General features: G+C 35.5%; 2 protein-coding genes across 3 annotated transcripts; one reads left to right on the plus strand and one right to left on the minus strand.

The window, feature by feature from the left end:
• Positions 1 to 9,642: 9,642 nt before the first annotated feature.
• On the minus strand, positions 9,643 to 234,625 carry Sur (Sulfonylurea receptor). Of its 2 annotated transcripts, XM_081771020.1 has the most exons (27): positions 233,908 to 234,625; positions 103,854 to 104,102; positions 88,957 to 89,166; positions 84,442 to 84,594; positions 81,845 to 82,099; positions 77,981 to 78,118; positions 73,155 to 73,317; positions 71,261 to 71,439; positions 69,079 to 69,207; positions 65,255 to 65,507; positions 64,084 to 64,189; positions 58,268 to 58,529; positions 54,545 to 54,682; positions 53,399 to 53,650; positions 50,971 to 51,275; positions 45,488 to 45,574; positions 44,777 to 44,854; positions 34,952 to 35,052; positions 32,686 to 33,002; positions 30,563 to 30,784; positions 30,057 to 30,214; positions 27,300 to 27,495; positions 23,678 to 23,915; positions 22,450 to 22,580; positions 18,194 to 18,381; positions 15,865 to 16,165; positions 9,643 to 12,116 (listed from the first exon to the last, which is right to left on the minus strand). In XM_081771020.1, exons 1-27 carry the CDS (start codon positions 234,496 to 234,498, stop codon positions 11,964 to 11,966), a joined length of 5,553 nt encoding a protein of 1,850 aa, XP_081627146.1. In that variant the 5' UTR covers positions 234,499 to 234,625; the 3' UTR covers positions 9,643 to 11,963. The 2 variants fall into 2 exon arrangements, with proteins under 2 accessions (XP_081627146.1, XP_081627147.1); XM_081771021.1 differs by lacking the exon at positions 45,488 to 45,574.
• Positions 110,441 to 115,993, plus strand: LOC145694619 (uncharacterized). Its single transcript, XM_081771018.1, has 2 exons — positions 110,441 to 111,662; positions 115,519 to 115,993. Exons 1-2 carry the CDS (start codon positions 110,674 to 110,676, stop codon positions 115,919 to 115,921), a joined length of 1,392 nt encoding a protein of 463 aa, XP_081627144.1. The 5' UTR covers positions 110,441 to 110,673; the 3' UTR covers positions 115,922 to 115,993.
• Positions 234,626 to 257,827: the final 23,202 nt, after the last annotated feature.

Raw genomic sequence — 257,827 nt, forward strand, 5'->3', positions numbered from 1 at the left:
AGTCATTAAAAATTTTCTTACAAATATCTAAATTGTGAGTTTTGTATTAATAATAGCATTTATATTGAGGTCTGGAGGGGCCCAGATTTGGCGTGGGTCAATGAAAACTTGACCCACGACCCACTGACCCACAACCCACCATGATCCACTGTGACCCACCACCCACCATGAACCACTCTCATCCACTGTGACCAAAATCCATCACTCACCAAAATCCATCATCATCAACTCTGAACACGATCCACAGCCTCTTCTGTACTGATTAAAGAGTTTACACTTGTAATAAAACAAGACTGTGAAATTGTCACTAATCGGAGTTTGTCGCTCCAATTTCTAGTCAATCGCTCAAGCACCACTCTATTACAATAACGGTGGATCTGACCTTTACGATATAAAATGGTAAAGTGTTTATCAGTGAGGAAATTGAAGCACTTCAAGGTGGGAGGAAATTAGTGTGTGCCTAAAATATACTTGTACTAACAGAGTATTCTTGCAAGTGTTAATTTCTTAACGCATTCCAAAGAGAAACTTCTATTCACAGGAAAATACTCCTGTACAATATGGAAAAGGTTATGGTTTCTCAGTTCACAGTATTTTTCTCTCAAAAAAACTCGAAAAATCAGTTAACGGCTTGCGAGATACTAATTTTTTTCGCAAAAATTCGGATCCTCACTACCTCCTTAGAATATTATGTATTATAATGAAAGCAATATAACATCCCAGTTTGGATTGTGGCCTAACTATATGCCAAAAGTAATTTCATTTAACTTTGCAATTTGAGCGTGATGATCAGGCACACACAGTTACATTCAATTTTTATACAATAATTTATATATTACAGTGATTCAAAAATGTATTTTTTCCAGTAGTTAGCTCCTCTAAAAACTCACAGGTCTCGAAAGCCAAGTAGTAGTATAAGCCCTATTGCTATTATTACAATTACAAATATCAATATCCAAAAGTGCCTGAAGTTCCTTTTACACTTGGTTAGGTATACTCACTTCAGGTAAGTAGACAGAAACAAATGGAAAAGGAAGGAAGAGAAATGAAAGTCTTGAAAGTAAAACGAAGACAAATTTACCAGTCTTCAGAAGATACTGTCTACAATGCAGTGAGCAGAGTGAGTCGGTAGATCAGACTGAGTCAGTGGATCGCAGTAGGTCATGATGGGTGGTGGGTCGCAGTGAATCATGGTGGGTGGTGGGTCGCAGTGGGTCACGGTGGGTGATGGGTCACCGTGGGTCACATGCTGTTGACCCACGACCCACTGACCCACTCAGGAAACTTGACCCACTTGACCCACCGACCCACTGATCCACTCCAACTCTGGAGGGGCCATGAAAAGGTTAGGGGGAACCAGGCCCCCCTATAGTTGCGGGCCTGATGTGACGTAGGAACAATCAAATCACCTTTAGAGGTTTGTACTCAAATAAGAAACACGTAATGTCTTCAAACGGATGTAGCAATGGAAAAAAAGGATTCAGTTTGTTACTTCATCTCCTTTTATTACATTACCGAAGAAATGAATTAACAAACTTCTGAGTGTCTCGAGTGCAATGGCGATAGAGTTCAAGGAACGACAATGTACTGTGATTCTCTCTAATAAATAAAACGTTCTTCTATTGTTTAATATTTATATTTCAAAAGTGAAATAAGATTGAGGCAATCCGGTTTCTTTACAATACACCAATGACCTGCCTACTGTCCAGGCCTCAACGTTCTTGAATACCGGTACTGTGACCAGTTCTGCAGTTCACACTCCGGAGCAGATTTCCTCCATCCTCGCTGACTAAAGAATGGTACAACACGAATCTCTTTTCCACGACGAGGGTTATTGTGCAGAGTGACGATAGCTCGGTAGTTCCATGCTGTATTAATCAGGTAAGGTACATTTTCATCAAGTTCTTTTCATTTTGAAGACCCAATCTCTGTTTTCTCTTTCCGTTTTTGTACCAGGTTTGATTTTATTATTATAATACATGAATTTAGTGTATAGATTTGGAACCTTTTGGTTAAGCCCTATAAAAATCGTGCCCTATAATTTAATGTGTTTATATATATATATATATATATATATATATATATATATATATATATATATATATATATATATTCTGCAATGTTTGTACTAATATCATAATTGCCGATATGACTTTCCTATTGTACATAGAACTCTAGAGCCTCCACTGCTTTTCTCTTTCTTATTTGTTGGCTTGTATATATAAGTTCTGTATGAGTTTTCAGTACTCACATTCAATTCCAATTTCGGAAAAGAAAATGTCTCGAGAAAATGTTGTCTCGACTAGACTCGAATTCGAGACGAGACGTCTCGAAATTCGAGGCAAGGCAAAATATACGAGTTAAAATATACGCACACGTAAGTCAGAACATAACGACTACCTACCTAATTGTCAGTATGTCCACCTTTGGCACGGATAACAACGGCGACGCGTCTTAGCATGGACGCAATGATCCTTGATAGACACATGGCGCTGGAGAGAGTTGGCATTACATGTGCACACACAGGTAACATAATTCCCATAAATTCCACGGAAGGGGACAATGCGCTCTGACTTCACGTTCAATCACATCCCAGATGTGTTCGATTGGGTTCAGATCCGGCGAGTGTGGGGGGGGGGGGCAGAACATCACTTCGAACTCGCTTCTGCGCTCCTCGAACCACCCCATCACACTCCTGGCCTTGTGACATGATGTATTATCTTATCGAAAAATGCTATTACCGTTGGGAAACATGGTCATCATGAAGGGGTGTGCGTAGTCTGCAAGCATTGTGCGATACGCCTCGGCCGTCATGGTGCCTTGCTCGAGCTCCACTAGACACATGGATGCTCACGTGAATGTTCCCCAGAATTAAGCCGCATCCAGCTTGTGTCCGTCCCGCAGTACAGGTGTCAAGAAGCTGTTCCCTTGGAATACTACGGATTCGCATCCTCTCATCGTCATGATGAAGAAAGTATCGGGAGTCATCAGACAATGCAGTGCTCTGCCACTGCGCCAAGGTCCTGTGGCGATGGTCACATGTTCATTTCAGTCGTAGTTGCCGATGTCGTAGTGTTAACATTTGCACATGGATGGGTCGTCGGGTGCGGAGGCCCATCGTTAGGAGCGTTCGGTGCACTGTGGGTTCAGACACACTTGTACTTTGCCCAGCATTAAAGTCTGATGTTAGTTCCGCTACAGTTCACTGCCTGTCCTGTTTTACTAGTCTGCCCAGCTTACGACGTCCGACATCTGTAATGAGGTGGAGGCGCCCCACCCCTCGACGTATGGACGTCGTTTCCCCTTGGTCTCGCCATTTCTTGATGACACTCACCATAGCACTCCTCGAACACCCGACAAGTCCTGCAGTTTCCGAAATTCTCGTGCCGAGTCTCCGGGCCATTACAAGCTGCCTTCGGTCGAACTCAGATAGATCGCGCGCCATCTCCATTCTACACACGGCCAGCACTCTCACTGATACTACATGTCTGACTAGCAGGCATTCCTCGGTAGGTGACGCTGCTATGCCTGGACGGGTATATAACCAAAGTAGGTATGTGGTCATAATGTTCTGGCAAATCGGTGTATAATAAATAAATTTAAAATGTACGAAATTTTCAGCATTCTGATTAACTTGCAGGAAATTTCACAAGTTATGACAAGAAGCAACTGACTTGGACAAGACAACGGATAGTTGATGAGGCAATCTTTTTTCTGGTTTTTGAGGTGTACGGCTTTGACGTCAACAAATATTTCATGCCTTGTGAAATATTGATGTTTGGTGCTCATCAGTCGCGCTTCCATTTTTTTCTAATTTTTCCAGTTAATGATAATTAACAATACATTGCACAGTTCGAATACGTTCACTTTTTCATTCAATCCAACTCAAGCTGCTTTAGATACTATAAGTTGTATTTGTTTACGAAGAATTAATTGCGTATCAGAAATATACCCCAACAAAAATTTCTGAGTGCTCATCTGCTCAGTATTCAAGGTTTTAATTACAATCTGAATTGTTAAAATGCGAATGTAAGTTGCATTAGATATCTAAGCAATTCCTATGGATAATTAAGCACGTGCTGATTAAGTTCTAGCAAGACTTCTGCCGCCTTATGCAGAGTCGTTTTGACATATGATTAGTGTCATACTAAAGGCCTGGCTACTGCAGGAAACATATGTTGGTCGAACTCTTTAGCATGTCACTAATCACACGTCAAAATGACTCTGCATAAGGCCCCTGCTGTTCATAAACCTCATGCACTCGAGTAGAAGGGGAAAAGAAATAAGCATAAACGGTCACTTTACAATCGGGACTCACTCGGGCTCATGATCTCTGTCCTCAATGGAGCTCGCTTTCGCTAATCTCAATTAGGATCACACTAGTCAAGATCCATACTAGTCCGACCTTGAGATTCACTGTGAAATTTTCTTTAGCTCGATCTCGTGCTCATTAACCTCACTGGACTAGAGCTTACTAACGGCTTGGACTCGATCCTCAATGAGGCTTGCACTCGCTAGTTGTCTAAAAAAATAGTGAGCACCAGATCCTGTGGCATAGAAGGAAAGAGTTAGGTTCTTGGAAAGTAATAATTTTATTATTTCTAATTCATTCTTGAAATTCAACATATTTAGACATGATGATTCTGCAAGTCATTTTACGATTATATAATGTCATGGACTGCACTCACAAGATGATATCATTATCATTGATATAATATATATATAAAAAATGTTGGCACAAACTAATTTATTTATCTTGGATTTGGAATTCTCATTTATATAATTGGATCCGCAATTTACTTCCCTCTCAAGCTTTGCAAACCGACCGCAATGGCAGAGCACGGTTTCGCACTGATGTTTAGAAATCGTTCAACTCACTTGAGGCAATATTTGTGGATTATTATATTGTATTTTGCGTTTAATTAAATTGGAATCTACTTTATGATCTTATGTAAAGTATCACTAAACTAAGATTTCTGTTTTTATGGAGAACGTAAGCATAACAATTATAAAAGTGAGTAACGTACATATGTCAGTGGTGCCCACCCCCCCTTATGTCTATGACGCACCCCCCCAATTGTCTATCCGTAGGTGTTCTTCCATGAAAAAAATCTTCTTTTCGATTAATTTTACCCCCCCTCATCAAACATATTTATATAGATTTTAACCCCCCCAAATATTTCAATGACGCAGTTTGCGTCATAGCCCCCCCTTGTGGGCACCCCTGCATATGTATTTATAAGAAAGTTTATTTTACGAGTCTTTTGTGGTTCCACCAACCTATTGTTGTTTTTTTTTTTTTTTTTCAAAATACTCATCTCATAAATAAAATAGCTATTGTAAAATCTCTTCCCACTGTTCTTTAATACTTATAAAATTTTATTTATTGTAAAAGCACCGGCGATATATTTGTTATCGCCCACTAAAATTATGGTTTCGACTCCATTATGATGCCATTAGTTTAGACGCCCAACTGCCCAGTAATTATAAACATTGACTACCTTATGAAACAGTAATTGGTAACGACTAAAATTTCGGAAATTAAAGATTATTCTTTGGCTTCTAGAAAATTTTGAAAAACGTGAAAAACTGGTACTGCACCGATACAACCTTTTGAATATGTCATTGTATAAAGTGATACAAACTAAGGAAGAATTACAACTTTACGAAATTGTATTAGGACTTATTATTTAGAAATAAACGCCAAATAACTGTAATTGAATTGTTTACAAAACTAATCATGAAGAGAAAACTCTTGAATACTATACAAACAATTGTACTCTTTTGTTTAACACTGTAATGTAAAGATTCAATAGTCAGAGAAATAAATATAATAATAATTGTGTTTGAACATAATTCGCGGTCGTTTTCTACAATTCTAAAACACGATTGTGTAGTTGTTCAGTATTTGGCTTAAGAGCCTGACCCAAAATGATGTATGTCCGACCAAATCTTCAAATCTGATTACGGCCATGGGTATCAATGTTTTCCATCCTAAAAGAATAAGCCTTTAACTTAATTATGATTTAATTGGTTAGTTATGATTTAATTAGTAAGTGAAATACATTTCAGACGTGAATTTCGGAAAATAAAAATTACTAAACCCATCCTTCCTTCAGCAGTGCTCATAATCGATGTCTAGTGAATGAACACCTCAATGATAACAGAGTGAAATCGGTGTTAAGTCCATAAGAAAATAATGCTAAATAAATTCATGTTAAAAGTTATATCAGTGTGTAAATACGGATACTCACGAAAGCTCGAAAACTTAATACACTATTATTCCTATATAGTCAGCATGTATCAAGCAATCGTTCAGCTTTCATTTGGGAGGATGGAAATCCCAGGCTCCTGAACAACTATGTTACTAGAGTAAAGTGAGGAGTGTATTTATCTTACAGTGAACTGTTTTGATGCCAAATGGATTAACTCCAAAATTGAAATTTTCCAGGAATGAAAGTTGAAGTTCAATATCTCATGAACAATCCATATTCCTTTAAGTTGGAAACCAAAACCATAACTACTGTAAGTAGTTTATTGTTTAATAATTTAGTGTTTATAAAATTTATTTAAAAAAATACCTATCTATAGAAGTGAAAGGTAACTATCTATTCTAGTTCTTGGCATTCAAGTAGTCCATATATTGCAATATACTAAGTAAAATAGTTTCGTATCATAATATGTGATATACAACAAATGTTACATTTTATATTATCCGTAACTCGTGATATGCTGTAACACATTAAAGCCTCAAAATAGTTGGGGAAGCTAATAATCCAGAAGTTATGTAGTCCTATTGCGTTCATGAGAACGAAAACACAATAATTATTACTATGCTAAATTACTATAGACTGTTAATTACTCTTCAAAGAATTTATGAAGTTCACTTTATCGCAATAGTTTTATACAAACTAGATAATCAATTATTATTATTTTATTATTATTATTATTATTATTATTATTATTATTATTTGGTCTAGGAATTAATTCGTGCGGTTGGTACGCACACATTGAAGCTGTAGTACAAACACAAAATACATAAATACCTTAAGAAAAATATTGTCCATCGCTAGCCACCAATTTCGCCCATCTGTCAGGCAATGTACGGATTCCGTGGCGAAAGAAGTCCTCATCCTTGGAAGCGATCCAGTCAGAGACCTATGTTTCGATATCTTCTGAAGAAGTAAACCGCTGTCCAATCAAATCGTTGTTCATGCAATCGAACAAGTAGTAGTCCGAAGGAGCAACGTCTGGTGAATACGGCGGGTGGGGTAAAACTTCCCATCCGACATTTTCTAAATAGGTTTTGACCGGTTTTGCGACATGTGGGCGAGCGTTATCATGTTGAACAATAAGTTTATCATGTCTGTTCTCCCATTCTGGTCGTGTTCTGGCCAGAGCTTGCTTCAAACGCATTAATTGTCGTCGATAACGTTCTCCATTCATAGTTTCACCCGGTTGCAGCAGCTCATAGTACACCACACCTTTCATATCCCACCATATGCACAGCATAACCTTTGCACAGTGAATATCTCGTTTTGGTTGTGATGGACCTGGTTCACCTGGTTTCACCCAGGCCTTTTTTCGTTTAGGGTTCTCGTAATGGATCCACTTCTCATCACCCGTAATAATTCGATGCAGAAACCCCTTTCTGCTCTGTCGTTGAAGCAGCAATTCGCAAATGGTTTTTCGTCTTTCAACGTCTCTGTCTTTCAATTCATGTGGAACCCAATGTGACATCTTTTGAATCATTCCCATGGCTTTCAAGCGTTTGGAGACTGTTGTTTGATCAACGCCTAATGCTGCTGCAAGTTGTTCCTGCGTTTGACACGAATCGTGCTCGAGCAATGCTGTCAATTCTTCGTCTTGAAATTTTTTTGGCTATCCAGCTCGCTCTTGGTCTGCCAAGCCAAAATCACCACTTCTAAACCGTGCAAACCACTTCTGACACGTTCGCTCAGCTAGAGCATGGTCACCATACACTTCCACCAAAATACGATGACTTTCAGTCGCACTTTTCTGCATGTTAAAGTAATGCAGCAGGACACCCCGCAAAAACACTTTATCAGGCACAAATTGCGCCATGTTCACTTAACTACAAACTGGTGTTGTTGACGCTTTAATCCACTGCCCTATACTACGAACGATACGCGATGACAGGGGTTTGCAACACATGTGTGGATACACGGAACTGTGGGACGCTCCGTTCGTTGCGCCATCTCTTGTCCACCCGCACGAATTAATTCCTAGACCAAATATTATTATTATTATTATTATTATTATTATTATTATTATTATTATTATATTTGAAGTACAATCAAATATCACGAGCTGAATTGAGCTGAAAATTAAATCTTGATCTTGAAAGATTAACTACTAAGTTTATGCGTTCTGTACCTTTCTAAAGTAATAAATGCTGGAATTGGTTTCAAGGCTGTTTCTGAGTCAATACTTTCTTCAAAATAATATTAAAAATTATAGAAAGATTTTCGAGACATTCGAGTCGAGTCGAGATTTTTACGAGCAGTCATGACTCGAGTCGAGAAATACGTTTGTTTCGACTCGTCTCGAATTTTACAAAGTGTGTCTCGAGTCGAGATTGGAGACATATCTCGACTCGTGCGCATCCCTAGCGATTTTAGACAGCCGTAGCTCTGAAACTATGCACTTTTCGCCATATGTCCATATGAACTTTTTTCTTTTATTTTGGTGTGAGAAATCACCTCTTAAAGTTTGTCGATATAGTTCATTAACACCCTGTTCATTAACATATATATTCCCACTCTTCATCTCGCTTACTTTGCTCCTCAATACCTAGATTAGACGGTCAATTCCTTCTTCTCAATTTCTTATTCTTCAATGTATCCTTTCAATTTCCAGCAATTATGTTCGATTCTTTCTTAGTTTCTACTATTGAAGTTACTTCCTATTTTCTTTTTGATCCTTTATTACTTATCCTTACTTTTTTTGGATCATTCTTTCCAACTCATGTGTTATCATACTTTTACCAGTGCTTTTCTCTAATTTTCATGATTTCATTTCACAATATGTTATTTAATTTTCCTATATATATTCTTCTTTCGTTTACCTTTGTTCATATATGCTTATGTTTACTCACTTACATCAACATTTCTTCTGTAATCACATTGGTGCTAAGCCTTGCTCTCTGTGAATAATCTTCCATTTTGTCTGCAGCCACTTTCAAAAGCCTCTGAATTGCTTCTACTGCCTATTATTTTCTGTTTCTACTTTATCTGACTTTAAATACTTTCCCCCAAATTTTCTAGTTAATTTATTCCTAACATTCCCATCTTTAAACTTTTAAATATTTAATTTCTTGTTTTCTACTTTTCTCTACGTATATTTTTATAGTTGAATACCCACTTTAGCAGCCAGTACAAAATAGTGATGGGTACAGCGAGAAGTTTCACATTCTTTGAACTATTTCGCAACCTATTCTGTATCATATACAGTAATATATTTTGTAACCCTGTTGAATAAATGAAGATTTCTTTAGTGCTTATTGAACAATGTGTCCCATATAACCAACACTGACAAACTATGTGATTTAGACGGTTAACATTAAAATATTATCTCTAAATTTGGTGTTGAAATACAATAAAAATAAGGAAATAATGTTGCTTCAATAATATATATTTTCCGTAATGTACAAAAAGAATTACATACAAAATATTTTACACATAAATATTTTTAATTAAATCTAATACATTAAACATCAACTTTAATGTTAAAATGCTCATTTAGAAATATAATTTTAGGTTCTTTTCTAACGATTTTAAAGATATTCTGTGTATTTGTTTGATTACCGGCAGAGTATCCAAAGCTATTTCTCCAGAGACCTTGATGATTGTTAAAGAGATATTTAGCAAAACAAAAACCAAATTGTTGGATTACATGTATAATTAATTTGTAATCTATTTTCATAATTCATTGTCACTAGTAGGCAACTAGAATGTAGCCAATTAACATTTCCATTAATACAAATTTTGAGGGAAAGATCAAAGGTTGATCTTTGTGTTAGTGGCGCTGTCCACAGCAGGAGCAAGCGAAGAATATCTCCCTTTAAAGTTGGAAGAATTCACCCTTGACCGATTTTAACCTCAAATAATAAACTCACTGGGAAGATTTAAAGAAAGCACAAGCCATGTTTCCTAAAAGCTAGTAGTATTTTAGGAAAGTTATCGTTGACAATGTTTCTTTTAAAAGTTACCTCTAAAATCTGAGAGATCTAATTATTATAAACAAGATTCACAGAGATAAATTTTGTGAAATTTTGATGAAGCTAGTAACACTATTACCGAAGCTCTTGTTTGTAAAGGGTTATTCAAAAAGGGCGCCGGTTTTGGATCGTCTGGCAAATTTTTGTTTCTCGGCTTATGACATTGTTTTGTATTGTTGCTCTACTCACAAACATTCCAATTGTCGCCTTAGTCTGAATTTCTCGCATTTCATCAGTCTGTGTCTAGCCATAGAGCAGTTTACTTTAGCGCAACATGTGCTAATTGTGAAAACTTTTTATCAGAACGGTTCGCCTCATTTCGCGTAATACTGACTAGCAATGGCACCCGAGGTCGTGTGACTTAACTCCTTGTGACTTTTTTCTTGGGGTACTCTTACATCATTGGTGTATGTCAATAAACCCCGTTCCATCCGTGAATTAAAGGAGGAAATTGACGAGTGGTCTACGAAATCCAGGTGGAAACTTGTCAGGCAGTCATAGCGAATTTAACGAACAGAGTTATTGCATACCAGTGCAGTAGAGGAAGTCGTACGCCCGACGTCATTCACCATATCTGAAATCGGAATATGTGATGAACATGTTTATGAATTTTGTTCATGTGTTTTGAAAAAATTGAGTTCGTAATTTGATGTAACAAAACCGGCGCGCTTTTCGAATAATCATATAGGTTTAGTAAAAAAAATAGTTAAAATTTATCAAAATAATAGATATTATTAGGAAAAGAAAAGAAAACTCTACCGGTACTTTTGTGTCTAAAGATTGAAACTAATCAGAACATAAAACGAAGCTTTGTAATAATACAGCAGTTTGACTAGCTTTTGTATAAAGTAGGGCGAAGTAAAATGGCTTAAACTTAACACCTCAAATATTTACATTTGATTGTAGATTTTTTTTGTAAGATATACAACTCGAGTTTATCGTTTCATAAAATAATAATAATATGTATATATCTACTGCACAAATATATAGTTTTAATTTAAGTATCACTTTACGTATACCGTTGAAATGTGTTGAAAACAATACAATGTTGTTACGTTTCATAATGCATAATATCAATTTTATGCTTTATTTCATTTTATGATATACACTGAATATAGTCTATGTATATCACACGTGACACAAATTGTTCATAGTTTAATTTAGATAGACAAATTAGATACACATCAGATATATAGCAATCGATTTCTTTCATTCCATATTTTGTGATGATTTGCCACATTGTGGCCCAAAAATTCTATCATTAATGATTCTATACAAGTAAATATATGTTATGTGAATGCTTCATGTCATATTTAGCGAGAATTGATATACCTTGTAGGAAAAATTACCAAAAGAAAATAACTCCTTTAAATAAGATCATCTTGGACTTCTAAAAAAATATATAAAGAGGAGTTTTAGAGAGGGGGAAAGAACAAAGAAGTTTGAAATGTATATCTTCAAAATTTGTTTTTAATTCTCTATTGCCATACGGCACAAGTAATTGATTGTACTTTCACTTTTTGAAATTGTCAAATGTGTCTGCACAGTAATTGATAGTGAGAATTGTGAAGGTAAAAGATCGATTGGACAGTCTGCATAACTTCCTTTTCTACCTAATTTGTTATTTAGAAAAAGGTATAACCAAAAATATGGTTATTGGAACATGCTTTACACAATTCATATTTAGAGAGCTGTCTTCTAGTTTAGTTTTTCTTCTAAGGCACTACACGAAACCACCTTCTTCAGATGCCCGCAACATGGTTGAGAAGATTCCCATAGATTTATTGAGTAGTTCACTTGGGCTTCCATCTTCTACAATGTGTCCGCCGTCAAGGACAATTATACGATCCGAGTCTAGTATCGTTGACAGACGATGCTGGTTGTGGAAAAGAAGTATTGCAATTAAAAGTACATTTCAATATATTGTCCTGGAACAGGCAATATTTATTCATGATCTCGTATTTTGAAACAAAATACCTCCTATAATAAGGTTCATAAATTTGAATCATCAATAAATACTTTGTGTATTAATGAATGTTAAATTCCAAACAGAATTGGATGAACTATGTTCAGACTAGAAATAATATATTTCTTATGTGTATTTGAGTTATCCAGTTTTTAGATTATACAGACTATAACCTACTATTAAGCTACATTCTATTCTATTCTTCAATAAATAAATTAGTAAATAAATTAATAAATAATGTCATAGTATTATCATAAACGTGCATTATCATAAACATGCAGAATTTGAATTATCCCGTTCTTAGATTATACAAACTACTAACCTACTATTAAGCTACATTCTATTGTGTTCTTCAACAAATAAATAAATAAATAATAAGGTCATAGCATCTAAAAATCTGCATGAACTTATTTATTAATTTAAACGTGCATTATCATAAACATGCAAAAATATGCAGAGTAGGGTCAAGAGAGCAAAATAACAGAGCCATTCTAGACGGAAATAAATTATGAACCTGATTAAAATTGGTACTCGACTGAATTTCTGTACGATGTTAAGGCATTAGAAGAAATATTATTAGTCTCTTGCACTTTTTTCAAGCACACTTACTATCCATTTCATAAAGATAGGCCCCTGACTTCGAGGTGCTGCTGTGACGTCCAGTCAAAACTTATACTGCATTGTCGTACCTCGTTGGAATTGTTGGAATGTTGTCTTTTCAATACTTAAGACATACAAATTTTCTTTGTACTGTATAATGAGAAAAAATAGGAATTAATGAAAAAGTGCGTATTTTTTCGTATTTTTTTGGTAAATCAATGTTTGTAGGACTATATCTCGGAAAGGAGTTAACATGAAATAATTTCCTGTGCAAGATATGTAGATGCATATATTACCTGCAAGTTCTGAAAATTTCATTACTCAACACGTAGTAATTTTCTTGTTATTCAGCAAAAAGTGAGACATCTTTATCTCTGAATTGCGGCGGTGTATTAACAATCTGAAAAAACTTTTAGAAAGATCTTAAAGTAGCTTTTTCAACCAAACTGTTTTGACTTGTTTTAAAAGATAAACAATCACAAATATGACATTGTGATTTTCTCTGCTTTGCGCCCTTCGCTATCGCAGTTTATACGGAGTGCTACGTTGCCACATTTTCCTGACGCGTATACACTCTCAGCCGGACGGGTATTTAAACTTGTTACGCACTGTCCGTCTCTTTTTAGAGATATTTTAAAAATGTAATGTCTCCACAGATTTTAAACCAATTTCTTAGAAATTAACAGGATATACAGTAAATGTACCAAGTGTTCAAAATTAGAAAAGCGAACTCTTATCTTGTTTGGATTTGCATGTGATGGTCCTCGAAAATTTGTTGATTTTTGTCAGTTCTTCACTTATTGCACGCAGTACAAAATACACTTGCACAGAAACAAAAACACGCACAAAGTTTATTATATGATACAACCTTAGTTGATATGTAATATTGAGTTTACAATTCACAGAAAATCTGTTTTCAGATCTAAGAGCTCCAAGCTACATTAGAATCTGCCTTTGAATAGAAATGAGGCGTTTTTTTTTTTTCGGCGCAGCCTCAGGTTTACTTGAAACAGAGTTACTATCTTGTTCACTCCCGGATACGCCACTGAACACAGAATAATCAATGTCCTTACTATTAATTACTAACTCATAACCGTCTGAGTCAGAGTCATTCATCAGTTCTGCAATTTCATTATCGCTAAACATTTTGCCTCTTCTTTTTGTAATACCGCTGCTCGTGAAGGAATATCCATTTTTTTTTTTAAAATCAAAAAGCACAAGATATACTCACGAAAATATAAATGCCCGTTCGTCCATCTCATTGCAATGAACCCATATGATATGAATGCGTGTGTAAGTTTTTGACGCCTACGAACCGAAGGGAAGTATTGAAGACTTAATCAGTGCGACGTGATTAGACGCAAATACAGCCCTCGTCACCTACTCATTGCATTGTTTTCTTTCGTTGAAAGAAAACAAAGGACCCATTCTGTGTTACTGTACATTCGGCAAGGGAATTGATCGCAGAACTTGGGTGAACACGTGATTGCCAAGGCACATTTCTTTTTAACCTTTAACATGTTCGTAAGCTGGAGAGTGTGTATACTGATGGAGCAATTGTTTATAAATATTAGGGAAGATAGCAGGAGCAGCGATGAGTCAACAAAGTCATGACGAAAGTGAATGAAGTAAATAGATTAAGAGATGAGTTTTTGGATGTGTTACTTCAACGTTTTATTTCGATTACATTGAGATGTGTACACTCATGTCCAAAATTATTGTCGCATATCTATAACTGTCTTCTTGTAAGAATATAATTTGATAATGATTTTGCAGGGTACTTTTAATACTGATACTATATGTAGAGTCGGGAAATGTATATTTGTGGTAAATTTCATAGGAAAAGAATACGAAAATTAGCATGAGTAAAACAAAATGTTGCTAAATGGATAAGAAAATTTTAGTTTCGTTTTATTGTTCTTGTTTACTGCTCTTTTGACATGAAATTTTCCACATAGCCTACATGTCTTTGCCGATTATACACATACTAACATTATAAGAAATACCAGGCGAATTCGTTATCAAATTATATTCCTACAATAACATATTTATAGACATGCGACAATAATTTTAGACATGAGTGTACATGCATTAATGTTTTTATGATGTTGTGAAAGGTTATAATAAATACTTTTTCCTATTACATTCTTATGAAGTAGGCTTCGCGCTACAAGCTTCCTGAACGCGACAACACTGCACGACAGCGTTGCCGCACTTCCATTTACTGTATGCTGTTTCTTCATATAAGCGCGGGGAATTTAAAGATTGGGTTGCAACATGGCTCACCGCTTAACGCAGAAAACATGTTGAAGTAAACATATTTTTAAAAAAAATAAATACTCTACCAACTAAACCCTTTTTTGTTAATAGTTCCAAATATTTGGAACACTAGACTTCCAAATTTTCGAACAGTATTTTGTACGTTTCTCTACCTATCATGGTAAAGGAGATCAGAGCTTCGCACATTTGTTTTAATTACACAAAAGATATCAAGTGATGAAAATTGAACTTTTCACAACTTACAGTTAATGGATGCATCTACATATTGTACACAGGAAATTATTTCACGTGATCTCTTTTCTAAGATATAGCTCTATAAACATTGATCTACCAAAAAAGTACGAAAAAATACGCACTTTTTCATTAATTTTTATTTTTTTCTCACTACATAGTACAAAGAAAATTTTTATGTCTTAAGTATTAAAAAGACAACATTCCAGCAATTCCAACGAGGTACGACAATGCAATATAAGTTTTGACTGGACGTCACGGCAGCACCGCGAAGTCAGGGGCCTATCTTTATGAAATGGATAGTAGGCATATACTTTATGTATTCAGCTTTCTTTATACACACACACACACACACACACACACACACATATATATATATATATATATATATATATATATATATATATATATATATATATATATTAATTACTGAGTAGCGATATGGGAAGTTAAAACAGAGAACTAGAATTCTAGAATAAAGAGTATTAAAAGTATGGAAAAGTACGACTTTAAATACTTAAACCGTACTGCAAATTGCATTACTTACTGCAATCGTGATAACAGTTCGACCTGAAAAGGCTTTAGTTGCAGCAGCTAGAAGTTCTCTTTCAGTGCATGGATCAACAGAGCTTGTAGCTTCATCCATCACCAAACACGCAGCCTCGTGAAGAATGGCTCTAGCCAAACAGAAGAGCTGTCGTTGTCCTCCGCTGAAGTTTTCGCCACCTTCACGAACTTCTCCATCGAGACCCTCGGGAAGTGAAGACACGACCTCTTTCAATTGGGACAACTCCAGACTTTTCCACAATTGATCATCAGAATAAACGCCACGGGGATCCAAGTTTTCTCTGTATACAGAATAAAAAAAGTGCCATATGATAAATATTTTCGAAAATCCTGTACTCTGATTTTTATGTCATTTTCAGAAAAAGATGAGCATAAGCATATGTATATATAAAGCTAGCAAATGTCTCAATTTAGTACCTTCTCGTGTGGGTTATTTTCTAAGTAAACTGCTTAATTCAACGGAAAGAAAGAAGGAAATAAGGAACACTGTAACCTCCCGGGAGTATTAATTACTCTTAGCTTCTAATGTTGTTTACATACAAGAATGAAATCTTTTTCATTTAAGTAGCAGTAAATATTTACTGTCAATTATCAAACATCGCTTAATGTCATGCTAGAAGAGTTTAATCGATTCAGTCATTTTTTAACGTCTGTTTAATTTTTCTCCTATCTGCACCCATGATGAGAAACTCTTTCGATTTTGGTTATATTTTTCTGCATTATATTCAATTCAGTTCAATTCAATTCATGTCCTTTCGTTTCGTTTCCTTTTCTTTCCTTTCCTTTTCCTTCCTTTCCTTTCCATTACTTTCCTTTTCATTTTATTCCATTTTTCCGTTCTATTTCATACCATTCCATTTCTTTCCCTTACTTTTTATCCATTCCTTTCCTTTCTTTCTTTACTTTCATTTCTTTTCTTTCCTCTCCTTTTCATTTTATTCTCTTCCTTTTCCTTCCATTATTTTCATCTCCTTTACATTTCTTTTCCTTTCCTATCCTTCCCTTTACATTCCTTTCTTTTCCCTTTTTTTTAGATAAGAATCATTATTGGTATTGATCTTTTATCAAATAAATTTACATTATTAATACTCATGTTTGTCTAATAAACAAAATCTTACACTATGTATTTTCTTATAATGAAAGTAACATTATTGTTCAAGAGTTAAAATAAGTTAATGGTACATTTTGGTACAAATAGCATCATTATACTAAAGAAATTAATACTACACAAAACAGGGAAGTATACTGTAGATACTCGTAGTAGAAATCCGCTTATTTTGTTCCCTTCCGAAGTTTTTATTTTGAAAAGTGCTGAAATTATGGTAAACTTATCATACATCTTCATTGTGCAGATAACTAAGTACTTAATAGTGAATTCTAATTAGTTTTGTTGATGGAGTCAATGCTATATACCTAATCTAATTTTACAGAACTACTTCCAGCTTAATATGAAACACTTATTCTTAAATCAACCTGAAAGAGAAAGTACAAATGGAAGAAAGTACATTTAAAAATAACTTTAATGGAAGAAAGTAACTTTAAAAAATAAAAGGCAAATTCTAACTAAGGCATAAACTATTTAATAAATAATATTGTAAAGTTTCGGCAAAGTCTCTTTGGGTTCATCAGACATATTATCAAATATAATCTCTGATACTGCAGGTTATATATCTCAGAAAATGAGAGGATGTCATATCTAGGAACCAATCAGATGCGTCCTTTCATTTTTAACACTTTTTAATTGATACATATTTTCAACTTTTAATAATACAACTTTCACATGAAAGCTTAAGCTTTTAATTGACACACCTGTGTAATTATAATGAATAACTTCACTTTTGAGAATCTTAAACTTTTAATTGACTATCTGTCATTCAATACACCTGTGTTTCCTCTTTTTTCTTTCGTTTCTGCTATATCCAATATCCTTCTCCATACATTTTGTATATTTAGTCACTATTTCAGTTCATAAGATCCTCGCTTTCTTCCTTTCGTATAAATTCGCTTCTTTCCATTTTCTTACAATGCTTCTTCTCTCTCTCTCTCTCTGTCTCTTTCACATGTTTATATATTGCGTTACTATCCCTCTTTAGTCTCACGTCTTCCTTACGTTGTTTAATCCTTTCCTCCAACCTCTTTCCTGTTTCTTTTATATCGATATTATCGTTTATCGATATCAATATCGTTTTAAAGATATTATTTATTAAATAGTACACGTTTTGGTCAGAATTTGTCTTTTATTTTATACGCAGAGTTTCAAAGCTAAAATAGATGGTATTCGAGTTTTAAAAATGTCTGTTTTTTTTTACCTGATAGTTCCGCTGAACATTATAGCGTCCTGAGGAATGACTGATAGCCGTGATCTTAACGCTTGAAGTGGAACCTTCTTAATATCTTGACCATCTATGAGAATTCTGCCCTCGAAAACATCAACCATGTTGAAAAGTGACATAACCAGTGACGATTTACCACTTCCAGTTCTTCCACAAATACCAATCTGAAAACAAAGACAAAAGAAAATATTTAGGGAAAAGTTTTGCGTATTGTTATTTCTAAAAATTTACAGTGCCACATTTTTTCTTTCTTATTTTTTTCAAAAACTACACATGAAATTGTACCCATAAGAATATTGTTTTATTCATCTCGATGTGACCTATAAAATAACACGTGTCTTATCTTTGGACAATAACTAACTCTATGGCCTATGGAACCCAGAGGTTCAATGCCGCGTTCACACAAGCTTTCCATTGACCTCTGTCCTTAGCCAACTGGATCCAGTTTCTACTTTGTATTCCTATTTCTGCGAGATCCATCTTAATATTATCCTTTTATTTACGCCTATGTTTTCCTGATGGACGTTTTCCGATTGAACTTCAAGTAAAAACTTTGAAAGCGTTCCTACTTACTACCATTCTGGCTACGTAATCTGCCCACCTGAGCCTCCTACATTTGGTGACCCTAACGATGTTCGGTAATCGGTATAAATTATATAACTTAGTTGTTCATTATGAAGTTTCCGCCATCCCCCTTTCCCGTTCTTCTTGGGTCTGAATATTCATCTCAGGATTTTTTCTCAATTACTTTCAGTCTACTTTCTTCCCTCAGAGTAAGTGACCATGTTTCGCGACCATATAGCACAACAGGCATGATAATCGTTTTATATATATTTTAAACTTCAAATTCCTTGGAGAAACAGAATTTAAAATTTAATAGTTTGTGATAATTATAGACTATATCTCATAAACCATACTATATTTTATCGTCTTGCTAGTGTCATAATAAATGGTTAAATAAGGTATATTTTAGTATCAGTTTCACCCAGGGGTAAAAGTGGATCTAAATGGTAGGGAGATGCATGACGTCACGCCGTTCCCTGTGTCTATCTTTACCCATTGTAATTTATTTAGGAAGTGGAGGGACGCCATAGATAGTCTTTGGCGGTGGAGGAACGACATTCTCCTGCGTTTCCTTTCACTTTTACCCTTGGTTTTACCACAATAAGTGGCATGGTTCTCGTACAGCAACATTTTTTTTTTTTTTTTTTTTTTTTTTACAAATTAATTATCTTTGCTTTATTTTCTCGTAAACTAATCAAGAGCTTTTACATTCACTGTATTATTTTGTTCAGTTGAATAATATCTACCTATTAGTATATATTTCATCTTTGGGTAATTCATTTTGTTCCGCTGAACATTAATAACATTGTAGAATCTGGTAAGTGTGTTGAACCAGCTTTTCAGTTGCAGTATATTCGAGTAAAAAAGTTGACCACAATTCATACTACGTGAAAGTTAAAAGTAATTTGTGTTATTTATGATCATATCTTGTGAACCACGAAATCAACACATAACCCCATATTTATTTTTAAGATTTACAGAATTTAAGGTTTATGCTTATTCAGTTATAAAGATTGCCGACCTTATATATTAATGAAAGTAGGAAACAACCGACTTAAGCTTATTTTTACACACCACAATCCTACGTACGTGTAAATTAAATAAGTTACAAAGAGTGAAAAAGTGATCTGACTGGACCGGAACTTGAACCCGGGATCTCCGGCATTCCGTGCCGATGCGCTAACTACTACGCTACCCAGTCCGCTTCCCATTACAGCCAAACAATGAGCGGTGTGAGTGGAGAGCAGCGACTGCAGGAATGAGAGAGTGTTTGGCTGTTCTGGCAAGCGGACTGTGTGGCGTAGTGGTTAACGCATCGGCACGGAATGCCGGAGATCCCGGGTTCAAGTCAGATCACTTTTTTACTCTTTCTAAAGTATTGTCGAGCTTAATTTTTTTATAATGATTATAAAACAGACATCTTATTACTTAATCTTGGAATTAGCGCAAATATAAATACAAAAATTTAATAATTTAGACCAGTGTTTTGCAGACCTTTTTTTTAAAAAAAAAATCAAGTGGACACCACTTTTATTAATCAGAATGCTCTACGGACTACCTTACTATTTCCTTCTTCAAAAAGGAAGTATATCATTTTTTAATTTTTACAGCAAACACCAACATACTTATATGATTTTTTTCTATTAATATCATTAAAAAATTAAGGGAATTTTTTTATTAATACTATTAAATATGTTTGATAATTAATAATTGATAATTAATATTAATAATTAATAATTGATGGCTACCAAGAATATTTTATAATAATATACCTGAATACCACTCATCCTAGCTTTGGACCTTCATGTATAACATAAAAGAGAAATTCTGACCAAAGCATATATAATCTAATATATAATAGCATTACAGTTCCGCTTCTTTCCATTTTCTTACAATGCTTCTTCTCTCTTTTTTGAAGCCCCTCTACATCTTCCCAGTCTATTTCATGTCCTGTCTCCTTCACATGTTTATATATTGCATTACTATCCCTCTTCAATCTAACGTCGTCCCTGTGTTGATTAATCTTTAATTCCAACCTCTTTCCTGTTTCTCCTATATGACTCGTAGCACATTCTCTGCATCACTGGTTCCTTTCTTTTCTTTCTTTTCAATATGTCTAGCATTCTTCTATTCCCTTTTCTGCATGTTCTTACTCCTTTTTTCAATAAATTCTTCAGGACTTCCGTTCTTTGTTCTATGCTCTCTATTCCAAATAATATTTTCTTTTCTTTTTTTGTATCTTGTCTCACTTTATTCTCCCTTCTTCCCTTTCTTTCTTGCCATTGTTTTTCAGTATAGCTTCAACAGTGAAAGTTTTATTAAAATAACAGAGGGTGCCAATTAAAAGTTTAGCTTTCAAGTGAAAGCTGTATCATTAAAAGTTGCAAAAATGTTATAAATCAAAAAATTGTTAAAAATGAAAGGACGGATATTATTGGTTCCTAGATATGACCTCCTCTCATTTTCTGAGATATATAAACTGTACAGTCTTAGAAATTGCGTTTCATAATGTGTGCGAAATGCTATTATTTATTAGATCACATATGCTTTGGTCAGAATTTCTCTTTTGTTTTAAATAATATACCTATAGAAGCTATTAGGATTTTAATAATCTTTTCCTTATTAAATTGTATAACCTGTCTTGTTTGAGATTACGATTGAGAGACGCACAAGATGAGACAAGAGAGAATTTTCAATACAAGGTTCGAGATGAAACAGAACTCTCTCAATAGAAAAGATAGATTTTTTTCGAGATAAGACATCACTTCCATGACTCATTTTTTGAGTCGAGACAGTTTCAATTCTTGTCTCCTGCACATCTCTATTTGAGTTCTTTAAGTACAGTATGTAATACACATCACAATGCAATTTTATTTATTCTATCAATTTTGGACTAATAAAGTGCAGATCTCGAGGACTTCGGTTTGAGAAACACTGTTTCAGATAATTCTTATAAAAATTCCACAAAGAAGTAACGATCCTCTTTCCTCAATGGCTTATACTTTCCTCACTCTATTATAATTGCTTCAAAATCTAGAATTTGGATTTAGTGATTATGAGCTTCATGCACAGTCGTTTTTACTGTTGTATTAAGAAATTTACTAACATTTGATGCTAACTACCATATCTAGTAACATGTAAGTGAAGTTAAGAATAATTTATATCGAAAGGGCCCAACCTCGATTTTTCCGCAGGGTTGTCGAAATACAATAGGAGAAATAAATATAAAAGAGAATAGGACTTACTTAACTTGATTTCTCCTAGAGTGTTTGGATAACCCTGCAAAAAAAATCAAAGTTGGCCTTCCTCGATATAAATTGTTGTTAACTTTACTAACGTGTTTGTATATACGGAAGTTAGCATCAAGCGTTACTCAAGCTCTTGATACAGCGTTAAAAAACGACCCTGCATAAGCCCCATCAACTCTAATAACTTCAACGAAATTTACTTATGAAAGCTTATGCAACTGGAAATGACTTTGACTTCTCATAGGGGTAGTTAAATTTAAAAAAAAATCTTTCTGATAAAGAATCAACCAAAACATTTTTAGTGAAAATAAATTGCTTTCAGGTACCAGGTACTCAACTACTGAAAAAAGATATTTTCCGGGAGAGATATAGCTTTCAAAACATTTTCAGTAGTATTATTGAGATGATTTCGTATCCTACCTTTTGTCCAGAAGGAATGTGAAGATTAAGCCCAGAGATAACGGGTTCTTTGTTTTCATCATATCGCAAGGACACACCTTCGAAAACTATTTCACCTTTCTGAGGCCATGAATTGTCGATGTTTCCTGCTTCTGAAATTTTAAAATAAAAATAATATAAGAATGTCAGTGTTATTCCTTTATAAATGAAAGTGTAATTTTCAAGTTTTAAGATTAATTTTGTTTCAGTTCAGAAAAATGGAACATAATTACTAACATACAGTGTTCAGTAATAGAGAAAATAAATCAGTAATTTACTGAAATCTAACGCGACTATACGGCCTGTGGTTAATTTAGCCCACTCCAAATACCTTGTGAATCAGAAATTGTACTATTTGATTTATAAACAATAGTACGAAACTTTTATATCCAAAATCAATAAGATTTATAAGTATTTGTTGGAAATGAACTCCCATAACATTTGGGTGGCCACATTAACAGCGGCATCCGGAACTTTTATCAAACAAAATTTGCTACTCTTTCTGATTTTGCTTTTCTGCTTTTCAGTGTGCTCTTCCATTTGCATCACCACTTACATCACACAGTTTTACGACAATATACAATTTCATTCAATATTTTTAGTGAAAATTTATTATATAAAATTAAAATACAGCAGCTTAAATTTCAGCAGCTTATAAATTTTAACCATAGGTTGAGTATATTTATTTTCAATTTTAATATATATACAAATTTGCATTGATCAAGTATAACATTCTAGCTTATAGGTTTATTTTCTTCGGCTGTTCCGAGCTTAAGATATAAGTAAAAAGACATTAAGAACAAATAATAAAGAAACTGATGGATAACAATAAAAATGATATAAAAAACAATGAGTTAAACAGTACGGGACTTTATAAATACTTTTTGGCCGCCATATATATATATAACTCTACATCTAAGTTGAAGCTACTATACCAAATTAAGTTTAAAGCCTTCACTCTGTGGTGACTCTTGACTAAAGTGACATCAGTAAAAATTTAAACTTATCGCTAAAAAATTATTGGAAAGAAAGTTTTGTACACTTTCAGGAAACTATACACAACAATTAGGATATTAGGCAAACTTTCTTGCTTCAGTTTGAAGAGAAAAAATGTAAACTTTTACTGATGTGACTTTCTCACTAGCCGCTACTGCTCCACACCAACCTATTCATTGACTTAATCTATTTTCCTTATGTCTGTATTCTTTACCTTGTTCTCTGTAGTCTTCTGTCGTTCGATCAGCGTACTGTTGCACTCTATCTACAGCATTCATATACATTTCCATGTCTGCCAAAAACTTCACTACCCAATTAAGGTATATGGGAACAAGTAAGGTATAATTAATAGCTAAACCAACCAGGGCTGGAGTAATCATGTCAGGGAAGAAACTTACAGACAAAAGAGCCGCAATGATTGCTACAAACACTATTACACCTCCCAGGTAGTCCTACAAAAGGAAAATATACGTTTATTATTTTCTATAATAATACATATCATTTTAGAATAACAAGAAAAACATTGTTCTGTGTTTTTTACTTACATTTGTCATCAAGCACACTATTGTACCAACTTGTACTACATACATTGAGCTAAATTTGCCAGAAATCGTGCATCACATGTTATTGGTAGTTCCCGTGGCTATCAAATAAGATGTAGCCCATCCATGAAGTTATATTTTTCAGGAATGACTCGGCCGATTCAAACAAAATTGGCTTTGCGCAAGGAATACATTCTTACTAAAATTACTAATGAATTACAATTATTTTTTCCGGGGTATTTTGTTTATACAATTAATGAATTTTTCGTGAACAGTACTGCTACTTCTTTCAAGCCTTTTAGCTTGGAAAGTTCGATATGTTTTATGTAAGCAATGAGAGAAATAAACTCCAAAATCTTCAATCTCTGTAATCAAGATGTTAATAATTAATCATTATATTTATTTTGCTATTATTCCCGTCTTTTTCTCTTATTTCATTACATTAATATAGTATTCATCTCTTAATGTAAAAGAAGTACTGACTGACTGATCAACTCCTATGCCAAATTGCTTGAGCTAGAAACCTAAAATTTGGATAACACATAGGATTCGTGATACAATGTTCCACCAAGAAAGGATTTCGGAAAACTCGAAGTAAAGGATGTGAAATGGGGGGTTGCAATTAGTTTACTAAGTCCATATCCCTTAAGGCTAGAGATATGAAATTTGATATTTGGACTTTTCATCTAAAATAATTACACTTGTATTTCAACGTTATATATTGTAAAATTTCTCCTTTAGAGAAGAGCATAAAACGGTACACGAGAATTTTTGGACTTCCCAATCACCTTTATCATAAAAAATCGTCATATGTACAGTAATAATAATTACAGTCTAAGTACTAAGTTCTTAGATATTTGGTGGTTTGTTGGTGAGATCGTAGGAACCCAGAAACCGAACGTCCTAGGGTGACAGAATCCGAGGCTCTTTGTGATTAAGGAGTGGATGGAAGGTACCTCTCAGAGACCGAGCGTCCTACAGAGAAGATAAAACTTAAAGACCAGGCGTGTTAGAGGGTGGTGAGATTATTGCGAGGAACAGGTGTCCAAAGCGAAGAATCTCTCAGAGACCGAACGTCCTACAGAGTGGTAAGAATATTGCAAGGACTAGGCATCCAAGCGAAGGTAAGTTCTCAGTGATCAGGCGTCCTGGAGAGTATATATACTATCTAGGACGCCTTATCTCTAGAACTTTCCTTCGTTTGGATGCCTAGTCTTTGCAGTATTCTTACCACTCTGTAGGAAGGTTGTTTCACTAAGATATGCCCATACAAAGTAGTATTAGAATTTATGTGCGACTTCAAATTCTGACGAATCCTATGTGAAAGACGCAGAAGGAGCAATGCAAAATATTTCCCGAAGCAAAACGTTGGGACATTTGCTAGTTAATAATATTCTAAGTAAGGAATTTATTGTAGAGTTTAGGGATTACTCATTTTATTAGTCATCCTAATACATTTCTAGCTACAAGATTACAGCCCTTATCACCGAAAAAACAGAAATTGTATTATTAATAATAATAATAATAATAATAATAATAATAATAATAATAATAATAATAATAATAATAATAATAATAATAATAATAATAATAATAATAATATGGAATAATTTGTGGATTCGGTTAAGTCATTTTGGAAAGTAAAAGTTCACGAGTGGTAAACTATGAAGGCATGTCAAAAAGTCACTGAAGAATATCTACCAAGTGACCAAGTGATCGGCGTGCAACATTTATTTACATTGTCTATAAGTAAACAATGTATTATCTCATCTATCTAGACATTTATATATATATATGATAGAAAGGGTCTTGTCTTTGATCATTATAAATCTATTTATTTATGTACTATTATTATTACTTACCATTTAAATGTTCTGAAATTTGTCCTTTCGAAAGAGCTAAATGAAAATATTATGCAAATGTTTCTAGAAAACAATTTGAAGATTCATTTGTTTCATCACGGGAAAGTATCTAATTCCAATAATTTTTCTTTATAAAGTACTTTTGTAATAGTTGTTTTTTCCGTTGACATGTATGTTTCTGCTTCATTATTTTAAATTTAAAATTACCTGATTTTCTTGAGGATTACACACATGTATAGAGAAAACTAAAGAAGGATCAGAGGAAAGGGAGATAATGTAAAGGAGGCATTTTATGCAATACAACATAGCCCTAGAGATTCTAGAGGTTTCGTCTGTCATACGTTTGAATGTCTATGGTTTAATGCCTCTTCTCAGCACTTAGGCTATAGGAGATATGAAACAGTTTTATGTTAGAACCTAACAACATACGTATATTCCCATCAGAAATCGAACCCAGAACAAGAACACTAACTAATTAGCTATGAAAAACTTTTATCACATGTTTAATGTGGAATAGCAGAGGGAAGTGAAATCCAACTTGAACATCTGATACTATTTAATACGATACGTATGTATGAATACAGTGTACATAATTTCATTCAATATGTGCGCTATTTACCTCCACATTCTTCTGTGATCCTGATTCACTACTGCGACACTTAAAAAGGTTTTATTTTTTTTTCTTGTAGCATACACACAGGTTTGCGAAACGTCTTGCAATTAGTAGTTCATTTTATGTTCATGTCAGGACTGGAGGATGGATAATCATAGGCAATGAATTGTAGGAATTTACTAAAAGTCATTCATATGTGACCTGAACTTATGAGCGGAAACAGTAAACCTTGTTCAAAGATCAACACTTTTCTACACTGAGAAAAATTTATCAGGAAGATCAACACCGATATTCAAATCTAGGGATTTTTGAGATCCCAAAGAACCACTAAGACATTTTCAAGACACAATGCTATTAATTACAAAGTGTGAATAACTTGATGTAAGGCAACGATGACATATGATAACCTAGTCCAGTGGTTCCCAACCATCTTTGATTGACGACCCATTTCATGACATTGCAATACACTTGTTTCATTTCTAGTTATTACTAATATAAGTTACGGTAGTATAATACTATAAGTTTCTTTGAAATACTGACTTTATTTAGTGCTGAGCATTATTGCTGCCGCTGGAGGCATTGAATGGAATACTCTATCTCAATACTGAATTTAATTAATTATTCATAATTTTTAAATTCTAAAATTTCGCGACCCACCAGTTAGGAACCATTGAGATAGTCTACAGGCTTGCAAATGGTCCTTAAATATAGTGCCGTTAGAGATACAACATATATAAAATAAAACATAAAATCCAATAGAAAATATACGAAAGATCATGTTTATTTATATACAAAACAGAAAATATTTAATTAACTTACAAGAGCTATACCTAACCATCTGTTTCCAGTGTTCATAATGAGAAAAGCGTTTGTGTTGGTATCAGTCTTTTCCAATAGCATTGCCGTGAATCTCTGCTGATGGGAAAAGGCACGAATAGTCGTCAGCCCACCAAGCGTTTCAGAGAAGTGAGAGAATATTGGAGACTTGGTGATGCTATCTAATCGCTGAAGTTCTCTGAAAAACCAAATATAATTATTACACGTTTTCATAAAACAGAATTAAATTAAAAATAACTTAACTTAAAAATAATGTCAGAAGAAGAGTAACTATAGTATAATAATAAATGTAAATTCAAATTATATGTTTTGTATGCAGCAGTTCATAAGCTAAATATGATACATTTTCAATCCTGTCAGTTTATGTATATGTAACACTTGTATTTTAAATAAAAGTATATATATATATATTTCTTTAAGAAAAGAATAGTGATAAACACAAACACAATACCAGCAACAATATATCATATAACATCACAGATAGTAGTGAGAAATGGAGGGTTAGCCAACTGCCAAAGCTGACCCTACGTTATAGCCAAGCTTCTAGCATTCCATAGCGAAAAAAAAAAACCTCCTAAATTGAAGGACGTCATTAACATGGCAAAAACTGAATTGCCGGTGATCGAAATGGAGGGATAAGAGATGGCGCTGTAAACACTAAGTATTGGAGAGCATTTGCTCTCAATTTTTATTCAATTTTTACTATTTACAATTTATTGCTTTTGACAATGTTACTGTTTATTACAAACTTAATACACTGTCTTTCAATTTTAAAATATTCATGCGCCGCTTATCCTTTCTTATTACATTAATAGTGTGATAAACAATTATATTTAAAACAGGCAAATTCGGCCATTTTAGCACGTGCCACTTTAGTACATATACCTACTTTAAACAATTTTTATTTAAAACAAATTTAGTGAAGCAGTCCACAAGGCTCTAAGGCTGGGACTTCTTTTATAAATCTCCCGGAAGGGACAAAACTGAAACCGAACTGAACTGAACTGAACTGAATTGTCAACTAAGTTCCTTGGTAATTATGGCACTAGATGATTAAAATTATCATGTTTTAAAATTATCATATCATGATATACTGAATATCTGATAACTTTAAATTTCAATAGTAGTTATTAAGGATCTGGAACTACAATAAATGTGCATACATATAAGCTTTCTGTGGAAAATATTCCATCCTAATGCTTTCAAAAGTTTTGTTTTATTGACGGATCTATAATTAAATAACTTCGCTCTCTTCCAGGTGCAGACTAAGAATAGTGGCGCGTTCAGGGTCCTATTTCTCAAAGCAAGTCTTGTAATATGTTTTTTTACAAATCGAAAATATCATGAATTAGAAATTCTAGAATAACAGTAAAAGTAATTTCTAAACGCTAATGGCAATATCTCTAATTTGTCATGGTATACAACTGTACAATATTTGATTTTGAACACTTTTACACTAGTATTACAAGACTAGTAGTAGTTTTGAAAAGTATGCCCCTTGTATTGACTACTTTTTTTTTTTTTTAAATTATTCTTAAGCTATAATGAACACGGTAAAATGAACATTATGTACAGATGGGATTATACTTGTACTATAAATACAACAAACTCTGGATTACTCCTAAGATAATAATTGTTCGTGCATGATATTATCATTATTATTATTACTTCGGTGAAGGTGTTCGAAATATTGAAACGACAAGAAATTTGGAACAAATGTAAACTGAGCTCGCAGAAACAGCAGCACGCGTGTCATAAACCAACATGATGATGATGATGGTGATAACAATTGAAAGCTCGATTGCACAATACAGTAACATGTGTTCGATAGTTTGTCTATACTGTAAATTAATTTCTTGTACGACTGTACATATGTGTTTATGATTTTCTTATCCTAAACCATTATTGTGGCCAATCAATAAACATCTCCAATTATTTGTGTTTATCGTTTATTCGTGCCATTTTATCTGGTGATTAGCACAAATAATCGTAAGTTTACTGTATATGTTTACTGGAAATATTCGTTTGTAACAGAGCAAAGCGGTTAAAGGTCGTCATTGCTTACTAATGGTTTGCAATGTTAATTATAGTAATAAAAATACTCCACCAATTTACTAACAAATTTCCTTTGTGATAAAACACGGCTTTATTTACCGGTATGCCAGAATATTTCTCTGCTCATCATAGAGAAATTAACGTGATAACTAATCCTAATGAATATTTACTCATTACAGTCATATGAACCACTTTTCAAAATGGTCAACTATTGCAGAATATTTCTGTCAGACATTAATTATGGATTATTGGTAAACATATCTGATATTCTGTGGTTTGAAACGAAATAGCGAAATACGTTATACTGTACTCAAGTTAAGTTACGTATATCAATATTTTGTTTTATGCCAACTACTACAACATTGTGTGGAGACGGTTTTGATTATCGATGTTGAAAATTAGTTCGAAGAATTCGAAATAATCAAAGTTCGAGCTGCTTGGTTGAAAGAAGGTTGGTTTGTATTAAGTTCTTCATCTATAAATAGACCAAGTTCTTGTGTTTCTGAATCTTTCCCATTCGTTACACTGTTTAATACAATACAAGTTTGCAACTTCTCGTTGTTATGTGGTTATATCACTCTTCTTACCAATATATAACTTCACAATCTATGAGACAGATCTTCTACTATTTAAGTTTTAATGTAACTGATGGGAAATTTTAATTTTCTGATATACGAAGCCTACCTGGACGAAAACCTGTAGAACCTCTGAACAAAAAAATAAATTCCACAAATTGGTACAGCAACAAGTAAAAACCATGGGGTTACCACTGCATTCACAAGAATCGCTGAGAAACAGAGCAGAAGAAACTGAAGCAACCTCTGTATTGATGTGGCTATTTTCTGCAAAACATTAAAAGAGTATAATTAATACTATAAATTCCACTTACTTCATTTCTATAAATTTTTATTTAGTAAGGTATTGTCCCTAAAATGAAAATTGCCTCCTCATCAGTGAAACTACAACCTATTTATCACATTGCAAAATGATGGGCAATATAAAAAAAAAGTTTTTGACAATATTGCAAAATTTCTACTGTATAATTGTAGCACCGAAACTGTATTACTTTGGAATACAAGGTAAGATTGTTCAAATTTGAGAATATTTTTGATAGTTGCTTTCTTCGTGATAATAGAAGTAAGATCACTACAATTATGTAAATTGTGTATAAGAGCAAAAAATTTACTTACTTTGTCAATTACACCCATGTCAGATGAACATCTGTTCATGATTCTACCAATTGGAGTTGACTCAAAGAATTTTATTGGGCAACGAAGAATATTCCATAGCATTTTTTCATGTAAGACTCTTCTCGCTTTAGCACCAGCATATTGTCCGATGCCATTTGAGGACAGCGAAAGTAGAATCGAGGCTATGGACAAAATTGCATAACCAGTGAAATAGTAGAGAACCTACAATCAAAAGATAAAATTTATATTATATTTATAATGATATTTCATATAAAAGCATGGAACATGGATATTTCATATCTCTTTTGTAACTAGACTTATAGATACAATAAAAGCTTGGAACTTATTGCTTCATTTTGCAAAGTAATGATAACATAACAAAAATTATATGTTTGTAATATATTTTTAAGCGTTTACAAACTTATAAACAAGAGAGATCAAAGCAGTAGACCACTATTCTTGTAATATAAAACTGTGGAACTGCTTTCATAAATATAACACAATACCATACAAGAAAATGGGTCTCGTTGCCTTTAAATAACTTTTTCTAGAATATGGCACTGCAGTTAGAAGCGACTCGTAAATTTTATGAGTTGTAGGGTGTAAATAGAAAAGGAAATGAAATGAAATCTTTAAGTTTTACGTCCCACGATTATGTCGGTTAGACTAAAGGAGACGGTGATAATGAGAAATGAATGAAATGGTGGAAAGAAGAAAGTGGGAGGAAACGGGAGAACACTCGAGAAAACCCACGCACGCGGTGTATGTCCACCACAAAATTCACTAGGCGCGAGCTGGGATCCAACTAAGGACCCCATGCCCGCTCTACCACTGAGCCACCCGAGCCCCAAAAGGACGAAAGAGTTTCCCTATCTTAAACATTAAAATTTCTTTAAAAGAAATTCAGTTTACTTTGAAAATGAAATTAGGTAAATATGTGAATTTACAAGACGAGAGAACAAGAGAGAGAAAAGTTAAATCAACAGATCATCAGGAGAGATTGTTCCAGTAATTTTCAAAGGGATATTTCCTATGATATCATGCTAATTACAAAATGTATATATTTAGACTAAAATCTTCAACATAATTCCCTAAACTATAAAGTGATCGCTCAAATCCTATATTGAAGTATTGCTTCTCATATAGATGAAATTTTAATTAGGTATTGTGTGTATAATAACACTATACACTCGATTTTAATTAGCAATATTAACATTAATAAGCAATATATATTAAATAGCTTACAATTTCCACAATATTTAGTATGGTTTATAACATACATATTGATAATATTAAGATCAAATATTAAGTAATACCAAAAATATATACGCCTAGTGTATCGTACTGGCTGCGCATGTTGAAATTTTTTTCTTGTTTGTTCATGTTACGTATTTTATATTACCTGCTTGATATTACTGGAAATTGGACTCCCAACGGAGAGTGGAATTGTATAAAAATGTACCAAAGCAGGATTTTATAATTATGAATGTAATCATCATTGTTATGCGAGACACTATTTATACGTGGTAAATAATAATAATAAGACAAACATTTTATATGTTTTATAAATATATGCGTATAGCTCCATACATTATATAAAAAGTTATTAATAGTCCAATATTATTTTAATATGCTAAGTTGAAGCAATTGTAAGATTAAAACTATTATTAAGGTATACAGAAGTACTATTTCCTATCGAATTACGTATCCTTCAATGAGAGGGGAACGGTGGCTCAGTGGTAGAGCGCTTACCTCTGGTGCGTGGGGTCCCTGGTTCGATCCTGCCCAAGTAAGTTTTGTGGTGGACAACATCGTGTCCGTGGGTACTCTGCCACTCCTGTTTCCTCTCATCTTTACTCTACCAATTCATCCATTGTCATTCACTTGCTTTAATCATCGCCTTTCCTTAACCTAACGGGCATAAACGTAGGACGTTAAACTCTAAGATTTAATTTCATTTTCCAGCCTTCAATGAATATAGCAAATTATATCAGGAAAATTACAAAAGAATGATTGAAAATAAATTGGATTGGGTTAAATTACGATATTAAGTTAAGAAAAACGTTTGATAAAAGATGTGATTGATCAAAAATTGTAAATGTATTAAACTTAATATTACTTACGTCGTTTTCAAACGCTGAATTATGATTTTCTTGCTGAGGAACAGTAACATTATTGTTACTGCGTCCTAATAGCTGAGAAAACACTGAGTGTGTGCGAGAAATATTAGACGATTCTTCGAGCTCCGTCCAATCACTAAGCCAAAAATCCGTGTACACTCTCATGGCCTGCCACACCACTGTTGACGTTAAATAACACGTTCCACAAAGCAACCCACAGGCAGAAAAATAAGTAAAGTAAATTCTTTTGGGAATCTTCCCGTATTCTCGTTCTTCCTCAGTCACTAATTTGCTTCCATTGGCATCTATCTCATCTTCAACTGGAAAGAAGATATGGCTGACTGAAAATGAAATCCGTGCTAAGTGTCGAAAATGAAAAAGTTCGGTTTAATGTTAAAATGTGGACTTAATTTAAGTGGAGGAAATTTAAGAATAATTACGTAAATTTTATCAGTAATGGTGGTCACTTAACGTCTCCAGTAAATTGTTGGCTACTAGTGTTATATTACTGTATACACAATAATAGTTGAATACATTTACGAAGATTAGTGCACTAATCAACCTACTAACACCCTTTTTAAATATTTCTTTGCATATTCCAGATTTATCAATAGAGTAGGACGTCGATAATCCAAACGTCAAAAATCCGAACGCGGTCCCTAGAAGCTTTTTACATTTTGTCTTAGCGCTAGCGATAAACAAATAATAGGGTTGTCCGTCGTCGTTGTGTGAATTCAGTGTTTTCACAAAAGCTCATTCATATGTAATTGTTTGTCATACATATTTTTATTTTCCCTTAGGCCTATGCAAGTTAAGTTCTAAGTGTGAGTTACAAGAACAGTGTAATTTAGAGTACGAGCAGGTTCTTCAGAAACATTAAATCTCAGTAGCCTTATGTACGGTATTGTAATTACTGTATGTACTATATAACCACGGTATCGATAAAAGAGCATACCGTACAGTATATTTAAGACTAAATGGCATTTTCTAGGTCATTTTCGAAAATACGAACAATTTGAAAATCCGAACTATCTGTGGTCCCAATTAGTTCGGATTTTCGACTTCCCACTGTATATTCAAAAATCGTTGTATATAATAATATAATGAGAGTAGCCAACGGTTAAAAAAAAAAAAATCAAAAATCTTATTTTGGAAAAGGATTTAAGCTGTCTTTGTCCCTGAGGAGGACTACCTGATTGTAGCACTCGAAATATTGGAAGAAAAATTAATCGAGAAACATCAGTAGGTGATTAATTCGTTATAATGTGCTCCATACGCTCGGCAAGCAATTATTCTAATTTTGCTTTGTTTTTTATCTTATTTTGTGCATTTTATACCAAGAAAATGGCAAATAACTGTATTCTAAGGAAGATAATAAACAATTCATTAAGAAAAAAAGAGAGAGAGAGAGAGAAAGAGGCTACAATTGGTGGACGATAATAAAGATGATAATTGTTTCAAGGCGATTGACATAGAATCCTGTGAACTACTTTTTAAATAATAGCTGTATTTAGTTTGTAATAAACAAAATAGTTTTAACATACAGTTATAGAAATTAAATAATAATGTTATTTAAAAAGTAGATCAGAGGGTACCAAAACAACATGATACGTAATAAACTGCAGTTGAGTTCGTTCCTCTAGTCACTGTATTAATTTAGATTTTGAGGGAAATGTTTGTGGTAAGTTGCATTTCATTATCTCCTTTCATTTATGAAAAACAAGCAAAAGAAAAATCGTAAATTTTGTATTATTTTTAGTATGTCAGGCTCTTAAACAGTGTATTATGCAAAAATAAACATTTACTATATTAAGATATGTATACTAAAATCATGATTTCCTGACAAGATATGAGACTGAGTGAGCTTAAACCTCCCTCCCCTTAGTGAAATTCTACGTACGCTCCTGCATAAAAGCTCTCACGGCAAATGTCATACCCATGATGGAGGAATACTTATGATGATGTTGATTTTTTTTATCTCTAATTTCTATAGATTTTTTTCCAATGACTTTGTGTATGCCATGTCGCTTTTCTTTCCAATATTTCATCTTTAATCCAAAGCGCTTTCTTTTATTTTCTTTAGTTCACAAGAACTACCCCGACATTGACCTGATGCTCGTTCTTTCTTATCGTTGTCTTCTTCTTCTTTTTCTCTACACGTAAATGAAGAGTTGATCAAAACTTGAAATAAGAATGAACCTTTAATTCTTGAGAGCATCAATGTTCTAAACAATCAGATATGTATTTTTATTTTGATAGTAATACTTACATCCATCATCTTCCTCGTTTAAATCTTCACTAAAACCAGAAGCGGAAGACACGACTCGATTCACAGGAATTCGTTCATGATCCACAATAGACATTGCAGACCTTTAAAATGAAAGAGAACCAATATCTCATTTTATATCGAAATGCCAAAATAAAATATCTTCAAATATTTGAATCAACAATAATCCACACGTACAGGAATTATCAAACAATTCTACTTATTACAACTGATAGGTTCTTGTAAACCAATTTAATCTTTTTAGAAATGGATCTATAAAAGTTCAAAGTTTTGAAAATGAAACCATGGACTTTATATCTATCTATCTATATCTAAATATATATAATTTTAGAAACATTATAAATCCAGTACTTTTTAAAAGGATATCGTTTACCATATGTGATTCCATATAGAAAAATCTTTCAAAATAGATTATATATTTCAATGTAAACCTTTAGCACAGAAATTAAACTTAAAAGTAATATTCAGTTTCATAAATGTGGCTTACCTTAAATAAGAAATGTAACTAATAAATCTTTAGCTTAATCAACTCGAAGGTTCAAAATTTAATCTAGCCAAAGAAACAAAAACCCATCAGTAAATTCTAACCTATGCCACTTCAATCCAAGTAGAATTGTTTTTAGGTACCTATCTAAGGTTCATTTATATATATATATATATATCCTTTATCTTGCCCTACCCAAAGACCTACTTCCCAAATATTTCGTAGTCAAAATATTTTTTAGCATTGCAGGTGGATTTCCTATGAAAGAGAAGTATACCGAACATCTTAGACGTTCCCTATCTTATTACTCACATGAGAATTGGTGACACGAACATATTGCAAAGCACGGCGTTTTATAACTTCGTCCATTCAGAAAGAATTCCTCCTATACCTATTATTTTAAATATCAATATGTATAACATATTCTCTCTTCTCATTCGACAACATAGAGAATTGTTACATCAAATAAAAAGGTTCAGGACATCGCTTCTCCAGATTCGCCTTAGATTGGAATCCCTAACTGTGAAAGGTATTTTGTATTACTAGGCGTTGTCTTTAAGCATAGCAGGATTATTCGACGTAAGCATAAACTGGCCAGTAAGTGTGCAGTCACATAATATAACATCTACATGTACAAGGGCGAACATCAAAATAAGGTCAACAGAGTGATTCATCGGATTCCACACCAATCATTATTTTATTCAGTTCGGCATAACATCGGCTCGAACTTGAATTATTATTTATACGTGGAATCCACCTGTAATATCACTAGTTGACTCTCATATATCTCCTTTAGCCATCCAGTACACGTTAGGAAATATATACACATATCTACACTACTTCAGGATTCTATAAATCAAAAGAACAACAGCTCCAACGTCAAAACTTAATTTCCTTACTTGCATTTTATTACGCCTGTATATAGATATACCAAAATAATAAGATGATCCATTTTAAGGTGAGGTACAGAAGAATAAGTTGAGGGGACCCGTAACTAGTTTATTCACACATATTTATTATTATCTCCATGTCACAATAACATTATTTTAACTATATCCAGTCGTTAACAAACTAGATCCATTATAATTCTTTTTCTTCTAATCAACAACAGTATATCTCTTTCCTTCTTTTCTTCGAACAAGTTAGAACATAGTCATAGTCATAACATTCTACATAGGTTTGCAATTATTAAAAGGGAACATTAAATTATACCATATACCATTATACCATATTCAAATACATGATAATATTCATAAGTAAAAAGGAAAGAGATTTTATAATAATTATAATTTTTAAATGTTAAAAATAATCCGAATCTATATATTTATAGCCTTTCTGCATATAAAACATCTTTGCCACAAAATAAATAATTCTACAAATTCTTTTTTTTTTGTCATAGAACTATCTATTTTAGGAGATGAAAACTATGTTATTTGTTAAAATATTAAAAACGTCTGTAACTAACAAAGTCTAAAATTTTGGTCCGTTACAGATTTGCCGGCCCATCGAAAAAAAATTTAATATGATTAAATTTTTTTCTTGGTCCTTAAAGGGTTAATAGACCCTCACGTTATTAGCCCTTTTATAACGTGACATTAGTTCAGCTCGATAATCATGCGAAGGATTAAATTTCCTAAGATTTCTAAAATTTCTCAAACTACTAATTTTACTCTCAAATCTTCGAGCAATGCACAATTTCTAGGCAACGTCATAACTATATATGGTCCCGTAAAATTTTATAATTCAAGTTTCCTCATTTTGAAAAAAAAACAGTAACGTTTCACATATAAATGCTATCACATCTAAATAATAAAATAATAGGAAACAATTTTCGGACAATAACTTCATGGGGCATTGAAGTGTTGCCATATCGAAGCAATGAGGTAATAGGAAACAACTAACTATTACCACAATCAACCTTAACTTAACCTAAGGATTAGCAGTTAACTATTTTAGCGTCGCATTGTACTCAGAGAAATCTCAACAATTCACATAACAGTTCTCAAGATTAATATAAGAAAGCTATCAATCTGATCGATTAAACAACTTACATCTAACAATCAGACGGCCTAATATCAAACGTTAATGTTGTCACCTACATTTCTCCATCGTTGTTGCAAAATAAGATTTATCAAATTATTGGGTAACAACATAATACATCAGGATCAACCAAATTAGGTTCAAAATACAAAATGACTAGTTACATTTTCACTGCATCTGCCCTCTATTACTATTATTGACCATTGCCATGACGTACTAAACGAAACTAAGATAAACCTAACAAATGATAAACCTAACAAACCGAATAAAATAACACATTAAATCATAAAATATTCACTTACAAGGATACAGCTCTTTTTTTCGCTTTCTATTATACTTAGCTCCAATTCTTAGAGGGAATTCTTTCCTCCTCTTCCTTTTCCTGATGATTCCTCTTAAGTTCGACTTCTTTCGGAAATGATATCCTCTATCCTGTAATCTTCTATATGCATTAATTAGGTAACTCCATCGGGCAATTCTTTTCATTCTCTTCCGTTTCTTGTTTCTTCTTTTCATCTTGTTTTGGATAATTCTTAGCCGGCGTAATCTCTCACTCTTCTTTCTCTTCTTCATCACAATCTTTTTGAACACTCTCACATTCGGCGATTTTCTTCTTGTTTCTTTACGACGGCTGTTTCCTCTGAATTTCTTTCTCTTCTGACTCATGTATATCATGTATCTTTTTCTTCGTTTTCTTTTCCAACTACATTGAAGTTTGACATCTTTTACACTTTCACTTTTCCACCTTATCCGTTTTCGATTCATTTCATGTGTGATTCTTGCTGGTGATGTTATTTTTCTTGAAATTCGCCATTTCCTTTTCCGTTTCATCACTTCATGACGACACTCTACAATTTTCATTTCAATCTCAACTCCATTGTTGATCTCCAAATTTTGTGTCTCAATCTCATCTTCCTTATTTACTTCCTCTGTTTCCTTCCTGAGGTCACTATTCTTCATCATCATAGTATTTTCCAATGGTACTATTCTATTTGTTTGCGATTCCTTCCATTCGTTGATTTCTCTCCGACTTTCTTCCTGGTCTCTCGTAATCTTCTCCATTAAGGTCTTCATTCCAGCGAATTCGGAAAACTTCTCATCCAGCCATTTCATTAGCACTCTCAATTCACCCGTCACTTGCGGACTTCCAGCTAATGCTGTTTCAGTTCCAGAACCTTCACCATCATTGACCTGTACTGGCAACACTGATTCACCAGACTGTACTACTTCCAGGTGACAATTTTCACATAACCATGGGTATTCATGCTTAGATAGCTGTTCATATTCTTCTGGTTCAATATCTAGGCAATCTAGGTGATAAACCTTTTCACACTTATTACATTTTACAGTGAGATCCTTCACCGATCTCCGTGGGTCACAAGTACAACCAAAGTCCACGTCACTGCTTTGCGACATTGTCCTTTTTGCTTTTGACCTAGTCATCTTTTCTTCATTGCACGGGTTCCTCAACTTTCCTCTCACCATTGTGTACGTGTTAATAACACATCTCATCTCACCACACAGCGGTTAATTTCCATCTAAAGACCTGCAGCGCCATCTAGCGACAATCCTGGCTGGGTCGCCATTTTATAACATATTCTCTCTTCTCATTCGACAACATAGAGAATTGTTACATCAAATAAAAAGGTTCAGGACATCGCTTCTCCAGATTCGCCTTAGATTGGAATCCCTAACTGTGAAAGGTATTTTGTATTACTAGGCGTTGTCTTTAAGCATAGCAGGATTATTCGACGTAAGCATAAACTGGCCAGTAAGTGTGCAGTCACATAATATAACATCTACATGTACAAGGGCGAACATCAAAATAAGGTCAACAGAGTGATTCATCGGATTCCACACCAATCATTATTTTATTCAGTTCGGCATAACATCGGCTCGAACTTGAATTATTATTTATACGTGGAATCCACCTGTAATATCACTAGTTGACTCTCATATATCTCCTTTAGCCATCCAGTACACGTTAGGAAATATATACACATATCTACACTACTTCAGGATTCTATAAATCAAAAGAACAACAGCTCCAACGTCAAAACTTAATTTCCTTACTTGCATTTTATTACGCCTGTATATAGATATACCAAAATAATAAGATGATCCATTTTAAGGTGAGGTACAGAAGAATAAGTTGAGGGGACCCGTAACTAGTTTATTCACACATATTTATTATTATCTCCATGTCACAATAACATTATTTTAACTATATCCAGTCGTTAACAAACTAGATCCATTATAATTCTTTTTCTTCTAATCAACAACAGTATATCTCTTTCCTTCTTTTCTTCGAACAAGTTAGAACATAGTCATAGTCATAACATTCTACATAGGTTTGCAATTATTAAAAGGGAACATTAAATTATACCATATACCATTATACCATATTCAAATACATGATAATATTCATAAGTAAAAAGGAAAGAGATTTTATAATAATTATAATTTTTAAATGTTAAAAATAATCCGAATCTATATATTTATAGCCTTTCTGCATATAAAACATCTTTGCCACAAAATAAATAATTCTACAAATTCTTTTTTTTTTGTCATAGAACTATCTATTTTAGGAGATGAAAACTATGTTATTTGTTAAAATATTAAAAACGTCTGTAACTAACAAAGTCTAAAATTTTGGTCCGTTACATATGTAATTATCTCTACTTCAAACTCAAGCTGAGTTCTTGGTAAGAGAAAAAAATTACTTTTGCAATACGGGAAGACAGCTTCTATTAAGTCTGTAAAAGGGTATTTTTCGTAGGATATTTCGTACGAAAAGTAGTATGTTTATTCATACAGATTTTGCGGAACACATAAAAAAGTTCTCTTTTCAACAGCAACCGTATTGTTGCAACTGTGGTTCTGTGTTGTTATCAGTACCTATTATACTGATAGATAAAGAAGACAATCTCAACACTTTTAAATTGTGCTTTCTGGGTCTACATTTACCACAGAAGCTGTATGAGTGAGCATGTTGAGCATGAAAAATTATATGCTTGTTACCAATCCTATTGTTGATATATTATTGATAGATTATTTAAAATATCCACTAAATCTTGGTTTACATTAAAATTTAAAACATTTCCACATCGAGATTAGTAGAAATATGATAGGTTAAACTAGTGTGGCTTTAACTCCATTCAAATTAATAGAAAAACACAAAATAATATATTATTACAGACTTTGGATGTACTATTACTGAAATAACTTACTACAATTGTTCAATAGACATAATTACTTACCTTCGATGCTTGCTCTATCATTGAATAAATTATTACAATTACTCAGTACATATTGTCACTCGGTTGGATGTTCTACTCCTTGTCGAAGAATATATCGTGATCCCAAATTTTCACCATATATCAGATGTCATTATCGAAATGACGAAGTGTAAATATCACTTTATCAAATATTTGACTTTTCATTATCTTGATAATGCTCTCGGTGTTTGGTAAAAGCTTGTCGTCAAAATGTATTAATCTGTGAGTGATGTTAATTTCACAATACTGAGTAGGGAATTAAATATGTATCAACCATGGTTTCATTAACGCACTGAGGATAAAAAATGATAAAACAAATTTACAGCATTATATCCACTTAAAATCTTTAATGCCTACCTCTCTTTACAAAACCTTTTTTAAAAAAATCGTTCCATCTTTGTAATAAAATTGATTATGTTCAGCCGAAATATTGAAGAAATTACATTTATTCATATACGTAGAATGTAATGAGGTACGGCTTCTTATTAACTAAATATTGTTATGGTACCAGATGAAAGTGGAGTTGCTACAAACAATTGCAATAGTGTGTGCTAAAGGATCATTCAGGTGCCATTATTAACGTAAATAAGGGGGACAAAATGACGTTATAAACCAATACAACACGAAAACTGAAAGATAAATTTCAACAGACATCATGTTGGTAAATTAAAGAAAAAGCAACCCAGCCATTTTGATGCGTTGAATTTGACTGATGCCTCATGTTTTCTAAAGGTGGTTCTTTCTTCGTGTCCGTTAAATCGATTCTTTCCTGCCTGGAGGTCTTAATGGTTTGTAGAAAGGTGTTGCATGTAGCACTTCTATCCTCTTGCTTCTCAGGCTTCTTGAATATGGATGATCTTTCTTAGAGTATCGCTTCAAGCATCGAACTAGCAGTTATAGCCTTCTTTCTTTTGGAGTGAGCTGCGTTGAAGAATATGGGTGATCTTTAGTCTTGAAGTTCATCAGGTGTTCGTCTTTTGGACTTTTTCGTTTTCGCACAAAAGTATTACTCGTCAGAAATCTGTTTTCTAACAGTCTCTTTAATTTCTCCAAACAGAAGGTTTGATCAAAATCAACTGAAGTTTCTCTTTCGTGTTTTTGTTATTGTGATTATATGAAAAGATCAACGAAATATTCCATAGTAAGACTATTCATGGCTTTGGATTAATTGTTTTAACAAAAGAGACACTGACCAAAGCTTAAAACTTTACTTTATTTTAAATTATAATTTGTAACTGTTTCGGATATCTAGCATATCCTTCTTCAGACACCTGGTCATGGTCAGAGGCCTGGTTACGAGGTGGTACCAGAAAGAGTGCTCAGCGGGAGTGTACTGCCATGAGAGGAGCGACGTGGATAGGAGTACAAAGAGAAATTTCATAACAAATATGATAAGAAGAATAGAAATGATGGAGGACGAAGAGGAAGGAAGGAAGGAGAGCATACAGAAATTCTACAGACATTTAGAGAAGAACGGTTACAGCAAGAAAGAGTTAGAGAAGGAAGAAGAACGCCGGAAGAGGAAGAGAGGGAGAAAGAAGAATGAAGAGGATGATAGTGGAAAATGGCATGGCATAGAAAGTATGGGAGAAGAAACGGAGAAACTGAAGAATTTATTGAAGAAAGGAGGGGTCAGAACTTATAGAAAGAGTGGAGAAACTTTATTAAGATCAATAAAGAAGAAGAATAGAAAAGGAACTAAAAAGATTAATGAAGAGGAAGAAGGGGTCATTTACAGGGTATGGTGTGAGGACTGCGATATGTCATATATAGGAGAGACAGAAAAGAGAATGAAAGAAAGGATAAAACAACATGAAGATGATGTTAGGAAGAAAAAAGATACCAATGCCATATACAAACATGTTAAGGAAACGAATCATGCAATTAATTGGGATAAGACGGAAGTATTGGAGATGGAGAAAAGAATGATAATAAGGAAGTGGAAAGAAGCGCATTGGATAAAGAAGGTAGGAAGAGATAAACTGATGAACTGGACAGGAGGCTTACCAATTAATGAATCATGGCAAGGAAGTTTGAATAACATAGAGAAAAATAAATAAATAAATAAAAAATTTAAATAAAAATAAAAAAAATAAAAAATAAAAATAAAAATAAAAGGCCCTTATAAGAACCAAAAATAAAGGAAGTGATTAATTGGAAAGTGAACACGAAGACTTATAGGATGGGCTGAAGGCCTCGGTAAATAAGAAAAATAAATAAATAAATAAATAAAAATAAAAAAGTACAACAATGACTCTATGACTGTTAAAAGAATTTAAAAATTTTTATAACAATGAATATATATAAGACGGTTAAAGAATTTAAACTCTGTTATAACAACATTTATATATATGTCTGTATTTTCATTAATTTCGATCGTGTCTGAAGAAGGATATGATAGATATCCGAAACAGTTACAAATTATAATTTAAAATAAAGTAAAGTTTTAAGCTTTGGTCAGTGTCTCTTTTGTTAAAACGAAATATTCCAATACGTAAATTAGAACTTGTGATTTTTCTTTATACTAATGCAATAGCTGGGGTCAATCGTTTGTAGACAAACAAAAATATGGAACAGTAAAGAAGCAAGTTGTTTAGGGTGAAATAATGTGGGGAAAATCGGGAAGCCTTTTGTCCAAGAAAGTTCCAAGTCCAAGGTCCAAGTCCAAGAAAGTTCTGTTGCTTTTTGTGGAGGTGTGTGTTCAATTAATCCTCAAACCGTGAGTTGAATGCGAATGCAGATAAGGCGAAGGTCAGTTGTTGATGTGGGTATATCCAACATACTACCTGGTTGTGTCAGTTCAGTTACACCATGAACTTGCGGGACCTCCACAGAGCGTCATAAGGGCGTATATGCTGTACGAGTTCAAACTGGGGTCAAACGCCGCTGAAGCGGGGCGGAAGATACGCTAGGCCTTTGGTGAGGGTATCGTGACTACGCGGACAGTGCAGCGTTGGTTTAACAAGTTTAAGGACGGTGACGAAACACTCGAAGACGCAACATGTGCAGGAAGACCAACACATGTACAAAATGACGATCTTCAGGCAGCAATTGAAGCGAACAGTGGCCAGACATGTGAGGAACTGGGACTACAATTCAGTGTGAGTGGAGAAACCATTCGGGATCACCTCCATCAACTTGGAAAGCACTACAAGTTGGGTCCATGGGTCTACATGATTTGACTCCGGGGCAGAAGGCAAGGCGAGCAGACACCTATGTGTCTTTGCTGACTCGTCTGAGGAAGGAGCCATTTCTGGACAGGATGTTGACATGTGATGAGACGTGGTACCTGTACGAAGCTCCACGGCGCCGTCATCATTGGTTAGCATCCCATGAAGCAGTTCGAAAACAGCCGAAAGAAGGTCTTCCTGTGTGTTTGGTGGACTGCTCGTGGCATCATGCATGGGGAACTGCTACCAGCTGGTCAGAGCATCAATACAACTCTGTACTGTCAGCAGTTGAGCCACGTTTAAGAAAAACTTAAAACTCTGGAGCCAGCACTTCTGAATCGCAAAAGGGGTCCTCCTGTTACAGAACAACGCTAAGACCCACGTGGCTAGGATGATCCGGGACACCATTCTACCCTTGGATGGGAAACACTATTGAATCCGCCATACTCTACGGACATTGCATCATCCGATTATCACTTGTTCCATTCCTTGGACAATCACCTTAGAGAACGCCAGTTCAAATCCCTAGTAGACGTACAAAATGCACTTGATACCTTCTTCGTTTCATGGCCTACAAAGTTCTACCGCGATGGAATCCATGGCCTTCCAGAACGTTGGCAGAAGGTCGTCGATGCTGTTGGGGACTATTTTTAATCTTCCAGGTACGTGGTAGGTGACATATCGATTGTCGAAGGTGGTGGATGGAAAAGCGACGGAACTTTCTTATTTAACTTTATAAAAGGAAAATAATTCTGTGATTCAATAAAAGATACAAAAATACGGAGAGATTAGAGAACATCTCCGAATATCCAATAATTTTATAATATATACTTACTTTGTAGAAGACGATGAAATCAATCGTCTAAGGACACTTTTTTCTTTAGAGCTGGCTGGCTCAGTTGCACCAACCGATCTGAAAACATATCAAAGCATAGATTTACTATGGTAATTGTTCTTCTTAGCTTCAAATTAATACAGTCACTACAAATATTTTTCAAGGAAATAAGTGAGGCTGGAAACATTTGAATAAGGGCTCTGCTAAAAGAGCTGGAGATCTTGTTATATTGTCAGATACACTTTACTTAGTAATGATGTGTGTAATTTTATCTATCAATTTTCAACCAACGGATTGTCCATTTTTAACTTGATTAAATTTTGTTTTGGTATGAAAGAAAGACAACATGAAAGGAATATGATTTTTTTAATACTATATTTGAGTTTACATGATTTTTAGTAGTACCATGAAGCAAATATTTACGTGCTGTAAGTTTGCACACTTTGCAACAAAAATGAATAGTTCGTGGTATATAAGCCTAACATGCTAAATTTGTGTAGTTTGACGACATAGATGAATGCGCTAATGTAACGGATGAAGTTTTGTTATATATGTGTTCAACAACAATGCTGTAGATTACAGCTTGTTAACAAATGTGCAGTAATGATGTACTGTGAACATGCAGGCAAAGAAGCATGGCATGCATCACGAGACAACTGAAGGTCACCGTATTTTCTAATAGATGTAAATTCCAAAATACTGATGACATACCTTAATGACGAAAACGAGAGTAGACGTCTAAGGAAGCTACTGTGTCGTGAATGACTATTCGAGAACTCCAATGTTGCAGCTCTAGACCTGTTACAGAAAGCAAAATTTTCTCGTGTGTTTAAGTTTTAATAACCTTTCAAATCTCGAAATCATAACACAATTTACAAAAATTACTCTTTCTACATATATTTATCTTCCGTTCATTCAAAGCTATTCTACATATTTATCTAAACAATAAGGGACACAAAATTGTTGCTGTTTCTTGAATACACTTTTTAACTGTTACATTCACTTTCCTATATTATCTTCTAGTTTTTACCATTGAAAACCATTGGAATAAAATATTTGTGTGGGTAATTTACTGCACATTAATATAATTTCCTACATTATACGTTAATACAAGATGAAACATAGTTTTCTTTTACAGATTTATTTTTGTTCTTCGTATATCATTTTGATTCAAAAATGGCTGCTAAATTCAAAATTCAATTTGACTGCACAGTTTGAAATAAAGGACATACAGATGGTGATCAGAAAAATGGAAACACCTGAACGAAATTGCAACTTACCAGATTAATATGGCATCGGGCCACCTTTCGCCTTCAGAACAGCCTTGAAGCGACGTGGGATGGAGGCATAGAGGTCGTGAATGGTAGCAAGTGGAATTTTACACCATTCCTCGTGCAGGGCATCGGCCAGTTCTGTGAGAGAGGATGGAGGTGGAAATCGTCGCCGGAGTCGTGTTTCCAAGACGGACCACAGATGTTCAATTATATTGAGATCTGGGGATTGGGCGGGCCAGGGGAGGTGTTGAACTCCATCCCGATGTTCCTCAAACCACGCTGCAACAACGCCAGCTGTATGAATGCGTGCATTATCATCCTGGAAGATGGCGTCATTGTCCGGGAACAACATCCGGACCATAGGATGCAAGTGGTCTCCTAAAATTGCGACATAATCGTTGGCAGTGATTCGTCCGCTAAGTGTGACCACAGGACCTAATGAAAACCATGATATGGCAGCCCACAGCATCACCGAGCCGCCGCCATGTTTCACAGATGGGCGGAGACACTGCAGATCATAAGCTTCTTTGGGCGTTCTCCACACATAAACACGGTCCGTGGTTGGGAATAGGGTGAAGGATGACTCATCCGACCATATCACACGTTTCCAGTCCTCAACGGTCCAAGTGACATGGTCGCGGCACCATTTGCGGCGTGCGAAAGCGTTATGGTCCCTAATGAGCGGTTTGGCCCGTGCAACACGATCCCGTAAGTTCATGTCATGTAATTTGCGGCGGACTGTGATTGTCGAAACAGGGTGGGAGAGGTGCTGATTGAGTTCCTTCGTCACTTGCTCCGCAGTGGCACGACGGTTCTGCGTGACAATGCGCTTTAATACCCGGCGTGACCTGTCACTCATGATTTTCTTCCGCCCATTGTTCCGCTTCCCCGATGCGGTTTTCCCGTGTGTTGTGTAGGCCGTCATCAACTTCGACACTGTCCCACGCGACACACCTAACACAGTAGCCACTGCCGTCACACTCACTCCACATAACCGCGCACCAACAACTTGTCCTCTTTGAAAATCTGAGAGGTCTCCCATTTTACACTACCTCCGTCTGCTGCAGCCACTGGACACTGCTGTTCCACTACGCCTGACGTAGTATGGAGACCGACCTAACACACCACCACCAGCGGTCCGGCGCTGCGGGCGCCACGACACCACTGCCAACCCATACATTTGACGTGTTGCCAACTACAGGTGTTTCCATTTTTCTGATCACCATCTGTATATATTACAGCTCTTTTGGTTAGGCTAAAGAGTATGGTTTCAACTTCGATAAATTTGTAAGATTACTTGAAGCGTGGGCCTAATTTTCTTTTTAAAAGAAACTTGAAGAATTTAAATGAAAACCATGAGAATCTGCGCCTTGAAGAATAGTTATCTTCTATAGTGTATATGACATGCGCGCTTCCTCTAAATATTGGAATTAAAGTACCACTTCTATGTATCTAGGAAGTTTGTAAGATCAATTAGGATGTTTGCATTTTTCATCCTGAACCACATTCAATCTGGGCTGATATTCCTTCCCTGAGCTGACGTATGCGTTTGTACTAATTCCTTATGTATTTGTTTATTCTTTTTATTTATTTCATTCTATTTCCGCAAGTTTGTTTAATGTAGCACATTTTCTTGTTTCTGAAAGTACGAACAGCTTCGAGTTTCGTATGATTTGATGTTTACAATGTTTTTATCCTGAAACCTTGCTATCTGGCTTGTTTCTGGCCTTCTATTTCCTTGTTTATATTCCTAATCGAACTACGGTTTAAGCTCCTCCACCCTGACATATCCTAACTTTTCCTCGCTGCTCTTTTTACAGTCTCACCAACCAGACTACCGGAAGAACTGACGTATTCTCTTAGACGACACTTCGGAATTGGACTGATTACTCCATTTAGACCAATTCGGCGTGGTAACCCTTTTGGTAGCAATCTATTAGCAACAGTTTTAAAGTTTACTTATCACGCAATCCTCCCTACGTGGCAAAACATAAGTGCGTACGTAAATGGGATTGTATTGTTTAAGTCTTTTTGTATTACTTATTACATTTTTTTTTCTTTCGTATAAATTGTTTGAAGTCTAAAATCAATCATTATATGATTTTAATTTAAAGTATAATTAATTCAACTGTTGAAATATTCAATGGCAATAGAGTTCCAGAACTTCAAAATACACTTAGAATGTACATATCTACGTAAACTCTTGTTTCTTATCTTGGTAGGTAATTGTTTTAGTATTCTTCTTGCCTTAACATTACGAAGGATCATAATAAAATCTTGTAAAAGCCATTGCTCAATGAAATATATGATTTGAAATATATGATCAAAAACAAACGTATCCAAAATTATACACTTCAACATAGTTCTAAATTTTACTGTATCGCGTGCTCTCTCATATCTAACCTACTCGGTCTAGCTAAACATAATTCCCTTCGTCTTGCAATTCTTTTAAAAGTCGTTAAAAGTAGAGTATCAGAACTAAAAAGTAATCGATATTTACTTTTATATTGGGTACGCTACAAACTTAAAAACACTTAATCTTCCTAAAATGTATACTTTGTTGAAATGTATTGTGTAGTCGTTTCCAATAATACCTAAATTATTTGTACCTAAATTATTTGTTTATATGTACACCTTGTAAAATTCAGAAATCATTCTATCTTTGTATGAATTTGCACTTAGTCAAAGAAACTACTTTACGCTCAAATAAGAGTAGATCATTTCAAAAAGAGCCGAGAAACTTTGTCCTTACTAGAAAATGTTTTGAAGAATGCACTGTTAATTCTAGACAATCTATGAATTTCTTACTCTCTTTTCACTGTCATCAGCAAACACTATTTTCCCTACTATTTGTTAAAACAAATATGTCTTCATTAAATATATGGTTTAGTAATAAGCTCCAACAAACACAGGTACAAAGACAAGTTATCAGTAAATAGACACTGCATTGTAAAAAAAAAATAAGTATGTTTCATGAACATTATCAAGCAAATTAAGAGTTCTTTACTTGTCTTCTACATTGGTATATTCATTAAGTCAAAAAGTATATTCCAAACCCTTGCGCCATCTACATAAATGATTCCCAACGAGGGCAAATCGTTAGACAACACTAAGATGGTGTAAGCAGGGACAAATTGCCCTTAAGCTGAAGATTCCCTTGGTTACTGCAGTGGTGTCCACCCCCCTTAAGTCCATGATGCCCCCCGAATTGTCTATTCATAGGTGTTCTTCCATGAAAAAAAATCTTTTCGATTAATGTTTACACCTCCTCAAATATATTTATATAAAATTTTAACCCCACCAAATATTTCAATGGCGCAGTTTGTGTCATAGCCCCCCTTTGTGGGCACCACTGGTTACTGTGATCAGATGGTCCATGTACTTTAAAGTAACTTAAAAGGAAACTATTATCTCACGCTCAGGTCCATGTTGACTAAGAGAATGATGACAAACGGGTTGTTGAAGTAAATCCCATTACAAGGCTACAGACATCCCAGGACACATTCTAGTGAGAAGTAGCACATCTGTCAAGTGGCTTCATCACTTCTACCATAGGGAAATAGAATTTCTCATTGTATCTAATATTGTAGATAACAATGGGATTCTTTTGAGGTAGTAATATTGTTCCGCTTTTACGAGTCGTTTTCCTTAATTTTCGTGCATCGGTCGCGGCACTCAGCAAAAAATCAAGCAGGAACACTAAACAAATAATTGAAAGCACTTAGTTTTTATATTATAGTGTGTGAAACGCTTTTAGCGTATAAGAGGATCTCATGGAATATGTAAGGAATATTAATTGTGAAAAATACACGGCCATATTAGACAAAGCAATTTCTCCCATATTCTCAGGTAAGCTGTTGAACAAAACATCCTCTCTTGGAGCAATTTCACGATTCTTAAGAAGATCTCAAAGTTGGTAGAGAAACGACATTAGCTCATAAAGCAAAAATTTTAACTACAGCCTCGTAGCTGAGCGGTTAGTGTACGCGTCTTTGGCATGGAAGACTCCGGATCGATTCCCGGCGAGAGCTCAAGTGGTTCGGATCCCACGTTAAGCTGTAAGTCCACGTCTTATATAGCCTCGCTGCTGAAAGAGACGCTAAACTCAACCAAATAACTTCGATTTAACTACAGATTGACTTCTGATTGGGCCTAACAGGAACAGTATCCTATCTAAAACAATATCTTTTTATTAGCTTATAGTATAGTTATGATATCTCACGAATGCTTATGGTACAACTAAAACCTTTGAACCATTTCATTACTGGAACTACTTGGATCTACTTATCCGAGGCTCTCACCACTCAAAATTCAAAATCTTATCAACCTATTCACCAGTCATTACAACCATTTTCTTCCATCAATAATTTTCTCTTGACCACCACAAACAACCAGTATCTATTATAGAAAATACTGCCTTCATTTCTGATGTACCGCGTTATCTTGAACTATTACTTTCTCTGCAATATGTAACTCAACTCCTATCACTGAGTAGGCCGTAGTTCAATATCAAAAAATACAGAGAACTCATTATGCCCGATGGATTAAGGTTTTGAATAAAGCAAGCAACAATAGAACTAAATTTTAAATACATAATTGTATCTCTATCCAGTACAATTAAATAAACAATAATTTGTATCCAATATAATTGGGACCGAATGTAATGTTTTGGCGCTCCTAGGCCGAAATGTGTTTTCCGTCCATCACCGAAAATTTATTATTCAACTTTTGCATTTTTAAGTCTTTCTTACTAAATTTTTCTCCTACTTGCACCCCTAGGAACAGGCCTAATTGGTAAAATCTGCCTTTAGTATAATCAAATAAGCAATATTGATCCAAATTGAAGTGTCTATTTACTTATAGATTGTCTCTGTATAGAAGATTTATTTATTTTGTCTTTTGTAAACATAGTGTACTTACCGCATAGTATCTGTAAGTGGTCCATGCATACTTGGAGATGACAAGCGACGAACAAATGGAGTTCGGAAGCTACTTTGAGTTCGCTGTGCCTGCAAGGACGTAGCTCGCCAAACTACTTTATGATGCGGTGCTCCTGGAGAGCTTTGCGTTGTGCCTGTTCGAGGCCTCCTTCCACCAAGACCACTATGGCTCTCTACAAAATCATCCTGACACTCGTCAATAGGCAATGGAAGATCATGGGACAAATGACGAGAGTGACCGAAGGTAAAAGTTCTCTTACGAAAGGGCCGGAACAAAGGTGGAGCCTAAATGTAAACACCAGAGAACGAATTATTATTATTATTATTGTATAATCATGAAGAAAAAACATTAAAGTGCCTTCGTAATGAAGACAATAATTATGCTCTGTTGCGACAGCAATTAACATTTCCGGAGATCCAGCTGCGATTCCCAATGGTGATCCATGTGAATCACATGCTACATTAAGCCGCAAGGTCATGCCTCATAACTTTTGGTGCTAAAATGTTGAACAGACATTAAATGCAAAAATAATTCAAAAGAACAAAAAATTCTTATATTTCGTCTCCTTGTGAAGCTAAAGATTTTTATTATTCATTGTTTGTTGAATAAGACGTTGCTCAAAGAGACTTTACTATTTTTAGGATAATGATTAAATTTCACTTATTGTGTTACATTAAATTCTGCAACAATTTTAGATATTCTATCAGGGTAAATACTTATTCTAAATTTGAATTGAGTGACTGCAAGAGTCCCCCTGTTTGAATCTCCCAATTCGATTCTATCTCTTGAGTTGTAGCCTGCGGATTACATAGTATATTTGTTATAATGTTAGATTCTAAAACATTATAAAAACGAATTTGAATCTAAATGAAATTTGAATACTATTTCTGAAATTACATTATAAATATATGAAGACTATTTTTTGTTATTTACATTTTTTAAACTTTAGAATATAATAGAATATGGTAAAGAGAGAATCTGTTGCCAAATTGTAAGAAAACAGATGTTTCTCGCATAACGAACATTAAAAAATAGGTACTACCCATGGACACAGATAACAGAACAATTATAATTATATTTAATTCAATTTTTGCATTATGAATTCGATATATCCTGTTGGAAGTTAAATTTCAAAAGTTCTAAAACAAGAATTTGAATCTAGGTGAAAGTTGAATATTATTTCGGGAAGCACAGTAAAAATATTTTATGGCTGTAAACTTTTCATTATAATTTTGATCATTTACATTTATTAAATTTTAGAACATTACGAAGATAAACGTGCTGCTAAATTGCAAGAAAATTAAACGTATATTATAATTGATATTACAAGAATATATATATACTATTTGATGATATAATTCAAGAGATTACAGAATTGTTTATACTAGAAAAAAGAACTCCTTCCTTTCCTTCTACCTCAAACGAGTTTTTTTTTTCTTTCTTTCTTGAAGGCACAGATCTTGCAACACAAGCATGTAGACAAATTTAACAATGCAAGACAATTTAACAATATATGTGTAGAAACATAGACTATGAGAACAATAATATTGGAAACATTTTACAAAATTTTTCATGATTTACAATTTTACTAACATCAAGAACGAATATATATTATCTATCGACTTGAATTAGAATATTTATAAATATATTTGTTTCAATTTTGAGATCACGAATTTGTACAAAAATTCGTTTGAACACTTTCGTACGTTTAACGTATGCGGAAATAGCTATAAGATTTTGATTAATCGATTTTACAATGTTTTATGCTTCATTTTAAATGTCAAGTTATATATTGCAGCATGGATCATTTATTGTGTCAGAACACGATCAGAACTATACATCTCCTTATATGTATCTATAACTATTAATATATAGTAAAAAATCATCTATATACCATAAACTGACATTTGTCTATTCAACAAAAATATAATTTTAACGGAAATATTTAATGGTGTAATGTATATAGCTTTTGAATTTCCATTTACGGTTTACTTTGTTTGAAAGAAATAAATTGCTTTTGAAACATCAGGAATTAATTAAAGTTAAAAAGAATGAATGGAAAACTAGGAAGTTTACTTTATTCATTACTTTATTTGATAACATGGAGAAGTTTATTTAAATCTATGATGTTTCCGAAATTATATGGTTTTAATTATTGTAAATATTTTTTCCTCCCAAACATGATGTTTCTTTTTAAAATGTATTTGCAAGAATCTTTTATCTAGTTATTTTATAAAAGAAGTTTCACTCACAGACTCATTGAAAGCTTAGTTTCTGTAGAGAACTTTGAGCTTATATTCTTTGTTACTTCAACCTCATTTTTATCTTATAAAGTGTTTATGCTTATAATTATTTGCTGCTAGTCACAAAAAATTAGTAGATATTGAGATATAATTCTTTAACTTACAACATGAGCCTCTTCTTCGGTTTGCCACGTCCCATCTTCAATATTCTTCTGTTTCAACTGAACACCTATTCTGGAGACTAGTTTAATCAACTGCCATCTCTCCCTTGCAGTCTTTCCTTTAATGTTATTTTGATCTTCTAGAGCTTCCCTGGTCATTATAGCCTTCCATGTTCTCATCAATTCCCCATCTTCCCTTTCAATGTCCGATAGCGTACCTTGACACCTAATGCCATTCTTTTCCATTGCTATGATCTGAAATAAAGTAATAAACTATACAAGTGCATTTTGTGAAACTCAAGATGTATTTAGAGTAGTAGCTAAGGAAGCAAGATAAATTTTGTTTATGTATCTTCGAGCATTCCATAATATCGACTTATGTTAGACACGTCTAAATAAACGCGTTGTGCTAATATTCCTTTTTCTAAATTTTAATCGTTCAAATAAAAGTTACTTTCAACCAAACTATCTGAGAACTTAAATTACAGCAGCATACAAATACAGAAAACGGAATACACAAGTATTGTTTCTGTACAAAGATAACTATGCATTATTCATTTAATATTTAATACGTTAAGGTACATTACTGAATATAGGACCACATCATTTAAGTTACTCTTCTGAGTCAAGGTAACTTTTGGTTGACGGATTCCCTACTTATCACATTAGTATTTAATCCGTGCCTCAACGGATGTTAAATTCGTTAAGCCTTATTTGAAGACTACAGAGGGAAAAAAGAGGCAAGTCAGTTTTTTATAAATTTACACAATTGCCCTGTTTTCCACTGACTTACATCCTTCTTCACCTGTAAGCAAGATCTTCAGCATTAAATTTCTTAGCGACTATCCTTCTTCCTACTGCGGAATTTAGTCCATGCAAACTATTCCTTTCAGGCTACATAATTCTGCTGTTAACTCCTTTTTGACCATTTCTTGACTTACCTCCTTTTCCCTGTGGTCTTTATTTTAACTAAACTTTAATACAAGGTTCCTCAACCTGTAGTACACGTAAAAAAATGACAAAGAAAATTAAGAAAGCAAATGAAAGACGCCGAATAGAAAAAGTTTAGATTTTATAGTCCCGCGATCATTTATGATTTGCAGTTTTTTTCTTTCTTTCTTTTATTCAAACTCAAGTAAACATATTTACCTGATGAGCATGAGAAAGTAACTGAAGGCGATGAGTTACAAGAATAACTGTTCTCTTCTGTCTTAACAAAATTCTTCTCACTCCTTCGTCGAATACTTGCTGTCCAACTTGTGAGTCCAGAGCAGATAACGGATCGTCCTAAAAACAAATTATCTACATTATTTGGATGAAACGGTACATAATTGATACACGTATTACATTCCGATAGCACTTCATTGATGTTCATATTGTAGACAAAATGTTGCGTAAAATGTGTGAAAATAAATGCATCCGATAATCATGAATGTAGATAAATTACTTACATTTTCTTAAATAATATAAGCATTAAATACTTGATCTAATTTGGCTGAATGTTCATAAGAGTTTCTATTCTAGTGTCAAATCTTTTCTTTCCGCTTGTTTGATATTTAATCCTTTTAGATTCTTGTGTTTTTATTTTTTCTAGGAAAATGTTGATTTTCAGTTAAGTAGCTACTACTTCAGTATTATTTATCCAAGTATCATGATTCATACGTCATTCTCTTCAGAATAAAACAAGCTTTCCAACGGTATCATGCATACGTTTTCACAGTGTACGAGAAGACGGAGAAGGGGGGGGGGATTGTAGAAAAATAGGGTAATTTCCCTCCAAAAAATGCTTTTCTGAAATTTAATTTCCCCTCGAGCGGCCTTGGCTATAGATACCCAAATACAATTTACTTGGAAAAATATTACGTAATGTATGTGCCACGTTTCACTGCAATACCTAGAACAGTTACGAGGGGAAAAAAAATCTTAATTCTGTTTGACAACACTAAATTTCATATACGGATAATGATTTAAAAATCTTTCTGACCAGAGTAATACATTTATTTCTTGAAACTGAAATAGTGACAGTACAAAGGAGATACTATCGGAGAATCGAACCCAGAAACAGCACTCTTATCCTTCTGATATACGACACATTGCACTCAAATTGTACCCTCTATTATCTTAGAGTATCTTTAGGTTACTATTGTTACCATATGTATTCTATAAACGTAAACACAAGCAAGTCATATGGGCAATTCTTATTCTTAATCTCTTTCGAATGTATCACTACGATATTTAATGTCTTCTTTATCAATTGAGGTCTCATAAATCTAAATCTTATATATCAGATATGTTAATCTTGCACTTTCTACAAACACAGAAGTACAACCCAACTGAATCTTGAAATCATAATCTATATTCTGTTTGCACAGACTATCATAGCTCAAAAGAAGTACAGTGGATTGGGATAAAAGTGAGTCTTTAAATCACAATCTATATTGTTCACACAGACTATAGTTCAACAACTTCTCTTACGATATGTGCAACATTTTGTTATACCTTGTCCCCGACTATTCCCATCACAACCACTTACCATTTGCTAATAAAAATACAAGTATCTCACATAAAAAGCATAAAAAATAATATTCAATTTTCCTTGCTTGGCTGAGAACTAACTAATATAAAGTTTTCTGAATGCAAGAAGGAAGGAGATGAAGAAAGGGGAAAATGCTATAATGTTAATTTATTAATAAACGTGGATGAACTGTGGATCTGAAGTACTGATAAGTAATAATGATAAACTATTTTTACTTCAACTATTGGGAAGCAAAGAGAAATATTTCTACACTATCCGAAAACACATGGATTCGTTTCAAGGCCAAACTTGAAATGGCGCCGTCACCTTGTCGACCGCATAGATCGAAAAATGCATTTTGTTATAGTTATACCTTTTAAACATGAGAAAAAAATCACTGTGAAGCAAGCATATAAGTTCTAGAAGATAATAATTGATGATGATATGTGCGTTTGTGCCAAAGAATCTAAAAGGAGTAATTAATTACTCTTCTATGAGTGTCTGACACCTTGACACCACAGGCGGAGCTAGGAATTGTCTGCTGGGGGGGGCAGTGGGGGCAGACCTTTTGGTTGGTTCGGAGGTCTTGGTAGGTGGTCATCTTATAGGTGGCATTTTTATTTTTTGTCAAAAAGTTGGGAGGGGCAATGCCCCCATGCCCCCATAACTCCGCCCATGCTTGACATTATGGCATTACGGTAAGTCAGAGTGTCTGGAGAATATTAACAGGCTAGTGAAAGTGAACGTTTGTGTAATGAAGCTATACGTTTACGGAGTTCTTGTATAAGTGGTAACTTTTTTCATAATTATCAACCTGTTATTTAATTCCAGCACATTACCGTCCATTTTGTTTTTAATAAATAGGCTTTTGAACCATACAGGAAAGGAACTGACCGCCCTTGGTCTGTTATATAAATAGAATTAGAGTAGCGTTTCTCAAACATTTTTAATCTTTTCACACTTGATTTTATTTTGATCGTTTAAAAATATTTCTGAACTTCAGAGAATCAAAATGGAAAGAATCAGAAGTTATTCTATTAATAGTGCAATCTAGTATCTATCTAAGGTACCAAATATTATTCTCAACTTTAATCATTCCATTAGAGGAATAAGAAATAATACGATAATCTACATGTCCTTTGAAACGGCCCAAACGGTTAAGCGGGGACTACTTTTACTGGTCAAAATGTTGTACGGACCACTCTACTATTGTCCCCTTCGAAAGCAAATTCATATAATGTTCTAAGTATATGTTAATAACAGTACACTTATATTTTTAAAATAATATTAAGTAGAATTACCTAAATATTACGTTAATAGAAGAAAATAAGTATTCGTTTTCTTTAATAATTGAAGACTAAGTGGAGGATGGAGAGGAGTGAAAGACTCTAGCATATATAATTGCAAAACTTTGTTTGAGATTCTTAACTATAGAATGTAATAAGAAATTACATTACTATTATTATCTTGTCTCTTTGCCTCTTTTTCACTTATGTTCAATCTAAAAGGACCACAAGGGCAGACCTCAAGTACTAGAACCTGTCTATTTCATCTATGCCCTCGGAAAGTATGCGAACTATACTTCGGCCCCACCCCCGACACCCTCTGACGGAGGAAATTCTCCCTTTGCTTACGGAAAAGAAGTGAATGACCTCAGCTGTGTTGCCAAATTGTCATTCAATCGTTTGGTCTTGACGTGTGAAGATCGAAGGCTACTTAGAATGGCTAAGAAGATAGAGGACAGCGAAGTCCGGGAAATAATTCATTTTGGCTTCCGCATCTAACAATTGAAAGATCTCGATCGCAACAACTTCACCCTCCTCTTTTGAGGGAGGTACGGGAAAGCACACATCGACTGCAGCGCCAGAAGGGGCACAGATCAATAGAAAGGCTCTACTTGTGTTTTGCTGAGCACAGTTTGAGAAACGCTGGGCTAGAACCTTCCTACAAGTAGTACTTCTAGACAACAAAAGACAAAGAATGTAGTTGTTCACATAGATGAAATATTTGTTGATGCAAAGGAGTTTTCTGAAATGTTTCTTGTTCTCTGGGTACATGAACATGAAGGAATTGTTATATCTTGAATGCAAATTGGACTTTAAGTTCATTTTTATTTTTAAAATTTTTTGCACAAACATATTTGTATTTTATGTTATAAGTAATACAAAAACATAGATTTCAATACACAAAGTAGTCTCAAAAGCCTTAAAAGTATACCAGGTATATCTATCTATCTATCTATCTATCTATCTATCTATCTATCTATCTATATATATATATATATATATATATATATATTATCCAGGGGGAGAGAGAGTATTACGGTATATTTTTGAAACTTGTGCCTCAAAACTTACCAAAATAACAACATTAGCTTTAGAATACAATGCTCTTGCAATTGCTATCCTTTGCTTTTGTCCGCCAGATAAGTTAATGCCTTTCTCCCCAATCTCCGTTAAATCTTTACCAGGAAGAATGTCGATATCTGGCTGAAGAGCACAAGCTGCGACCACTCGATTATATCGTCGAGGTCGGTAAGGTTGTCCAAAAAGGATATTGTCCCTCAGAGTAGCATTCAGGAGCCATGGCTTCTGAGCAGCGTAAGCGATATTTGTTTCACTGTAATTGTATGCAAGTTAGATAATTACAATATTTAATGGTACTTGATCAGACTTAAAAATAGAAAATAGCAGTCTAAACTATTTGATATATTTAAATTCTAAACAATACGCAGGGAGAATATTATTACGAGGGAGGATCAGAAACTAAGGTTATTACAAGTTCAATATTTCTAGTTTCGTCTGCTATAGAGAAATGCGAAGTGCGCGGTAATTTTAATATATGGAGTTGGCAACTGTGCAGTTTCAGCCACCCACAGCGCTAGTTGAGGTAAACACAAATGATGACTCGTTTGGAAAACTGGTCTCGCGAAGAAGTCCGCTCAGTTATTCGATGTCTGTGGACGAAACACGTAACCACAATCAGGAGGAAACGTCCAGGACTTCTTACCGAGGGCGTCATCTTCCTTCATAACACGAGCCCGCATACAGCCCAGAAGACCACCACTCTGTTATAGCAGTTTCGCTGGGACATCATCGACTACCCTCCCTACAGCCCGGACCTCGCTCCAAGCGACTTCACCCGTTCTCGCATTTGAAAGAGCAGCTAGGAGGCCGTTTGCTTCAGACGAGGAGATGAAACATTTCGTGATAACATGGTTGAACACACAAGGACATGATTTTTACCAGGGGAGAATCTTCAAACTCATCCCACGATGTGACAACTCCTCAACCGATATGGAGACTAAGTCGAAATATAACCTAATATATGTAATATCTGTTGGCTGTATTGGTTGTATGAAATAATATACACACACGTTTCACTGCAGGCTTTGTAACCTTACTTTCTGATCACTCACATATGATGAAGAGATTTACCTGAAGCGTTCTATAAAGATTATCTGTACTGAGCTTTCTTTGGTTATCGAGAGACTATCGAGAGACTATAGGAAGACGTTTTTCTTTTCGTAGTTAGGTAGGATATGGACATTAATCGGGTTTGCATGTATTATACAGGGTGGTCCGGAAGTAGGCGTAACCCCCCCTCCTTTAGTTTCAACAGTATAGTGTTAGTTATGGTAGAATGTCTGTACACAGTTACCTTGAAGTCTTAAGAGTCATAAACATTCGGTATGATCACCATCTATGTCGTAACACAGCTGAATTCTGCGCCAAGTTCTCGCAAATGTTTTGCGGAAATACTCCTGAGTCACGAGGGAGGGTGAAGGCGTGTTCCACAGCTGCTCGTAATTCCTGCGTTGTGTGATATCGAGTGTTTCTTACTTGTTGCTTTATGAAACCCCAGAGAGCATTGTCTGGTGTCGTCAGATCGGGACTGCTTGCAGGCCAGGCAAAGGGAGCTGGTGAAGATGCACAACCTCTTCCAATCCAGTGGCCAGGAAACGTCTGATTTAGGTAATTGCGCACGTGAATCGCGAAGTGCGCTGGTGCTCCATCCTGCTGTATCACAACAGTGTATTTGACAATACCAAGCAATGTTACCAAACAAATGTGGGTAAAACCTAAAACCGACAGAAAACACCAATTAGGGGTACGCCCACTTCCGGACCACCCTGTAGGTACAACTTCCTACGAAAATCTACGAAGAAAATTATATTGTTTGAATACTGTATAAATTCCTTACATTCCACCTTTTTTTCTTCCTTTAAGCTTAAACACATAACCTAAATCTTAACTCAATAAAAGCCCCAAGAAAAGGTGAAAACTCGATACGAATATTTTTGTACGAAGCTTGAGATAAGTCTGTTGTGGGTAGAAATTAATATAGTTTTTATAATAAGATCTGTAATATAAAAAAGGAAGATGATATTTTTAGATTGTTTGTTTAGATGTTAATAAATGAATGTGGAATATAGTTCATGAGCATTTAGGCTGCAAGTATGGGTGTTAAACAGTGTTATACTATACAATACATAGAGTTATTTGTGGAATAATAGTGTGATACTTAGGAATTAGTCCCTAGTCCTACAGGAACTTTAACGAAGTGTCGTTATTTAGAAACGTGACAAATAAACGTTGAGAAAGTGCAAGAGTTTATAATTATAACAAATTATTTAAGATAAAATATTATTTAAGCTATAATACTCATTCTAAGGCCAACAAATCTAGAATCTACAGCCTTTTTAAATAAATATCACAAAGACTAACTACCGAAAGACAGTTTTAGAAGACTAGACATGTTAATACTCATAACATGATTTGAAATTAATAAACTAAAAGTTTTAAGACTTTTCCCCCTCTAATGATGCAATTTATCAATATATATTATAAATATTTTTAAAATCACTATTTATTATATGATGAAAATGAGTGAGTGAACAAGAATTTGAAGAAGTGAAAAGATCCTATTAGGTGTATTCTAGCAGCCAATGAGCTGGGGCAACTTGTGAATAAGCTCACACATCATACTATTCAATCCTTGTACAGGAACTTTGTCAAGAGAGTCGCAGAAAGTTCAGTATATAGTACTTTCGCTAAATACTTCACCAGATAGAAGGGGAAGACTACAGGAGAAAAGGAAAATTTCAGAAGAGGCAAATAGTTCTTGAGCATGCATGTAGTCACCATATTGGAATTCTACTTTCTTATTTGTTGAACATCTCTCTTCTATTTTACACATTCATATTCAACTTGAATTACTAGTTTTTCGAATTAAAGTATCCTATCACATCTTCCAGTTTTGTGTTATTATTTGCATGTTATCAGCAAAACAAAGAGGGATCAGCTTCTTCCCGTTTAAAAATTTATTACCTTTACTCCCAGTTGATAAATCATATATACTCAAGTAGGTTTACTTAAAGCCTGAAAGAAATAGTATTAACTTGTAGTATCTCCTCAATTTGTACAGTCGTCCTACAGCCAAATACTTGTATATTAGCATTGGATTATTTATAGATGGTATCTTTAACTTTTATATAAGTTTTTTCGACAGAACTTAAGAGCGTTAATAAGGGCCCAGATTTTCACTTATTCAAAAGCTTTCTTAAAGTCAAGAACGCAGTACGTAAGGTAATTTATACTCGTTTTACCTATCTACCAGTTACCTCATTACCAGAGGTACATCTTCTGTGCTGTATGGACTTCTAAATCCAGTCTGTTTTCTTAGTTGAGCAAGATCTAATTGCTTTTCTAATCGAAGCATCAGTACTTTCGAAGGCACTTTTTAAGTGTCAGAGAGAATACTTATAGGTCTATAACTGCGTAGCTGTTTTTTTGTGTCTTTTCTTATGCAACAGGATGATCATAGCATTTCGATTTCCGGGAATTCGACCACTCGGAAGACATTTAATGTGAAGCTGCGTCAGATTCCTTCTTGTTCACCTCGTTTTATGGTCCTTATAGCTTATACAATTTGCAACACGAAGGATCTCTGTGTTTTCTGCTTTGCTTTCTTTCCCTTTCGGTTCATCGCTTGAATAAAATTTGTTGCAGAACTGTAGAATCTCCTTCAGCATTTTTCGTGGATTTTAGTGGTTATATAATCCTCTTTTTCCGGCGCTACGAACAGCTCTAGTCCGTTGTTTAGGCTTTTTTTTGACTCCTTAGGCTCAGGTTGTCAGATTGGCTTATTTGTATTAGGAGGTTGCTTGTGAATAACCTCACACATCATACTTTCAATCTTTGCACGGGACGCAGAAAGGTAAGTAAATATAATACTTTAGCTAAATACTTCATCAGATAGAAAGGGACAAAGGGATAAAAAGGGGTAGGAAGGAACAAAGGGATAAAAGAAAAAATAAAGAACAGAAAATAGTTCACAGTTATTCAGTTTTCTATATCTACAGTAATAGATTTCCATATTGTCTTGCAAGATACTATATATTACATATTCAATTTTGGATGCCGTATTGTTACTATTGATCTTCACTTCTCTCTCTCTCTCTCTCTCCTTCACCAAACGGCATGTTCCTTCGAAGATATCTTCTTTGTCTTAATACTCCCTACCTTCGTAGCTGCATAAATCAGAATTTCTGTGATCTTGTTAACTTTTGAAATATTCATATCATCCTCGAGTGAGAAAAACTGTTCTTTAGTTCCAGTTAAAATACATTACGCTGTTGTTAAATAATCTTTCTTTCTACATGTTCCTATCGTCCTAAAAGTTTTCTTCTTTCCAATTAGAACTTCAGATGAAGTTTATAGTTTGCTATTCGATGATCATATTCTGTGTAGAACCTGCTCACAACATTACAGTCTTCAATTGCGTATCTTCTGTTTCACATGATGTAATCAACTTTGGTTGTACTTCCACTTGGGAGTCGCCATGTCCATCTCTTGTTGATTTTTTTTCTTGAAGAAGGAATATCTTGAATAAGAACACGTACATATTCTCGAGATCACGAATTCTACTAATACATTTCCACATTTGTCTCATTTTCTATATTCAAAAGTTTCTATTTTCTTTTCATTTGGTTGGTTGAAATTTTGTGTCTTTATTCAGAACCGAGGCTATATGAGACGTATACCTACAGTTTAAGGTGAGATCCAAATCACGGTAATGCGTTTCAAATCTCAAGGCTCCCCAACTGCAAACAAGCCCGGGATCCCATACACTAAAGGTGCACATGCTAGTAACAAGACCAGACTATATTGGTTTTTAGTTTATTTCTTGTTGTCCGATTCTGGACTTGATGTCTCTCATAATTACCTTCGCGTAATTGTTTTCAACAATACAAATATAATATAAATCACGAAAAAAATTCGATATAGACATTTGGCTTGTTGTAAGAGCATGGCTTTAATCATTTGTAGTTTGTATCTCTGGAAGAGTTTGATAACAAGTCCTGTAACTTTACTAGAGACACTATCTACCCCTAAGACACTGATCTTGAATTTTCCACTGATAAGAAATCATAACATAACCAATCTTCCCACACTTTGATCCTCTATAACAGAATAGATGTTTTTTCTTCAATTCGACTAGTTCTTCTTCTCTACTTTCTTCGTTTAACACAACGATATTCCAGTTAATTTTCTCTAGCTTTTCTTCCATCTCCTGAAATTTTGCTTTTATTAAGAAAGGTCTTGAAATTATACGAGTAACAGTAGCACCTTTCCCTTGAGAGAAGGAAGTATTGGATTGGTAAGTGGAATATTGTGTGTGACACTACCCAAAAATTGTTGTAGCTCATTGAATAGGACAGCACAACATGCATTTCTCACTGTCACTATTTTCTTAATTCAATCCGGTTTACTTATTTATTTTGTATCAAAGCCGCTGTCACTATTTTCTTAATTCAATCCGGTTTACTTATTTATTCTGTATCAAAGCTGCTAAATAAAAATACTTTTGTCTTAGCTTTGAAATAAGTCAGCAACTTAAAAAAATTATAAATTTACTTTTTATTTCTTGAGATTGATTCCACTTTATTTAATTTCAAAAGTATTTTTCCTTTTTATGTGAGCTATCAGCTTATTATGAACCATTTGAAATTAAATTAGAAATTACAGTTGTTCAATTGCTTATTACGTTCACGTCCTTATCATTTAATTGTTTCCACAAAATAGCAGATCCAAATCGAATTTATTAACATAATTTTGTAATATAATTATATTTTTATTCTGATCGTGATTAGCTTCATACGTATACGTACCTCGCCCAGCTAACTTTTCCTTTTAATGTATACATTTCGCCCAGAAGGGCGCACAGAAGTGAAGATTTTCCACTTCCCACTGGACCAACCACAACAGTCAATTTTCCTGAAAAAAGGAAACAAATGTTTCATTGTAACATAATACTAATGGAAAATACAGATGGAAAATCACATTTGTCGTAGTTCACGTTTAACAAGAACTATTGTGTTCTTTCTGGGTTTCTCAAGCTAATTAACAAGTCTTCAAACTGCAGATAAAAACTAAATCGAGTTATTATAGATATACACACACAAACACTTCCGCAAGAGCTGCAAAAGTTATTCCGTGAATTAAATCTATTGAACGTCTATATGAAGTAGAATGGTAATAGGAAATAACCTGCAAAATTATTCAAATCAAATCATAAAATTAGAATTAGACTGCGCATGCCTTTAGACAGAATGCCAATATCTAGGAAGTCACATAAGTATTGAGAAATAAAGCTCTATAATAGATTAATGGTATCACTGAGAAACATAAAAAATAATATTTTGTTCTCCTGAGAATTAAAATGGACTTAACATGGTAAATATATTATTCAACAAAACGGTATTTAAGGTGAACATAATGACTGAGTGGTACAATGCTCTCCTCTGATACGAGCGGTCACTAGTTCAATTCTAGACCAAGTGAGTTTGTGGGAAACAACATCGTGTTCGTGGATTTTCTTGCGGCTTTTTCATTTTCTCCCACATTATCATTTCATCAAGTATTTTCATAATTATTCTTTTTCATTAATCATCCGTCTCCTTTAGCCTACAGGGCATAATATGTGACGGAAGACTAGAAATGTTACCGGTATTTCATTCATTTTTTTGAACATGTAATCAACCTTATATACCGGTATATTAGGACACTTATACACTGTATATTTGCTATATATATGTGCTACAGTTTCGGCTATGTAGCATAACCTTCCTCAGACACATATACTGCTTTGGTCAGTTGGAATGTTATTATCAATCGTGAATTTTCTAAAACTGCAATGAATAATTTACTGTATATTTAATTGTACTTATAATTCGTGCTCTATACCTTTGATATACAAGCAATGATTCTATGAACGCAATAAATCAAATCAAAAGAAATCAAAATAGGAAAATAAAGTAAAAAAGAGTGAGAATAATTTACCTTTCGGAATTGAAATGGACTTGATTTTAAGAGTAGTTGATGTCTTTCCCATGTCAACATTCCATGTGAACGCAGCATCTTCAATCCTAGCAGCCGCTGAGTGATTTGAATCCTCAATTTTTACAGAATCGTTCATTGGTTCCTCCTGATCTTCCTCGTCCTCTTCAATGTTTCCCAAACCAAACACACTCTCACAACTTCCTTTCGTTGTTCCTTTGTTATGACCTTTGTTATTCGTCTCATCTGACGAAGGCTTGAAAAAAAAACAATATTAACGTTATCATCTTTCAACCATGATATTATACTGTATGTATGCTTATTTTACACAAGCAGCTTAAAGATGTTCCTTTGTTGTGACCTTTGTTACTCGTCTCATCTGACGAAGGTTTAGAAAAAAATTAACGATGTTCTTTTAACCATGGTCTTATACTGTATGTATGTTTGTTTTATATAAATAGTGTACAGATAGAAACTACCAAATAGAGTTTTACAGTGTTTTTATGTTCAACTAGTAGTTGTTTTGAGCAACTTTTAGATCTGGAAATTTAGATTAAGGACTAATTGATTCTAGTTCATTGACTAGTGATAAAGTATTGAACAAACATTATCATTTCCCTGAATTATCTACTAGGACATCTTCACAACATTTTTGAGAAAAAGCTTCCATCTAAGATCTCTTGTCTTGTATTTCAGGACATTCAGGGATACCCATTAAGCCCCAAGATCCTCTACCCACCTTCCTAAATTTTTGTTTCGTGTCACCTACAAATACAATATCCACTTTTAAACTTTTACGATGATTCTGTTTTGCTCAATGCCTCCAAATTTGGAATGCGATTTTAATTAAAACTTTGCTGTTCTTCCATAAAATATGCATTTTTGTTAAGTTTATATGTTGTTAATCACTTTAGTTGTCTCGATGAAAGTTTGCACAGCAATCCCTTAAAAATTCAATGAAGCACACTTTACATCATGATCAGGGCCGGATCCAGGATTGTCTGAGGGGTGCACCAATAACTACCAAAATAACCAATCATATTGAAACTCTTCAAAGTGACATGTGACAATATTCTTTGCTCCTGACAACACTAATGCATAGAACGGAGGAAAGTATTCTAAAGACGGTCGCAAGTGGAATGCAGGACAAAAATGTCTTTCTTTCCTCCTGCCTTGTGTTTTCTTCCCTACTTGACAAATGTTATATTATTTTGCTTGGTGAATCCTTTTCCTTCAACCTTGAGAAAATCAACTTTAACTATTGCTTTTGCGAAGCTCTGCTTTCTTTTAAGCCCCAAACGGAAACATGATGGCAGAAAGTTTCGGAATGTGTTGCTATTTTCACTGCTAGCTTCTCATTTTAGATAGTGTATTTTTACAACGAATGGGGAGGGAGGGGGGACGTATACCTTTGCATCCTCCCTAAATCCTGCCCTGATCATGATTCCCATTGTACGCATCTTTGAAATATTGATTCGCGAAATTCATTTTCGAGTAGTTTTGGATCTTATTTACGAATTTCATTATGTATATTTATGTTCATTATGGAAGTATTATTTTTAATAAATGTATTCACAAAACACATTAGGTATTTAATTTTAATGGCTAGTGTACTACACAAATCATTTATTAAATATAAGAACAATAAAAAAGAAAAAAAAAGTAGTTAAACCATATTACACATCACTTGAATTGAGGTTAATAAATATATTTCACACACGTATTACAGACTAAAATTTTATACAATAATAATAATAATAATAATAATAATAATAATAATAATAATAATAATAATAATAATAATAATAATAATAATAATAATAATAATAATAATAATAATAATAATTCTAATCAAACAGATGTAGTACTGTAACTACATTTAAAAGGTTGACAACTTTGATTCTTAAAATAACTAAATTACTAATCACAGTTCTGGTTTCATACTGAGGATTTTATTATTAAATTAGATTGTATAATAATAAATCATCTGCAGTATTCTGATAATACTTTTCCTCGCAAGATATTTCTATTTTTTAACATTGAAAGCACACCAAGTAGGAGAAGTTTTATTATAATTTATAATATCAATTTTCTTACAGATAAACAGGCTACCAAAACTCAATTGACTAAGTTCACAAAAAATAAATACTGTAAAAAAAATAAATAATCACTGACTAAATGTTCTTAGAAGAAGCAAATTGAATTTATAGACTTTGCTTAACATATTCATTGCTACGCACACCGGTCTGGTATAAGCCACTAGTAATAGTGCTACATACGTGTACTCCACGAAGTCATGTGTAGGCGAACTCTGTAGCTGATGTGCTGAAGATACTAGCAGTAGAAATCCAAATTTGGTATGGCACGGATCTACAGAATTGTAAACAATCGTAGGCACGGAACTTTTGTACATTATTATTTTTGTTAAAAATATAAAGCAGAATAATGACACCTGGTACTTGGTAAGCCCTACAAACAGTTCCAATGAACATTACTTATCGACCGTATGGAACACATTGTAATACCTAAAATTACTCACCTAATACTGTGTCACTGTTAGAGTGTTCACCTCTGGTGCATGGGGTCCTTGGTTCGATCCCAGCTTGCGTCAAGTGAACTTTGTGGTGCACAAACACCGTGTGCGTGGATTTTCTTGGGGTTCTCCCGTTTCGTCCCACTTTCTTCATTCCACCATTTCATTCATTTCTCATTATCGCCGTCTCTCTTAGCCCAGCCGGCATAACCATGGGACGTAAAACTTCAAACATTTCATTTCACCTAATAATGTTCCTCAGTTAATCTCTCCTCCAATATTTCGAGTGTGACACTCAAGCACTCATTCTCAGGAACACGTAATGACCTAAATTTTTTGCACATCACGATTTTTTCCCCTTAAATAGTATTAATTAATGAATATTGCGTACATTTTATCGATACTTATGGTCACTTATTTCATAATTAAGAATTCTGATTTCCGGCATGCCCTGGGTCCAATGAGGATTTTTCTTTTTCAGTTTTAGATTTGGGCCTGGAAAATGTTTCTTCCACGTTTCTTGATCTTCAGCTTCCTCTTTTAACTCCCAATATTTTCTTTTTCTTTTTTTCAAATCATCGATTAGTTGTGTTCTTTTTATTCCTCGCTTTCATCTTTCCTTCTATGGTGGTGTGAAGAAGACAATTTCTTCGCAAGATGAATCCAATTCAATTGGCCTTCCTACGAAGGATGCTGGCTAGAATCTCTCCTATCCGTTTTAAAAGCTTTTCGTTTGTTGCTCACTCTGTCCATTTTATCTTCTCCATTTCCTCTAACAACACACTTCGAAGCTGTCTAAATATTTCTTCTCTACCTTCCGTAATGTTCAAGTCTCTGAACAATACAGTCCAATGCTCCCTATATAGCACTTATCCAACTTTTTTCTAAAGTCCAATATTGAGCCTGCTAGTAAGAGAGATCTTCGAACTGGGTAACATAAAATATAATGAAAATCTCGTTATAATCTACCCTAGGTTGAGCTTCATTCTTAAAGAAAGAGGCAAATAAATATATCTTGCATTTATTTTGTGTTATGAACTTCTATAGTATATACTACAATAGATTGTAGTGCTCTCCTTTACTGTCTTATACTATCATTCATTTTCAAACATAAGATTTCTTGTAAAGAAAGAAAAAATAATAAAATTGTTTTACTTAACACATTCACGAATATTTAATTTAATTTCAAAGAAAATAATTCTAAAATATTTATAACCAAGAGTAGATACCATAAAAGTATTTTTCCAAACAAACAGATGAGATTTGTGTAAATTAATATCTAAAACACCTTTACCTGTACAGAAGAGGAATTCAAAGTAGCCTTACTCTTACAAAGAATCGATGGATTGGGTGAAGTACAAACAGGTAAACAATTGGAGATCTCGGGAAGAGCCAGAAACTCTTCTAATCTTTTTGTGCTTACCTACAACAGAACATAAAGCTTACATTACCACCAAAATACAAGTTATCACGATGAATGAAACGATTCACAGAAAACCCCCTTGTGATGTAATAATTATTATTTTTAGTTAGATACTTTTTTTTATATGGAAAACCAAGAATTTATGGCAATATTCGTAGCGTCATGGTTAGTGTTCTTGATCTTAGTGCGAGAGACACGGATTCGATCCTTGGTGGAAGTATTTGTGCTTAGGATCTCACTTTAAGCTGTAAGTTCAGGTGTCATACAGTTTCCCAATTGCAAAGGAGCGTCAAACTTTAATAAAGTATCGTGTCAACTTAGCACGATTACAAGAAGTAACCACTAATCCAATGAACTCATGACATACAAAAATCTCTTTTATACGAGAGTAATCAGCGTTATAATAAATTCTCATTAAAATACCAACTCTAACTACTAAAGTATTCAAATAATATGAAGTAATTTATGGCACGAATTTTTCCCATATTCTCAATTACCGTAATACGAGGGCAAGTCAAGAAAGACTTGGACTGATTTTTTTCCCAGCAGTTCTGTTAACGCTGGAGCTTCATAGTTTGGCATACGAGTAGGGTGGGTCTTGCTGTGCATATATATAAAATGTTGTTAAGGAATCATTGCATGTTTGGTAATCACGACTTTTTATTGCAGGTGATGTTCTGCGCCGCCTCTAGAAGTCGCCTGTAGAAGAAATGGAGTCATTACGAGATGAACAATTTGCAGCTATACGGTTCTGCTATCGCCTGGGGAAAAGTGCAACAGAAACTCTAGGAATGTTGAGAGCAGCCTACAAAGATGACGCTCTGCCACGAAGTACCGTGTTCTGGTGGTTCAAAGAGTTTAAAGAGGGCCGAATGACAATCACGAAAGCTGGTGGACCAGGTGTATCAGCGTCAGCTGTTACTGAGGTGAACATTAACACGGCAGCAGTCATTGTTAGAGAAGATCGCCGCATCAGTATCGACGATCTGGCAGCCGCACTACGCATATCTCATGGCAGTGCCTTCAAAATTTTGCATGACCATCTCCACATGAGCCGAGTGTGTGCGCGATGGATTCCGCGACTCCTGACACCAGAGCAGAAGGCCGTTCGAGTGGAGACTTGCAGGGAGCTGTTGCAAAGGTTTGAGGATGGTGGAGACGCCTACCGCACCGTGCGACTTTTTTCTATTCCCTGCCCTAAAATCCAGACTGCGTGGACGCCGCTTCTCCGATAATTCCGAGGTTCTGAAGGCATCGGAGGCGGTTTTGAAGGACCTCTCAAAGAATGGCCTGCGACACGTGTTTGAGGACTGGAAGACTCGAATGAAAAAGTGCATTCAAATGGGCGGGGACTACTTTGAAAAGGATCATGTGCCTGTTGCTGAGTAATAATAAATTGCCTAGAAAAAAAAAATCAGTCCAAGTCTTTCTTGACTAGCCCTCGTATTTAGAAATTTTATTTCCTGCTGTGTAACTTTATGTATCTGGAATATGTTTTAAAATTTATTTAACAGTTATTTTTTAAAAATAACATAGCTATAATGATTTTCTTTCTCTTATTACATCAGTTATCTTCGAATATATTTAAAAAGATACTTGATGTAGACTAATCGACAAACAAAATTTATATCGACAAATACATAGATATATAGTACCTCTCAGACCTCGATTCAACTGCCGCCAAATTTGATGCTACAGGCAGGAGTATCTCTGATGCAGGGCGGTAAAATTCTCGCACCAAAATAATAGAATCACAGTATATGCTTACAAAAATCCAAGGTGTTCGAAAGCTTTTGAGCGGTAGTGTATATATATATATATATATATATATATATATATATATATATATATATATATATATATATATATATATATATATACTGATATATATAGTATATAATGTCATATAATATCCTATAGTCATACACTATATCTGTAGTCATACTATACATACTACAATACTACTATCTATATAATGTCAATACAGAAAAGATGCTGTATACAAAGATAAAGTTTATATTTTTATTTATTTACAGTTGTTATATTATCTTACCATAGCATTTATGATAATAGGAACTGTGACAGGGAATATGAAAAGTGGAACGGTAAGTTGGTTGAAGAGAGCAAGTCCTGCGAACACGTTTCCTGCTGATAGTGTTGATGTTTCGGTGGCAAAATAAGCGCCGAACGTTACAAGGGTCACAAGAACAGACGAGGCATGTGTAAGAAACGCTGGAAAAAAATTTAAAAAAAAACATCATAAAATTATTCATTATACACGAAAAAAACATGAACAAGAACCGCTCTTCATATTTAGAGACTGGATATAAAGAATCCAAGGCGTAGCGTAAACACTTCTTTGAAGAGTTAATATTGGATTACTATGCAACCAACGAATAAGAAACCCAAATTAAAAGTTTATTTTTTATATAGAAAAAGATTTTAGTGCAAGTTTCTCATATGCACTAAGAACAAGTAGATCCTGAAGAACTGGAATAAAGTAACAAGTCTGACAGTCGGACTTGGCGGAAATTCGAGACCGATCTTCAACTTACACAAGCAGCTGCACTGGTAATCAATCATTCCGAGCCAAATGTTACTTAATGCACATGAAATAATTTAATCGTCTTTAGACCACGCCAGAGCTTCACGAATGTACCTATTTATTGTTGTTGGATAACTTCTACAAACTGCCACAAGATGGCTGGTAAGTAGAGTTCAAGAAATAAAGCGCTTAAATACAGAATATCTGTTCATGTCACTAGCAACTTCTGGTAAATGGAAATTCGAAGTTAAATCGCACCAGTTCAGTGACCAGATTTCTGTGTCATTCTGTACAAATATCTGATTTTAAAAAATCTCTTTCTTTCTAATACGATTTTGTACTACCCTAAATATTTCTACTTATATAAAAACTTGAAGTTTAGTTTGCATTTTGTTAAATTGAATTTAATTCTAATAAAGTTATTTGTTTAATGAAATATAAACTCAGTACAATGCTTGCCTTCTTTTTCTATTATTAATTTGGATTGGAATAATATAGTTATTAAAATCATATTTTTTCTCCTACTTTACGTTAAAAAGACTTTGCACAAAAAGAGGACATAGAGAAAATCGAATTGCATACTTAATATTCTATCTTTCAAATCTCAAACATCAGTACATGCTAATTCTCACATCATAATTGGATTTTACTGAAGGTAATTTACTCGTTGGTTGGTAAAATAACCAAGATTGCTAAAATAACATGTTTCTATAATACTATTGAAAATATTGAATACTCAGCTATCTTACTTAGTCATGGTAACCAAATATAACTGGAATACAATGTAGAAGCAAGAATACATTGAGAAGAATTTCAGGTGCTAACATGGAACTAAACTATTTTTATTGGCAGTAACAAACTAAGATTTATCTTTAATAATTCCATAATAAAGATATATACATATAGCACATTTATCATAAAGCGACATCATTAATATATAGAAGAATATTATTTACCTCAAATTTTAGGAAATTTTATAAGTAAATTCTTGTAAAACTTTAACAATACTTGTAAAATTTGAAGAAAATTAATATAAAATAATTACGAATTTATTAATTTATTATATCATCATCTGACAGATATATTGAATATGTATATTTCTAATGTTGCATTATGCAGAAAATGTTATTTATTTTATTGTTATAATGAAAGAAATATTTGAACTCCATGTTTAACACACTCTTTTTTCTCCGAAGTGTTATTTATTCTTACTTAATATTGTATATAGATTAAGCAGAGACTAATTGCATCAATTAAATCTACTATATAGAGAGGAATCTGTTGTACATTTATTTATCTTACGATAAGATTAATTTTTTCTGTTCACAACAGAATTTATAATGACAATGAGTTAGTGATAAACAAAACTACATATATAGTGTTCTATTGATTTATTACTTACTCATAAGAGCCCAGTATAAAGAATCCTTGTCTAGAAGTTTTAATTCTTCGTTACGTATGGATAGAACTTTCTTGTAGAATACACTTTCCCAACTGTATAGCTTGAGAAGTTTCATTCCTTGAAGAATCTCGTTCACTTTCTTCATTCTTTCGTCACTAACTTCCTGTAACAAATCGTTTTATGCTCGTAATAACTTTCACAATTGTCTTATGTTAAATTATTCATTGTATAGCCATGTTCAAAATAAAAGGTTTGGGTCTCCTTCACTAGGTTCCTTGCCTAACTGTGACTGCTTTTCATCGGATTCTGCAATAACGCAGCGAAAAGTTTTTCTAGCAGCCTATAGCACGGCCAACAAGAGATGGTCTCTGACGTTTCTTACCACATGCGGTGGGACATTGCAGTCCCTACTTTGATACCAGTGTTACCAACCACAATCACTCTGTTTTATACCATTAATTAAATTGCCACTACAGTTGCACCGAAAAAAACCTTGACACGCGAGTAGTGGCAATGTCACTGCGAGCTGTCAGAGACGTTCTCTTACTGGACACACTATAGGTAAATTAAATTCTGCGCTCGTGTATATAGATGAAAAATAACGCACTTTTTAAAATAAGATATGTATCATGCCATACTCTAGAATTACTACTGAAATATTTATTTGTAAATATGAATAATCGTTAGTCGTTTTTGAGTAAGTCGTTCGCAGAAACTTTCATTCATCAGTAAGTTTCTCCTAGTAGATATACCTGAGAAAAATGAACAACCATAATATGCAGCTATGAATCAAATTTATAAAATATGACGGAATCACTAAAGCTGCTTTTGAGAAAATCGCCCAAAAAGAACTCACACACACCAGTAAATTACTACATAGGTATTTCTAGATATTTCTGAAATGATAAGCACTATAGTCTATATTTACTACTGAATTATTTATTTATGAATACTACAAAATTATTTACGAGAAAATCGACTAGTTAAGTATTTGACTTTAACAGGAAAAATAAATAGCTGTTTCTGGATATTTCTGTGAAAAATAAATTGCCATACTGAGGAGTTAGTAATGAACTACTTATTTGGAAGTGTTAACAAAATTGTTAGCTCTCTTTTTAACTTTTGGTCATCTGTAAACTACATTTGTTTTTAGGTGTAAGGAAAATCCAACAGAAATATTTCTCGAAACGTTAAATGGTGTGAGTTTTTGGTCTCTGTACACGCAAAAGAAGGAACTGACATTCAAAAACAACTTTTCAACAGGTAGAGTGACTTATGAATTTGACTATGGGCCCTTCTTCATTTCTATTGTCTCCAGAAAGTAGTAAAAAAATTAGCTGCGTAACATTTGCTGAGAAGTCTTGTATTCATATGCATAAGGAGATGTTTTGATAAATACACTTTTGCAACAAAAAAAAAAAAAAAAAAAAAAAAAAAAAAAAAAAAAAACTGTTCCATACAGCAATTTTTGAAAAAAAAAAGTACAGAATACTTTTTTTAAAAAATAAGGTGGAACCAAGCGCAGATATACAGCAAACTCATGAATATCCCTGAGCGAAATCCACGTTTTGCAAATTATCTTTACATAAGTTTTTTAAAAGTGTACCCAACGTATGTCATATATTTGTTTAAAGAAGAAATATTGAATACTAGCACCAAGTACCCGCTTCGCTGGGTTAAATTATGAAAAAATATTAATATATTCCGTTAGTCAGTCACTTTTTATTATTATTAAAACGCTCTCTGGTATCGGTCATTTTCGATGATTTTTATATATCCCCCTCCCCTCCTCATGTTGCTGGGCACGGCATCGGAAGTGTCATTGTTCATCTCAGCAACCCCAAAAACTATGGATTAGACACTAATATCGGTCATTTTCAATCATTTTTAAATATCTCTCTCCTCCGCCACCTTTAAGTTGCACCGTCAAAGTGATATGACAAAAGCCAGTTCAGATTTAAACTTCATCTAGGTTTTTGGCATGCGTATTTTCGAAATACACTGAACTCTAGCCATAAGGCATTGTGAACGGGGTTACGCTTGGCAACAATGTAGGAAAAATGAATGACGTTTACATCGCGATCACGAGTCATGACCTACATATAGCACAAAGTAAACGCCAGGTGCTGTCGGCCCTGGTAGCCGAGTGAGCTAGCGCAACATGCTAGTAAGGAAAATCGTTGTTGGCGTGGGTTCAAATCCTGCGTTAGGAAAGTTTTTCTTATTATTTTAAAAATTTTTTATAATACTTCTTTCGTTAAAATAAGATTAAATAATATTCAAAAAGTGATTTAACGATTATTTTTTAAAATTTTCATTAAACTTCTTTCATTAAAATAAGTTTGCCCTTGCACTTATACAGATCCATAGCAAAAGTAATAATAATAATAATAATAATAATAATAATAATAATAATAATAATAATAATAATAATAGGAACGCGTTAGAATGCAATTCAGCATTCATTTGTTTCCGTGTGATGTTGCCAAACCTAATTCCTTCTGGCTAGGGCTGAGTGTATTTCGAAAATATGCTTTTGGCATACTAATCGTGTACCACCTAGTAGATGCATATTTGTGCTACGATCATTTTACATTTTGTCTACAGTAACACATGAAGGAATATAAATGAACGAAGAACAATATAGCAGTTTCATCCAATGATAACGATAATAAATAAGGTTGGCACATTTTTCACACACTATATTTCTATTGTTTAAAAGACTCACATAAGTGAACGAGCATTTGTTGGGAGTAAAATTGTAGGAATTCCATCCAACAATACTAATAAATATTGTCTGAAAATAGAATGTTTAAAAATTTATTTACCATGTATTTTGCATGTTTACCTCTTCTTCTACCCGATATATATGTTTTAAAAATCCACTAAACTGACTGGAAGCTAGAATTTGCAAAGCTGTAGAAGCTCAGGAGAGAAAGTGTTAAATAATTGTTTAATCGCATGTGTTTTGTACATAAAAAATGATCAATTACATTGCATACCTTTTTAATCATATCTATAATCATATCATATATATAGGGTGTCCCAGGAGGAAGGGGCAATATTTTGGGAAATGATAGTATGGGTGATTCTAAGCAAAAAAAGTTCATATGAACATAGGTCCTAATCTCAACGGTTTGAGAGCTACAGGTTATGAACCATTGTTTACTTTATGTTGCGTATTGGTCACCCTGTATTTATTCTACAAAGGTCCCATATAGCGGATTTGAAAGGTGATGGAATGACCTTTCCAACGATGTGCAATATGTGGCAGGGGTATCTTTGAAAGAGAAGTTATTGAGGGATATTTGGAATCAGTGTTGCCATCCAATTTCTTTAAATAACCTTAACTTTCTCAAAATTCCGTCATTAGCTTCCCTTCCAAAGACAACACCACCATATGCTGCATACATTAGAAAGGTCATTCCATCACCTTTCAAATCCGCTATGTCTTACCTCTGTAAAATAGTTACACAGTGAATAATACGCAACAAAGTCAAAAATGGTTCACAACTGTAGCTCTCAAACCGTCAAGATATATATATATATATATATATATATATATATATATATATATATATATATATATATATATATATATATATATATATATATATATATAGGGTGTTAATGAAGCAAATAAAGTATAAAACAATAAATATATCCCTTCCTGTACTCGTTCGGGCTGATAGCCTCAGCCCAAAATTAAACTATACCGATGGACCTATTGCAAAAAGTGCATAGTTTCAGAGCTAGGGCTATCCAAAATCGCGAGAAAGCTAAATTTCAACAGGCTCTATTTCGAAATTCAGAAACTGTGGATGGTGGTCCTTATCAGCGTAAAGGAAGCCACGCACACACAATCCAAAAGTGCATATTTCATCATTTTTCAATAAGTGTACAGGGTATTCCCTACAGGGTGTAATTCTCAGATATGCTCTCAATAGAATTTTCAAGAATGGTCCAAAGTAGGCAGGACGTAAGCCTTGACAACATTGGACCCCCATTGCTTCGGAGGGAGGGAAGTCGGAAGTGGTAGGAACGGGAAGTTCCATGTTTTTTTTTTCTGAATAACGTATGATGCGATGTATTTCGTCATGGTATATTTAACGTTTTCTTCACATATACATATGAAAGAAAATTTCGCAGCATGCGTTTTCCCGAGTACGAGAGACTGTGCTGCTGACGATCCTTAACACTTTCGGCATTGCTTCAAATGATTCCGTGATCACTGCTATCAAGGCTTATCATTTGCCTAGTTTGGACCAATCACAAAGTCAGAACATATTTCAAAATTCGTTGACGACATGTCAGGGAATTTCACCTTACAGGGAATAACTCTGTATACCAATTGAACATTGAACAGCCAAACTGAAACTATGCACTTTTCCCCACAAGTCCATATGAACCTTTTCCCTTCTTTTGATGTAAGGAATCAGCTTTTACAGTTTGTCGTTATAGTTCATGAACACCCTGTATATATATATATATATATATATATATATATATATATATATATATATATATATATATATATATATATATGTCTTTCTCTAATACGTTATGATGTAAACTTTGATTTTTTATCATTATTGTATCATCATCAGAGTGAAGAAAAAATTAAAAAGAGATAAAGCACGAAAAAATAGAGAAAAATCAAATATTTCGTTCACCTATTTCGTTATATATGACGAAACGTGACACTTAAGTAACTATGTAATTACTATACATTATAGTTTGATTTTATAATTAAAAGTGTATTTTACCTTATAGTTTGATTTTATAGTTAAATTACATTGTTCTTAATTCCTGTGCTTAAAACTTACAGATATAGCCTTTGAATTGGAGGACATTTTCTTCCCAATGATAAACTGCAATGGTGTCATGGTCAGTATACAAAAGGCTGCTCCTATTATTGCACTCAAGCCAAGCTTCATATGAAGCAAATACATAAGAACACCTATCTGACAAACGAGATAGAGAAAAGATTACTGGTTAGAGCAGAAAAAGTTTTATAATTAACGTTTTAAATTTTAATCATAATATTATCAGTAAAATTATCAGTAAGACAAATGAATATTTCTATAACGCACTGGAAGAATTATATATAGTATTATACCACAAAAGCAAATTTTAAATCGAAAGGAGCCGAACACTGCACATACATTATTATTATTGGTTACTATGTTTCTATGAATAGGTCCAGGCTTATTATATATATTTATTACTTCAAAATGTTCATAGATACATCCTAACTATAATCTAGTATGTTAATAGTTATATTCTAGAATAATCTAAATATACTCCGGTATGTTTATAGATATGAGAGGTGTAGATGCAAAAGTGGCAATCTCCAGTTTTTTGAGAAATTGAGTTAGAGGTGGGACTGTATTGTTTTAAGTGTCCCCGACTGAGCAGTGAAGTCTGTTTGGATCAAAACCTACATCCTCCCAGTAAAAACTGAAGGCGAATATCACGTGACGCACCCCTATTAATCGCAGAAACATAGTTTGTACTTCTTTGTTTCGTTATAAAGCGGAGTTTCCAAATGTAGCACTCAAATTTCCCTATTATGTACCAGAAGCGGGAAAATCCCGCACAAATCGACGTTCATTTTCAAAACGTGCATTCTCCAATTTTGAAACGGTAATTACATAAAATGAGGGACTTTCTCTGGGGAAACTCAGTGGTAGAGCGTTCACCTCTGGTGCTTGGGGTCCCGGGTTCGATCCCAGCCCCCGCCAAGTGAACTTTGTGGTGGACAAACACCGTGTGCGTGGGTTTTCTCGGGGTTCTCCCGTTTCCTCCCACTTTCTTCATTCCACCATTTCATTCATTTCTCATTATCACCGTCTCCTTTAGCCTAACCGGCATAACCGTGGGACGTAAAACTCAAAGATTTCATTTCATTTCTCTGGGGAAAATTTGTGTTCAACCCTCTAATATTGCTACGATCTACTATGCCAAAAAAATTGTACGTTAGAATCTTATGGGGTTTACGAGATATCAATTAATCGCTCGTCCTGAAAACTTCGGCCGAGTGGAGATTGTCACTTTTGCATCTACACCCCTCATATATTCTTAGATAAATATAATCTGGTATGTTCATAGATATATCCTAAATATACTATACCTAAATATACTTCTGTAAACATAAGCATATCCTATAATAAGTTAAATATACTTCTATATGTACACAGGTATATCCTCGGATAGATATATTCTATATAAGCTGAACGTATATTCTAGTATATTCATAGATATATCTCAAGATAGGGGTGGGGGGAACCTGCGGCCTTCAGAGTCATAAAGTGCGATCTTTTGGCCCTGTTGTGACAAATGCTAAATTATATAAGAAATATACGAAAAATATAATTATGAAGTTTCACATATAAAATAATATACTGTTATATAATATAGTTTCATATATTTTCATGTACATTATTAATGTAACTAATAACTGTAAAATAATCACAAAAATAGGTTTATTCGAAACCATCATATGCGGTCTTTTTTGGGAAATGGGTATTGTCAATGCAACCTTTAAGACCCAAAAAGGTTCCCCATCCCTGTCCTGGGATAACTTAAATATAATCCAGTATACGCGCGTGTTTATAGATAAATTCTAGGATAATTTAAATGTACTCCGATATATTCATAAATATATCCTATAATAATCTAAATATACTTTTATATGTTCATAGATATATCCTAGGATAACCTATATGTAATCCGATATGTTCGTCGATGTATCCTAAGACACCTAAGTACGATCCGGAATAAAACAAACAGCACCACATTTACTTGTTACTTTGTATTTATGTATGGTGATTAACACAAAGCTCATTCGTAAGGAAATACTTGGTGCTGTTTTTGGAAGAACATTTTAACAACAGAACGGAGGTCCAGGAGTTCGGAAAAACAGAAAATTACAAAAGAGATTCATAGGAAAATCTCGTTTACGTTGAATGTTTCGTCCCTCGCAAAAAATAGCAGAATAGTTACCAAAACATAGAATAACTATATATCAAAAAGCCACTGACAAAGAATAATTAATTTATAATATTAATTTCAATGTAGTGATAACCTCAACTAAATCCTATCCTCAAATTAATCTTAATGGTATCTTAAATTCTGCGAAGTAATAATAATTATTTCGATAACTCTACGGCTTAAGAAACCCAAAGGTTTTTCGCTACAGAAATAAAAACTTACTCAACCATCGAAACTCAGTATCTTCCTGAAGATTCTATTTTATATTATGATGCTCTTGATCTACCTAAAAGTCCCTTTTGCACAAAAACTTCCGTACTAGAATCCTCTATCTCATGCATAATGTACGACAAGTGTAGCCATTCTTATTATCTGTTATGATATTGCTACTCGTCTGGCATTCAGTTGTTATGAAGTTTCAAATTCTATAACTTTCTCATTCACTCGTGTGCTTGTTTAGTATTTTACTAAATATTTTCCTCAAAACTTTTTCTTTCAAAACTATCAACCTTTCTATTTTTCTGTCAATAAGCTACCAACTTCCACATCCGTACAATATCTGAACAGAATTAAGTTTTTATAGATCTTGACTTCTAATTGTCTAGTTGTGTCGTAACGATCAAAGGTTTAGAACGGTGTAGTAATATGTTTTTTCCGTCCCTTATCTTTTATTTTTCATTGTCTTAGTTACAAATACAGGCCTAAGTATTTAAACTGCTTTTCTACTCTACAAAATGGATATTAAATCTGTGGCACCGTGCATGAAACCCATAACCGACAAAATTAACATGGATATAATGATACCCATGCAGGGCTAGACCTTTAACATATCATCTCTTCACGATGCCATAATGTTGCATGTGCGGTAATATGAAAGCAACAGAGATGATAGCATAGTCTTGAAATCTTTAATAAAGGAATTTTCATGCATTTAGACTTGATTTTCCGTAAATTTTTCTTTTGTGGGTTATGGGTCTCATGCACGGAGCCACAGAAATATATTTCTTTAGTTGCAATATAGACTTTTACCTGTTTCATTTATGAATATACCCACATATATATCTTAGGAGGATAATCTAGATAAAATGATACACAAAACGTATTACGTTCTCTTGAAGTCATTCCGCTGAAATATCATAAATACTCTTACATTTTTCTGCACTATTTAGAAAAAAAAATACTTTCAAGTACTTAAAAAAAATCCAAAATATAAAAGGACAGATTGAACCAAACCGTACGCTACCTTGCAATATATGTGGTTTGAAGAACGTGGATAGCATAAATAAATTTAACGTCACATTTGAGAACAAATAATCAATCTAGGTTATCACATATCTGTGAATACATTGCTATATGAACTATAGGCATGGTAAAGATTAAATTTTCAAGTTTTGGGCATTATCTTATGAAAATCAGCAAAACTATTTAATATCATACTATTTTAGTGGCAGGATGAATAAAATTTTCGGATTTTAAAGATGGTAGTAAAAAAGATAGCCAAATGTCATTTTCTAACACATTTTCCTAGAAGTAATACATAAAAAAGGTAGCACAGTTAAATACTGTGCACAAAACATATGAGCAAACCTACATTATATTTCTTCCTTACAAAAAAAATATTCAAAAGTTAGATTATATGGTTCATATATATATAATAAGAAGTGAACACAACAAAAGAAAGTTTTGGGAGACTATACCTTAAGAGGAATTGCCCATACATAATGACCAATCCAGAAAAAAGTCATAACATTGAAGGCATCATCTGACATAAGGTTGGTGATTGTCCCTATGTCTGTTCCACCCTGGCTCTTCTGATGAGTATCAATGGATTTTCTTGGAGCAGCATGCTTTGTCAGATCAGAAGACTTTCTTCTATAATGGGCATCCAGTGAATCTGAATCTTCTTTGATATTCCAAACGGATAGATGAAGAGCCTTGTTATATATTAATGCCTGAAAATAAAATGGGTTATTTTTAAAATTCAGAAACAATGTCATACACTTTTCAAATAAGCAACATTAACACTTCAATAAATCTTCGTTAAACGTATTCTTCAATTCTACTCGAGTACTAAATATTCCTAAAAAATTTTTTTTAAAAATCTGGGTATTCTTCTCTGGTTCTCATATTCTTAACCTACCCATTATTTCTTGAGGTACATTCACAATTGTACTAAGTAATGATTTCGTAAAGGAATCTCGTGGAAATGCGCCCTTATGGGTCAGAGTAGAACAAAGAGTACCGGTACTTGAATACGTCTATCATTTCATATATTTGGAAAGTATTTTGACGAAAGACGCGTACTGCACCAAAGAGATCAGGTCGAGAATTGCCATAACCAAAGAAGCATTCAACAAGAAAAGGTCACTTTTAACTAGCAGCCTTAATATTGGACTAAGGAAAAAATTGGTCAAGTGCTATACTGTATATGGAGTATTGCATTGTATGGTTCAGAGACTTGGACTACGGAAGTTACAGAAGAAATATTTAGAGAGCTTCGAAATGTGGTGTTGGAGAAAGATGGAGAAGATAAAATTGACAGAAATAGCAACAAACGAAGATGTTATAAAACGGATAGGAGAGAAGAGGACGCTTCTAGCCACCATCCTTCGTACAAAGGCTGGATTGGATACATCTTGAGAAGAAATTGCCTTGTTCATACCGCCATAGAAGGAAAGATGGAAGGAAAGTGAGGAATTGGAAGAAGAACACAAATGATCGATGATTTGTTAAATAGAAGAAAATATTGGAAGTTACAAGAGGAGGCTGAAAGTCGAGAAATATGGAAGAAACATTTTCAGGCCCAAAGTGAAAACTGAAAATTGAGAAGAAAAGAAAAAGAAAAATACTCATTAGTCTCAGGACTTGCCAAAAGGCAGAATACTTAATAATTTACCTAGGCTTAGTACTCAAAAACTATGAAAATAAAAATGCAAAAGAAAAGGAAAACCGGAGATGGTGTTACTGACTCAATTATCTAGCAATTTGACCAATTCAGCTCAACTTGTGAAAAATGTTCGCACTTTGGTTTTCATCTTCGTGGTCTAAATTTCTCATACTTGGACATCTCTACTATATACGAATAAACTAGAATAGAGCGACGACACATTCTATTCGTTGCCATGGAAATTACTAGTTTTTATATCTGTGCAGGACACTTTTAAAGTTTAACAGAAAGAAAGAATTTTAAAAATATGACTGAAATTCTTCTATGTTAGGAAGAGTACGTCCTGAAGTTTACATGGTTCAGTTACAAGTGTACTACATGTGACCCTTTCCTAACACAACAAGTGTCAATGCGTCCACACCAACAGTCGCAGCAGCTGTTGTGCATTTTATAATCAGTTTTCTCAAACTTCTTCTTCCAATCTCAGATGAACTGCCTTACAGGTAGTTACTTACTATACCGTTCTAAAATAACAGAATTTACTCATGAAAACAAACAAAAAGCAAAAGTTGTACATTAAAAGACTTTCTCTGTCATCCAATAGTATATGTTTTCTAATAACACAGTTTTCGATTTGTAAGCGCTTAATATTTATAAGCGCTAACTATATGCCACACATTGAAAATGCTAAAATAAAATGACAATAATAAGGTGTTATACTCCGGATTGTAAAAGTTGCAGGACAAGGATAAGATTTAAAGTTTCCAACAGATTAAAAATAAATAAATAAATCGTAAATAGTCCAAAAAGGGAAAAGAAGTTTTTTTTATATATGCTATAGACCAAAATATCACACGCTCTGTTGTAATCAGTATCTCTATCGTCACTGTAATTCATAAGAATACTATACCAGACTTCACGTGTCTCTCGTACACCAAGATTTTTTTGGAACTTCTTTGAAATTTCCGTTACGAAGTCCTGGTGATGTGCACAATTATCGATAATATAAAATTCACTGCTTATGTAATACGAACATTCGCTACTATATACGTACAGTCGTATATTGAAAAATATTTCAAAACTTAATATACTCGAAATGACTTTGCAACTTAATATTACCACACTGATGCAAAAGAAACAGGTTCAATTTCCGTCTGTGAAGCCCACGTGGTTCGGATTCAATGTTAATCTGTAAGACCATTTATCAAATAGCTTAATAGACTCTTAACCTCTACACCGTGTGCGTGGGTTTTCTCGGGGTTCTCCCGTTTCCTCCCACTTTCTTCATTCCACCATTTCATTCATTACTCACTATCACCGTCTCCTTTAGCCTAACCGGCATAACCGTGGGACGTAAAACTCAAAATTTCATTTCATTTTTCTTAACCTCTACATACACAAACTTACCTGAAGAGCTCCTTTCAGTCGAATTCCTTCGACATTGACCAAGTGGGTAGAACTCTGCGAGAAGGTGCCTTGGGCAAGGGCAGAGAGAAACACAATAATTCCCATAATGTATCCATTTGTAAAGTATTCCTCTACTGTAGGGTAGTATATTTGCTGTAGGTAGAAAGAAATGCATGCAATATATATATCTCAACACCTCGCATGCAATACAATAAAACCAATGAACGTGATCATATCATTAACTTGGATGTTTGACCAATTTCTTTAAATATCTATGCACCTATGTAAATGAAAGATGCATTTCAATAAGTTGAGCCTTGTTCATAGAATATAGAAAGGAAAACTTATACTATGATAAAATTAAATTCTAAAATTTAGAGTTGTAAAGATGAAAAGTTGATAAACCATCCTTACAGAAATATTGGGAAAAAAATACTGAATATTAATATTTTTATATGTCAGAGAAATATATATAAAATTTACAACTATTTAATTCTTATATCAGTCCGGAATTTCAAGGACTAGAACAATAAGTAACATATACTGAATCAGGAATCACCTCCCAAACGTTGTCGATGTTGTTTTGAAACACTCTATATATATGATGGTGATTCCTGACACCAAAATAAGACAAAAAGTATAGACCAACCTGGGTGCACCAGTGCTTCCTTTCGGAGTTATATTCTGCCGAAAACATGAAAAAAGGAACTTTAAAGGTCCAGAGCTCCAAAACTATGCGACCTACCGTAGTCGGGTCAAAACTTCGCTTAGGAACTAATATGTGCTCTATCCAAAAATACATGTTTCAGCATCCTAAGGTATTCACGCAGTAATTTTCATAGAGCAAGTTTGGCTACGGGCATATAATTTGAAGTACTCTCCAACTACCTCTATATAAGTTGTTACGTAAGTACCACAGGATTCCGAAACTTGGATATTTGGATAGGGCACATACTAGATTCCGAAACTTGGATATTTGGATAGGGCACATACTAGTTCCTAAGTGTAGTCTTGACCCGACTACAGTAGGTCCCATAGTTTTGGAGCTATGGACCTTTAAAATTCATTTTTTTCATGTTTTCGGCAGCCTATATCTCCGAAAGGAAGCATTTGTGCACCCGGTTGGTCTAAACTTATCTTGGTGTCAGGAATCATCTTCCAAACGTTGTCGGTGTTGTTTTGAAACATTCTCTCTCTCTCTCTTTCTCTCTAGATAGATAGATAGATAGATATAGAGGGTAAGCCTGAAAGATGTGCAGAAACTCCGGGAGGTGATTCGTAACATAAAAGAAGACAAACAATCCTCTTACATGTTATCGAATTCTGTATCGTGTACGAGTGACAAGAGTGCCAACTTGGAATCGAAACTCGAGTCCTGACAATTGGAACGCAACAGAAAGATGTGCACATAATTCTGGAGGTGATTCGTAATATCAAAAGAAGGCAAAATGTCCTCTTTCATACTGTCGAGTTCCGCGTCGTGTACATTGTGCACATCTTTCTATTCCGTTCAAATTGTCAGGATTGGAGTTTCGATTCTAAGTTGTCACCCCTGTTACTCTTATACGACGCGGAATGCTACAATATGCAACAGGACTTTTTGTCTTCTTTTGATATCTGGAATCGCCTCCCGGAGTTTGTGAACATCTTTCAGGTTCACGCTATATATATCGGGTGTTCTAAAAATGGCGCCCACGGACCACAGAGCACTATTCTACAGGCTAAAATAAAGCGAAAGAGTTATATGATGGTTTGCCCTCCGGGGCCTCCTTCAGCTACTATGGGGAATCAAAATTTCACAATGCGGCAACGTCCCAGATTAACTTGGAACCATTAGCATCACTGTAAAATACAGCAAGCAGTTAAATCGATTGCTACACTAATAAGAGATGCTGGTATCAATGTATATCGACTTTAGCTGCCTGCTGGAAATGATCGATAAAACTATTTGATCGATTAGTAGATCTACTCTATGGTTCTTTATTTGTGACATTGCCATATAGTGCAAGTTATGTCTCCAGACAAGGATCCGATAGATATAGAAGTATATACACATTTTGCTTTATTATGACTTGTAGAATAGTGCTCTGTAGTTCGTGAGCGCCATTTTTAGAACACCAGATATATATATATATATATATATATATATATATATATATATATATATATATATATATATATATATATATATACAGGGTGGGCCATTTTAATTAATCCACGGAAATATCTGAAAAATGATAAAACATAGAACAAATGTTTCAAGTACACGTTATATATTGCTAAGGGGGAAAACCAATTCCGCCAAAAGTACCCTTCCCCGCCCCACCTAAATGGGGGTAACGGGGGGTAACTTTGAAATGTCAAATGGGAACATAGGTCGAGTAATACCTCGTTCGAAAGGTCTTGGAAAACTAAGTAACGCTGTACCAAAAGATGTTCTATATTGTGCACCAGTTTCAAAATGGCCGCCATGATATGGTTCGGAAACTCCAGTACCCGTAGTATGAAAACCATGGAAGGTAAATGAATGGAACAAAATTGAAATACGTAAATATCTTAGGGCATATCGAATGATGTAATCCCTGTGATCCTAGTGGCCTCCCTGAAGGGGTCTTGTGGGCTAACTTCAAAATTTCAATGTCTGACCGGACAACGGTTCGGGCGTACGCTTGACCTACCCAATGCTGTTTGGAAGGCAGACTTCATGCATAAAGAATTGGTGCACTAAGTTAACGCGGATGGCCACAGTTACATTTTGATTAACTATTAGCATTCATGTCATATTGTGAGCTTGAGGGACGAAACGGTGTGTACGTATATCCCCGAAATGCTTTCTGAATAACCAGCACCATTGCATAAAAGTTTCTCTTTTTTTAGTCACTACAGCGTCATCCTTACAAACAAATGTTTCAACCACACCATACCTATTTGTAAGGTTAGCCTTAATTTACGAATTAAAGTAGAGTTCTCGTTTGAACTTTCACTTTACTTTTCACCCCACTCACATACAGAGCGCAGGGAGAGATTATTTTGCAGGACTTTGATTTCCCTCTATACATTATGGCAATTTTACTCTAATATTTTTATCTCTGTTGTATTATTCTCGAGCCTTGGAACGCCTCCGTGGTTTTCCTATTTAATTTTCGTTATTTTCATTTATGTCTAACCGTATTCATACTATGGGCACTAGACGTTTTCTTAGACACAGTCACCATGTCTTTGCGATCATTTTGAAAACGATGTCTCGTGTCGAAAATTTTCTTACAGAAGCTGTTTGATATTAATTTGTCTATGTAACGTGATGTTACTCGCTTCAAGCTGCTATTTGAAATTTTCAAGTTGGCCCCGGATACCTTTCAGTTGGCCCTTGGAGTCACCCCGACAACACCTCTCGATGTGCCTTACGTCAGTTAGCTACTCCAGTTTTTCTTTTGTTGATTTATCTCCAATCGCTTTCATACTACGGGTACTAAACCTTTTCTCTGACACGGATACTATGTTTCGGCGGCCTTTTGAGAACATTGCCATTTCACATCAATCGTTTTCTCCTGCAATATGTTAGATTTTGCAAGATTTATCGAACGAGGTACCACTCGACTCATGTTACTATTTGAAATTTTGAAGTTAGCCCCCAAGACCCCTTTAGGGAGGCCACTGGGATCACAGGGACCACACCGTTCGATATACCCTATGATATTTACGTATTTCAATTTTGTTCCATTCATTTACCTTCCATGGTTTTCACACTACGGGTACTGGAGTTTCCGAACCATATTATGGCGGCATTTTGAAACCGGTGCACAATATGGAACATCTTTTGGTACAGCGTTACTTAGTTTTCCAAGACCTTTCGAACGAGGTATTACTCGACCTATGTTCCCATTTGACATTTCAAAGTTACCCCCCGTTACCCCCATTTAGGTGGGGCGGGGAAGGGTACTTTTGGCGGAATTGGTTTTCCCCCTTAGCAATATATAACGTGTACTTGAAACATTTATTCTATGTTTTATCATTTTTCAGATATTTCCGTGGATTAATTAAAATGGCCCACCCTGTATATATATATATATATATATATATATATATATATATATATATATATATATATATATATATATATATATATATATATATATATATATATATATATATATATAATCAAAGATAAAATAAAATCAATATAAACAAACCATTTTTACTAACACATTAAAAGAAGTTAAACTAGTACAGACAGCAAGTTAGGTTGCATGAACATTAATAGAAGGATATTTTGTAATTACATTTAATTGTCAATTTATAATTTTCGAAGTTTACCTAAAAATTTTAGTGTTGTATTGTGTGAATATGGTACACTAGTATTCCAGTACAGGAGGTGGCCAATAAAATGCAAATAAATCAAACAAGTAACATTGTTGAATATACTGAATCCATTTATCAAGGATGATATTCTAAAAATAGATTAAAGTTATATATAAAAAATATATATATATATATACTATTCATAAAACTACTTACATGTAAATCAGTCGAATTTTTGGGTTTCTTTTCTTGGTTATCCTGTAGTTGATTGACGTAATCTATAATAACAGAAATCCCTAAAGGACCAACAAAGCCGACGAAATCCCCCAACAACTTGAATACTCCACCCAGGGTGAAGAGAGGCCAACAAGTTCGAAAATAACATTTCCACAATGAAATAGGCTTTCCCTTTCTTACTGCATTTTTCTGGAAAGAAAATTTTAAGATAAATTATATAATCAGATTCGTGATACAACACAATGAACATATCTATTAAAAATATAAAACTGCTCGCTTCAAGTAGAAATATAATTAAACTAATTGCTGACATTTTTTTATAGATAGCATCCTAGTATCAGAGCATGTAGAAAGAAACTTGACTAAATACATCGATAAAGACAGCAGGACTCTTAACTGTCGAAATTATGAGCATAAAGTTTAAAATTTGAACGTGAGGTGAACAGTTTTATACATATAGATAGATTGTAGTCACATATCTACAAGAACAAGGTGCTGCATATTTTGATATTAAATTATATTATCGTAACTACCTAACGTTATGCCTTAGAAAACCCACAGAAACATACCGCCTTAGATCTATCTCGTTGAATCCATTCCAATAATGGCTACCTGCAGTGGTGCTATTCAGCCGGTTCGCGCCGGTTCGCTAGAACCGGTTGTTAAAATATTTCAAGTTCGCAGAACCGTTTGTAACACCCAGACATAACAGTAAATTTTAGCCAGTTATAGCCAGGAACAAGTAAATTTTAGAGTTCACTATTAAACATATGATCTCTCAGAACAAGAATGAGAACTGGAATCACATGAGTGTAGTGGTGAGGGTTATTTATATTTGAAACTCATATTATCAACAATTATCAACAGCTTCAATGTGAGCTGAAGTAAACCACTGACGTGAGCCACCGAGACCCCCCCCTTTTTTTTTAACCTTTATTGAAATCTGAAATGCTGCTCGCCAAGTTTTTCTGGATAGAAAGCATGGCTACCGCATATATTCCGCTTTCTTTTCTTTAGGGTACAGAAATACCTCTCTCCTCCGACAATATGCATTTTGTTAGCATTTCTTTGTGTGAATATAAGGGACAGAGTCAATTTTCAGTACCCACGTATTTTTATCTGCTGTTCTACTATAAAGAAGTATGAAATCTAAAATTTTTTCCTTCGAAAATTAAAAAAATAATATTAGTTTAAGATTCCAGCAATTTAGGCTAAAGAAGACAGATGAGTATTGAAAGTGAATGATTTGAGATTAATTTTTTATGCTCTCCGCCGAAAATCGAACACGGGATCATGTGCATGAAAGATACAGAGCTAGGAATTAGACCAGTGGTAAGACATTTTCTGCTTCAAGAGTCGATCCTCCGCTCCCCCCCCCCCCAGAATAGGATATTTTTTATTTTAAAAATAAAACCTATAACAAGAATTTTCACCTTTGTATTATAAATGTAAAATACTGTAAAACCGATTGACTTCGAACGACCGCCCTCCCCAAACATTCCGCCTGGATCCGCCCCTGCTACCACCAGACGCATATTTATTCTTTGCGAGTTTCTGTTTTGTGAATAACTTCTTTCTCCCAAGCATCTATATCTCACTCACTCTATCAATTGAGTCAAGCGCTGCCAAGCGGAGGAATTCGTAACTATTACAGAAGCTGACTATATACCAATGTACCAATAAATTCACATTAGAGACAGCGCCGTAACTTATATTTTTTTTTTCTGGGGGGCAAGCATTAATATGTGTATTTGGGCCTCCTAGAAAAAGTTGTTTTTCTCATTCTTGGCTCCCCCTCTTTCTAACTTTTTCTTACTATTTATGCCCCCCGGAGCCTGTCGACCCTCCCTCACGGCAAGGTCTGCGGGGCCGTTACTTACGCCCTTGGGCCCATTCCATACATGACAAATTAATTAAGGGGACAACATTGACAAATCCCAAAGCCATACGAATAAATGTTATTTCTAGGGCCCCTAATAATAGACGTTTCTTACTGAAGTGGGCACAAGGCTCACTTTTGTTTTATTTACCTTTTGTGCGCTGCTTTATGTAATGTAGTGAAACTGTTTAATGCTTCATTTATAATTTCATGTTCGTATTGTATATGGATTAAGAAAATTTCGTCTCCAAATGGGCCCCTTCGAACGGCGGGGAACCTCCCTGGGGGGAAGTTGTCCCTCCCCTGCCCCATACAAGTTACGGTTCTGATTATAGAAGAAGTAAACTCTTTCGGAATTTACGCAACTTGCAAATACCAAACCCTACTAGTGCTAAAATTGATGAGTTAGTTCCACTGTTACAACTGCTATAAGGGGAAAGTAGGGGAAGGACTGCTAAGATTCGCTGGCCAGGTTTTGTGTCAAAACACAGCGCCAAGCTACAGTGAACGGAGAATACCAGTGGCAAAAAAAGGTGCAACTGGAAGGGAGCAATAGGGGAGGATAGCAGCGACGCAGGAATAAATCCATTTTCTCATAAGAGGTAGGAGCTCGCTGCCATCCTCGTATGTTCAATGTTACTGCTTCCAGTGGCAACGCTCACTGCAACTGGAAATGTAAATCACTCTCTTTCTTTCAGATTTTTTATTGATTTTTTAAGAAATGCATCAATACTGTTTTGAGCTGAAGAGAAAAGGTTATTTTTTACTGATACACTACCTTAATACCTAAAAATATCTTTAGTATTAAAAAAAAATATCCGGTTGCACAACCATGCAACATATAGTACCAGCCGTCTCTGCTATCTATGTTTCTTGTTTCTATACTGAAGGTACGAGGAGCTTTGTAGAAGGTACGATACATTTCGATGTATTTCTCTCCTTTACACCTTTACATTTTACATCTAATCGTGGTTTGCGTTTCTTTACCTTAGATATTCCATACTTTCTTCCATTGATTTTTTTTTTTTTTTTTTTTTTTTTGTATATTCACAGAGGCTTTGCAAAGCTTTTTTCCATGCCTCGCTTTAGTTTCATTCATCAGCTAGTTCATGCAGAAATTTAGTTATTGCGAAGAAATCCTGTTATTGTTTCTGGACATTCGGTTTCTTCAGTCAGTCTTGCAGTGGTTATAACTGCACGTTCTTCTTTATTACCAAATTTCTTTGATATATCTTTACATTCATAAGCTTATGAACTTAATTGTAATCTGTCCCCTAGCCATCTCCAAGCTGGTCTAGTGTCTAACGCGCGTGTATGTCATCCTCAGTTCGATTCCCGGTGTAATAGCATTAAAATCTGAACGCATTACAGTGGTTAGGTTCACGTCTCATACAATCTCGGTGCTAAAAAGAAATGCAAAATTTTAACCAAAAAAATCTATCTCCTATATAGGTGCACATCCACGAGGGGATCCACTGTGTCCGGGCCTCTCCCCAATAATACTTCGTATCTCGACATACATTTGTACATTTTCTTAACAAAATTAAATTTCTTTAGCAGAGAAATCATTAATGAAACATAAAGATTTGATCCGCTTCATCTATACTTTTTTTTTTAAAGGAGGGTGTGGTTGTTCAGTGGTAGACAGCTTACCTTTGGTTCGGGGAGTCCCTGCTTCGATCCCCGACCAACTAAGTTTGTGCTGGACAACATCGTGTCCGTGGGTTTTCTTGGGATACTTCCGTTTTCTCCCATATTATCATTCCACCGATTCTCCCATCATCATTCACTTGCCTTAATCATCTGTCTTCCTTGGCCTAAAAGGCATAAACGTGGGACGTTGAACTGAAACATTTCATTTATTTCTTGTATAAACAATCTACTTCTATCGTTTTCTTTTGAAAATATAGATGGTAGTACTTATAATTACTTATCGTCTTTTCGGATAAAGATAACATTGGTTCAATACTACATACACAAGGGCGCCCATCAGGGGGGAAAGGTGGGGCGCTTGCCCCCTCTAAGAGGAAATTGTACTTGGGAATATTGAAAACACAATAGAATTTTTACATTAGTTACAGCAAAATTTGAAACTATATTTGAAACGTCGCTTATACTTGCCCCCCCTTGGAAACCACAACATGGGCGCCCTTGTACATACAAGTAGTATCTCGTACTATTGGAGCTACTCAAAATTTGAACCCTTCTCAACAAAAATTTCTGGGAGCGTATATACATCTATGATGTCCTATAACTTAATGAGTGTTACAAAAAGTAGTCATCACAATGGGACATTATGTTTCTTACACATTTACATACAATTACCTTTATCCAATATAATCCTGTATTGTTATTATTCCTCGAAGCTTTCGAAATGTGGGCGTGGAGAAGAATGGGGACAATTAGTTAATCGAGCGAAAAATAATGAGAGTGTTAGAAATGGTGGGCGAAAAAAGAACAATTTTAGATTTATTAAGAAGAGGAAGAAAACTCGTTAGGACATTAGCTAAGAAGGAACTGTGCCATGATTGACGTGCTAGAGCGTATGGGGGCAGGAAAACGAGGGAGGGGCGAAGGAGTCTCATTGATGGACGATATCAAAACAGAAAAATCGTATATGAAAGCGAAGAGGTTAGTAGAAGACTGTAGATCAAGGAAGCTTCTCATTGCGGCAAGTGACCTTCCAATAATGGCAGAATACCTACACTGAAAATAACAAAGTCCAAATTTAAGGAGAACACGCGGATAATATGCTTTCTGTTAAAAACACCATGACCAGATGGTTGTGTCAATCGAAATACTGGGTGAAACACCCTTATTTCCTGTGGCGACATATATACATCAATAAGTGAGAGCGGTGCATACTGTTTTCACAGGAGTAATTGGTGCTCTCACTTACTGACGTACGTCGCCATAGGGAATAAAGGTGTTTCACCCAGTATTACGATTGACCCCACAATCTTGTCATGGTGTTTCTAACGGAAAGCATATTATCCTCGTTTTCTCCTTAAATCTGCATTTTTTTTTTTTTTTTTTTTTTTTTTAGTGCATGATGCTGCTGCTGATGATAAAGATTGTTATTAGTAAGTTAAAATCAGTTTGAACCAAGAGATAGTTGTGATAAAATAATAAAATCCACAAAGTAATTTTTGTAGAAAAGATGGAAGAAAGAGGTACTAAAAGCATGCACGTCTATATTCGCCATTTTGAATTATTGCGCGTAAATGACATATTTATATTTTGTCTATCAAGAAGTTCCTATAGGCCTACCAAACGTATATGCCTTTATGCTGGAAAGAAAAACGTGATAATAAAATTTTCCCTTCTTCCCTCTTCGTAGTAGAGTTTGCGAACAATTGAAATTGTAAAAAAAGTGTATGTCTCAAGTAATGGACTATCATATCACTATGCCGAAAATAGTCCAATCTACAAAGGAGTTTTTGAATAATGATTCCATTTTCAAAAAGTGGGCACAGTGATTCAGTGGTTAGGAGCGAGGGTGCGTGGGGTCCCTGGCTCAATCCCTGGCCATGTAATTTTATAGTGGACAACAACGTATCCGTGCGTTTCCTTGTGGTACTACAGTTTCCTCCCATATCTCATTCCACCAATTCTTCCATCATCATTCACTTATCTTTATTATCCGTCTCCCTTAACTTAAAGGGAATAATCGTGGAATGTTAAACTGAAAGATTTCATTTCATTTTTCCATTTTCAAAAAAAAATCATTTTTATATAATTGACTGTATTTTATTGTATATAAAAAAATGAGGAAACTAAAATAGTCAAACGTCAGGTTACGACTTCTTGTATCAAATAAAAGAAGAAGAAAAACTTGAATGAGCATGAGTTGAGAAACGCATGATTTCAAAGTTATAAGCTGCACGACACTGCAAACCACGCTTAATGAATTTTAGAAGGATATGCTGAATAACTGCTGGCAATATTTGTATTAGGCTATACAATACCCCTTTATCTTCTAAAATTCGTTGCAGACACTACACAATCATCGCTATTCTTGAAAACTCGTGGACGAATATATTTGTTTGCATGGGCTCACCCAAAGGGAGTGGGGGGAGCTTTCTCATATTATGAAAAAATAATATTTACGATATTAAGATAGACCCTATGTATACATAATCACAGGTATCCTGAAATGATATGAACTTAGTTGTTTGAATTACCTCTTGATGAAACTTTACGTACGCCATTGCTGGTTTGTTCATAATTTCTTGAAGCGTTTTAAATATTTCCCACATTTCTCCAGCTAGAGTGCTTCAAGAAATTTGTATTTTTAATTTAAGTAGCTTGTACCGTACATAATCGTGGAAGGAAGCGTATTTTGGCCTATGTTCCTTACAATTTCTCTTTCAATTGGTAGGGAACTCGAGCGTCTCTGACGGGGGGACGAGGGGTACGCGTCCCCCCAATATTTTGAAGTCTAAAATATTCAATATTTTATTCTAATTTAATTTGTTTACTAACGACAGAATATCATATAAATAATAATAATTATATTTATTTGGAATATAATATTCAGGCTGTGAAACGATTGAATCGAGTTCTTGATATACCTTAGGGGGTCCGTGAAGGTAAGCAGAAAGGTAACAAATGGAATCGAAGTTAATAAACAGGTTGGGCTAGGTAGTACCATTTAAATAATTTTCTTTGATGTTCCCCCAAAATTTTACATGTCAGAGACGCCAGTGGTAGGGAATCGCTTCCCGAAGTTTGTTATTTTGGATACGTAAGAAAAAACAATTAAGAAATTCGGTTTACGAATGGTCATGTGAAAAGACATCATAGTTACTCTTCCTAAACATGATCATTTGCAATAGCTCATTCACAGTGGCGTATTTACAGGGTGGCTATCGGGCTCAAACTCCCCACCCCCCGAAATAACTTTGTTATATGCACAATTTCATCAAAAATTGTCGGCACCCAAAAGGAAAAATATGTGCTTATTCACGTGTTGTGCATAGCCCACTCCGAAACAAAATCCTAAATACGCCACTGCTAATTCATATACAGTAGATTAACTTACTTCTGGAAAACAAAACTTATTTCTAGAGCAACCCACATTATGCTTTATTTTTTCTTTAATTATTCTTTATTTTTTCCAAATTATGCTTTATCGTTAATTTCAATCATTGTTTTACATTAATCATGTATAATATTTACTATACATTAAATATTCTAAATATCAGGGGCGGATCCAGGACGGACTTCAGGGGGGCGATGGGTTGTAATACTGCTACTTAGAGCTACTTTTAAGAGCTCCAAACTCTGGGATGGGTTTTATTTATATGTAAAGTACGAAAGTTTCCTCTTCTGGGCGGCGATAGCCCCCCTGGGACCGCCCTTGGTAAATACTGTATATTGATCTATCTATTAATATTTTATGCAACCAATTTCTTTCATATTTAATGAACTTTCTACTTAATGCACTGTAAAGAGATATGCTTTACTCGAGTTTTTTCTACCACTTGTTTGCGCCTCAGAGGTGCATATATACAGAAAGGCAAAGTAAAAGATGCAACCAAAAAGTACAGAAAGTGCTCAAGTTCAAGAGGTATACGTAAAAATATAGTGTGGAGTTCTTGTTTACTTTTCATTGTTGACAGAAAGTTTTCTTCTTCTTTTCCCTTTTTCTTTTCTCCAGATCAAAGGATTACACCGAAAAATTTACAGAAATAAAAATAAGCTTTTCATTGTTGCATTGTTATGTTCTCAGTGATTTTGCATTGTAAATATTGCTTTTAAAAATATTAATACAGTATGTTAAACTTGCAGTTAAACAGAATTTTCCAAGAATTGTGCTATATATTTTAAATTATGCTTTATGCTTTATTTTCTAGAATTATGCTTTATTATGCTTTTAAAATTAGTTACTTCTGGACCCTTAGACAATTATAATCATGTTCAAGGAACCAACCATACGTGTAAATTGCTCTTATGCTTTTTATGCTTTTGGGTTGCCCTACTTATTACCATATTTATCTATCGTTTTAATATTTAACCATTTTAAATTTCGTAAAGATCAGATAAGTAGACTACTACGTCATTATCCTAATGACCAGTGTTAATGCATGAACTTGACTACAATTCTATTATCTGATAAACCTGTTTAATTGCTGCAGATACCAATATGTCAATAAAGAATTCCGCGCTCGAACATCCTACATTATTTCCTACACAGTTCGCACAATTTGAAACAGCAATCAAGTCGTATCGCTGACAAGAAGTACACTTAAATTAAGCCATAATCACATTGTATCATATGAAAGATAAATAGCGCGTATAATTACTGAATTGTACAGCAGAACAATTCATAAAATTGAAAGAACACACATTAAAATTACACCATTAATTATGTATTGTACACTACTGTGAATGACAGTTTTTTTTTTTTTTTTTTTTTTTTTTTTTTTTTTTTAGGTGCTCACTCACAATTATCAGATACGCTCGCATTTATTCCTTTATTCCTATTGGTTTTCAAAGATAAAGGAACAAAGTGTATCTCTGGCAGATTGCTCATCTCTGGTCTGAAAGTCCCTGATTTTATCTTAGGTTGCGAAGTTTGTGCGTCGACTACATGACGGGTTCTCAGAGTTTAAGCACCCATTACAGATTTTTAATGGATGCTCAGCAATTAACTGAATTTTTGCATTGTTGGGTTTGATTTTAGGTAAAGATGCACGGCAAATCGAGGATCGAGAGATGTAACATCAGGGAGGAATTCAGGGGGTAGCCCGGGGGGAATCTCCCCCTGAAGAAAATGGATTCTCCCCCGGAGAAACTCCTAAAATTTCAGTTACAAAATGTAGAAATTATTTCACCCAATTATTTGCTTTTCTTTCCGTGCACGTGCAGACGAAATCGGATCTCTCAATATACATATAAATGACGCAGACCCATTCTATATAAATATTAAACATGTAACATCTAACAAGTAAACCTTACGTTTGGGTGAATCGAGTTGCTGACTGAGACACATATGAGAAAGTAGTACTAAATGTGGTCAGTATTTCAGTGAAGTTGTAGGTGCGAAGCTCCAGGGGTTTAGGAGATACAGCTACCAGAACATCACATGGAAGTACAGAATAGTCTTCATACAGTTGGAGGTAAAAGCCCTGTAAGACCTCTTGTAACGACAAAAGGTGAATAACAAATATATGGGTACATATTAGGACTAAGGGGAAGTCATATAGCAAGGTGCACCTGACGGCGGCCATCTTGAAATCCGCCATTTTGAATTAAGGTTAAGTTTTTAAAATAGGAATAGGGTCATGTGATACATGATTTAAGTCGTAAATTTAATCAGAAGAACAATGGTGACGTTAATTTTGATTTACGCGCAATTGGTAAAAAGTTACAGGGAAATTAAACATTGTTGCAGCATATGTATTAGTCCTTTACCCCATCTTGTAAATTTTGTGTTAGTGATAATAATTAAATAAAAAGCAGGTGGATAAATATTAGGTCTATGGTAAGAGTTGCCTTGATGGCGTCCATGTTCAAATCAGCCATTTTGAATCAAAGAAAAGTTTTAAACAAAACGCATAACAGTGACACCTTATTAATAGCAAATTTTATCATAAATCCAACGGTATAACCATTTTTGCTTTATCATTACCCAGCACAAAAGTAAATGGGAATAGAGTAATGCAATAGATGACTTCGGGCTAGAAGTTAATCAGAAATACAATGGTGGCGTTACAATGTTAGTTGTTTGATGTTGTACTTGCAGGCCATTTCGTTGCTTTTCCTGTATCCTGTTCACATCTATTTCTCGCTCGCTCTTGTCCTGGATTTGAACAATGGAGGATTTGAACATGGCCGCCATCAAGGCAACTCTTACCATAGACCTAATATTTATCCACCTGCTTTTTATTTAATTATTATCACTAACACAAAATTTACAAGATGGGGTAAAGGACTAATACATATGCTGCAACAATGTTTAATTTCCCTGTAACTTTTTACCAATTGCGCGTAAATCAAAATTAACGTCACCATTGTTCTTCTGATTAAATTTGCGCCTTAAATCATGTATCACATGACCCTATTCCTATTTTAAAAACTTAACCTTAATTCAAAATGGCGGATTTCAAGATGGCCGCCGTCAGGTGTACCTTACTATATGACTTCCCCTTAGTCCTAATATGTACCCATATATTTGTTATTCACCTTTTGTCGTTACAAGAGGTCTTACAGGGCTTTTACCTCCAACTGTATGAAGACTATTCTGTACTTCCATGTGATGTTCTGGTAGCTGTATCTCCTAAACCCCTGGAGCTTCGCACCTACAACTTCACTGAAATACTGACCACATTTAGTACTACTTTCTCATATGTGTCTCAGTCAGCAACTCGATTCACCCAAACGTAAGGTTTACTTGTAAGATAGAATACCAAATAGTCAATAAAACCTGTATTTCTTAACGCTATGACTGAGTTTAGCAGAACATGAAATTGTCAACTGTTGAAGAAAGGTTTGTATTTAGTAGGTACTATACTCTCACCTTATATTATATATTAGTAGGTAGCACTAGCACATATTGAGATAGGAAAGGAAAGATAGGGAAGATCTTTCGATCATTCCATATGATCTCTGATGTCAGCAGACTTCAGTTCTTGCATTACTTGAAATAGAGCTCCTAAATCCCATTTCTCACATCGGAAGTAACAGACGTAAATGTGTTTTACGATTGTTAAAGTAAACATACCTTTCTTTAATTAAAAATAAGTCAGTTAAAGGGTGAGGTTCAGAGGGCGTCATTTAGAGGGATCAGAGAGGAACAGTTATCCCTCCTGGGTTAGAGATTTATATAAAATTTGTCAATATAATAGTAGTATATAAGTGAAAGATTGCTATTGAAGGTGACGAAGATTCTGCTCAGTGCCGGCCATGGAGGAGGAGCAAGCGGGGCGACGGCCCCGAGCGCCGAAGTAAGGGGCGCAAAATTCGGGAGGGAGAAAATAAAAAGAAGGAAAGAAAAAAAGAGAGGAATGAAACACATGTGCACATGTGGGCATGTGCATATATATAAAATGAAAGGAAAAAGTAATAAAAAGTGCTTAAAATCAAGGAAAAGCAGGGTTTACTTTTTAAAATTTTCTCACCTTTCGCGGCTGGTCTGTCTACCTCACTCATATGTACGGGGGTGCCGTCGTATACTCTCGCCCCAAGCGCTGATTTTCCACGACACGGTACTAATCCTGACTGAATTCACTGAAGATTTTGTAAACTAAACTATTGATGTGTAGATGCAGTGAAGAAACCAAGGCTAATATGCTTGATTTAGAATCAGAAGTGTGAGAAAGAATGATAACTTTTTTGTTAAGATATTCCTATGTATGTTTGTTTTAGGACAAAAAATATTTGAGTTAATTTAAATCTTTTTAAAAACTTCTACATTAGTAACAAACAGTAACTACTGAATATAGGAAATAATAACAAAAATAGCCACTGTAAATAGCAGTTAAAGTTTAGTGTAAAATATTTTGCCAATCTTTATTTAATGTTTTAGATAAAATTAAACTATTGTTCTTTTTTTAAAATTATATTCTTACATTGAATGTTTATCAGCAATTAGTCTTAATATTAGGTAAGATGTGCATGTTAAATATGCTGCTTTCTTGCAAAAATGCAGAAAAACAACCCTCCTCCCCGAGGAGTTCACATTCCCCCCCGGGTGAAAACGTCTGAATTCAACACTGTGTAACATTATACAATAATAGTAATAATCCATATTCACAAGCAAGAGTGATTTTATAGAATTACTTTGTAAAATAACTTGAGTTTAAGCCATTACTTAGCGATTTTTTAGAAGTAGAAAACGTTTATACTGTATAAATTGATTTTAAACTAACTAAGACATTTGAGTCATTTTCAATTTTCAGTTAAATTATTATCAAATGTTTTATTATTATTATTATTATTATTATTATTATTATTATTATTATTATTATTATTATTATTATTATTATTATTATTATTATTATTATTACGTCTTTGTTTTGACCAATATTGCCATAAGACATTTGAAGTGGAAAACAAAATCTCAATGATTTTTTTGTTCCTCAACAGTGGCGGATCTAACCCGAGGCTGGGGGCTAAGCCTCCCAGTTTTCTGAGTGACAAAAATAATTTAAACTATTATTTTCGTTCATGATAGGATCTATACCTATTATATCCTGGGTTCTGGCTCCCCCCTCCCAGTTTTTACCTTATAAATCCGCCTGTCCCTCAATACAAAGTGTTACAAATCATTTTATGTATTTCAGTAGTCTGGGTCCCTTCCAGTAGTCTATCACCCTTCTCAGGGGGAGCCTCTTATTTTGGGAACCACTGATCTATTGGTTGTTTAACGAGACGCTGTGAATTAATTGTAAGTACCGATGCGTACGAACTCATTAAATAAATTAAAAATCGGCGTCTATGATCGTAATAACAAACTTCCTCGATTTTCTTGTCTTTGACGTTTTCACCATATCCTTCTTTCATCATGTCTCATTTTCATTTATTGTCCATCTCCTTAGCTTCTAAGACACAAAGCAAAGCAGTTAATATATATATATATATATATATATATATATATATATATATATATATATATAAAATTTGACTCAAAATTGAAGTTGGGCCGCGGTGGCTTAGTGGTAGAGCGTTCACCTCTGGTGCATGGGATCCCGGGTTCAAACCCTGCTCCCGCCAAGTGAAGTTTGTGGTGGACAAACACCGTGTGCGTGGGTTTTCTCGGGGTTCTCCCACTTTCTTCATTCCACCATTTCATTCATTTCTCATAATCACCGTCTCCTTTAGCCTAACCGGCATAAGCGTGGGACGTAAAACTCAAAACATTTCATTTCATTTTCATTTTCAAAATTGAAGTTTAGTGTAGAAGCATATGTATAATGTGAAGTTTCGTAATTAACAACAAATATTGATAGATGTAGAACCGGTATTTCACTCGCTCTCGACATCTCAGTTTCACCTATAAAAATCAAATTATTGGCCGTAGTCTAATGAAATTTGTTTGAAACAGACTTACTCTCCAAATCTAAGGGGAAAACGTCTAAGTTGGCAACATTTCCAACAAATGGAAACAGATATCCATTCGTCCTTCCTATACATTTAAATTTAATAATGAACTCTAGTTTTGAAAAAGAATTAACTGTGACGTTCTTATTTGCTAACAAAATTCCACTCAGTTACCATTTCTTAGAATATTATTATGTTGCAAATAACGACAATCTATAAACTTTAAGGTGAACCAATTATGGGTTTCCTTTTCTTAGAGACATAGTGCATCATCTCAATCTCGTGATAGAGGCCGTTTCTTCACAGAACATAAACATGAACTGGTCGTAACTGTCTAAATATCTGCTGTTTCTACTCATTTTCCTCTTGCTCTCCTCGTTGGTCCAGTGGCTGGCGCGTGTACATTTGGTTCGATTCGCAGGCAGGATAATAATAATAATAATAATAATAATAATAATAATAATAATAATAATAATAATAATAATAATAATAATAATACAATTATTCTTATCCATAAATCATCCGTCTCTTTTAGTCCAGCATAATCGTGAGACGTTAAATTAAAATATATATCATTTGATTTTTTTCTCTTTAAACGCAATTAACAGCTTGGGCTGCTCAACGGAAAACTTTCTGGAGCATCAACACAAAGGAGACAGAACAGAAGCGCTAATAGACTGAAATAGTGTGACGTCACAACCTTTTCGTTGCCATGGTGATCGCCATTTTATTTTCTAAACAACAAATAGCCTAAATACCAAGAGTCTAAATGCAAAGTGAAAACAGAGATGAAATATTTCGGAATTGCAAACATTAGACTGAATGAAATATTTGTTTTTGTTTTTTATATTTCCAGTCAATGAAACTAAAAAAACAGAAATATAGAAAAAGACAAAGGGAAAACAAAAGTACTCATCTTGTTCATAATCAGATGTTAACCTTAAATAATTCTGGAAAATTTATGATTCATTATTATAATTTTCCTAACATTGCATACATGAAGAGGATTAATGATTAACAGTTGTTTAGAATATATGGATTGGATGTTTTATGTGAGATTGAATGTTTTCTTATTGTACTGTTTCTAAATGTTTAAGAGGAACATTGATAGGGAATATAAGAAAAGATTGACCTATATCCACTGATGGTCTGCACTGAAAAATCCCAATGGCTTGCTTTATTTCCCTTTCTTTTGTAATATTGTAGACATTAATATTGTGCACTTCCATTATCAAGAGTGTACATAAAAAAAACAAATATCCCAATAGAATTAACATTGTTCTAAAAGTGTTCTTTTTGTTTCTAAAAATCGTATATGTTTACTGTTTTTCTACTGCCGTCAATTTGTCAATCTGCACGTTAGGGAGTTTCTACTGTGTATAATTGCTTTTTAACGTGGATTACATGACAATGAAGTTTACATTAATTATTTGATTTCTATCTTATCAATTAGATATGTGGCGCTTTTAGAAATAAGTTTCTTAGATATTAAGTCTTTCTTTATGAATTTTCTTGATTTTATTCGTCGTTTCCTAAACGCATTTCCATATTCTAAATCTGTACCCTTTCCCACCAACATTATTTAGTCGTTAAAACATTTTATAATTTTATTTACATCCGTTGTCCTTGTTTCTACTAGACTTTAAAATACACCACTCGCTTCACGCGTTTGTATAGAAAAAAACATGGCGATCACCATGGTAATGGAAAGGAAATGACGACATCACTATTTCAGTCTCTGAACATTTCTCTATTGTAAAGTGGGTGTGGCACACCAGCTGCGATGAGCATTTTCGTTGGGTTTTCGGCCAACATTCTCATGAAACGATAAATTAAAATGTTCTCACCATACATCGACAAGAAGCGCCTGATCATTCATATTCCTTTGTGGACTATAATGGCAGCGAATTTACTTTCTATCTTCAATTACTTGGATAAAGTACGAACTCACCTGCTCTTCACAATATATTTTATAGAATTTATTGAATTGGTTTCCTGTTTTCTCTTCTTCCGGGAGCTTCCCCAGATCTTCCAGTTCCAAAGGATTTAAATAGCCGATCCATAGGAGATGGGTCAGCCAATAGAAAGTGGCTTTGGAGAAAAAATTGGCGGACGAATGTCGGTAGCCAATAATTGGTTGAGTTGGTACTTCTTGTTCCTTAATATCATACTGTTTAAACTTCGTCTTCCTTCCAAGAACCTGCAAAACAAAAGAAAAAAGTTAGGCAACTTCAAAATTATTTTTTTTAAATGGAATGTGAAATTGTACTCTACTGCAGCATTACAATACACTATCAATAGTCTAACATACACATTGCTTTAAAACTATGTGAAGCCTCATTTGAATGGGACAAAAATTCTAATAATTATTGGTCCACAACACTGATTAGGAGCGTTCACCTCCGGTGCTTGGGGTCCTTGGTTCGATTCCAGCTCGCGCCGTGTGGACTTTGTGGTGGACAAACATCGTGCTCGTGGGTTTTCTCGGGGTTCTCCCGTTTCCTCCCACTTTCTTTATTCCACCATTTCACTCATCTCTCATTATCACCGTCTCCTTTAGCCTAACCGGCATAAGCGTGGGACGTAAAACTTAAAGATTTCATTTTTTCATTTCAACACTTTGATTAGGATCTAAATAGACTATATAACCAATGGTGGATTAAGAATAGCATATTTCCGCCTGTACCTTCCACATAATTGATTTCCAGTGAGCTTCAAATAACTTTGATATGTAGAGAAATTATAAGTTTTGTGGTAACATACAGCATTACAGTGTATTTGGACATTGCAACGCCACTATATAATATAACTGTAACTTCTTTCACAAACCTTAAGAATAAATGGATGATACACAAGGAATAGGACAATACACAAATATATGACGATCTATGCTTTTCTTACCTAACAGCCATGTTGCTTGCATCCGTAAATATAACTCTTGAAAGCACATACCTTTTAGTTTCATATAGGGCCTGTTGCTTTTATAAATGATCAACTTGTAAGAAATATTTTATTTTAGCAATAACTGACCTGCTCGGGAGACAGACAATGGCAAGCCCCATTTTCTAATTTTGTTAACGGAGTAATAATAGCTCCCGTCAAGTTATTAGGGTGTCCAAAAGTCACTCTGTAATTATCCCGCAAAAAGCCCGGAACTATCCCATAAGGATCCCACAGGAAATTCCCTTTTGGGACATAATCGGACCTCTAGATTTCTACAGGACATCCATTGTTAGAACAGGGACGCCCACTATCCCAGGATTGACGTCCAAAGGATATCTTTGTTACGTGCGACACTTTCCGGAGAACAATTTAATTCCACTCGCTAAGGTTCGCTTCGATCCATTAATATCATGATGGATCATACAAAGAGGATAGTACTAATTCGTGAGACTAAAATTGCCCACAAGACAAGAAGGACATAATTTTCATGACATTATACAAAACAAGACAGAGCTCTTTCAACAGAAACAGATACAGACTACTTTCCGAGACGACAAATCACTTTCATGATACCATTTTGAAACGAAGCAGCCTCAACTATTGTCTACGCAACTCTGCATGGAACACAAATTCATATGTGTTCGAGTCCCGGTCGCACCATGTGATCCCGTACGATAGTTAAATACTATTTTGGAATGTAGAATGAAATTCCTCTTTAGGATTCTTTTTCATTTCACTAATTACATAAATGTTACAAGGACAAAAACTATGGTGATTTGAACGAAGCGATCGGTATCAAATATAGAACTAGAAGAGGAGAAAATAGAGCAGGTTGACTAGTTTTCGATATCTGGGTAGTATTATTTGTGATTATATGAAGTGCGAACGCGAAATAAAAGCAAGCATAGGAATGGCGAAAGAAATCCTTAGGAGGAAGCAAAGACTATTTTATGGGACCTTTAATAAAAAAGTTGAAGACTCATAAAATACTTCGTGTGGAGTATTATATTGTATACAGACCCGTATTTATATATTGTGCGCCCCTGTGCTCTAAATACTTTGCCGCCCTCCGAAAACGACCTATATTAGAGTTGAATTCACAGTTTTTGGGGTCGCTGAGATGAATAGTGACAGTTTTAATCCAATTCAACTTTAAGGTCTTACTTCACTCCTCAGGGAGGGGGTGAGATTTTAAAAGTAATCGAAAACGACATATATTCGTGTTGAATTCATAGTTTTCGAGGTCGCTGAGTTTAACGTTATCAGTTTTCATTATGTTCAAGTTCATCCTCACCCTTTGGGATGGGGCTGGGAGAGGATGGCTTTTTAAAAATAATCAGATAAGCTAGCTAATTAGTAGCTACTGTACTTAGAGCGAATTAAACACATTAATATGTTTTCTCGCGCTTGCGTGGGACTTTGCTGGTTGTTAATTTTAAAAATTACTTTATTGTGAACCTTAAAACGAAAAATAAAGAAATCTAAAATTTTTGCCGCCCTGTGCTCGAGCACAGAATAGCACTTACCTAAATACGGGCCTGATTGTGTAGGGCAGAAACATGGGCATTACGCAAAAATGATGAAAAACGACTGGAAGTTTTCGAAATGTGGGTGTGGAGAAGAATGGAGAGATTTAGCTGGGTCGAGTGGAAAACGAATGAAAGGGTCTTAGAAATAGTGGGGGAGAAAAGAACAGTTTTACATATTATTGAGAAGAGGAAGAGAAACTGGTTGGGACATTAGCTAAGAAGGAACTGTATCGTGAGGGATGTGCTAGAGGGTATGGTGGCAGGAAAGAGAGGGAGGGGGCGAAGGAGATTACAATTGATAGACGATATTAACACAGAAAAGTCTTACGTGAAGACGAAGAGGTTAGCTGAAGACCATGGAGCATGGAAGCTTCTCAGTTGAGGCAAGTAACCTGCCAACCATGGCAGAATTCCTATGATGATGGTGAATTATTATTATTATTATGGTCAAATATCGTTCGTTAGCTTCTTTAGCTTACAAAGCATAGCTATGCACTAAATGATACCAGAATACTCAGTATCACAAACCATTAGAGAAAAGAGGGCGTAACGTGAAACTAAATATTTTATTTTTACTGATGGTATCCTATATACAAACGAAGTACGGATTTCCTCCGCATAGAAACAACGTCCTTTTTCATTTACAACTCATTCTAACAGATAAACTATTATATTGGATCGTTGGAAGCTTTTGCTTTCAAGAAATGTAGAAGGAATAGTACATCCGTCATCGCAATACCACATGTGGATGCGAGAACCAGACGCATGAGAAGGCGGCTCTACTCGAGTGACATGATATGCAATTTGTGAATATTTTTTCCTCCCATAGTTTATCAAAAGTTCGCGTTGTTTATAATAGTCAATCATTTTCATGTTTGCTTAGTTCCATCTACTACCATGTTCTCACTCTCGTTTTTCTGCACTCCTTCCTGCGACTTTTTTCTTTTTAAAACCTGTTTTAAGAACGTCTTTCAAGGAGGAATGAAACCCAGCAGTGGCGGCTTTTGAGGAAAAAGTCTTACAATAAAGATTTGTTTTATCGCTTCAAACTAAGGGAAGAAAAGTTATCTAATGTACTAATTCTTTCATATAAGAATTAGAACATTAAGTAAATGTTCTACCGTTAGTTTGAAGCGATAAAAGTTTATTCTCACTAGTGTAATTTCCCACGAGAGCCGCCTCTGACGAAACCATTGAACTTCGTTATTTTCTGCTAAAAGTCTGTTCACTTTTTAAAGTACCAATGTTCATAGATAGTATAGGAATTTCTCCAGAATCTTTTAAATAATAAAAGAAACATTATTATGTATTGTATCCATATCTTTTATTATTGTTAATAATTACTCAATTACTTAATTATTCAAGTTGATATAAATTTGTAGCTACATAGTTTGGGGAGAAAGTGAGTTTGAAATTGAATTAAATAATGCATGACGCACAAAGTATTGTATTGAAATTACGTGACGTGTTAAATATCTATTTTAATTGATACATAGATTATAGAGGTTTAACCAGGACGTCAATAGCAAAGTTATATGTATATCTCATAAATCATAACATAGTATAAGGCAATAGTGGAAACATTTACACAGCTAAAAGCTGTCTAGTCAATATCAAACCCAAACTATTAAAACCCTATCTGAAATTAGAAAATAATTAATCAACATTAACATATCAAAATCATACACACACACACACACACACACACACAAATGTCGACTGAAAACAGGGAATTCATGTTAGAATTCAATCCAAAATCTTTGCGAATCCTGTCGAAGAAGTCTAAGGTTAAAATATTTAAGACAATTGTCCCTTGAACTGTATGGTTACGAAACATGTTCGCTTACTTTTAGAGAAGAAAGCAGACTGAAAATATTTTAAAATAAAAATTTTAAGACAACATTTGGGCCTACGAGGGACGGGCATGGCGGAAACTTCATAATTTATACGATTTACCTAACCATTGTTAGGGTCATTAAGTCTAGGCGGTTCAGGTAAGCAAGTCGCGTAGCCAGTAAACTTTTAAACCCAATTGGAAAAAGACCATTAGGAAGAGCTAGGCTCAAATGGAAGGACAATATTAAAGGACAAAGTAGAAACTGGATCCAGTTGGCTAAGGACCGAAACTGGAGAGTTTTCGTGAATGCGGCACTGAACTCCTGGGTCTATAGGCAATAGAGTTAGTTAAGAATGTATTCAAACACACAACAGAACTCAGTGAACGTTGATTGTAGTGCGTGTTGAAAACACCACCTTTAAGTTTTTTTTCTATACATACCTGGGAGGCGTAGTATTCTCATAGAATAAATTCCTTTCACTTATATCACTAGGTTTAGTTATAACTGTTTTTCAATATAGTCAGAGGCGGCTCTATAATATAGTCACAAAGTTACGTGCCTTCCCAATATATATACAATATTAAATATGGATATTTATTCCTGTACACGAATGAAGAACGACTGAGCAAAAAAAAAAAAAAAAGAAAAGAAAAGAAAGAAATATCGAGTCTGCATCTCTGTTTGATGCCTATGAGGGATTTGGCCAGTCAGTGTAAGTTATGATACATGATTTACCCTCTGTTCACGTGTCTGGCTTGACTCTTTCTAGCGTTCGCTTGCTAAGCTACAGATAAATGTGTTACACTTATAATTCAAATAAGTAATTGTAAAAAAACAATAATTAAAAAAATGGTACGACATTATAAAGAACAAACTGTGCTTTCAATTGTAATCCGTTGTCGCGAAAGACCAGGGTCCTATTCCCAGTGGAAGGTTATATAGTTTGGATCCCACGTTAAGCTGTAAGTTCACGTCTCATATAGCCTCGCTGCTGAAAGGGACGCTAAACTCTACTAATATGATCAATTGTAATTCGAACTACTGATCGAGTTTTTATGACGGGCGTTGTAATATATCTTATTATGAAGTTTATCAACTGGAATTATATACATTAGTTTTCCTATCATTAAGGTAAATAAATTAATGAACTATCGATAAATGTTCACGTTTGTTGAAAATAGCCACTTTAAGGAATCAATCAATATTCGGAAGATTTGTAGATCTGAGTGGAATATGAAAATGGAAATTTTTCTATGAAATAAAAAAAAGTAGTCAAAGAAAGTTGCAGATTTATTGTACGAATTCACGTACTTGTAAAATTTAGAGGACAAATCTCTAATAATATTTTAATAGATCAGTATGTAAACAATCCAAATTCTGTGAGATGCGTATCTACGTAGAAATACATTAATGAAGATCTAACCTGTTAAGCAGGTTTCTTCCATGAGAAAGCCATTAATCACAGTGAAGTGAAGTATCTGAAGTCAGTGTGCTGACTCAGGGCACGCAACCATAAAAGTGAAAGTTACAAGATCCACAATTTGTGAAATTTACGTTAGTACCGTATATAATGTGTCAATGTTCTTGTGAAACACAAATGTGCAAGAAATAAAAAGATATAGCGATATTACCTATACTGTCCTAGTCCTTAGTAACGCACAGATACATAATCCAATATGTAAGATAAGTGTTTTTGTATGCCATATACAGTGGTTTGCGCTATCCTCATCTACATATATGCCCCCCGTCGCTGACCCGCTTGTTCCCTACGGACGCATCCCCGCATATTAACGCGGGGGCCCCTTGCTGTGCTCCTATCCTGACTCGGTTATATAGCATTCGTGCTTTTTAGCTGTACCCTAACACAAGTTAGTTAGTGTTTTTTGCACAATAGTTCTTATCGTGTGCGTACACTGAATCTCTCCTAAAGTGAATCTGCACAGAAGAATGCAAGTCTACACCCCAAAAATTGTTTAAGATAGAGAGAGTCGATTTACTGAATATATATATATGCAATGACTCTACGTATGGATCCGTACAATAAATCTGCACTCAAAGACGAGTATAGAAATAATAATTAGGGAATATCATTTAATAGTTAACTCTACATGTTTGTTCTATGTGACGAAACGAAAATAGCATTTTTTTAAATGTGCTTTTTAAAGATCCAGTATAAATGTGTTAGCAACATTGATTGCTCCCTTAAAATAATGAATGTCAATGTGACAACTTGAGTATTTAGATTATTAGATCCTACATATTTATTTGTTGCGTAAGTATTTGTATTGTAATCGTTTTCACATTTTCTTACTCAATTGACGTAATAATACTATTCAAATAAAATGAAACATTATGTTTATGGAAACATACAATAAACAGTGTTACTATTACAAATTTCTAATCTTATCAGTCAAGTTGAACTTTATATCAACAGGAACATAAATACTTGAAACATTTTAAAATGGACAACGTGCACGAAATGTCATCTCATATGCTGGAGAATGTGTTTGACTATTTCATTGCTAAACTGCTTTGTCGTGTGGTGTACTATAAAGTGGCTAAAATGTTTGCTGATATACTTCCACTGAATAAGCACAGAAGTATTGAAAGAAATGTTTCTGTAGAAGATTTATCAACTCGGCTTCTCGAAAAAGTGTTTTCTTATCTTTCGTTCAAAGAAGTGGGGCAAATGCGCCTGGTTTGTCGATCTTTCAAACGAGCTGCATGTAATGTACTCAACCGAGGTTTTTTCAATATTTCGCTAAAAGTTGAACGTGAACTGACAGTTTTGAGAAATAATTTTTCTCCAGAATTCAATCTAAATATTAGTGACAAATTAAATCTTTTCCAGTATTACACTATGATCAAAATATCTCATCATCAGCTTGGGCTTCTACGGGCCATTTGTTGGAATTACATAGAAAAGGTTGGTTGTTGTTTCTTTGCAGGCTCATTATTGGACCATTTTTACGAAATTTTTTCTATAGTACAACAAAGAATTCACGTGCCATATCATATTGAACATTATCTTATGCACAAACTAGTTCATCCGACCCAAATGTTCTTGAACGTATTCCGTGAAGTTATTGGACATATCTCAATCTTCAAAAATCCATCTGATGTAATTAACATCTTAGACTCATGTGAGACTTGTAACTGCATGTTGACAATATGGATTAATGAAGACAAATGTCACGTGTTTGGGAAGTATGAGCTTCTAGATGTGAGTCCAACTCTATTGACACCAGATACTGTTAAGAATTTTCATCAATATATTGTGGACAATGTGCAGTGGAACAACACGGTTTTTCTTCTGCAGGATATGCATTATGCTGAAGATCTGTATTTACAAGGCGAAAATCTTGATGAATTTCTCGAAATAAAGCTGAAGGAAGCAGAAGAAGAAATCACAGTTAGTATTAATGAGGATATAATCCTTTGTAATACCAGGTACGCAAGTATTTTTTCCTAATTCTGGTATGTTTCACAGGATGGATCCACACATTAATGGTATAGAATGTAGGATATGTTAGGAGGACTGTAGATTAGGTCATCTCAGAGTACGATACATGGACTCCTTCTGTGAAACTTAATCCTTAATTCAATAAAATGAAACAAATATTACTTCTAGTTGATAAACCAGTGACATATTAGTGCTCAGTTCTTTATAGATTCCATGACATATTATGGCCTTCCTGCCGCCCAGGTACGTCAAAGATAACAAGACTTAGGTTAGGTTATATTAGGTTTCAGGCATTTATTCCGAAGTTGGGCGTCTTGCTCGTTATCAACGTATTGCTTCACAAATGTTAAAACTGCTAGTTCATTGCCCTTGCACATTCGCCATGTTGATAACATAAATGCTCGTTTCTTTCCCACAATGCAACTGTTCGGTTACCTTGCGCCAAGTAGTTCCCTCCGCTCGCCGTATAGTCCCATGTTTATAACCGCTTATATATAACAAATAAACAGATTTTTCGAGACTCTTATATATTATCAAGCACACAAAGGATCAAATTATCCATATCTTTCCTGTAAATTTTAAAAATTTTGCTGGAAACGGACGCCCAACTTTGGAATTTAACCCAGGTTTCATATTTCTTGACCTACTCTCCAGCACTTAACCCCAACCAGTTTCCAGCTAATGCAAAAAGCATCTCAATTTAAGTCATTTGTCAAAACATTTTAAGAATACAAGTATAAAATCATGTGCTCTTGAAATGAACCCTAACCAACGATTAGAATTGCTTTTCCTACAATTCATTTATTGGTTTATGTAACTGTATTAGCAGTAATTTAGGTGATTGGGTGATAATTTAGCTGATACTCTTGGTTACTTTGCTTTTTTGATATGAATTATCGTTATAACTAATCTGTTTAGGGCTTTAGCGTCCCAATTAATAATTCCTAGTCTTACAAGTACCGGGAGTATTTGTTATTACGATACTATTTTGAAAATTTTCCAGCCTAGCCTGAAAGAAATACAGATCTAGATTAGTGCGATTGAAGTATGCGATAAATTGACTTTCGTATGTACTTCAGTTGCAGTTTGAAGACCATAGACCAAATACTCTTTCTTTTGTTGGAGATTCAGTGAATGAAAAAGCACAAAATATGGAATTCACGAACATGAGAAGAGGTCAGTGATCAAAAATCTTTGCTATTAACGGCATGAATGCTAAGGAGTTTAACGATAAATTATATAATAACACAGATTAACAAAGCCCTTCACATACCCTAATCGAGGAGTAAGTTGCTGACTTCAGGAGAGGGAGAACATCGACCAAAAACGAGGCGCGTTCAGGACGACCCAGAACTTCAGGAACTGTCGACAAAATTGATTCCGTGCACGAAGCGATGCTCTCAGATAGACGAATTGGCATGAAGGTGGTTACAGAGATGCTTCTAGAAGAGATATCTGTGGAGTGTGTTCACCACCTTGTTGAACATCGATCAGAAACGACATCGTTTGCTTGCTTTACACGCAATTTTAGGCCATTTTTAACGTTATTCCTCCGATTTTTTAAAGCTAATTGGTGATTGTCGATGAAATGGCTCTAAATAATCCACAAGCAAAAATGAATTCAGTGACGACGCAAGAGTTCGCCAATGTTCTATATTTTGTTGTACCATCATGCATTCAACTTGCAACAATAAAAAGAGTTTACACGACGATATCCAAATTGCAACTGAAGTACATACTCCAATTACATTATTTTATCCCATAATTATACTAATCTATTCGCTTTTTCCATGTTAGGCCGGAAACTTAGACAAGAAACATGTCATGTAGTCAGACTGTGAACCTTATTTAAAACTACGGGTTGTGTTTATGTGTACTGGACACCAAAAGAAGTGTATGATCCGCAGTGTTTCCGTCCAACCGTAAAATACAGAGGTGGTTCTGTTAATGCTGTGGATTCCAATATCGTGGTTTTCAGTGGGTTCTGTGCTGGCGCTTACGGATCGCGTCAGTGCGAGTAATTATGTTGCCATTTTAAGGAGCCATGTACCTGTTATGGCTTAGATGTTGTTCCTGGACAATGTGCCATATTCCAGATGATAATAGCTCATTCACATAGTTGGCGCTGTTGAGGCGTTGCTTGAGGAACATCGACATGAACTTGGACATCTCTTCTGGCCTATGTAATCTCCGGACGCTTGGGGTTCGTTCTGAAGAGACGAATATGGCGCAGATTCCCGCCTGCATTCTCCAAGTGGAACTGAATAAGTATTGCAAGTGAAATGCTGTGATGTTCCTCGTGCTACCATTCACGACCTCTATGACTACATTCCACAACATTAGAGTTATTATGAGTGCGAAAGGTGGTCTGACATATTAACCTGGTAAGTTGCACTTTTTCGGATGTTTCCGTTAAGCTAACCAGGATAGGCATATATCGGACAGATGGGGGCCAGCAATTATTATCAAAAATTGTTACTTCTTGGTAAATTTTCAGTACATTTTTTTAAAAACTAAGGTTACTTTTGGTTAGGTTACATTAGGATATGTCAGGTTAGGTTAGGTTCAGAATTGAAATATCGCACCCAATACAGGATCCCTCCATACTTCAAAACGGTCGAATTTCAATTTGTGTATTCCTATACCCTTACATATTATTCCGCGAAGAGCAAATAGTCTATCACATATTTCCCACCCGCCGATTGCACTACGATTTCGATATCACTACGATCACACATTGCTCACACTTCAATTACTTTTTCGTTACATGGAATGATTTCTCCCGTACACATTCCTTTTTTTTTAAACTAATTTTGGCCCCCATCTGTCCAACATAACCCCCAGGATACTTAGATCAATATTTTAACATTGTGAATATTGTTCTAAGAACAAAATATAATAAAAGCCCTCCCTACTTATCTAGAGGCTTACGTTCACGAGACTCCGGTTTCAATTCCTGGTGGGAGAGTATTGAAATTTCAATGCATTGTTACTTCGGGTTGTTCTTAAACTGTAGATTCACGTCTCATATAGCCTCGGTGCTGAGAGGGACATTAAACTGCAATCCAACCAATATATGACAAACTCAAGCTAGTCTTTCAACTAACCAACCAACGGAAATATGAAAAACTCCAACTAATCTTACGTTCTAAGCAGGGATGCTTCCGAAGTTGAACCTTGAATCTGGGGATAACCTATACATTTCCTGAAAGGATTCGTCGAGCAAGTTCCAAAACAGGTTACAATTCTTTGCCCGGAAGTGACTCTACCCCTTCGGGGGTGGAAATATATAAAACAGCTTGACCTAAAGTATATGTCATATATATCAAAATCCTCTGCATGACTAGGAGATTAAGAACATAATATGTAATTATATCCTATATCCAGGTAATACAACCAAAACAAATTGATTATTTCACTATAAATATCCTATATTACTACAGACCTACAAAGCTGAGAAAAGAATATCCATAGTATCCAGCCAACAGCAAGATATTTGGTATCAAAACTACTGTGACCCATTGTATGGCTAGTAGGGATGCGCACGAGACGAGTTGAGACAGAATTTTCCTGACAAAATTCGAGTCGAGACACAACTCTTCCAATAGAGAAGAATACGTTTTTCGAGTCGAGACATCACTTTTACAGCACATTTTCGAGACGAGATAGCCTCAAATCTTGTCTCGTGCGCATCCCTAATGGCTAGAGGTGACATTCAGTGTATTTCAATTTCTATATTTTCCTCGATTTCTCCTATATATGTTGTCAGATCCATAGGTTCATCATATCTTCGTCAACTGCTCATGTACGTAGACGAGTTGTTTGGTTTATTTTTGATTTCAGGAACATTGCACCTATGGACACAAGAGTAGGCATTTGGTGTAACGTGGACTTCTTTTGTGACAAAAATGATCTTCCCCTGGGATTGAGTGAAACATCTTCACAATATAAACAACTGAGGCCCAGAGCACTAATACTTACGGGGCCCTTAGATGAAAGTAAATTGTCTGCCGTTGCGTGGCACGATAAAGAAGCGAGCAGCTACGATTCTCTCTCTATCCAGTTGACCGCAAGGAGTCCGCTGATCGAGAACGGACTCAAAGAATTGGTACTTGATGCGCAAATAACACCAGAAGTAGCGACTGTCCGAACACGATACGACGTGCTGCATGTACCTAGCCGGAAATGGGGAAAAGAAATAGACAATGAAATTAAGCAGGCAAAACAGAAAGAAGAGATAAGATAAAATATTCTCTTCAACTTATCTATTTGATTTTATTGTATAAACTCAATGAATAAAAATAACATGCTAACTGACCGTAACGTGCAATCATTTTGTTTGCTCAAGTTCATGACACTGGAAGATGACGTATTGTCATGAAGTCGAAAAATCGTAGTCAGTACACTAATAGCTGTTAGAGAATTACTAAAGCCTGTGACAAACATCTTGGCATTTCAGCTAAACGAATAAAACGCAAGCTCTGGCGTGGCGTTGCCAAGTGGTGAAGGGTGTGCCTATGGCTAAGCAGACAAACTACAGCGCGATCAGGTGACAGGGGATAGACGTGGATGTGTACAAAATAAATGTGGCAATACTGCTGGCCTCGCATTTGCTAGCACCATTTAAAGGGAATTTGGTGCGCCGCCTTCAAATGCCAAGATATTTGTCACGCCGTTTAGCTTTGTGTAAATTTGTATATCCAATGCTTTGTATGGCATCAAAAAAAAAAAAAAAAAAAAAGGCAAGATATATATACATATGATGCGTTCAGTGAATAACGGAACGGAGTCCAATTTTTGGTCATTCTTGACATACTTTTTTCTTTCAGATCCCTATCTGAAGCTCGTTTCAGGGAGATTTGTGTTCAGATACTGTAAATAACTTATAATGTTAAAAAGAAAAAAGAAAGTTAACATTTCCATGTGTTTAAGTGTACCATACAAACTGTGTCTGGTTCTCACATATTTGGTAACTGGACCTGATTTCCTTGTGCTCTGTACGCCCCATATAGCCAACAGAAGTGGTTAGATACGTATAACCGTGTTTTTCAGCGCTGATGTGCCATTTCCCCAGTGCCGCATTTAGGAGCTCTAGGCACTTTTGCTGTCGGCACACCCTATAATTACATGTTTCACCATCCCTTCATCCCTAACTTAAAAATAAAACTTATATACCTAAATAACATAAATAATGAGTCTTAATTGTTGTTAAATATTGTTACATATATCCATCATTGCACTGAGCAGACACACAAATACAGGAACACTAATTGAAATACAAAATAATAAGCTACATAATGTAGATAAGTAGGAAAAACAGGATATTTTGGATATACACAGAAAAAAAACTGATAACAATAATAGATATTTAGTGTACTGCTTAGGATAGTGAATTTGAAAATATACAGGGTATTCTCCTATATACACAGAAAATACACGAAATAATAACAGGCCGAAAAACGAAACAATAACAAGCCGAAAAACGAAAGAATAACAGGAAATATAGGAAACAATAATGTCAAAATACATATGGTGATCTCTACAATTGCATTTAATGCTTCATTTTATATTAATATTTTATAACAATTTTATTAGTGAATTAACAATTTATTACAGTTAAATACTAGTCACTAGATGCTAGAGCTACAACTACATAACAAAAAATACCAAATGTGAAATACGTTCTGAATTATTTTCAGATTTCTAAGCTACCATCTTCTATATATATAAAAGAGAACGCACAAAATCCTTTGTCCGCTCATCACGCTAATACGGCTGAACCGATTTCTTTCATTTTTGGGGGGTTGTTAGGATTTGGACCCTAGATGGTTTTTATCATATCACTTTAATTTTCAATTACCAGTGTCTTGAGATAATTGACCAATCAGGTGTCAATACGTACAAAAAATCCTTTGTTCGCTCATCACGCTAATACGGCTGAACCGATTTCTTTCATTTTTGGGGGGTTGTTAGGATGTGGACCCTAGATGGTTTTTATCATATCACTTTAATTTTCAATTAGCAGTGTCTTGAGATAATTGACCATTCAGGTGTCCATACGTACAAATCCTTTGTTATTAGTTCATCATAGGTATAAAAATAAACGTATTTATATGCAACCCGCATGACCCTGTGACTCGGCGGGTTAACATAACTGACAGGCGCTATAAATCACTTGAAAGCGAAAAAGTAAAAATTATCTAAGTAACAAAGTTTATTGCGTTCCGGGATGACCGCAGCGAAGCGGGGCGGGTTGGGGTGACCGCAGCGAAGCGGGGCGGGTTAACATAAATGACAGGCGATATAATGTTAACATTTACTGCAATCTACTATGGTTTTTATCATATCACTTGAAAGCGAAAAAGTAAAAATTATCTAATTAACAAGGTTTATTGCGTTCCGGGGTGACCCCAGCGAAGCGGGGTGAACGCTGCTAGTTAAACATATTAGGATAGTAAAAGAGGATTGTTTATGAAATACTATATTTGCTCTTGATTTTTTTTAACTTTTTCTAAGAAAACAATGTTAAAATATTTAATTTTTAAATATTGCGCTCTTCAAAAATTTTGCGCTCAAGGCACGGACCTAGTTGGCCTAATAGGAAATACGGCACAGTATTTCCCAGAGATATGTTTCCGTTCCTAAAAACCCAGAGCATACTAACGTATACTGTCTCATTTCAAAAACTGCATAAAAGACTGGAAGTTCTTTTGCGTTTCTCTCTGAGCTCTGTTGGGGCCAAACTGAAGTCCAGATAATTTGATTTATTCTCAATCGTAGAATTGTATCAATCCAAAAAGTTGGAGATAATTGAAACGGCGGCCTTCTTACTCTTCAGACCTCGAACCTTGCATTTTATTTCACAAGTAGTATGTACGTGACTATTAGAAGTACTTATGCCACTGTCAGGATTGGAAAAGAAGAAAACAATAAACATAATCTGTTAATTAACAGAATATTCTCAATTATACACTAGTAGAATGAACAAGTGAGTTTCGTTTCGCAGTGTAAAACTACGGTAGACTTCCAAAATATAGGAATTCAGTACTCAAACTTCAAGTAGTACATCCATAACTATTGGTTGCAATAGATTAATAAGATCAAAGATAGAACCTGTTCCTTGGACCTGGATCCATATCAAAAAGCCATTATTCGCTATGCCTTATTGATTTGTTCTATGGTGATAAAGTTTGAAACCGGAAATCGGTAATTTGAATTAATTCTGGATTGAATAGATGGCTAAGGGAGGAGATAGAAACTACTCCTGGGAAGTTGAATCGATTACAAAAAAAAAAAAAAAAAAAAAAAAACGCATCTCGATGTCGATTACAGTTTTCGCTCAACGGAAATCAGTATTGAAACCGGAAGTAGTAAATTTCAATCACTTCCGGTTTAGGTAGAGTGTTGCAGGTTGCAATTGTATGTTTTCTTGGCACGCTGAATGGTTTGCAGAAAACCGCTTGCCGCTTCTATTACCATTTTCGTTCTATGGCGATAAGTGTTGAACCCGGAAATGGATAATTTGAACCATTTTCGATTTGAATAGAGGGTTAATAAAGAAGATTGAACCTATTGTTGGAACGCTGAATCGATTGCAAAAAAAAAAAAAAAAAAAAAAAAACGCATCTCGATATCTCTTACCGTTTTTGCGATATGGAAATCTATATTAAAACCGAAAGTAATATCAAATCTGAACCACTTCCAGTTTTGGTAGAGTGTTGAAGGTTGTGACCATAGATATACTCTCTTGAGACATTGAATCAATTGCAGAATACCGCTTCCGCTATCTGTTATAATTTTTGCTCCATGGCGATAAGTGTCAAAACTGCAAATGGCTAATGTGAACCACTTGCAGTTTTAATAAAGAGTTAATGAAGGAGATAGAACTTATTCTTGGGACGCTGAATCGATTGCAAAAAAAATTGCATCTCGATATCTGTTACCGTTTTTGCTCTGATACCTGTCGATACACGGACGGACAAAGCCGTTTTATAAGACTTACGACACTTATGCATAGCACAGATTGGGAGTACTTTTTAGCAAGGATCTTATAAAATAGATGATCTGCCCATATGTATCTTCATCCTATTCAATGAATGAAGCCAAAAAACAACCGAACACCGGAAGTCTGATTGGCTATTCTCATTTTCGCCATCGTCTGGTTGGCTACTTTCGTTTCCGCCATGATTGTTGGCTCAAAACATTGCGATCCTATTGGGCGGAGTGGGCAGAGTAGGGGTGGCGAAACTATGACGTATGTCTTCAAGATTTTGTTGTAAGGGCAGATCCTCTATTTTATAAGATCCTTGCTTTTTAGCGCCACAAAAAGTTTTTCTCGGTTTCCTCGAAAACTACACATGAGAATGTACCCTCAAGTATTCCATTTTGTTCAACTTGATCTGACCTATCAACTGATATATGGTTCATCTTTGGACAATATTTTATAAACTTTAAGAGTTCATGAACATTTCGGGCTATATCTCATTAATTGTATTGCTGTATATACTGTACTGTCCACTTGCTAGCGTCGTAATGAAGAACTTAATAACGATGTATTTCACGATTAGTTTCACGTCAGTAAGTGGTATGGTTCTAGCACATGGGTTTATGCCTCATTATTGGACAATTTTCTTTTCTGATAATAATAATAATAATAATAATAATAATAATAATAATAATAATAATAATAATAATAATAATAATAATAATAATAATAATAATAATAATAATGTAGCTTTTGCTACTTTTAAAGATAAAATTTGTTTTTAAGCTGCAACTTTTAGAAGCGCCAAACTCAATGCTGCGACGAGAACGCTGTATGAAACAATAAAGGTACAACTTTAACGAATTGTTGCAGAAAATTAGTAATTTCTAGGCTAATAAACAATTTGTATGTAGGTTTAGATGTATTTTTTTTTTTTATATATTCTGGGGAACCTTTTGGTATTCGTTCAAAATCCAATAAAAATACCTGTTCATAATTTGGTATCATCTGAATTCATAAACCTTTTAAATTACTTCCACAGATCAAAAAATGCGAAACTAATAATTACCCCCGTAATTTGCTCATATATGCCTTATGCACTATTATAACCATAAGAATTTATGTTAATATAAATAATTTACCTGGCATATCTGCTATAATCGCTTTCACTACTTCTACTCCGATGGCTCCCCAATTGCTTCACGATGCTGGGTCAAACATTGAAATCGTTGTGGCCAATAGAACCCGAGATCGCAAGAGAACCAATTCGTTACACTAATTGACATCTTTCGTGCATAGTGGAAACTGAATTTTGTTTATATTTACCAAGGACATTTGAGGTTGCGATTTCCTACCAAGTTGACGAGAAATTATCTCATCAATAATAAATCCACCCATCGTATATGTCAAATGTGACCCTTTGTCGTGGGGCGTCGTCGCAAAAAAGTATGACAAAAATGACTTCATACAATTATTACTAAAATAATTATAATTAATAACATTAGGTAAAACACGAACGTAAAATATTAGTTTTCGTATAGTTCTTTAATACTCTTTTTTTTTCACTTACTTAAGAGCTCCCTCATGGCTAAGCGGTTAGCGTACGCGCCTTTGGCGTGGGAGACCCAGGTTCGATTCTCGGCTGGAGCCCACGTGGTTCGGACTCCACGTTAATCAGTAGGTCCACGTCTCATATAGCCTCGCTGCTGAAAGGGACGCTAAACTAAAAATCAACTCAATCAACGTTTTTTTTTATTTAGTCGTTCAATGCGTGCTTTAACATACGAATTGCCTAAAAGCTTTCTGTAAAATGACGTCAATCATTAGTATGTGCTTTTTACATAGATGATAATTTTGTGTCACGTTCCAAAATAATGCAATGTTTGTTGTTATACGTGATACGAATCTGTGGAAGAACACATTACAATGTTGATTGATCAGCAGGCATCAAAAAATGCATCTTGTAGTTGATCTATCTTTACAATCACTTTGTCTGCAAATGCATTTTAGTTTGTTGATAGATTACAAATGCAAGACTGATGAAAATAGATGTCATCAACTCTAGGTTCCCGGATCCTGAATGCAAAAAAATAACATTTTTTTCTTTTATGTTGACTGAAAGATAATTTTGTAAACATTTTAACATCTTGAGATTCGAGTTCTTTGTTTAAAGAAGAATTATTTCCTAATTGCAAGTCATAGACAAAGAAGTTTAAAATACCAGAAGAAAAATAAACATGAAACAAGTAAAATATACATTAGAACAATTGAAGATATTGTTTTAAAGAATATAATCAAAGATATTACACTATTAATAACACTAAAGTTCTTCCGCGTAGCTTAATGGCAAGCGTATTTGTTTGGTGAGCGAGGTTTTGGTTTCGTCACCCTATTTAGGCACAGAATTCTCAATGTTGAACCCAATATTGTAAGGCAATTGGAAGTACCTGAATTAAGAATAAGAGAATTCCACTCCACAAAGTCGGCAATAGCGGCTACGAGAGACAATGTGTTAACCTCTTATCATACATCTAAAAGGCATCCTGCTGCCCACTGTTTTTAATAGGCAGTAACAGGAACGCACAAAGGGGTGGGTCCTGGGGATCCAAAATCCTGAATTTTATGTGTGACTTTACAAATTTTAGAATAATTTATCCTCATGTTGAATTTGAACCTTCCAAAAGCTTCGAACCCCTCCCGAAATAAAGTCCAGCGTAGTGCATGGATAATATGTTTCCTTATTTTAGTTAATCTGGTGTTGATCCAGATTCTCAGTAACTGCATGATGACCAGATATGGTATAGAATGATATTCTAGCTCACATTTCAGTTAGAAAGAAACTGCGAAGACACTTATGAGAGATAGAGGAAGCAATCGAATTTTTTATACTACAATAAATCCTCTGCTTGCTGTAGAGTAAATAAAATTGAGACAGTAAAAAAAAAGTGCGACTTGGACTGGGAATCGAACTCAGATATCCAATTTTGTCTTCCGGCACTATCCAAACCATAAATGGCTGAACACTAGACTTAAAAATGTATATGTCTAATCTCAAGAAGGAGTCGGCAGCGTAGTTTTTAACGGACTGGCATAGTAAGTCGGTAACCCATGTTCGATTCTGGTCTCAGGCGCTCATTTTCACTATTTTCCATTGATTAACACATTTAAGGAATATGATGAAGGTATAGTAGAAGGAAAAGCAGGAATATCATGATACAGAATAATTGATGGATTGAATATCCAAGACAAGTTATAATTCTCACGTCGATACGAATAGATTAATGTAAGGAACCTGGTGAATGGAAATTTTCAAGTTCGCAACAAGAATGTACCCAGAGAATGTCTGCAATGCATTGTAGAATGCAATTTTTATAAGTTAAAATGCTATTTTATCCCCTTACTACTTAAACTTTCCATTTGGAATATTTCGGCTTCCATTTCTCCTTGATTGGATATAGTTCGTGATCTATTTGATAAATATTACACATGTTCTAGTGTTTTCAAGATGTCGTATAGCCTAATATGAAGTAACAATGCCAGTGCAAATTTAAAAATGTATTTTAAATACTAGTGTACTTTAACATTCTCTATTATACCAGCTTTGCATATTATATACTATAATAAAATAATAAAATAACCACTGAACAAAGTAAACCGAATTTTACTATGAAACTAACATCGAGTAACAGTTTTGCCATGTAAACACTTTGGGCTTTATGCAGAGTTGTTTTGACGTCTGATTAAGGCAATTCTACGGGGTTGACTAACGGATGGTTATCAAAATTATATTCAGAATTTCTGATTAGGACGTAGTATTAGACAAAGTTAATCACATATGACTAACTAATCTGGAGTAAAGGCTGCTAATCTTTTACTTATGGTTTAGCGTGTGACACAACATTTCGTATTTTGTATTTCATGTATTTTCATTTTTACAGACTACGCATGCGCTCATCTACTTTTCCGTAGTTGCCACATGTATTTTTCTCATCCAATGCATCGGGGTTTTATAAGTTAATAATACCCAAATCAACTTTTTAGTTGTGCTGAAGTAGACTCTTTATACCAAAAAGTGCACATTCCTTAGTAAAGAGCTAGTATGCCAGTAACTAGTCTGTGACTAACCTCGATAAACGAATTATCTCTGAATACCGCCCTTTGGCTTCATCAAACACTATAGTCTACAAGTAGTGTTGATCAAACTGTTGCATGATATTAGTTTTATGATAAACATCAATTTCCTTTGCTCAATGATAAGTTCTTTTTTTTATCTAATTACTGTACTCTAATTTGTTATGCACAGCTGTATTAGTTTTATGATAAAAATCTGTTGGTTTTGCTCAACGATTATTTTCTTATCTAATTAGATATACTCTAATTTGTCATGAGCAGCTGTATTAGTTTTTATGATAAAAATCGGTTTGTTTTGCTTAACGATTACTTGTTTAAATCTAATTAGTACTCTTAATGTTTCATGAGCAGCTGTAATAGTTTTATGATAAAAATCTGTTGACTTTGCTCAACAATTATTTTATTATCTAATTAGGTATACTCTAATTTGTCATGAGCAGCTGTGTTAGTTTTATGATAAAAATCGGTTTGTTTCTCTCAACGATTACTTTTTTAAATCTAATTAGTGTACTCTTTAATTTTTCATGAACAACTGTAATACTTTCAAGATAAAAAATCTGTTACCTTCGCTCAATGATTATTTTCTTATATAATTAGGTATATTCTAATTTGTCATGAGCAGCTGTGTTAGTTTTATGATAAAAATCGGTTTGTTTCTCTCAACAATTGTTTTTTTTTTTTTAAATCTAATTATTGTACTCTTAATTTTTCATGACCAGCTGTAATAGTTTTATGATAAAAATCTGTTGGCTTTGCTCAACAATTATTTTATTATCTAATTAGATATGCTCTAATTTGTCATGAGCAGCTTTATTAGTTTTATGATAAAAATATCGGTTTGTTTAGCTAAACTATTATTTCTTTATCTATTTTTAAAATATAATTACAACATACTCTGTTATGTACAGCTGTAGTTTTAATTTTTTTTAAAGTTCTACCTAACTTACACTACAAGCAAGGACGTCTTTGGGCCTTAAGTTGAAAGGGGTGCATTGTCCCTTTGAGTTTGGGATATGTAGAAATATATATTTTAAATAATATTATAATGATAGTCTAATGAAAACGCGAAATCTACGTATATCGGAATATTACTTTTCTTCAAGCAAAATGTGAAATAACGCTGTTCATAACAAGATTTACACCTTTCATAAAACAGTCACGTGAATATCAATAACTAATGTTAGCAAACTATGATGATGATGATGATGATGATAGTCATAGATAATTTCAGAAGATTTCATCTAGAGAGTCCAATACACGGGGGATGCAAACAGTACTGTGAAAATACTGACCCACGTTGAACACATTCGGAAATATGTTCCAGGGGAAAATTTCGTTTTGTGTGTGTGGGGGAGGGAGGTTCCACCCGGGAGGTTCCACCCGGGTCATCTCCTGAAATTATCACTGCTGATAATAGTATCAAAAGCTCGACATATAATAGAAATTTTCTAATGTTATCTAATATAAATCTTAAACTACAAGAGACTAGAAAGTTTCACCTCAAATGTTTCGTTACTTCTTTAAAGATCTATATTCTATTCTGGCAAGTGTTGTTAAGTTCCCTTTTCGTATTTGGCGCAGAACACGGCTATTTCACACGAACAGTACAAGAAAGTCAAGGCCATTGTGCTTATATAAATCATGTGCGTTATTTTGAAGTGAGGGCATAATATTTTCATGTGTGATGAAGACCAAGAAGCAGCAAAACAGTGGATGAACACTTGAAATTTATCAGTCACATGTGACACTGATTAAACTTTTTCTATATAAAAAGATAAAAAAATATAGAAAAAACAAAAGAGTGTAGCCTCTTCTTAATGACAGTGACACACACACACACACATACACACACACAGAGGGAGAGAGAGAGAGAGAGAGTGTTAAAGAGTACAATTTAAACCAGTTGTTGGTAGATAAAACAGGGTTGCCAGTCAACATGCGACATTTAATACTTTTCAGTGAAACCTATATTAAAGTAGCCAATGCCTCCAGAAGATTAGGCCGGTTGCATATTAACCACAGAAAGGCCAGACAAACCGAGGCAGGAGAGCATGCGGAGACAGGGGCTTAAGTGCACTGACTGTGTTTCTTAGTTGTAACGGTGTAGAGGCTTCGGTCCAGCATCTGCTCAGTGACGTAACTAGGAGGGGACAAATGGGGCTTGTGCCCCGGGCGCCGGATTGGAAGGGCGCAAAAATTGGGTAAATATTTGGGGGAGCGTTTTCGTTTGGTTGGTCAGAGGGGCGCTAAAGCGAGTTCTTGCCCGGGGCGACAACTAGCATACTTGCGTCGCTGGCATCTGCTCGAGTGAATATGCGGCACATAGTTTTGTTGCATTGCTCACAGCATTGAACCTCAGTCCAGCTCTTCTCTAGTCAATATATGACCGACCTTAAGAAATCAGGAAGAATTCTATAGTCAAACAAGTGCGAATAAAAAATTGTCTTGTTCAATAACTCCCCCTCCCATGCTTGTATACGTGGTTCAGATCGATATCCGGTGCGAGCATTGTTTCTTCCAGGCATACTTCCTGGGAGTTTAACATCTCTGGAGTTGGCCGACCTTGGAGCTGACAATGATCTCTCTCTCTCTCTCTCTCTCTCTCTCTCTCTATATATATATATATATATATATATATATATATATATATATATATTCGCTTACATGTCCCTCTTGTGTAGGGCACGTACTTATCCCCATACGACTTCCTCATATTTTGATTCGAACCGCCCCCTAGACAATATTTTCTGGAAAGCCTGGATGAGAGCACAGAATTATCGGTATAATCTCAGCTTCGTAAGCAGAGCCGTCTCTATCATATGTGCACGGGGTTACAAGTTTCGAGGAGCAGCAAAATCTGTCATAACTATATTATTTAAAATAAATATTTCTTGTTGGAAACAGACTTTGTTATAACGGTAGTTAAATTTACTAACCTGACCTATTTGAATACTACATTCATAAATCATGTTTTGGTCTCATTAATTTAAGGTTCCACTGACAGTGCTAAAGCAAATAGTTAAACAAATCCCAGCATGAATTGCTTGATTGTCAAATATAACATTTCAATTGTCGAAGAAGTACAAGTAGTGAATATCCGTTCCATTTAGTTAGTTATCATAGTTTTTATATGAAAACTAGGCTTGTCTTTGTCACAAACAAGTTTCTTATCATTGAAGGTGAAAACAATTTTTAAAAAATAACAGATGTAGAAGGAAAATCAAGAAATAAAGATAAAAGAGTTAGTTGTACTGGATTTGCAAACTAATATATTGAGATTGAAGCTCGATACTGAATTGTATATAAAAAACATACCATGTTTCCTCTGCAGGTGTTTACTTTATCTTTCACTAACAATATATTATTATTTAAAGAAAAAACACACAAGAGATTGTATTTTTAGTATTTAGGTCTTTCTGAGTGCGAGTGCACTGCCCCTTCGTTTTTATGATGAGGTATTATACTTAAAATCGTGGCTTTTAAGATTTGCTCTTTCTGGAGAACAAAAGGCGGCAAATGATGACATTGTATGGGGCGGCAAATTGCTTAGGGCCGGCCGTGATCATAAGGTGATTTAGAACCTGTTGGAAAACAGTGGCTGTCCCAGAATTCCCAGATTAAAGGTATATCTGCTGTGGGGCGGCAAGACCAGGTTTACTCCCCCGTCCAGCATTACAACCTCCAGTGGTTTTTAATTTTGAAGGTATTCTTGACATTCTGATGAAAAACACAAATATTACTGGAAAAACAATAACGAATTTGCAATTGCTTTGTCGTATTCGTAGATCTGGTATATATCTCACATACAGAATTACTGCACTGAATTTTAAATACTTTACACAGCACAAAGAATTCAATTTTACTCAAGAAGTGAAAACCAATTATTGGCTGTGAACACTGCTCAACCTTCAACTGTATTCCCACTGGGAATCGAACTCGGGACCACGCAAAACGAAGTCAAGCGTGCTATGTTACAGATATGAGTTTGTGCTACATGGCTTGTCATTTTAAGCATGGTATAAAACCACTACTCTTATGAGTAATTAGGCCTAATTAGTTCCACTGAATATTTGACGCAATAAAATAGGTGTCTCTGAAGATACTGCTGTTATAACCAAGTTCGATAGAACGTATAATATTAACAGTATACTATAATTTGAAAATAATACATAAAACTAAGTAATGGTGAAAAGTTTACTAGCTTCATATCTCGTATGTTCATAACATTCAACTTGTAAAGTAGAATACGGTAATATTTTCATGCTGGATTGTAATTCAAGTATGCATTCGATTTCGATCGTTTCCAAAGCAATTGACCATTCATGTTCAGCACTAGGTCGTAGACTTACATACGTAAACATTTGTAGACCTATTGTTTAACGTAGAATCAGAATCATAAGTGCTTCTACCGGGAATCGAATCTGGTATCCCACGCCTAAAACGCGTTTTCCAAACCACACGTCCATGAGGAAACACCAAAATATGCGTCAAGCTTCCCCAAGTCTAGCAGGACCCCTCGAGTGTTCCTGCCCTAAACTTATATATATGTCTTGACAATTGATTTAAATCCACTATAATTTTGCCCATCATGCTCATAAAAGCAATAGGAATACATGTTTATGTATTTCTTTCTAAAATTTGAACTTCTATTTTGCACTTTTCTATTCTCTACTTATTGAAGACTTTTATAATTACTTGTTTGAATTGAAAATGTAACACTTATATATTTGGCTCTGGTTTCGCATGCTTGCTTTTACAATAGCATTTTAGAGATAAATAAACTTAAAACTGTCGAAGAATATTCATTCGTTCGGTAAATGTTCTTTTTTCTGTTTTAACTTGCGTACGCATGCATCAGATGTTACTAAATTCTAATGAAAGTGCGTTAAAAATTATTTTTTTAAAAATAAATTTTCCCTTCATAATAAATTGTATATATGCGTCGCAAACATAATCCTCCGAAAATTTACTTTTAATTTCTCTTTCCATTTGAAAATATGACAGTCTCTTTCGCAATCTCTATGACAGTGTTTCTTTCAGAAAAAAATGTTCCGGGGCGGGCACCCTTCGTATTCCGAGGGGCACATATTATTTTCAAGCGGTACCATTTTATTATTATTCTATTTATACGTCTATTATTCAAAATTATAGACATTATTTTGCTCTCCTCCGGGGAGCGGTGTCCCCCCAAAACATGTCTGGAAGAAACACTGTTCGCGCGAGAGGCATAACAAATCTCTTCCTTTCAATCCCTCCTACCTTCCTAATAGAGCGCGTAACCAGCAAAGAGATTACAATCTCCAATCTATTTCTCATTCTCCCACCGACCGCGAGAAGGTAGGAAAATTCTTTGTCACGAGTAAGAGTGTGATTATTAGAGCCCGGATTTCCATGCACAAACCAACCTCGAGATATGGATGCAAATATGCACGAAAAATATTTTTAATATCTATCTATCTATCTATCTATCTATCTATCTATCTATCTATCTATCTATCTATATATATATATATATATATATATATATATATATATATATATATATATATATATATATGCACTAAAATATGCATTAAAAATTTAACATACAATATACTGAAATATATACAGGACTAAGAAAGTAAAATTCCAATTTCTTTCAATACCTTAATGACTTTTGTTGCAATGAACTATGAACGTCTTCCTTAGGTTTTCTTCTGTAAACCCCCTGCGTTTATAAGTAAGAAAAGTTTAGCATATGAAAAAATTCCTCTCTACATCAGAAGAAGTTAGTGGTGCATGTGAAAAATACCGAATTCGAAAACAATGGAAAGTGAATTTACCTAGGATTGTGAGGAACAAACTCAACGCATTTTTTTTTTTTTTAATCTACATTTGCGTTTGCAAAGTGATTCAGTTCACTTTAAATAAAACCTACTTTCTTGTAATATTCTCTGAAATATGCTACTATGCAGCAATGAAATTCGGAAATATGCAGTGTCTTGGAAAGTTTACGAAATATGCATGCACTTCGAAATTCACTCAAAATATGCGCTTCCATGTGCTAACATTTGTGCCTCAAACCAATCCTTACCAGCCCGTCGAAAAGAAAGAAAAAATATTTTATATACATTTCTGTGTGTTAATATGAACATGCATTTTGCATATAAATCCGTACTGTAGTGATTAGAATGTACTGTACAACCGGCCAGGCGTTTAAAAGGGACTGTTCTGTGTGAACTTATACGCCTACTGAAGGAAAAGGCTACAAAGAGACAAGCCAGAGTGTAAACAGAGTAATATTAAGCTTTGTGACTTGCACTACATTGCCAATTGCTCATGGACAACAATTATGGTTACAGACTTCGTATTATAGTCACTAAAATGTGTGTCGGTCGTTCCTCATTCCTACACAGGACTTTGGGACTATATTATAGGGCAGTCCATCAGTGACAGGAAGTTTAGCTTTGTATATATATATATATATATATATATATATATATATATATATGGATTGCCGAACCTGAAAGGAATATCTAGGGTCAGATTTGTACGAAATACACAAGTTTACATTGGATAAAACATGTTATGACATTTTAAGTCTTTTTAGTAGAACAAATCACTTTTTTCGTCTTTTTCTGGATGGACTGATTTATTAGACAAGTGACTTTTTTTTTGTATTTAATTCGAAATTTTATTTTACCTTGTGCATTTTTTTAAAATGGAAGCTAATTCTGTAAATTTGATGTTCCTTCATAATTAAAATCAAACAAGAAGCCAGCTTTCCCTAGTAAAATATCCAGGCTATACCACTGGTTATAAATAGATGTTTGCAATTTGCTAAGTCATAGAATACAGTTTAAATCGCTGTACGTTTAAGAACCTGTGCACGGGACGGGAAGAAAATTTATTTTCGATTATGTTAGTTTTGTGTTCCAGTGCAGCTCCCTCACATTATGATTTTGCCCTAGTCTGTCCCTGCAATGAATTTTCTAAAAAAAATACATAAATAAATAAATAAACTTGTCCTCTCTATTGAAACCTCATTCTATCTATCTGTGCATTTTATGATCTTTCATCTTCCTCTGTAGTATGTCTTTGCCGTGATTATCGGTTAATGAAGAATTGAATTAACTGTAAAATAGTATTCATTGCTAATGATTTTAATAGAGTGTAGTTTACGAAAGTTGATTTGAATAATCTCTCGGGGAAGAACCAAACTATCATGCTTCGAACATTAAATACAAAAGGATCTCAGTAGAACTATTCAAAAACCTAATTTATTCATGAACTGGTAACACTGTTGATGAGGCTGCAAGGGAGGAGAAGATTTGCATCGTGGTTTGGCGCCTCTCCAACTGTGCACCACAGCATCAACCACTTTTCTCACTTTCGACTTCCCTTTCAGCTGAAGAGCTCTCGAACGCACAGGATCAACAAATGACAGTCAAGGGAGCACGAATGGAATACACTTCTACCACATTGAATTGCTCTCTCTCTCATTTTATTTGTCAAGGTCACGAAAGATTCAAACATGAACTGCTGATAGTGTTGAATTTCAGGATCTATAATTGCTTTCGAGGTTTTTAGAAACTGTAAGCCTCGCATGCTTTAAGAAAAAAATAATTCATATCCCACAAAACGCCAATCGTAGCAAATCGGGTTGTTTTCCGGATTAGAGGCAACACGTGTGTGTCCTTGTCATATATTTACAATATGTGTGTCAGTGTTAGGATCACTTGTATTATTGTTAGCATAATTTGAGTCACTGTTAGGAGTATGTATGTCACTGTTAGGATAATTTGAGTTGAGTCACTGTTAGGACCATTTGAGTCATTGTTAGGGTATGTGTGTCACTGTTAGGATCATTTGACTCACTGTTAGGATCATCTGACTTACTGTTAGGATCTATTGAGTCACTGTTAGGATAATCTTGAGTCACTGTTAAGAGTATGTATCACTGTTAGGAGTATGTGTGTCACTGTTAGGATCATTTGAGTCACTGTTAAGAGTATGTGTGTCACTATTAGGAGTATACGTCACTGTTAGGATCACTTGAGTCACTGTTATGATCACTTGAGTCACTGCTAGGAGTATGTGTATCACTGTGAGGATCACTTAAGTCACTGTTAGGAGTATGTGTCACTGTTAGGAGAAATCAAATAACAATAGATACAATCAATCTGCTATTACATAAATTTAAAAAAAAATGCAGAATAAAAACTAGCAACTGCATCAAATTGACAACGAACGTTACATACGTATTTTCCAGCAGCCCCTCTTATATTATTTGTGGCATTAAAGTTTGTGTAAGTTCGTTCCGTAGGACGTAGCTGTAATTTAAGAGTACCATATTGAATTTGGACTCGGTGGCTAGATTTTTTAGTTAAGAGTTAAGGTGATTGGAAAAAAACTCAAACAGATTTTGATAACAGATCGGGACATAATCTACAACCGTATAAAAATTACATAAAGTTTAAATTTGAGAAATGATAGTATGGGTCATGGCAAGCAATCGTTCGAGATATCGATGAAAAGACCACTCTATTTCGTACACACTGCTTCGAAGGTGCATATCTCCAAACGAGAATTAGATATGTATCATGTGGATTACACTCACAGATCCCAATATTTCGGGCAAAATCCCGGAATCCATATTCAAATTTCTGTCTGCCTATTGAATTGAAAAAATTCAAAATTGCTTGCTTTCACAACAATGCAAACGAGCAGGAAAAGTACAGAGGTGTTTTCACAAATTTCTTTGGATTCTTTCTTTCACTCATGTATGTATATATGAGTGGCGTATTTACGATTTTGTTTCGGGGGGCTTTGCTAACTTTCGGGGGGGCTTTGCCTGAAAATGTGAAAATTCTGCAAGATATTTCATATAGTTTACTATAGTAAGTAAGGTTTCGGGGGGGCTTAAGCCCTATATATGTGTGTGTGTGTGTGTCTGTGTGTGTGTGTGTTTATGCCTTGGTATAACAAACGGTTCTACCGAACCGATGCGAACCGGCTGAATAGCACTACTGGAAGTAATTTAGACTGTTTCTAATTTATGATAGGAAATTTTCAACTCTTATATCCACAAGTACACGTGGTGGATATCAGTGCAGCTGTAGGTGGAAATAGTCGAATGATAACCATTTCGCTCAACTATATGTTTTTCTAGAGTTTAAATATATTCCATCACAGCAATACAATACAGTAATTTTGCTTTGTGCAATTACTATAGCATATATTTTGACAAACAAAAAATATGCTATAGACAGTTACAAATATGTTTTCAAATAAAAATGGAAATTTTGTCCCAACGTAAGGCAAAAGAACATTGACAATTTTCTTATTTTAGATGAACAATTACGACTATGATGTTATGGTTCAGTCATCTATTTTTATACAATTGTCCTATACGGGGACACAGTGGCTGAGTGGTAGAGAGTTTACTTCTCTTTGGTTCGATCCCCAGTCAAGTAAGTTTGTGGTGGACATCATGTCCGTGGGTTTCCTGAGGGCACTTGTGTTCTCCCACTTTCTCATTCCACCAATTATCCCATCATTATTCACTTGGCTTAATAATCGTATCCCTTAGCCTAAGGATGTAATCGTGGGACGTTAAATTGAAACATTTCATTTCACTTAATTTCGTCCTTACTGCTACATGTACACCAAGCCACACAAGTATCTCCGCCCCCCAAAAGTGCTCTTATTCCATTACTTGGGGTCCAGGTAATTTGCAGTTGTAAGAACGCATAGAGAGATGCAACCCAAATTACACGTAACTTTTCTCGGCACTGACAGCAGTTGGTAGCACTCTGTATGGAAGTAAAATTGTGAGTAGAAGAACAACGAACATTTCTCCGTTCGGAGATCAATCTCTCTGGTTCAGAGCGTGTTATCCAGTGAACAACATATGTTAATTTCAATAGTGTTGTGTATGTAGTGTATTTTTCATTATATACTGTATATTCAAAGATATAAAAAAACACTCATCACATATGAATCAGAAAATGCTTGAAAGTAGCTGAAAATATCAAATCTAGAACAACTACTGCAAATAACTTTGTAAATGATTGCCTCCATTGAGAGACCTTCTCCAATTTTCCTCATTCCAACGTCTTTTTCTTTCTGGAGGAAAGAAGATCTGGTATGTCACACTGAGTATGAATTAAAATTGAAATTGAAACATAAACAATTGAAAAAGTTTGAGCCTAACCGGGATTCGAACCCGGGTCCACCAAATAAAACTTCAACGCCCTAACCACTCACCCACCGCGCCATTTAAATTTCCATGCAAACTAATACCTAGTTAAAATCGTTTCATGGTAAAATATAAACAAGATACTCAAATACAACAGAAACAAACAAATATAAACAAAATATAAATAAAAATATAAACAAGAAAATATAGGCAATTTGTGAGTCTTAATGACTTACTCGAGATTTCCTTGTTTAACTCAAAAACAAGTTATATAGACGTTCCTCAATGAGGAACATATCACGAAACGTTCGTCAAGATGAGGCTACACCATCGGCAGAGTCATAACTGATGGGGTCAGGGGGCACCTGTCCCCCCAGAGAATCTCCCCGAAGTTTGAGGGGCCCCATTTTCAAAATAAATTTTCTTAGTCCATATACGATAGGAACATGAAATTAGAAATAAAGCATCAAATAGGGTCGACACATTACATAAACAAAACAGCACACAAAAAGTAAGTAAACAAAGATGAGTCGTGAACCCATTTCAGTAAAAAATGCCTACTATTAGGGGCTCTAGAAATAATATTTATTCGTATGGCTTTGAGATTTATCAATATTGTCTCCTTAATAATTTTGTCATGTACGGAATGGGCCCAGGTAGTAACTAACGGGACCGCAGACCTTCCCGTGTGGGAGGGCCCACAGGCACTGGGCCCCCATAAAGACTGAGAGAAAATTGGAAAGAGGGGCCCAAGAATTAGAAGAACAACTTTTCCTAGGGGGCCCAAATAAGCTTATTAATGCTTGCACCCCAGAAAAGATCTAAGTTACGCCGCTTCTCATCGATTGCAGGGATTGTCCCGATTTATTTACATTTCGTCTTTACCACAACTTCTAATTTCCAAAGAACAAAAGACGACAAAATTATTTTCACATTCTTTAAATTGTATCAACAGGTGTAGAAATAGACAGTTCTATGTTTATGCTCCATAACTACTAGTTTACTTTCTTATTTCATATGAGGAATTTGAGGCAAATTGAGGCCACATGATCATGAGGCTGCTGAACATGAGGCGCAATCCACTAAGGATTCGAATTCCCCTGAAGAGCAAGGTCGGAATTTAAATTGACCTCCGCCATGAGGTGCAAGTGGCGAAGAATACTCCGGTAGGGCGTTTTGTTTAAAAAAAATGTTAAAGCAGGAAACTCTCATTACAGCTACCTGGGTTCAAATCCCGTCGTAGCAGTTATTAATTTTTCTGAATGGGAAGATAATGTTTATATAATTGGTATTGTAATTATGTCATTCTTTTATTATTATTATTATTATTATTATTATTATTATTATTATTATTATTATTATTATTATTATTATTATTATTTACACAGAAGGAAAGAAAAAGTAACATAGTCGAAGGTATTTTTACGAACAGGAAAGATATAGAGTATGTCAGATGTTTCTTAGGTTTACACATGAACGCAATAATATTATTACGTTTATGGATTTACAGATAGAATTTTCATTTTATGACAAGAAATGGAATATAAAGATTTGTTAGCTGATAACAGTAATGCATTTTGTTTCGCCCTTCTCCTAAATAGAAAGGTGAGTTGACTTCTTAAATAGGATCATTCCCGTGACTAGCGTTGTAAGTTCGATAACAATTTGCAGTTTGTGCACAGCTACGAACAATTCCTTGGAACTCAGTTTTGGCCCATACTACAGCAGTAAGGACGTGTTTAGCCCTTATGTGTTCATCAATTCTTGTCCAAACACGTTACTTGCCAGACGGTTACGAATGAAGTTGATATGGATGACGTAATTTTGTGTTGTTGGCGTTTCACCTATGAAGGAGGTCGTCTGAACTCTTAGACCCAGAGAAATTGAATATTTTTCATGTTAGTATACATCAGAAGTATCAGTTTTGTAGATTATAAAAATTACTGAACAGTCACACCCGGAATCGAATTCACGTCCCCAACATTATGAAACTAACGCTTAAGCCATTCCTGTAAGACATCACTGTTCTGGGAGAAGAAAAAATGGAGTTGTAGTGAATTCAGTAATTACATACTTTTACGATTCCAGTGTAATGCTGAAACTTTCTGACTTAGCCATATGCTCTCGCCTCGGTCCCTGGTTCTCCACGGCACGGCATTAAAGAGATACTTGTATTGAATGGAATCTGGTGTTTCAGGGCACTTGCTTATTTTTTAAAGTTAATTAATTTAACGAACCTTACTCTCTTATGATCATCAAACCTTTAGGGTACTTCCCGTAGATATAGAAAGGTGAAATGTAGTATCCAGGCTTGTTGTAGCATGCAGGTAAACAAATAAAAGGCAACAGGATGATATTTCCCTCCGTCAAGTCCCCTTCAATGTAATGTGCTGTTTATTCAACAAAAACACGTGAAATCCAATTAGAAAATTCATAAAATATAAAATATGAAGCCAAGTCTCGACTTTGCAATAATAATAATAATAATAATAATAATAATAATAATAATAATAATAATAATAATAATAATAATAATAATAACGGAATAACAGAATTACAATATCAATTACGTAAACAATATCTTCCAATCAAGAAAAAATAATAAATGCTACACCGGGATTCGAACCCGGGTGACTGTAATGGCAGTTCTCTGCTCTCACACTTTGCTATCAATTCCTCAAAGATAAGAAAATAAACTAGTAGTTATGTTAGATAATCATAGCACACACTATTTCTAGACGTATTGATATAATTCAAAGAATGTGAAAATAATTTCTATCGCCTTTTCTTCTTTGGAAACTACAAGGTAAAGAAGAATTGTAGGGGTGGGCACGAGCGAGTTGGAGCGAGTTTTCACTCAAACTCGACTCGACTCAAAAAGGACATCTTTGAGCTCGACTCGAGAACTCAACTTCAAAAATTTTCTCCAACTTGACTCGAATTTGACTCGAGTTTCGATTCGAGTTGAGTCAAAACGAACAAAATCGAGCCAAATGCTGTGTGTAGTTTCAAGTACTTTCTTCAAGTATCCTATATAAACAATATAATTATTATGAATGATGCTACTACTACTACCACTACTATTTCTAATTATTATTATTGTTATTATTATTATTACTTCTACTATGGATCCGTATAGTAAAACTGCAAACTTATTTTAATGAAAAAATGTTATGAAAATTTTAAAAAATCCTTGGGCAAGGTTTGAACCCATGCCAAAAAGTATTTTCATTACTAGAACGTTGCCCTAGAACGCTCGGCCACGATTGCCGACAGCAGTGTGCCTTAATTTCCGCTATATATAGGTCATGACTCTTGATGTCTTATTTGTATCGGCCAATAAGATCAGAGGATATCTGAAATTCTTTGAATCTCCCGCACACCAAAGTCTGCGGGGTCATTAGTTACGCCTTTGAGCCCGTTCCATACACGACAAATTCATTAAGGGGACAATATTGACAAATCTGACAATAATATACGAAATATATTATTTCTAGTGCCCCTAATAGTAGACATTTTTTACGGAAATGGGCCCACGACTCATTATTGTTTTATTTACCTTTAGTGTGCTGTTCAGTTTATGTAATGTAGTGAGCCTGTTTGATGCTTCATTTATAATTTCATTTTCGTATCGTATATGGAAAAATGAAATGAAATGAAATCGTTGAGTTTTACGTCCCACGGTTAAGCCGGTTAGGCTAAAGGAGACGGAGATGATGAGAGATGAATGAAATGGTGGAATGAAGAAAGTGGGAGGAAACGGGAGAACCCCGGGAAAACCCACACATACGGTGTTTGTATCGTATATGGAGTAAGACAATTTTGTCTTAAAATGGGAACCTCTTGAACGGCGGGGAGCTTCCCTCTGGGTGGGGAGCAGTGCCCCCCAGCCCTCACAAGTTACGGCCCGTCGTGGTGGCAATCATTTTTCTTAAGTGGAAGGTATTGTTCACGTAATTGATTTTGTAATTCTGATATTTCTTTATTATAATAATAATAATAATAATAATAATAATAATAATAATAATAATAATAATAATAATAATAATAATAATAATAATAATAATTATTATTATTATTATTATTATTATTATTATTATTATTGCAAAGTCGAGACTTGGCTTCATATTTTATATCTTATGAATTTTCTGATTGGATTTCAAGTCTTTTTGTTGAATAATCAACACATTCCACTTCAGAGGGTTTGGAGGATGGAAATATTATCCTGTTGCTTTTCATTGGTTTACTTGCAAGCTACACCAAGCCTGGATACTACATTTCACCTTTCTATATCTACGGGAAGTACCCTAAAGGTTCTGATCATAAGAGAATAAGTGAATAAGTGATGAGATCAATGAACTTTGCGTATTAACAACATTTCAAATATCAGGCTGTCAGAAAAGTCATGACGTATTTCGGTAAAATATGACAAATGATGGTTTGTAGATATACTAAAGTTATTCGGATCATGCAATAGTTTCTCATGAATAGCTAAGATGTTGAGCGTTTTGTGTATTAATATTGCTCTTTGTTTGGTTTGGTTTTACAGATTTGATGAGAGATGGCGTGGGTCAATGAAAACTTGACCCACCACCCTCCGCGACCCACTCTGACCCATGATCCATCACCAAACTTGGCCCTCTCTGACCCACTACCCACCATGACCCACTCCGACCTACCACCCACAATGAACTACTGACCCACCAAAACACATCGTCATCAACTCTGACACATGATCCAGGTCCTCTTTTCTACCGACTAAAGAGTTTATACTTGTAATAAAACCAGGTTGTCAAATTGTAACTAATCGGAGTTTGAATTTCTACAGTCAATCCCTCAAGCGCCGCTCTGTTACAATAATGATGGACCTGACCTTTACGATATAAAATGGTTAAGTGTTTATCATGGGCAAACTTACGATGAATTTCAATTAAATTATCATGGTATAATCATTTCCTTGTTGAATTATCGATACTTCTCAGTTTAAAAGCGGATGAAATTTGAAACTCTCAAATCAAGGTACGTAGACCAACATACAGAAGCTTACATTACATATTTTATGTCTGTTTTTCTCACAACTTAATGGATTCATTGCCCTGTGCTCTAAGCGCTCCATATAATAAACAAGCTTATAGCAATTATTATAAAGCGCATTGTAAGCATATATGGATATATGACGCGAAGCACTGTATTTTTTGTTGAGTTGATTTTGAGTTTAACATCCCTTTCAGCAGCGAGGCCATATGAAAATTTACCTACCCCATGCCGTAAACGTCCCCAAGACCTAGTGGCCCACTTGCGGGTAAACGTCGATCATCAATATAGAGACGAGACGGTGTCCCACTACCGGCAGGGTTTCGTCGAGTCGAAACAGATATCTCGCGCCGGCGTGTTGAAGTTCCCACCGCGTCGTAGCGAGGACTTCGTTTTTGTCCGCGGTCCTTCTATTCGTCGCGGAGCATCACGAACTATCGCCAGTCATGTGCATGCGGTTATTATTATATATTATTTTTTTCTGACGAATTGTTCCTAAAGTGAGCACCGGGGTCAAGAATAACCACTGCCTCAACATTACGAAGTGAAAAATCTTGAATGCGATAATTGTATGAATTTAGATGGCAACTGTCATCGTTCATTAGAAAGTGAATATGGGAGAACTATAAAATCAAGTAAATAGATACGCGTCATTTTGTTATAAAATTAAATGGCGAACGTATTTTATCTTATCCTAAACAGTTATCGTCTCATATATACGGTTAAAAGAGCGCTCTGATCCACCAGATTAAAACGATCTCAACGATTTATACCTTTACAAGCGATATCTCCTTCATCGTCTCCGTGGCGAAGTCGAAAAAAACCCGCCCAGTAATCATAAGGTTGGTGATTCGAACCTCCTCCGGAGTAATTTTCTGGTACTTTTTTTAGTGTTTTTAGACTCACCTTAATGTAGTCAAATCACACATATAGGCGATTTAACACATTTTGAGGGAGTAATTGGCGTTTTGTCGCGTCAGAAGATGCTGTCTACAATGCAGTGAGCAAAGAGGTTCGTTAAATTAATTAACATAAAAAATAATCCAGTGACCTGTGACACCAGATTCCAAACAATATAAGTATCTGTCTAATCCCGTGCCGTGAAAAATCAGGGCCCCTAGGCGAGAGCATATGGCAGCGCCTCCGTACATATGAGTTGTCAATTTAAAGTTGACTTCTCTGGACTATTCTTTCTGCATAATATTTTACTATTTTATCACGATTGAAATAAGAAAGTTTCAGCATTATTACACTGGAATCGTAAAAGTGTGTAATTACTGAATTCACTACAGCTTCATTTTTTCCTTCTCCCAGAAGAGTGTTGTTTTAGAGCGTTAGTTTCGTAATGTTGGAGACGCGAGATCGATTCCGGGTGTGGCAATTCAGTAACTTTTTACAATCTACAAAACTGATACTTCTGGTGTATACTAACATGAAAAATATTCAATTTCTCTGGGTCTAAGAGTTGAGACGACCTCCTTCATAGGTGAAACGCCAATAACACAAAATTACGTGATGTGTATCAACCTTCGTAACTGCCTGGCAAGTAACGTGTTTGGACAAGAATTAATGAACACATAAGGGCTAAACACGTCCTTACTGCTGTAGTATGGGCCAAAACTGAGTTCCAAGGAATTGTTCGTAGCTGTGCACAAACTGCAAATTGTTATCGAACTTACAAGGCTAGTCACGGGAATGATCCTATTTAAGAAGTCAACTCACCTTTCTATTTAGGAGAAGGGCGAAACAAAATGCATTACTGTTATCAGCTAACAAATATTTATATATTCCATTTCTTGTTGTCATAAAATGAAAATTCTATCTGTAAATCCATAAACGTAATAATATTATTGCTTTCATGTATAAACCTAAGAAACATCTGACATACTCTATATCTTTTCTGATCCTATGAATACCTTCGATTGTTACTTTTTCTTTCCTTCTGTGGTAATAATAATAATAATAATAATAATAATAATAATAATAATAATAATAATAATAATAATAATAATAATAATAATAATAATAATAATAATAATAATAATAAAGGAATAACATAATTACAATACCAATTACATAAACATTATCTTTCCATTCAAAAAATTTAATAATTACCACGACGGGATTTGAACCCAAGCAGCGTCAATGGGAGTTTCCTGCTTTAACAATTTCTTTTAAAGAAATCGCCCCAACTGGAGTATTGTTCGCCAGTGGTACCTCATCTCCTTTCGACGTATTGCAAACACTACAGGAACACGAACAAAGAAATACTGAAGACAATTAAAATTCCGACCTTGCTCTTCAAAGGAATTCGAACCCCTAGTGGATTGCGCCTCATGATCAGCAGCCACATGATCATGTGGCCTCGATTTGCCACAAACTCCTCATATGAATATAAGAAAATAAACTAGTAGTTATGGAACATAAACATAGAACTGTCTATTTCTACACATGTTGATACAACTTAAAGAATGTGAAAATAATTTCTGTCGTCTTTTCTTCTTTGGAAATTAGAAGTTATATTAAAGACGAAATGTAATGTAAGTCGGGACCATCCCTGCAACTGATGACCAGCGCCGTAACTTAGATTCTTTTCTGGGGGGCCTTTGGCGTGGAAGACCCGGGTTCAATTCCCGGCGGGAGCTCATGTGGTTAGGATTTCCCGTTAATCAGTAGGTCCACTATCATATAACCTCGCTGCTGAACGGGACGTTAAACTCAAAATCAACTCAATTCTTTTCTCTGGGATGCAATCATTAATTAAGCTTATTTGGGCCCCTATAAAAAGTTGATTTCTAATTATTGAGCCCACTCTTTCCAACTTTCTCTTAATCTTTATGGGCCCACCGGAGCCTGTGGGCTCTCCCGCACCGCAAGGTCTGCGGTTCCGTTAGTTACTCCCTGAGCCCATTACATACATGGCAAAATTATTAAGGGGACATTATTGATAAATCTCAAAGCCATACGAATAAATATTACTGAAATGGGTCCACGACTCATTTTTGTTCTATTTACCTTTTGTGTGCTGTTTTGTTTATATAATATAGTGACCCGATTTGATTCTTCATTTCTAATTTCATTTTCCTATCGTATATGGAGTAAGAAAATTTAGTCTAAAAATGGGCCCCTCGAACGGCGGGGAGCTTCTCTCGGGGACAGTTGCCCCCTCACAAGTAACGGCTCTGCCGATAACGTAGGCTCAACTGAAGAATTTCGTGATACTTTCTGCATTGAGCAACGTGTATATAACTTCTTTTTGAGTTAAACAAGGAAATCTCGAGTAAGTCATTAAGACACTCACACGAGTTGCTTATATTTTCTTATTTATATTTTTATTTATATTTTGTTTATATATTTTTTGTTATATTTGAGTATTTTCTTTATATTTTTCCATGAAACGATTTTAACTAGGTGTTAGTTTGGGTGGAAATTTAAATGGCGCATTGGGTGTGTGGTTAGCGTATTGAACTTCTATTTGGTGGACCCGGGTTCGGGTCCTGGCCGGGCTGAAGCTTTTTCAAGTTTTCTTGTTTCAATTTCAATGCATACTCAGTGTGATAAGCTAGATCTTCTCTCCTCCAGAAAGAAAAAGATGTTGGAATGAGGAAAATTGAGGAAGGTCTCTCAATGGAGGCAATCATTTACAAAGTTATTTCCAGTAGTTGTTCTAGATTTGATATTTTCAGCTACTTTCAAGCATTTTCTGATTCATATGTGATCAGTGTTTTTATTTCTTTGATTATACAGTATATAATGAAAAATTACATTACATACACAGCAATATTGAGATTAACATATGATGTTCATTGGACAACACGCTCTGAACCAGAGAGATTGATCTTAGAATGGAGAGCTGTTTCGTTAGTCACCTACTTTACAATTTTACTCGCATAAATACCTGGATCAGGGCTACCAACTGCTGTCAGTGCCGAGAAAAGTTACGTGCAAGTTGGGTTGCATCTATTAGGCGTTGTCACAACTGCAAAAGACCTGGACCCCAAGCAATGGAATTAGAGCACTGAGGGGAGGGGGAGATACTTTTGTGGCTGGGTGTACAATATGCTTTTTTGTAAGTTCTATTGTAAAATATATTGCTAAATAAACATTTTTAAAAAATGCCGTGAAGGTAGAGTATTACTGATCGTGAAGTCGGTGGTTCGCACCTACTCGCGGATTTTTTTTTTTTAATTATACGTGTTTATTTACTTATTTAGTTCTGCAGATTACCAGATTGTTACCAAAGAGAAAGAGAGAAAGCAATTGGCGGGTTAGTTGTGGACTCAAAGCGGTGGATCTCTTACGGTATAAGTGTAATTTCGTTGGGGAACCGCCAGTAGCAGCCACCGGCGGTTCGCCATTTCGTCGTTTGGAGTCCACCAGCTATTAGCTGCCATCTTCTTTTAGTTAAATTATTTCACAAAGTTTCAGTAAAAGTAAAAGTGTCCGTATTTTTGTACCAGAATTCTGGCAACCCTACCTTTTGCAAAATTAGCCATATTGAAAATATCTGTACCTCTCCGGGAATCGAACCCAGCACAACGCCTGTTACAAGAACCACTCAACCACACACTAATACTGACACATTAATAATAAATAGAGATAGTCAAGGTGACCAGAATTTTCACTTGCGAAAACGGGACGCATACAGGTTGGCTACATGGGGGGGGGGGGGCGATATCTGACTTCCAGATTGCATTTTGGGACTCAGCAGTGTTCTCAATTTACAAAATACACAAGTAAGAGTGATAACACACTGTTTCTAACTTTACGTGTACCACACAACTAATAATGGTTCCCGATTGCAAGTTTTACCCAACAATTCTTTTAACTAGAACACTCAGGATTCCCACTCAATACCCACTTGAACCACAAACACTCAATTTCAATTTGAAAATTCAGAAGTTCTAGACACGGCTAAACCTTGGCAACGAATGTTGGTACGGAGCAGAGTAGAATTTGCATTGACGATTTATATTTTGAATAATAATTACGGGACAACGGTTGGAAAAAAGGGACTGTCCCGGCTAAAACGGGACGTCTGGTCACCTTGGAGATAGTACACTTTTTTCGTAATATTATGTACAGTATTTTCTTGAAATTAATGCTATCAAGAAAGTTTTCGTGCTTATATACAAAGAGCAGTGCCCTCTGGAAGCTCCACCTGGAACTGTCAATATCACACACACTTCCTGGCAACGTTTCTTGTGACGGTTGCTGCACTTGGTAACTGCAAAAATCGTGATCCAGATTTTACGACTCCAGATGACATCATTGTTGACTGAGAACTACTTAATGGCACTTCAGTAAACAATGCTGGCCTTCAATGGAACATTTTACTTGATTCAACATCTCTGGAGGTAAAGTGTTACCAACTACTTCCAGTAGAAAATTACTATATAAAACTACTACAAAAGTACCAGTAAATGATTACACAAAACTAAATAATAATACTACTACTACTACTACTACTACTACTACTACTACTACTAATAATAATAATAATAATAATAATAATAATAATAATAATAATAAAACTAAAGATTACATCATTAGTATTATAAACAATATTGCAAGGATAAACGCTTAAATAGCTATATATATTAGTAAGTAAGCAAATAGTACCTGATATACATATAGGTGTAGCGAGAACTTTTCATATGAGTGTACACAAATGTAATTATGGCCGACCCACTCTCTCGCAATAACATTCTCACGTTATTATTAAACAAAATGTCATTTCAATGAAATGAAGAATTACAAATAACGAAATTCTAGAATATAACAATTGAATAAAAGAAAAATAAGAATCAAACCATTTTAACTGATCTATTAGAAAATCGATTATAAAATGGGTAATTTTTGCTGACATTGGCGGAAGATCTATTGTGCACTAATGATGACGCCGAGGAGTGAGGAACGATGAGTAGCGAATATTGGGGGGGGGGGGAGAACTAGTTATTTTTTATACCGCAAAAGATAGATTTACTTGATCAACATTACACTTCATGTTTCGGGGCACAATCAAAGGGGAGTACTAGCCACCACTGGCGCAAATTCCCGGCGGATGAGGGGGGCATGCATCCTCTAATCTTGGAATTGAGGGGACTGTCCCCCCAATAATCCGATTTGAAATGTGTTTTGGGGGGGGGAATGTGATGATTTGTGTCCGATTGCCACAAAGGAAAGTGAGATGAAATTGATGTCAAATGTACTCGCCTCCCAATGTTGAAGACAACTCTGCTTCCTGGTCCTCCACAGGATTGTTTTTCAACTTCACAATTATTTTGAGCATCGCTCCCCAATGATGAAGACAGATTTGCGCTACTGCTAGCCACGGTAGGTGCTTGCCTTCCTTGTCTTCCTTTGAATGAATTGAATTGAATAGGGGGGTTAATGGGGACGTTAGCAACGAGGCTGTATGCAAGACCGGCGCTAGCAATTTTGCCGCCCTGGGCGGTACTTTCAAATGCCGCCCCTTTAATGTGCAAACCTTACTTTAAGAGAAGATGTTCAAGTGTCAGAAAAAGTAAGATGCCGCATTTAAAAATATGTATGAAATGGAAATGTAGTTAAAAAAAATTGAACTACCTCTCTCGAACGCTTACGTAATATTTAAGTAACTCCACACACGACACAATATTCAGTATGCTCGATTTCGCTGTATATCTGTTACATACAGCAGCGTGTGTAGAAAATAAAATTAAAAAACAAAGCTTTACTCACGACTAATAATTTTAATTTTTAAGCTTATTTTATGTTAAAAGGTGTTTCCAATAGAGTTGGGAGCATGAAGATAATATAGTGAATCAGATATTACGAAAAAAATAAGTGATTAGCCTAAGCCTTACAATGTACTAAAATACAATAGAGATACATAGAGTTAACACACCTTAAAGAATTTTTTCTTGCTCTTATATGATCAAATTCCTTTATCAGATTCGCATAGTCCAATGTTTGAGCCAATTCGTGTCCTATTGATATCATTGCTGGACCGCTCAAGCGTGTTTTAGACATGGAAGAACGTAGATAGGTTTTAATAAGCTAGAGTTAATAAGCTAAACTTCTTTCTCCACTTGTCATTGTTACTGGTAAGGTTAACAAAATCCTAACTGCAACACCGACATTGGGAGCACAGTCATGTTCCTTAATTAATTTAATGTCTCTTTCGGTGAACTTTCACAGGCTTAATTATAGTGGATAACATTTTCAGTTCGTCTTTCAAATCACTGGAGTTCATATCTTTCGATTCTTCGTATGTTAAAATGCTGGCAAGCTTAGTACACTTTCAGACAAAAAGTTCAGGAGGTATATCTTTACGATTACTTATATCGTAAAGAAATTCGAAATACTCGCTGTGATGTTTAAGTTGCCCAAATCTTTCTCTTAAAGCTAACACAATCGTGTCTAGAACTTTGTAATAAAAATCGATCTTGTGTCTTATTTGTGGATCTTGTGTCTTATTTGTGGATCTTTAATAACTTCATCCTCTACCTTGTACTGAAATTATCTCTTCTTTTGACTTCAAGCTTACACTGTATTACCTATCCATGGTTCATCCATATCTAATGCTGATGCCAACTCCATCGCATCAACCAAGTAAGATTGAAACTTTCCATCATTTCTGCTCTCTCAAATTACGCATATATACATTCAAGAAACCCGACTGCATCCAACACATGAGAATCAATGCTTTGGAGACTTCTGCTTACTATGTTTATGTGGAGTAACAAGTCATACCAGGTATAACGAATGAGCAAAGGAAAGTAAAGTCAAACAGCTGGTTTTCTACTATAAGCAGAGCATCATGGGCGACCATTCTATCTGTTCTATTGTCGTTACTTATTTGGAGTAAGGTATCATAAAGCTTCCCTATTTGATATCTAAATGGAGTCAGAGCCTTTAGTATGCTCCAACGTTGAACTAACGCAGAAAAATGTCATAAACTTTTTTAACTATACAAAAAATTAAACTGCATACCGAGATGCTGTAGTTGCATTGCTAAAGACAAGGTTTTGAATGACTACTGCAAGAAACATAGAAGGCTCGAGGAATTATTTCTAAAATTCTCTTCTGAATACCTGAATGTTTGCCTTTCATATTGGAACCATTGTCATATCCTTGACCTCTCATGTTTTCTACCAGTTTCAGAGAATTAGCGTTATTACTTGTGTAAAATTTATCTGATGTTCTGCGTAACGGTAGACATTCTTCACCTAAAAAACTTTACTATTGCAACTACTCGTTCTATTACGTTCTATCAATGTTGTGCTTCGGCATTTAACATTTTGTGGTGTTTGGTGTCAATTGTAAGACCACTCTTCAGTCTTATTGAAAGCTTCGTCCATCTTTCCGACACAAGGTGAAAAGGAGACCTATCAAGACTAGCCAAAGCTTCAGAAATGTGGCACCAATGGTTATAGCCATCAACTGTGAAATATATTTTACTTGTGAAAAATAATTTGCAGCAAAAACGGAAAACAGCATTCTTACTTTCTGAATAAACTAACCACTTTCTGAACACAGATTCACCATTACATAATGTGTACTTGAAACATTTACCTGTGAACCGTCAGTTGAAATTATCTGCGACAGTCGTCAAACTTGGTTAATTGCTCTGGAGGACCTCTTTTGACTAGGGAGTTCTAATATTCGGAATAATCAATTTGTAAATTGGTTAAAAACTCGCTGTTAGAACCTAAAAGTCTAGGTGTTGTAGGCTAGAAAGACCTGTCTCAAGTGGGAGTGTATCTTTTGCATACTTGGAGTGGAGCGTTAGAACATTGCTGAATAGAAAAAAAAATATAAAAGCTTGGTAATCTTATCCTCTCTAGCAGGAAATCTTATCTACGCCGCTGCAAGGAGAATATTGAATGAAATACCTGTGGCTAGTACTTTGATAATTGAAAATAAGGGGGAATGCTCTGAATTTCCAGAGTGAGTTCTCCTGAAGGTGGGTGAAGTAAGTTCAATTATATTCTCAGATAAACACAATTTTATTTTTCCATGTGGGTCTGTTACGAAGCATTTTATTTTGAAAGTATTCTTTTCTTTCCCAAATTTTACCGCCCATTAGACCGCCAAATTTTATCGCCCTGGGCGTTGGCACGGCTCGACCGCCCTCGCGCCGGCCCTGGCTGTATGTCCCCATCACGATTGTCTTTCTTTGAATGTCTTCACTGGTGTATAGAGGCACAGTCATATCAGTGTGCGAATTGACAAGGGGACGACTGGGATTTCGTCCACTGACGGAAAGGTTATCCTATACAGAACAAAATCTTAATCCCTGGCAGGAATAACTTTTCCTCCTCTAGATTTTTTCGAATGGTCATGAGGATAGAAACATGGAACAACAACTGTTATTTTGTATAGCCAAACTTAAAAAAAAAAAAAAAAAAAAACTTTGATTTGAAACAATTTATGAAACATGTAAACTTCCTTAAAATCGCTTTTGGAGACCATGATGGCTCAGTGGTAGAGCGCCTACCTCTGATGCGTGGAGTCCCTGGTTGTGTCCCCGGCAAGAAGGTTTATGGTGGACAACATCGCATCCATGGGTTTTCTCGGGGTATTCCCGTTTCCTTCCACTTTTTCATTTCCCCAATTCCTCCATCATCATTCACTTGCCTTAATCACCCGCCTTCCTTAGCCTAAAGGGCATAGGCCTAATCGTGGAACACTAAACTGAAATATTTCATTTCATTTTTAAAATCACTTTTTCGTTATCGAAATCGGGTTTCGGAAAAAGTTTCATTCAATACAGGAGTGAGATACAATTAACAAGCAAGCAAAAGTTGCTCATATCAGTGATATATGTAATGGCTGAAATCCACTCCCCTCTGGGAAAAAAAAAATATTCAATTCGTAAACTGAGGCCCACCTACTAGCTACAGATATGTTGTTATATTTCTATATTAAAATTTAGTTCCTTCAGAAAGTAGCCACATTTAGACAGAAAATTGTTTAGTGAGAAACACTGTTGAAACACCATGACATTCAAGTCGAATTTCCGCATCCTACTTCACTAGTGACTCTGAATTCGAAAGACTTTGTGTTTGTTCAAGTTGTAATACGAGCAGCTAAGTAAAGAAAGAACCATTAATAGAAGATTTAAAATGATAAGCATCTGAGATTATTTATGTTATACAATACCAAGTATTTGTAAACATTCAACAAGCATCTGTACACTTAAATGAGTTAATTGCGCATTCCATCTTGTGTATACAGATATATAATGAAAGAGATTGGCCTTGGATAAAAGGGAAAAGTAAATAAAGATCCTATTATTGTTTATCATAACTATAGCATCACCTAGCTCTTCAGGATGAATCAAAGCCCAGGTAGAAACTTATAATGCTGTTAAAACAGTAGATGAAAGGCACAAAATGCAGCTAGATATAAAATGGTACAGATTCCAATCTTGGCTGACACCTCGAATTTAAATTAGGATATTTAAGTTACTATAAACATATAAGTAACATAAATACGTTCTTTTTGTGGTTTCGCTATTTATTCTTCTCGTAAATAATATACATATTTTAATAGCAGCAAGTGGGCTATTCGTTAGATTAATGTTAAAAGTATTATAAAATCAAAGCAAGAGAGAAAATTCTTTGCTTAATGCATCAAGTGACTGATATTTTTGCTATTTCAAGCTCAGTGGTGTATGCAAGGGGGGTCCCGGATATAATATCTTACGTTGACCAAGATATTATTCAAAGGTACACAGTTCCCATACTAGTAATGATATGAACTTCGGAGCTTCAACCGTCCTTTGAGGAATTTCAGGCTACACCACTGTTCAAGCCAAACAGCGCCAGAAACCTAGGCGATGTCTAGTAAGTATTGCGTTTTATGTCTCTAATAGCGTTGTTTATGGGTGACACATATACAGGATGTTTCAAAACAACACCGACAACGCTTTGGGAGGTGATTCGTGACACCAGGATAACACGAAAAGCACAGACCACCTTGGTGCATGAATGCTTCCTTTCGGTGTTATAAGCTCTCGAAAACATGAAAAAATGACGCTCAAAGGTCCATAGCTCCAAAACTATGAGACCTACCGTAGTCGGGGCAAAACTTCACTTAGGAACTAGTATGTGTCCTATCCAAATATTCATGTTTCAAAATCCTGCAGTACTTCCGCAATTGGTGAGTACTTCAAATTATATGCCCATAGCCAAACTCTCTCTCTAAAAAATGGTGCGTGAGTACCTTAGGATTTTGAAACATGTATTTTTGGATAGCACACGTATTAGTTCCTAAGTGAAGTCTTGCCCCGACTACGGAAGGTCTCATAGTTTTGAAGCTATGAACCTTTAAATGTCATTTTTTCATGCTTTCTGGAGCTTATAACTCCGAAAGAAAGCATTTGTGCACCCAGGTTGGTCTAAACTTTTCGTCTTATCTTGGTGTCAGGAATTGCCTCCCAAACGTTGTTTTGTAACACTTTGTATAAATATCAAAGCAATTATTATATTTCTACGTATAGTTGAACCATGCAAATACTGATTCGTGTTTTTGACATTTTAAGAGTATCACTAACGGAGATACGACCTATGTTAGGGGTGGATGCAAAAAAATAATAAAAATCTTGACATTTACAAACATTTAATTTAATAACTACTGTACAATATTAGCTGTTGCGATGTGAACTCGAGACTCCTGATTAAGCAAGGTGACCAGACGTCCCGTATTAGCCGGGACAGTCCGTTTTTCTCAACCGCTGTCCCGTTTTTTCTGATTCTCAAACGGGACGCCTAAATGTCCCGTTTCTAAGCAAAAGTGACCCAGGTGTCCCGTAATTAGTATATTATTCAAAATATAAATGGCCAATGCAAATTCTACACTCTTTCGTACCAACACTCATTAGGAAGGTTCAGCTGTGTCTGGAACTTCTGAATGTTCCAAGCATGGCTTTACTTCATCAGCCATCAACTTTCCATTCCGCAGTAGACAAAATGCAAGGTCAAACATTTACAGGTTTTGAGGTAATTTTTGTTTTATATGATTTAAAGAAAAAATTAGCTTCAAAATCTCAAGATTGCTTGATTTCGGTAGCTGCGAGGAAAACTCTTGAGAATTTGGATAGGGGAAATTTTATTTCTGAAGGAGCTAAGATTCGCCAGTATGTTCACACTTTCTATCAAACTGCAGTGGAATATTTACATAAGTGAATAAAAGCCCATGAAACTTTTGAAGCGATTTAGTTAGATTACGCTTTAAGGTGTACCATGTTGGAAGGATATACAAAAACTGTAGACTTTATTCAGGAAAATAGTCCTTTCGTTCAGAATGATGCTACTGCTCTTTACGACAACTGCATGTATTTAAAAGAATACTTGACACCAGAATTATTGACTAAGTGGAACTCAAATAGAGTATGCCCTCACAAGTTCTGGGTAGAAGTATTTTCCCATTTCTGTTCTTTAAACGTACCGTACTCAAATCTTCTAAAAGTTGTGGAGTTCCTTCTCTGTTTACCCGGGACTAATGATCCAACTGAACGTGTATTCTTGCACATGAATGTTTGTGCCCCTCCCCAAAAATACAAGTGAAAGTTACGATAGAAGATAGAAGATATAGTAAATAATAACGGATGTTCAATAATTAGGTAAGTAGTTTATTAGTAGTTGAAAGTACTGTTGGATAGTACTTAAGTTAGAAACGATACTCGTACTTGTGTATTTTATAATTGAAAACACTAATGAGTCCCAAAATGCAACCTGGAAGTCAGATATTTACCCCCATCGCCGATTCGTATGCGTACCGTTTTTGCAAGTAAAAATTCTGGTCACCTTGTGATTAAGCCACTGATATTTTTTAAAAGAATGTGGCTTTTACTCTATGTTTTTACACAATAGTAAGGCTATAAAAGATCAAAATTGTATCTGAATCATTTCTCGAACTAATATTAAAGTTCTGTTGCAGGTGTCGAATCTACGATCTCGTACAGCAAAAGCAAGCACGCTAACCATGAAGATGCAAGGGAGCGATGTTGATTCGATTGTTGTGGCGTTAGAACTAGCAGCTTAACTGTAAAATAGAAAATTACCTGGACAATTTGTATGCTCGTAAATTATCACTGCACGTTGTAGTGCTATTATCGTATTCTTATGTATTCAAATATTTAACACAGAGATATTTCAATGTTGGTCCAGCATTCCGCAAAAATTGGGGTAATACCTGGATTATGAGGTAGCGAGGTTCGGTATAGAAAGCTAGAAAGAGTTGGGACTGGGGCCGATACGCTGAGAGTTGAATGTACAGCGTCTGACCATGAATGGTACTCTGTGGATTGTAATGTCACGGAGTTCAAAATTTAAAAGATATATTTTTATATTCTTGATCTATAATTACAGACCAAGAAAAGAATAGTTGTTATAGGTTGTTATAGTTACAGGAGGCAGACCGAAAATATCCTTTGGAATCCTTTGAGGACCCCGTTTGGTACGTTAAAGATTAATAAAATCCAAAGATGTTTATGGAAATTGTCACCGTTTTCATATACATATATATGATCAGTGTTGGGTAAGTTTGTAACACTCCCCTTTCACCACTTCTTTAAGGGTAATGTTATGTAGTTTTGTGAACACACTGTGCTTGCTCAAGATGACTCGTGACGATAGTACATGTTGATGTTCTAATTCTAAACGAATTAATGAATTTGTTGGCCCAGCCTGAAGATCATAGGACTCGTGTCAGAACGACAGGACCCCTCCTTGGAAGTTAACCGTCAGATTAAACTTTGATCAATATTCGGAGAAGTAATGACGACTTTTTCCATAGTAATTACCTTTATTCACTCTGAGTTTATTGAGTTGTTATCAATAGCCAGTATAAATTTAGTATAAGCTGTTTTCATATAGTTTTAATATCTAAATACATGCACTCATTGTAAAAATGGTAAGTAGTGATCAGGTCTGCAGTCATAAGCACAATATCACAGCCTACAGGACATGCAAAACAAAAGCACGAAACATATACAGGACAATTACATACTATATACACCGTTCTAACAGCTATAGAAACCTCAGTCAGTCAGTCAGAAAATACACCAGGATTCGTAATGACTAACTAGTAAACTAGTAAACAGCAACATTAATTAATTAATAATTTATTATCCATATCGTACGAAGCATTCAACATTATTCATTTCACAATTATATTATTTTATTTATCATAATTCACTGAATATCATAACGTCATAAATATAATAATAATCATCTCACTTCACAGATTGATATTTTGTCACTCAAACCCGGTGATTGTTTATATTATGTTATTACGCTGAGTTTCCACGTCTTGCTTACAGTTAAAAGTAATTATCTCTTAAGAGTAAGTGCAGAACCATGAGGTACAAAAAACAGATACGAACAAACAGCTTATGCATGCAGGAAGTAAACGGTGCTCATAAACATGTTTCCATGTATAAAATCCTTAATCAATTAAATCACGTGCAATTTCCTTAAATTTGGCTATCACGCGGTAGGTTGTATCAAATCTGGTTCTAAAGGACGAAATTAGCTATTCAGCAGCACATAATTTTCACTATCAATTGTTGTCTTCAACTAATTTAAACTTTCAATCGATAGTAAAATATTATTATTATTCTTTCCCTGGTGTATAATTTAATTACATATTTTTTTTTTTTTTTTGTATATTTAATATTCAATTTCCACATTTAGAAAATATCACACTTATTTTCATTGACAAAAAATATTTTCGCAAACAAATTTGTTCTTCTTCATGCAACGTTAGCTTTTCAGGAGCAGAATTTTAAGTGTTTGTTTACCAATAAATTGAATGATTCATTTAATAATTACGAATGAGATGAAATAAATTATAAGAATGTAATAACAAATAAATGACTATTTAGACATTAATAACACAAATAAATTTTATATTTGTAATGCCATCACGTAAGTTGATGGGGCATTACAAGTTATTTGTGAAAATGTAACGCGTTACTAACGCATTACTTACCCCCCCCAGAAAGTAACTGTTACCCTACTTGGAAAGTAACGCATTACTTTTTGATCCGAAACTTTGAGTTGGGTTGAGTTGATTTGATTGAGTTGAAGTTTAACGTCCCGTTCAGTACGTTACAACGACGTTAAAAAAAAAAAAAAAAAAAAAAAACAATTTTTGTACTACTACTACTACTACCACTACCACTATTCTTCTTCTTCTTCTTCTTCTTCTTCTTCTTCTTCTTCTTATTATTATTATTATTATTATTATTATTATTATTATTATTATTATTATTATTATTATTATTATTATTATTATTATTGAGCTGAGCGAAGCGAAGCTCTTATACTCGGGTTAGCCGTTTGGTTGTCCGCGAACTCCTCCTAGACCGTTTGGCCGATCTCAACCAAACTTAGCACGCTGATAGAGTATGTCGTGCTGAGTGACAACATAGGTCGAAATCAAAAATCCGATGTACCATCGAGGAATAATGACCGAAAAACGCTTCCTCCTAGACCGTTTGGCCGATCTCAACCAAACTTAGCACGCTGATAGAGTATGTCGTGCTGAGTGACAACATAGGTCGAAATCAAAAATCCGATGTACCATCGAGGAATAATGACCGAAAAACGCTTCCTCCTAGACCGTTTGGCCGATCTCAACCAAACTTAGCACGCTGATAGAGTATGTCGTGCTGAGTGACAACATAGGTCGAAATCAAAAATCCGATGTACCATCGAGGAATAATGACCGAAAAACGCTTCCTTCTAGACCGTTTGGCCGATCTCAAGAAAACTTAGCACGCTGATAGAGTATGTCGTGTTGAGTGACAACATAGGTCGAAATCAAAAATCCGATGTAGATACCATCGAGGAATAATCACCGAAAAACGCTTGCATAGACTTAACATGGGGAAAAAGTTTTCACGCGATTTTTTTGTCAACAATTAAAAATGGCATTTATTATTGCATAATGGCCAGGAATGATTACGTAGTTTAAGCTCGCTCAGCTCATTTCATTGCAATCGGGTACATCCATTGCATTCCTAGTTATTATCTGAATTGCTTTATGTAGATGCAAGAACAAATTCTTACTTGACAGCTATATGAACATTTTCACATAATGTGACACTGACTAAAATGCCATACTGCGTTAGAACAAATGGCTGTTTATTATTATTCTGATAAACTAATTATACAGGGTGAGTCAAAAGTCCTTGGACACCTGCATAAGTTTGAAAATCGATGGGAAAAGTAAAAAGTGATGATGAGAACAAAGGTTTGATGAGGGGCCGCAACTTTTGGAGTGTATGTCACTCATGGCCGCCATCTTGAAATCCGCCATTTTGGATTCAAGTCATTTTTTAAAAAATGGGGAGGGCGTGTATGACACATCAAATAACACTAGCTTGATTTCAGGAATTTAGTGGTGTAATTAGTCTTTTCTATCTTGTACAGTTTAGAAGCTATTAATGTTCAAATGTGGGAAATTACCTTGATACTGACCCAGTTCTCTCTTTGTTCCATGTGATCTAAAATGGGTCTGACACGTTAACAGAAGATCGAAATCATCCTTATATCAGGGGAACGCAGCTACCGAACAATAGCAGCTGCCTACAACAGACGGCACCCAGACAGAGAACCGGTATGGCACAGCACGGTGGCTCACATGATCACCAAATTCCGGGAGACGGGCTCTGTTCAAGATAGGGCACGTAGTGGGCGACCAAAGACTGCCACCAATGAGGAAACTGCAACGGCGGTTTTTGCGTCGTTTGTGAAAAGTCCTAAATGAAGTACCCGTCGTGTGTCCCTAGCATGTGCAATAGCCAATCCTCTGTTGCCCGATATTGCATGCCAATCAGTGGCATCCTTACAAGCTGCACATGCAACATAAACTGAACGAGGATGACCCTGATCACCGGTTGGAGTTCTGCATGTGGGCTACTGAACAACACGAACTGGTTCAGCGACGAGGCGTATTTCACTTTGAACGTGGAGGTTAATCGACATAATTGTCGATACTGGTGTGACGCAAATCCGAACTGGGTTGACCCGAGTCAAGAACATAGTCCAGCGAAGGTGATGGTGTGGTATGACATGTGGGACACTCGCACCATTGGGCCATTTTTCATTACAACACCTTAACTGCACCACAGTATCTGATGCTGCTGGAGGACTTTGTGTTCCCTGCCACACTGAACGCTGACGGCATTTTCCCATCTTATTTTCAGCACGATGGAGCCCCTCAACACTATGGACTTGGTGTCCGTGAATGGTTGGATGAACAACTGCCAGGGAAGGGATTGGTCGCCGTGGTCCCGTGGAGTGGCCGCAAAGATCCCCTGACTTAACGCCCCTTGATTTTTATCTATGGGGACATATTAAGCAGATAGTGTATGCTGAGACAATCCGTGATTTGAGACACCTGGAGGAACGCATCCAACAAGCCTGTGACCAAATTTCAGGAGACATTCTCCTCCGTGTGCAGTCAGAGTGGTTGCGGCGACTACAGTTGTGCATTGCACGGGATGGACAACACGTAGAACACGTGTTGTAGCATTCAGTATCAAGGTAATTTCCCACCTTTGAACATTAATAACTTCTAAACTGTACAAGATAGAAAAAAACTAATTACACCACTAAACCTTTGAACATTAATAATTTCTAAACTGTACAAGATAAAAAAAACTAATTACACCACTAAATTCCTGAAATCAAGTTAGTGTTATTTGATGTGTCATACACCCCCTTCCCATTTAAAAAAAATTGACTTGAATCCAAAATGGCGGGTTTTAAGATGGCGGCCATGAATGACATACACTCCAAAAGTTGCGGCCCCTCATCAAACCTTTGTTCCCATCATCACTTTTTACTTTTCCCGTCGATTTTCAAACTTATACAGGTGTCCAAGGACTTTTGACTCACCCTGTATAATAATAACAATGTTGTTTTGTAAAATTAAAAATACAGAATATAGAGAAGCATTACGCTACAACTAATACAATGAGAACACATGAACTTGGAGTGAATCAGAACTTGCCAGTAACTCTAAGATCGACACATGCTTTTTTAAAGCTAGTTGTTCCAAACTATTATCAACGGGACTCTATGCAAACTAATCTGGAAAAACTCCAATATTACATACCATCAACAAACTATTTTCTAGTTATAAAGAGGCCTGATCATCAGAACACAGTTTATTCATATTAACCCCTTACTGTATATCGTTATTATGGCATCCTAGCTGTTAATAAATATTTCCCGCCGGGCACTTGCAGACACTTTACTTTTAAATTCTGTCCACCATCATCCTCAGCTTTCAAGAAAAAGTATTCTTTCAAATGTTCGAACGATAAAATATTTTCGTTCTCCATCTTTATAAAAACAATACGAATCGAAGTAAAATAGACTACCATTGCACTTGTAGTTTAGTGGAGCTGTCAAAATCTACGACAAAATCTTCCAGGTGCTTGCAATCAGTACATGTGATTTCCCTATGGCTGTACTCATCTTCCAAAAACAGCAGGTGGCACTAAGATCTTATCTGTTTCCATAGGTCGGTGACTGACTGTCGGTCTGACATTAGGTAGTTCATGGTCCGTTGTCCCATTCTGAGAAATCCACTTACAAGGAAGAAAAATTTGTTTCCGAAAAAAAAATGTGTATATTGTAGTTACTCATCCGAAATGTAACACAAAAAAAGGTAACGCAAACTAGGTAGTTTACTTAAAAATTTGTAACGCGTTACTGGGAAACGTTACTTAAAAAGTAACGCGTTACAAGTAACGTGTTACTTCCGTTGCGTTACTTCGCAAGACTATATATGATGCACTTTCTATGAAGCGTTGACTTTCTGCTGGCACTCTGTTTGAAAATACAATACTCTGTATTTTCCAATTAAATTGGCTGTATAATTTTCGCTGAAAATCTCAAATTACTATTCTTCTTTATTGAACGAAAATTTCAGATGAAAAAGAAAAATTGTGCGTTCAGTTTTAGTAGCACTGCCTTAACGATATACAAGATATTGCTCCAGGGTCAGAGATAACTAATGAAGTATTTTATTGTTTACGATCGAAGATAAATATGAATGCTAATTTGAACAAACTCAGGTCGGAAGAATTAAGTGCAAAATTTGTCCGAAACACAAGAAAAATTAAGAAAATCATGTAAACATTCTGATAATTTTACTTTTTATTGTGTTGAAACTTACAAGCAGTTTGAGTAACACACAATATCTAAAACATTAATCAAAGTCATATTTGATCTACTGCGTGGACACGTTCTGAGAATGATCGTATCTCCCGCTTGGTAGTAAACATGTTCTCGAAGTTGTAATAAGTACATATTGTCATAATGTCATTTGCTTTCAGACAACAATGAAGCTTAAGCATTTTATGTAAGCATCATTTCCTGCTTGTGTATGCAAAAGGCCACAAGTAAATCTCAAAACACAATTTTAAATAGAGAAACAAATACTATATTTAATAGCAGAACATAATTAGTTTCTGCTTCAGAATCACAGATGTTGATGTAAAAAGTGCGATAAAAAGCTATCTTTTTAAATAGTGTTTCAGTTGTAAAAATATGTTATATATTGTAGTTCGTATACGCATGTTCACAGAGATATTCATCGTCCCTCTAGTCGGTAAATTTGTTTTTCCATCTTAAAAAAATTACAAGTATACAGACATAGGCTACAGTCTTCTTCAAAACATCTTGGACACCTAGCTTTTTAAAAAAGAACGTCATATTCTGGTAACCGCATGACATTCTTCTTATATTTTATAAGAAGTCTTTTAAATTTTGCTTTCAAAATTTTGTTTAAAATTGTTTTCGAAAATTTATATTTTAAAGAAAAAATAAATACGTTTTCACTTATTTTTATGAGTTGTCTTCAATTTGAGATTTATTTTATGGAAATATCTCAAGAGAAGAAGAAGAAAACAAGAAGAAAGCACAATGAATTAAAAGGAATAAAGAAAATATCCTCTTCCTTCTCTCTTTCTTGTCTTTTTCCCCCTTTGTAAAAAATTAAACCTTTCTTCTTCTTCTTCTTCTTCTTCGGTAGTTGGTTAAGAAGGAATTCATGTAAGGAAATTTTTTCTCTCGGACCACATGTCTTCTTTTGTCTTTATTTAGTAAAACATTCTGAATTCCAAAAATCATTTTCAAAGTTTATTTTTGTAAATAAAAATAATATTAATTATTTTATTTAGTTGAATTAACCCTTAAGTACTCGCGTGGGGTGTACACAGAGCCCCAAACAGGTAAATTTTGTGTTGTTAACCAGAACTCCTGATGAAAAAATATAACAAAATGTCTAAAACGTGTAAAAAATCTAATTGCAGCAAATACTTTTAAAAACATGTCTAAAGTTATGCTACCTTGTCTTAATTATAAAAATATTTTTATTGTAAAAAAAATAATATCAATTGGGGGGAGTATTGGACTCCAGCGCGAGTGCTGCTGTCACAAAAAAGGGCGTGAGTACTTATGGGTTAAAATTCTTAATTAATACAAAAATAATAATTAATGTTAAATGAGAAAAGGGGAACAAGAAAGTGTCGACAGATATAAATATTTGCAAAAATCGAGATGGAAGTATTTTTCCTATTTCCATTTTTAAAAAATTTTCGTGCAAGTTAAAGATAAAAATTATTTTCAATAAAATTTTTCTTACACTTTACTCAGCACTAAAAGAGGGGGGAGGTTCTTTCGTTTCCTCAGACTTTCTGCATATTTTCCATTTCTGAAAAGTTTTCTTTATATATATATATATATATATATATATATAATGTCAGGAGCTAAATTCTTGCGTAAAAGATTATTATTATTACAAAGTTTTCAAACAAATTTTTAGACGGATTTTTTTCATTTTCTTTTTGTTTATAATTTCCTTTCATAACTTTCACAAAAATTCATTAAATAGGAATTTTGAAACTCTAGCCCTCAAAAAAAAAAAAAAAAAAAAAAAGAACGTTATCTGACGATAGTTTTGTACAAGATACTTAATAATAAGCTAGACTGCAACGAATTGCTTTCGAGCTTTCAAATAAACGTACCACGTAGGAAAACACGTCCAGAAAACTATAACTTCTTTTATTGTGCAAAAGCAAGGACGAATATCCTAAATAAGCCGCCAACATGGAGGATTAGTGCAACCTACAACAGACTCTTAAAATTGACAAATAATATATATATTTATGCCGATTGCCTCACAACGTTTAATTGGGAAATTTTAAATATATTATTTCATGAAAGATGAACACTGTAATTGGGTATAATACCTATTGTGTACTCTTTCAATAAATATTTAAATAAATAAATAAATAAAATGATTTAATAGTTCTTTTATTTTAAATACATTTTTTTCTAAATCCTTTCAATATGTTTTTGTGCAATGCGAGAGTGAGATTAACAAGAAGAATTTATTTACAATAATACTTTCCTTAAAAAAAAAAAATAGAAGAATAATTTCACTAACATAATGTTTTTACGTTGGAAATGTTCCCATAAAATTTCACAAATTATTTTGCATATTTTGCATGACGGTGTTTGGCGTGGGAGACCCAGGTTCAATTCTCGGCGGGAGGGCATGTGGTTTGGATTCCACGCTAATTAGTAGGTCCCGTTTCATATAGCTATTGCTGCTCAAAGGGACGTTAAACTCAAAGTCAACTCAAACAACACGACGGTGCCGGGCCATCGCGCATTCGCTCTGTTGGATGACACTAATGCTAGTCTATTATATTGTAATAAGTGCAGAAAGACCACCATTTACAATTTAGATAAATTTAAAGTTTGAAACGGAAATTCTTGTATCGTTGGTTGGAAATTTATCTTAGAAGATCTACCAACACTAATCTGCATATTAATCAAGATTTTAACAAGTGTACTTATGAGGAACGAAGTGTATGCAAGGATAAAGTGATTTTTTTTTTAATTCATGAGATGATAATAACGTTTATTGTATAGTCTTAAATAGTATTATCTTATTCGGATTTAATTCTAAATTTTTGCCACGTGCCTTCGAAGATTTAATCCCTTGAAAGAAGAAAGAAAAGAAAAACCTCAAGGACAGACAGAACAAGTAGCTTCAATTAAACAAAAGAGAATCGATTAAAATGACATCCATCTTCCAAGTGGCAGCCGGATGGTATTGAATCTTTGTTTTCGTAAGAAAAAAAAAGTGAATGTCGTTGTGTCTTTGGACATAATTCCCATTAAACTCCAGCAAACAAAAGTTCATTCTTCTAATGTTATTAATTGGGGATGATTAAATTATCCCATTGTTGCATTCATTACATCCAATTGCGATATACATATATATATACATATATATATAGTCAGTGTTCGAAGTGGAAAGAAAGCAGAGGCGGTATGTTCTATTACGATTTTGACTCGACAAACCGACTATCTAAATATTGAAATACAGTGAGGGTATGTTGCCTAAAATTTTGCATTTCTATTTATATAATGACTGAAAAGCATTAGATATCTTTTCTGAAGTTACGGGGGGGGGGGGGGATATGGAGAGACATTGATCTCCTCCAACAACTATCTGAAAAAAAAAAATTAAAATATCTCCTTATTTTGTATTATACAGAATTGTGCACGAAAATCCTCAAAAACCGAGTTTTTATATTAAGAATTTCTTGCGGGAAAACTCCCGGACCTTCCACTCGACTGAGAACGGACTCTCTCTCTCTTTCTTATAAAATGTATTGTAATATGCCATTACAGTCTAATGATATTATGTTTTAATAGGAGGGTGCCCGAAATTTTTTGCACCGACTGTACTTGACGTTTAACAAAAAATTTCTGGCTGTTCAGATAATTCGTAATTTTATTTGTTATTCTATTTCAAATTAACATGGAAGACTGTAAAAAATTCATTAGGAATTATAGTTTTGGGAATTAATACCTTTATTTATATTTTAAATTAGTTATAAGTTTTGTATATGGATATGTAAATGGATTATTACAATTCTTACGGTGTCAGTGCTATCCGAAAATATAGATCCACTATTGGACGGAACTTTCCAGATTAAATAACCAATCTAAAATTCGACAGAATTTTCAGGACCACCCTTCACCTCTCTTTTAGATACCTAGGTCCTTCTAAAATCTAGTTTAATCCAGATTTTACCAAATTCTATTCGTTTCAAAGCCCCACCGCCAAAATGCTTAGTTTTGATTGGCTGATAAACCCACGCTATGATATTAGGGCGCAATTATTCCATTCCACGCCGGAAAATCTCGCTGACAACAGCCAGATTCGGATCGTCTAGCAGCAAAAACGTTGAAAAGGAGTGAGAAAGCTGCAAACAAGGTAACATTTGGATTTCATTAACACCTAAAATCGTTGGAAGTCTCTAGGAGCCAAAAAAACTATTAAATTTCATAGTCAAAACTGGACTAAAAAAGCCGAAATAGTAAGTGCAACAGTGACGCCATGTTTTTCATCTGCGGATCGCTATGGACAGGATTCAACAGTAGTGTGATTTCCGTCTTTCTTTTCCCAAAACCGGTTCAGAAGATCAGTGTTTCCCATCATATTTCTACCTCCCAATTTTCCTACTAATTGAGGGTTACAAGACCTGTCCATTATAGATTTGTTTATGTAGTTAGCGAGTGATTTTTTTTTTAATTACATACATGGCGGTATTTAGTTTTGTGGTAGTCAGTCTAGTAATCACAATGCACGTGTAAATTTCAGTAAGGGCTCCTATCTGACTCCCAAATTGGGAGTACGGCTTCCGGCGGGATGAGTTGAACATTCAGTTTGTTTCCGGGTTCCTGCCCCTTCAGGGCAGGGGACCTATTGTTAGCTAATACTTCGATATGTCCCCTCAGGGCATTAATTAAATAGGTTGAGTAAAGAATATGATTTAGTAAATATAAGGGCCAGTTGGCCCTGTTCATTTCTTTCCTTTCGTTACCTTTCATAGAGCCGATTTAACATGGTAAAATCTGAATGATTTCTGTGTATATTTATTAGTATAACATGTATTAATGTAGTGTGTAGTATGAATGTGGCATGATGTGTCTTGTAGTTCGAGTAGTATGTGTATATTTGTAATGTAGTATCAGTGATAGTGATAATTAAGTGATGAAAGAGTGTGTTGGACAGTGTAGTATTTACTATGCGATAAATTTTTATTACTCCGTCATTAAGTGAACGTAATATAGTATAATAATTCCGTGTACAAGGTCACATTCAGTTGTTCAAGGGTTGATTACATCGTCGCTAGCACCTAGTGTCAAAAGTCAGTACTAACTGCCATTCGCATGTCAATGTTCTTAGTGATTTAGTTTTCGTGAAATCGACCTTTCTTTTCAAAATAAAACCTAGAAGGTATAATTCACAGCCCATATGAATGTACAGTTAGGTCAAGTGACCCAAAATTAATATATTCTGAAAATTTCAACATTCTGCTTAGTCTAGAACCTGAAATATTTAAATAAATAAACAATACGTAAATTTTTTAACAGAAGTCGGGCGATATGATGCTAGTTCTTCGCTTTGAAAATATATTAAATGTCCATTTTTCTTCGTGGCTGTAGAATTTCATTGTTGATGCAGAATTTTATAAACATTAGACATTATCGCAGATAATTCTATTTTCAGTGAACATACATAGGATTTTTTTTCTTTCGTTCTTAATAAAGCTACCAAGTATTACATAGTATTGTGTGTGTGGTAAAAGAGTCTTGGGTTCGAGTGAGGTTGTCGTGCGGTGATCGGAATGGGAAAATGTTTGTAGTGATTATAGATTTTAAAGTGTTATGATGAAATGTGTATATAGGCTGGGCGTAAATAGAGGAAACAGGGTGTTCGTAAGATATAGCGTCGTGGCAAATGAATATTAATGTGAATATGAATATAAAGTGTATGAATATTGTAGTAAATGAATATAGAATATAGGACACCCATATAGTTAAATATATAGTAGCCCAGTGAATACTTCGCCGTGTGTTGATATATATAGATATTGAATATATATGTATAGCTACAAACATCTCAGGTTCTGACCCCTGCACCATAATATCACGCGGACCGGAGGGCGATATATATAGTCGGACTATGGTAGTACTTTGTAGTTTTATGTGTCATAATAATAATCAACCATAGTAATACCATCTGATAGGATGGGTAGCATCATATAATCGCTGACTAGACATATTGAATATTAAATTGTGAAAAGACAGTGGTAGTTATACAACAGGGCTGTAGTGAATTATATTTTCTGGTCGGTTTTAAAAATAGAATGTACCACTCCGTGAGATTTTTTTTTCTTCACGTTACCTACTCAGGCTAGCTTACAATGTTCATGGAGGCGACATTCCTGATAGGGTTACAGAATCAAAACAATTAGTTATTGAAATTTATTTATAGCGTACCCGGATGTCGACCCCATGTCCCTTTAAGTATTTTCATTTCTTTTCTTAGTTTAATTAGATGAGGGAAATTAACGACATCCCAGACCGTGGCGTGTCTGCGCAGGGTAGCTATCGGTGAAATTTGGCAATAGAAGTCACCGATCCAAAATTCAGTTTATTTAATTTTTTTTATTTCGGCAAATCATTAGTTAGGGATATCTTAGATAATACTTCTATTCTAGTTTCATTACTGTCCTCGAACCTTCTTAGTTTTTCTAAGGGGTCGAATATTTTTTTTTACTTAGAGATTTCAAAATTGGGGACGCAGTTACCTGGTCCCTTTCCCCCTCTCCTTTTATCCTGCTGGTCTGGGCCGGATACGGGGATCGGATTTCAATCTTACAAGCAAACTCTTGTGGGATTGGGATCTGATGGACACAGAACTTGCATCCTTGGCAGCAGGGCGCCCCTTGAGTCTACGTATTTGAGTAGACCACCCTTTTTGGCATATTAAGAATATTTTGGCTATGGATTTTGTGGAGAGCGAAATTCGACTTCTAACTTTGTAGCGTTAGTTATTTCTCACTTAAGTCTTTGGCGCCCCTATTCTTCGTCTTCCTTCTTCTCTATCTCTCTCTCTCTGTCTTCATTACTTCGAGATTTTTTTTTTCAAATTTTCAACCTTCCCCCCCCCAAGATTTTGAACTTGTTGCTTACAATTTATTTAACTTACAACTCTGATCTGAAATTACCAGCTGAGACGTTGCAAGACACGATTCATGGATAAAGTAGATAGTGATTGGGTCCTCCATCACATTTTGACCTATTGCTGAAATGAACAAAGACTTAGTATTTGACGACACTTCGATTACGTTCTTTCACCGTCGTTCCTCTTAAGTTTTTTTTTTTTTTGTAATCCGTTGGTCACTTTCCTTTCTGTTTTGGTTTTCGATTACCTTGTAGTTGATCTGGGCCCAGAAATTGTATTTTGGTTTATCTAGTTATATTTTTAGAAATGCTCTGTGTTACGTGCCTGCTTCACAAAGTTTTTTTTTTCATTATTTAAGCACGAATTTAGTATATAAAAGTTAAAAATTTATAGACGCGCGGTATCAGATAAAACTCAATTCTTTTCCAAATGTAATGTTGGAAGTCATTTGTTTTTTCTTGGACAATGTTGCAACCTTGTAAAATTTTATTGTTGGGGATGATTAATTTAAATGTGTGCGCATTTATTATAAATATATATATATATAGAGAGAGAAATAAATACTTCGAAATGTATGTGTAATTAGTATGTGAATATGATGTTAAAGTAAAAGTATGATATTAAATGTATTATGAATATATGTAAGAGCGCTCGTGTCTGTCCCCCTAGACGTGTATTGGTTGCTATAGTTTACCAGAAGTCTTCCGACGAATTTAAGGACGTAGATTTTGTTAAGAATACCGCCGTGCACTTAAGTAATTTTCCTTTTCCTCTGAATCAATGTAAGTGATAACCTCTGTAATTATATAATGGCATGCATTGAAAAAATATCGGCAGGTCTAAACGTAACCCATACCATAACGAATATTATTCCTGAACGACTAACCTAAAACCATTGTGGAAAGTGCACCTTGAATCCTTCTCACCTGCATATGTATCCTATGACTTGACCAGTTTTTTTTTCTCTTCTATCCTCAATTTGAACCATCATACTCCGTACACCTGTGGAAGATTTTTTTTTCTTAAATCCGAACCATGCATATAAACATATACGAAAGTGATCATAATGAAAGGTCTCGTGAAGTGTCCCAGTGTTGGATAAATAACTTGAAATTATTCGATTAATAAGTTTGGAAATAGATCGTCTAAGAGGAGAAACATCCTCTAGTGAAAGTTATTTTCTCAAAATTCCCTAGATGGGTAAAGCGTCGTAATGTGCGATTGCAGACATAAACTGTTACGAGTTACAAACCAAATATAGACGATAAATGGTTTTGTAAACCGATAGTTAGATATATATATATAGATATATAAATGACCACAAACTAAGTTAAATGGAGCGAAATGTTCTGGACACTATGAGTAGTGCGTGATTTGTGATTTGAACGCTCAAAATCATTAATATTTTATTACCCGATGTGAGGTAGAGACTCATATAAGTTCTGGTACACCAAAAAGTTTTTTTTTTCTCTTTTCTTTCCTCTTTGTCAAATTATTTTTTTTAAAAGTGAAATAAGTGTCTTCTTTGTGTATGCCGCAAATCATAATTTTGCTTTAGCATGCCTAAGATATGATATATGTAATAATTCCTTTTTCTTTTCTTTTGTCAATATGATTGAATATGTAAAAATTTACTAAAATATAACACTATGTACTCTATTAATATATAACTAAGAATTTGTGCTTTTAATATTTTTTTTCATAATTATTTGTTTGTCTTTTCTTTTCACTATGAATGTAATAAACTATTTGTACCCTTGTAGCTAGTTGATTTTCCTTTAAACATATATACACTGTCCTGAGTGAGTGAGCGAGTGAATGCATGATAGATTTAATATAAGTAAGTTTAGTGATATCATCTGTTGTATTAACATCTATAATATATGTGTCATGTTTTAACATATGTGTTAAGGTAAATAACCTAGGTCATGAAGGGACCGTCACTAATGGTTTAAATCGGCTCGAGGAGTGAAGCAAAAATAGCAGGATAAGCCTAAATACGACATCTTTCTTCCAGGAAGTTGAAATTCTTATTGATACGACACATAAATTTATATTGAGTTTATAAGTTTGATTTTTTTTTTCTTGGCTAATTCATATGTGTGGTCGATCCTAGAGGACAGAGTTCAGATGCTGGATAGTTATCAATCACCGGTTGGAATAACATTACAAAGAATTAAATTTCACCTTTCTCGTTTCCAGGTCTAGGCCTGGGCAACCCCACGATCGTGGTGCCTGGAGCTAGGTCTGGGTGGTATGAGGGAACATGTGTCTATTCTAAAGCATTCCAAAATTGATTAGTCGTTAATAACATTTAGAATGATTCATCTTTCAACGACTTTCCCGACCTTTTACTATATTTCCGAAATTATCCAGTAATCTGTTTTCTTATTAAAATACCCAATTTCTTTTCTTTCTTCTTTTCCTACCTCCTTCTCTTACCCTTCTATTTTCTTCTCTTTCTTTCCTATTTCTAATTGAAAGAAAACGGAGTCATGATTGAGAGTAGTCGCTATTGGCACGGTCAATAAGTTGTTTCGATGAGTTTTCTTCGGAGTCCGATATGGAATAATTAACAATAACAAGAAAGTTCATTGGAATTTAATTTATCAGAAAATAATCTGGATTTCAATCAGTAGATGATGTTTCGTAAATCGTTCTCGTTCAAAGAGAATTAATTTTAGCGACTCCTCTCCAGTACATTGCACTTTTATTATTTTCTTCGTTCACATATTTTTTTTTGTTTTCTTTCAATATTGAATTTAGAATTTTCGGATACAAGAAAGAGTTTAAGGATTAACAGAAATATATGCGGTTTTCCTAGTTCTTACACAACTGAATTTTGCATATGAAATACGACACACGACTTCTTTCATTTTGGGATTATATTGGTCTCTTTTAACTCCTTGATATATATCATGCTCTAATAGAAAGGTTTTGCCTTTTGCTACACCGTGAAAATCTAGCTACAATAGCCTGTTTATGCTCATGTCCTTAGCCAGTTCTTTGAAAACGCTCGAGTGCCAGTTGGCAGTCAAGTATCCTCATAAACTGTGATGAGTTGGTAATGCAGAAAGTTTTTAATTATGAGGGGAAGAAGATCGACCGACAAAGGAGCTTTTAAGAGACACTTAAAGAAGTTTACAGTTTTCCCAGCCTTTACTTAATAGCTTCCTCACTGCACATGTAAGACCTCCTCCCAAGAAAACCCATTTTCCTCTCCTCTTCAATCTATGTTGAGTTGCGGTCGTTTTGATGATTTCTCCCCCTGGTTAAATATTAGTATAAGTTTTTAGCATATAAAAATTCGCACTGTGATCCACAAAAATGTAGTCTTTAATGAGAACTGTGATAGTATCATTTAATATATTTTTTAAAACTATGGAATAGTTTAAAAACCAATGGGAAAATTGATAAATAGACTATACAATAAATAATATATATATATATATATATATATATATATATATATATATATATATATATATATATATATATATATATATACTAGAAATCACCCGCAAAGATAAGAAGAGTATCACATGGGTCAGAAACATGATGACAGGAATGTTTGACATTATCATGAAAATAAAGGCTTTGAAGTGGGACATATTGCAAGAAGTAATGACGATGAAAAAAAAAAATACAATTCTTGACAATACCAAGAGACTAGAATGAACTCTCTGGAAATGTTGAAGTAAACCTATTTGCTCAAGCCTGTAAGCGAAATCGAAATATGTAGCATAATTAGGGCATTACTTAACACATCAAGCGTGAATATGACAATATGAACACAAAAATTGTAAAATATTCTAGTAAAGAAATAGCGCCCATTCTGGAATTTACAATTAACAGAACTTTAGACAGGAATATTACAATGATGCGATGAAAATCCCAAAAGTAATACCATTGTACGAAGGTAGTAAAAAATGTAAAACTAATTACAGACCAATTTGATATTTCCTAGGCAAATGAGAAAGTAATGATAGGACAGATTGTAAGTTGTCCACAGGAATGATTAGCAGTAAAGGAAAGTAATGACAGACCTTGATGATTTTAATCAAGGCATATGAAAAAGTAATATATTCTAGATTAATAGAGTTCATAAAAACAGAAAATAATTATTCAAGAACTATAAAATAGATGTCAAAGAAATAAGTCTACACAACTTGCCATTAGCAGTCTTTCAAACTACATCTCAGATACTCTTGACGAGAGTAATTACGCGATAGGTATGTTCATTGATTTTAGAAAGCGTTCAAAACCCTAAATCACAAAATATTATTACAGAAACTTCAATGTTACAGAATACCAGGAGTTACCTACAATCCTGCTTAAAACTTCTTAAAAAATCAGTTGCAATACACTGTTGTGAATGTATATACATCAATCACAGCATTAGTATACTGTGGAATTCCTCAAGGTTCCATTTTAGAGCCATTGTTACTCCTTTTATGTATTAACAACCTGCCATGGGTATTGAAAGATTCCCCGTGCTCTTTGTTTGAGGGCGATACAGTTATATTCATAAAATGATCAGAGCTTAAAACAATACAGAAGTCGATTAATTTTTAGTTAGATTATCACAGTGGTTTCGAATTAAGAAATTTACCTTAAATGTTGATAAAACTAAGTTCATATCCTTTAGAAACAGACATAAAATACAAAATATTAATAGCTATCCTATTACAATAAGCTCTCAGAAAGTAACAGTTGTTGAAAACATAAAAGACGTGTATGGTTTGATGAACGTTTCACATGGAAGAAACATTGGTTTGAAATCAGAAAAATGTTTCATTACACACTGGTTTAACATTTAAAATATCAAAAATGTTTTCGGAGTCGATCATAATAATATATTACCATGCATTCATCCACCCATACTTTTCATACGGAATCGAAGCTGGAATGGAAACTTAAGTGATCAGCTTAAATATAAGCTCTTCATTCTTCAGAAGGTAATAAGAATAATAAGAAATGAACATTTCCTTACGCATACAGAACCGCTATTCCACGGACTGAATATATTAAAACTCAAGCAATCAACCGTTATTGATTCATATAACTTTTTACTACGTCAATTGTTTTCGTGAATGAACATGATATACAAATAGTTGAATTTGGCTTATCAGCGAAAAGCACAATAGCTTTGAAAAATAGTGTTCGCAGATCAAAATGAAAAGAGCTTCGCTCCATTCGTAATGCTGAACAGTCTATTTTCCATTGTTTACAATGAGAATTCGCGCTCAAAATGCTCTTCCAATGTTATGAGCATCCCGTTTTTCAGTGATTATTCCTCAGTGGTATGTCCGAACTAGTGGTGGGCACAAAAACCGGTTTTTCGGTTTTCGGTTTTTAGCAAAACCGAAACGGGTTTTTGAGAATTTTCAAAAAAACGGTTTTTCACTGAAACCGGTTTCGGTTTTCTTCAAAACCGGTTCGGTTTTTCCCGAAACCGGTTATCGGTTTTCTCCAAAACCGGTTCGGTTTTTCACCTGATCCGGTTTCGGTTTTCTTCAAAACCGATTTCGGTTTTTTATTCCAAAATTTGTTCTATTTCTGACTAGAATGGTGTTTCGTTGTTCTCCGGAAACCGAATCCATTTCCACAGAAATAGTTTTGTGTTTTCGAAAAGTTTTCACCGAAACCAGTTCCCAAAAATTGAAGAATTCTTAGAGTATTTTTATCGAAAACTTAATTAGAAAAAATAAGCACTAGTAAATTACATGTTTCAAGAGTATGACAATTTTCGCCTTCTCCGTAGATGTTAAAATGGAAACCCATATCTTCGTCCTTGATATACCTAGGATTAAAAGTTTGTAACATAGTGTAACAACTTAAAAAGCTACTCACAGACACAAATGAAGACTGCGTGGAGGGTCACCATTTATATCATTAGTGGTAGTGTAAGCTCATGATTTTGAATAAGCATGTGGCACAAAGTTGTCTTAATAGCTTAATATCGTTTTCTTTTCTCTCTCTTTTTTTTTTTTTTTTTTTTTTAATAGATGAATCTCGCTTGCATCTTGTGCAAGCGTATTCTTTAACCTATAATTCCCAGCTCAAGGCCACCACCAACAGCTCTTCATTAAAATTCTGCAGTGATCCTGCCGCGAAAAGACATATAGACCTGTATTCGTTTCCGCAGCCATGCCTCATATATAATAGTCCCGTCAAAGATTATGTAATGCATCCGCTGCGTTGAGAACCACTACGCATACACACTGTAAAAAAGCAGTCCATCCCAAATCGCTCAACATTAAACCTGACTTTAAGAACATTATGTTAACAGGTGTTGAACAGGAGCAGACAAAACCTATTAAATTCACCACTTGGCAGCATTATCCTATATATGGAATCATAAATATGAGTTAAAGCGGACATTTATAGAATAACAGGGGCTCTTTCTGCTGAACCACGGATGGACAACTTAAGTTTTATTATATGACTTCATACGATGCAGACGGTTTGTAGATCCGGAGATTCGTACAGGTACTAGAACAAAATGTATCAAGCGTTAGAGATCTCAAGGAAGCCAAACAATTAGATCACATCGTGAAAATTGGATGTTACTCTCAGTACAGAGCACAGACTAGAAGAGGTAATTTACAGTACGTATAATACACAGAGACAAAGCCCATGGAAGCTGAGGCAGCACCACTTTGAGTACACAGAAATAAAGCATTAAAATAAACAATGCAATATGATTTAAGACCATTGTTTGAGATAGTTTCTACTACAATCAGGCGCGCGCTCAGAATTTTTTGTTGGAAAGGGTCCAAAATTTGGGATAAGACCCAATACTACACGACATTACTACTATACTCCGCGTCACCCGAATTTGTGTATGGCATCTGCCAATAAGCCCGCAGTGCACTGTTACTAAACCTTCTGGGAGGAATCTAATCATTCATAACTGATTTTGTTCGTATTTGTGGACATTTATGAATGATTAGATTCCTCCCTGAAGGTTTAGTAACAGTGCACTGTCAGATTATTGACTGATGTCATACGCCAATTCGGGTGACGCTTAGTATTGGTACTACTATGTCATATTGAATCTGTATTATTCTGCACCCGAAAAGATGAAACTGTTAAATAGTGCTGCCTATATTCGTAGAAAAAAATATAGAATTAAATGTTTTATATAAGAAAAGAAAGGGTAGGGGAGAATGGGGGAATGGTGGTCACCTAAGCAAAACTCGTTATAATCGAGCTCGTGAAGCACGAAAAGTTTCCGCGATAAGTCGATCCTATAGGTAATTCTGTCTAGTTTATTTTGACCAATTTCAAACTACATCTCTTATTTCATTGCCAAGCTAAAAACGAAAATATAAACATACTCAACTGACCGTTATTTCCCACACGTTTGGGTAATGGCAGTCAGAGATTTCCCCATGCTTTACATATGAAAAAAAAAAAAAAAACTTCAATGCCATTAAGATTTCAAATTTACTCATTAACTCTAGAACAGTTTGGTATCTACAGGGACAGATAATAAACCGCAGTTTTGTGTAAAGAAGATTTAAAAAAACTACTTGTTCATTGAAGTTACATATATTTTTAGTCAACATCTTAATATGTTTGAAATATAAATCTATTGGTGTTAGCAAAAAATCATCAAATGAATATATACGTCTGGATCCAGTGGAAATTCCTAGTTCAACTTCATCATCTCTAGCCTCTAAGTTAGATTACACTTGAATAGCTTTGTTTGGGAGTTGACTGTCAAGACTTATTTATTATCGTTTATTTTAATGTCGGAGAGCCCCGGTCACTGACTCCCATTACCCCATCCGTTTGACCGAGGCTACCCAAAACTCATGTTTTGAGCAAAACACGGTCAACACCAACATACAAACGAATGAATGCATTAATTTATAGATTGCTTTCGAACTATATAAGCATAGTGTCTACCTAAAAAGTCACTTAATATCAAATGGAATAGTACTTACAGTGTCGAATATTTAGCTTAATATTACATCAAACGCAGCGGAAAAAAAACAACACGCCTTCATTTAATACCTATCACTTCTACAATGGCGTCGCACTCAAATTTAGTTTATCTGACAGCTGCCAGTAAGGCGCCATCATCTGCTTCTACTTACGATAAGTTTTTCACGCTATATCGCCTTAACCGAGGCTACACCTCTCTCCCCTACAGATGTAGTGTAAGATCAAACCTTTAGGTTACCTCAGTCATTTCTCGGCTATTAAGAAATTATTATTAGTTGTATTAAGAAATTGTATCCAAATCTGCCCTGAAAGTAATCTAATACATTTTATTGTGAAGTGACTGTACGTTGCAGCGTGATCTATCAGCAGGTGTAGATGGTTGTGTAAGTCAAATACCGAACGAGTGCTTGCGCAAAGTCAAATGCCGAACGAGTGCTTGCGCAGTTGTCTCCGAGATCTCGGAGCTAAAGGACGGATGATTTCGTAAACCTCTGTTTCGTCTCTTGTATATACAAGTCGCGATGCCGCGCTTATTGTAACAAAAATACACGATCAAGTTTAGTGTGGAACCTTTTCAAATAGTTCAACAGGCCTTGTGGGATGAGTATTTATCACAAAGGCAAATCTACATACATGCATGGCACAACACGTTCTTGGAAGGACATGAAGAGGTCGACGTCAAAGCCCGCGCTGAGTGCCCGTTAACATCCTCAAACGACGAACTGTGAGTTGTATGAAAGAACTTTTGCAAACAGCAGTCGAATGAGTTCGTTAATGGCTGGCATGTTAAATATTAAGAAAAAATATATCGTCCAAGAGATTTTGACCAAGTATGTGCACATGAGAAAAAGTGTGTGCGAAGTTTGTTCCAAGATCTTTGACAGATTACCAAAAATCTCGCTGAGTGGATGTTTGTCAATATGTTTTAGAAAAGTATGACAACGATTCTCACTTTTTGGACATTGTTATCACGGGTGATGAACTGTGGGTATTTCAGTACGATCCAGAAACGAAGAGGTAAAGTATCGAGTGGTACAACTAGGCGTCGCCTCGTCCCAAGAAGGCTAGAATGAGCAAATCAAAGATCAAGACCGTACTCATTTTGTTTTTTGACATTAGGGGATACGTCCACCTCCCGGGACAACCGTTAACTCTAAATTTTACGTAGATGACCTCAAGAGAGTGAGAGCAAAGATCTGACGCGTTAGATCAGACATTAGCGGCGATTGGAAACTTTACCATGACAACGTGCCAGCCCACCCTACCTTCATCGTGGCCAGCTACCTGACCAAGTCTAATGTGACAACGCTGTCTCAGCCATCCTATAGTCCCGATTTGGCTCCCATAGACTTTTTTCCGTTTTCCGTATGAAATCCCTCCTGAAAGGACATTTTTATGGGGAATGAATGGGACAAAGTTCAAATTGTGGGGAATAAATTTGAGTTGGATCCAAATTAAGTAATAGGTTCACATTTCTACATTATTGGTAGTGAAAAGGGGCTTCAAACAAATAAACATTGAAACCGGACGTTGTACTAGCTTTACTGCTTCCGGTTCTAATAGAAGATTCTGAGTTTAACGTCCTGTTCAGCAGCGTTCTCATATAAGAATAAGAAATATATTTTTGGAACATTATATATATATATATATGTTCGGGCCATTCTGCCCTCTGTTTGTTTCATAAAAATAAGAAGAAAAAGGAGGCTTATGTTTTTTTCCGTGTTTGAGCCTATTGTGAGCATTTCCAAAACTTGGAACAAATTATATGTTTTATGTAGTGTCAGTTTTGCTGTAGAGATGTCTCTGCAGGTCAATATGGTTTCTATTTGTAGTATCTTACTCTGGCGGTCTCTTGTCTTTCTTTTCAAAAATACCGTTAGGCCGCCTCCCGCATCTTTTTGTGAGTGTTGTGTTGTGCTTTCCTGCAAAAGCCTCGTGTGCGGGATCTTCAGTGTTTGTGTGTAGTATTTGCTTATTCTAATACTTATTAATTCCAGCAACTATACAAATTTATACAGTCCAAAATTCCAGATTCAAAATAAATTGTTATTGTTTTCAGTAACTCATTATCTGTTTAATTAAATGCGCAAAACAATAAACTATTGTTTGGTCGGCGTATACATGGTCCATCCGCGCCAAATTACTAGTGCCTATGTGAACTGTTGCTGTGAACAATAACACAGGGCCGCATAGGTTCTGTTGTTTTTATAATTTTGGGTGTTTTATATGTATTTGAACATGCTGAAACCGAAACTTGTACTAGTTTTCTCATATCACGTAAGAATTTCTTACAATTCACGATTTATATATGTTGATTGCGGTATGCATGTTGAAGCATATTTCAACTGATTGACGCTAGATGTCACAAGTACGTGGTGAAATTATTCAGGCGGTAATAAAAATGAATGTGTTTTAAATGTAAGGAAGTTTAATTTACTTAAATTAACTAAAATTTTGCCTGCATGAATATTTAAAACATTTCTATATCAAACCTTGTGATCTCATTTCAAATAAATTTCATATTTAATTATCACAAATCTTAGATGTGCTTCAATAGTATGAAATGTTAATATCTTATACTAGTTCTCTTTTGCCCGTTGAATACTGTGTTGCCATGGCATCTCGTGGTTGTAAGAATAGACCAGATTTATTTTGTTACATCTGTGGTGAATTTGTTTCACACAAACAGAAACAGAAAATTACAGATTTTGTATGAAGGGCATATTTCGGATACTTCCGTATGGAACTTGGAGATCAAGATAAATCGTGGACTCTACACAATCTTTGTAGATCTTGTGTGGAATCAATACGAAAGTGGAGCACTGGAAAGCGGTCATCTATGCCATTCGCAGTACCAATGCTATGGAGAGAACCCAAGAACGACAGCGACGATTGCTACTTCTGTTCCTGTGAAATTGTAGGGCACAATACTCGAAACAAGACAAAGATAGTGTATCCCAATATTCCTTCTGCAATGAGACCTGTGCTGCACGGCCTAGACTTGCCTGTTCCGACACCTCCATCAATTCTTGAGTCCGTAATGATCCTAGTTCGTACAGTGATTCAGTGGAAAATAGTGAAATTGAAGATGAAGTTTACAACCTCCCTAGCGGATCTCGTGACCCTATACCATTTACTCAACGCCAGCTCAATGATCTAGTTAGAGACATAAATCTGTCTAAAGAATCTGCTGAACTTCTTGGTTCCAGACTTAATGAAAATAACTTGCTGGTCTGTGGAACATTTTCCTGGTACAGATATCGGGAAAAAGAATTTGTGCAATATTTCTCAAAAGAAGGTTCTGTCGTGTTTATTTTGATGTGTCAGGTTTGTTGATCAAGTTAAATTTCCCTTGCCTTTCTAGTGATTGGAAATTATTCATTGACTCGAATAAAACAAGTTTAAAATTTGTTCTGTTATATAATGGAAATAAGTTCCCCTCAGTTCCTATTGCTCATTGTGTGTCACTGAAAGAAACATACGAAAATGTGCAATTTATTCTTAATAAAATTAAATACGACGTACATGGTTGTGTGGTGTGTGGAGATCTGAAGATTTTGAGTATTGTATGGGCAACAAGGCGGGTATACGAAAATACCATGTTACATCTGCGGGTGGGATAGTAGGGCACGAAATGACTACTGGGGAAGGAAACAGTGTCCATTACGGAAAACACTGAACGCGGGATCAAAAAACATCATTCAACAAAATTTAGTCACTCCTGAGAAAGTTATACTACCTCCCCTTCACATAAAATTAGGATTGATGAAACAATTTGTTAAGGCACTCGACAAGGAAGGCGAATGTTTCAAGTTCATACGCAACAAATTTCCTTCACTTTCATGTGCCAAAGTGAAAGAAGGTGTCTTCGTTGGCCCAGACATGAGGAAGTTAATGAAGGATAAAAACTTCGAGGCAACAATGACTAATGCTGAAAGGGATGCTTGGATAGCATTTAAAAGCGTGGTGGTGAACTTTCTGGGGAACCAAAAAAAAGTGTTGAATACAGAGAAGTTGTCGAGAATATGTTAGTTAAATTTCAAGAACTGGGTTGCAACATAAATCTCAAGTTGAGTTCTCATCTTGATTACTTTCCACCAAATCTCGGAGAATTAAGTAAGTAACAAGGAGAACGGTTCCCCCAAGACATGAGAGATATGGAGAAAAGGTATCAGGCACTTTGGAGTGTTTGCATGATGGCTGACTACTGTCGCACACTGCACACAGAAACTTCAGAAGAAAATCACAAGAAAATTAGGAAAGCTTATAAGAGAAAGCGTGCTAAAAAGATGTGAAAAATAAGTATGTTATATGACTGTGTTGATTTCCATTTTACAGCGTATATATATTTATGTATATATTTCCATATTATATGTATATATGTAGTAATCTGTATGTGTAGAGAATCTTACATTCTTTTCTTTGTCTTTCTGCATTCACATTAAACAAAACATGTTCAGATATTTAGCATAATAAGCTCTTTAGTCTGATAGAAGATAAGATATAGGGTATAATAAAGCAGTATTGAATACGGAAGAAGGCCCAAATTTTGACATTGATTTGTAAGAAAACCTTACGTGACAGGGAAAAACGAATTCATTATCCGTAATCAGCTAGGAACAAAGAATTAAGTTCACCTATTAATCAAAAAACAACATGAACTTTTTTTCAATTTGCAGCCCTGTGTAATAGACTAGTGATTGAGTGTTTTTTTTCTCACGAACATAGTGCAGTGTTTTAGAGATGGAGCCGCTATAAATTAAGAAAAGAACATTAAAGTCAAGAATTACGCGCGAAGAAAAAGCCATCACAGAGTTGGACGCTACCGCAGCGGCAGCCATCTTGGTGCATCAGGCGAAGGTCAGTGAACTCCAGCAGGAGTGTTCAAAGCTGCTGGATGATATTTCGGCAGTGGCAGGAGACGAGGAGTTCGAAAAAGAAGAAGAAGAGTTAGCGGAAATGGACAAGAGAATAGTGCAGATGTGTGTTCAATTGATCGATTTTCAATTGGAGGGAAGTAAAGGAGCTCAGTCTTCGTCTTCGTCTGAAAGGCAACCTGCTAGTGACGTAAGACTACCGCAGTTTCAGTTGCCAGTGTTTTCGGGAAACCTCCATGAGTGGTTATCGTTTCACGATTTATTTGTGGCTTCAGTACACAATAACAAAAATCTCTCAGGTGCTCAAAAGTTGCAGTACCTCAAAACATCCTTGAAAGGGGAACCAGCACAACTCCTTCAAGCGATGCAAACCACGGACAGCAACTACAAAGAGGCGTGGGACATTTTAAACGCACGTTATCACAATAAGAGAGAAATAGTGAACGCGACAATTAAGCGCTTAGTTACGCAACCCGTAACACAACAAGAATCGCCAGCCGCCCTACGTAAGTTAATTGATACCACAATGGAGTGCACGCGGTCCCTCAAGGTGCTCGAGCAACCAGTCGAACACTGGGATGTTATCTTGGTTTATCATGTCACGGATAAACTGGACAGTGAAAGTCGTAGACAGTGGGAACTTTCATTGAAAACAAATGAACAGCCATCATTTGAGCAGCTCGCAGAGTTCCTCGATAACAGAGCCCGCGCGCTCGCAGTGTCTGCCGGCGGGAAAACGCGCGTCACCGGAAATAGTGAGCAAGTGAAGAATCGCGACAAAAAACAAACTTCCTCCCATGTTACCACCAGTGAACGTGGTCAAACATTATGTGACGTATGCAGTGCAATCCACCCCCTCTACAAATGTGCGGAGTTCACAAAACTCAAAGTGTCGGATCGTGTCAGCCTAGTGAAAGAGAAAAAACTGTGTTTTAATTGTCTTCGGAAATCGTGTAGAAAGGATACGTGCGCATCTAGTACGTGTCGCAAGTGCGCTAAAAAACATCATACTCTCTTGCACTACGAGAGAGCTGAGTCACCAGTGCGTGAATCAAATATCACGGCCCATGTTGCAGCGGACGCAAGTGTACCACAGGTGTTATTATGTACTGCCATCGTGAAAGTAAGAGGAAATAATGGTGTGTATTACCCCTTCAGAGCGATGCTAGATTGCGCGAGTGAATCTAGTTTCGTCACCGAGAGCTCTGTACAAAAGCTGGGTCTCAAGAAAAAGAAATCTAGTATTGTGATTTCCGGGATTACAGGAGCAGGAGTGGCGACAGCGAGTGCAATGGTGGACTTAGAGTTTCAGCCATTCGGGGGAACAAGTGAAACTTTTGAAACTCGTGCTGTGGTAGTTCAGAAAGTGACATCTGATCTACCCAAACAAAAGTGTCCTAGTGTTACAAACTGGTCTCATTTAGAGGGCCTAAGATTAGCAGATCCCACTTTCAACGTAGTGGGCCCCGTTGACATTCTGTTGGGAGCGGACGTGTTTCCATCACTTATGTTGAGCGGGAAGTGTATGGGGCTACCCGGGACGCCTGTCGCATTAGAAACTAGTCTCGGCTGGGTGCTATCTGGCAATATAGGTCCGACAAGTGGGAAGCTAACGGTGACGTCACATCGAGTTTCCTGCGAGATCGATGAAGCTCTTCGCCAGTTTTGGGAGTTAGAAGAACTCCCACTTACAAAACACCTGTCCAAGGAAGAAAGGAGCTGTGAAGAACATTTTGTAGCTACACACCACCGTGACGAGCACGGAAGTTATGTGGTGAGACTACCTTTCAGGGGTAGCACAGCCCCATTAGGCAGATCACGTGAAATCGCAGTGAAGAGGCTATTACATACCGAACGGAAGTTAGCTAAACAACCCTCACTTCAGCAACAATATCGCGACTTCATGAGGGAATATATTGAGTTAGGGCATATGGAACTCATTCCCCCAAGCGAGAGAAACGTTCCAGTTGAAACTAGTTGTTACCTACCACATCATGCTGTTTTGAAGCCCACCAGCTCCACTACGAAGGTGCGAGTGGTCTTCGATGGGAGTGCAAGAACAACTTCGGGTGTATCTCTGAATCAGAAGCTCATGGTGGGGCCAAAATTGCAGGACGATATTTTCCCGATTCTTGTTCGTTTTCGTGAGCATCGTGTTCCCTTATGTGCGGATATTGCAAAAATGTACCGGGCAGTGTTAGTACACAAGGACGACGTCGACTTCCAAAGAATTGTGTGGAGAGATTCTCCAAGTGCTCCAATCGAAGACTACCGTTTGTTAACAGTGACGTACGATACTGCGTCTGCTAGCTTCTTGGCAACCAGATGCTTGCTCCAGGTAGTTGAAGAAGAAGGGGAGAAGTACCCTTTAGCAGCGAAGGCGGTGAGAAGAGATTTTCTCATGGATGACTTCCTCGGAGGTGCAGCTAGTGTGAGCGAAGCAATTGAGCTACAACAACAGCTGATTCAACTTTTACGAGAAGGAGGCTTCGAACTTCGAAAGTGGCTATCTAGCGAACCGGAAGTGCTCCAGGCTGTTCCTCCCCATATGCGTGAAATTGACCTACAATTCAACTTTGACACCGATAACAACATCAAGACCCTCGGAGTACAGTGGTCACCTGTTAGCGACGAGTTTGGGTTCAACGTAGTGCCTCTCTCTCCCCCAGAAGTGTGGACAAAACGAAAAGTGTTGTCAGAGATTGCCAAGATTTCGATCCCCTTGGCCTTCTCTCCCCAGTAACCATCAGGGCCAAGATGATGTTACAATCATTGTGGAAGGAAAGCCTCGGTTGGGACGACCCCCTCCCCTTTGAAACAAGTGCAGCTTGGCGAGAGTACTGCAATGAGTTGTTTGTGCTCCGTGAAGTGAAAGTCGAACGATGCATTGCGCCCTTTGACGCCGTCAGCTGTCAATTAATAGACTTCTCTGATGCTAGTGAGCGGGCCTATTCTGCAGTCGCCTATTTACGAGCAGAGCGTCTTAACGGTCATGTCAACGTGAGACTCATCATTGCAAAAACCAAAGTTGCTCCCATCAAAACAGTTTCCCTACCCCGATTGGAACTGTGCGCCGCATTGTTGCTGGCCAAATTGTTAAAAACAGTTGCAAGTGCCATCAGTGTAAACGTCCAGGATACAAGGGCTTCCACTGACTCCACTGTTGTGTTGGCCTGGTTAGTCCAGTCACCTGACAAGTGGAAAGCTTTCGTTTCAAATCGGGTAGCGAAAATACAAGGAATTTTGCCCTCGTCACAATGGTCGCATACCAAGAGTGAAGATAATGCAGCTGATTGTGCGTCAAGAGGGGTAAAGCCCAGCGAGCTCTTAGAACATCCCCTGTGGTGGAGCGGTCCAAATGGTTGCGCGAAGCAATGTTGCCAGAGCCTCCATATCCTCTCGCTGACTTTACTACAGAAGTGGAAGAAAAGAAAAAATGTATCACCGTTATGTGTGTGAAGTCTGAAAATGACATTTTGAACAGTTACTCTTCTCTAGTGAGTTTCAAGCATGTAGTGGGTTGGTGTCGCAGGTTTGCTTACAACTGCAAGAATCTGGTGCAGAAACGCCAGGTGGCTTGTACTTTTGAAGCATTGGAAAAGACTATTTTGTACTTGGTAAATGAGTTACAGAAAAGAGAAGTCCACACCGAAATCAAGTGCCTGGAGAAGGAATCTCATCTGCCTCCCCAGCAATGGAGATTAGGGCGTGTTCAGTGCATATTTCCAGGAAATGATGGCTTAGTTCGAGCAGTTACTGTAAAGACTGCCTTCGGAGAGTTGAAGCGCCCCATTGCGAAGCTGGTTCCATTGCCTTTCAACCCTTCAAAGTAAAGTGAGGTCATGCGAAACGCTACAACCTCGCTCATCAAGCATGTCTTATTATTGCATATGAATATTTGTCTTGTGTTTTTGTTTGTTTGTTTTTTTTAATTATTACGCATTATTATTATTATTATTATTTCGTTTGTAGTGTATTTCCTTGTGAAACTCGATCATTCGTTGTGTGCGTGTGTTATTTGAAACTAGAGCGTTTCAAGGTGGGGGCTATGTTCGGGCCATTCTGCCCTCTGTTTGTTTCATAAAAATAAGAAGAAAAAGGAGGCTTATGTTTTTTTCCGTGTTTGAGCCTATTGTGAGCATTTCCAAAACTTGGAACAAATTATATGTTTTATGTAGTGTCAGTTTTGCTGTAGAGATGTCTCTGCAGGTCAATATGGTTTCTATTTGTAGTATCTTACTCTGGCGGTCTCTTGTCTTTCTTTTCAAAAATACCGTTAGGCCGCCTCCCGCATCTTTTTGTGAGTGTTGTGTTGTGCTTTCCTGCAAAAGCCTCGTGTGCGGGATCTTCAGTGTTTGTGTGTAGTATTTGCTTATTCTAATACTTATTAATTCCAGCAACTATACAAATTTATACAGTCCAAAATTCCAGATTCAAAATAAATTGTTATTGTTTTCAGTAACTCATTATCTGTTTAATTAAATGCGCAAAACAATAAACTATTGTTTGGGTCGGCGTATACAATATATATATATATATACAGGGTGTCTCAAAAGTCTGTTAACACCCCTATTAAAATCCAAATGGATATACTTTCAGCGAATTTGACGTAGTAGGTGAACTTGAGGGTTAGGGGGACACTTTCTGGCGTAGGTTACGCAGACGACCGCCATATTGGTGCCGCCATCTTAAATTTAACTCTTTTATTACAAACGCTACGTGGGTCATGTGATACATGATCATAGGCTGGAATTTCACCAGAAAACCGAATCTGAAGTCAAAATTCATTTATCTTTATGTGGTAAACAGTTATCCACAATTGAAGTTGTGAATTTGACTGCGTTTCTTTTGTGTTGCAGGTTATGAATCATGCCGTTAATGAGGGACGAACGCATCCAGAACATCAAAATATGGGGCGGGAGGAGTGTCCGCGCAGTGGCTGCCGATTTCAATGCGCGTCATCCACAACGAGCACCTGTATCGCATGTTGCAGTGGCACGGTTATTGACCAAATTCGAGGAAACGGGAACAGTTGTGGATAGACCCCGTAGTGGACGGCCAAGGACAGCCACGGACGAAGAAACAGCTACTGCCGTGCTGGCCTCCTTCTCGAAGTCGCTGCAGCGAAGCACACGTCGTTTAGTAATGCAGTGTGCTGTGAGTAACAGTTCAGTGCACAGGGTGCTCCAAAGGTATAAGTGGCATCAATATAAGATGCAATTGCAGCAACATTTATCGGAGGACGATCCCGATCGTCGCGTCCAGTTTTGCGGGTGGGCTATTGAGCAATTGAGGGTAAATCCGCAGTTCGCTATGCAGATACTTTTTTTTTTGAATAAAGCCCATTTCTACGTTAATGGTGAGGTCAATAGGCAAAACATGCGCTAATGGTCCCGTGACAACCCCACTTGGACAGATCCCTCGAAAATGACCGGTCCAGGGAAAACTATGGTATGGGCAGGCATATGGGAAACAAAGATCGTCGGTCCGTTTTTCATTCCAGGAACGTTAAATGCAGACCGATACCTCGCGTTGTTGCAGGAAAACATAATGCCGGCTCTGATGTCCGAGGATGGTACCTTCCCCAGATTCTTCAAGCAAGATGGTGCACCTCCCCATTATGGCATCCAGGTGCGTCAGTTCCTGGATGAACAATTTCCCGGGACGTGGATTGGTCGACGAGAACCAGTGGAATGGCCTGCCCGATCACCAGACTTAACTCCCCATGACTTCTACCTGTGGGGACATGTGAAGGCTATGGTGTCTGCTGTGAAAATTCGTGATGTTCGCCATCTGGAAGAACGTATCATGGCTGCCTGTGAACAAATATCCCCAGAAACCTTAATACGTGTCCATAGTAATTGGAAGAAGCGTCTGAACACGTGCATTGCGCAGCACGGACAACATGCTGAGCACATTATGTAATACGAAAGTCACACCTGCAATTGCGGATAACTGTTTACCACATAAAGATAAATGCATTTTGACTTCAGATTCGGTTTTCTGGCGAAATTCTAGCCTATGATCATGTATCACATGACCCACGTAGCGTTTGTAATAAAAAAAGTTAAATTCAAGATGGCGGCACCAATATGGCGGTCGTCTGCGTAACCTACGCCAGAAAGTGTCCCCCTAACCCTCAAGTTCACCTACCACATCAAATTCGCTGAAAGTATATCCATTTGGATTTTAATAGGGTTGTTAACAGACTTTTGAGACACTCTGTATATATATATATATATATATATATATATATATAATATATATATATATATATATATATATATATATATATATATATATATATATAAACGTGGCTTCTCATTACCGTTCGCTCTATAGGGAACAATACTGGAATTTAAATGGTATCAGATTTCTATCACTTCCGATTGCAATAGAGAAATAAAATCAGAGATGATACCTATTTTTGCTGTACTAAATCTACTTACAAAATAGTTCTTTTTTTCACTGTGATGATCAATATTGCAACTAAAAATCATAGACTTATACCATTTCCAATTTGAACACAGAGACAAAAATCGAGATGAAACTTGACCTTGGAACACTGAATAATCCGTCTTGAAGAGCCATTTTTCCATATCTCTTTCCGTTCTTGGCCTGTGGACATCAATATTGAAAGCAGAAGAGGTATTGGATTACTATCACTTTGTGATATAGCAGATAAGGTTGGATATTGAATCTAGGCACGCTGAATTGATTCTAAAAAGCAGTTTCTCGCTGTTTATTATCGTTGATGCTCTATGGTAATCAACGTTGAAACTAGCGATGGCCAATTACGGAATTTTTAATTTCCGGAATCCGGAAAATAAAAGCGGAAAATTCCGGAACGAATTTTTCCGAAATCGTGATTATTTCCGAATTCCGGAATTTTCCGAATTTCGGATTTTTTCGAATTCCGGAATTTTTCCGAATTCCGTAAAATTTTTGGCCATCCCTAGTTGAAATCAAAAACGGTTGATTTTTTACCACTTCCTGTTTGAATAGAAGGGAGAAGATAGAACTTATTCTTGGAGCGATTGAATTGATTACAAGAGAGCACTCCTAGCCATGTCTAAAACCGCTTTTGCTTTGGTACCTCTCTAGGGATGCGCACGAGACGAGTCGGGACTGGATTTTCCTGACAAAATTCGAGTCGAGACACGGATCTTCCAATAGAGAAATATACATTTTTCGAGTCGAGACATCACTTTTACAGTACATTTTTGAGTCGAGACAGCCACAAATCTTGTCTCGTGTGCATCCCTATACCTGTCAATAGACAGACAGAGGGAATAGCCGTGCTGTAAGAATTTCAATACTTATACATAGCACAATTTGTAAGTCTAAAAGAAATAGATAAACAAGGAAAATTGCGAAGTTGTCAACATTTGTAATTTTACTCTTTTGATTGGTTGATTTGGGTTTCGTGCTCCTTTTCAGCACTGAATCAATATGGATCTATAACTTAACTTAGAGTCCGAACCATACACTGAGAAAAAAAGGACTAGGATTTCTATGTGGATACATCGTATTTACGCGGGTGCGCTCCTTAAGTAATGTAATTTCATGTATAAAAGTACAGCAGGTGGGAACACCATGCCAAGTATGGAGTTCGGTGTCGAACTAGACTCACTGTGATTTTATAATTTTATTCACATGGTGGATTTCGTGTTAAAAACTATTACTCTCGTAAGGTAGGGAGTCACAGATTTAAAAAGAACCAAGAGGGGACAGCCGTAGGAAAGTGGTAGCAACATTATATACGTAAGTTACCACCGTCGGAATGGGTATGGCGTTAATTCTAGATTTAAAATGGTGGTCCCACAATACAAAATTTTGTAGATAGTACTACGGGTGAAACAACATTACTTAATGTGGTGACGCGCGTAACCTGGTAAAAACAGCATTTACATGCCGACTGGATTATACATTTTTCTCCGTGTACGAGCTCCCACCGGGAATCGAACGCAGGCCTCCCACACTGAAGAAATGTATGTTAACCACACACCAACGAGAGAGTTCTTTGACTACGCTAAAACTCATGCCTTCAAGACGGCGTATGATTTTATGACGGCAACGCCATAGGCAGACTATTTATATAAATTGGATTTTCTTTTTTTCGGGACTACAAGTGTTCAACGTTAACAAGTTATACAGTAATTGCGTTTGGCAACATCTCAGAGCAACTTATTGCATCGCATTTATCATGCGAAATTACACTCGATTCGAGAAAGCTTAGTACCAATAATTCTTCTCGTAACATTAATTAAAATCCTGGAAGCAACATTGTGAAAATTTAGTTTACGTACACATAAATAACATTGGTTCTTCTGAGGCAATTTCTACGTATCACATAGCCGCAATATCCGCTCTTGCGATTTCTCTCCTTTTCGCCAAGAGACTCATTCACCTGTCAGTGACAATATCCATCATGACTTCCTTCTTTTCGTTTTACTTTTTTTTTTTCTACTCTTGTGTTTTCCTCTGAATCACCTTTTGCTAGTTGGTCGAATGGCAATGGCCGTCAGAAGCATATGCTTCACTTTTCCGTCAGGTTCAATGCTCTTTTGGCTTCACAGCATGCGACAGTATCTTTAGAATTCATGATGTTAAGATGTGCTAACACAGTAACATGGAACAAAAGGTGAATTGATGAAAACGCGTTGGCTTTTAAAATAAACAATCTTCCTCCAAAACATGTTTTCCCTTGAGGAAGGTCTATGTCCAGTCACTGGCAGAAATCTTTGGAACAACGTAATTTGACATGAATAGAATAATAAGTTTCTGTGTGATAATAAGAAAACAAGGATGTCTTGATAACGTCAGTCTCTTTTAAATGTTCGTTAGACATTGAAACATTGTGCATCTTTCTTTCTTTTCTTTTCTTCAGAACAATTTGATTTCAACTCTAGTAAGCATATTAGCTGGAAAGATCTTAAAATTCAAGGATATCAGAAAATACGAGTCTACTTTTCAGTTAGATTTAGGGCATGTGATATCTGGATTTAGATATTGAAAATTGATAAAACTTCGAAATTTGATCGATAAACCGAAATATCAGAAACGGAACAACGAAGAATCAAAATATGAAGAATGTTCAAATCTGAGACATCGAAATCTCGAAAAATATCAAGATATCGATCAAAAGTATCGATCATTAAATTTTTGATATTGAAATTTCGATGTTTGAAAATGTCCATTAATATATCGAAATATCACACAGCCCTTGTAACGGTTCCAAACATGAAAAACGCAACAAATACATTTTTTGAAATGTTGTTATTATTATCTTAAGCGTTGCTAATAACTTAATTACCTGTATTTTCCTAGTCTGAATTTTTTTCTTTCTTTTGAAATAAAATTCAACTTTTAGCTTACCGTCCGAGTATTATGCCCTGCAGGATGAAGAAGACGAAAGATAAATGAAATTAAATTTATTATTGAAGTAATTGTTATGGGACAAGAACCTATGATGTGGAAACCCAAAAACTTCCAAGAAAACAAGTCACGATAATTGTCTACCATAAATTAACATGCTCTGAAATTGAATCAGGAATCAGACAGAGATGGATCACCTATCTTGGGTCTCTGAGCATCTCTTAAAATTACCACAATTAATGAAAGTAAACTGTAACGATCCAATTAATTCAATCGGTATGAACATATAGTAATTGTAAGTTCAATTAAGAACTGTAATTACATTTAAGTAACAAACCGAATGTCCTAATTCTATAACACCAATAAAATGTTTAATGAAAACAATGTCCAAAGATTAAGACATATCAATCGCAATGGCGGATCTAGCCTGGGTCCGGGGGGTCTAGGACCCCAAATTTTTGGGTGACAAAAATAATTCAAGCTATTATTTGTATATTTTTGAAAGCTTATAATAAACGTTTCCTTTTATTCTTAATTGGAAATTTTTTGAACATTACATATAGTTTCAGTTGCATTTTTTCTGTTATGCAATGTGTAAAACAATACTTGAGGTCCACAATCTCAACGTCCAACCTAGCCATAGGGAGAGGGTTAAGTTGGAAACTTCTGCAGGACCCATGAAAAACTATAAACTCATGATATACATATCATAACCTGGGTTCTGGCTGTCCCCCCAGTTTTTACTTTCTAGATCCGTCATTGATCAATTCGTCCCTCTCGAGAAAAAGAGGCGTATTTCATTTTCTTAATTTTTCCAGGAGGCAAGTTTAAACCTTTTCTCATTGTTTATTTTATCGTCTTCTTTCAAAATTTAATTTGATCTCGTAAGTTATATACCTGAACGAAGGATATCAAACGAAATTTTAAAAGAAGACGATAGGATAAATAATGAGAAAAGATTTAAAGTCGTCTTCTGGAAAAATTAGGAAAATGAGATACGCCCCTTTGTCTCGAGAGGGACGAATTGATCAGTGGCGGATCTAGAAAGTAAAAACTGGGGGGACAGGGACGAATTGATGGATCTCATTGAACTAAACAGAATTATATGCTTGAAAATAAATATTATGAGGATATAAAAATATTTTAAAAAGTCATTCGGGGCCAACAAAATTAGGCTCAGTAACACGCCAGCTATTAAGGTGAAACTAATATTAAACAATCCTCCATCAAGCCTTCATGTTGCTAGAACAGTAAGTCATAACGCTTGCAATTTCATCAATCAGTTACAAAATAATTCAATAGATGCATAATTTTGCCCCTGGAACAAAGAAATCAAGCTTTTCCAAAACAATTTTAACTACTAGTACATTAATATTATTTGTATTAACTATGGTGGTAGGTTAGTGAAAAAGGTTTGAGACTGCTGTAGACTAAATGAGGTTGACGACAAAACCAATAAATTGAGAAGATGCGAGAAAACTCCAAGAAAACGATCCGACACAATGTTGTCTCACTACAAGCTTGTATGGTTAGATATCGAACTAGAAACCAATCGCACCAGTGTTGGATGTTTTAGTACTGATCACCTGAAACTCTTTCCCGGAACAGTTTTGAACTTATTTACGATTTGAGTTCGTTGGTGGATCTTTGGAGTTAATGTTCCTTTTAAGAACAGAAGATATACATATTACGGAATATGGAATCCGAACCATTGTAAGCTAAGTCTATGGCCTATAGAACCTTCTGGTTGTACTCCGCGTTCACAAAAGCTCTCCTTTGACATCTGTTCTCAGACAACTGAATCCAGTTTCTACTTTGTATTCATATTTCTCCAGGATCCATTTTAATATTGCCCTCCCATTTGCATTTAAGTGTCTTCCTAATAGTCACTTTCCAGTTGGATTTCCAGTTAAAATTTTGAAAGAATTCCTACTTTCTTCCATTCTGTCCAACTGAGCTTCCTTGACTTAATAACCCTAACAATTTTAGGTATATACATGGCATAAGTTATGAAGTTTTTGCCATTTCCGTTCCTCTTGCAAACAAATATTCGCATCAGGAGTATATCTGCAAGTACTTTCAGTTTGCGTTCTTCCGTCAAAGTAAGTGATCATGTTTCGCAACTATACGGCACAAGAGGTATAATTATCTTTTCATACATTTTTAAGCTTAAATTCGCGAAGAGATAATAACACGAATTCCCTGCTTTCAGTCGACATTTAATTTCTTCGTGGACATTGGAAATTGACCTCATTTTCTTGCACAACTAGAGTATCGCTAACCGTTTACCTTCTTTTTTAAGTACTCATTTGCATTTTAAAAAGATGTACGTGTTCTGGATTTGTTTTAGATATACTTCTTACAAAATATCAATAGGGTTGGCTTTTGTGATAACATGATACACAATGATAATTAACACAAAACCTTCATATATACACCACATAACTAGGTCATGGTAATATAATATTTACATTTCATAATCTAAAGTATTATAAATCCAGTTCCTAGTTTGTGCTCAAAAATTAGGATAAAAAATTATCTTGGTGCTAAAGAAGTATTGGTGGTAGACACGTGTTACCACTCTGTAGGCACAATTAAAATTGAAATTGAACTCTTTTTTTCTTTTTTTTAAGTTTATTACCGTCTTTAAAAAAACGTAATTACATATATTGATTAGTGTCAGTGTCAACTGCCAAGTCATAAAGGCAGAGGTGGCTCGTGTCGTGAAGGAAGTCACACTAGTAAAAATTAGTTTCTTTTTCTCTCGAAACTAAAAGAAGAAAACTTTCTTAATCTACTCGTATTGTTTTGTATATACAATTAATACATTATATAACCTTTATGCATGGGCGGACCAAGGCAATATTTTCACCCGGCAAAGTGACTTTTTGCCCCCCTCTAGTCCTAGCCTATATTTCATATTTTATTACAGTGATTTTAATATTTTAAATCCATTTTTCAAAAAGAAAAAACGATAGCCCCTACTCAAATACATGGTATATGTATATTTAGTACTATAAATATACTATATAAGGTATCAATTACATTATGTTTATTATTATTATTTATGTACCGATATATAAATAAAAACAATATCGAACGGCATTTATTGAATACTACTAATGGTGACATGATTGATTATTGCTATATTGTAAATTGTTTTATCAGTAACATAAGGAGTCATTCTATAAGAGTAACATATATAAAATCCAAAAACATATATTCCCTGAAATAAGTTCACAAAGAACGTGGTCCGCTATAAACAATACCCACTCCCTTTCCACTCTTTCTTCTACATGAAATGTCTCCATTTGTCGATACAGCCCCCTTAATACTATGAAACTCTCTTTTTCCATCGTGGAAAGGAAACAGATGACGTAATTGCTACTTAACAAGAATATAAACCGAAAATGTCAATAAAAAACATGATATAAAATTTACTTTTTTAGGATCGTTTTGGCTACCCCTGACTGGCGTCCAGAGCAGTCACCCAGGTTGCTCGGCTCTTGGTCCACCCCTGTCTTTATACACTTAGTTTGAAGCGATAAAACTAATTTTTACCAGTGTGACTTCACTCACGAGCCGCCTATGCACAAAGAAATGCAAGGCCGTATTCAGAGTTATTTTCGCGTGTGATTAGCGTCATACTAATGACCTGACTACTGTATGAAACATACAGCACTAGTCACGCGTCAAGACGACTCTGAATTCGACCGGAAAAGTTTTATAAAGAAACAAAAAAAAGGAACCAACTCAAAAATCATAATACCTTTGAGAAATTTTCGTGTTCTTAAGGGTTTTGTTTATTGTTAAGATACAAAAACAATAGAATTCTCTTAGAGAAATATCTTTAATATGTCTATCCAGAAACTCCTGCAGGATATTTCCAAGGAAGGAAATACTCTTGGAAAGTTGCAAATACACAAACCTTGATGATTCGTCCTTCATGTGAAGCAACAATTATTCATGTACATTGTACAACTTTATTAATTACAGTAAATATATTATATACTATACAGCGTGAGTCAGGGGCGGATCCAGGACCGACTTCTGGGGGGGGGGTGGCATACTGCCACTTTTAAGGGCTCCAAACTTTGGGATGGGTTTTATTTATATATATAAAATAAGAAAGTTTCCTCTTCTGGGGGGGGGGAGATCGCCCCGATCGTCCCCACTGGATCCGCCCCTGGCGTGAGTAAGAAGATCTATTTGTTTTGACACATTTCAAAGGACCAGTCCTCTTTTGAGACTCCAGGAGGACAAGCAATTGCTCATTTAATCCTCCTCCTGCAGGCATCCATGTGCCTATCTACATCATCATTAATGATTTACTCGTCATTTGGCCTAATTCCCATTTTGTCTAACACTTTATCAGCTGTTAATCACAGATAAAAATCACAGCCGCCTAATTTTAGGTGAAATGCCAATTCCCATTACGCCTAATGATCTTATCAGGAAGGACATACCCCCTACATAGAAGATCTGATAGTGTTTCCATACTTATACATAAAGAAGTGGCAGAAACATATACAAAAGCCACATTTATTTCAAATAATTATAACAAAAGATATTTCAAATATACGTACACTATTGTAACTATACAGTGTGAAAACACACACAGTCGTCCAGAGCAGACATAACAGTAGTTAGCGTTTCCGAAAAAACGTAATATCACAAATTTACAATATATTACATTCACTTCTACGCAGTGCTCACTTCTGAATCACACATCACGCATAGGCTCGCACCGACCATCACCCACAACTTTGACCAAATCCCACTCAATTCCCAACGGTGGGCCAACCATCCTTGCTTCTAAGGGAGGGTTTTGTTCCGGCCACTAGTCCTGTTCGCCGATGTGGTTTCATCGTGAATTTTATAGATTGCCATCATCTTGGACACTGTCCGTCGCGACACACCCAACACCATGGGCGTACGGAGGGAGTGGGTCCTGGGGGTCCGGACCCCCTCCCGAAATCCCGACTTTTTTGTAAATGTAGTCTACTTTTAGAAGTAATTTTGGAATTTTCTATATAATTTAGCCTCAAATTCCATTTAGACCCCCCGAAACGCTTTAGACCCCTCCCGAAATAAATTCCTGCGTACGTCCCTGCCCAACACATTTCTCACTTTCATAACACACTATATAACTGAGCGCAAAAAAAAAAAATTGCCCTCTTTCGAAATCAGATGTGCTCTCACCGTTTTCTCAATTCACTTCACACTGCTCCTCACGTAGTACAGAGTTTGCCCTAACACACCACTTCCAACAGACCGGTGGAGCGGTCGCCGCTTGACCGTTGCCAACCCATTCTTATCTGAAGTATTTCCAACTCCAAGTGTTTCCATTAATTGACATGGAGATTGCACTGTTGGCCTGTCCATCTGTCCATTACCCCACACGATAGCTCTTCAACGAAAGTACATTTTTCTTACTTCATTTGTTTAAATACAGGTAAATAAACAAATATTCTGTAGTAGATAGCTAGAGCGATTATCTCGGCTAGTTCGTTAATGGACTCAATCCGTTGTCATCTTCACGGGTAATAGTGACTATCCATTGCCCGTTTAAAATTTATAACGTTTCCTAGATTCCATGCAACCAGCACAGTGGCAAAGAAATCTTACTTGCTTATGATAAAAGGTTGTAGCTTTTCCTAGCGCAAAAGCTGCTCTGAATATCCTATACGCACATCGAATCCAATCATTCTCTTGACTGTGTTTAGCAGAGTTTATTTTTTAACTTTCCTCTTTATTTTCTCATTGTCAGATGCTAGAAAACCCACGCCTTTTTTTGTCGCGGAGGAGAAAGAGGAGTAAAGTTACAGCATGTTTTACTTAGAAATTGTGTATGTTGTCGGTTATGTTTCTTTGACTGACTTCCATTGAATGCGAAAGGGAAACAAACGACTCATGACATGACTGGTCGACCACTGGTATGTTTCACAGCTTTATATCCTCCGGGCAACACGCAATCATGGCCCAAGCACGTTTTCGTAATGTATTCACTGGCATCTCTTTCTCTCGCTCTGTTTCCTTCTTCCCACAGTTTCAAATCTGTCTTGCAATAACATTTCTGCGTAGTTGTTTCCTTCTCTTTCATATAAATAAGATAGTCAATGAGCGTTTATACCGCAGCATTGCAATTCCCATTATTACGCACAAGATTAAATGCAATTCATTACGGATATTTTTTCCCCCTTATTTGCACGTCTCTCTCTCAAGGACTTGAGATTAACGGGGATTTATTCTTTGTAAGTCCCCAGCCAAAGTACTTTCTCAGGTTCCAGCATTAGGTTCTTTATTATTTATTTATTTATTTATTTATTTAAGCATTAGTCTCCAACTCAACTCTTCATTTCTGAAGCCGATGGAGATGGACTTGGATGGCATCGAGAGTGCCACTCAGCGACCCCTAAAATCATGGATTGGACACTAATATTGACAATTTTCCATTTTTTTCCTACTTTTCATATTATTTTGGTGTCAGGAATCACCTTCCAAACATTTTGAAACACCCTGTATATCCTGATTGCCTGGCGGGCCAGTCCACCACTTGTGTTGAAACTTCCTTCAGTCACTGGACTAACAGGTACGCTCGCGACGCTGTTGTCATTTCTGTGTCAATTCGCTTAGTTTAGTTGTTAAAAAATTCAATTCGGGAATTTTATTGTCGCACTTTTTGCGTCATACTTAAAGCAACAGCTCGTGCGGTATAATTGTTACCATACAACTTAAGCATGCTGTTACTTTATATCCAGATTAGAAATTCTATTGAGTATTGCACGACACCTGGAAGGTTTTTCCTTATTTCGATTAAACTTTAAACAAGGAGTCTATAATTTGTGTGTGTGTGTGTGTGTATGTATGTGTATTCATGCACTTGCGGACTGCATAGTGTATGCAGGAGAACAAGTACAAGAAAAACGTTCTTTACCATGGTTGTTTATGTGTATCTCTCAGCGTTTCCAATCCAGAGATGGCGTGGGTCAATGAAAAATTTACCCAAGACCTATCGTGACCCACGACCACTGGACACACGACTTACTGTGACCCACTCTGGTCCACGACCCACCATGACCAACCCTGACTCACCACCCTCTATGACCCACTTTGACCCACCATCCACCATCACCCACTCCGACTTCCTACCTACCGAGACCATTCCCCATAGGATATGTATTATAATGAAAGCGATATGATAACATCCTAGTTGGGATTGGGCCCTAACTACAGTACATACCAAAAGTCATTTCATTTAGCTTTGCCATTTGATGATCACGCACACATAGTTACATCAATTTTTTATATAATAATTCATAATATAGGTAATTCAAAAATATTTTTCCAGTAGTCAGCTAGCCTAAAAACGCACAGGCTGTAATTATTATAGTTACAAATATAAATATCAAAAAATGCCTGAGTTTTTTTTTTTTTTTCACTTAGATATACTTGTATCAGGTAGGGATAGCCATTTCCGGAAAAAGAGTTTTCCGGTTTCCGGAAATCACATTTTCCGTTTTCCATTTTTCCGGAAATTTTTCCGTCTTCCGATTTTCCGGAAAATTTTCCGTCTTCCGATTTTCCGGAAAATTTTCCGTTTCCGTTTTTCCGGAAAATTTTCCGTTTTCCGGTTTCAATTTTCCGGTTTCCGGAAAATATATTTTCCGTTTTTCCGGAAATTGTGGCCATTCCTAGTAATAAAGAGAAACGAATGAAAAATGAAAAAAAAAATGGAGATCTGGAAACTTTCAAGTTGAAAGTAAAATGTAGTCAAATTCACCAGTGTTCAGAACATGATCTACAATGTACTGAGCAAAATAGGTCGGTAGGTCCGAGTGGATCATGGTGGGTCAATGGTCACTGGGTTACAGTGGGTCACGTCCTGTTGACCTACGATGCAATGACACTAACAAATCTTGACCCACAACCCACTCCATCTCTGTTCCAATCTCAGTATAACAGTGCTACTTTCTAGTATTTTGGCAGTGAAGAGTTAGAATTTGTATTAATGTCAAGGTATCTAATTTCAGTTATCGAATCTAGAAAAGTGTAATCACTTTCTAAGAGTCTTCATCCCGGCGAAATTAATATACCGCTAATTTTACAGTAATTATGTGATATCTTCAAATAGATAAAAGATAATTGAAATATGGAGCAAGAGCGCCCTAGACAATATTATTTTGTGTGAGGTACCGTTATCACAAGTCACCTAGTGGCTTTATGTTTTCAGCTGTTTAGAAACGCGAAAATAAATGCCGATTTTCAAAATGGCTCGAAATCGAAAGCAGATAAGTGAGTCGTGATAACGGTTTCTCATGTAAAATGATATTGTCTAGGGTGTTCTTGTTCCACATTTCGATTATCTTTTATCTATTTGAAGATATCATATAATTAATGTAAAATTAGCGGTATTTTAATTTCGCCGGGATGAAGACTCTTAACAGTCTGTATTCACAAAAGCAATTTAACGAATCATACATATTAATTATATGTATGTTATTAAAAAAAAATAAGTAATAATCATGCACCTGCTTCTTACATACAGGTATTTTGTCTTTCTTCTATATTTTCTCCCACATTTTGGTTTCTTTATATCTCTAGATTTATTTATAGTGTGATTATCATACTGTGAAATACACTTGCACACCACTGCTAAATAAAAGAACGTTAAAAAATAGAGGCAATCGCCACACTTGCTACAATAATGCTACACTTTTCGTGTTTTTTATGCATGAGAAACATGAATCAACGAAGAATATAGTAAAAACACTCTATCTGCACTTTAATTTCTGTTTACAAAACTTGAGTGCAATTAATTATAGAAAATAAAAGACTATTGTTTTATTTTGTGACAATACAATAGCCAGTATGCATTGTGAAAAAAATACAAATAAGAAAGATTTAAAACAAAATTTCTTTAGTGCAGTATTTCAAGTCAGTGACAATTTGTTGATTTACGGAATCATATGATAAATTAAATCACTTCATGTAGAGTAGAAGCAATGGAAGTTATTATTATTATTATTATTATTATTATTATTATTATTATTATTATTATTATTATTATTATTATTATTATTATTATTATTATTATTATTATTATTATTAAATGTGATTTACACTAAAGTATAGATACTATATAAATACAAAGAATAAAGTTACCTCTATCAAATTAAAAAAATAAACTTTCTTGTGAACGAACTGAATTTAAATAACCATGGCACAAAAGATCCTCAATGAATCCTATCTCGTGAATCGTGAACCCATCAGAACTACAATCCATTTCTTTTCGATCTGTCTGTATGTTGTAGCTCTATTACTCAAATATATTTTCCTCAATATTTCTACCAACAACTCTAGAAAAAGTTTGTTTTACTTTCTTTCCCCACTTTCATTATCATCATCATCATCATCATAGGTTTCTGCCAGTATTGGCAAGGGGGACAAACAGGGCTTGTGCCCCGGGTGCCGGATTGGGAAGGAGCAAAATTGGGCAAATATTTGGTGGAGCATATTGGTTTGGTTGGTCAGGAAGGCGCTAAGGCGAGTTCTTGCCCCAGGCGACACCTAGCGTAGTTACGTCGCTGATTGGCAGGCCACTTGCCGCAACTTAGAAGCTTCCATGCTCCACGGTCTTACAGCTAACCTCTTCGTTTTTATGTACGTTTTTTTTTTTTGTTTTCATATCGTCCATTAATTGTAGTCTACTTCGCCTCCTCCCCCTTTTTCCTGCCACCATACCCTCTAACAAATCCCTCAAAATACAGTTCATCCTTAGCCAATGTCCCAACCAGTTTCTCACCCTCTTCTTAATAATGTCTATAATTGTTCTTTTCTCTTTCTATAATTGTTCTTTTCTTTTCCCACCATTTCTAAGACTCTCTCATTCGTTTTCCGCTCGACCCAGCTAATTCTCTCTATTCTTCTCCACACCGACATTTCGAAAACTTCCAGTCGTTTTTCGTCATTTTTGAGTCATGTCTATGTTTGTGACCCATACGAGCTGTTAAATAAAAATACCTATCACATGCCGTAAACTGGCGGTCATTCCACCAAAAAAGATCCTCAATATAATTTTGCGAAGGATGATAGGGCCTACAAACGAATGTTGTCTTGTATATTAAACTTCATTTAAAAAATGAAATCTGTGAAATTGTTGTTCTCAAAGAATATCCTAACAGCAGATAACATACAGTATTTAGTTATCATGTTACCTAGGTAAAAAAATCGTGTGCTGGTAACATTTCTTTAGTCGCTGATTAATATTCATTTTTTTTCAATAATCTTCATAAAGTGAAAAGGCGGGAAATATTCCTTTCCTTGTCCGTAAGACATGTATTACTACATTACAGCAGGATACTAACGACCTATAATGTTATAAAGTCCTAACCATACATATTTCTATTCTAGTATACGCCTATGAATTCAAGGTTTATTTTCAATGAAACAATCCAAAATCTCATTTGGATGACAGAGTCAGTAAAAACTTTAACGTGCTAACGAACTGAACCAGCCTTGACTTAATCATACTACAAATGAGAAAAAAGAGGAATATCGGTCATTTTTTAATGAATTGAGTTTTGGATGGAGCTTCATTGTGTTGGCCTAGAGTCATGATTTTGCATAAAATTGCTATCAATTAGATGCATAGCATAGTAGTATTAAAGATTATACACAAACATACTACATACGCAAAAATGATGAGAAACGACTGGACACTTTCGAAATGTAAGTGTGGAGAAGAATGAAGAGTATTAGCTGCGTCGAGCAGAATATGAATGAGAACAATTTTAGATACTACCGTATTAAGAAGACGAAGACGAACTGGTTAGAACATTGGCTGAGAAGGAACTTTATCATGAGGGAGGTTTTAGAGGGTTTGTAGCAGGAAAAAGAGGGAGAGGGGGCGAAGGAAACTACAATTGATGGATGATATCAAAACAGAAAAATCGTACGTGAAAATGAAGAGGTTAGCGGATTACCGTGGAGCAAGGAAGCTTCTTAGTTGCAGTAAGTGACCTGACAATAATTTCAGAATACCTATGATGATGATGATATAATCTACTACAGAGAAAAAAATACATTAAGCAAAGCACTATTATGACCAACTTGAATTTATGAACTACTTGTACTATTAATCATGATCTGTCGATTAGGTCAATTTCTAATTTCTGTGTAACTTTTACACATACATAAACGCATTCCCAATTATATTATGCCCAAATTATATGCCCGTTCTCAAGTAAAGTCTTGACCCGACTACGGTAGGTCTCATAGTTTTGGAGCTATGGACCTTTGAAGTTCATTATTTCATGTTTTCGGCAGCCTATAACTCCGAAAGGAAGCATTTGTGCACCCAGGTTGGTCTATACTTTTTGTCTTATCTTGGTGTCAGGAATCACCTCCCGAACGTTATCGGTGTTGTTTTGAAACACCCTATATATATAATGTAATATTTGATATTATTCCAGATTTATTCATGATTTATACGTCTTTCACTTTCTCTTTTCCCTCCCTCAAGACTTGTCACTTTATAGACTTACACACCATATAATTTTCCAGTCAGAGGCGTGGTTGACCACCTTCATTAGACAGATTTCAAATTATGGGTAACCTAGTTATTGTATGATTAATAAATTTCCAGACATATAGAGAAGAAGAAGAAGAAAATAAAGTATATACTGTATAAAAGAAGAATAAGTATTTTCTTCTTCCGTCACGATAAACAGGAGGTGTTACGGCTATAACGGAACAAAACTTGATTAATAAAGAGGGGCACATTCGCCATGAATCTGGGGCGTACCGTCCGTACAAAGAAAATGCGATAAAGAAATGAGAAACCTTAAAAAAATGCATTTAATTTGATTTGATTTGATTTCAGTTTAGTTTAGTTTAGCGTCCTGTTCAGCAGCGAGGCTTATATACATGTGGAATTACAGCTTACCATAGGATCCGAACCATATGAACTTCCGCCAGGAATCGAACCTGGGTTCCGCTCACGCCAAATGGAACTTTGTGGACAAACACCGTGTGCATGGGTTTTCTCGGGTTTCTCCTGTTTCCTCCCACTTTCTTCATTTCATCATCACCGTCTCCTTTAGCCTAGCCGGAATAAGAGTGGGACATAAAAAAAACTGAAAGATTTCATATCATTTCATTTTCGAACCCGAGTCCACCATCCCAAAGCTGCGTACGCTAACCGCTTAGTCACGAGGGAGCTCCAGAAAGAAACATTAATAACAATTAAACGAAAAATGTGTAAAGCGCCTCTTGTAAACCGTATTTGTTTCTCTACGGTCATAATAACATTTTTCTATCATCAGCAAAAGTGTTGGATGGTAGGTTCTGACCAGGGCCGGATTAAGGGAGGGGCCGGGGTCTCCAGAGAGACAGGGGCCTCCATTCTGCTTAAAATCTCAACTGATCATCTAAAAAGAATCATGAAGATACAATCATCACCATAAAATAAAATATATCTAAAAATATGAAACATGTTCCCTTAACTTTCCTGCTGTATTTCACAGAAACGTATTAGGTGAAGTTAGCAGGGGCCACATATTTTTTCTACCCCGAGCCTCCAGATGGGTTAATCGAGCCCTGGTTCTAACTGTGTGTGCAGCTAACAGCTTGACCTTGGACGAATAATAAATATATGATTATTCAGATTAAGATATATGTGCTAGTTTCCAGGGACGTACAGATGGGGTGGGTCCTGGGAGTTCGGACACCCCCGAAATTTCGACTTTTGTGTAAATTTAGCCTAATTTTAGGGGACATTTTAGAAATCTTAATATAAAATACCCTCATATTGAGTTTGGACCCCTCCCGAAATAAATTCCTGCGTACGCTACTGCTAGTTTCCCTTCCTCCAGGGCTGGATTAAGAGCCTTAGAGGTCCTAAGCACTTAAAAGATTTTGATCCCTCCACATACGTAATTCAAAATATAAACAATAATAAACCATAAAATAAAATTTTATTTATCAAAATTAAACTAATTTTACTAATGCTTATTCTTATATATTTCCACTTCATTTATATTTGAAAGGTATTGTCCTGTATTTTGTGTTTTAATTGCAAAAGTTTATCAGATATTCATTCATGACTATTATCAATCATTACTTCTACGATTACTATCACTATTATCTTTACTTTCGTCAAGGAAATAATGGCTTTGATGGGTTATATATGTGTGTGTGCTTTTTTCACTCATGTTGTACAGAAAATACACAAATTTCACAAGCTGGATACGAAGCTTCCCCTTCTTTTATTTAGGCTGTGTGGAGAGGAATTTCCTCTCCTTCGATTTTGTTACTTTTGGAGGAGGTCTGCACTCTTTGTCTCTGTGCTCTTTATATATACAGTGTTCGAAGTGAATAAAGAGCAGAGGCGGTATGTATTATTACGATTTTGACTCGACATACCGAATATCTAAATCAGGGATGCAAATAACCACTCGTCTGCTCGCCCGGGGCGAGTGGTTCATCGGTGCCGCGAGTATTTAATATCTTACCGAAGGTAAGTAAATGACCTAGTGTAGGATGTGGTCTAGTAGCTTTTCTCTTGGGCGAGTAAAATTTTGTTGCTTAGACTATTAGCATCCCTGATCTAAATGTTGAAACAAAGTGAGGGTGTATGGCCTAAAATATTGCATTTCTATTTGCATAATGACTCAAAAGTATAGAAGAGCTTCTCCCTAGTTATACTGGGCATCGAGAGGTTTTGCTTTTCGCCTCAACTTTTGGAGAAAAGTAAAAATATATATATATCCCCTTGTGTTGTATTGTAGATAATTATACACGAAAATGCTCAAAAACCATTTTTTACACGTATAGGTTATTAATAATTTTTACACAATTTCCCGCGCGAAAACTCCCGGGCTCCACACTCGACTGAGGGGTATTCCAGAGCCCCGGAAGTTTCACCCCCCGGATACAATCCCCCAAATCCTTCCATGGTCAAGTTGTATGCATTAAGGCAAAAATACACATATATACGTAAGAAACAAACAATTGAATATGGCACACCAAAACACAAAACGCAAACTTCCCATAATGGCTTCATCCTTGGAGGTTGGATGTTACTTTGGCTCTGTTTCATGCTGTTTTCATCATATGCACTTCTGCGTTCCTTTCCAAGTAAATATTTCACAAATTTTTCCGGCTTAAACTGTTCCACCGGAGAACCGACTAGTTTCAAAAAGAGTAAGCTATTTACAAAAAGCTTGATAATGCGCAGCGCCGTAACTTACAAGTAAAGGGTCCAAATGGGTAAATCGAGTTGCGGGATGAGACATGGTGCGCCTGATACAGGACATGAAAATGTGTGTACGGAGGGTCGTGATCTACTCTGCCCATTCTTCTATGCCAATATGTGAAACTACCACCGTTTGCATTGTCTGTCTTCCAGTATGTTTACGATTCAACAGTTTATTTGATGTATTTCTATAACATAGCATATCCCTTGTTCCACAAACTTTGATTTCCTCCCCCTCCGTTTCTTACGGTGCTCAGCCGCTATAACTTTACACATACGCATACTTTCACATCCTCTATCAGGCACACTATGTCCAATTGCGCAACTCGATTTATCCGTTTGGTCCCTTTACTTGTTAGATGTTTTTTTGGGGGGGCAAGCATTAATAGAGCATTTGGACCCCCTAGAAAGAATTGCTTTTCTAGTTTTTGGGCCCCCTCTTTCCATCTTTCTCTTACTCTTTATGGGCTGCCTGAGCCTGTGGACCCTCTCGCACAGCAAAGTCTGGGGGGGGGGGGCGTTACTTACGCTCCTGGGGCAGTTACATACATGACAAATTAAGGGGACAATATTGACAAATCTGAAAGCCATACGAATAAATATTATTTCTAGTATACTAATAGTATACTTTTTTTTTTTTTTTATAGAAATGGGCCCATGACACTTTTGTTTTATTTACCTTTTGTGTGCTGTTTTGTTTATGTAATGTAGTGAACCTGTTAGATATACTTCATTGATAATTTCATGTTCGTATCGTATATAGAGTAAGAAAATTTTGTCTTAAAAGGGACCCCCTCAAACGGCGGGAAGCTTCCCTGGAGGGGCAGTTGCCCCCTTCTCCCCCACAAGTTACGGCCCTGATAATGCGTATATCAATTTAATCTTCTTGACATACTGCATAATAACCGAACACTTATATATATATATATATATATATATATATATATATATATATATATATATATATATATATAGTGGTGGATCCAGGATATGATCAAGGGAAGGGTTAAACCACAGTTTGCCATTTTATCCAGTGTAAAGCAGGATTGAAGCCCATTTTATCCAGTGTATACTTGAGACTCAAGGGGGTGCTACAGTTCCTATAGTCCCCCTTTGGATCCGCCCCTGTATATATATATATATATATATATATATATATATATATATATATATATATATATATATATATATATATATATACGAGTCGCCTCAGCGCACTACGTTTTGTTTGGATTGGGCCCATCACTCATTCTTTTCTGTCATGTGACCCTTATCTGTGTATAAAAATGTATTTCTTATAGGTACATTACCATCCACTTTCCAGTGACAGTATGTCTTGATCACTGGAAAACCAGAGACGGTATGGCATACCACTGCATATCATCTCACTTCGACCACTATATACAGGGTGTTTCAAAACAATACCGATAACGTTTGGGAGGTGATTCCTGGCACTAAGATAACACGAAAAGTATAGACCATCCTGGGTGCACAAATGCTTTCTTTCGGAGTTATAGGCTGCTGAAAACATGAAAAAATGAACTTTAAAGATCCATAGCTCCAAAACTATGGGAACTACCGTGGTCGGGTCAAGACTTCAGGAACTAGTATGTACCTTATCCAAATATTCATGTTTCAGAATCCTGTAGTACTTCCGCAACGATTTTTATAGAGGTACTTTGTGAGTACTTCACATTATATGCCCGTAGTCAAACTGCCTCTCTAAAAATTGTTACGTGAGTCCCTTAGGATTCTGAAGCATGCATTTTTTGGATAGCGCAGCCATTACTTCTTAAGTGAAGTCTTGACCCGACTACGGTAGGTCCCATAGTTTTGGAGCTATGGACTTCAAATTTCATTTTTTCAAGTTTTCGGCAGCCTATAACTCCGAAATGAAGCATTTTTGTACCCATGTTGGTCTATACTTTTTGTCTTATCTTGGTGTCAGGAATCACCTCCCAAACGTTGTCGGTGTTGTTTTGAAACACCTTAATATATATATCACCCACGCTGGAATGCATCGGGTTCGGACCTCTCAATAATTCGTAAACTCGAAATATATTTGCACACATTTTAAATAAAACTATACTTATTTAGGAGAGAAATACCTAGGTAATTGATGTAGCCTAAAGATTTCATTCAGAAATACTCTTTCTTTTCTTACATAAACAACCTAGTTCAAAACTTTTTTCTGAAAATATAAGTAACAGTACTTAACAATTAACTTTTAGGTGCAGAACATAGGTTCAATATTAATACACTTGTAGTGTCTTGATTGCACTAAAATTCTAGATGTACACCTTACACAACAGCTAATTCACATTCCAATTGGAAAGCAAATAATTTTTGATTTGTAATCCTACTCCAATAGCCGTAACGATCTGTCGTTGCCAGATCTTAGTTCAGAACCTCACTTTTTTAAAGAAAAGTAAGTACCCGTACGGCCTTAATTCAGAACGTGGATAAACGAAGACCAAGGCCGCATATTTATCACCTGCTGTTATGTAAGCCCGCATATCAGTAATGCAACGCCGGTTGCATATGCAAGGCATTCCTAGAAACAGCGAGAAACATGCATAAATTTTTATTCCCCCCGAGTCAAAAATCGAAAAAAAACTGCTTCATACACGCTTAGATCTCGTGAAAAATCTATCTGTACACAAAATTTGGTTTATCTAGGCGACTACTTTCTATGCAAAAACCCAAGACAGATATACATTATTTTATTGTTATTAATAATAAATATTCCTTACACAGGCCATAGTGCCTCAGTGGTAGAGCGCTCACCTCTGGTAGGCCGGACGCGCATAAACAGGAGGCTGTGTGCGCTCATGGTTAAAAATATACCATGAGCGCACCAAATCCAATCTGGTGGTACCACATTATGTTAGTTTTTTTTGGCATTAATTGACTGAATTTTGATGACAAAAGTTACCGTAAACCATCAATCCCTACTGCTTAGTTTTTCGTTGTAAACTGCAAAAATTATAAATATTGTACATCGGAGATGAAAATTCATTCTACAGGATGTTTCAAAACAACACCGACAACGTTTGGGAGGTGATTCCTGACAAGATAAGAAAAAGTATAGACCAATCTAGGTGCACAAATGCTCCTTTCGGGGTTATAGGCTGCAGAAAACATAAAAAATGAACTTTAAGAAGTCCATAGCTCCAATACTATGGGACGTACCGTAGTCGGGTCAAGACTTCACTTAGGAACTAGTAGGTGCCCTATCCAAATATCCATGTTTCAGAATCCTGCAGTATCATACTTTCTCAACAATTTTTATAGAGGTAGTTGGTGAGTACTTCAAATTATGTGCCCATAGCCAAACTCCCTCTATAAAAATTGTTGCGTGAGTACCACAGGATTCTGAAATTTGTATTTTTGAATACCACACATACTAGTTCCTAAGTGAAGTCTTGACCCGGCTACGGGAGGTATGGTAGTGTTGAAGCCATGGGCTTTTTTTTTATGTTTTCGGCAGCCTATAACTCCAAAATGACTGATTTCTGCACCCAGGTTGGTATATACTTTTTGTTTGATCTTGGTATCAGAAATCACCTCTCAAATGTTGTCGGTGTTGTTTTGAAACAGCATATTCCGCGAGGATTGTTCCATTCATTGTTTTTGCTGTTCACAAATTATGTCAATTTCGCACTGGAAAAGTAAACATAGCTCAGAGATATCTTAATATATTACGTTTAATGTGTTTGCTTTCATATTATTGGCGGATACTTAAAAGTTAACGGCTATGTGCACTATTAATACTCACGGTAATCATGATCTAATTAAACGGCAAGGACAATTGAACATAAGTGTCATTAAAGAAGCATATTCTACGCTATTTAGAACTCTCGCACGTACACAAATCCAACTATCTTCTCCTCGACAAAACATATTTTTAGCAGCACTTATATCTATCATGGTGTTAACCTGTGGTGCTCACATTTCACGTTTTGGTAGAATAGTAAGAATTAACCCTAAAAATTTGTGTACTTAATTATTTAGTACTTGAAAAATATTTGTGAAATAGTCTGTGTTGTAGATGTATTGCACTCTAAATGAATAAGTCACCAATTCAATTACAATTTCATTGTTGTAGAGAAGGAACTAATAAGAACGAAGACCATCTCGAAAACAAGTAGTATTTTTTTTCTAGGAAATTACATTAAAAAGTAATCTTGTTCTTCCATTTTTAAGCTATTTTGAAAAATAATGGAGATATGACTGATAAGTAAAAAAGTAAGTTCTAGTATATAAGTCATAGGTCTAAGTTGCTGCGAAGACACTAAGGGCAGATTGTTTTACGCAAATAACTTTGATGCGAATATGCTTATTATGTCATAAATAGTGTCGCCACCTTTTGCAATACCGCATGTAATCAATGAGTCTAACTTTGCTGTCACTTGATGTCGGTAAAGAGTGGCCTCATGACTATATAATTAGCACACAATCCGTGTTAATTCATGTGGTTCGGACTCCAAAATGAAATTAAATTCAGTGGCGGATCTAGGCCAGGGCCGGGGGCCCTACCCCCCAAGTTTTTTCCATGACAAAATAATTTAAGCTATTATTTATATATTTTTGAAAGTTTATATATACCTATCAAAGTCTGGGTACTGGCTGCCCCCCCCCAGTTTTTACCTTCTAGATCCGCCACTGATTAAATCTTTGAGTTTAATGTCCCACAATTATGTGTTTTAGGCTAAGGGAGACGACGATTAAAGCAAGTGAATGGTGATGGAAGAATTGGTGGAATGTGAAAGTGGAAGGAAACGGGAGTACCCCGAGAAAACCCACGAGAACGATGTTGTACACCACAAACTTACTTGGCTGGGGATGGAACCAGGGACCCCATACACCAGAGGTAAAAGCTCTACCACTGAGCTACAGTGCCCCCAAGTTCGGACTCTAGTTAAGCTATAGATCCACACCTCACATACTTGTAGGTGCTGAGAGTACCTCCAAACCAAGAAAATAATCGATCTCCATACGGAATATCTCTGCTAAACGAAATTTCAAGTCTACTTACATATTATACTTTATACCATTGGTGTATACAGAATTTTATCAAGGATTGTTCGGACACTGAAGTTCATATTAATAATATTTTAAATAATAATAATAATAATAATAATAATAATAATAATAATAATAATAATAATAATAATAATAATAATAATAATAATAATAATAATAATAATAATAATAATAACACTTAAAGTTATATTATTATGTATAAAGTAATAAATGCTGGCATGGACTCCAACATATATAGTTACTTCTTAATGCATACCTCTTTCGAAATAATTTTACAATTCAGACTGTGAGACATTGGAGATAAGACGATACATTTCACGAACCGTCTTGTGTTTCGCCTCGAATTCTAAAAATACATGTGTCGTCTAGTTTTTGAGACGAGATTTCTCTCGTACAGCTCCCTAGAAACAAATAGTTTCTATCTAAGGATTCATTAGAATGATGGAAGGAAGAATTATCTCCGAAGGGAAGATTTCATCCAGAGGTCTAGTATTGATATCTTCAATTCATCGAATAAAATTATTAATTGTTTATATATATATATATATATATATATATATATATATATAATTTCCAAAGTTATGGATATCTGTACAGCGCTAATACTCTAATTTCAAACAAATACACTAATCGTGTTATAATAAACTTCTTTTACCCTTCTTCATATTTGCTTTTTATGCAATAAAAGAAACCTAACTTCTCATCTACATTTGCAAAAATCAAAATGAGGCAATGTTGTACACTCGTGGTATATTATATATACCACTAGCTGAAATACTCATTCTTCGCATGGAAGTTAGGGAATATCACCATTCACCTCAGTGATCGCGAAAACTATGGATTTGACATTAATATCGGTTATTTTGGGTTATTTCTGCATGTCTTGGTACCTCCCCCCTCCCGCAGGTGAACCCCGGCCCACATACAATGGGAACTGAATTTGAAAGTCGCCGCTAATGGAAGTGCCACCATTGATCTCAGTGACCGCAAGAACTATGAATTCGACACTAATATCGGTCATTTTCTACTACTTTTACATGTCCCGGTAAACGCCCCCCTGATACCCTCCTGGTTCGAAATTTGAAAAAAAAAAAAAAACGCTTCTTCATGGTCTGGGGCCTGGACCAAGGTACCCATGACCCAAATTTGGTAACTCTCGGTCCACTCGTCTGGTCTCCAGGCCGCACACAGACAGACAGATACACAGACAAACGAACTCTTTTTTTTTTTTTTTTTTTTTTTTAATATCTATATTCGATAAGACCATTTACCCCATTTACGCTTACTACTAATAAAAGTGATGTCATGGTGCTACTGTAAAGCTTTTGTTTCCACCACAAGATTCGACGACACACTAAATATTCTCTCTAGGTGCTCAAAGAGATTTCGATTGTCTATATCTCTACACCAGTATTTCTCCAAATTCATTCATTGAAAGGTCATCTTAATTAATTGCAAAAGTCAAATATGAAGGGTAAGGGGAAAAAAGAAAGAATGTCACACAACTGCACTTTCGAGAAAACGGCGTTTTTAATATTGAAAACCGCATAAAAAGAATAGGGTTAGTTAAATCTTTTGCCCCTTTTTACATGGACATTTCTACATCTACGTATACATGGCATATACCGTCAGATAGTACCAAGAGTCACCAACAGTTAGGACAAAACACCCGATAAAGCACATACATGGACTTTCCTTGTTTTCTCCCCCTTCCTTCCCTTCATATGGATTTTCAGTAAGCACAAAAGCATTTCTTAGAAATTTCTAACTTGGAATTTACAGTGAATTGGATGCGGTCTCCTGAACAAATCTTACTAGCAAATAGCTACATAAATAAACAAATTTTCTTTCTAGCTTCCAAAGAAGAAGTAAAAATAATATTAAAAAAAAAGAAAACAGTTCTGGCAAATCAGTTAAGGGAATGGTTATATTCGTTAAAGCTCAGCGAAGTCATGTCGTTGTTTTTTTGAGTGCCCCATAAAACATTTTGCTGCCCTGTTTCACGACAAATAGGCTCTTGTCTGATTGGTATCGCTGCGAAGTTTATTATACACGGTTAGATCTCGACAGAAGCAAGGCAAAGGAATATTTGTAACCGTCGCATAGATGAATGAAAAGGCTTAATATCTTTCGCCTTGGAGTCGTTCTCAAACATTTTCTTGTATATGTCACATCTACTGCTCGATTACGTAATATCCGTTTCCAGAGGCTGGGAATGGATCCATTTCCTTTTCTTTCTTCTTTTTTTTATTATTGTTATTTCCATATTCTGTTCTTTTTCTCTTTTTTAGTGTTGTTAAAGCAGAAAGATATAAATACCCAACTCGTGAATTTATGGAACTGTAGCAGATAAGATGTGACCAAAATCTTTTTGTGTTCAGATAATCGGTTTCGAGTTTTATTGCGTTTTTTTGAGTAGACGTAACGGTGTAAAAATGGAAGTTAAAAATTACACGCACCAAGTACTTTACGGTTTGAAAACACACACACAACACAACAGTACAAAAAAAAAGTCCACAACTAAAAAGAAATAATTCTTTTCATTATTTCGACACATTTTGTTGGCTATCAGCTGCATATGAATTATACATTAAGTGCAATATCTATCTGTGGCAATTTAAAATTCGCGATTATTTTTTGTTTTTTACACACAAAACAGCATCATCGGAGTGGAGCAACCATCAGGAGCGTCATTTCAGATTTTCCTTGGGGGGGCAAGACCCATTGATATAAGTAAAATTTCCCGTTTTTCACTGTTTTACTACTATTCTATTTATAAAATCTATATAAATCTCAAACTCAGGGGGGCAATTGCTCCCTCCTGTCCCCCCTAAATGACGCCCCTGGCAACCATTCACAGACAGCAGCGCGAATCTGTATTCAACAATGGGGGACGGATAAGACTGTTTCCATGATTTTTTTCTTTTTTAAATCGATTTTCAAAATATTTATGAAGTTGAAAAACAATGGTGTGGAGGATCAGGGCAGTAGAGTTGTGTTCAGCATTGAGAGGCGGGTAGATTTGAGGCTTATTCTGGGAAGACATCAATTTCATCTTACTTTCCTTTGTAGAAATCGGACTCAAATCATTACATTCCTCTCCCCCAAAAAACATTTCAAAGCTGATTATTAGGGGCCACAATTACTCCAGTTCCAAGATTTAAGGGGGCATGTCCCCCTCATCCCCTCGTGTTCACAGATACAATCGTACTCGGGTAACTCCAGTAGATTTAGTGTTCTAGAGAGACAACTAGAGGTTACGATAAATTTCGCATGGGTCGATAGTATTTCATTAATGTTTGTTCATCAACTCCAAAGATCAACTCACCCAATTATAATATACCGCCAAACAGTGATGATTTCAGATGTTCTTCGGGGGAAATTTCAATACACTGGGAATTAAAAGTAGTATTACGAAAATACTGGGAATCCACATTGAGCACGATAGGATAATGGTGCTTTTTTGTTGTCCATATATACAGGGTGGAAGGTAACTCCACCGAAAAACTTTCGGAGGTGATTCCTTATATGAAATGAAAGAAAAAGGTTCTAATAAAGATGGGTCGAAAAACGTCTCCTTTCAGAGTTATGAACCGCCGAATATTCGAAAAATCACGTTTCGAAACGCCCTGGCTTAGAAACTATAGGACCTATCCCAAGCGGTTTAAGGAATCAGACATTAACTAGTATGCGCTCTGTCTAAATATCAATGTTTCAGAATTCACCGGTACCAGCGAAACGAATGCACCATTAGTACTTAAAGGAGTATCCCTATACCTCAACTTCCTTTTTAAGTTCGTTTCGCCGATAACGGAGGACGGTAAAATATGGATATTTAGATAGAGCGCATACTAATTCCTGTGTAATTCCTTAAACCGCTTGGGATCGACCCTATAGTTTCTAAGTCAGGGCGTTTCGAAACGTGATTTTTCGAATATTCGGCGTTTCATAACTCTGAAATTAGACGTTTCTCGACCCGAACTTTTTTCGTTCATTTCTTATAAGGAATCATCTCCCAAAGTTTTTCGGTGGTTACCTTCCACCCTGTATATACTCTTACATATATATGTTCTTTTGACTGCAGTTTACGAATTTGCATAGACACTACACAACAACTCGTACATTACGGATACACAGGGAATGTTCTATTGGCACTTAAAAGGTTTGGCGCATGCATTAAATGTTCTATGTATATTGATGCTGTATGTTTTTTTTTTTTTTTTCATCATAAATCCCTATATTTCCATTCGTGAATCTGGTTTCCATTTTTTTTAAATAACATCTCCACAGATAGGTGTTATCAAAATATGAAATTTTGTATCCCACTTTGAACTCTTATTTCGGAAAGTATTCAGGGTGTTTTATAGGAGTGAAAGTTTTTGCTATGCTGTTATAATTAGTTGAATATTCGTTTTTAATATACTATTCGAATAATTATTCGTTATTCGAACAACTATTCGAATACCAAATTTTGTTCGAATAATTCGAGGAATTCATTATTAAAAATTTTAATAGCCCTAGTTTTTTTTTTTAATCACATAGCCATGAGATTCCTTATAACGAACACCTGTACCATCTTTGCTTGTTTGTTTGTTATCTCATTGATTTATAAAGGAAATCATTTTTGTTTTCTTGAAATGAACTTGAATTTAATGATTTACAGATTTCTCTCTCAAATCTATATAAATGTCCCTTACTTTATGATAATTAAGTTTTAATATACAGCGTGGTCCGCAAGTGGGCGTGCCCCTAATTGGTGTTTTCTGATGGTTTTAGGTGGAGATGCTTAATGAGTGGTTGCTGCCTCAGCTGGAAGAAAATGGTATCACAGACACTGTTGTGATACAGCAGAATGGAGCACCAGCACGCTTCGCGATTCACGTGCGCAATTATCTGAATCAGACGTCGGTAACTCTATTTCCTGCTAAATTATTTGAATCATTTCGGCATTGATGGTCGCACCTGCCTGTGTTATCTGGATCAACGTTGCTTGGAAGAGGACGAACACACACGCATTCTTTAACGAAACCCCGAACAGAGAAATCTATGGGTCAAATCAGGCGAACGAAGAGGCAACAGAATCGTTCCCCCACAACCAATCCAAGTCGGTACTTTACGATTAAGATAGGCGGTAACTTGATGATGAATATGCGAAGGTGCTCCATCTTGTTGGAAAATGAAATCAGCATTGTGGCATCAGATAGTTGTCAAGCATATTCTGCTGATATGCCTATGACTGTGAGCTCAGTGAAAAAAAAGAGGAGCTGTATAGTTTGCTCACGCTTACGGCGCAAAACACATTACTTTTTGAGAGTCCCGTGCATGTTCTATCACCTTATGAGGATTTTCATCACCCCATAAACGAACATTATGTCTATGGACCTTACCGTTGGTATGGAATGTGGCCTCATCACTAAACACAATTGTGTTCATAAATCCTGAGTTTCACACCTGTTCAACATATCTTCACACCATTTCGCTCGAACTGCTTTATCACTATCAGTCAGACCTTGCAAAAGTTGAAATTTGTGTGGTTTAAACTTCAGTCGCTTACGCAATACCTTCCATACTGTAGATCTAGGAACGCCCAATTCTAAGTTGGCACGACTAGTTGATTTACATGGACTACGCACAAATGCCTGCCTTAACTTGTTCAACTCTCTCTTCAGAAACTATAGACCTACCCTGATCCGCCGTCCTGTGTGCACATAACCAGTATCGATAAAGCGATTGTAGCATGTAATGACAGTTCTTGATTGTGGTAGCTGTTTGTAGTAAGGAGTCTTGATCATAGGCGCGGACTTTGGAGGGGCAGAACAGTTTTGCCCCCCCCCCCCATATTTTAAGGTGGGGTCCTCGCCCCGTCAATATAATCCAGTCAAGGAAGAATTAACAAAGAGGAGCAATTATTTCTGTTGTAAACTTCGTCGTGCCTTTAATTCAATATTAGGAACAGCCTTCTTATTCGATAGAAAATGCTGTTTTCAAAACATTTTTTTTTAAATAAAGCACTAAAGCTTCAACCAACACTCTGGCAACACTGATACGAAAAGTAAAGATGAATGTGGTGCACAAAGTTGCAGTGAAGTTCTCAAATCTTTGAACTTAAATTTGTTTTAATGCCTTTAAGCGAATTTGACTTAGGTCGTGGATTTCAAAGCCGAGTAACAGACCGAGATCTGGGGCAGGGAAGGGGGCCTTCATCAAGTAGTTGATAGAAAACGGCTGAATATGATGATTTATTTATTTATTTATTTATTTATTTATTTATTCATTCATTCATTCCCCTCCCCCCAATATTTTCTTCGAGTCGGCGCCTATGGTCCTGATGATTTTGTTGGACGGTTATAGGCGATTGAGATTCGTCAAATCACAAGCAAAATTGTTAGGGTTGCCATATTTCAATAATGAAAATCCAGGACGCTACTATAAATAACAAGATCCTTTGAAATGCTTAAAATGAAAAGAAGTGCTATATACTAATTTACTTTCTTTCATTAGAGTTCAAGTATTACGTAATCACATTTTTAGTAATTTTAGTAGATCCTTCTCCTCCCTAGTTAAGCAAACGTAAGGAGATGATTTATTCTCTCTCCCTAGTAAGCAAAATTGTCTTTTATTTTTTAAAAAAAATCTTAGGATCTGTTGTGTTTCGTAACTTTCAGAGTCTGTTTTAGTTCAATCAAGGTATGTTTCCTTTCACACGTTCTCTGTCTGTTCATTTTTTAAAAAAATGGTTAATTCATTGGCAATATGTTTTGACGGCATTTGTTATCTTCAAAGAACTGTTTTCGTTGAATTTTCACTTTATTTCTGTTATTTGTTAACTCGTATATGTGCTTACGTCAGCATGATCCTCTCCGCCACTGTCAACTTTTGAATCGCCATACTCAGAAGTTGAAGATAATAATTATAGGCCTATACCTAATCCTGTGAAAAAAAGCAAACTATGATACTCCCTTCCTTTCTTCTTCACTGACATCTGGAACATTTAATCGTCCCAAGAAATATTTTCAGGACGCAGATCTCGATTTTGTGACGGTCCCGAATTTCCCTGGACGAGTGGCAACCCTAAATATTATGCACGCTCTGCACTTGTATATGACTCCATGATGACTGGTCTGGTGCAATACTAATGAAGATAAACATTGTTGCCAAAATTTTGACACAAAAAAAGTTGCTAAATAAGAAATGAAATAACTCCAATTTAGAGTAAAATATCGATAAAAATTGAGGCCATAATATTTCGACACAATTAATACTACAAAGCAGACTACTTACGTTATGTAATATCTTTAAAAAAATGCATATAAATTTAGTCTACAAAGGTTAAAAAGAATGTAACATACACTTTACTTTAACTCACACTTCTAAAGCTACTTCTTACCAGACCCGTAGCCAGCCCAAAAATGTAGGGGGGCAGATCCAACCATATTAAAGTTCATTTGCAAGCCTACCGTGAAAATTTTAGGGGGCGACCAAAAATTTAGGGGGGTCGGCCCCCTAGACCCCCCTGAATACGGGCCTGCTTCTTACTATCTGTAATGCTATTTTAGGTGTGCATTATAATGGAAGCTCTGGTAACGGGAGATTGAAGGTTGGAATTGAGGTGTTCCCAGGTGATAGAACGAACTCAACAAAGGCTCTGTAATAAAAATGTATTTTAAACGTTCTTTATAAGGGCAAAATTAAGAAAACTTTCCTCTATTTATTAGTTTATTATTATTATTGTTAAGATTTCTATTATTATTATTATTATTATTATTATTATTATTATTATTATTATTATTATTATTATTATTATTATTATTATTATTATTATTATTACTTTGCGTGTATAATAAAATCATATGTGCTTTACTATTCAAAGCGCCTCAATTGTTCTCCATTAGAAAGCAAAGAGTGTCAGAGAACAAAGTGGGATTGTAGGGTGGAGTATAGTTAAATTCGTTGTTGCCTGCGCTGATTAAAACAAAAGAAAGAAAAGATATATCAAAACTGCTTCGACGTAACACTGCTTCATTACAGAAGGACAAACTGTTCGCAACTAAAAAGCCACTAGTTTTGTAAGTTATTTGCTAAATGATCATTTAAATATCTCCAAAAAAGTCACCAATCGGATTTTTTTTTTTTTTTTGCTATCTTCGAAGTTGAATCCCCTAGATTTAGCGACTTTTCCCCCAATTGGCAGCACTGAAAATAAATAGTCGCACCTCCAATGCCGACGTCTGAAACTAACAACTGGAAACAAATGACGTGCGACGATAAACCTGAACATATACAGCTCACAGATGAAGAGAAGAACCCTAGCAGAAGTAGTGTGACGTAGGTATGGGCTCGCCCACTTTTCGCACAGGAGTTTCAAATGACATCACGGAATAGCACACAGATGACTACCCGGAGTAGCAGACGACATCTAAGTATAGACCACATTTCAAAAACCGAAAATGGATCTGACCGTGTCGTTGACCTTTCCCCGCTTCCCCTGTTTTAGGGTTCTTCTCGTCATCTGTGAGCTGTACTTTACTCATGGAGATATAAAACATTACTGTTACAAATATAGTTTCTTCACAATCAATTCTTATTTTTGTGAAAATTGAAATCTTTGAATTTTACGTCCCACAGTTATGCCGGTTAGGCTAAAGGAGACGGTGATGATGAGTAATGAATGAAAGGGTGGAATGAAGAAAGTGGGAGGAAACGGGAGAACCCCGAGAAAACCCACGCACACGGTGTTTGTCCACCACAAAGTTCACTTGGCGGGGGCTGGGATCGAACCCAGGACTTCAAGCACCAGAGGTGAACGCTCTACCACTAAGCCACCGCGGCCCCATGTTACTTTTGTATAACATTTGTAGACACGGTGCATAATTCAAATATTTAATAATTAAATTTAATTTAAATAATGTTAAATGCATATTTACAAATTCATTTTGAATTTATAAAGATTCGAAGCAGAAATCAGTGAAATCACATCATTAGAATTTCACTTCATTTCAAAGGAAACAGCAACATTATTATCCATATAAATCAGCACTGGCGTCTATGGCATGTAATTTTTTTTGGGGGGGGGGAAGACATCAAAGAAAGTGATTTAAATGGTACTACCTAGCCCAACCTGTTTATAATCTTCGATTCCATTTGTTACCTTTCTGCTTACCTTCACGGACCCTCTAAGGTATATTACGAACTCTGTTATAATCGTTTCACAGCCTGAACATTATATTCCAAATAAATATAATTGTCATTATTTATATATTATTTTATCGTTAGTAAATAAATTAAATTAGAATAAAATATTGAATATTTTGTACTTCAAAATATTGGGGGACGACGCGTCCCCCTCGTTCCACCCGCCAAAGACGCCCATGTAAATCAGTGAGCTATAAATTAAAGATTGCACAAATATTCAGCACCGTCAAGATATTAACGAAGATTACCCTCATCCATAATTTAGCGGCTACACTTTGGTGCACGAGGACCTAGTTTCGATTCCCGACGAGAGACTCGAACGCTCTACTCTGGTTCCGATCTCGCTTTGGTCTCGTCAATGTAGACTCGCTGCTGGCAAAGAACGTAAATACATATTAACAAACCAATTAATTAAATCATTAAGTTTTGTTGTTGTTGTTTAAACAAACACATTACTTTTTGTATTATACGTACACTAGTAAGTTACACCAGACACGCGCCCATATTTCTCTCAAAACATCTTAAATGTGTCTAACATATTTTGGTCCAATTTATTAATTACAAGTATTGAATTTCTTGAAAATTGTATTTAATGGCCTGTGACATGCCAGGGGCCCTCGTAAGCTCCTTGCGCTTCATGTGAAGGAACGTATTTACAGAACGGACTACAATGGTGTCGTGCTTGCAACAGTTAAAAAATGTGGGTCATCAAGTGATGAAGGCAGGATGGAGAAGTGGGACGAGAAATAGAGGATGATGCACTTCATTCCCCCACCCTCAACTATTTCGAGGATTAAACGTGAATGTGGTGCAGGAGACAAGGAAGACCCTGACATAGCGTGAACCATTAAAAACAACAATTATTTCTATGTATAAATTCAGGTATTATTTTGTTGAATTGAACCAAAGCATTGGTGTCTACGCCTTGAAAACTATTTAAGTATGTGTCTTGTTTTGCCTTTAATACAGGATTTTTCTATATAAACAAAATCTAAAACTTATGTGTACTAAAGGTGTATGCATGTGTGTTTATTTAATTCAAACCCAGAGAATTTCTTGATACATGGTACTTTAAGTAAATACATTTCTAAATATTGTGATATATTTATTCAAAAATTTATCGAACTGCCAGATACCAGTGATGAGTACAAGACTCTTTGTCTTCGTCTTGCATATAAGACCGAGATCAAAACTAGGGATCGCGATATAAGACCAAGACCATACCTGCAAGACATGCCCAAGACCAAGGCCAACCTGCAAGAGTCCTGCACACGTATTACTTGGATATTTTTAGAGGGTGGAAAAGAAGGGAAAAAATCATTATGTCCATTTCAATTTCTTGGCCTAAGAAGTACAGATTTAAAATTTATAAAACTGTATTAACCAAACATAAAAATAGAATATACAGATCTCAAGAAACTTCATAAGACTTCTCTTCGTTTTGTACAATATATAGGGCTGTTATAAAGTTCATGCTATAAAACAAATGCTTATAACGCTTTTTTTTTCTTTTTTTTAAAAATAATGATATTGTAGTGAAATAAATGTTAAGATCGTTATTGAGACTTACATTTTGTATCATCATCACACCTCCAGCTGGGCCCCGATGACATCCATACATTCCTGCAATCTCCGACCAAATCCATGAATGCTATTCCGTCTGGCGTCGTCAGAAATGTCATGGATCACTTCACTAATCTTAGCTTTCAGGGCCTGCAAATCCTTTGACTTTTCCGCATATACCTGTGTCTAAACGTGACCTCATAACAAAAAATCACAGGGTGTTAAATCGGGGGACCTGGGGGACCAAAGGGACGGAAGTCTACTCTCAATCAACATGCCAGGTAGCTCACGATCAAGGTAGTCCGTAACCAAGGTCCGTCGACTCGGTCCCTAACGACTTGTGCAAAATGTGCGGCAGTCCGTCTTGCTGCTAGTAGATGCGATTCTTAATTCCAAACCTAACCAATTCGGGTATCAGGAAATTTGTAAGCATTTGAAGTCACAATGTTTTCGTCGAAGAAAAACGGGACTATGGCCGGAGGTCGTCCATTGATGCGGCACACCACACATTAGGGATGCGCACGAAACAAGATTTGAGGCTGTCTCTGTCTCGAAAATGTGCTGTAAAAGTGACGTTTCGACTCGACAAAGGTATATTTATCTATTGGAAGGCCTGTGTCTCGACTCGAATTTTTCAGGAAAACTCCGTCTCGACTCGTCCCGTGCGCATCCCTACCACACATTCACTTTCGGGCTGTCTCTTTCGTGCGTCTCATATTCATGAGGGTTTTCAGTTCCCCAAACAAAACAGTTGTGAATGTTTACCCTTCCTGAAACATGGAAAGTTGCCTCATCTGAGAACCCCGAGGAACTGCAGAAGTTCCTTGTCATCATTCAGTTGTTTCAGCATCAGTTCACAGAAGTCCAGTCTCGTGTTTTGATCTTCTTCTGGCAGTTCATGCACAACTTTAATCTTGTACTTTTTGGCTTTCAAATGTTTACGCATTATCTTGCGCGTTGTTGACAGGGTAATTCCCAACTTTAGCGACCGCCACGGAATCGATTTTCTTGGACTTCTCTCCAGGTTGTAAGACCCTTCGCACTGTGTTTGGGCTCACTGGTGGCCGGCCACTTCTTTGCATATCACAGACACTCCCGGTAGCTAGAAACTTGCTGTACCAACTCTATATACTCCTGACATCAGGAAGTACTTTTTCTGTACACTCGTTTGAAGTTTCGCTGCAACAACACACCTGATTTCAGTTCAGCATACCAAGACACACACACTGTGTTTTCTCTTGTACCCTCGCCATTTTCATAAGCTTTGTTGCCACACATTAAAAAGAAAACAAAACGAAATTGATATTTTAATAATTTTTAGAAACCTCTTTATATCATTGAAAACAAAATAAGTTACAAACATATTAGTTTAACACAGAAAACAGAGAAAAAGTATAACGTTCTGAAAATTTCTGGCTTAAGATTATATTAAAATGTGTCAAGTAAAGATTTTAAATTTGTAGAAATCGAATATCGTTAGTTATTGTCAATTTTTGAATGAATACGTAATAGGCTTGCCAACTCTGGAAAATAAAAAACCGGCACCCCCTCAAAATTACCAATGATATAGATCTAAGTGTGAAGTATCTCTGTTCGGACCTACCCATGGAAAGGAAATGTACTATCGTGAACAAAAGTGCATTAGCATCTGTATTCCGCATATCCTTAATACATTCACTAATAAGCTTAATATATATGTTGTGCTTTAAATGAGAAACTGAAATCGACATTGATCATTTTATTGTATTTACCAGTAACTGCCACTTATTTAAAATTATCGAAGCAGATAAAGAAAAGTATATTAATCCTTACATGACAATTTTGGATTTGAAAAATGAAATTTATTCTTTAAACTTATACTTCAACTATAGGAAATTGCTTTAAGAAGTCCTTTCTCACTCTCAATAAATATAAAATTCCTTACAAATAAATTTCAAATTTTCCCTGATACAATCCCTGTCATCTCTTTAAAATTATCTAAACAGATTATGGTGAAATGTGACAGTTTTGGATTTACAGAATGAAAGTTATTTCTTAAATCTATTCTTCGGAGTATATAAAAATTTAAAAAAACCGGTCATAAAAAGGCTGGTAAGAAAGTCTGTCCGGTCACCGGCTTTAATCAAAATGACAGCAATGTTTCCGGCCAGGCCGGTCAAAAACCGACCAGTTGGCAACCCTAATACATAAAATACTTGTCTTACGTTTTACTATATCATTACTTCAGTAAAGTGATTGACCAGACAGATTATGAATAATAATCTTTCATTATGTTGGCTAAATTCTGTTGGTAGTAATATGAGAAAGAGCTAATTTCTGCTGTAAGAGATGTTTGGTAGCATCTCAGGCCATATGAGGTTTTAATGGACAACATCGTTTTTGAAGGGTTTCTCGTGGTTATTCTATTTTTTTTATCACTTTCCTCATTCCACCAATTATTATATTATCCCTTAGTTGAATTTATTACCGTCTCCTTTAGTCTAACAGTGTGATATTACTTAATTCCAAAGATTTTATTTCATTTTAAAAGATGTCTCATTTCAAATATTAAATTTTGCTATACGCTTGTGTGACAGGGACTTATTAGAACACACACACACACAAATTCTTTTTTATAAAAGTGGTAGTTAAACACTTCTAACTAATTTACTAACACGACATAAATGTGTAATTGGTTTACACCTCTTTTTTTTTAACAAACAAATAGAAAAGTTAAAAGTGTTAAACATTACGTGCAACAGGAGAGGCTAAAAATTTCTTTCATTGTTTTTCGGATTTATATTCTGACAGCTCCTCCACTGTGGTTAAGAGTGCACCTATAGTCACACATTTACCAATAAGAAATTCTTTAAAAAAATTATTAGCGTTAAACAAACAAAAAATGTCCAAAGATGAGACACACTAGATAGGTCTCCGTATTTTTTGATCACACCTCGCATTAAGATGAAACTGATATTTAGGCAGACACTAATCAAGCTTCTCATTAAAATACTAAGAAAACAACAGTATACACTAAGGTTAATAAAATATAGCTCAACATTATGGTTATGTCTTAAACTTTAGTTTCTTTGTTTAACTACTGAGTGGCCCAAAAAATTGGACACGTCCTAATAAGTGACAAACGCTGCTACTACAAGATATAACCAAAGTAAGAATGTAGATGGAGAATAGGTATAGGGGAAAATGTTTGAAGACACATGACAATGACATCCGCCATATTGTATTTTACGTAATTCTCCTAAAATGGAAATCATAGCATGTGATATGCCATTTTGATAGCAAATTTTCGTAGACATTGAATGGCACTATTATTTTTGCTCTAGTTCTAACCATTATAAAGTTGTAACTGTTTCTTTGTATCGTTGCAGCTGTCTCACTACCAGAAGATAGTCCTTGACGCATGCAGAGTGCATTGAAATCGTAATGATCTCTAGAGAACGAAACACTAGGGTGACTGCAGACGATTTTAACCGCCGTCATCCGGAATGGACTCCCATCAGCAATAGTACTGTGTTCTAAACGCTGAAGAAATTCCAAGAAACCGGATCTGTTGCAAATCGACCCAAGACTGGTAGACTACGAATTCCAATAGACGAGACAACTGTGGCAGTGTTGGCATAATTCAGTAAAAGACTCAAGAGAAGCATGTGTAGTGTAGCTCGTGAAAGGGGTATTAGTCGCACCTCAATCATATGCATGAGTTAATGAATTAGTGGCATCCTTGTAAGCTGTAGTTTCACCAACATCTTACAGATGATAATCTAAATTATTCCGTAGAGTTTGCTCAATGAGCCACGACAGAACAGAGCAGAGCAGCTACGACAAAACCCCATATCTGCTTGTGACGTATCGTTTACTGATCAGGTAAACGTTTACGTGTCAGGCGAAGTAAATAAACAGAACGTGCAGTACTGGTTGAATAGTATCTGTATTGGTTTTACGCTTCCGCAAATGTTCTCGGCAAGGTGATGGTATCGTCTGGTGTATGGAGGACTTGCGTTGTGGGTCAATTCTTTATCGACGGGACCCTAACGGAAATGGGCTATCTGGGCATATTAGAAAACAAAATCTTGCTATCACTGCTATCGGAGGATTTGTCATTTCCTAGGGTTTTCCAGCCCGATGGCGCCCCATCCCATTACGGTACCTTTTTCTGTGAGTGCCTCGTTCATCAGTTTCCTAATGAGTGGATTGGTCGGCGGGGTGTTGTGAAATAGCCCTCACGTTCTCCTCACATAACCTCACTCGACTACTATCTGTAGAACCGTGTGAAATATGTTGTGTATGCAGAGAAAATCAGAGATGTTCAGCATCTCAAGAAACAAATTATAGATTCATGTTCCAGCATTGCAGCCGACACTTTTCGCAGCGTTTTACGTAACTAGGAACTCAGAATGATCTGACACTCGACCGGAAAGCGGAACAAACTGTTAACATCAGTCAGTGTATGGTACTTGCCATATGACTAATCTCTTTTATTGGAAACACAACAAAGAAACAGTTATAATCGTCAGTGCTAGAGCACAAATAACAATACCATTCAATTTCTACAAAAAATTGCTCTTAAAATGACATATTACATGGTTTTAAGACAATTAGGTAAAATTCAAGATGGCGGACGTCCTTGCGATGTGTTCTCAATAATTTCCTCATCCCTATTTTTCACCTACATTATTACTTTGGGTATATTTTGCAGCGTTTACCACTTATTGATATGTTTCCACACTTTTGGACCACCCTGTATAATACTGTGCAAAGATAAGACATACCATATATTAACCGATAGACCACGTCGAGACGAACAAAATAATGTGCTTCAGAGTAAATTCTGATGAACAGTTTTTGAGAAAATCGAGAAAAACGAATTTTTATGGTGTTAAAACGTATGTCGTTCGTTGAAAGATTTTATTTTGCTGCAGTAGGTTATTTATTTATGTAATGCACGTTTAATTTCTCCCCACGCACAGGTTACACATACAGAGTCCTAACAGTAATGCACACACTATTTATAAATCATATGCAGACACTACAATTAAAGAATCTACGCCCATTTTAGTAAATCTTTTGTCTCAGTGTCCAATTTCGAACCAAGCAATAATGATTCCGAAATTGAGCTTCGTTTAAAAATTAAATTAAGATATTGACATTCACAGTTGTCTACGAAGTATATAATAACTCTATTATAGTCGGTACGATTAAATTTGACTCGCTTGCTGTCAAAGCGTTTAATTGGCCTGTTAGAACGTGTGAAGAGAGTCAAATTCAATAGACGTCCGTCTGCTATTGTTGTTGTATATATAGTCTGACGATAGATGGGGAGGTTGATAACCTACTGATCAAATTAGGACTCTCTCCTTAGTTATCAAGCACACGCAGATCGATCGGGAATCGAACCATTTTAAATTCTCGTCAATGAATAAGACGGCGATAGTAACTATCATACAGGTGGCAAGTGAGTTAAGTCTTGTGAACTATAGTAGCAAAATGCCAGTTTCTATTTATGTATTTATTTTTGTTGAAATACGCGTAAACAATTACATTGTCCTTCAAGACACTTATTAAGTTGTAACACATTTTTATTGTTATCTATAGGAGCTGTATTTGCTACCATATACTGATTCCCTCTATTTAGAGGAACAATAATGAATCCAACATGGCTGAAAATTTAATTCCTAGCAATATTCATAGCAGTAAACATACCTTGTACCACAGTATGCTTTAAGATACACAGTACTTTTCAACCTTTTCACTCTGTAGGAAAGCCTAAAAATATCTAACGGTCTGAAGTAAAAACGGTCTTTCCAAAAAAAAAAAAAAATAAATAAAAAAAAATAAATAAATAATAATAATAATATTTTATTAAAGTGCGTATTCTAAGGGAAATTGGATCACGTGCTCTTTCGTTTCCAAAAATTCCACCTCTAAGGCGGAAGGCTTAAATTCTAAAATATCTAAATTTTCCACTATGTTCATAAAATAGCCAAAGCGAGGAAGTATTTTAACAGTTGGAAATTATACTTTAAACATAGTTCACTTGGACTGACATTATTATTATTATTATTATTATTATTATTATTATTATTATTATTATTATTATTATTATTATTATTATTATTATTATTTAAAATATCAACGATATGCCCTTAGGCGCTTCAAACCATTCCTCGTTATGAAATTCTGTATGTGCTACTACTTCATTGTAAGATATGACTCCCGAAATTACAGTCACGCACCAAAAGAAATAAGAAAAATAATTTTAAACTTATGTTAGAAGAAGGAAGTTAGCTAAGAAAAGTTTATAAAAACTGCAAATTTTTTTTTTAAAAAAAGAAGAAAGCTAAGTGGCAGAGACAGAACAACTTTCCCATTAACGAGGTGTCACGGGTTATGGAAATCAGACATGCGAGAACCACAACTAACGTAACAGAGAAATTAGAAAAAAGAAATAAACGCTAACTAACTGGTTTTCTTAATTTTACTTGTATCACAACTACGAGAATTAGGTCTAAGAGAAATATAAACAAACGATGGTAAAGACACTAAAGAGGATCACGCGAAACAGTTAGGGTGGTCAGTAATATATAAACTCTCATAACACAAATATGTAAGGTTTTTACCTCACCAATATTTTTTTAAGGTGTAATGAAAACACTTGAGGTTAAACTAATGCCAAATAACAATACTCTAGGCTTTATCAGGGTGTTTCAAAACAACACCGACAATGTTTGGGAGGTGATTCCTGACACCAAAATAAGACAAAAAGTATACACCAACCTGGATACACAAATAGACCCTACTTCCTTTCGAAGTTATAGGCTGTCGAAAACATGAAAAAATGAAATTAAAAGATTCATAGCTCCAATGCTATGGGACCTACCGTAGTCGGATCAAGACTTCACTTGGGAACTAATATATATGCTATCCAAAAATACATGTTTCAGACTACTGCGATACTCACGCAACATTTTTTTATAGAGGGATTTTGGCTACGGGCATATAATTTGAAGTAATCACCAATTACCTCTATAAAAATTGTTGTGGAAGTACTGCAAGATTTTGAAACATGGATATTTGGATAGGGCACATGTTAGTTCCAAAGTGAGGTTTTGACACGACGACGGTAGGTGTATTAGAGCTATGGGCCTTTAAAGTTCATTTTTTATGTTTTCGGCAGCATATAACGCCGAAAGGAAGCATTTGTGCACCCAGGCTGGTGTACACTTTTCGTCTTATCTTGGTGTCAGGAATCACCTCCCAAACGTTTTGAAACACCCTGTATATCTTGATTGCCTGGCGGGCCAGTCCACCGCTTGTGTTGAAACTTCCTTTAGTCACTGGACTAACAGGTACGCTCCCGACGCTGTTGTCATTTCTGTGACGATTCGCTTAGTATAGTTGTCTATACTTTTTGTCTTATCTTGGAGTCAGGAATCACGTTCCAAACGTTGTCGATGTTTTGAAACACCCTGTATAGCCTCTCATGCCCAAAGTATGTGAGGTTTTTTGTAACATCACCAATATTTTGTGAGGTTTAACAAGAAAATCTTACATTTGGAGTTAAACTGACTGCCAAATAACAACAATAGTCTACCGTCTTATGCCCCATGAGGTTACACTGATGTCAAACAACAACACCCTGCCGTCTTATGGCTTTATATACCGTCTTATGCCCCAAGTATGTCAGGTTTTAACATCACGAATATTTTGAGAGTTTTAACAAGAAAAATCTTACATTTGAGGTTAAACTAATTCTAAATAACAACAACACTCTAGGCTTTATAGATCATCTTATACCCCGGAGGCGCGGTGGTTCAGTGGTAAAGCGTTCACCTCTGGCGCATGAGGTCCTTCGTTTGATCCCAGCTCGCACTAAGTGAACTTTGTGGTGAACAAACTCTGTGTGTGTGGGTTTTCTTGGGGTTCTCCTGTTTCCTCCCACTTTCTTCATTCCACCACTTTCGTTCTTTTCAGGAATTGGATAATGTAGACAGATCCTTAACACACCTTTTGATGCACTGAAACGTCAGCAAAGTTCTCAATTCAGAGTGTTAATTCATGAAGACTATGATTTTACTAGTTCCTCCTTAGGAGGCCCCATCCGATTAGTTATCGGTGGAAATGAAAAATTCTTTTTTCTGCTCCATAGTTTCCAAGCTACTCCAACTAAACAAATTGAAAATTAATGACAGGACATCCATACGTATGAGTTACGTTTCAATTTACATGTTTTGTAAAATATATATATTTACACCTTTGGTTACATCTGACAACAATGTGTGGTTCCTAGTGTACTTCAATCGTTGCTTCCTAGTTTAAAAATATATGCATGAACAAGGCTTCATTTTGATATAACCATTATTTGTGTATCGCTTCAGGTTCAAAAGTTCTACTATCCCAAACTCCGGGTTGCATTGTATATTGGACACCCTGTAGTACCCTAACAGCACAATTACATAGCAGGCATATGCCTATCATGTTCCCTCAGGTACATGGGAATGTGTCCAGTATGTGCCTTATATACTTCTGAGAAAGAAATCACATGGATGGCAAGTGATAGTCACAGTCTATGTCCGCCCCTAGGCACATGTAATGATGGGCAGTGGGAATATTCCCGGTGGGAAGGAAAATAAAAAATGGGAATATTCCCGTTTTTTCCCTGGCATATAAATTCCGGGAAGGAATTTATTTCCATTTCTTTATCTTCCAAATTATAAGAACCGTATGACTAATTACTTTATTTTCATTTATTATGATTTACTTCTAGGCTTTAAATAATTTGGACGTTAAAAAAATAAAATTCGTTGACTGTACTTTATATAACTAATAATATGATTTATTAGTTCCATTTCCATTTTCACTAAAAAGTAGCAAAGTACTAATTTACAAATGATGAAGAGGAACCAGTTTGTAAAGTAATGTAGAAATTGTGTAGAAATACGAATAAAGTACAATTAATACACATCGAACCATCGTTAGTAATAGACGTCGGTCTGTCTACTGTTTCTGACTCGAATTTCTGAAGAGGTACTCGGACTTCTCTTACATGTGAATTAACGCATGAAATTTCGAGAAATAGTTAGGAAGAAAGATCGTGTGTGGCAATGTTAGGTGCAAAATGATAAATATTAGTTAGTATCTAGCAATTATTGTGGGCATGAATATATATGCGCAAATGTTGACAAAATGGTGAGACTTGTGTTTTCTGGCAGTTACCCAACCTAATTTGTTTATAACATTTAAAAATTTAATATGTTTATAATATCGAGTTTAGAATATCCACTAACATAGAAATTTAAACTGGTTAGCAGTGTAAAAGTATGAGGACTTCCTTTACCAAATGTTTTTTCACAACATAGGCCTATTTACTCCCATAAAACATATTGTAAGTAAATATACATTTATGCGTACTCTCTAAATATAATAAAATAACATAGTACCGTTCAGAATACACATTTTAAAGAATCCTCTGGAGACAAGTGTAATAATATACTGTAATAAAAACCGAATTTAACTTTGAAACCATAATATAGTAATAGAATGCAATTTTCTTTGTGATTGTACATAAATTCCTGGAAAAATTTCCATTTTGCGAATCTTCCCGGGAATATTCTCGAAAAATATCTTCCCGAGAATTTACCCATGACTAGGCACATGCCTGATATGAACCTGGGGAACGTTACTAGCCGCGTGCTCTTCCGACTGGCTACAGAGGCGATGAAGAGAACGTCACTTGTAGAGGGATAAATTATTGAGGTCTTTTGCATTCGGCTAATCAGAGTGCTCCTTTAACCGCATATATTTGACTATAACCTTTTGGGAGTAGATAAAACCTGCTCGCCATGTAATTTTATAAAACATTGACGAGTGTCTATTTACTTTATTTCATGGTTCTTCCATATTCACTTTCAAATGATCGGCGACAGTTGCCATCTAATAAAGTTGATGCGTTTATTGCTCCTAGTACACAATCGCTTAGAAAAAGAAGCAACAAATGTGGGAGATGAATTTAGAATACCTAAATGGCGAATGCCTAGCACATCTTGTGCTGTTAGGATATCTGAAACAACATGTACCTAAAGAACGTGTCCCAAGTGACCACATAAAAACAAATGACTGTTAGGGTTCGAAACTGAGCCAGATATATATTTGTGGTACATAGTTGCAAATATCAATTAGGTGTAACAAGTACCTAAAACTGTAGGTAGCTGAAGTACATACTTAGCCCATGAATATCATATATGCCAAGTGTCGGGTACCTAAAAAGTAGCTGGGACACCTAACTGGCACATGCCTAGCACATCTTGTGCTGTTAGGATATGAATACTAAAATAATAAATAGTCGTGTATTTTTCTATGTTAGGAGGATCCGTAGTCTACTGCTTAGAGCATTGGGCTCACGTCTGAGTGGTTCCGGGTTCGAATCCCGGCTGGTGCATTCCAATTTTTGGCGTCCATTCAGCGTAGTAAGGTAAACTGGGGAGAAACGTGAATTTAAAAAGCTCTGATGCATCTGAGACTACGTGTGGTTGCAAGGCTGGATGTAGTTCCGCCTCGCTAATAGATAGCGCTGAAGCAGGCTCAGGCTTGCAAAGAAATGCCACGCCAGTGGTTATTATTTATTATCATTTTCTTTTTATTCAGTTTATGAACAGGTTATCTTGTCTAGATGGAAGTGCATTGCTCAGCGGCGCAAATCTGTCTTCAACGTTGGAGGGAGGGGATGGATAAGGCCGTTCTCATAATATTTTTTTAAAGTCATGTTCAAAATATTTATGAAGTTGAAAAACAATGCTATGGAGGATAAGGGGGGGCAGACTTGTCTTCACATTGGGAGGCGGGTAGATTTGAGGTTTATTCTGGGGAGGAAGACTCATATTACAGTAGATGAATCTGATTTCTGAGGTAAACCTGTTGTATGTTATATATCAGGCGATGTAGATGAAGTACTGGTAGATATCAGTATTACAAATCAGTGCCGTGAACACAACTTGAAATTGAATACATGCATATTTATAATTGGTATGTTTCTTCTAGGCATCCACAACAATCTTCATCTACAGTATAGATGAAAATCACATTTCAAATCGGATTATTTATTGGGGGTGATAATTCTCCAGTTCCAAGATTGGGGGATATGTCCCCCTCATCCCCCTGGGATTTACGCCAGTGGCACTGCTTGGGAAACAAGTTACAGACAAAAAAAAACTCACTAACTTCATCATAATTGTGATCATGTTTGCACCACTTCCCGAAGAATTAAAAGCAAATTATTTTCTTGAGCACTTGTCTGCCAATGACTCCCTATTCATTATCAACTTGTACATAAATCTAACATAACAACGCACAAATGATTTTTAAGAGACTTTAATGTACTCTCCAATAGCCATAACTTACTACGAAAAACGTAATTTTGTGTTGACGTAATGTTTGGGTTAGATAGGTAACTACATACACTAGTCACGAAAAAACAAAGAAAACTACTACTTCCTTTGATTGATTACAGTTGAATGTCCTTTTTAACACTGAAGCTACAGCTGGTTATCAAAATAATGGAAACGTCTGTTTGCAACATATAGCATGTGTGAGGTTTGATAACAGTTGCGAGAAACAGTGTTCAATGAATTAATGACATAGAGAACCCAATGAAAAACATAGCCGCATAGTAATAGTGGACGCAAAAGAAGCTTCAGTGAAAGGGATCATCAACCATTGAAGGAGATATCACCAAGGACCAGATCAAATGCGGCAAAAGTGACTGCGGGACTCAATCAGCACCTGGAACAGCCTATTGCGACAATCACAGTCTGACACGAGCTGAATACTCGAATAGCTGCGGTAGAGTTGTAATTTACAAATCAATTGTTACAACCACCAACACTTTAGCGCAAAAACAAAGGAACAATGAGTCTTCTTCTACCTTATTTTCGAACAATAGCCCGTGTTTATGTAGCAGACGCCCAAACAAGCTTACACAGTAAAAAATGCGGTGTTGAAACAACACAAAATGACTACCACTTTAGCGTGTTACTTGTGTGTCAATTCAACACCAAGCCATCGCCTTCAGAGCATATCAGAAGTACCTTGTTACTGGTTGTGAGTATTTGAATCGTTTTTTACTGTTTGGTATGAGTAAAGCTTTGCGAAATTTATTTCGCATTTATGAGAAGTAACTAATAACATTCTATGTTTTCTGTAACCGGTCACAATAATATTGTTGTAAACCTGTGTATAATCTGACAACAGTTAAACAGATAGCAGTTCTTCCATCTATTTTCTTTTATCTGTTATTCTTGTGTCTTAGCAGACGCCCAAACAAGCTTACACACTAAACTGTACTGAAGATAGCAGAACTGTTGTCTATGTAACTGTTGTTAGACGATTCACATGTTTACAACAATATTATTGTGATCGATTACAGAAAGCATAGAACATTATTTGTTACTTGGCATAAGTGCCAAATATATTTTGCAAAGCTTTGCTCATATTAAACGAGAAATACCAATGCAAATTCTCCCAGGTAGTAACGGGTTATTTCTGATATGTTCAGAAGGCGATGTGCTTGGTGCTGAATTAACACACAAGTAACACTCTAAAGTGGTAGTCATTTTGTGTTGTTTCAACACCTCATTTCTTACAGTGTATTCTTCGAACTACTTCCTTCCTACATGGCTATGATTAAAAAGAGAAAAGAAAACTCCCTCGTGAATATACGGCTTTCGGAGATCCGAGTTCGATTCCCGGGGGAATCTGATGTGGTTCAGGTGCCACGGCATGCCGTAGATCTACGTGTCATATATCCTCGCTGCTGAAAAGGATGCTAAATTCAAATTCAGCCAACCAGAAGGAAAAGAAGCAGGAAACTCGGTACGATTCCTGATGGGGACTCATGTGGTTCGGATCCCATGCTAAACTGTAGGTATATGTCTCATACAGCCTCGGCGCATGAAAGTGGCGCTAAATTCCAAACCAACCAATAAGAGGAAATATATTCTACGACACAAAATAACATATAGGAAAGTTCCGAGAAACAACGTGAAAGAAGCCATAATTAACGGAAAGCGTATTTTCGGAGAAAGACAATAAATGAAAATGAACACGAGAAAATTTTACAATCTGGCAACATTAGATCCTATGTCATTACATGAGAAATTCCAGGAACTCTAAAATGCAGAAAGGATTATATTTTGAAACATTTTCAATTTCAATGAGTATTTTAATATACTGCAACGTCTTTTATGAGCTGTTTTAGTGGATAATTTCTGGATTTTATGACGACTAATGCGTCACTGTAGATAAAGAAACCATGGTATTTAAACGACTTTTCAGACACTACTTTTATATGTTTTTAATCGCTGTTTTTTTTAATTGGTGTAAAAACTAGCCTTCAGAATCAAAGGATAGAACTTCGTTCATCAGCTGGATTGACGAACCCAGTGACATCTTGTGTTGGAGATAAGAAATAGTTTTCTAACACTTCCTCAACATATTTTGAAACGTCACCCTTAAAAAATGAAATCTTTAAGTTTTACGTCCCACGATTATGCCGGCTAGGCTAAAGGAGACGGCGATAATCAGAAATGAAGGAAATGGTGGAATAAAGTGGGAAGAAACGGGAGAACCCCGAGAAAACTCACGCACACGGTGTTTGTCCATCACAAAGCTCACTTGGCGCGAGCTGCGATAGAACCAAAGATCCTATGCACCAGAGGTAACGTTCTACCACTAGGCCACCGCGAAACGTCGCCCTTAAGACTAAAACAAGTGATAATCTTCTTTCTTTCTATCTTCATTGAAAATGATAATTTGAATGCTTATTGTACCTCGCCTTCTAAGCAAAAATTAAAACACAGAAATGTGTATGATTAAAAACGAACGATATGTTTATTTATTAACACTTACTTCACTTCCCACAATTATGTTCTATGGGCCAATATACTGATAATGGAAAATGAATTGCTTGTTTGAAGTTTAGGATCTTTTCTTCCGCATCGTGGCTGTATGAGACGTAGATCTAGAGTTGAATGTGGGATACGAACTTATGAATTGGAATTCTCACCGAAGATTATCTTATGTGTCTTGCAACAAAGGTAGTACACTAGACAAAGCTCTATCTGAAGCTCTTTTCACTGCTTAAAAGATTAATGTCTACACAGCAGCTCACCCACTGGGTCCGGATCCCAGCCAAAACTTCGTAACTCAACATATACAAGGGTGCCATCAGGGGGGCAAGGTGGGGCACTCGTCCCCCCTAGAGGAAATTATACTTGGGAATATCGAAAACCCAATAGAATTTTTAGAATAGTTACACCAAAATTTGAAACTATATTTGAAATGTCGCTTATACTTGCCCCCTCTTGGAAACCACAACATGGGCGCCCTTATATATATATATATATATATATATATATATATATATATATATATATATATATATATACCTTGTTAATAAAACTATATATGTTTAACAGGGAAATGATTGCTATAGAATGAAAATTTGATTTTATACTTCATTTGTACTCTTTCTCTTTCTCTTATATAGTTTCTCTTATATAGTTCAATCATTTTTTTCTGAAAATATGGCTAGATGCAATTATCTTACAATTACTTATTAGGCAGGGGTGCCCACAAGGGGGGGGGCTATGACGCAAACTGCGTCATTGAAATATTTGGGGGGTTAAAATCTATATAAATATGTTTGATGAGGGGGGTAACATTAATCGAAAAGAAGATTTTTCATGGAAGAACACCTACGGATAGACAATTGGGGGGGGGGGGCACCAGTATTAGGTACAGAATAATGCCCATTCAATACTACATAGATGTAGTGGGTTTTAGTACTGGACCCCTCCAAAGCTTTACTCCCCAACAAAAATTTCTGAGTGTGCGCCTGTGTCCACATAATTCTCATAAATCCAGATAAATAAATCTAATTCTTCTAACGTTAAAAAAGAACAATCTTCTTTTTCTCAATAAATGTAAACGGAGCATACAAAGTTTATGACTGTTTTTCTAACAACTTTGGTAATTAGATTTGAAAGTGTTCTCGACAGGCCATAGGAAGCTGCTACTACAATCTTAATTAGATAATTACCTTTTAGTTTCATGGTTTGTAATAGTGATGTTACAATTATAGCAATATTCGTTATTTGAATGTCCGAATATTCGTTTTCAGAATGAAGCAGGCTTTCGAATTTCATTATTCGAATTTTAACACTTCTAGTTTGTACATCTTTGTTTTCAGAATGAAGCAGGCTTTCGAATCAGACGGAATAAAATGAAATGAAATCTTTAAGTTTTACGTCCCACGTTACTGTCGGTTAGGTTAAAGGAGATGGTGATGATGAGAAATGAACGAAATGGAGGACTAAAGAAAATAGGAGGAAACGGCAGAATCCCTAGAAAACCCACGCACACGGTGTTTGTCCACCACAAAGCTCACTTGGAACGAGCTGGAATCGAACCAAGAACCCCACGCAACAGAGGTGAAAGCTCTGTTGCTGAGCCACCGGAGACCCTTGAATGATACTGCATATATGTGTAACGATATATAAATTCGGGAGAAATACGGTAAAATATCCTTACATTTTCCTGAAGAGGTATTCTTTTTAATTTGGACGCCTTTGTCGCGGTTCCATAGTTAGATATCACCACAAAACGCACCCCTAAAATTCTTTGCCGTTAGCTATAAATTTGCTAACTGTTGACGCCATGGGCGTCTATGGCGGGGGGACGAGGGGGCGCGTCCCCCCAATATTTTGAAGTACAAAATATTTAATATTTTATTCTAATTTAATTTATTTACTAACGACAGAACTACATATAAGTAATAATTATTTTATTTATTTGCAATATAATAGGTAACAAAGTTCTTAATATATCTCAGGGGGTCCGTGAAGGTAAGCAGAAAGATAACACATGGAATCAAAGATAATAAACAGGTTGGGCTAGGTAGTACCATTTAAATCAGTTTCTTTGATGTCCCCCCCAAATTTTACATGCCAGAGACGCCAGTGGTTGACGCGCAGCTCGTAGGTATGAAGAAATCGAGGGCTTTCTAACCAAAAACGTCATATTTTGTTTTGTTTAAAAAAAAACTTTTAGAGAGGGGCGGAGAGGGAGAACGAAAGAGGAGAGTGAATGGAAGAAAATGTGTTTCGTATATGATAGCTTGGAACCTTTAGAAGCAGAGGTCCCCATCCCCCTTCCACAAAGGATTTAGGCGAAACCCCCAACACTTACATTGTCCCCCAAATTTATCATTCTACCCCCAAAATATATTATTCTACCCCAGAAATTTTGCATTCCCCCTTCCAAATTTCTTATTCTAAAGTCTAATTATATCATTTTCAATGCCAAATTACGCCCGCCCAAATATTCTCATGTACCCAAATTATGCCCTAAAACCCGCCTCCAAGTACCTCTCATGTGAGATGGGTTGCTCGATCACCACTCGTATGACATTTTTTTTCGACCACATGGTGTTGCAAAGATTTGAAAGGCGTTAAAAGAAATGCATGCTCCGTTTTTAACTAAAATTGTAAATGAAAAATATCTGAATACTTACATGCTTTAAGAGAAGCCATCCATCCAGTAATCCTAAAGCTGAATACAAGACAATCAAAATTATATTAATATGAAGTCTAATATGATGAAAGTCGACGCCGACGTCTAATAGTTGCCAGATTTTCCCAGCCCTAATAAGTGCTGCACAGACAAAGAACACTTGCGACACCACTAGATACAAAGGTTTGCCCCACACCTCCACTTTGTGATACCACAAAAACACCACACAGGAAACCACTAAACACACTGCAGCTGACACTACCACGTGCAGAGGCTGATAAGGTTTCGATATTTCGGCCAAAATAGCGTCTCCACTTTCTGCCAATGATGCCAGAAACAGAAAGAAGGTCAACAACCATCGTGCCGAATGACATGGGAGAAATTCGGTCACTAGTGCGATACTATTTTTATTATTTTCATCTTCATTGTTAGTTTTGTTCTTAGTCGCCGATCGACAACTATATACAATCAAGACAATGAAGACCGCGTTAATAAACAATGCTCCTGAGGCAATAATCGCGATGTCCAAGAAACAACTATTCTGCCACCATTGTACGGTGGCATTGTTGGGGCCACCGCAAAAAGCATCCATCCTCTGCGCCGTTCATCTGCTGGTTATGTGCTTATTACAGAGCCTAGAAGATATTTCACCTCAGCCAAGGCCGTGCTTAACTCCGCCAGTGTTGGTTAGAGACTGCGTGTGAAAGCCAGCCTCTCTGTCCCAGCGCCAGCGCGGAACTGTTCGGCATCGGCACTGACCCATCAAAGGTGTGCCTCTCTACATATACATATAAGCAATAAAAGAGAAAAACGATCACGTGTTTTTCCGCTTCATTCTGACAGGTGAAAAGGAAACAACGAAACTTAAGAAGCAAATTGATATCCATACATATGTGTAAACTGTAAAGAATGCCTACAGCGGAAAAACCTAATTTTTATATCTGAATACGCAACTTACCTTATCATGCCGTGGGTTTTTATGGAGTTCACTTTTTTCTCTTTTCTTTCTTGTAATCTACAATTTTTGAACCAGAAATAAGAAAAAGAAGGAGGAAGATGATTAAAATAACTCGGTTTTACATCAGGTCCGACGGAGAGTTCATCACGGGGAATATCCTTCCGGAAAGTCCAAACACAAACACTAAAGTACTAAACTGCCACTACAAAGGGGCAACGATCCGAAAATGACTTGAATGACGACTTCATCGGCATCGCTAATAATAAACAAAGACGAACCCTAACTAAAAAAATTTCTCGTGCTGCATCTCTTTGCATGATGGAAATAACTAGTCATCAGATTTGAAAGGTGAGGAGTTCCTTAGGCTGACTATCATTTTGCTCCATGATGCATATAGTCCTTGAGCCAGACCCCAAAAAATGGGGTGTCTGGTTTCATTTAGAGGGAGTAAATGCCACCTGCATTTCTGAGTAGCTAATATTCTGAACTTTCTGATTTGGCATGATACTTTTCTGAAATCGGTAGCTTTCAGGGGGTAAACCCCCCCAATTTAGAATCTTACAGACATTTTTTACTTAGCTCAGTGGTCTTTTGAAATACCTATATATCTGTCCACTTTAGTCATAGAACAATGAGTTATACCTCTTTTGATTTGGAATTAAATAGGCTTTAAAGTGATGTAACATACTTACCTATAGTACTAACGAAAGGGAAGTAATGAGGGAAAATTTCAGAAAAATTCCCTAAAAATTCCCTTTTTACCATTTTCTTCTCTTATTACGTGACAACACTGCATGAGGAGTAAAGGACACCTATATTTCAGAGTAGCGAATATTATAAGCTTTCATATATGGTATGATACTTCACTGTGGGTGGTAGCTTTCAGTTGCTAAAACCCCATTTTTAGATTTCTAATGAAAATGGTAACGAAATCCCGTGGTCTTTCGAAATTCCTCTAACTATGTTCGTTATGATCACAGAAGTAAAAATTACGTCTCTTTAGTTTTAGAATTATATAGGCTTTTAGATTATTAATACAGTTTTTAATAGTACTGACGAAAGGGAAGTAATAAGGGAAAATGTAAGAAAAATTACCTAAAAATTCCCTTTTTACAATTTTCTTCTCTTATTACGTGGCAACACTGCATGAGGAGTGAACAATTCCTATATTTTAGAGTAGCCAATACTGTAAGCTTTCAGATATGGTATGATACTTGCCTATGGGCGGTAGCTTTCAAGGGATAAAACCCCCTTTTCAGATTCTTTAGTCCTGGAGAGGCAGAAAATTTAGTAACGATTTCGAGAAAAGTTGATGTAAAAAAAAAAAAAAAACTGTAATAAGTTTTCTGATCCTGGTTTTATATAATTGAATAACTGACCATGAAAGATCAGAAAATTCTAAAGTTCCTGTAAGGAAAGAGAAGCGGAGGCAGGAAGGGGGGTTATGTCTTTCAGTTTAAGTTTTTTTTTTTTTTTTTTTTTTTTCAGAGACCGTTCATAAATTGCTTGATGTTTGAAGTGAACTGAATGGTGCAAGAGAGTAGATCTATATACTTTATAAACATTTCGAAAACATAATATTTTTACTTTGAAAATATTTTGATTGTAAAATATCATGGCAGTATGTAAGTTAAAGAGAAGTTCGTAACTCAGTATGGTAATGTTTACAGCATTATTCACATATCAAGATCTAAATAACATTTTATTTACATTACATTAGTTATGTTGATCATCATTCAAATATGCCATGAAAATAATAATCACATGGAAAAATAGGCGTGTCTTATGATATAGTTTGTAGCCAATTGCATATTCACAGTATTTGTTGAATCCTTTATTTTGATTCATTCATCTTCATCTGAGTCTAAAACTTCGTCTAACAATTCTGATATTTCTTCATCTTGATAATTGGCACATGTTTGTATTTTGCACATGTCAGTACACTTTAATTCATGTTTCATGCACTCACAATCGGATGGCACACAGTTCTTAGCACACGTACACGACAACAGCTCCATCACTTCTTCTGGTGCAGGCCGACAATCCATCCAATCGATGTCAAGCTCACCCGATGCGTTTGTCCTCCAGCCATGAAGATTGGGACTTGGTATGTCAGGATTCGCTTCCAGTGCTTTCTTCCAAATGGTTGCTTGGTAGTTAGCTCTCTGGATATGTTTCTCAAGAGCCTTCTTGCATGGTGGTAGCAGATGGAATTCAACTAAACCTTTCTTTGCACAGAACAGCGATTACCTTAATTCATTTACAGAGTTCACATTGTGACCATACAACCTACAACGAACTTTTCTACTATATCCAACGTCTCTTTCTTGGGTTCAAAACTTTCTGACAGTTCCTTCAGTACCTGTACAAATTCTCCCTTTTTAAAAAGCGTAAAAGCTTTACACTTTCCCTTACCAGCAAAAGCACTCACTGTATCACAGCCTGTGATAGCATGAAATCCTGCTAAGGCTGCACAAATGTTTTCCCCATTTGCGTGATATATCTTGTTCATATCGTGGTAACAAAGACGGTTAGATGTTCCACTCTTCAGGAAAATATGTCTTCCATGCTTTGTTAGTTCGTCAAAGGTGCTCAGTACTATGATTGCAACATCTGTATCTTAACTGTTGATTATAATGGTAGAGCAACCTGATCTAAGAGCATGAAACGCATGAAGCACAAGTCTTGTGTCTGCTTCCTCCTGTGAAGACCATAATTCTGGAATGTTTGTCACTGGTAATGTTGAAGACAGTTGACAGCACTCCTTCTCGCATGTTAAAAACACAATTTTGTTACCCAGTTTTTGAGTATACTTTGAAAGCTGCCATTCTTTCCACAGAAAGTGAATGAGCTCACATCTGTTATTAGTGTTGCTCAAGAATTTTCTCCAGTTTCTGACTGGATGTCCAGCCATGATGTTTTGAATATACATACTGTCCTCAGAGACCCTCCGCATTCTTTCTGCATTTTTTATAGACCTACTTTTATAGGTATCAAATATGATATCAAGACGAGGGCAACGACCAGAATCAAGTAATATTTTTGAAAGTAACTTTTCTGCTAGGAGGCCAAATGTTTTAGGTGCTTCCATTAATTTGTGGACCTCGCTCATTGCGTCAACAATGTATGCTGAAGTCTCTTCCGGTATTGTTTCTGACTCGCAGTTTCTACTTAACACATGCATCAGCTTTGACTTGACGGTTTTCCTAATGGTTCCCTGTGGCGTTGCCAGAGACCAAGGTAATGGTCCAAGAGGATAAACAAGCACTTCCCTCATGTTCAGATTTCTTTTTTGAGCTATTATAGCCATCTGGGCAAAAATACCCCTGTCTGCTTTCAGAATAACGTCTCTCCCTTTAACTTTAATAGTTTTACTTTTCTTTGAATGGGCAAACGTCTTTAATCCTTGCTTACGCATTGGAGCGTGGAATGCCCCTGGCTGCACACCTTTCTGGAGGCGTTGCTCTTTAAAGTTCTTATATGCTTTCTCACCTTTCTCATAAGCATTAAGTAAGTCGTTTGTGATGTCTGCAGAAGCTACCATGCCAGAAGATATATTTAGCAGATTAGATTCCTTGAAAGGATTTGTCCATTCCTTCGTCAATATCTCAACCATCGACGAAACATTTTTTTCATCCTTCTTGATTCTCGATGGTGAAAGGTCATGATGAGTGATTTTACTTTTTAGCGAAGAATTTGTGGCTTCTCTAAGGATACGTAGAAATTCTGCCCTTACATCTGAAACTAAATAGTACCTTTCAACAGCAGCCTGCCGAGTGCTAAATTTGATTGTTCCAGCAGGCCCTTGGGTATCTTTGTTGACAGTCTCTTCAATTACTTGGTCTGCAGGAATTTTCCAAAATGGATTGACTGTCCCCATTTGGACGGAGAACTCGCCTCTTTGAAATGCTTCATACACAGCTGGATGATTTTTCTCAAGACCTAACATTTCATTGTAATATACCGAAAGATAGCGTGCATAATTTAGATGGTCATATGCAAAACACCACGGGATCATCTTTCGAATACTTGCCAGATAAAGCGGCCAGTTACCTTCTCTTGTTGCGCGAACTGTCATTAAAAGAACATCTACCATCGACGTAGGATATCCAAAAGGAAGATAGGTCACCATTGTCGTGCCTTAGATGGTCCAGATATCCTTCAAACATTTTCCAAATTGTTACAAAAGACTGTTCTGACAAAATTTGAGATAACTGCTCAGTAGTGGCGTCTCCTATTTCCTCGAACAATTGAGATATGTTAGACTCAACTTCCTGCAGCACAGGAAAGATATCTATGTACTTGGACTGTAACCATAACCGGAATTCATTGAGGATTATTCTCATCAGTGACTCAAATGCTAGCTTGTGCATACGAATAGCACGGTTATAGTGCTTCCCTTGTGAACTTCGAATTATGGATCCCTCAGCAACAGTTCCTGATTCGGATAAGAGCTCCGGCAAACCAGAATCTTGAAATCGTCTACCGATGATGCCCATGAAGTTACAAATAGTATGGAATCCTCCAAGATTTAAATCTATTGTCCGGTACTTTTCAGGATTCTTCCATACGATTTCATTTGCTTTTGAGTAAATAGTTTGATCTGCAGTTAGAACTAAAGACTGAAGTTGTAGTTGCTTCTTTATGATGAGTGAACGATTTAGTATCTCATGTATTGTAGTCATACTGGTTGCTGGCGAATTTATTGTTGGTAGGTAGCTAATGCTTGTTGGTTGAATTTCACGATCCCCCAGTAGATTGATGTTGAATCCAGTCCAACTTGGAATTAGCTGATTCTGGGGATCTATACACCGCAACATAATCCAAAATAAATTCTTAGACCTTGACGCTCCAACTAACTCTTCACAAATAGGATCATCATACCCAATTACAACTGGACCAACTCTTTTCCCAGGAATGTAAGGCGTTAGCTCTTTCGTGGCACCAACAAAAGTTCGTTGTCTTGTCTTTACTGCTATTTTTGTTGTAACCAGACTACTAATTTGTGACTTTGATTCTAACTGTATTGCTATTCCATTCACACGATGAGTGGTACCCGCTCCAGACAGGGTCTCCTCCAACCTATCAATGTTATCCCAAGCAAGTTGAGTAAATTTACCAGGCACAATATTTCCAGGTAGGGCTACACGATCATCTTTCTCTTCAGATGTTTTCTGGACGGCGATGGCAGTTTCTATTTCCTCTATTTGATGGTAGGACAAGCCGTGACCGCATCGGTTTAAGATCTTTGTTAATTCGACAATTCTACCATTCAATGTTTTCAGCGCAAAAGGTAAGAGAATGTGTTTTGAGGTTTTGACTTTTCCGTCAGTAACACCAAATATAAGATCTTGTCCAAATGACCATATTAGGCGTGAAGCTCTGTCACTTGTTAATTTAGAATTGTCACCTGTAAGAATAACTTTCAAAAATAATGCTACAGATTCTGGTAGTAATTCATTGTTCTCTTCACATGCTCTTAAATGATCTGGAGTTGGAGGCCGGATGTTTGACAGTACATGTTTTTGTTGTACATTCTGAATATCAGTTCTCAGTCGATTGGCAGTAGATATCACTTGCTGCTCTGATGATTTCTGAAATTCTTGTAGTTTAGAAAACAGATCCTCGTTTCTTCTGACAAGGTCTTCTCTTGATAAGGTATCTGGGAACATGAGAAGCTTTCCACTGTTACTCATAGTGAAATGAAGACGTGAACCGTATACTTTTTCGAGTTTTCTTTTTAGGTTTTTTTTTAGTGTGTGGTTTTACATCTTTGACTCCATATTGCAACATGCTCTCAACATATCTATTAGCAATATGAACAAAGTACACAACTGAAGGTTCAAAGCAAAGCTCGGTGATATATTCTTGCAGATCCTCAAAGGCACGACTTTCACTGTTTGTGTAGACTAAGTCTTCATCATCTTTCACTGATGTTATTTCACATTCCATGGTATTAGGCTTAAATGTACGAGTATAATTGCGATAGCATGTGAAGTGATACTGTGCTCCAGCTGCTATCAATTCCCTTGTATTCACTAAACTAAGGAGTTCTGCATCCTTTTCTTCAGTTGCACACGCTTTGATTGTCTCTTGAGCTCGTGTTTCCACACATTTTACAAGTGGTTCTCGAGTCTTACTCCCCGCTTTATATTTGCTTGCTTTATTACAAAAAATACAAATGGGAGGCAAAAGTGGACCAGTAGGGACATCCAATGAATCAAATGATGCTTGTGACCGTGTGGATATGTTGGAAAGTTTCTCTTTTGAATCAATATCACAAGTCTGTTTCCTTTTTATAATTGCATCGAGTCTTGATTTCATGGTGAACTCACTTCTACACTGTCGATGATATTTAATGTATGGAATTTCACCTTCTGCTACAGTTGCTGAAGCTGCTATTACGCCTGAGTGATTTCTTATTTTTGCTGCATTCAGAAGTGTTTGCCATGATTCTAAGTCTCTCGGACACACAAGACTACTCCTGTCCCCTGTACAGTGAATAACACACTATTCCAGTTGGGCGGTTTTCTTGAATTTTTTGACTCTTTAACGACTGTCGTCACACTCATCATTCTTTTCCATTGTTCACTAGAATGTCACTCCACACCTGAAAGACAAGAAATGTTAAATGAAATGAAAGATAATGACTTTTACATCAAACACAATTAGTTTTATAAAGTAATGGTAAATTATAGCCTACAAGTTGTAACCAAGAAGTTTCGAATTCATATCTTGCATAAGTAATCTTCAGGATGTTACAAATTCTTTTTTCTTTTAGTCTAATTTTTAACAATTCTTTGATTGCTCAGGAATACAGGGGTCTTTTACTCCTCATGCAGTGCTGCCACGTAATAAGCGAAGAAAATTGTAAAAAGGGAATTTTAGGGAATTTTTTTTTAAATTTCACTCATTACTTCCATTTCGTAAGTACAATTAAAAACTGTATTAATCATCTAAAAGCCTATATAAATCTAAAACTAAAGAGATATAATTTTTGCTTCTGTGATCATAATGAACGTAGAGGAATTTCGAAAGACCACGAAACTTCGTTACCATTTTCTTTAAGAATCTAAAAAGGGGTTTTTAGCAACTGAAAGCTACCACACAGAGTGAAGTATCATACCATATCTGAAAGCTTACAGTATTGGCTACTCTGAAATATAGGAGTTTTTCACTCCTCATGCAGTGTTGCCACGTAATAAGAGAAGAAAATTGTAAAAAGGGAATTTTTAGGGAATTTTTCTTACATTTTCCCTTATTACTTCCCTTTCGTCAGTACTATTGAATACTGTATTAATCACCTAAAAGCCTATATAATTCTAAAACTAAAGAGATGCAATTTTTACTTCTGTGATCATAACGAACATAGTTAGAGGAATTTCGAAAGACCACGGGATTTCGTTACCATTTTCATTAGAAATCTAAAAATGGGGTTTTAGCAACTGAAAGCTACCACCCACAGTGAAGTATCATACCATATATGAAAGCTTATAATATTCGCTACTCTGAAATATAGGTGTCCTTTACTCCTCATGCAGTGTTGCCACGTAATAAGAGAAGAAAATGGTAAAAAGGGAATTTTTAGGGAATTTTTCTGAAATTTTCCCTCATTACTTCCCTTTCGTCAGTACTATAGGTAAGTGTGTTACATCACTTTAAAGCCTATTTAATTCCAAATTAAAAGAGGTATAACTCATTGTTCTATGACTAAAGTGGACAGATATATAGGTATTTCAAAAGACCACTGAGCTAAGTAAAAAATGTCTGTAAGATTCTAAATTGGGGGGGTTTACCCCCTGAAAGCTACCGATTTCAGAAAAGTATCATGCCAAATCAGAAAGTTCAGAATATTAGCTACTCAGAAATGCAGGTGGCATTTACTCCCTCGAGATGAAACCACACACCCCCTCTGGCTCAAGGACTAATAATTTTGTATTGTCATCAATAGATGATTAAAATTTTATACAGTGAGGTAACAATAATATCTACTGCGATTTAAGTGGTATATATATATATATATATATATATATATATATATATATATATATATATATATATATATATATATATATATATATAAGTTTAACGTCCTCGTACATGCTTCGAGGCTAGGGGACAGTGATGACGGTATTGAAAGATATGGTGGAATGAAGAAAATACGAGGATTCCGAAGAAACCTTTCACACGGTGTTTATCCATTACAAAGCCTACTTGGCGAGAGTTAGGATCGAAACAGGGAGCCCGCACTAGAATTGAGCACTATATATATATATATATATACCCCTCCCCTCCCCTAAGTGACACCTTCAAAGTGAGATGTTAAAAAACATCCCAGGCCCGAACCTTATCTATGTTAAAAATTTAATGGAGATCAGTCAGGTGGCTCAAGAGTCATTAAGTCACAAGCATAGTCACTCATTTATATATACATATATAGAGAGATTAACTATTTCCTCAAATAAGATTCATGTGACTTTGTTGATATGTCAAACAAACGTTTCATAAATAATCCTAATACATGATAGTCAATTGTCATTAAAAAGCCCACGAACGGTACTTCATTTTGACGCTCAGTTTTCTTGGCACGAAGTTTTCCGAAAACATAATTTTGTTTGTGTTTCATAAATAATTGCTTCAGTTATAACTGCAGCAAGGCACGAATATTTTAAGAAATTAGAACGAGAAGGTTTAGTGCGGTGGTCTCTATCTTTCATTTACACACATAAAGGCAAAGTTAAACAAATGGACTTCCTAAAATATTCTTTACTTTTCCTGTGAATAGTTTATTGGCACATTTCGTACAATCTGTGATTCTAATTTTACACAGTGTCAAAACTCATGTTTCAACTGCAAATAATAATAATAATAATAATAATAATAATAATAATAATAATAATAATAATAATAATAATAATAATAATAATAATAATAATAATAATAATAATATGTTAATATGTAATCTATGGATGATGAATTATTAATGCTTTCACATTCTGGAACAAGACTTTCGCTCCACTTATAGTATGTAAAAGTCCGGCTCCTCTGAAAATATCTTGAAGCGCCCCCAAGATAAACTTGCTAGCTACATCCTTGTATAGCCTATACGTACAGGGTGGCCCAAAAGTAGGTATACAGTACCGTACTGATCAGCACATTGCATTTTATATAATTTCTTATTGTTATCCACAGTTTCTTTATTATTTGTTCTTAATGGGTTTTTACTTATATCTTAAGCTCGGAAGAGCTCAAGCAAATAAATCAATAAACTAGAATGTTATACTTGATCAATGCAGGGGTGTATACCTACTTTTGGAGCACTCTGTATAGCTCTGACAAAGATGGCATCTCTGTATTGCTGTAGACTGGCATGTAGTTATTATCTTTGGCACAACAGCGCCACAAGTGATATCACCTCCTCAACATCTTCATATATACAGAGTGTTTCAAAACAACACCGAGAACGTTTGGGAGATGATTCCTGACACCAAGATAAGACAAAAAGTATAGACCAACCTGGGTGCACAAATGCTTCCTTTCAGAGTTATAGGCTGTCGAAAACACGAAATAATGAACTTTAAAAGTCCATCTAAAAATATGGGACCTACCGAAGTCGGGTCAAGACCACTTAGGAAGCAATATGTGCCTTATCCAAATATCCAAGTTCCAAAACCCTGCTGTACTTCCGCAGCAATTTTTATAGAGGTAGTTGGTAAGTACTTCAAACTATATGCCCGTAGCCAAAGTCCCTCTATAAAATTTGTTGCGTGAGTACCTTAGGATTCTGAAATATGTATTAATGGATAGCTCAGATCTTAGTTCCTAAGTGAAGCCTTCACCCGAGTTCCATAGTTTTGGAGCTATGGAGCTTTGAAGTTATTATTTTTTTTTTATTTTTTAGGCAGCCTATAAACTCCGAAAAGAAGCATTTGCTTACCCATGTTGGTCTATATTTTTTGTCTTATTTTGATGTAAAAAAATTATCTACAAACGTTGTCGGTGTTGGTTTGAAACACCCTGTATACATATATACTTAAGAAATAATAGCAAGCAGGGCACTGTTGCCACATCTAAAGTTTAAAAAGTAGCGAAGTTGTGCTCCAAAAGTAGCGTATTTGAACTATTTGTAGCTGATTTTTTAAAAATATATTACTGAATAAAACCAATTATGATGCTAAGAACTAAAAATACATCTGTTAGCAAAACTTACGAACAGTAAATGTGTTATTGTAGTGGAGCTATCTTACATCTAAAAATCAAGAAAAACATTCGGAACAGTTAAACAGATTCTGAAAATTTATTACTTATGTTTGTAATTCTTTATGTACAGTGGTGATATTCTACTTCTTTAATCACTGGTTCTGTGTATTATATATATATATATATATATATATATATATATATATATATATATATATATATATATATATATATATATATATATATTTATAAAAAGGCCTTGTGTCCATCTTAAACATAAATTAAACATAACTATCTTACAAGGCTGTCTGTATTCTTTATTATAAATTAACGAGAAATGTAACAGTTTCTTGATTGGTAGAGATAACAAATTATGTTATGTTATGATTATGATTTCAGTTGAAATAGTAGTCTGAAGAAGGAAATGATATACTTCCGAAACTGTTACATTTCTCGTTAATTTATAATAAAGAATACAGACAGCCTTGTAAGAAAGTTATGTTTAATTTATGATTATATATATATATATATATATATATATATATATATATATATATATATATATATATATATATATATATATATATATATATATATATATATATATATATATATATATATATATAGTAGACGGATAGATATAACTCGCTCAGAAAAAAGAATATAAAGGGTAGCCAAAAGCAATTTTTTTTTGCTGAATGCTAGAATGTTGAGTTGATTTTGAGTTTAAAGTCTCTTTCAGTAGCGAGGCTATATGAGGCGAGAACCTACTGAGTAATGTGGAATCCGAACCACATGAACTTCCGGCGGGAATCGAAACCGGGTCTCCCACGCCAAAGGCACCTACGCTAACCGCTTAGCCATGAAGGTAGCTCTGGATACTACAAGTGACAAGTAAAGACCTACATACCATCCTAATACAAAGTAGTGTGGCTAAATTAGGTAGCACTGCGAATATTTTGGAAACAAATTATGCAAGACAGATGGTTGTCAAAAATATTGGATAGAGCATAATTCAATAATGAATGGACAATTGTTGAAAATGGTATGTATGGTTTCAAACATAAATAACCCTCATCACTACACTCATGTGATTCTAGTTCTCATTCTTGATATCCGAGCATTAAGGCTAAGAAATAAATGCTTATACCTTGTTCTGAGAGATCATGTTTAACCATGTAGCTGTGAGAATTTCTAAAACCAAAGATAGTTAAACTAAAATTTACGGTTCCTAAGTATAACTGGGTAAAATTCCCTGTTATGTCTGGGTATAACAAACGGTTCTGCGAACTTGAAATATTTTAACAACCGGTTCTAGCGAACCGGCTGAATAGCACCACTGTCTATGTCATATGTAGTAAAATGTTTTCAGTGATTATAAACCAAGGTTCAGTATAATTAAAGTTTGCAAGTTTCATTTCTAACATTAAAATAGAGTGCTATATAACACACACACAAATATATATATATATATTAAATTTTCGTTAAGATTTCTACATTTCTCTATACTAAGCTGTGATAATATATTCCCCAGATGTTATTTCACATTTCACATGAACTTGTCTGTTTGAAATTAAAAATACGGAATAGCGATCCGCTGTCCAGGATCAAAACATCTCTCCATCATCTTTACAAAAAGATGATAATATTACTTCTAATGATTGCAACATTTGCTAACTTCAACATTTTGTTTTAGCATTTTCAAATTCCAACGTCTCTAAGGAATATTCGTTTCTCATGTTTTAAAAAAATATCAGTAAAGAAGAGGATTTATTAAAATTAACATCAGAAGACGATAATATGCTTTCAGCTCATCTACTATCAAATTGTAGCCTTAAGTAAGTTATGTACTACAGAAGATAAACTAATATAATATGATAAAAAATTCATTATTTTATTTTTTAATACGTGGGTAGATGCAGAAGAATACGTGTAGTATTCTTGGTGATAAAGTCCTGGAATTGGCATTTCTAACGTTAGAAGCGGCTGTGAAAATTGGCCATTCTTTGCACGGAGACAATAGGTGTATGGAAAATATGTTTCAAATCAATTCCTTTTTCAGAATACGCATTTCAATGAAAGTGTAATAATAAAATACCCTATTTTTGAAATAAATTTTGAACTCCCCTATCTTTTAATAAAAAGGAAATGATAAAAGCCTAATTTAAAGTAAGTACTAAGCAGGGTTGAATTCAAGGGGTAGCCCGGGGGGGAAATCTCCCCCCGAAGAAAATTCATTTCCCCCCGGAGAAACTCAAAAAAATTCAGTCACAAAATGTAGAAATTACTTCTCTCAATTATTTGCTTTTCTTTCCGTGCACGTGCAGACGAAATCCGATCTCTCAATATACATATAAATGACGCAGACCCATTCTACATAAATATTAAACATGTAACATCTAAGATAGGATACCAAATAGTGAATAAAACTTGTATTTCTTAACGCTATGACCGAGTTTGGCAGAACATGAAATTGTTAACTGTTGAAGAAAGTTTTGTATTTTAGTAGGTACTATACTCTCGCCCTATATTATATATCAGTAGGTAGCACTAGCACAGATTGAGATAGGAAAGGAAAGATAGAGAAGATCTTTCGATCATTCTATATAATCCCTGATGTCAGCAGACTTCAGTTCTTGAAAATGTACAGTTCTTGCATTATCTGAAATAGAGCGCCTAAATCCCATTTCTCGCATCGGAAGTAACAGACGTAATGTGTTTTACGATTGTTAAAGTAAACACACTTTTCTTTAATTAAAAATAAGTCAGTTAAAGGGTGAGATTCAGAGGGCGTCATTTAGAGGGATCAGGGAGGAACAGTTATCCTTCCTGGGTTAGAGATTTATATAGAATTTATCAATAGTAGTATATATTTCTAAGTGAAAGATTGCTATTGAAGGTGATGAAGATCCTGCTCAATGCCGTGCCATGTGGGAGAGGCAAGCGGGGCGACGGCCCCGGGCGCCGAAGTAAGTGCGATGTGGTTATGTGCACATATATAAAATGAAAGGAAAAAAGTAATGAAAAGTGCTCAAAATCAAGGAAAAGCAGGGTTTACTTTTTAAAATGTTCTTACCTTTGGCGGCTGGTCCGTCGACCTCACTCATATATACGGGGGTGCCTTCGTATACACTCGCGCCAAGCACTGATTTTCCACGACACGGCACTAATCCTACTGAAGATTTCGTAAACTAAACTATTGATGTGTATGCAGTGAAGAAACCAAGGCTAATATGCTTGATTTAGAATCAGAAGTGTGAGAAAGAATTATAACTTTTTGTTAAGATATTCCTATGTATGTTTGTTTTAGGACAAAAAATATTTGAGTTAATTTAAATCTTTTTAAAAATTTCTACATTAGTAACAAACAGTAACTACTGAATATAGGAAATAATAACAAAAATAGCTACTATAAATAGCAGTTAAAGTTTAGTCTAAAATATTTTTGCCAGTCTTTATTTAATGTTTTAGATAAAATTAAAGGATTGTTTTTTTCAATTGTAATCTCACATAGAATATTTATCAGCAATTAATCTTACAAGGTACATTCGCGAAGCGTCCCCTCGGGATTCATGTAAAACTGATTTAAATGCAAAGTTCTCCATGGCCTAATGTGTATTGTACTAATTTTAGCAGCCCATATGGGCAATTTGCATATTTATGAGCCTTCAATCACACACTACTATAACGCTCGGTCACAAAATCGCTTTTAGTTTCTTTAGATATAACTGAACATGAATGTGGGCATATGGAAAACAAATAGGATCAAGCACTGCTTCTCTGGCACGTGTTATCCACACCGGCCGCCATCTTGGATCCGCAATATTGAGTTCAACTTTCGGTTTTTCAAATGGGAATAGGTGCATGTGATACATCAAATTCATATAAAATTTTCTCGGAAATTCATTGGTGTAGTGAGTTTTACGGTAGCTTGTACCATTTGCGAGATATTACATGTTAAATCCCTCTAGGCACTTCACGAATAGACATTATAGAGTAATGTGAGTTACGCTTACGTTTTTGATGTTGACAAATCAAAACAATTTCTAACTGGAAAATACTGTAGGTATAAACAAACTCTCTACAACATTTATGTCATAATCTTACAACATTTCTGTGAGTAATTGTTATTACTTCCATGTTATTCTACGAACAAGGAAGTATTGTATTACGAACATTATGCCTAATGTAAATCTAGATGCGACCAGATTTCGGTGAAGATCTAACATATCCTATTTACGTTTGTGTGTCTGTATGTATGTACGTTCAGAAGACATTTCGTCAACAATGAATCACGTAAAAGATCACATATTCATACGAGGCCCTGCACAACTTTTTAATGGTTGAATTTGTGAAGTACCTCACATTTAACATGAAATATCTTGCAAATGGTACAAGCTACCGTAAATCTCACTACACCAATGAATTTCCGAGAAAATTTTGTATGAATTTGATGTGTCACATGCACCTATTCCCATTTGAAAAACCGAAAGTTGAATCCAATATGACGGTCGGTGTGGAAAAAACCTGTCAGAGAAGCAGTACTTGATCCAATTTGTTTTGCATATGCCCACATTTATATTCAGTTACATCTAAAGAAACTAAAAGCAATTTTGTGACCAAGCGTTATAGTAGTGTATGAATTCCGGATATATGAAGGCCCATAAACATGCAAATTACCCGTATGGGCCGCTAAAATTAGTACAATATACTTTGGGTCGCGGAAAACTTTGCATTTAAATCAATTTTAGACGAATCCCGAGGGGACACTTCGCGAATGTACCTTGTCAATATTAGGTAAGATGTGCATGTGGATGGAATTGTTAAATATGCTGCTTTCTTGCAAAAATACATAAAAACAACCCTCTCCCCCGAGGAGTTGACATTCCCTCCCGGGTGAAAATGTCTGAATTCAACACTGGTACTAAGTGTGTTCCAGAAGTCATTTCAAATCGGTCATCCGTTCTCGCGAGATCCGATCACAAACAACATTCCAACGTAGCAGTATCGTATATAAGTTGAATCAAAAGTCCCGTATCACTCTTTTTAAAACCCACATAGCCATTGTTTCATTGAATGTGAGACGGGCAATACACAGTATATTATTACTTTTGGGAGTATATGAGGCGGACGGCCACCATCTTGTTTCCGCCATCTCAGATTCAAAATGTTTATTATAAACTATAGGTAGACAGTGTGATATACCTGTATGAGAAAGAAATATGCAATCATATTTCATGTAACTTAATTTGGTGAGAAGTTACTGGTAATTTAAAGTTATGTTTATTTCTTCCTTGCAAGTTGGTTGATTGACTGAGGATTAATGAGGACGTCAGCATCGAGGCTATTTGTTTGTCATGGACTTTCTTGCAGGCGTGGAACCATGCCGTTAACGTGATGAACGCATCCAGATAATCAAACTGTGGGGCGGAATGTGTGCCCATGTACTGGCTACCGATTTCAACCAGCGTCATCCACAACATCACGCTGTGTCACACGTTGCAGTGTCACAGTTATTAACCAAATTTGAGGAGACGAGCCCAGTCGTGGACATACCTCGTAGCGGACGACCGCGGATAGCCATGGACGAAACAACAGTTACGTCAGTGCTGGCCTCCTCGATGTCACCTCAGCGGAGCACACGTTGTTTATCATTGAAATATGGAGTGAGTCAGTTCAGTGTACATGGTGCTGCACATCGACATCTATATAGGGTGCAAATGCAGCAATACTTGTATCTCTCCGGAAACGATTTTGATCGCAGAGTGCAGTTTTATGAATTTTCTATTGAGGAATTTTGGATAAACCATAACTTTGCTATACAGATACTCCATTCGGATGAAGCTAACTTCTATGTAAGTGGAGAGGTTTGGTAGACAGAACATGCGCTATTGATCACCTGACCACCTAGAGTGGAGAAATTTCTTTAAAATGACAAGTACAGAAAAGATTATGGTGTGGGCAAGTATATGGGGAACACGAATAATCGTTTTTTTTTTTCATACCAGCAACTTTAACTGCGGAACGATACCTTGCCCTTAAAGGAACATATACTGGCAGGTATCGATGTCCAAAGATGGTATATTCCCCGGCTTTTTGAATACGATGGCATTACTCCCATTATGGCGTGGTGGTGCGTCACTACTTGGGTGAACAATTCCTTGGGACATGGATTGATCAACGTGGGCCAGTTGAATGGCCAGCCCAATCACCCGTTCTAACGTCAGTTAATTTCTACCTGAGGAAGGATTTTGCATTGCGCTACGAATGCGAAGTTACGAAGACACGAAATTTAATCGACTCTGTTATCTCTTTCATTTTTATATATTAGATTAAGATATTATTCATGCTCCACATTGATATCTCACTCATCACACCACCTTAATGTTGTACATTTTATTGAACATGGTTTAGAATGTGTTCTTTTTATAAAACAGAAACTTAACGGAACGAAGTTGATTTTATTTATTTATTTTTTCTTGAAAATGTTACTTTCGTCAGCATCAGTTCTTAAGACGCCTAAAAAAAAAGTAAACCCGCCAAGTTGCAGGTGCTGTATGACCTTGAGTCAGAAGACAATTAATGATTCTGCAGTGTATAATATTCTGAGTTACAATAAACAAGAAGCGACAATGTTAATTTAGTTAACATCACCTAGACATTAGAAAACAAACATTATAAACCTACGACGAAAACCATCTTGCAACAACTGTGAAGTTAGCATACAATCTACAATGGTGGAGAGAGAGAAAAAAAAATTTGCTCAATGGTTGACCTTGATAAGATGCTGTATCAAAAGACGAAACTTGTTTCACAAATACGGAATTTGGATTAAAAAAAAAAAAAAAAAAAAACGCACAGACAGAAACAGAATAACGATTTTTTAAACCTACAATGTTTGATCAAAATACTTAAATAATAATGATACCCAGTTTTTAACTGTTGTGCAAGTAGAATTTTATTCTATCTTGTAGTTAGGTTGAGGGCCCCGGTAGCTCAACGATAGAACGTTCATCTCTGATGCATGAGGTCGTTGGCTCGATCCCAACTCGCTCCAAGTGAACTTTGTGGTGTACAAACACCGTGTGCGTGGATTTCCTCGGGGCTCTCTCGTTTCCTCCCATTTTCTTCATTCCACCATTTCATTCATTTCTCATCATCACCGTTTCCTTTAGCCTAACTGGCATAATTGTGAGACGTAAAACTTAAAGATTTAATTTCGTTTTATTTTATTTTAGTTAAATTTAGATCTTTTAAAAATTAAATACGTTCGCTAATGCAGTTTGAAAAGAAGCATAACAAATTGAAATGAATGCAAGCTTGCCAACTATATGATAATTCAAGCCTTATTGCTATATATGGTAATGCTCTTGCGATAATAGGTGAATATACGATAATTTTACTAAGTACACTTTTTGGCAGTTTTTGAATGCAAACAAATTAGCATTAAATAATTATAAAACATACACACACACACTGAGGTTTTTAACAGTCATAGGTCCCTATCTTCTAAAATAAATCAATAACCATTTGAGAATTGGCAAATGGCAATCCTGTATTCATTCTTTAAGTTCATTTACGTTTACGAGCTGTGAAAATATTATTGTTTGTTCAGAGTAGTATTAATAATGACTTGTTGAGAACAGTGACGCAGATTTGGAGTTCGAAACTGAAGGTTATTAGTTAAATTTATTACAGTATATATTATTGCTATTATTTATTAGTATTATACTTGTTTATACAATTATCACGTACATACCGTTAACGAATATACGATAATTTTAAATGCGAAAATCAATAATTTTCTTCTCTGAGGTTGGCAACTCTGATAAAATGATATTCTCAACTGAACCCAGCCTAGTGTAGGCTATCAACAGGTGTTTAAAAAAGAATCACACCTAACATCGTCTTTTGGAGCCCATAAATTTGTGCTTTCAGAAGCTAGGGCTGCAAAAATTATATTTAGTATCGTAGGACTCAGAATTCGAAGTTTTTTTTTTTTTAAAAAAAAAAGTTTAATTTACTATACGGTTGAAAGTTCGAAACGTCTATTTACAAACGTTTAACAAAAACGTTTGAAAAATTCTTAACGAATATATAGACTTTTTAATTAGACATTTAAATATTTACATGGAAGGAAAATATATGAACGTTTAACCATTTTTTTAAATGTTTAATTAAACATTTTCTGTGAACAATAGTTGCATGTTTATATCATGAAATATTTAATAGGAAGTATTATAATTCTGAAATAGAAGAAAAATAATAGACGAACTTGCGGAAATTGAATTCATGTCTTCCACCTACAATGGTGTAATCTTGATATTTTTCTAAGGAGAGAATGATCCCCTTACTTCTGAAAATTAAAGGAAAAATCAGTTTCAGCCTGTGATCGAACGGTATTCTAGAAGGTAACAGTGTTCTAGGGCAGTGCTTCTCAACCGAATTCCTATCACAACTCCCATTTTATTACATCCTCTTGCCAGCGACTCCCGTATAATTTCTGGTTTGTACGCTCCGCATCAAAAAAATTGCGACAGCTAACGCCCTGCAGTTATGTCACCCAATATGCACCTTCTTCTCCCATAGTCGTGTCAGGTAAAGAGACCCCCTCTCTCTCCTCCTTTCTTCTCTCCTATACTAAAATTAGCTAACACATGAGCGCAATTCTTATTTCAAACTACACATGTATTAGTTTCGATAAAATGAAATAAAACCGAGACGAAACAAGATTCATAGGTTGATGTAGGGAGAAACTGAAACACACACAATGAAAAATTGAAACCAATGGATGTCTATTACACAGAGATTCATAAATGAGGCAGAGACAGAGAAGAGGAGAGAAGAAGAAAAAGAAAAGGGAGAACAGATAAAACTGTGGAATTCAAACGTAGTAAGAAAAGAACCTAACATTATAAAGTTCCGTTTCCAGAAATCCAACAGCAATATAGAAATAACGTTTATTTTTTATAAATTTTTCAGAACTACTCGAATATATAAAAGATGCTTTAATGCTTTGTTTCCGCGTGGTTCGATTGCAAATTCGGTAGTGTTCATTGGACGTACTGTTCCAAAATACATTCTAATAAACCTAGTAGATAGCGTTGGTCATATCCTCAATTTCAAACTACTAATACAAACTAAACAAAACAGAAAAAAAATCGAAACGAAAAGAAAAGAGAAAGAAAGAAAGAGAAAATAGAAGACAGTTCTATTTTACTGTTAAATTTCTATCAGAAATACCCTATATTAAAGTCCAAACTGTATCGTAATGAAAAGTTACAAGTGTTGAAAAGGGAAAGTTTATATTCCTCATAGATGTGGCATGTTTCAAATTTCAACGTGAAAAAAATACATTGAATTATAGAATGGGAACAAATTTTGTGTCGAATTAGTATAAATAAAATTTTGTTTTGAAATAACCAAAGAGTTACCATTTTCTAGTCTTTTCCGAAGATTTATCTGTTCCGAACATTCAGCATTGATTTAATCTTTTCCGGATATATAATTAATTTGCACAGATAGAATGAACACGCTAAGAGCTCAAACGTATCATCGTGCCAGTCGGATGATATTGGTTAGGTTATAGACCACCACTGGATCGAGGATTCAAATCCGTAGTGACCCGGTAACTCGACTGAGACTCAGTAATCCAGAGGATAAAAAAGATATGTTACTTATTCCCTTGCGTTTAAACAGTATTTCTTTCAGAGATGACCAGGATTGGAGATGTTATCCCCAGAGCACGAAAAACACGACGCCGAAGTTAACAGTTAATAAGATTCTCCAGACCAGGTATATCGGGCTCTTGCTCCATTTTAACTTTGAAACATGAATGCGTGTGTGTGAGAGAGGGAGAGAGGGGGAGAAGTGAAAGATGCAAAGACAGGATAGGGAAACGTCAAGACAGAGAGAGAGGGGGACGAATATAAATATGAAACATACTTATCATTACAGTGTATGATATAGAACGCGCACACTGTTTATTCGAATTATCGCCAGTGATGCTTCGTAAGTTCTCCATCAGAAGATAAATCTCTGCAGCCATTATTTTATGCGAAAAGAAATCATACTACCTGATGGAGAATCAAACCTAGATTTTTCATTTGGAAGTCTGGCATTACCACTATACCACCAATTGCTTTACTCAAACTTTGTTTAACAAATGGTGGGGTATACAAATGAAACGGGAGAACCCCGAAAAAACCCATGAGCACGGTGTTTGTCCACCACAAAGTCCACACGGCGGGAGCTGGGATCGAACCAGGGACCCCAAGCACCGGAGGTGAACGCTCTACCACTGAGCCACCGCGCCCCCCTTGCAAACATTTGAGTCTAAATAGAATACTGTTCATATTAGTAATAAAGACAGGCTTCTGTTGAAGATCGAACTCATTTCTATGTATAGACCCATATATTATTTATATTATCAACGTTATCCTGGCGTATTATAGTTCTTTTTAGTTTAACGTCCTACGATAATGCACCGAGGCTAAGGAAGACGGTGATGATGAGATGGATGATACTGGTGGAATGAAGGAAGTGGAAGGAAACGGGAGAATCGCGAGAAAACCCACGAACATGGTTTGTCCACCAACACAAAGCTCACTTGACGCGGGTTGATATCGATCCAGCGACCCCACGCACCAGAGGTGAACTCTCTACTACTGCGCAGGCATATTATAGTGTAAGGTAAATAGATAAAGTGGTCAGTTGTGATATTAAGCTTCTAGAAACGGAATATAAATTCCTTAATCGACAGTAAAATTTATTTATTCTGACAGTAGCGCAGTATGAGAGGAAACGGAAATTACTTTTTTCTAGAAGTAGTAAGTTGTACTGGTTGCTACCGCTTTTCCAAAAGCTCAAGATGCGAATTTTCCAGCGTAAAATTCTACTTGTATCTTTAAAATTTATATAGTGATGTAATTCGTTTCCGCAGGTTTTCGAACCCAGAATTCGTAGTTTGGATTCGCTACCGCATTCGAATGCAATGGAGGTGTAGCCTTAAGTTATTCGATATTCTGAAGAAACTAAAGTGTTAGGGTTGCCAGATCTAAGTATTTTGTACGGACAGTTTGTATTGTCCATGTCCGTATCGAACTCTTCAAAAAAAAAAAAAAAAAAAAAAAAAAAAAAAAAAGTGACAAATGTCTGTATTTTTGTTTCGGACTCGGAAAATAGATTAATCAGTAACTATTTTCTCACCGCTGCACCGATTACACGCTCGCTAAGGGAAATAGCGAGTATTTCGTACTCTTTCATTCTAGATGATCACGAAACAGGTTGTGTGTGGGCTTTAGTGCGAGAACCATTATCGCAGTGGTGCGTGTGGTGCGTTTACGAATGGTGCAGAGAATTATCAGTGATGAGAAAAAGTTTCTTAGTGAAACTGGAAATACATGATCTCGATTGCCGAGCAAGAAACATCGCCTTGAATACTCAATCACTAGTGCCGTGCCATGGGAAATGAACGCCCGGGATGACAGTATACGATGGCTCCCCCATACATATGAGTGAGGTCGACAGACCAGCCGGGAAGCGCCATCATGGTTGGCGCGAAGCGCAAAAAAATTTCAAAAATAAACTCTACTTTTCCTTGATTTTGAGCACTTTTTATTACTTTTTACCTTCCATTTTATATAATGTGCAAATGCATTTTCTTAATATGATTCGGAGGTGAAAATGGACGGGTTGGCCGCTTTAACAAGTGTCTAGAGACGCAAAAGGTATAAATCTAATTCTGGTAAAATTTAAAATTAGAGTGAAAATTACTGCTGTTGATTTAAAATATTCCGAGTAATATTTCTTCTCCTTTTTTCTTTTTCCTCCCGAATTTTGTGCTCCCTTGCTTCGGTGCCCGGGGCCATCGCCTCGCTCTCCTCCCCCTCCCACACAGCACGGTACTGTCAATCACAGATATAGACTTAAGATCCGTTAGCTCCCGTGCACGTTTCACTGTTTAACACCAGTGGCTTCATATCAAATTTTTCCAGGGGGCCAGATTAGCAACCGACATAAGAGTTTCAAGTTTTTTTTTTTTTTTTTTTTTTTGTTAGTACATTAGAATTAATTAAAAAGCGTGTGTTTCTTAAACTCAGGGAGAGGCAATTGTCCCCTTCAGACCTCCCGAAATGACGCTCCTGCTTAACACATTTCAAAATACAATCTTGCTATGATGAAACAAATATCATTTAAGTTTTCAAAAATAAATAGATAAAGAAGAGCAGAGTGTCTTTTATGTTTAAATAATACAAGCAGATTAGTCTAGTTATTTTAACTTTCAGGATATTAATTTTGTGACAGTAGTGAGTTTTAATTTCTTTGTTAATCTTAGTACGTATACTGTAGTGGATGGTTTTCCTGTAATTAAATGATTTAAACAATTTTCAGTAAAATAGAAAGTGTTCCCGTATTTTTATATTCAGAAATCTGGCAACCCTATAAAGTGAAAAAATTCATGATCATGTGATTCGTGTGTGAATATAATATATGAGCCTATTTTAGAGATGTTAACGTCATGTACAATTTAAATACAGGAAATGACAGTGAGTTACATTCCAAATGCTTTGACCGTCTTATTTCTCTTTAGCTGATGCCCATTCTTTTAGCTGCAGTCGTTGAGTCATTGCAATTGAAGCTGGAAATTTTACAATAAAATAGAAGTGACGTCATACATGATGATGTCGTGGCCAACGAAAACAGTTGACCACTTGGTGATATATTGCATCTCTTCTCTAAAAATAAACACATCCCACCTTGC

This window comes from Thermobia domestica, chromosome 9 (assembly GCF_964235325.1).
Source record: "Thermobia domestica chromosome 9, izTheDome1.hap1.1, whole genome shotgun sequence".
Lineage (NCBI taxonomy): Eukaryota > Metazoa > Arthropoda > Insecta > Zygentoma > Lepismatidae > Thermobia > Thermobia domestica.

Bases quoted from the DNA above. Each gene is read 5' to 3' on its own strand.
- LOC145694619 (XM_081771018.1), top strand. From the start codon at position 110,674: ATGGACAACGTGCACGAAATGTCATCTCATATGCTGGAGAATGTGTTT. The intron at 111,663-115,518 runs GTACGCAAGTAT...TTTTGATTTCAG, and splicing joins ATAATCCTTTGTAATACCAG to GAACATTGCACCTATGGACA.
- Sur (XM_081771020.1), bottom strand. From the start codon at position 234,498: ATGGATGCTTTTTGCGGTGGCCCCAACAATGCCACCGTACAATGGTGG. The intron at 45,575-50,970 runs GTAAGTACACTA...TTTCTGTAACAG, and splicing joins CCACTTACAGATACTATGCG to GTCTAGAGCTGCAACATTGG. The intron at 35,053-44,776 runs GTAAGTATATAT...TTCATTTTAAAG, and splicing joins ATTTCATCGTCTTCTACAAA to GTCTGCAATGTCTATTGTGG.